Source organism: Thamnophis sirtalis, unplaced genomic scaffold, assembly GCF_051295495.1.
Source record: "Thamnophis sirtalis isolate CommonGarterSnake01/CBP01778 unplaced genomic scaffold, rThaSir2_p1.2 scaffold_9, whole genome shotgun sequence".
Classification (NCBI taxonomy): Eukaryota; Metazoa; Chordata; class Lepidosauria; order Squamata; family Natricidae; genus Thamnophis; species Thamnophis sirtalis.
The window spans coordinates 58,654,090-58,942,447 of NW_028261389.1; the positions used below are offsets into that span (position 1 = coordinate 58,654,090).

Here is a 288,358-nt window from a genome sequence, read left to right on the forward strand (position 1 = left end):
CAACTGGTCCTCAAACTTTCAGCCGTTGCAACATCCCCACAGTCATGTAATTAATTGTCAGCTTCTCACAAATAATGGGGAAGCTAGCAGAAGATCACAAATGGAAACCACCTACCGTCCTCACTTAACAATGGCACCAGATTCACTAAACAGCAGCAATCAGAAAAGATGGAACTGCTGTTGCTAGACAAGAAGTCATGTGACATAAACTTTACAACCACATCACTTAGCAATGCAAATTCTAGTCCTAATTGCAGTCATTAACTGAGGACTACTGAAATTAATAAAATATAAAAAAACTGCAGTTAAGAAACTAGTATCTAAAAAATAAAGATAAGTTAGGAAGAATTACTCCTAACTTATAAAGCTTTCTACAATTACATTTGAGTTTTAAAAGTTCTTTAAAATGCATTTTTGCTGCAGTTGGTGCAGCCAGACATTTCCAGATGTTACAAAAGGGAATGGTTATATTTTTTCATTTGTGAAGCAGTTATCCAACTTCTGTCTTATCTTCCCCTCCCTCAGTATCAATCCATCCACTCCCACATTTCTGGTGTCTGAGCAAAATCTTTCAAAGATTACCAACTATGATAATAGAGAATGCTCTGAATGTGAGCTGTTTTGTAACTGGAACTCTAAATCATAGCCCCACCATGACAACAGAAAGGAAAAACTGATTTTGGGAGGAATATATGTCAATCTGCTGCAGAAAAACATTAAGTTGTTTTGAAGTGCACATGATAAAATCTGAACATGCTTGGCCAGCCCTCCTTACTGCACATTTTTAGAAAGTTTTTAAGAGCATAAACTTGTAAGCATGGATTGTACTGTAACGCGCTCTACATGGGGCTGCCCTTGAAGAGTGTTCGAAGACTCCAGCTGGTCCAGAACGCAGCCGTGCAAGCGATTGTGGGTGCACCCAGGTACACCCACGTCACACCTATCCTCCGCGAGCTGCGCTGGTTACCCATCAGTCTCCGGATTCGCTTCAAGGCGCTGTTCGTTACCTATAAAGCCCTTCATGGCATCGGACCTGGGTACCTGAGAGACCGCCTCCTGCCGATCACCTCCCATAGACCGATTAGATCACACAGGTTAGGTCTCCTCCGGATCCCATCTGCCAGCCAATGCCGGCTGGCGACTCCCTGGGGGAGAGCCTTCTCTGTCGCAGCTCCAGCCCTCTGAAATGATCTCCCGTGGAAATCCAGACCCTTACTACCCTCCCGGCCTTCCGCAAAGCCGTTAAGTCCTGGCTGCTCCAGCAGGCCGGGGGGCTCTTGAAATATCCAGCCCCTCGGAAATTGTGACTGTTGTATATTTTAATATGTTGTTTTGTCTATTATCCCCCTCCCTTGTTTTATTGTAAGCCGCCCGGAGTCCTTCGTGAGTGGGCGGCATACAAAATCAATAAAACTATAAAACTATAAACTATAAACTATAAAAACTATTGCCTTTTCTTCTCATCAGCCAGCAGTCTTTAGGAAAAGACAAGAAATGGGGTTAAAAAAAAACCTGGAGCCCTCTTGAACTCTGTAGCACAACTGAACTGATGTAGAGTAATCCCAATTTTTCTAGAACCTGAGATCCTGATCAAACTGTGGTTCTGCTATTATCTTTTCTCCAATCCCAATTGTAAGAGTACAATGCAATGATTATAGCCTAGCTCCTTCATGACCATAGTTAAGCAAAAGAGAACTTCAAATGGATCACAGCTACTAAAATGGGAAATATTTTAAAACTTCAGTTTTCATCACCAACCCTGGGCATTTTGTATCTTGAAACCACCTGAACAATTTTGAAGAATTTGTTATGTTGGACAATTTCACTGAAATCAATTAAAACTGCTTTCCATAGCACTTTGTGGTCAACACTTATTGTATTTATACTGTCCTTATACAATCCTTATACTAGAATATAAACAGATAGCTTTTGGGGGGTTGTATTCATTATGCAGCAACCACAATCATTATAATGGAATTTATTTTGATCACAAAAATTTGCTTATGGCTTTGGGCTATGCATTTCCACATCAGAAAGTTAGTTATCTCTCATCACATCTGGGATAGAACTAAGCTTAACAAAATTAATTAAATTCACATTCAATCAAGATAAGGAGAACATGGATTGTCATTTTCTTTGCAAATGCTACATTTTATTTAAAATGTTAATATTTCAGGGCTGTGAAGTTCTAAACATATTCTATATATTTCCATTAAGCTATATTATAAACACAACAGCAGCCAATATTTTGTTTTAACCTGTTACAAATGACTGCTCAAATAGCTTCCGGTTTCATTTAAGCCGTCAAAACAATAAATATTCATCACCATCACACTCTTATGTTCTATTTTTGCTTGATGTACCAACTATCACAATTGCCTTAGAAAGAAGCACTGAAGCCATGGATTTTCAAGCTACATTTGCTCAATTTAAATCAGACGCTTGCCTAATTTGTCGTTTAGTATATTAAAAAAAGCCATTACCACAGCATTATAAAAGTTATAATCTTATTAATTCATATACCTTTTACAGAAGCATTTAACTTTAATTTTAAAAGTTATACAGTAGTTTCTTCTTTTATCTATGGCACTGAGAAGATTTGAGGCTTTGGAACAGTGCTATAATACTTTGCAGGGGAAAGATCTGCCATTGACAGACGTTTCTGCTGCACTAAACTTACTGGAAGGAGAGACAGCCCAAATATGTCCCAAAGTCAATCATTATAAGAAAAAGTTTATTCATTTGTTACCTCTTTAGTAATCTATTGGAAATAGGAGAGATTCTTACTGAAAAATGAATGAAGGAATGAGTAAGGAATGAAGTAATGACCTGTATTCCCTCAAGAATTTTAAAGGCTGAATCTATTTAATCAGAAATAATGCAACGGATTGCAGTGGAGATTTTAATCTCTTCTATTGACAACTGAAAGCAATCATGCCCTAGGTACATACGAAAGACATTAATTAAGAAGACATAGAGCTGGTCCATTTCATTCAAGTAGCATTCTAGGAAAGAAAATTGATGTGGATTTTGATGAGGATCCCATCCCAAATACTTTCTGTATATAAAATACAGTATTTCTTACTGAGTTCTATATCAGAAAAGAAGGAAATAGGTTAAATTTGTGAAAGGACTGTGGTTATCAAAAGGTATAAAGCTGCAGAAGAATTCATTACACTTCTTTGTAAATAAGAACAGTTCAACTAACGTCTGAATGGTCACGTTAAGCAGCAATGTCCAAAGCAAATCTCAATGGCACTAAAATGACAAGTGCTCAATATCAGCATACAAATACTATGTTGATGGACTTTGTATCTTAGACCAGCATGCAAGCTTTCAGTGCCCCTTCCCCCAGGAGGCCTATGGTACTAAAGGCAATGCACTTCAATATCCATTGAGGAAGATGTTCCAGAAAAGGGGAAGAGTCATTACTGGAAGACACTGGTCCTAATTTTATTCTAAGAGACTCTAACATCTGCCATACAGTTTGAACACCTTTAACAGCTTCAATATAAGACAATGTGGGAATTTAATTCATTCAGAATAGAGCTGAAAGGGACCTTGGAGGTTTTCTAATCCAACCCCTTACTCAAGCAGGAAATAAATGGCTGTCCAGTCTTCTTCAAAACATCCAGTGTTTAAAGCACCCACAACTTCTGAAGCCAAGCAAAAAATGGCCAAAATCAACCAAGGTGGCGCAGTGGTTAAATGCAGCACTGCAGGCTACTGCTAGATCAGCAGGTCAGCGGTTCAAATCTCACCGGCTCAGGGTTGACTCAGCCTTCCATCCTTCCGAGGTGGGTAAAATGAGGACCCAGATTGTTGGGGGCAATATGCTGACTCTCTGTAAACCGCTTAGAGAGGCCTGAAAGGCCTATGAAGCGGTATATAAGTCCACTGCTATTGCTATTGCTAACTTTGTTATAATTTTATCCCGCCTTTATTTCTTTGTTAAGTAATGCAAGACAGCAAACATACATAACACTCATTCTTCCTCATATTTTCCCCACAACTACCCTGTGAGGTGAGTTGGCCTGAGAATGTGACTGGCCCAAAGTCACCCAGCCAGCTTTCATGCCTCATATGGGCTAAGATTCCCAGTCTCCTCGCTTCTAGACCAAACTGGCTCTCATCCAGAGGTGGTATTCAGCCAGTTCTGACACATTATGAGAACCGGTAGTAGAAATTTTGAGTAGTTCGGAGAACAGGCAAATAAGCTGGCCCCACCTCGGCTGCCTCCCAGCTAATCTTCTTCTGTTGCCCTGAACAGGAGAACGGAGCTGGAAAGCAGGTTAGTGGGGTGGGGAGGGAATAAGGATTTTGCAGTATCCTTTCCCTGCCACGCCCACCAACCCACACCCCACAAAGTCATGGCACACCCACAAAGCCACGCCCACAGAACCGGCATTAAAAAAAATGAATCCCACAACTGCTCTCTTCCGAAACCATCCGAAAAACATCTTTCAATAGTTGTGAGAAATGCTACAATAGAAAATTCTTAATTCGCTTGCTTCTGTGTTCTAAAGTAATTCAAAGCCAGCTACACTGAGAACAACTTACAGCAATTTATTCATGCAGCAATAGCAATTACTTTAGCTAAGTACACACAGCAATGTTTCCAGCCTGCTGTTTTGGGAACCCAGATATTCTATTCTATTATTCTGATCACGGAAATGACTTCTACACTATGTAAGGGCCACTTAAAAGTTCTGTCAACAATCCCATATTTAAATGGAGTAATAAAACAGGAACAATTTAGTCAATTTCCAAGTCTACTACATGGAAAACTGATTAAGGTTGCTCTAATGAAGAAATACTTCCAGTATTTCTAAGACATTACTCTCAATTCTGTTTTAATTGGAGAAAGCTTTGGGACATTGATTGTTCTGTTTAGGGAATAATATGAACTTACCTCAAATTAAAAAAATGTTCTACACGGAACCTTTATTCCACTCTCCTTTCAAGCAGCAAAATAAATGTTATCTGCCTAAAGAAGAAAAATAAATCCAACTAGAAATTTTGTGGATGGTGTAATTCTGAGTTACAACCATAATTGAGCCCAGAATTATGGTTGTAAATTATGTTGGTTGTTACGGGGATCACCAAGTGACCACACCATATTTTACAATATTTTTTGCCATAGTTAAGTGAATCATAGCAGTAAGAGAACACTGTGGTCATTAAGCAACCTGGGCTCACTAGGCACCCCCTCCAGTTAATAGAATAGAATATAGAATAGAATAGAATAGAATAGAATAGAATAGAATAAGAGTTGGAAGGGACCTTGGAGGTCTTCTAGTCCAACTCCCTGCTTAGGCAGGAAACCCTACAACACTTCAGACAAATGGTAATCCAACATCTTCTTAAAATCTTCCAGTATTGGAGCATTCACAACTTCTGGAGGTAAGTTGTTCCATTGATTAATTGTTCTAACTGTCATGAAATTTCTCCTAAGTTTTAAGTTGCTTGTCTCCTTGACTAGTTTTCACCCACTGCTTCATGTCCTACCCTTAGGTGGTTTGGAAAATAGCTTGATTCCCTCTTATTTGTGGCAGCCCGAGATATTGGAACACTGCTATCATGTCTCCCCTAGTTCTACTTTTCATTAAACTAGACATACCCAGTTCCTGCAATCCTTCTTCATATGTTTTAGCCTCCAGTCCCCTAATTATCTTTGTTGCTCTTCTCTTCACTCTTTCTAGAGTCTCCATATCTTTTTTACATCGTGGCGACCAAAACTTAATGCAGTATTCCAAGTGTGGCCTTACCAAGGCATTATAAAGTTAATTAAATTAAATGATCCCTGCAGACATTAAACAAATCCATTAGAAGAATACACCGATTTCCAACAAAAGACTTATAGTGGTCACCTGTCCACAGGATGCTGCAAATAGTATCCAAAATGCAATCACATCTGACCATGGACGGGGCGGGAATCAGAATTTCAAGTCCAGGTCATACTTAGCCTTGAGGAGGGCCATCATAATTTTGAATGGTCACTAGCAATTGGTAGTAAATTGCCACATTTTAATTCAATGTATGATAACTGAGTTTCAAATCTTAGCTTAGATTAGCCATGTTGGAGAAGGCTGTTTTATCAATTCTGGAATATTTCAGTAAGATTTATACTGATGGCCAGTTGACTATTTAATTCAAGACAAAGATGATGCTATGTAGTGGGGATTAGATTTTGTTCTTGGAATGTTGTTGATTTTCTTCTATGGTTAGAATCTTCTTTGCTTGGCTTTGACTTGTGAACCAGTTTACCTTTTCTCAGGCAAGTTGGATCTGGTCATAGTAACACATATCAGGGCATCATTACTAAACCTTAGTAGGAACCAAGCCTTTCATGGTGTGGAACTGTTCATAAGGAATTGCACTTTAATTGGTGCAAAGTCCAACACACACAGGATTTTTAGAGTCTGCTTTTTCAGATCATGTATTGTTTGTATAACAACTATAATTAATCTTGTGGGAAAATATCTTCAGTTAGGATGTCTACTATATTTAAGTAAGAGTAGTCTAGTTTTTAGGGGACGTGGTGGCTCAGTGGCTAAGACGCTGAGCTTGATCAGAAAGGTCGGCAGTTCAGTGATTCGAATCACTAGCGCCACGTAACGGAGTGAGTTACTTGTCCCAGCTTCTGTCAACCTAGCAGTTTGAAAGCACATAAAAATACAAGTAGAAAAATAGGAACCACCTTTGGTGGAAAGATAACAGTGTTCCGTGTGCCTTCGGCATTTAATCATACCAGCCACATGACCAAGGAGATGTCTTTGGACAGTGCTGGCTCTTCGGCTTTGAAACGGAGATGAGCACCACCCCCTAGAGTCGCTTTGCTATATTTAAGTAGTAGTAGACTATTTTTATAATATGAACCTTTTTTAAAATAAAAAGGTAATCCTGTTTTATACACCATCATTTGAACTGTATCTCAACTGTTTTTGACCAAAAAAAAGCAGACTTGTTCCATTTCTAATTGTTTTTAGATAGCTATTTTTTATTCAGTTTAACTTACATGGGACTTAATTATCCCAAGATTACAATCCTCCACGATCTCCGATTCCATCTTTAACCCTGTTTCTTTCAGTGACTTCACTGTTGTTGTTTTAATTGTATTGTAACCCTGGATTTCATGGATGTGCTGAAATTTCATCTAGAAAAAGGTGCATGTACTGTGTATGTTTAGAAAAATACACATAGAAAACATGGAAACTCAAAGAATCTAATAATTCATTTGAATTATTCATACATCTAAACCAAATCCAACAAACAATAGGTTCAATAAGTGGACGATTTGATTGCCAGAAAATTTCATAAAGAAAGGAGATTTCTGTTTCTTACATTTGAAAGAGAAAAGGGAAGAAGATACCAATCAGAATGGTGATTTTTCAAATTCTGCTGGAAATCAGATCTGCGTGGTTTAAACATCCAACATGGAATCTTTATTCTCAATGGAGCCATCTATTCACATTAAGCCAAACTTGGCTTAAATGGAACTGCTGAACTACATACAGTCAATTATACTGAGATTTTGTAAGTTTTCCAAAACATTATGCAATTCATTTGATTGACTTTGGGTAACACAGTGTCCAACATTGTTGCATTGTAATACTGAAGCACTGACACTTTTTCTTTCCACCCAGTTTTAAACATCCCTTTACATATGTTACAGTTGTTCACACATTAAAAATGCATTGCAGCCGTGTGTATGTACTTATGTGTGTTATTTTTAGGCATGAAGAATACATGAAGCTTGTCAAATGTTGGATTTTACTGATGAAAAGATACATCTCTGGGTATGTGTAAAGCAATTAATTCTGCACATAAAGTAGCTTAATCCAAACATAAAGTGGAATTTTTCTAAACTGGGTTATTTAAACCATAGTTTAAATAGACAATGAAATGGTACTGTTGAGCCATTGTATCAATTCCATTAATTTTAATCTCTGCTGTAACCATATACAGTATATTCAGAATATGCCTCAGCAATATAATATGCCACCCAAGCTTCCAACTTCAAACTATTTCTTTGATGTATCTGAACATTGCGTCTTCTTCAGTCTTAATGTCCTTGTGTGTTAATTCAATCCTTCCTGAACCAGGCAACCGCCAAATGTTTTGAATAATAGTTCCCATAATTTAATTTAATTGGGCACCACCTGACTCTACAATGTAACAATAAAATTAAAATACCACAACAATTTGAATAACAGTAAAAAAAAAAAAAAAAACCAAGTACGGAGCAGATAAAGGACATGATGGCAAATCTGACAAGCAGGGATAATCAGAGTCACATCCAAAACATCTGGAGGATATAAGGATTTGCAATTTTGTGCCAAATTCAAATGCATTATTCTGCAGAGCTGCTACAGCAAAAAACAGAATGGCATTTTTAGCACCTATATTTTTTACTTCCATAGCTGGCAAAGAACTGAACATGGGAAGAACAAGAGAATCAATCAATATCTTTGGTCTTGGCTTGATAGTATGCATGATCTGGGACTTGTAAAAAATATAGCATTTATATGTTTTCCCAGAAACATACAGTAAAACTTAGAAGGAAATTTATAGCCTTTTGGATATGTAATATATGAATGTGTTTTACATTAGCATGACAAGAAAATAATTTAACACTAAAAGCAACTTCCAAAGCTTAAGCAATAGCCTTTCAGAAATGACAGAAATGTTTCAGATTCTTAGTTAAGACTCTAGGAATGCTAAGATTACATAGGAGATTTTATGCGGTCTGTTCCTAAAATAACAGCAACCAGTAATTAGTTGGTAGAGAGAATGTTCACTGATAGAGCAAGTGAACCAATTAGACTGAATTACATTCTGATTAATTGAGAAATATATCCCGTGATAAGTCTTAAAGATACTAGCAGGACAGTATATTACACTTTATTTATTTATTTTACTAGGAGACTATTTTACTATGCTATTTTAAAAAATGCTGACTCTTTTCCTGAAAGGATGATTGGCCTTCCCTCCAGGAAAGGCAGGACATCCTCTTAAGTAAATAATTACGTAAGGTCAAGATCCCTGGCCCAGCCTGTCCCTGACACTGGATAGTTCCAAATGCTGAAAAATATAACTGATTATAGACATATCTCAATTATTTATTCAGCATAACTTTCTCATGCTTTGTTGTTCATTTCTAGCTTTTGACAATCAGTGGTACAGGATATCCTACGTTTTAAGCCACGGGTTTTGTCTTGCCTGCTGCCATCAAATTCCACATTTATAGACATGACACATTTTGAAGATATCTTTATTGTTTCTGCATTGCATGAAAGTGTATATCATTTTATCTTGCTCTTTTCTCCCAGATAGTTTCTGCTGGTTTTGTGAGCTTCTGCCTGAAAAATTACAGCCTTGGTTATAGGAAGCCCCTTTTGTGTCTCCCAATATCCTCTTTAAGATCAAAATTGAATGTGTTGCTTGAACAACATCCAGCTCTGAAACATTTTACTTACAATTTGAGAATTGCCTATATGGCCTATAAACACTATATTATAAGCTTGGAAAGATCAGAAACCAAACTTTCCTCTATAATGAATCCTAAAACAACTGTCTTCTGAAAACCTGCTGTAACAAGCCTGGGTTAAAACAAGCAAGCGAACAAGACTAGTTTGAAACATCAAGTTCAAGCCTGCCCTGAACAGACAGTTGTTAACAAGGAATTTCTTGAACAGATTCATCTCTGGCTATCTTATTTTTTTCACTGAAGCCAGGAAGAACACACACACTCACCCATGTAAAAGCCCTCCCGATACAGCAAGTATTCTATAGATGATTGGATTCTGGGTACCATCCCTAGTCAATGGATTGAGCTTTTTCTGGCCCAAAGGAAAGACTTGGCATTTGACAGGTATTCCCGAATATCTTTTGAAAGATCAATAGGTAAAACTAAGATGGAAACTCTTTTTAATTTAACTGTAACTGAAATATATGAAATATATTAAATATTTAGTTACTAATCATGTAATCATTATTTGATCATTTCCTCTTCCTATTATGTTAAAATTAATTCTAATCACCTCAGGGGCATTTTAGGATTACATCAAAGCCTTCTAGAAGCTTGTATATTGTTGGGGACCAGATGGTGTTTTTCTTTTGTTTTGTAGTATCCTTAATCTAAAGCAGTGTTTCTCAACCTTGGCAACTTTAAGTCCTGTGGACTTCAACTCCCAGAATTCCCCAGCCGATTCTGGGAGTTGAAGTCCACAGGACTTAAAATCACTAAGGTTGAGAAATACTGATCTAAAGACTTCAGGACCGGTCCCAGGTTTCGGGAGTCTCTGGGCAAAAGGCACTCAAATGGGCTTCCTTTGCTACAAGAACCTAAGAAGTGCTGAGTAGTAGCGTAATCAGAGGTGGGTTGCTCCCGGTTCAGCCCAGTTTGGCCGAACCGGTAGTGGCGGCGGTAGGAAGTTCCACCCACCCGCACGAATGCTTCTGAGCATGCGCAGAAGGGTCGTGCATGTGTGAGAGTGCATGTGTGCACACAAGTGAACCGGTAGTAAAACTGGTAGAAAGCCACCACTGAGTGCAATGTCTCTATGCTGAATGAAGCTACATTGGGATTTCTGTGAAATTCAATCCCTAATGCTAACCCAAGCCATTTAAGGTACATAAAACAAAAGTTAAGGGACCATAATTGACACTGCTTCTGAGTTAAAGCTCCAACCTGCATCCCATTACCGAGGAAAATTATATGGGGATGAAGAAGCCCTTCTCTTCTAGTTAACAGAACTTAAAATCGAAATATTTAAAATGTGGTTAGCTTAATCTTAACATACAACCATCTCTTTGTGCTATTCATACCTAATTTATTTACCTAATTTTCATAATGTGTTTCTAGGCCTTAAAAATTTTCATGATCCTGTTCTAATGGAAAACCTGAGATTTTAACAATAGGAGCTTCAATGTTCACATTTACCTTTATGCCCTTAAAATGTTTCTTCATCCTCTTTTACTGGCATGAATAATCAGGATCAAACAAATACATATCTTTGTCCAAGACTCTAGGACAACTATTGTCTAGCCATCTAAATCTTGTGCCCAACGTAGAAGAACAACCAATGTCTGTGGTCTCTGATGCATTCTATTAAAAGGAAGACCATTCATTTTAGTGAGATATTGGTTTCTTTATAAGGAAAAAAAGTATATAGCTGGTATATCAAAATCTTTTCATTGCTAATGCCATAATATTCAACTCTGAAATAAGTAAGGGTGAAAGTCAATCTCACAGCATGCTTTAAAAATACTTTGAATATTGGCCATTAATTTCAATAGTGAAATTAATAAAATAGTGAAATATTTCATAAAATATTCTGAAAGCAGTTCATAAATATAAACAATGCATAATGCTTTAGGACAAGTAAAATAACTTACTATACCAGGATAAACTTGTGTCAATTATTTTAATGAATATATTAATGCAACAAGCAGATATAAAAACATCAAGAATAACATCAGTTATTTGGTGAACTCTGTCCATTGAATTTAACTATATAATTGTAGATACGTAATATTTTTGATGGTATGGTGCAGAGTATGAACACAAGAGTGCCTTTGCCAAGCCACAAAGCTTATTAATGTTCATTAAATATACTGCAGCAGATGCTGACCTTCACACATAGTTAAAAAGAACAATATTTTATTTTCTAATTGCTCTTAGTATTAATTACAGTTTCATGTGTTTATTAGCCAGAGATCCGCCTCAGCAATTTTTAAATTAACATATTTTCCTCAGGTATCATAAAAGCAGGCTATAGAGCAATCACAACAAAATTGGCACTAAAATTATTAAAATATCAATTCCAGCATACTTTTCCTCAAAAAAGCCAGGAGGCAGTAACACAGGGGAAAACGTCAGATATACAGAAATAAAGAGTTTTATCTAATATGTTTTGTACCAGAGACAAATTCATTGTGACTAATCATGCTTAGTTGAATAAAGTATTCAATTCAATTGCTCACATTGGAGTTTGATTATACCAAAAGGAACATTAATTTCTCTTTCATTTTGGCTGATATAGATTTGAATGACATTCCAGGAGTTAATTAATACTTATCAACGTAAAACTACAAATAATGATAACTAAAATGGAACAGGTAACCTATGTACATACTTGCTCCATCTTCTTTCCAAATAGTCATAATTGATGGGAAAGCCCAAAATTCCTGTTCTCCTTTTTTAGGGTGTGTCCTATTTGAAAGGCTGCCTAGCTAAAATAACGTAGATAAGCCTGTTGAGCTTTATCTACCCTGTTTTCCCAAAAATAAGACCTCCCCGGATAATAAGCCCAATCAGGCTTTTGAGCACATGCGTTAAAATAAGCCTTCCCCCCAAAATAAGCACTCCCCAAAAATATTGCAACACAGCAGTAGCCATGAGGTGACCATGCTTGCTGCCTTCTGCACCTCAAAAATAATACCACCCCCAAAATAAGGCCAAGTGCTTATTGGGGGGGGGGTGTCAAAAGAAAATAAGACCTTGTCTTATTTGAGGGGAAACATGGTACATTTGAGACCTGAGATACATTTGGGATCCTGCAACGAAGTAGCCCTCTTTATCCTTATCATTTTAGAAGTTGATGAGACTTACATAATTTCTATCATACAGTTCTTTGTAATCAAAAATATTATTTTGGTTACTATCTTTTAAAGCTATGGATTTAAACCCTCATTTTGAATGGACTTTAAAATGTACCAGAAACAGAAAGAGATTTCAGTATAATCAGTTAATTGGGGGTAATATTTAAACTCTACAGAATTTACTCACTGCATTTTGAAATAGATATACATATAGTCCATGTCAGTAACTGGGGTACCAACCTAAGGAACTAAAATACCCTTCTTGTTGGAAATGCCAATTGAATTATTATTTCTTTATTTTTCACATTTCTGAACCATCCATCTTCCTCAAAGAGAGAGCAAAATGTCCTAGTTTCTCAGACCTAACCCATCATATTATAATCAATACATACTCAAGGTCTACTAAATCTAATGAAAAGAACCTTAACGAAAAGAATAGAAGTTTCTGCATTGTAAGCACAGTTTCAGAATCCCCAAGCTGATTTTGAATGTCCATGTTGTATATCCATAAAAATAGCTCTCTTGTACCATCTATTTTGCTGTAATAACTTCGGGCAAGTAGTCTGGGAACAAAACTGAATTATGATCTGTGCAACATTATGTTTTATACAGTACAGTACCACTTCTGCTGTAATGGATAATCTTGAGAATATTATTCAATCATACTGAGGGATCACCAACCCAGGAAAAGGGAGAGAATAATTCTTCCCGCACAAACTCAGAATTACCCTTATTTCTGTAATAGCAAAATATACAGTTTAATGTCATTTCACTCTTGCAGCCTTTACTTATGATTTAGATTAAATTTGTTTCCTTGTTTGATTATATGTTTAAAATACCCTCTGCTTCTTCAAACACCTTTAACTCTGGGAGAAACAGAGTGAAATAACCCCAGGGATAGTCAACTATGTCCGCCTGGTGCAAAATCTGGAGATATTTATTGGGGGAAGGTATCTAAGCAAGGCTGGTTCCCCCTTGCCTCTCTTATCAGAGAATGTGAGAACTCACCCAGAAGAGCAGATTGAGGGCGTAAAGCAGGCACCGCAAACACTTCACGGAATCTTCTCTGGCCATTGTGATCTCCTCTTGGTGAAAAGCCCCATTCTCAGACTGGCTACATCCTCTTTTCAACTCCAGCAACTAGAAAAGCTTTCACAACCTGAAAAAATAAAAATAAAAGGGGTGGAGAGGTGAAAGAAGAGAAAGGATTACCTCATGGGTGAAGGCTGAAAGAAAGTAAACAAGGGGATGCAAAGATCAACCTGTTGCATGGTGGAAAAGAAACAATTCTGCCTGCAGTATCTTTTTAGTAAACTAACCAGACCTTCTGTTACTTACTTGAACCTCTTCCATGGTGCCAGAAATAGATCTGGAGAGTTTGGGAACACAGCAAAGATCAACCACACACACACACACCACTGGTAAATAATAATAATAAATAGACGCGATGGAATTTGAGATCGACTGACAAGGGTTCATAGAACCCTGGATGGCAGCCTTAACCGGTGCCTAATTTGCTCCGAACTGTAACTTTCTTTTTCTACGTGGGCCTATTTCACCTCTGCACCGAAACGTTGCTGGGAATAACTACACCTGCTTTGGAAGGGTGGGAAAAGTTTGTCCTTTTATTACTCATTAACGACCTTGGTAGCGCGCGCGTTAACAGAGACGGTGAAAAAGTTGCGCGATCAAGGCTGAGTAGTACTCCATCTTCACGCTATGGCCAATTTCGGGGAACGGGGGCAAAAAAAAAGAGGGGTTTTTTTTCTTACTAAGGAAGGGGGAAAACACGCCTCGCTTTCCAGATTTAATAGGATGCAGGGTGCGATCCCCGGATCTGCTGGACTGTCAAAGGGAAAAGGCGAGGTTCACTTGTCGGGGTGGGAAAGAACGAAGCGAGTAAGAAAGGTGACCGACCAGCCTCGTGAAGTGCAGGGCTGGGGGCAGCGGAGTTACTCGCTTGGGCCATTTGGTCATCGGCTCCTTCTTCGCAGATGCTGCTACTCCAGGAACGCCGCGACTAAAGGCTCCTCGATCCACGCTTTCCCTTCCCTCTCCAATCCCAGCAACGACCAGCACTGATTGAACCGCGCGTCTCAAGAGCCAGCCCGGAGCTAGCTTGTAGCAGAAGTTCTACTCTTGAGTAGACAACGCAAGGGGAGCGGGGGGGTGGAAAGAAAGGTGTAGAAAAAGTCCAGGAACCTACCACGCTCGCCACATGGGCTGCGCAAAGACCCCTTGTCCTTCTCCGAAACGGGAGTCAAATCCCAACAAGCAGTTCCGTTTAAAACCAGGAGCTTTCCGGCTTAGCGCTTTGCAGGGGAAAAGGCTGCTGGGGCAAGCGAGAACTTCACTTGCAAAACTATTTCTTAACTCCCACCTCCTTGCCAAGTCCTGAGTGGCGGCTCTTCGAAAGGCAGCCGCCAGCTGCACAAATCATTGCCACGCATGCTCCAGATCTCCTCTTCTGTCGGGTCTTAGAGCCCGCTGGACAGGCGTTTCTTCACTCTTTAAAAAAAATGCTCAGTTTTTTTAAACAGAGACAACTGGCAAATGGGATAGTTTGCTTCCTGCTTTTGGCCTGTGTAACTCGTCTCTAGCTGAAATAATGCTAAGGTTAATGCCATTACTAATAATAATAGGCACAATCACCATCAGTTAATTGCAAAAGGCAGCTTTTCTTGGAACAGCTCACATCCTGCCAGGATACCTTTAGCGCTATCAAACAATGACATCTGCCTATCACAGATTCTTGGAAAAGACACAACAGGTGGATAAAAAAATGTCAGATCCAGTCTAAACAACTGGCTGACTGCAATCAACCATAATAATAGGCCAGAACTGAAGAAATCATTAAAATATTAAAAATGCAGATTGTGCAAAGAAGCATTTACATATACAGTTTAAGCAAAAAGATTGCACAAAGTGATTATAAACAATGACACAACGCAGTCCTCAAAATGATTCCATGGAGTATCTGTAAAAATTATCATGTGCCAGTAATGAAAAGTTGGTGGGACTTATATAGTTGAAAAATAGCTGAAAAGGGGCAGGTTAAAATATTGTGGGATTTTTCAAATACAGAAATTGGCTTATAATACACCAGATATAACTGGTTGCAAAGAAGTGTTGATAATTCATGTGGCAATGCCAGAGGATAGCAAAATAGAAGGCAAAGAACTACTATAATAAGATAACTAAATTTAAATTTAAAGATTATGGCATAAACTGGCCATGATGGTCCCAGTAATTATCAGCATTCTGCGTACCATACCAAAAATCTTGGATGACACTTTATGGTGTCATTTTCTATCTATGGATTGACGAAATTTCCATCTGTCAATTACAAAAGGCCATGCTGCTTGGATCCAGATATATGCTATGCTGATATATTATGACATCGTAGATTCTTTTAACACAGGTAGTCCTCGACTTATGACCACAGTTCAGCCCCAAATGTATGTTGCTAAGTGAGAAATTACTTAAGTGAGTTTGCACCATTTTGCCATATTTGTTAAGTGAATCACTGCAGTTGTTAAGTTAGTAGCATGGTTGTTATGCGACTCTGGCTTCCCTATTCACTTTTGCTTGTCATAAGATTGCAAAAGGGGGTCATATGACCCCAGCATAGTGCAATTGTCATAAGTATGAGTCAATTGCCAAGCATCCAAATTTTGATCACATGACCACAGGGATGCTGCAAGTGTGAAAAATGATCATCAGTCACTTTTTTCAATGCCATTCTAACTTTGAACTGTCACTAAAACCGTTGTAAGTCAAGGATTACCTGTACCTTGATGTGTATTAAAAAACCAACAGCTGTGATTTCACATTTTTATCAAACAAATAAGAGTTTACCAGAGGCGGAAGTATGAGTGCATAGAATGTTTGCTGATTTTAATCACTCGATTGTAAAATGGAAATAATGATCATGAATTAGAGATTACAGGAGAGACAGCATAGCCAGGAGATGAGCAGCAGAGCACTCTAGGAACTGTATCTGATAGAAAACAGAAACAAGGGTTTTTTTCAATCTCATTGTGAAATTGTAAAAATATTTCTATGCATAAATAACAGTACATGAAATCTGCAGTTCTGTACATATTTGTCTAAGAGCCAGACTGAGTCCAATGGGATTTAACTTCTGAGCAGTCATGTATGTGGTAATGCTATAAAATTCAACTGTGCTATTCCACAGAGTTGATTAGCAAATATTTGATCTATTGCAGTTTGAACCTGTTGACTTGGATGACTTCTTCATGAGAGCCTCATTTAAACTTTCAAAGGTTCCTCCTCAGAAATTGTTGTGTTAAAACTTACAATCTTTGTGACCCCATAAAGTACCAACACAGTAACATAACTTTAATTGGATATGATAACCAAGCACTCAGTTATCTATTCAAAAGATTGATATCTACAGTATTCAGAAGAAAGAATGATGAGATGGATGGAACCAAATTAGTAAAAATATAAGCAGAGAGACATATTGAGAGACAGTGTATATATATATATATATATATATATATATATATATATATATATATATATATATATATATATATATATATATATTTAGAGATTTTATTAATATTTGTAGGCCGCCCTTTTCCCTGAGGGGACTCAGGGCGGCTCACATAAAATCAGGGAGGGGGAATACAGACATTGACATAGAGACATATAATAAAATAGTAAGCAACATACATTCGTCATTCGGGAGGGGCGGCTATCCTTATCCCCAGACCTGACGGGCTAGCCAGTTCTTAAGGGCTGTGCGAAAGGCCTGGACGGTGGAGAGTGTACGAATCTCCACGGGGAGCTCGTTCCAAAGGGTCGGGGCTACTACTGAGAAGGCCCTCCTCCTTGTAGTTGCCAGCCGGCATTGGCTGGCCGATGGAATACGGAGGAGGCCTAATCTATGTGATCTTATTGGTCGCAGGGAGGTAATTGGCAGAAGGCGGTCTCTCAAGTATATGCACATGTGTATGTCCATGTGCCTTCTGGTAGACCTCTGAAATGCATTCTGTTTGCATCCATCTATGCTCTGCTTGAATGTGTCAATAGGGAAATATTACAAAAACATTTTTTTTAAATTTAGACAAGCTTTTCATCCATAAACAAACTTATAAAACATTGTAGTAAGAGTGCTTGTTTGCCTCAATTTTATTTATATTTTCTCCATATTTTTCACTTACCAATTTTAATCTATCATTTTGTTGATTAGATTTCTATGTGGTATTTCTATTATTTTATGTACCTTGAGCGCTATTTAGTGGAAATGTGTTTAAAATGTAGAAACATTTTTTTAAAAAAGTTTTTAAAATGTTTAGGAACCTGTTCTGACCCCCCTCGTCCTACACCAAAGCACGCCGAGACAAAGATACTGCAAGAATTTATTAACACACAGACAGGACCTTGGCAGCAATCCAGCACAGATAAGACGTTGGCAGCAATCCAGCCCAGTCCAGGCCTTGGCAGCAATCCAGCACAGTCCAAGCCTTGGCAGCAATCCAGCACAAACCATACGGTGGCAGCAATCCAGCACAGACTAACCTTGGCAACAATCCAGCCTGCCAAGCTAGCCACGAGAGTTCTCCAACTTTAGTGAATACGTTGACTCCTGCAAAGGGCGTGTGCACAATCATTCCTTTTATAGTCTTGAGAGGAGCCTAATTACCACCAGCTGAGTGCAATTATCTCCTGTAACTGTGTAACTGCTCCTTACGCCTATTAGCTTTTCGTTGCCGGGCATCCAGGAACAACTCCCTTGGCTCCTCCCCACTGCTCCAATGCACATCATTGGGATCACACTCCCTTGTCTCCTCCGCACTGGTCCAAGGCTCAGGTGCCTCCTCATGGCCAACCAGCCTCTCTGCGCCCTGTTCGGAGTCGGCACCTTGTCCAGGGTCCTCCACCTCCTCCAGAGCCATGATCTACTACTTTGGCTCTTTGTTTAGTATTATCTTATGAGTCTTGTGTGCTAGTGGCTAATGAAGGACTAAGATTAGAGGTGGTATTCAGCAGGTTCTGACCAGTTTTGGAGAACCGGTAGCAGAAATTTTGAGTAGTTCGGAGAATTAGTAAATATCATCTCTGACTGGCCCAACCCCATCTATTCTTTGCCTCCCGAGTCCCAGCTGATTAAGAGGAAATGGTGATTTTGCAATATCCTTCCCCTGTCATGCCCATCAAGCCATACCAAGCCCACCAAGCCAAGCCCGCCAAGCCACGCCCACAGAACCACAAATAAATTTTTTTGAATCCCACCACTGACTAGGACAGGCATTTAACTCAGTCCATCAACCTGCTGTTGGTCTCTTTCCTTTCACCTTTCACAGCATTACAGCCTTTTCCAGAAAGCTGGGCCTTCACATGATATGTCTAAAATATCCTATTTTGAGTGTAGTGATTTCTGCCTCAAATGAAAACTCTGGATTGATTTGTCTGATGATTCATTTTTTGGTTTGTTTTCTTGGCTAACCATGTCATTCTCTGGAATCTTCTCCAATACAAAAATGTAAAAGCATCAATACTCTTTCTGAACACCAAAGAGAAAATCACTGACTGCACAATTCTGATCTTTATAGGTACAAGTAGATCAAGAGGGGATCTGTGCATCAGAAACAGCTGTGTAAACTCACTGGAAGGAAGAAGCTGCAAAATTACCAAGCATGCAGTGGGAAGATCAATGACAGGTCATAGAAAAGATAGGAGGTTGGAGATCCGATACACATATTTATACCTGAGCAAATTAGAAGGTAGATTTAAGATGTTTGTGTGGAGACATCTTCTATAATAGACTGACTAGGGCCATATATTGGCTAAAAGTTCCAGGAGAATGAACTCCAGGTAACTATATGGCATTAGGATGACAGTGGCTGAATTAAGATTTGGATCCACACAATTATAGAAGTATTAAACAATTATTGTTCTTATAACCATATTTTTATATGAGCTCAACAGAAATTTGGGAGAGGGAGGAGTTTCCTAGGTTGTTATTTTTATTCTATAATATGCTGACGCTATAAACTACTTAGAGAGGAATGTAAAGCACTGTGAAGCAGTATATTAGTATAAGTGCTATTGCTATTGTTATAACTTAGCAAAAGATATTTCCTAGATACTTCATAGCTAAATCTTGCAATAGCTATCAAAGCCAACTAAGATATTTGTTGGTGTGGGCAATAGCTAAATGAGTCTTCATCCCTCTGCAAGGTATGCACTAGAGAGGCACTAAAATGCATATCTGAAGCCATCCCAATTGTTTAGGATTTGGGACAGATAATACAAGCATTTTTCTTTAGAAATAAAAATGGAATAATAAAGACCAATTAGGGTTTTTTTGTTTGTTTGTTTTTCAGCTTCCTCAATTCAGCTAAAGTTCAGTTTGCCTAATGGTAGGTTGATTCTGATTATTACTGTCAACATTTTATCTGTTCATCCATCCATCCATCTCTTAAGGACAACCTGGGCAGTGGCCACTAATACAAAAACATTGCTGGGATGAACATGCCTGAACTGACTTCTTTTATAAAGCTATTGCTTGTGAGAGTGCTGCTCAAAATTACCACCCTTGCAACGTATCTTAATGATATCATTCCATAGAGTTCTGAAAAAATTATATATAAGGTTAGGGGCCATAAGAGGCTTATTTCTTCATCATTCCCCAGTTCAAAATAGTGGCATATAATTTTATCTGCAGTAAATAGTAGTATGCTGCACTAAATGTGTTTGAAATGAAGTTAACCCTAGGGAGTTCTCCTTGGAAATGTGGATAATCTACTATATTCCAAAGGTCTCCTATAGTTTGAGAAAATGGATCTATCTTTATTTAAAGTAGACTAACTATCAATAATAAATTCAAACTCTAAGGTAAAGCCTTCCGTGTTTTGAATTCTATTTTAAAATGCAGCCATTACTAGAAACAACATACTTTTTTAAAAAAAAATCTATATTCTAATCTTCAAACTAGATGAATTTCCAAAAAATAATTAGGGTTAACCTTGCTTTCTACTTGGGAGGATATTACTAGAACATTTGAGGACTGTAGACAGGAGAGGTATTTAAAAAAACAAAACAATCAGCACTGCCTGGAAAACTATATGAACATATCCATGCAGATGATACTGATTTGAAAGTTATTTCAATGTAAAAAATGATATATTGATGAAAGCAAGACAGGTACTTATGTAATTGCTTTTTCTATTATATCCATTGAAATGGAACAAAAAAAATGAGGTGGCTTGTTCATGACCATTCCTGGCTTATTAAAATGCTTATACAAATGCTTGTGCATGAATATGTGTATGATGCAAAGGTAAAAGTTCCCCTCGCACATATGTACTAGTCATTCCTGATTCTAGGGGGCGGTGCTCATCTCCGTTTCAAAGCCAAAGAGACAGTGCTATTCAAAGACGTCTCCTTGGTCATGTGGCCAGCATGACTAAATGCCGAAGGTGCATGGAACGCTATTACACTCCCACCAAAGATGGTTCCTATTTTTCTACTTGCATTTTTACATGCTTTCAAACTGCTAGGTTGGCAGAAGCTGGGATAAATAATGGGAGCTCACTCCGTTACATGGTGCTAGGGATTTGAACCACTGAATTGCTGACACTTCTGATTGACAAGCTCAGTGCCTTAGCCACTGAGCCATCGCATCCCTAAGTTCATAAAAAGGCTTGGGCTTCACTCTTCATTTCAAATAAAGTTTTTATACAAAAAATGTATGTTTAGGCTTAATTTACTACTAATATATGGATGGAAAAAATTCAGTGACATGACCCTAATCAGCAAGCATTCTGCTCACTGCTGACTTCAATTATGTGTTGTTTTCACTCATTGCATTATACACGTCTGTGTTACTAAAATTGAGTGATCATTTCTAAGTCATTCAGGAAAATATGGTACTTACATGATTTAAGGAAGATTGACAAACTGTCACAAGCAACAAAAAAATGTGAACTTTAGAGACTCTTCATGTATCGCCCCTTTATAGCAAAGTCATCTGGGGAACGTTGATAAAATTCTGCCTAAACAAGGTCACTCTAAAGCAACGTGAGGCATATCAGAATGTGGTTGGGAAGGCAAACTTTATAACATACACAACAAACTTTAAAAGAAAAAAAACAGGCAAACTCAAAACAGGCCAATGAACATATTTTGTAGGTATGAAATACTGTCATCTAGAAAACTAACCAGGGGAAGGGAAGAAGTGGGATGGGTTATCAAAGGAAAAGAATTGTGGTAGCTAGCTAGAAAAAAAACATCTTTATTAGGAAGTGAGGAATTGATGCAGCATGATTATGATGCACTTGTGATTGAATATAATGCACCAGCTAATAATAAGATCTATGTTCTGCTTTGGTCCCTGGCCTGAAAAGAATAATGCTGATAGATGGAAGCTATCATATGATGGAAGGAGAGTTTTGATTAGAACATCTTTTAGTGCACTCCAAGTTGATATGCCTGTTCACTTGGTACTTTGTTATAGTTCAGTTTAATGATCGTGAATGTACAATTGTGCTCTTACAAAAAAAACAAGAAAAGGAATTGGAGGAAGAGACAGATGTACAGTTCAATCCAGAAGAAATTTATCATCTATGTAGTTACACATGGAAGCCTCTTTCCAACACATAACTCATGTTTCTATGCGGAAAAATATATAAATCAACAGCAATATGCTTTGTCTTAATCAGTTAATGAATTGTAAAACCTTATATTTCTTTTCTGGCCAGCAAAATTATAGTTACTGAAATAACCCAGATAAAAGCCACCTTTTCTTTCCCATTTTTATAGATAAAAAGATATTTCTTTGTTCTTCTCCTTTGAATTTATTTTGTTTACACAGAGCCATGAAGATTATAACTTTGTTAAGTATCCAAAGGTTTGAATACACATGCACACATACATGCACAACAGTGCTTTTCTAGTTTTATCCAAGGTTTTATAGCTAGCAATGTTTACTCAAACATAACACCACTGAGTTCAATCAGATTTTTCTCCCACTCTAATGTGAATAGGATTGCAGCTTTAACTTAGAGTTGCACATGCATTTTTTGAAATAATTCTACTATTTCACTCCTGTTTCAATAATGAATTAGATAGAAATAATGAACAAGCATTTCCAGCAGTAAAAAAAAAAGTTTCAAAACTGAATTTTTGGCAAACTCAGTGGATTTAATTGAAAGCCTCTCAGGAGAGCTGTTTTCTATTCAACTCAACTGTCAACTTTTGTGAAAGGGTTTATATCATCAAAATTTGGAAAGAATTATAATAAATGTTTTCAAAAAAAGCAAAGGATGTACTGTAATGTCATTTACCCTTTCTCAGAAAGAGCTATTCGTAGAAGAAACAAGCTTTTCTAATTGATTTTTTTTTTAAAGAAAATAAGTCCCATTTTAAAATTTCTTAGCAAGAAACTATTTGGAAAAAAACAAACTAGAAAAGAAATAGTACAGGCTCTCTAAATGAAGCATTTGTGTATTTATTTGCATTTTGTATCTTGTCATTAGAGTCCAATTTTACATTATTTATGTTTGAGTATATGGTAGCATCTGAACTCCAGGAGTTCATAAAGAAGATAATTATCTAGATCCATTTCAATCTGATTTGATGCTTGGGTTCAATACTGTGATGTAGTGTGCATCTGGCAGCAGAGGGGGAGGATTTGGTCAACTCAGAATCTTTCCAGAAAGAGACCCAGATCAAGATACCATGCAGTCTCAAGCTAAAAAGCCCCACCCTAGAATTTCTCAAAAGTATATCTATTAGCTAGGAAAGTTATAGCTTTAGCTTGGCAAGATTCTGTCTATTCGTTGCTGGCAAATAGAGGATTGCACTCAATTGGATCACACTGTCTCATCTCTGGGCTTGGGCCTTACAAAGTCTGAGCAGTGAATTCCTTGATACATGACTATGCACAGAAGTGGATAATAAAGCATATTTCAGTAGATTCCACTGGGTGTTTCAGTTATGTTCAGTACCATTAACCATGGTGTTTTCCTGCAGTGTCTGTCAACTATGAATTTGAAAGAAAGAATTTAATGGTAATACTCATTCTCTGGAAATCATTTTCAGGAGGTGGCGCTGGGAGCCTAGGGATGGTTCTCAATGCATATTTATGTAACATTTTGGAGACAAAAATTCAATTAGTGATAAAGTTCCTGCTGTAGTTATTGTCATTTTTCCTTTGCAGCTATTTGTTTTTGTGTTTCCATTTTTTTCGACTCTCATTTTTAATTAATATTTTATGCAGACAATATCTGAGAAGTTCAGAACATTTATGGTCTATGGATAACTTATTGGGGGGAAAAATAATAGACTGATAAAAATGTGGTGATGGGAATGATGCATGGAAGCCAAATCTTTGAATATTTCTAGTTCAAAGTGTTTGAAAGATGCAGTTGTTTGCTCATGCCTTTATAGTTCATTTTTTTTATTTATGCCATTTTAAGGCTAATAGTTTCCCTGAATCTGAGCCATGGTGAAATGAAAAGCCAGTCTACTAGGATATTGTTGAAAGCATCAATCTCATTCCTGCAATGTTTGGATGCCTGATATAACTCTATGATACGTTTCACTTTCAAATCACTCCTCAGTTTGCATCGCAGTACTATGTATAGAGCACATGATTCTATCTTTGTAGGATCAAAGAGGAGATCACTGTACTTTGTAGACAAAGATAGACTAAAAGCAGTTAGCAAAGTAATGTCTTGTTATGATCCTCTGATTAATCTCTTTGAAGTGATCTGGGCACTTCCCTCTAGCACGTGTCTTAAATGTACCAAAGTCTTCAGTGAACCAGGAAAAGGTGACCATCCATTTGGCATATGTCACCCAGGAGATATAACATTCTACAAAGATAGCTAAATAGCTTCAACATTATAAGATATTTTATTAAATTAAATTTCTTAATTAACATGGTATATGTTGGATTGTATTAAAATAGCTATGCAGTAATCCCATATTTAGAACTTTGAACCATCAAACAGAAGGCCAGTTTTTTTATGTTGAGACCTAATCCCCATACTGTTATATAAGCAGTCATGATTTCCAGACTTACCTTGTATAATTCAGATGACCTGTATTAACAAGGTGTGAATGAGAAGAGGAGAAAGAATATGTCCTTTGCAGTTGGCAGCATGTAGCTCATCCTAAATTATTTTGAACAGCTAAGAAAGGTTGGACCTGTTTTTTATTTAGATGGAAGATTATTAAGAAATCTCAAGTCTTTACTAAAATTGAGAAATTGGGGAAAAAAACATTCTGGAAAAAAACAGTGGCAAACCTGCTGGTGTTTCAAGGGCTCCTAAAAATCTTGCTCTTTGCCTGGTGATGAGAAAGAATAGAGTATGGAATAGAGGAAATTATGATGTAAACTTAAAGAGAGAAGGTAAAATGTACTTATCACTGCTTCTAAGAAGGCTAAAAACCACTTTTTCCTTTCCTCTCCCTTTTTCCTTTCCTTTTCTCTTCTGTATTTCTGTACCTTTCTGTAAGGTATTTTCACTTATTTAATTTTATTTAATTTCTATTTCAAAATTTGAATAATTTGTACTGTTTCAAAACTTTTTTTAAATAAACGTTTTGTTTGTGTGCGTACAAACCCTTCTTTTAGCCTTTTCCACTGAGTTGTTATTCTGTCTTCTCTAAATTTTTTGTTTCTTGTCATTTGTATTTGTTTTCATGGTTTGTAAATGTAAACACACACACACACACACACAATATCCCTGAGAATCAGGCAGCATATAAAATAAAAATGTCAGATCCAGTGTAAAGATCTGACTGACTATGTGACAAATGATAATATACCTTCAACACCATCAAACTTCAACATGTATTCCAGGTCCTCAAGATGGACTTGGTTAGATGATAAATATTCCAAATCTAGTCCAACCAACTGGCTGACTATGCAACCATAATATAATACACGTTGAAAGGAACAGTACCTCATTATGGTGGAGGGACTTGGATTCTCTAGTGATGCTAAGAGCTATACTGAACAAGTGCAATCATATCACACAGGTTGTACCTGAAGAGTCAGACCAAAGACTCATTCAATATGGTGACAAATTGAATTTCATGCTGAATCAACTGTTGTCTGCATGAACAGGAGTTCTGTTAATGCAGGCAACAGTACAGGATTCAGTTCTCTCCACTAGGCAACTAGTACATGGAGCTGATAGGCTACCAGAAGGCAATCACAATTTGGTCAAAGAAGAAAACAACTCAATTATGGAATATTTCTACCAGTCAGAAGCATTGAAATGTGGATGAGCAGAGACTTATGTACTAAAACCAAACACAAGCATTTCACCAATGCTGAATTGAAAGCAACTGAAAAAAAATCAAAATCCAGGTTATTCAGGAATAATAACAACAACAATACCAATTTACAGAGTAAGCAACAAACAATAGAAAGTGAAGAGACAATTAATGTTAATGAAAAACAAGGACAAAACACTGACTTTATTAAAGAACTGCAAGTACTATCAGTTAATCAAGATTAGCTAAATCAAGGACCAAATGAAAAAGCTGAAAGAAAATTGAATTAAATTAACAAGAGAACTCTGGCTAAAACTGTGAAAAGTATTAATGAAGTTGTTAAAATGACATTGGTCCAAACAAAATAGACAATGTATGTAACCACACATAAGAATTGGGGCTTAAAATATAAAGGAATAAAATTATTAAGAAAACATATATGTGTTTGAAAATGTGATTGGAAATGAAGAAAAAGAAAATTCACATAACTTTAAGCAATTTGAAGAATTTGAGGCAAAAATCTTGAAAAATAAGAAAATCAAAACTAATCTGTGGCTGAAATAAAACCTGGAAAGTAAAGGAATTGCAGAAGCCATAAAACAATTGAAACTAAGAGTCATGGCAATGTGACAATTAAATAATTCCATTCCAGTGAAATTTTTAGTTTAGAGCAAATCAGCATCAATTCTATAAAACCCTTGAAAATGAGCAAGGACTGACCACAAATAATGAACAGCCTGACAAAGATGACACCCTAAAATTATGGAAATGTTTGTGGGAAAACAACAGATGTCACAACAGAAATGCAATATGGATCAAGCAAGTAGAAAATACAGTGAAAATACTGAGTGTGAAATACTTTAGAATAACTGGGAAAATTAGTACAAAAGCAATCAGACCAGCACAAAAACTGAGTGTTCCTGGCTGACTATGCAACTATGAGCTTCATGGATTCATGGATTCTGCCTAAATAAATCATTAACATATCTACACTTAAGGTTGGCAGATAAGATCAATAGGATTTTTGTAAACACCAGGAAACAAAAAATGGCTAACAACTGATTGAGATTCCTAATTCAGAAGGAGAAGGGAACTGAGCCTAGAAACTACAGACCCATCACCTGTTTGCAAACAACATGCAAGCAATGATAACAAATCAAATTTACAGCTATTGAAAAAGAAATGATTTATTCCCTGTAGAACAAAATGGGTGTTGCAAAATTTTTAGAGGAACAAAGAACAAGTTATTAACTGAAAAATTGGTTTTAAAAAAATTGAAGGAAAAAAAAGAACAAATTTGTTTATGGCTCTGATAGATTATAAAAAGTATTTAGTTCTGTTTCATATAGCTGGATAGAGAAGTGTCTCAATATTTTTGAAATCAGCAGAAACACTTGGCAATTTATGAATATTTCAATGAAGTTTCAGTGAACAAAGCTGATGGTTAATGGGGAAGAGTTAGAAGTTGAAATCAAATGTGTATTTTTCCAAGGTGACTCATTAATACCTTTACTCTTTATACTATCAATGGCTCTATTGTCAACAGTTTTGAACAAGACAAACTTGTGGATATGAATTGGCCACAAAAGAGTTAAAGAGTTATGTTTACATGGATGATTTAAATTATTTGGAAAAACAAAGGCCAAATTAGATTCCTTATTTAACACCACCCAAAAAATCAGTAAAGTTAACGGAATGCAATTTGACATCTATGAGCATGCAGTCATAGCCATAAAGGCAGACAAAGTTATTGAAGACAATATCATATAGTTTAACAATGAAGATTTGAAAAAAAAAGATGCAGCATCAAAAGAAGGCTACAAATATTTGGGAATCTTTGAAGTTTCTGATTTATTACAGAATCAAGTCCAAGAAAATATTTCTACAAATATATCAAACAAGTTCAGATTATCTTGAAACCAAAGCTAAATGGAAACATTTCCATTTTAGCAATTAATACCTGGACAGTCCCCATTATGTGATATACAGCAGGAATGGTTGATTGGAGCAAGGTAAAACTCGATAACTTAGATTGAAAGACAAGAAAATGAATGACAATGCATCATGCTTTGCAGCCATAAAGTGATATTGATTGGCTGCATTTGGCAAGAGCTGAAGTGGGTAGAGGTCTTCTACAGATAAAACAAACTGTGAAGGGGAAAAAAGCATGGTCTGAATGAGAAATTAAGAATGAGACATTAAGAAAATCCAAGAACCCTTGCTGAAAGAAGTAAGTAAAATGTACTTAATACACTGAAACTTAATACATATTTATCATTCCATATCACTAAAGTAGGGATTTATTTTCCAACCAACTTTCTAAAAATTTAAGTCTAAAAATAGGTTTATAGGACAATCTCTCCATAAAATAGATTATCACAATAATTCTCACATTCCTTTAGGGTAGAAAAGGAAGAAAGTTTCAGTGAAATCCTCTTTTCATATGCTTAGAAGTAAATCCTTTGAGTGCAATGACACCTGTTCCCTGATAAGAGTGAGTAGGGCTATAGCTTTAATCACAGGAAACTCCTATGTTATCACTTTTTAAGCAAATAATTGCTTCTCTATCATTACAAACCTATGTTTCTAGAGTTAGTAACAGTGGTGGGTTTCTGCCGGTTCGCACCGGCTTGGAAGAACCGGATGGTAAAATTTACCGATCCAGTGAGAGGAGGTTTGACCGGTGGACACGGAAGTAAATTCCAGAACGCCTGCCCCTGCCCTGTCACTCGCTTTCTCGCCCACCCCCGCCTGTCCAAAAGCAGCTCCATCGCTCGCTCCCCCCGCCCGTCCGCACTATCCTAGCCCAATTCGGTGTCAAGTCCCATACCTGGGAGTGGAGGTGGTGAATGGAGAAGCATGGAGAGGTCCACCGGCACAATCCACCAGACAACAGCGGCAAGCTCAGGAGTTTTCTCCTGGATTCCTCTCTGTCCTGCCTCCTCCAATCTCTCAAAGTTATTTCCCTAGAGTGTGATAGCTTTCTGCTGGATTCCCCTCTGTCTTGCCTCTTCAGATCTCTCAAAGTTCTTTTCCCTACATGTGATAGCTTTGTCCTGGATTCCCCTCTGTCTTGCCACCTCCGATCTCCCAAAGTTCTTTCCCCAACATGTGATAGCTTTCTACTGGATTCCCCTCTGTCCTGCCTTCTCCAATCTCCCTAATTTTGGCCCTTAATCCTCCAGTTGTCTATTTTTGGAAGGTTTTCTCCTCTCTTCCCCCCCCCCCCCTTCATAGGAGTCCCAAAATTTTTTGCCCCATGGCTTGTGGGTGGTGGTCATGTCACTGAGTGTGCATGAGTGATGTCAAGTTGTCCATACCCACCTGGTCACATGACTGCCAAGCCATACCCACAAAATAGGCCTCACCCACAGAATAGGTTCTAAAAAATTTGAAACCCGCCACTGGTTAGGAACTAGTGCTATTGAGTTCATTGATTGAACATGCATGTAACTGCACTTCACTAATTAGTGATGAAAGATATAATAAAAAGTTACATATTGGTAAACAGTTTGGTGGAGAGAAAAAAAGGAAGATAGCTGAAAAATGTGGAACAAAGTAATTATATTGAGTGAGGAGAGCAGCTGGTATGTTGAGGTCCGATATGGATTGCCCACTGTATGTTATTTTCTGCTTTTCTTTCTCAATAGGCACATGATAGCAACTACCAATTTATTGACTATCAAACCAGTATAGCCAAGTTCTATTGATACAGCATCTTGGAAGGGGGAGGAGAGAAACCATATAATGGAGACCCCCTAAGATATTCATACGGATTACTTTCCATACAGATTTCAAAAGGGTACTTATGCAGATTACTGCTCTCCCTGTTAAATTTAAGAGTCTTTTTCATTTTAATTTATAGAACTTTGGTAAACCTATATAAAAACAATTTTAAGAAGACAACTTTTAAAATAAAGTTTAATGGAAGATGTTCTTTTCTACTGAAAAGCCTGAGGATGCTTTTTCACCTATATTTTGTTCTCCTTTTGTTGCAAATGAAACTATAGCAACACTTTCTTTTGGACATGTAATTTAAAATTATAATTTCAAACAATAGACTCAGACTCGTAACTAATTTTTAGCAATGCAACTTTAATAGGATATCATTGTAGTAGCATTACTTAGACTCTTTACTGAAAAGGCACTGAAAAAAGTGAACTGATGTTACTCGGAGTTCAAATTTATCAGCATTATACTTCCTTGTTTTTACACTTTGGACTTAAATATTTACCTTAGAAAATTTGTCTCTGACCTCTGTCTCTTAATCTCTCAAAAGTTGTCCTAAAATCAACACAAGTTTATTCATAAGAAATTAAAAATCATGTCCAAAACCCAGGAGATTAAAATATTGCTCAATTTCAATATTATAGGTATAAAGGTGCTAATTTGGGGGGCTAATAGCTCCCAATTTCCTCCCAATTTTCCATATTAATCAAATTATAACTAATGTGGAAACAGCTATGGAAGTCCAGGACTTCAATGCAGAAGAATAAACAAATCAGGAGCAGATTTAAAATGAGAAATCAACACAATGTATGCTACCACTCACTGCAAGAAAAAAAAAGGTATATTATGGTCCCGTCTGTAGCCTGTGTGGAGCCCTGTCTAGGTTGAAGCACTTTGCATAGGATGGCCATTTCGGTTGCCAGCCAAAAGTATTAATAACATAATACATGACTATCTTTAAGGGGATGCAATCAAAAGCACAATAAATAAATCATTGGTCCCTAAAGTCTGAGTCTGTGGAAAATGCAAAAATGGAGCATCCTTGCTTTAGAAAATAACATTATTTCAAAACTTTCTGCCAGCATAAATCAAATTTGGACTTTTAACACAGATTTCAGCTAGCTAAAATAGTCTCTCTTGTCATAGAGGAATAGTTACTACACAGTGTTAGTGGCTACAGTTCTCACAAACAGCTTCATAGCCATATGTCAGGGTCTTTGGTTAAAAAAAATCTTTCGTTCTTGTCTATTCTTCTAAAGTGATTTAGAGGATTTGGGCAGCAATCCAAAAGATTACTGAAATGAACACTAAAGTGTTTTTTTAATTGTGGTTCACAAATGCAGACCAAAAATGATAAAATGAGTCATATTCATAAAGCATGGAGAGACTAGACAATTCTCTCTATAACTAGTTCTAGCATTTTGTCTAAAAAGAATCATTTTAACACCATCATGATAATCTAATTTCCTTCTTTCCTAGAGAGGTTAAAATACTATTCCTCTGTTCTCTGCCAGAAAGTAAATATTATATTTTCAGAGGAAAGGCATTCTTCAGTCAAGTACAGCTAAGAAACTTACAAGGGGACTGTTTTGTGGTTTGATTCATTTATGAGCCAGGATCAGTAAATAAAGTAAGCAAATTACATCTGTCCCATAACTTTGGAGAATACTAAGCAATTCCAGTGTCTGTGAGTCACTCATCTACTCTAATGCAATTTCACAACTGCTAGGAATGTTCCATATTCCTATGAAATGGACTGAAAATGTATGGTTTTTTTCTGCAGACTTTCTGCTGTGGATTAGTAATATAGTTCATAAAGGCTGGAAGACAGTGGTGGGATCCTGCTGGTTTAACAACCAATTTGGTGATTGCACACGCACACGTGCGAAGTTTTAAGAAAACTTACCTTCCACGTTACTCCTGGGGAGTAACACAGCTGAGGCGTGGCAATCTGCTCAGCCGTGCAAATCAGCTAAGAAGATATAAGTGAGCATAGCGCAGGGGCGGGCGGGCGGCCCACCTGATCATTGGAGCGAACCAGTTCGCTCCTAGCTGATCGTCAAAGCTACTGGTTCACCCAAACAGGTCCGAACCATTAGAATCCCACCCCTGCCAGAAGACATAAACCTTCTTTCAGGATGAATATACTCAGTATGAGTGTATTGAGAAGACCTGATGGAGTGAGAATAATAGCTAATGTGAGTAGTAGATTCTGATATATGGTCTTAAAAACGTATTTATTTGAACAGGTTTTTTTATATCACCATCATGAGGGAAAAGAGGATAAAAGAATAAAAAGAAAACAGGAGAGATTTTTTTCAAGCTAGATATAACTGAATAAGAATTTTCAAAGGAACATTTCATTAGTACTACAATACAGCTGAAAATGTAATATGTTCACTGTGCCTACTTCAACAGTAAGTTTTTCCTTCCTATTAAGTCCTGTTTTTGATACTGTAAAAATAAAACTTTTCTTGTTAGGGCAATAAAGAAACAAATCAAGATAAATTTTTAAAAAGTCAGTAAATCGTGGACCTCAGAGGATCCTGCAAACAAAGGAGTGGGAAATATAAAGTGGGAAATCAAAAATATAAAAATCTAAGATAGACAACTTTGGCTAGGGAAGATGAGGATTGAAATCCAGTGCATCTGAAAGTCACCAAATTGGAGAGAGTTGAGTTAGATCATTAGATATAATGAATATTAGAATATGAACTGGCTTTACAGGAGCCTAAAATAGTTGGTGCTATTTAGGGACACAGGAAGAACTCATTCGGTCTTCACTTTTAAGATAATCAATTTAATTTGACCTAGATTAGTGTGCAGACATTAACATTCTTATTACTTCAATATCTCATTTTCTAATTGTATCATTCCATTTTGGTAACAACAATAATAGAAGTTTTAGTGGATGCTAATGGCTTTCTATGGAACTGTATCATAAAGCCAAATTAGAAGTGCTGCTGGTGTTCATCCCTCTAGCTCAGGGGTTGACAACGTGACAACCTGTGGACTTCAACCTCCAGAATTCCTGAGCCAACCACACTGGTTCAGGAATTCTGGGAGTTGAAGCCCATAGGTCGTAAAGTTATCATCATTGCCAACCCTTGGCCTAGCAGCTCAGGGGTGTCAAACTGGCAGCCCGGGGGCCAGATGCGTAATGCACAGGCCACACTCATCCCAGCTCTGCAAAGGCAAAAAATGTCATGATGAATCATGTGACATCAACATGACATGGCAAGTTTGACAACTGTGGCCTAGCTGCTTAGCAGTGGCCCTTCACAAGCTCCTGAATATCATTTCAGGGCTGATGTTGAAGTTTTCAAGACTTCCAGTCTTGGATGATTCCATGTTCTAGAGGGAGGATCTGATACAATGGTAAGGGAATTAATGAGAATAATCATAGCCTCAATATTGATTCTGCTTTTACTTCAGAGGAATTGGAATGTCACCTCCACAAGCAACACTTCGGTATCTAGTAAGACTCAATGGTAGTGAATCCTGATGCTGGGGATCTTATATTTTGGCCCTGAATGGGAATATGCTATTCCAATTGGCTGATGGCAAACCTATGGCACACATGCCAGATGTGGCACGCAGAGCCTTCTCTGTGGGCATGCATGCCATCGGCAGTTGCACTTCAAGGTTCCATCGCACATATGCGCACCAGTCAGCTGGTCCGGTGCACATGCGCATGCAGTCAGTTACTCTCTTCAGGGTTCTGTCACACACTTGCACGAAGACCAGCTGGACGGTGCGCAGGCATGAGACGGGACCTGGAAGTGCAGCTGGCTACCACATGCTCCTGTTTCGGCACTTGGTGCCAAAAAGATTAGCCACCACTGGGCTAGAGTATGCCATTTGGGCTCATAGCTTCTTCTTGAAGTACAGATCAAACCAGAGAGCAGGAAGGCCTTGTGCAAGTTGATTTTATAACATAGCTGTACCATGGCCCCCATGTTTTGTAAGATCTTATCAAGTTGGATTTCCTGGTGATGTCTATTAAGCAATGCTACCTATCCAAACCCAGAAAAGGATCTTTAACTGTCATGGCACCTGCTCTCAGGACCAGCATAACCTTCCTTCTTTCCATTGACAGGGGAATAAAAACATGGCTCTTCCCCCAGACCTGAGAGTGTTTGGAAAACCCTTGTGTCTGCTGATAGGAGAAAGAATTGTTTGTTGTTCCCTCTAGATGGAACTAAGGATTTTATTTTAAATGTTATTGTTTATATGTTAATGTGCTTAGGGTCACTTAAAAATCAGGTTGATAAGAAAGATAAGATAGACTCTGAATCCAGCCATTATGATTAGGGCTACTATATCTGGGCTTCTAAATGCCAGTTGACCTTTGGAAAGAAAGACTTTGCTGCCATCTAGCAATCCTGTTTTTTTCCATCCCAAATATAATAGGTATAAGCACAATAGCAAAATTATAATTAAAAGGTTTTCAAATGAATACAACAATAGTATGCCATGAACTTGGAGTTGGTTGAGTGTAAATGAAAATTTTATGCAAACACCAAAACTCTGGTAGCACTATGAGCATTATGTTCAGAAAGGAAAAGATGCCTTGATGTCACATGAGAATAAAATGGTTAAACAGGAGTCAGGAGTTGGCAAGAATGCCTTCTGTCCTAAACAGACCTTTCCCACTTGCCTCCAAGTGGGAGTGAAGTGAATTTACTTCCCAATGCAATAACAAGAATTCTAATTCTAGTCATGGGTTAAAAAGGAAGGCAAGAGAGCTTCTAAATGGAAAAAAAATAATCAGCATTTTTTTAGATGGGAAGATCATAAAAATTATGGGAAGATCATAAAAATCTATTCAAACTAGAAGCTGTGCAGAAAATATAAAGGAGAGTTACTATATTAAAAGAGCAGAATCTGCAAAAAAGCAAAGGAAGTGTGAGAAATCTCAGCAGTTCCTTCTTTGGCCCTTCTGCTCCAGCTATAGGGATGACTGTATGTTATTGAAAAAAGGTAGGCAAAACCTGATCTCAAAAAAATGGAGATAATAGAAAAATACATGTATTGTCCTGATGTATCAATGTTTGTATTAGCCTTTTAAAATGACTGAGCCAAAACCAAGTTCAAAAAAAATGTGTTAGTATGCATGTATCCTTGGAGATTTCTAGATTTTGTCTCCCCAAACAAAATGTAAACTTAATTGAAGACTAAAAATTATATATTTTACTCTTCGATATTATAGGATCCCCAAGGACAAGTTACACTGAAAATACAAGAAATGTCTGACTTCTGTTCCTTCAGTCACAATGACGTAGTCCAGAGTAATGCAGGTGAGTTCCTATTCTGCTTTGTACAAATCAACATCTACCTGGCAGCAGAGATATAGGGGTGGAAATCCTGCTAGGTAATAGCTATTGTAGCTCTACAGTCTCCACTAACTTCTCTAAATGGTGGCAGGCTACTGGGTGTTTTATGAAAAAGCCAGGTGCTGCAACTATGATTCAGGTGAAATGTTGCCTGATAGCAGGTGTTCCGGTGTTTTGATCCCTAGTTAAAGCAATATTATTTTCAACCCAGGATTATAGGATAGAAAAAGAGGAGCCAGGTGGAACTGCTTTCTCTCAGGAGAACACTGCAGTCTTGTAAATATAATTGAGACTCTATTGCATCTGGATATAATGAAGTATATCCTCTACTCCCTTAATATCAGCCACTGCTGCTAACAATCTGCAATAACCCTCCTTTCTCTAACAGATTTTTTTTAAGGCTTAGTGGATGACGCAGGACGGAATGGTGCTCAGGGAGCAATTGGTACCGAAACCAGAGGCAGCTGGCCGTGCTATAAAAAGGCAGGATTCATATGAACCATAACTGTTTTTGCAGTTTTACAATGCATTATATAATAGATTGCCATCTTATTTTTGCAAACTATCTTTGGTTGCTATTTAAGTGACAAAGTAAAGGCATTCCATGCAGGGCAGTCTCATTAATAATAATGGTAAAATCTACATCTTTTAAAGTCATTTATCACCATTTTCCTAGAGCTGGCTGTACAGTGTTAATCTGCTTTGCTAGCAGAGTCTTACTATTAAAAGCAGCCTTGTCCTAGGGTATAAATCATTGGGAATGAAAAATTAGCATCCCATGCTTATTTTTAGATAAGATACGGTACAGAGAAGATTAACAACATTAATGTATGGGTTACAATAAAATTAGAACATTTTATCTTCCTTTCCCACTTCAGTTACAACTGGTTTTAAGAAAGCTTACTTCCAATGGGACAGCTGACGAACTAAAGCAAGGGTACCCCTTGTTTTTCCTGCAGGGAATAATACACCTTAAAAAGTAAAGTTAAGGGTTAAGCAAACTGAAAGGGCAGTGCTGTCTAAAGAGATTTTCTTGCCAGAAGCAGACTAGGAAAAAAAAAACACCTCTGTCCCTATTGAGTCCATTCAAGGTACAGTTAAGTTATTTTGACCACAAGGCAGAAAATGTCATAATCCGTGTTTGGCAGCAAGAACAAACAGAGCAATTCTCCTACATGACACCCAAAGTCTGCTGCTAGAGGCCACTTTACATTGCCTGGTGGTAAAGCAAGTCTATAGTGAAACAACATGATGGCCTCTTTGGGGAGAAAATTGAATAAACTTATTTTATGTCTGCCAGATGATCTCCCTTGGCAGGGTGGTTTCCTACAGGCATCTAGGCAACATTAGACCAGATCTAAACAGTGCCGCTAGGCTTTGGCATAGGGAGTGAGGTGTAATGTTGCCATGTGTGTTGGTTGCTTTACTTTTATCTTTTATGCACACCATTAATCCCTAGAAGCTAAATGAGATCTCTGGGTGGGTGTGTACATGTTTACTTTTGATTGTCCTATGAAACATAGATAGAGGTTTGCTTATTTCTCTTTTGTTTCCATAGCATGACTAAGTAACAAAATTCCTCTGCTTGGATAAGTTGATTATTCCCTTCCCACGCTTAAGTTCAGATATTTTCAGGCAAATAAAAAGAAGCAGAGAGTTAGATGGCCTCAGTAAAATTAATCTATTTGGCTGGTGCAAATGGCTTTTTGTTAAGGTGCATAGAACTAGCATAGCGTTTAACTACTGAACAGGAAGGTTCAATAATTACTGATACATGTTATTTATACAGCGAAAAATGGCTCCAGCAGTCCAACTGGAAGTTTGGAAATGATCCGTTTCTGGCTTCTGGAGGGTCTCGGCGGGCCAGGAGGGGCCGTTTTTGCCCTCCCCAGGCATCAGGAAAGCATGGGGAGGGGTCGTATGCGCATGCACAAGGGGTCACACGCGCAGGTGGCGGGAAGGATTAAGCAGACATGCATGTGCACACGATAGCACACAGCACACAATTTTGGCACGCCGTAAGAAAAAGGTTCACCATCACTGGCATAATATGTTACATATGGATGTAATATTATAAACTTGGAACAAGTCACACTTAAATCTTATTGAGGATTTGAATCAGTTATCCTAGATTGTTGCATTCAGTAGGGCTTTAGCACACCTTTCTCTTCATTGCAGATACAGGTTGCAATCCTGATTGAACTAAAAGTACTTAAATCGTTTTGTCAAATAATTTCAAAATTTTGAAAATGACATGTAGGGATCTAAATTCTGCACTTAAAGCACAAAGCCAGTTTAAAGCCCTTGAAGTTGAAGCATAATTTGTCACTAAACCACAGTTTCGGTTTCACATTTTTTTCTTATGGAAGTTAGAAAAAGGCTGTCCTAAAAAAAATGATTGTATGTTGTGCATTAACTGTGGGGGGGAAAACTGGAATCTACATATTGCATGAATTATTTAGTTTAAGAAAATTTGCACTTTATGTTATTTCTGGTGATGGAAAAGGAAAAAACATTTATCTGGGTCTTGAAGGCCTCATCCACCACAAATGTAAACCTGTTTCAGCAATGCCTCTGACAACTGAAATATCATGAAAGTTCCAAGTGTATCTTTACCTCCATAAGGAATAGAAACTTGTTTAAAGAAGGATGGCAGCTAACATTTAAAAAACTGGTTCCAAATCGTATGCTTATGTGCAGAACCATTTTCATAAAGTAGCTGCCTTATGATTAACTTCAGATTCCTATTGAAGAAATGTATTTGAATTACTAAAACATATGAACTATGCTTTTTTTTTTACTTGAAGAGCCCAATGTCTGTCCCTAATGATTCTGCCTGTCCCACCAGATCTTCTCTGTGCAGGTCCACAGAATTGGTGTTATTAACTCCCAATTTTAGGCATTAATAAATATGTGAGCTCCCATATTCTAAATTGGTTGCAGTCCTTCTAAAGCACGTTGAAATAGTCCAACCAAGTGGTAATGAAGATCTGTATTACGATAGCTAGGTTCTCCTGCACCAAGTAAGATCAGAATTGGTGCTGTAACTGAAACTAGGCAAAGACCCATCTAGCTTTGAGTGCTATTCAATAGCAATAGCACTTAAAACATATACTGTATACAGCTTCATAGTGCTTTATAACATTCTCTGGGTGGTTTACAAATGTCAGCATTTTGCCCCAACAATCTGAGTCCTCATTTTACTGACCTTGGAAGGATGACAGGCTGAGTCAACCTCTGCCCATCTGCCTGGGGGCAGAGTTATCTTGCAATACTGCATTCTAACCATGGCTCCCGCACAGTTCAAACATATGCTGTGAACCCAGAAGGACTCCCAAATAGCCAAACATCTCCTTCACAGCTGTTCCTTGTCCATACAGCCAATATATAATGCAATGTAAATGATATATGTAGTTCTCATTTATTGGCCACTTATTCAGCTTGAAGTTGTGATGTCACTAAAGGTACTCACAATTCGTCCTTGAGGTTCTGGCCATCATAGCACCCTCACAGAACACATAGTTGTAATTTGGATGTTTTGTAACTGGCTCACACTATATTTGCAGAATCCAACGTCCCATGATCACTATTGCAATCATCCTTGACAAATTCCCATAAGCAAAGTCAATAGGAAAATTGACAGGGAAGGTCGCAAGTCACTCTGATAAGTCTCCTCGGCCTTCCTGCATATGTGCCCTGCCACATCATCCACCCTGGTCGTTCTGTGTTCACACAAAATCTCATCAGGCCTCCTAAGCCTTCTCCCAGCCTCTTCTCTCCCACCACCACCCCTCCACATGCTCCTTATATGGAACTCTCTTCCCACTTAACAACCTGCATGTCTTGGGGTTATGACAAGGCAGTGATTGGCACTGGTTTATTACCACATTTCTTAGCAAAGGCAGTTATGATCCTAAATGCCATTGTAAACTGAGAACTTCCTATTACTCCGTCCCACTTGGGTTCATTTTCAGCCTCCAACATAGACAACATTCTAACAACTACTCCAAGGTCCTGGGTCAAAAAAGTCTCCAATAACATTAGAAGGCAATGTCCTAGTTATCACTATGGACTCTGCCCATGTGTTATCATGGCTTCAGAAAACCTGCATGATTTTATTGGCAAAATGCTGTGCAATTGGCCACAGCTGCCAACTTGAGGATTTTCCTGTTAATCCCTCCCCAGGAAAAAGTTTGTTGCCATAAATAAACAACAGCTGCCAACCCAACAAAGGAGGACAAACACGCTCTGCCTCCCATATTGCCATGGTGTTGGCCAAAACATGAGCATGCATCTGTGCTTAGTTAGATTCAATACAATACAATAGCAGAGTTGGAAGGGACCTTGGAGGTCTTCTAGTCCAACCCCCTGCCTAGGCAGGAAACCCTATACCATTTCAGACAAATGGCTATCCAACATCTTCTTAAAGACTTTCAGTGTTGGGGCAGTCACAACTTCTGGAGGCAAGCTGTTCCACTGATTAATTGTTCTAAATGTCAGGAAATTTCTCCTCAATTCTAAGTTGCTCCTCTCCTTGATTAGTTTCCACCCATTGTTTCTTGTTCTACCCTCAGGTGCCTTGGAGAATAGTATGACTCCCTCTTCTTTGTGGCAACTCTGAGATATTGGAACACTGCTATCATGTCTCCCCTAGTCCTTCTTTTCATTAAACTAGACATACCCACTTCCTGCAACCGTTCTTCATATGTTTTAGTCTCCAGTCCCCTAATCATCTTTGTTGCTCTTCTCTGCACTCTTTCCAGAATCTCCACATCTTTTCTACATCGTGGTGACCAAAACTGAATGCAGTATTCCAAGTGTGGCCTTACCAAGGCATTATAAAGTGGTATTAACACTTCACATGATCTTGATTCTATCCCTCTGTTTATGCAGCCTAGAACTATGTTGGCTTTTTTGGCAGCTGCTGCACACATTAACTTCTTGTCTTCCTTCATTGGTGCTCCAGGCCTTATTTCTGGTGTTTTATTTTAATAAATTATATTCATTATCATGGCATGCTATATTAGTAGCTATTTTGCTACTGCCTAATCTAGGATTTTGCCCTCAGACATAATGGAAGTGGTTTCATTGCTGCCTGCACTAAGTTGCCAAACTAATCTTTATCATATACTGCATTTATAGCACAGGCAAAAGAACTTTTAGAAATTGGTAACTAGCGTTATTGGAAGGTGGTGCATGGAACAATTATATTCTTGCAAATATCCAAAGGTCTGAAGCCCTTTGAATCATTGGTCTAGCACCTGCCACATGAAAATTACTTTGACAATTCCATTGGTTTCCTAACAAGAAACTGCTCTTTGGATAGATGAATTTTTCCAGCTAAAGAATCTCCAGTGCTACAATTCCATTCTTGCTTTATATTCTGCTTAAATGCAGAGCCAAGTCTGCAGTGCTCAAATTGACTCAACCATTAAATAAGTAAAGCTCCCAATAGGCAACTAAATGGAAGCTATGTTTTGGGTAGAGGTTTATTCCAACAATTTATTAACAAAGAATGCCAGAATATAGCCCTCAAGTTGGTCCATTGCGAGTTACAGGCACATTTAAAAACTGAACATTATAGTAACGTCCTCTTTTATTCTTTTCCTAATCCTCATTCATTTTAATGTAGCTTGCCCAAGAGAAGTTGTGGTTTGTGCTGAAGGCAATTCTAAACAACTGAATGTAGTGCCAAAGATCCATTTGTGCTTTATGTGGGAGAATACAAATTCTCTGAGAATTTTGGGTTAAGCACATTTTAATTCTTTTAGAATTACTCCTCACATCATTCATTTAATAACTGTTCAAAGTTACAGTGGTACTGAAAAGTGACTTACAACTGGTCTTCATACATATGACCGTAAGAGCATCTCCATAGTCACATGATCAAAATTCAGATGCTTGGCAACTGACATGTATTCATGATTCCATCCCAGGATCATGTGATTACTTTTGTGATCTTCCCAGCCAGCTTCCAAAAAGCAAAGTCAATGTTATAAAATGGGGCACAAGTCACTTAAGCAACTACCTTGCCTAGCAAAGCAAATTTTTGTCCCAATTTGAGTCATAAATTTAGGATTATTTATGTGTGGTTTCAACTGATCACTTATGTACATTAAATTAAAAAGAATCAGAAGGTGATACTCGTAGAAGCATTACACTAAATGACCAGGTTCTGGTCATATAGAAAGAGATGAAGGAAGTAGAAAGGAATTCCTTAGAAGTTGTCATTGTAGAGAGCTGTTAGGTCCTTAGAAAGAAAGAGATGAGAAGTTTAAAGTAAATGAAACAGTGAATTTAATGACCATGTAGAGAAAGATTATGTGACTGAATGGGTTTTGGATAAACTGTTGTTGCTATGTGTTCATTATTCAGTTTTTAAGATTTGTATATCACAAAAGCATGACAGAACAGTTCAAATGTAATAGATTTCCAAAGAGAGATCATATGAAAATAGTGATGGCAGAAGATTAAAAAAAATGACAATTAAAAAAAAATACCTCAAGTATCATTCAATGCATCAGCAAATGGGCTTTATAAGATATCTAATTCACAGCAACCTTGGTGTCAAGAGAAAATACAATAATTTTTGTAAGTTGATGTTATCACGGCAAAGGCTCTTGAAGCTTAACCTGTTTGCAGATGGCGAAGAATCCCACACACAGGGGAAAAATAATGTGGTAGAAAAGGCCAATATTGCATTCTGAGCGTGGAAATTGCCTAGGAACAATTAAATCAGTGACACATTTCCCAGTGATCAATTCATGCAGCCATTAAATGATAGTAAGCCAGGTATCTGACTGGCACATCATCCATTCCGCAAAAGGCCCATGCTTCCCAAAAGTGGCATCAGCTACAGTCAGATAAATTATTCACTAAAATGCTCAGCCTCCCTCAAATTTTTGGTGATGAAATGGACACATTTATATTGTTTTCTTGGCTATAATAATGCCTTTTTCTGGAGGGTATGGATTGGTTGTCCTGTAGGTAGATAATACCGTAGCTAATTGTGGCTAGGTTGCCTTTGCTAAAGTTGATGGAATGCATTAAGAGCTACAGATGTTAGTACTGTCTGCAATTTTGGATCTAAAAGTGTCTCAGATACATATTCATACTAAAGAAGTGGAAATGCAATTACACCCACAACAATCAATAAACTTCTTTGATGTAATAAGCTTTAAGAAGTCGCATTTCATATGGCTTGATACTTAATTTATTACTATTCAAAGTGAGTAGGTATAAATTAATTTATTTCTATGCAATCTCATTTACCTTGGAATAGGTCTTCTGCATACAGATGCAAAGAATTCCAATGATATTTTACTTCTATATCTATATATATATATCTATATATATATATCTATATCTATCTATCTATCTATGTATGTATGTATGTATGTATGTATGTATGTATACACATACATACATACATATAAATACATACATATATACATATTTATACATATATACACATATATACACATATGCACATATACATACATACATACATACATACATACATACATACATACATACATACATACATATAAACTGTTTATTCTATAAGTATTCAGTTCATGGTCAGCATTTCCAACTTTATCTTCCTATAAAAAATACATTAATGAATTCACATTAACTGTGCTTCAAATTAATAAGAACCAATTTTTTATCATTAGGAAACTGGTAGAGTGCCTATTTCTTATCACTTTAAAAGCTGAAATTTTAACATTTATCCTGCAATCCTCTATTTTCAAAGCATTCCTTTGAGATCTGTATCATTGCACTGCAATAATATAATATTTGAAACCTTTTAGATAATTTTTCTACATTACCTATTTTTTGTGCTTGCTATTTCATTTCCCAAACATGATATGAGAGAATATTAGTTGTTTATTGCATTCATGTCCCTTTTTTTCTGTTTGCAGAAGTGTGTTTACTCCCTCTACAGGCTGTGGGTGATGGTGCAAGGGAGATACTCTCCATTATCTCCAATGCTTAGAAACATCTGCAGTTGTTACTGCCTTTCTTTTTTTTGGGGGGGGGGGGGTGCCCTAATGAATAAATCATTCAAGTAGGCCTTGAGCAGCAATGACCTTGAATTCTAGTGAATTGCTCATCTTCTTAGAAGTACAATTTCTAGCCCTTAAAAAATCAAGTTTGAATGGTATTGCAGGTGTAATATCAGAAGCAGAAATATCGCTGATTGCATATTCAATTGCAAAAAAATATGACTTTAATGCTCCCCATCTTTAGCAGAAGCAGAATAAGAACACATCCACATGTTTTGTTAATGTAACAAGTTTATTATAGAATAAAACATAAGCATAGAATAATTTAATTTCATAAACAGAATGTACAATAGTAACAATAAATATTTTGATAAATGGCTACCAATTGCAAGATCCATACTTATCAGCTATACTCAATGCCTTGTGCTTAGTCATGGATTTTTCTCTTTAATAGATCTTTGTCCTACCAATATGACTGTGTGGTTAGTATTTAGATGGGAGATTACTAAAAAATTGCAGAATTTTCTGGCTATATAGGGAGGTGTAAACTATTTCCATATTGTTGCCAAAGTAATTTTATAGATATATTCAGAGAAGTCACAAGAAAGCCACCTTTACATTTTACCTTTTGTCACATCATAAACAATGTTAGGTGGCTTTCAAAATAAAAACACACAGTAGTGCTCAACAGGAAGAGTAGGAATCTAGATTGGTAGTTTGAAAGCTCTGCATTATTTTATCCATTTAAAATTTATTATATCCTAAAGAACCAAATATTCCTTCAAGGCAGTGCCCAAGATAAAATGCAGCACAAAAAAATGCATTAAATAATTAATCTAAACCATCTGCACCTATTTTATGTTCTACTTATACGATAGATACACATAATGTTCAAACACTGTGCTATTGTCTAGATATTGTTTTTCAAACTTCAACGAGTACTTTTACAAATAAAAAAATGTATGAAATATAATTTGGGCACCTGAAATTGAAGATTTGTGTATAGATGAAATAGCACTGACATTTTCAAATATATTGCTTTTTGGAATACTTCAAGGTTTAGATTAGTCCATTTCAATTTCAGTTATGAAGACAATAGTAACAAAACAGAAAAGTTAGCCACTTGTATCATTACCATTAAGGAAACAATGGTGCAATTGCATGCTCTAAGTTATTTTCTATGACAGTTGACAAGATTAGCAAGGCTTTAGGAATTTAGATATATTTTAATGTAGCTTTGCGCAGTGGCAGTATTGTAACCAATGAGGTTTATCCGAAACATGATTATTGCTAATTGAAACTTTTAATGTTGATATTTTGGTGGACATTAAGGACAGCTGCTAAATGTTATTACACAACTTCTTTATTGTCAGGAAAAATGGAAAGATGGACTGCTACGTACAATTCCTGAATAAAAGTGAATATATAAACCCAAAGAATAAAAGCAAATGCTCTATATTAACTACAGCAACATTTCTTAAACTTCTTTTTTCTATCAGAACCCCTTCATGCTTTTAAAAATATTAGAGGATCGCAAAAAACTTTTGTGTTTATGGGTTACAATTATTTATTTTAAGTATTCAAAATTAAAATTGATGCACTTGCTATTATTTTCATAATTATTTGCTAAGATTTTAATATAGTATTATTTTTCGACATAAACTGACAAATAATTTTGATTTCCCTGACCTGCTGATAATTTCTTGGGAATCCCCTATCTTTAACCACACTTTAACAAACACTGAACTATAGTGGTTCAATGTGGCAACACACAAATATGGCACAAATTCTATATTGCTTATTAAACATCAGAAATACAGTAATATTTCATCTCTAGAAGTGAAGCACTAAAACATGTAATTATGATGATATATTAACTTTCAGTCTCAATGTACTTGGAGATGAACAATTTAAATGCACTTTACTAAGGAGGTAAAGAGCCTGGAAGATACGATAGCAAAAAGACACACACTTCTATGTAGTGGCAACACAGAAGAACCTTTGTTATTTCAAGGCGTTAGGACTTATTTTGCTTTTCCTTCATCTTAAGAAGAAAAGTCTACAAGTTTAGAGCTCATTCTGAGCTAGGCTGCTTATCTTCCACATTTGCTTTCTGAGCAAAGGAGCAGAGGGGGGGGGCAGGGGAGGAATCTTCACATAGCTTCAAAGCTTTTCCTGCTATGAAAGTCTCAGACTTTCAATTCCGATCCAGGGTCATGTGCCACCAGTCAAGGTCAAGTCTTGCAGTCCTCTGGCCATGAAGTCATGGCGCCAGATTGTGATAAAACTTGTAAGGTTGTTATTAGAGGAGAGTGCCTGGAACAGAAGCTAGTCTTAGGTACTGTTGACAAATTGCCCACCCATTTGGTCGTCCCTGCTGTCTTTATTAAGGAGCTCCTGAAAACCTGTAAGAGATTTGTGTATTATCTAGCATTATACATGCTTTTTATGTTACCTTCTAACTGTTTGAGCTAGAAGACCCAGACTGCTGGGGGCAATATGCTGACTCTGTAAACTGCGTAGAGGGGGCTGTAAAGCAATAGCAATAGCAATAGCAGTAGACTTATATACCGCTTCATAGGGCTTTCAGCCCTCTCTAAGCGGTTTACAGAGAGTCAGCATATTGCCCCCAACAATCTGGGTCCTCATTTTACCCACCTCGAAAGGATGGAAGGCTGAGTCAACCCTGAGCCGGTGAGATTTGAACCGCTGAACTGCTGATCTAGCAGTAGCCTGCAGTGCTGCATTTAACCACTGCGCCACCTTGGCTCTTAGCACTGTGAAGCGGTATATAAGTCTAAGTGTTGTTGTTGTGTTAATACAAAAGTATTTATAACTTGTACATTGCAAGAGGCTAAAAACTAAAAGTAACACCTTGACTTAATATAAATGTTGTTTTATATTAACCAGTTTGAGCTGTCTGGATAAGCACAAAAACCAGAAAATGTTCCGTGGTTGTATCTGAATACCCTCTTCTGGAAAACATGACAAGCCCATTGCTAGATTTTAAGAAATCCATAAATACTTACATTGCAGCCTATATTGGGAGAATCATATAAAGCTGTGTTGTATCAAATACTGATTGGCTACTGTAATTTCAAATTTTTGTTTAAATGTTACCCTACCTTACTGATATTTTAAACTATTGAATGCTTTTACACATGGTTGTATTTTGCTATTGGTATTACACACATTGGCTTCTCTATTGGAGTATATAATGTGAAAACTAAAGTATAAATTAATAATGAAATTATATATGTAATACAATATACTATGTGTTATCAATAATTTATTTTAAACTTGTGCTGAATGTGTATTTACATCCTACTTGTCAAATTATCCCCTAGTTTAAAATAGACATGTATGCAGAGGGATTTTTAGCCCTTTTTTTGGAGGTTGAAACTTTTACAAAACATTCCAAAATGGTTTTTGAAAATTCTTGCAATTTTAAGTTATTTTTATGGCAGAATGGGCAAGTAGACTGCGGCTTCACCAGCAAAACTACAAAGCTCTAATAATCATGTGAGTGTCATTCTTTCAATATGACACCAAAGTGACTTACATATCTTTTATTCTCATTTTAAATTGTTTTGTTGAAACTCAGCACCCACCCTCCTAGAAGAATGAAGTATTTTGAGGAATAATTTAAAAAGGCAGAATATTATATTTCCCTAAATAAGAAATAGAGAAACATATTTTTTAGAGGCAGGAAGCAGACTCAGTTTTTCTTAATAACCCCCAGCAAATGTTTTGTGCCCATTAAGAAAGATTGTCCCAGCCTGTTCAGAAATCAGCCCCATTTCCCTGCCCCCAAGCAAAAACTGAGGAAGCAGCTTTTAGAAATGCATATTTGTTAATCCATTCAAGACAGGATATTTTGAAACTCCCTGCAGCAAAATCTGAACAACGGCAGAATGGTAGCATTAGTCCTCACTCAAGATCCAAACAGGACGAAAGCCATTAAGCCACAATAGGAATTGCCCAACACCCTTCCAAAACACAAGGCCCATCATTGCACCATCCCAGAACAGTCCAAACTTCAACCAAACCTGGGAGGACACACCAACATCTAGGATTTGCATTTCCTCTTTTGCCTATAGAGCCAGCTATGACCACTACATAACCCCATAGGAATCTGACAACAGCCAACAAAATACATGATCTTGCACAGGAACAGGAAGCTCAAGTGCAAAGCTCAAAGATGACATAAAAAAAAAAACCTCTCTAAACTCCATTTTGTCAGCTGCCCAGGACCACAAACCTATGTGATTCTATTTCATCAATAAATCATCTTTCCAATCAGCCTCCATGTTTCCAGTGTCTTTTCCCATCTTGAAACTGAACCACATGGATATTTCTTCCCAGAATTTATTCTATTGTTCCATTACTTTGCTACTATTATGTTTACACTTCTTTTCATTTCTCTGTTTTTATTGTGTAAGCTGCCTATAGTAGCCCCACAGCAAGATAGGCAGCAAATAAATGTAACAAATAAATAAATATTCCCCAAAATAAGAAATACTTTATATTTGGAAACTGTTGTATAGTTTATGTGAGATTGGGCAAATTATACAGTGTACAGAATTTATTGAATGGTATGCATTATAAGTATAGAAGGTGCATATAAAGCAACTTTATTATCATGGAAATTGGATGGATCTTTTCATAAAGTCTAGTAATGATCTTGAAAAAGTGTTCTGATCATTCAAAGCATTATTTTCTCCCATGTCTAAAAAGCTACAATTTCAAATCCAGTGATGATCAGGCCAATAGATAACCATTTCTAACTTGTTTTCCTTGAAGCCCCCTTGAAGGGGGGAAAGTTAAACTGATAATCTTTATAAATAGCAACCCAATTGTATATGTTTTCTCAGATAAATGATTACTCAGTAAAGCTTTAATGTCTATATATTGGTTGGAATGGGTCATAACCTAGGTACCACAGGTAGTCCTCAACTTATAATCACAGTTACGACCGGAATTCTGGTCATACGTTGTTGTGGTCGTAAGTCAGACTTAATTTTTCAAATAGCTTTAAGCAAATGTAAGTCTAAATCCATTTTCCTGAATGGTCTTTTTTTCCTGTTAAGCAATTGGTTGTAAGTTGAAGACTACCTGCATATTATATGTGAGATAACACTAATATTCTGATTTGTTAAAAAAAAAAGTATGGGAACCATTGTCTAGGATATGCTTAAGTTTCTCAGATAATACTTGCTCAGCCATCATTAAAATTTCCAGCCTTACTGGCTAATTTATAAACAGTGATGTCTTGTAGCTTATAACAAACTACTGAAAACTGCAAGTAATTTGAACAGATTCAATAGCAGATGATTTTTCACATAGAAATTAATGAATAACTGCTTCAGTCAGACAAAAGGAATTCAGACCCAAAGGCAAATGGTTTTTCTATCCTCTCATTCTTTAAATTATTTGAAGCCACACATTCATTTTCAGAAATAGCCCTACAAAATATAGTGCATCAGAAAGAACATGTATTTCATTCTAAGCAATTTAGCTTCATTCTTCAACCACTCCTTTGTATGATGTTCTTTGTTTAACACTGCCACTAATCTGGTACAGTAGTTTATGCAGCGAGCTCATGATCTCATATCTTGTATTGTATTTTAATGAATAATTTCCAACTTCATGACTTGATCCTATCTCATAGCAGGGCCAATATATATTTCACAATAGTGAGCTTTCAGGATCTGGATACAGCTCTGCCTTCAAAATGTCTTTGAAAAGAAGACATACTAATTATGAGTGGAAACTGGGGCAGCAATAGTACAAAATAAATGAAAATAGCATCACCTTGCAGGTAGCTGCCTTAAAACAGTACTCAAGGACACTCAGGAATGGAATGGAATCTATCAGTGCTTGGTGAAAATTGTTTTCTTTTGCTCTAGTGTTTGGTAGCTGGCCAGAGGTAACTCTAAATTGCTGGTTTTAACAGAAACAGAAATTAAATAATGTAGAAACAGATATGTACTCTAGGATTTCCTTTCTACTTTTGCCACTCTCCTTTAGATCATATATTTTATTTTAATTTAGTCCTGAGAAGTATATCACAAAACACAGGGGCTTGTTTAAAAATAATGTTTGGTTTAGGATAACAACCCTCTTTTCTTAGTTATTTCCCATGTGTAGTTAGTGAGAAGCAGAAGCTACAAGCTCATAATGTATTTTTAATATTACTATCTTCACATCAGACAAAACATTAATAATTTAATGTGTATTAATGTGTATTACAATTTGTAACACACATAACTTCATGTTTTCTTATTGGACTGCATATTGAGAGCCTGGGAAATCAAGATTGACCACAGCGTGCCAGTGGGTTTCTGCCGGTTTGCCCTGGATTGGGCGAACCAGTAATGGCGGTGGCGGGAGGCTCCGCCCACCCTCCCGGATGTTTCTGCACATCTGCAGAAGTGTCGCACAAGCTCACGAGCACACACGAGTGAACCGGTAGTAAAATAAATTGAAACCCACCACTGATGACAGTACATCTGTGCAGAAGACAATGTGCTGTTCACAATAAGAGAGGTACATAAGAATTTTATCTTGCATGAAAATAGTCTAATAGTAATCTTGTTTTTGAATGTTTATGAACTCTCATCTTTATAAGGCAGCCAGAGATATTGTTTCAGCCAGCATAAAGCCAGACACACAAAAGAAAATAGCCGAGTTAAAAATATTTATCTTGAAGAGACTTTTTTTTAAAATTGAAAAGAATAAAAATGAACAGTTACATTAACTTTGTAAAACCATGACATTTTTTAAGTGTTGTTTTATTTTGAAATATTTACTTAAAGATAGAGGAAACTGAATAAGAACATGTGGTTTCAAAATCTACTACTGTAATAAATTGATCCAGTAGGCTAGCTAAAGGTAAAGGTAAAAGTTCCCCTCCCACAGATGTGCTAGTCGTTCCGACTCTAGGGGGCGGTGCTCATTTCAATTGCAAAGCCTGTCTGAAGACGTCTCCATGATTATGTGGCCGGCATGACTAAATGCCAAAGGCACACGGAACGCTGTTACCTTCCCACCAAGGGTGGTTCCTATTTTTCTATTTGCATTTTTACATGCTTTCAAACTGCTAGGTTGGCAGAAGTAGCCTACTGCATATTAAATGAAGGAGAATCATAACGGTGCTTGTTTAGTTAAATTAAAATAAAGGGGAACAAATGACAAGTCGGATCTCCTCCATGACTAAACTCCCCCTGATTCTAGAGAAGATCCAGTATTTCTTGTTGCCCTTTTAGGAATTATTGGACTATTGCTATAAAGGCTTAAGGGACCATTTATGTTTATTTCTCTTATAATTTATACATAGAGATTCTCTAGAATATTTTCATCATGGATGAAAAATATGGCAAAGACCACCTGTGTGGAATAGCTAGGAGAAAATAAGAAAACAACAGTGAGCCAGCTAAGAAACTTTAACTCTTCCTTAATGAAAGTGTGGGTGTGCATGGTGCAGGTTAAATGGCTATGTAGTAAGACTTCCTTTGTGAAGCACACAACTATCTTGTATCTTGAAGATACAACCCTTGTATCTTGAGGTTTTATTACCTAATTTAGTAAGAAAAATAAAATGAGCATCATCCTCCATAACATTGTTATATTTCCATGGGACTTGAGAAGCCAAGTTAATGAACCCTCACCTTGGCTCCTATGCCAGATGAAACCTTTATTGGACAGCCAGTGGTTTACTCTAAATTTCCAGCAGACGATTTCCCAGCAGCAGGACTTGCTACTTAATCTTGCCTCTAGGATTTTGAGATTTCCACCTTCTTGTCAAATATCACTGTTTTGCTCTGAGCTCCTTCTTTTCCACAGTTGCAATACAGGACAATGTGGATATTCTCCATTCAGCATCCCATTCATTTTCTCCCCAAGCAAAAAGAATTGTTGGTGGACAATTTAGCACAAGATGGGGGTGGGTGGGGGGTGAGGTCACTTCTCAAATGCTGTTTACAATTATGTAAGTGGGGTGAGTCTAGCACAGGGGTCTCAAACCTTGGCAACTTTAAGAGTTGTGGACTCCAGCTCCCAGAAGTCCTCAGCCAGCTTCTCAGCCAGTGGATTTCTGGGAGTTGAAGTCCACAAGTCTTAAAGTTGACCAGGATGGAGACCCCTGGTCTAGCAGAAACCACTCCTGTAAAAATGACCCCTTGTAATTTACTTTTGCAAAACTCTTTTTTTTCTTCACTCACACACCCCGCTACTTAATTTAGAAAAACAATTAATAAAGAACTATGCATAGTTGCCCTAAGCAAGGGCAACATTGTGGATAATTTCCCGTAGCCATATGCTTTAATATTAAACTATAAAGGGAGGAAATAAATTATTATAAATTATATTTTTGAAACATGTTCCTTAACCTAGAAGTGGCATTTTAACTACATGAATTTGTGGTTCGGCTCGTCCGAACTAGCTCGAATTCACCGAGTCTACGTAAACACGGATAGCAACGCCGTCAGTAATTAAGCCATCGAGGGACAATTCCAACTTCCCCGCGTCCTTACAGCATCCTCCTGTTCCTCCTGCGTCAAAATCGACGGCTTCTGGGATGTGTAGTTTTTGAGTCCTCCTGTCCATGCTGCCTGTGCTCAAACAACTACAGTTCCCAGGAAGCAGCGGGAACCTGTGAACCGCGAACATACGTCACCTTCTCCAGGAGCCAATCGCGCGGCGGCCGAAGCGAGCGCCGTCAGCCGCCAATGTTGTTTTCGCTGAGTCGAGCTCTGGTGGTGTTGGCGGTGCGGGCGCCATATTGGAAGGGACGAGGCGGTGTTTTTTTTTTCCCTTTCACCCCACCCAGGCCCCCCCCTCGCTCGTCGTTGAAACAACGGAGCCGCCCGGGCTCGTGCCTCGCCGCCGCCGCCGCCACCATGCTGTACTTGGAGGACTACCTCGAGAGTGAGTCTCTGCAGTGGGAGCGCGGCGGGGGGCAAGAGGCCCGAGGGGAGGGGGAACGGCGAGAGCGCAGCGTAGGCTCCGCCCACCTTCCTCCCTCTTTCAAGGCGGCTGTTGCATCTAACTGACTCACTCCTTCTCCCTCCCTCCCTCCCTCCCTGCAGTGATCGAACAACTTCCCATGGATCTCCGCGACAGGTTCACCGAGATGCGCGAGATGGACCTGCAGGTGCAGAGTACGTGAGTCAGCCCCGCCCACCGACCGCCTCCCTGGCGCGGCTTCGCGCGCAGCCCGGCGAGTAGCCAGCCGCTGAGGCGGGCTTCCAGAGGGAAGGGTGGGAAGAGCTACCTCGCAGCCCTGCGTGAAGCACTTGTCGAAGGAAAGATGACACGGGCTTCTTAAGGTGCTGCCCGCACCAGCGTTGAATTCCTCAGAAACGTAACATTAGGCAAACTGTACCTGCACCGTAAGCGCCTTTGCAGCAACATGAAACATAAGTTCACTAGTAGGGAGATGAAAATAAGCTGGAAGTGTAGGAAATGGATAAGGATTAAGAAATACGTTTGCTTTACATGTATTTCTCGCCTGACTTCGAGAGCTCAGCAAGATACATAACTGAATTCTTTATTGGCCAAGTGTGATTGGACACACAACGAATTTGTCTTTGGTGCATAGGCTCTCAGTGTACATAAAGAAAAATAAAATGGAATACATTCATCAATCATAAGATACAAAACTTAGTGATAGTCATAGGTTACTAATAAGCAATCAAATACTAGGAAAAAAATAAAACAATATAATTGTAAAGATACCATATATAAGCCACATGGTTATAGTCATAAGTGGGAAGAGATAGGTACTAGGAAGGAAGAGAAAAATAATAGTAATAAAGTCTTAGATAATGTGACAGTTGTGGGAAAATATATATATATAATACACATAGCTATGTTATATACATATGCAGTATGTACATAACAATATATATACACATATATACATACATATATATAATTACATATGTACATATACATGTATATAGTTATGTACATAGTGCTTTCTCCCATTTCTCCCCATAACCCTCTGAGTTAAGTTGTTCTTTGAGAGTTTCTGTGGCAGAGGATGGACTTGAACATGGATCTTCCCATCCAGGTGTTAACACTATACAGAATCATCTGTAAAATAAAAGCTATGATCAACCTTATGCATAATAAACACAGTAAATAAGCAGAACTCACAAAAGATTTTTCTGTACGTTGTTGATATATACTGTACAGTATATGCAACATTTATTTCTGATGTCTTCTGTTGGAACAGTGACACTTCATAATACTGTCCAAAACAGTACTTTCCCCCAATAATTTATGTAGATTTGTTTCAGCCTGAATGTACACCACTTCCAGCTCTAAATTTCCTTTGAATCTTCTGCTGTGTATGAAGTATTTGGCATTTCTTGTTGCTCATCATTTGTCCTAAATATTTCAATTTTATTATCTTGATATTATTCACACTTTCCCTATTTTCGTCTATTTGTTGGAAGATTCACAGTAAGCCATAAAAAGCCAACTACATTACTCTTAGCAGATACCCTTTGACTCAATCAAAGTGGTTAATTTATGATTTAGTATATTATGCAACTCACCCTAACTGAACCATGATTAAATCAACCATCTTGGAAACATAGGTGTAATTGAGACTTGCTCATTGTTTATGGTGCATTTGAATTTAATTGCTTAAATACATTCTCGGATATATTTATGCATTCTCAATAGCAATTGATTTCAGTAGTTTGTCCAATTGGTTTGGACAAAACTCAGCAGCACTTTTTCATCCGGCTGTTGATAAAAATAGGATCGCTAACATGATCGCCAATGTCCGATGATGGATATGATACCAAAAGAAGAAGTACTATCCAACATTTTTTCCCTCTGCCTGGTGTTAGGGTTTTTTGGATCAAATTTTGATCCATTGGTTGTGACAGGAATTGACCGATCAACTTGTTGCCTGAGCCTGATTTTGCTGGCTAAGAGAGAATGACTGGCCCACAGTCATCCAACTGACTTGTGTCTAAGGCAGGGCTAGAAGTTATTCTTCTGGTTTCTAGCCTTGTGCCTTAACCACTGGACCAGACGGGCTCTTACTATAGTACTGTCCAACAATACCATTGGCCTTATTCATTCTGGGTGCTAGGGGTTACAGCATAGTGACATCTGAAATACCCTAGCTCTGCTGTATATAGACAGTTCAGAAGTTAGGATTTTTAAAACTTTTCTTTGCTACAGCTTTTATGACAAATGTAATGTGACAAACTTAAATATGGAAGTAAACTTAATTCATTTGTAGTACTTCGCTCAGCTAATATTGTAATCTTATATCTCCTTATTTTGGAATTTCACTGGAGTTAGGAAGACTTACTTTTACAAAAATATTGTTAAGATATTGTCATGTGTCTCTCATAATGTTAAAGTACTGCCAGTGGTTTAGCAGTTAAAATGTCAAATTAGAGCAAGGAAACTCATATTCAAGCCTATCCTCAGCATGGAAATGCACTTGTGAATTTTGGACAAGTCATGTTCTCAAATCAACTTTTCTTATCTTTTTGATGTGCATTAAAAATGAGGAAAGAGTCTCCTAGCTGTCCTGAGCTCCTGGGATACAAATCAGACAAACCTCTGTGGACAAATTAAATTATGTCTTATGACCAGTCATTTTCTTAATGTCTTAAAATATTTGTTTACTAGTGTTATCCTATTTCAAACTATTACATATTTACCTAGAGAAATGAACATATAGAATGTTTTCTGTGTTTAAGATGCAATGGATCAACTGGAGCAAAGAGTAAATGAATTTTTTATGAATGCAAAGAAAAACAAACAGGAATGGAGAGAAGAACAAATGACTTCAATTAAAAAGGTAAGAATAAGGCAAATGCCTTCTTACAACAAAATTGCAAAGTAGATCCTTGAATTTGTTTTAAATTACTTCTGAGTTTAGATATAACAAAATCTTCACACATAGCTGGAAATTAGTTCTATTTTGTGCTTGAAATGTTCCTGGAATGTCTAGAACAACTTATTTCACATATTTCAAAATATTGTAGAATATTTCAGTGTTGCTGTATTTTCTACACCTATACAATTTTTATATGACCTATCCTATTTACAAACAAGTGGTATTGATAGATTTTTTAAATGCAATGTGTTTTCAATATAGATATTGGCTTTCATTTTAATTTCACAAATTCAAGGGCACACAGTATCTTCCATGCTTGAAAATAGTGGAAAGAGATGGAACAATTTAAACTTCATCGAATCTTCCAATTTGATTTGATACCTATTTGATTCAGTAACATGAATAAATACCAAGGGAACAAATTAAATCAAAGGTCTTGGTTACTTCAATAACATTTTTTTCACTGATTATAGAATTATAAACATTTATACATTCAACTCAATTCCAGAACCTAAGTTAAGTGTCTCAGACAAATAGTAACTATTTAAACTGTGCTTTGAATATATACATTGAAGAATATTCTATCATACTCATGGATAGTGGGTTCCATTATTAAAGTACCAATCTTGTTAGGAAGTTTTATCTACCTTTCAACTGGGGTTTGCCTTCCTGAAATTTAAATCTGTTATCATATATCCTGCTAAATGGAAGTTGTGTATAGAAATATTTGAACAATTCCATCATAGAATACAGTAGTGTTTTCTAAAACTAAATACATTCAGATTCTTATATCTCTATTATAAGACTTCATTTCATTTCAAGTTCCTTGATTATCTTTCCTTGAACCTTCTCATAACTCTGAATATTTGTTAAATCATGGTTCCAGAAATATATTTATATTCACTTATTTACCACAGCTTGTATGTTGCTAATTCAAAACTTCTTTGAACAGATAACATGAGCATTAATAATTAGAACATTGCCTAATAGCATCACCTATGGAATCAATCTTCATTGTTTTCAAATCCTTTGCTTAAGAGCTGGGCCTTTAAAGATTTTTTAAAAGCCCAAAAGGAGGAGGTATTCCAGATATCAAAGTTCAAGCTTTTCAAGGGTTGTGGTGGTGGTGGCAGTGTTACACAATTACTGAAAAGCTTTGAAGCATTTTCTTCCAGCTTTTACTGGAAGGGCAGTCTCAGCCCAGACAGTCTAAAGATTACCTGTCCTGAGTCCTAGTATGTCTCCCAACAACTTGATTTGTGTCTGGAAGCAAACAGCCAATGTAGTAACGCTTACAGTAACACTTTCAGATGGACAAATCTAGATACACCCATCTGAGTTTCTGAAAGCTGTTCCAGTTGAACTTTCTGTGTGTTCTTCACGGAATCTCCATATAGAGGAAATTGCAGTAGTCCACACATATTAATCTATCTTAAAATATGCTTTATTTTAATATATTAATATAGTGTAATTATGCATTGATAGATAATTTTGCCCTAGTTCACTTAGTAATTATTAATGTGTTACTAAATAATATTTGTGACCAATTTGCTTACGTAATATTTCTGATGCAGGATTACTACAAAGCGCTAGAAGATGCAGATGAAAAAGTACAGTTGGCTAATCAAATTTATGATTTAGTAAGTAAAATAGAAAATTTTGAATTGATTTATATGGTGGTCTTCAGTTGACACTTTCTTTCAACATTTTACATAAATGTAAATGTATAAAAATAGAAATAAATATATTTTCATTAATACATGCAGCAGATCTGCCCTAATTTTTGATCATCCCAGAGCTCTTGCCTGGATTTGTACCACTTGTTTTACAACCAAATTTGTGGCAGTTTTTGTGTTAGCTTCCTTGCTGACTATATGGTTTGCGTGGCCTGACTTATAGCTTATTTTCTAAGAAGAAAGACCCATTTAGTTTCATGCTAGCCTTTATCAGTTGTTAATTGAAATCTGAGAGGGTATATAGAGGCTTAAAATTTGTATTAATTTAGCCGGTTTTTCAGCTCAGTTGTCTTAGTTTGCATGATACATCCTGAACTATAGGTCACAAAGGTAAGATTGTCACCCATATTTCAATATAGTCCAATTTGTCAGTTGACAGATGACCTCATATAATGGCAAACAATGAAAAATATGAGTGCAGGGAAACAAGACAGAACAGGGAGATGAAATGGAACCAAAATATAAATGGAAAGTGGTGAAGCAGATACCTTATTGCTATTTTGTGGAATTTGTCATCTGGGTATAAACAGAAGTATTATTTCCATTACAATATCCTCTCCATGGTGAAACATGATTTTGATACAGTATTTAAAACAGTTGAGAGATCTATTGAGAGAATTGAATAAATGTAATGAATGAATAAATGTATTTCATGTAAGTGTATGAATACTTTTATGTTAAGGATGTTTTATATGGCAATTTTTCATTTTCTTAATACCCTTCCAAAGGTCTGAAATGATAATGCTGCTTGAAAATAAGCTGCCAGTTCTAAAAATCTGTTATTAAATTAGGTAGACCGTCATTTAAGAAAATTGGACCAGGAGTTAGCTAAATTTAAAATGGAACTTGAAGCTGATAATGCTGGTATTACCGAAATACTGGAAAGACGTAAGTATGTGTGATAATCTTTTAGAATTATGCTAGTGTATATAATATTGTATGATGATAAAATTCTAGTTTAATGGTACCAGGCATTTAATAGTGTGCAAAGCATCCATGATCCAGTTCAAAGGTGGTATGATTGGATCTGAAATTAAGAATTTAAAGTAACATTGCGATTTGCATTGATTTTACATGTGAATTAGATTAGAATTTAGATTTGATTCAGTAAAAGAATGATAGGCATGATAAAGCATGAAAATCCTTGAATCTGTTTTATATTTTGAAAAAATAGAATGGAAATAGTAGAAATTATTTATTTTAAGAGGTTTATTTACCCTGTAAAGTTTTAATTACATAGTTTTGAGGTTTTGAGGTAGGAATGTTCTAGTTCTACAAGATAAAAATGTAGTAGAATGAAAAAGATAAGTAAACAATCCATGGTGTCAGGATGCTTTTTGCCATATTTACAGTATTTTGTCAAAACCATATTTGGAATTAAAAGAAGTATTTATTATCCTGACAGGTTCTTTGGAACTGGATACACCCTCACAACCATTGAATAATCATCACGCACATTCTCACACTCCAGTAGAAAGTAAGTTGAATATTTTGCCTTTAATGTGATTTAGTATGAATGTAAAACTAATATAGGATTATCTATATGAAAAGCCGGCTGTCTCCTAAAGCTGCCATTGGAATTTGCACAAATGCTTGAATACATTCAGTGGCTCTAAATTGATAAAAACGGCTTGATAAGGCTAAGCTTTGTATGTTTTTAGAAGTATGTCATTTTCATTTCAACGCCTCAGTTTAGACTTTTGAACTGACAGATTTTTTAAATTCTTTATACAGAAAGGAAACACAATCCCTCCTCTCATCATGCAGCAGCAGACCACGTACCTGAAAAGAAGTTTAAATCTGAAGCTCTTCTGTCAACTCTCACTTCAGATGCCTCTAAAGAAAATGCACAAGGTAATTTCTGTTATAAACTTAAGTGAAAATCTAAGCAAACTGAACCATTTTTGATCCTATATTCAGAAACAGTGTTGTTTGAGGAAAAAAGCAGATACAATTTTCATTTAAAAGTGGTTGCCGCAGCATTTGCTTTTAAAAGCTGTATGACAGAACTTATAAGCTATAAGTGCAGAAGTAGTCCAAAAATTAAAAACAGCTTTAACAAAACAAGGGGGAAATAGACTAAACAGAATCAAAGTGCCATTGATTTCTGGTTAGCTCCCTGCTAGGATTATGCCCAATAAAAAATGAGTAATGCATTTTTTTCTTTATACTTAACTCTTTTTCTTTAAGCCATGCTTTTCAATTCAGAGAGAGTTAATGTATTTATTAGTTTTATATGATCACCCATCTCAAAAACATGAGTTTGGATAGCTAGCAATATTAAAAAAGATAAAACATATAAAAATACATAAAACAGATATCAGGGAAAAATTAAAAATCAGAAGTCAATAATTCAGCAGAATCAGGAGATGTCTTCATCACACATTCTGGGTCCCAGGCTCAATAGAGGCAAGTCTTCTAGGCATTGGAAGGCCAACAGGAACAGAGCCAAACTCATCTCTGGAGAGATAATATTCAAGAGGGTGAGCACCAGAACATAAAAGGTTCCTCCTGACACCCCCTGACTGATACTTGTAAGCAGATGAGACCTTAAAGGTTCTTCTGCCAGACTACATGGGACAGATAGAAACGTTCAGGAAAACAATGGACCCATAAACAACCAGGTCCTAAACCATGAAGGGCTGCCAATGCCTTGAATTTTCCCCAGAAGCATATAAATAGCCAATGCACAGTTTTAAATACTTAGTCCTGAGCAGATAGCAACCAGATTGAGCAGAAGGTTGCAGCACCCTATCACTAACAAGGGTAACAGTATATTTGTGATCTAAGTCTTTTAATATTTTATTTGATTCAATGCAACATGTTTCCTCTATCTGTTTCTGAAGAAATGGGCGGAGGAATGTAGCTAAGAAAATGGTCTTATCACATCTAGAAAGATCTTGTTGACACCAGGAATAACATATAGCTCATGATTTACAACCTCTTTTCACACAGTTATTCCTGCTATTTATTTCCTTCCTTCTTTTTCTCTACATTCTTTGTTCAATGTCTCATTTTTTCCATTTCCAACTTAGCCTTGCATATGTGTTAACTCATTTGTGACATCACTATTACTATCTTTCCAGGAAAGAGAATTAGTCTTTGAAGATTAGGCAGAAATTTGTTACCCTGTTTCCATTTTGTATACTTACAATTTGTCAGGGACATGTTTCTGATGGTATTTTTTAACAGCAAAATAAACAAAAAAACAGACTTTCCCTATAGTTAGAAGACAAGTTTGGGAAAAGATGCTTTGTCATAGGCCAAACTGCTTATTTACTTATGGCTGCAAATATTTTTAAGGCAGTAAACATTTTCAGTTTTCTGAGTGGTATGTATTTTACTTACCATTGCATAATTTTAAATTACATACACTTAAAAGTGCATGAGAAGTGATTCAGAGCCAAGTAAAATTTTGCAAATTTCTGCATTTTCCTAATAATATTCATGTTGCATCTCAATATAGGTGTGTGTCATTTTATTTGTGATAGCATATAGTTGAACTAAGTAGTGAAAAATGTTAATATTTTATTGCTGATAATTTGATTTTCAAAACATGCAATGTTGAGTATTGTAGTATTTGCCATACCATTGTATTTTAAAAATCACCCTACATTTAAATTTGAATTCCCAAAACACTCCTTTTTTAATCATATCAAATGGTTTATTAAAGCATGAAATAAAGAATTCATTTCTTCCATAACTTCGTTACATTTTAGTCTTTGGGCGAGAGAGCAAACAGTACAGAGAAACTGATACAGCACCAAAATCTTTCCACATCATTAAATCTATATTTTCCTTTCTTAATTAGCACACTGTCTAACTTTTCCTTCATACACAGTTGATTTCCAGTTCTCTGACATTTATTTTTTTAGTTCTCATTTTAGACTATATAAATATGTTCCCTTTATTCATCAAGGGTGTCGAAACAGTAATTCATCATCCTCATCCAACAGTGCATATAATGCAAATTCTTCTCAGCCATTGGCATCGTATAACCTGGGCTCATTATCTTCAGGAGCTGGAGCTGGTGCTATCACCATGGCAGCAGCTCAGGCAGTGCAAGCCACAGCACAGGTAAGGAATTCAAAGCATGTTTTAAAATACCTGCCCCAAACAGGTTGTTAGAGCATCTTTTATTTCATTAGATTTGTTATTGGCACTTCAAAACAATTGTTTTCAAAGATGTCATATCTATTGGTTAACATTTCATGGATGTAGGTTTCACAGGAAAGGAGATATTTATATGGGACATTCTGAAACCTTTTCCCACTAGATTAAACTTGCAAACCTGTAATTCTCCTTAATTTTATCTACATGTGCTTGAGACAAGCCAGAGGAAAATACCAATAATTTTCTTGCAATATTTTGAAACTCAAACCTCACCTATAGTATTTTTTTAGGGAAGAAAGTAAGGTACTCATTAAATGATTTTACACTAAACAAGCTTACTGGTTCCATAATGTAATTACAGATTAGCTCAAGGTTTGCTCATGCAGGAAAGCAGTGAAAATCAAGTGTTTCACTTCTGTATTCAATGTATTCTAAATAAAGCTAAATTTGAAACCCGCCATTAATATTGCTGTTTTTCTTTTAGATGAAAGAAGGAAGACGGACATCGAGCTTAAAGGCAAGCTATGAAGCCTTTAAGAACAATGACTTCCAACTCGCAAGAGAATTTGCATTATCCAGGGACACAGCAGGATATACATCATCTGCTTTGGCATCCACATTATCACAGACATTGAGTTCATCAACCACAGATTCACGGAGTGGTAGAAAAAGCAAGTACGTTCATTAAAATTGTAGGTTCTTTGTTTGTTGTAAGAGACATTCAAAAGAGGATTTCAGTGTCTATCTGGGAAAGACAAAATTGTATGACAAAGATGCAGGATTTATTGCTTCTGAATTCTATCCCAATTCCTTACCGCTATTGTCCAGCATTCCTACATAGAGTCCTCAGGTTACAACCCCTTGTTCAGTGACCGTTCAAATTACAACAATGCTGCATGTAGGATTCCACAACCATTTCTCAAGAGTTCCCACCATCAGTATCTCTGCAGTCACATGATCACAGTCTATGTTCTCAGATGCACAGCTTGCAATTAACATTGCAATGAATAATTTGCACAATGGGGAAACTGCCAGGGAAAACTTCTATAAGATGAAAACTTCTATAAGTTGCTCTTGCAACGTTTTCTCCCAAGGAACCTTGTTATGGATTAAGCGATCTCAGGGATCTTGTGTTCCATAGCACCCCTTCCGGCAGTACATGGAAATATCACTCATGGTCCCTACCAGGTCACCCACACTCAGTGGTGGCAGCCACAGCTTTTGCCTAGCACCTGCTTGCCTAGCAGTCTGATCACTTCAGACCCTTCTTTAATCTGCAGTTGGCAACCAAACTGCTGGGATTGCCATCACTAAGTAATCTAGTTATATGACATTGCTCTTTACGACAACACCACTTAGCAAATATAGTCCCAGTTGCCACTGTAATCAAGGACTATCTGTAAACCTTTTACACTACAGGTAGTCTTTGACACTACAGGTAGTCTTTGATTTATCACAATTGAATCCAATTGAATTTTTGTTGCTAAGCAAAACATCTGTTAATTGAATTTTGCCTCATTATACTACCTTTTTTGCTACTGTTAAGTAAATCACCACAGTTGTTAAGTTAGTCACATGGTTGTTAAGTGAATATAGCTTCCCCATTGACTTTTCTGGTCAGAAGGTTACATCACGTGACTCCGGGACACTGCAATCGTCATTAATATGAATCAGTTGCCAAGTGTCTGAATTTTGATCACGTGACCATGGGGATGCTGCAATGGTACATGTGAAAAATAGTCATCAGTTCTTTTTTCAGTGCCATTGGAACTTCGAATGGCCACTAAATGAACTTTTTTAATTCGAGGACTATTTGTAGTTGTATTCCCTCTGTTAAGTCTTTCCAAGACCACCTTTATTCTCTTTGTTAACAGCAGTAATAACAAAACAAGAACTTTTCTTTTGCTGCTTTTCTGGACAATCTCCAGCTTCAATTTCCAACTTCCCAAGACTTAAAAAAGGATATGTATATTAAGCAGCAAGTAGTTAAAGCAAGAGTAAAAAAGCTGAGCATGCTAACCACCTTTTTGCACTGAATCCGTGCCATTCTCGGGTGATAGGTTATAGTGCCTTCTGCTGCTATCGCCTTTCTTAGGATCTGAATAGAAATATAATGAGGGTAGATTCCAGATCTGTAAATTTAATTTTATGCCAAAGTTTCATGTAAAAAAAAATAGGAACCGTTATTCGTTTTGGCCACCAGATGGAGTGCAACCACTACAATAATTTTCACCTTTTGGGGGGGGGGGGGCAGTATGAGCTTGCTGTCTTAATCCGGCTCATCCCCTTAAGGCGCAGAAGCAATTAAGTTATCAAATTTCTAAGCCTTTTTATTTCTGTAATGTTCCGTATTCAGACTTCCCTTCAGGAATAATTCAAGAGCTATGGTTACTGAAGGTTTTTAAAATATGTTATTTGCCCTGTTACTTAACAATACGAAGATGAATTATTACAGCGAAGGCAAGAAAATACATTCTCTGAGTCTGCAAGAAGTTTTCTCCCATACTGAAAGAAATTGATATTTAAAGAAAAGGGCTCTAACAAAAGAATTCTCAATGAATTATAATTAGTTTCTAAATTCCATTGTATGCCATTTGTGATACATTGCCTTCTTTAACAAAAACTCCTGAAGAAAAATTCAAAGAAGAATGATTCCCCCCACCACAATCTTAATTGGACCTCAACATTCCCCTTATGAAGAAAATGTAGATTATTTTATTCAGATGTTAGCATAGTCCCCAGACAGAAAATTGAAGCTTTTTGTAAGTGAAGAGGACAGTATTCGTACATACTGGCTTAACTTAGAAATCATTTTAAAATTGTATCATCATAGTTTTTTTAAAATTTTTGTTGTTTTCAGAATATCCCTTGTCATGAAAAATAGATTGGCGAAAGTAACCTGTTTATGTTAATTTTCCAGAAACAATACCAAATCTTCAAGTCAACAGTCGTCCTCATCATCTTCATCTTCTTCTTTGTCATCATGTTCCTCATCCTCTGCACTAGCCCAAGAACTCTCCCAGCAAACAGCAGCCATTCCCGAGTCTGAATCTAATAGTCAGGTTGATTGGACCTATGATCCAAATGAGCCACGTTACTGCATTTGTAATCAGGTATATTCTGTCAAAGAAAGAACATTGTTTCTGACAGGGCAGTTTGCCTAGTTTATTGATCATGGCAGATTTACTGAGAGGAGACAGATGTGATAATATGTAATTATGTATCATAAATTATGAATATTTATACTATAACATAATTTAAAATTACCAAATTACAATGAATTCTATAACACTAGATGACCAACAGTTTGTTGATATATGCAGAATATAGTGCATCTTTGAATCAAATCTTTGAAAATGTCTGCATAGTGTCAAAGAAATATAAATAAATCTGCTTCTGTATCCAATTTTTCTGCTAATCCTCATCATCAATCAGCTCATTTTTACTCATTTTATTTTTGGAGATGCAGAATTAGTAGAATTTAATAAAGAACTGTTCATATCATTTTATGCAGTAACATCCAAAAATCTCTTTGGATGTAAAATCTTTTCAGTGTTTAGCAGATTTATATTATGTAAATATTAAACACAAAAAATAAATCTGGCTGTAGTCGTTCAAACTAAGAAAATATAACATAAAGGGAAATCTGAATAAACAAATAGATTCTCAAATACTGCTTACAAATATATAGGCATAAATTTATGTAGAATGAGTAATCTCACAATTAGTTTCTGCAAAAAAATTCTTAAATCTTTTTATTTTGATTATATTTCTATAACTGATTCTATGGACTCCCAGCATTTTGAGATTTGCAGTTATAGAAAGTAGTATACAGTTACAATAACTAAATAATCTTAAAAATTTTAAAATATAACAATAATACTATTTAGAGTAAATGAAAATTATATCACTAAGATGATAGTACTACAGAGACTGATTCAAATAATGACTAGATTGAGAAACAATTTTTATTTTAATGTTATCAGTATTTAATATTACTGTTGCTTCCTCTATTTTGTTTACTTTTAATGAAGATCTTCCTTGATTGGATTTCAGATTAGATATTAAAAGTATTTTCTGTTGAAAAATAAACTTGAAATACAGCTTTTATATATAAAATCTAATGTTGATGCTATATTCAGCTATATTCAGACAGCCATACAAATTGGCTGTTTCAGATTTGTATTTGAAAAGTCAAAACAACATTCTACTTAATATTTAAGGCTAATATTCTACAAATAATAAATAAACCAGATTACAGATAGTAAATATGTGAAAAGAAAGTTACCTGTGTTTATATGTTGCAGCTGATAGTAATGGAAAAATAAATGTTTTCCCCAAACTGGTATAGCCAGTTCAAATTTAAAATGTTAATGATCAAAGAAAAAAGTTCAGTAATTCTTGGATATTTCAATGGGAATTTTTGGAAGTCCTCTCCAATCTAAAAGTTCCAATAATAGGAAAGTGAGCGTATAGTATGACTATTCTTTCAGCATATTAAAAGTTGGAACTTTCCATCTCAATCTCTCCTATTAACTTTTTGATATGAAGTATTTTTTGATCATATAAAATCTAATGTTCAAATAATATGTACTGATTCTTCATAGGTGTCATACGGTGAAATGGTGGGCTGTGATAATCAAGATGTAAGTATGGAAAACTAATTGAAACTATGAACAATATCTTATTGATTTATTTATTTTTTAGTTTTTTAAGAACCATATTAAACAGATAATCAGAACTATTGCCTGGGGTGGAATACACACAAACACAATATATACATATATATGCATATCAGTATTCAATTCTTTTTCACTGCTTATAATAATACATTTGAGGAAAAAGTTGGATGTACTGTCAGAAATGCTTCAGGTTGTCGCTGGGATTTCAGTGAATGTATTAGAAGTGTGACTAAGTATTTTAAACCCTAGACGTAACTTTTAGATTCTGTTTGATGGTTTGGGGGACAAATAATACAACTCTTGAGAATTTAAAGATGATTTTACACATACAAAGCTGTCTGAATAAGCACATAGTAGTTGTCCTGGTAATATTGATGGCCAAGAAATGTAACATCTGAGACTTATCTGGCTTCCTAAAGAGATCTGGTATTTTTCCTTTATTTATGAGTCTCTGAATCTGTCCCATATTAATCCATTGCATTTTTTTTTTACCATCGATGTTTCAGACTATCATGTTTTCTCTTTTATGTTTCTTACAGTGTCCTATAGAGTGGTTCCATTATGGCTGTGTTGGATTGACAGAAGCACCAAAAGGAAAATGGTACTGCCCTCAGTGTACTGCTGCAATGAAAAGAAGAGGCAATAGGCATAAATAAATGCTGCATTATCTTCACTCCAGTTAACATATTCCTTTTGGGAGGTGGATTAGGAGGAAATGCTTCTTTGCAGCTAGTCAAAGAAGGATTGATATAGCTGTCAAAAATATTGACTTCTTAATTTTGCTAGCTGTGTTTTAATATTGTACCTAAATTATTTATGCACTACTGCTGTGCTATAAATACTTTTCCAGTTAGCCATGGATTGTTCCAGTGGCAAACATATGCAGACATTTGTACTCCGACCATTTTCTCTAAGCAATGGGCATTCTATGATAACTTGGTCTTCAGATAATTCCAGCAAAAGGACATTTCGAATCATTTTATATTCAGCTGACATTCTGCTGCATGTTCTGTGCTCAAGAACTGTTATGGAATTTATGTATATAAGTGGTAAAAGAAGTCAGGCTGTCAAGAGAATGGACTTTTTCAAATGCCTTTAGAGCTTGCTCTCTTGTTGAAATAGAATTCAGCAGGCTGAAGAAGATGGTTCTTGTATACACACACTGGGCTAATATCCTCTGGAGTACTTGGAACATAGCAACAGACTCTTGTACACTTTAAAGGAAAAAAAATACCACTAATCTTTATATGTTTGGGGTCCATTCAGGGCATAGTCATTAAAAATGGTGTTAAAGTGATAAACTTTTTATACCAAATGTGTTTATTTTTTGTGCAAGTGATCCTTTAAATTGAAATTGTATTAGGTGTTCAAATTTGAAAAAAATCAAATGCTAGTATTAATGCTTTGCATACTGTATCAAAGAAAGACAGTACAACATTTCATGAAAGCTTTCATAATATGCAGTCTAACTGGAGGATTTTAAATAGTTTTTATTTTTTTTAATAAAATATATAAATAAAAGGTTTCCATCTCCAACATACTAAGCAATATGTCTACTGTGTGGTGGGTGGTTCTTTTTTTATTTTTACTATTTCCTTATTCATAATGCTAAATAATTGGTTCACATAACGTCGTTCACATAAGCAAAAAAAACACTTTAAATACTGGGAATGATTAATGTTTATATGACATCTAGGAAATTCATTTATGCATAAAATTTCATAATTCAAAGTTATGTTGAATTAAGGTCAGTCAGCTGGTAGAACATGGCAAGAAACAGTGAATTGGATCCCAAATTTGTTGCTATCATAAGGAAATTACATTAGTGGAGTATACTATGCTTTGTTTCTTTTCTAGTTTCTTCTCCTGCCACTTCTAATGCCATCGCCAACATTCCTCTATCCTCAGCAATTCAGAGCAGTTCTTTAAGATGGTATGGTTGAGAAAGAATAGAGAGGGATTTTTCTGTTAGATCATACAATGTCCATAGAAGGCATGATGCATGTCCTAAATTTGGGTGACAAACCTGCTGGAATGTGACCTCTGGCAAATCAAATACCAAATTGAAACCTTAGCTTGGAAAAAGTGGACATTTCTCCTGTATGTATGTTACAACACTCCTCCAATTGTCTTTTTCAAGTTCAACCTTGAGTTGGAAAAGTCAGGGAGATAGAGAACCTTAGCCAGAAATCTTGATCATCATGGTCGATAGGCTTTCAGAGTAATGAATCTCAACTTAAGGAAGATCAGCTGATTTACACTTTTGAAAGAGATTTTTTTACGTTACTGCTCAACACTTGGAAAAAACATTTACCTCTCAGGCTCACCCTTAGTCTGCTTTACAATTTCACGATCCATCTTGCATAGGATGGCACTGCATGAAGCAGAGTGCCTTCTAGCTTAGACTTCTTAGTCAGTTGCCTTGTAACAGTTTTTAGAGTATCTTCCGAAAGGTAATATGAAACCACTTTATTGGTTGTGCAGCAGGTGGAAGCCAAAATTGGATTTAGTCAGCTCGCAAATGACTCCATAAGCTTATAGAACTATATTTTCCTTACAAGTGACATTCAAACATAGTTACAATTACATTGGAGCTTGGAAAACTGCAGGTCTTATTCTAGGGATAAGCAACCCAGAACGCTATACGTTGGATTCAAGCTCACACCAGTCATGGATAAAGGTGAGTAACGAGGCTTTATTTTCAGGAATTGGGAGTGTTTACCTTAGTACATGAGGGTTTTTCATGTTAAATTAAATCAGGGTATTTTAAGACTCCATAAGGCACTTTTTTTTGGGGGGGGGGTATATTCATCAGTTTTATTTTTATTACTGTTTTCTGCTGCAGACATAATTTAGCAGTTTTTCTGGAGTTAAATGTAAAATATAAGTTCTTTTTCTAGTAACTTGCTAAAGATAGATCAGCATACAATAATTGGAGAAAAGGGTTTGGCGGATTAAGGTCCATAGTTTTATATTGTTTCTTCTTTTTTTTGTAAGCCATATATATAAGTACATGTGCCCATTCCTCTCTAAATGAAATATTTTTTTCATATAGTGAGGACATTTATTATAATAATTGCATCTTCTAGTACCGTAACTGAGATGCTGGAAGCAATCTGTGAATGTCAGAGCATATTTTAACCCATTTTAGTCAGAAACAGACTATATTTCATACTAAGCAATTTCAACTTTCCCTTTTAAATAAACTTGCACAATCCCCAAACTATTAGTTTAGCAATAAAGCGTAGGAATAATTTGCTATAATAGATTCCCACCACCCAACTAAGCAAGATGTGGCTACAGTTTCTGCTGCAACCCCTAGAGATTCCTCTTGACAACCTTGGCTGTTGTGAACTCCAATATTGTGATCAGAAGGAATTTTGAATTCTGATTCTCTGCCTCCTTATATGCAAGTCACCCGCACATACAGAGATGTTTGATATTCTGGCATAGAGGATGATTGATTGTGTGCCTGTTTCTGCAGAGAAACAACTTGATAGCTAGATAAAGTCATTGTTAACAGTGATGAGGCATGAACAGAAGATATGAACTAGTTTTATACACAAAAATAGTAATACTATAACAACCAGTCAATTCCAGAATGGCATGTAAAATGCAATTTTGAACGTTAATTCTCATAAGTAGATGTAGAATAGTCCCAAATGAGCTAGGCTTGTTTATATGTATGAAAAGCTACAAAAACACGGCCTCTAGAGCAGGAGTGTCAAATTCATGGTGGCGTCATGTGACATCAACTTTTTCCCCCTTCGCTAAACCGGATGGGGGCAGGGAGAGCACGTGACCCATCCAGCCCGTGGGCCACAGGTTTGACAGGTTCATGTCCTGAGGAACCAAGAAATCTGATTTTGAGAAAGCTCTTAGTAAACTGACATTCAGATTTCTCAAAACATCTGTTGCAATTGGAGCATTACTTGATATGGCTAAGCAAGTCAAGAGCTGCTTCACTTCATTAGCTATTTGAACTAAACATTTCTTTCATGGCTTCCTACTTCTGACCTATTGGCTGTCCCACTGCCACCATTATGTATTATTAAAATATTCCAGTGAGGACAAAAAAAGGAGATGAGTTAAGAAAATGTTACTACAAGAGTTAAGATCTCTGAAGCCTGGTTTCAGGGATGCCTGAAAGAGCCAAGGTGGCGCAGTGGTTAAATGCAGCACTGCAGGCTACTGCTAGATCAGCAGGTCAGCGGTTCAAATCTCACCGGCTCAGGGTTGACTCAGCCTTCCATCCTTCCGAGGTGGGTAAAATGAGGACCCAGATTGTTGGGGGCAATATGCTGACTCTCTGTAAACCGCTTAGAGAGGCCTGAAAGGCCTATGAAGCGGTATATAAGTCTACTGCTATTGCTATGCCTATCACAGTTGATGGAAACTTTCTGAGTGGCAGCAATTCTGATTTCCGAGACTGTCCAGACAGGGACAGTACCAAGTCAGAATCATAAAAGCCTCTTCTCCCAGATCTGACCTAGTACATGATTTCATGCACAATCAGTTTTAGGTAATCAAAAGTATTTATTAGTGACCACCATGGACATTGATCACACCCATGACCAAATATGTTCTCGGTGTCCTGAATGTTTTCTCTGAAATGGGCTATTTTGGGGGGGGGGGGAATCTAATTCTCAGAATATTTTTCAGTTTCAGAGTTGGCAACGCTTTTAAGTTTAGATCAAGAGTAGTTAACCTTTTTATACCTACCACCCACTTTTGTATCTCTGTTAGTAGTAAAATTTTCTAACCGCCCACCAGTTCCACAGTAACAGTGATTTATAAAGTAGGGAAGTAACTTTATAAAATTTATAAAGCAGAGTTACAGCAAACCCCTACCGCCCACCATGAAAGCTGGAACGCCCACTAGTGGGCGGTAGGGACCAGGTTGACTACCACTGGTTTAGATTATAGTTGCGTATTAGTGGTCAGTATTGCTAGTTATTAAAGGAAAGAGAGGGACTATTTGTTGCTGTTTTTAATTACACTAATTGCACAATACCATTCAACATCGGATGTTGCCTTTTGGATTCCTGATTTGAAAACGTACCATAGGAAGGAAGTCTCTTCATTGGAATTTAATTGTAGCTTGAGAAAGATCACAATGCAGAATGATGCATCCACATCTATCCCTTGATCACCTTATAATTATGGGAAGAGAAAAAAACCTCCAAATCTTTGAAGATGTTTTGAAATTATTCTCTTTCCATCATATTGAATTAGAACATTGTTTCTCAGCCAGCTGGGGGATTCTGGCAGTTGAAGTCCACAGGACTTAAAGTCACCAAGGTTGAAAAACACTGAATTAGAACTTTGGAAAAGAAGTGTAGGCCAACCAAAATGCTGGAAAATTACACAGCAATTTCCAATTTAGTTTTGCACCCAGTATATGCTTAGTCGAGCTGAGGTGGCGCAGTGGTTAGAGTGCAGTACTGCAGGCCACTTCAGCTGACTGTTAGCTGCAGTTCAGCAGTTCAAATCTCACCGGCTCAAGGTTGACTCAGCCTTCCATCCTTCCGAGGTGGGTGAAATGAGGACCCAGACTGTGGGGGCGATATGCTGGCTCTGTAAAGCTCTATGAAGCGGTATATAAGTCTAACTGCCATTGCTATTGCTAATCATTCCCAATTTTCTGGTCATACAAGCACACACACACATCACTCAGATTTTCTAGCAAAAATAAAGCTTGGTGTTTGTTTATATAACTTCATCAAATATCAAAACTGTTATCTAACGGTAGATAACGGCAAAAGACAACACCCCCCCCAAAAAAGGCAAAAGAATGCATGATAATATACGTTATCTATGTATCTCTTAAATATGTAGAACTTTCCAGAGCCATTGGAAACAAGGGTATAGGGCAGTGTTTCTCAACCTTGGCAACTTGAAGATGTCTGGATTTCAACTCCCAGAATTCCCCAGCCAGCATTCTCTGGCTGGGGAATTCTGGGAGTTGAAGTCCAGACATCTTCAAGTTGCCAAGGTTGAGAAACACTGGTATAGGGCAACTCACTGTGGCCAACTTGCTGTGGGGCAATTCAACACTACATTAATAACTTCATTCAGTTACTTTTGTTATTGGTAACCATGTTTTTGTTGAAATTATTGTAACTTGTATATTACTGGATTAAATGTATTTTATTATTATTGGCCATGGTTCCATCAAAATTAATTTAACTTTTGTATTTGTTGAAATGTCCTGTGATGAGGTGTCCCACAGTGACTTGGCCACAGTGAGTTCTGTGGAGAGTTTGCTGTGGCGAGTTGACCCATTCTGGAAAACTACTATAGGCAATGGGTATGGACAGAGCCAAAGGGAGTGCCTTTAAGTTATTCTATTTTTTTAATGTAAATGACAGCAGTTAAATAGAGACAGAAAGCAGAACACAATGTCATCCTCTATTCTGCATGGGGGGGAGGGGGAACCATTTGGCAGATGTGGAGAAGAATTAATATTGTCCCAAAAAGAAGAAGGCCACTAGAATGGAGAGCTTGGGGATACCATCTATGAGAGCACATAACCTTCCTGTGTCCTGCCTGATCCCCATGACCCACTTTTCTTTTTGACTAACTTTTTTCTGGGTTCCAGGAAAGGAAACATTTTTCATCAGTAACATTAAAAAGAGAGGGAAAATAATGATCTGTGACAGAAGTGGGAGAAGGAGGGAGGTGAGATTCCCTATTCAATGCTCCTGGAGTTTCTATAATGGGTGTATGCAGGCTTGTTTGCTTATACCATGGTTTACAGTCAGCTATGAGGGCTAGCTTGATGTAGTGGTTGAAGACATCAGGCTAGAAATTAGGAGATTGTGAATTCTAGTCTTACCTTAGGCACAAAGCCAGCTGGGTGACCTTGGGCCAGTCCCTCTCTCTCAGCCCTACAAAGAAGGCAAGGGCAAACCACTTCTAAAAAGTGTTGCCATGAAAACTGCAGAGACTGCCAGAGGAAGTCGTCAGGACTCAATCCTAAATTAAAGTTTTAATTTTGGGGGGTGTTTTTCTCCCTCTTCTTAAAGCCAGCTATTGGTCTGCTAACATTTAGCTGCATGGAATTACAGTAAGCGGTGCTATAAACCCAAGGATGCCTCAGTCAGACATATAGTTAATCTTTCTCATACCTCTTCTTCTGTATGTTTGGCAAATAACGTTGAACATCCCGAAGTGGTTTTGCAAGCCGAGAGCCACTTGGTTTCTTGATTTACCATTTGCCATAGCCCTCACATTCCTCTGTATCACTTTTCCGTAACTTATGTGCAGTTCTGAAGTTCTTACAATGCTGCAAAACAACACGTGGGAGGCAAAAGTAAACTCTTTCTATGATCCAGTACAGTCCCCAGCCTGAGAGACTTTTCAGAGCTTGGTAAACTTAACCCCACCCCTCCGGGCAGTCCTGATTTTTATTTATATGTCTGTGGTCCAACGGAGTTCAGACGGAGTGCTGTGTGCGTGTGTGGAGATGAGCTGAAGTCATGAGCCTGGGCTGTTGGAGTGGTTTTAATCAGCAACCCGTTAGAGGAGAATGGAAAACGTCTGACAGGGTGAAGAACTGAGTAAGTAAACATGACTTTGAACTCCAAAAGACAATGGAGGAAAAAAAAGAGGGAAAAGAAACCCGATCGAGCAAAAACTAGCCTTTTTGCTCTGTTAAAAGCTGTGCAGGGAGGGGAGGCTGTGTGTGTTTTCTGGCAGGAAAAAGGCAATTTAAAAGATGAAGGAAATGATTTTTTTTAAAGAACCCATCGGGAAAGGAATTGGAAGGGGGAGGGAGGGGAAGAAGAGCCCTGCTAGAAAAGCCTTTGTATTTTTCAGCTTTTATGTGCAAAGCCCATTGCAATTTTTAGCCAATATATCTTTGTTTGAACATAACTGTTCGGTCGGTCCTTTCCTGGGTGTTGTGCAATGGAGTTTTGCTCTGAACTGTCACATTTCTTCTATTTGCAATACTTGGAAACTTAATGGGTGTTCATTTCCAATCAACATTGTTTATATGTTACTTCTTTCGGTCTCTCACCACCAATCCCATTCTTTCTTCCAGGTCGGACATTGCTTGCCGTTCTCTGCTGGGGGCCTCTCTTTTCTTGCCTGCTGATGTCATGGAAGAACTCAAGCCCAGTGATGGAGAGAGAACTTGAGTACAGGAAACATACCTTTCTGCCTTTCTTTCATGCTGGTGGAAAGCAGCCAGACTGATCGGTCCTATAATGTGGAAATGGGACAAATCAGAAATCTGAGGTGCCATGGCTTGCCGGCAGATTGTGCCTGGCCGGAGATGGTGTCGTTTTCGCCCATTCCTGATGGTGCTGGTTCTGGCTGCCTATCTCTTCTACCAGACCCTGATGCCTTTAAGATCCAAGAGACCAACAATCCCTACAAGTGGCAGTGGACTGCTGCCCAGCAAAGCAGCTGAGGTGCAACATCAGACACACCAAGTCCTTGCAAGGCGAGTCAGTTGCTTCCTTCCTTCTAACAAACAAAAAGAGCAGAAGGAGGTAAGAGAGATTCTACAAGTTTCAAATAAACACTGTTGATAAGCCAGACTTGCAGTTAAAATTAACTTTTGCTTCCTAAGTCACATATGTCAGGGAAAAGGAAATAGTGGTGCTTTGATTGAATTCCTTGCCCTGGATGCACAGCCTAGGAAGGTGAGCCAAAGTGATGATTCCCTGGAATGAAGCATGAATATCCTATGGGAATGGAATAATAAAAAGCAACATAGAAAAATATGGGAAATAAGGAGGAAGAAGGAATATAATGTTGCAGCTATCTCCGTGGAGATTGGTGCTTATGTTGTTCCACATTGCATAACAAAGGATCAAAGGTGATATGATTAAAACCCGAAAAAAATACTACCTTATTTTGATTCTAAGATTCAGTAAAGCAGTAAGAATAAAGAGATGCGGATGAATTCATAGATAGATTTGAAAGGAGCAATAGTACTCGTCAAACAGAGTGTGCACAATATTATTCTGTCTTCTACTGATCATCTTTGTCAATAACTTTCTAGACTTTGCAAAGCTTGCCCAACTCATGAGTGCTATGGAAATGGAATTTCTAGGGAAAGTATTTTCTTTTCAGTCAACAAACTGGTAACTCATACTAATATTCAGTATGCATTAATTCAGTAGTGGATTCATAAATGTGTTTAGGATTATCCTTAGAGCCTTGAGGTGGTCAAATCCTCTTTGTGCTTTTTTGCAATTTGTAACAGTCTATGCTTGAATTTAGGTGGGTAACATTAGTGTTTTGGTGTATACCAGCATTCTCCAACTTTGTGCACTTTAAGTATTGGAACACAATTCATAGGATTTTCAACCCACCTGGAAAAGTCCAATTGTTTATTTTTCAAGGTGGGATTTTAGCAAACAACTGAGGGTTGTAATCCCTTCATAATACATAATTGTATTATGGCATACAATTTTCTCCAATGAATTCCTATAGTCGTCCTTCCTTCCTATAGTTATTGTCACTAGGGCTGATGACATTTACAGTTCCAATACATTTTGAAAGCCCCCAGTTAGAGAATTCTGTCCCATTTTCATCCTATAAAAACCTGTAAAAAATCTTATTTATAATATGTACCAACTAGAGTTATTTGTTGGTGCTGGCACAGATTGGTTATTGTTTTTTTATTTATAGTGCCACCTCAACAATTGGTCAAACACCTTCCTACTTTTTTGGATTAATGTAATTAAAATCGTTACATAGGAAACTAGTGCTCACAAGAGCTAAGCAGGGCTCTGGAGCAGAAGGCTAAAATGTTTCAAAGCATACAGTATCTCAGTCTCATCTATCTATAGTTCCTTTGAACCACTGTATCTTTTTCAAAACTAATCTCCACAACTACTGAAGGATCTTGGGAAAAAGTACATTTGGGCTAAAAAACTGAAAACAACTACTCTGTGTTGCTTTCCTCTCACTTCTATCATAATCTTTATTTTCAATGAAGTAAGGTATAGGTAAAGGTTCCCCTCACACTTATGTGCTAGTCATTCCTGACTCTAGGGGGCGGTGCTCATGTCAAAGCCGAAGAGCCAGCACTATCCAAAGACGTCTCCATGGTCATGTGGCTGGCATGACTAAATGCTGAAGGTGTACAGAACGCTGTTACCTTCCCACCAAAGATGGTCCCTATTTTTCTACATGCATTTTTACATGCTTTTGCGCTGCTAGGGTGGTAGAAGCTGGGACAAGTGAAGGGAACTCACTCTGTTACACAGCATTATGGATTCGAACCAGCGAATTGCTGATCTTTCTGATCGACAAGCTCAGCATCTTAGCCACTGAGCCACTGCATCCCTTTCAATGAAGTACCAGAACGTAAGTGGGATGTGGTGGCTCAGTGGCTAAGACACTGAGCTTGTCAATCAGGTTGGCAGTTCAGCGGTTCAACTCCCTAGTGCCGCATAATGGAGTGAACTCCCATTACTTATCCCAGGTTCTGCCAACCTAGCAGTTCAAAAGCACATAAAAAATGAAAGTAGAAAAATAGGACCCACTTCGGTGGGAAGGTAACATAATTCTGTGTGCCTTCGGCATTTAGTCATGCCAGCCACATGACCATGGAGATGTCTTCGGACAGTGTTGGCTTCTTGGCTTAGAAACAGAGATGAGCACAGTCCCTAGAGCTGGAAATGACTAGCACGCATGTGCTGGGGAACCTTTACCGGAACCTAAGTATATGCCAAATGCATTCTTAGAAAATGAAAGTGATGGGGGAGAGGTGGTGTAATTCAATGTTTTGTTTTCACATGGCCCTCCAACTCAGAAAAACCCAAAGCAAAGCTATTTGGAGGCTAGATGCACAATCTCATCAATGTGCATTTTGGTAAAAAAGAGTTTGATAAAAGATCAGCCCCACTGTGACAATCATTGTATAAGTTTGTATAAATGTGTGGCGTCAGCAATGGCAGTTATTTTTTGAGAAGCCCATCATAGCTCCCAGAATTCCAGCTATAATCCCAACACCCCAAAACTGATCATTATTCAGACACTAGTGTCTGCTACACATTAATAGTATTTTTTAGCAAGTTTTCACCTCACCATTTGGTAAGAACATTAAAAAAGGCAGCTGAGTGACTTTGGGAGAGTCACTGTCTTGGCTCAACCCACCTCATAGGGTTGTTGTTGTGAGAGAAATAGGAGGGCAAAGGTATGTGGGATATATTTGTTGTCTTGAGCAGGAAATAAACAAACAGACAAAAAGGCAAAAAAACAAAGCAAGATTGAGATTTGGCCTGCTTTACTCAAATCCCTGAAGATAATAAAAGTGGGTTCCTGTCCTCCCATCAATGTGGGTAGATAGCTAAAGACTTTTAAAGCTATACATGCTTTAAAGTAAATCATGCAAAGCGGAAAGAAAAAAAAATGATACAGATTTAAGCACTTGTGTTTTAACCCTGCTTTATTCTGTCTGCCTTACAACCGATTTCTTTTTTTATACCATTCTGTTTGTTTATATATCCTTGGTACCAGAAATGATGATGTGTTTATACCGAAATATGTATTTGTTAGTTTTTCATAAAGTGTACTTAGAACACTTGCACAAGCTATTTTGGTTGTGGCATCAGCTTTGCACAATTGCACCAGTGTTAAATCTCTGGAAGATGAAGTTATAAAATGCACAGCCAGCCTTTTAAATTAAATGTCCTCTGGGCAAGATTGTTCTTATTATAAGCAATCCTGTGTCACAGTACAAGTAAAATAACTCCTACCATTCCTAAATATCTATCTGTTTCCTTCCCTTACAATTCAATCTTATCTTCTTATAAGGTATAATTCGGATTGCCTTTTATTAGTTTATTTATTATTAGAAACTTTCTTAAGAATGATTTTTATCACAAAAAATGGTTTCAAAGTAAGAAATCTTTTTAAAAATTATAAAAGTTTATAGTATTTAATCTATATCAAATAAAGCTTCCAGGGACTTTGCAAGATTACAAATGTTTACTTTTGCATCTACTTTTCTATAATTAAAATCAGCTGTTTTTCTTACCCCTGTTTATATGTTTTAAATATATAAGATAATGTAATGTCAGAAGTTTCCCATAACTTTAAAAAAAGCTGTGATGAGAAACTGGGATGAGTCTGGTTTCCTAGTTTGTTCATATGATTTTCTGGGCTAGTTGTGGTAGCATCATTAGAGTTAAGAGTGACGGATAGGACTAGAATAGAGATCTAGCTCCCATTTGGAAAGACTCCAAGATCAACAACAAAGCTAAGGAAATCTGAGATCTGTTCCACTAACTGCACTCTTTCAAGGCAGCATGTTATCTGCTAGCCTATAACATTACAAAGGCATTCATATCCATTTTTCCATTGGCTAGCTTGGCTGACTGGGAGGCCGATGGCAATGTAGGTGCTATGTTAAACAGCAAACCTTTGTGTGTGTTTTTAAGGGCTAAGAGGTTATAAAAACAGGAGACTCCAGATGTTCCTTTGCCCAGGTACCTCACAAACGCAAAAGAGCTGCTGCTTCTGGTGAACTTTGACAGTACAAATATGGGAAGAAAAGGCAGATTGGAAAATATATAGCAAAGTATGTATATATAGCTCAATTTCTTGAAAGAAATTGCTTTAAAGAAATGCTTAAATTATAGGATAAGAGCCCCCATATCACAATAATATCAACAATATCAACAACAGTATCAAGTGTTGGAAATTCTGCAGAATAGATTCTAGTGCTGTATGGATAGAGAGATAATTGTATGTTTCAGAAGGAGCCTAGGTCATATAATACTAGTGGAGAATGAAGGAGATGCCTTGAAACAAATATTCATAAACTGTTCTGTAAATGAAAAGAATAGGTGCATTCCTTAAGTCCTTGGAAGAGAGACAGTATTAAGAAGAGGCTCAGGCGAGAAGTGGTATTCAGTAGGTTCTGACCAGTTCTGGAGAAACAGTAGTGGAAATTTTGAGTAGTTTGGAGAACTGGTAAATACCACTGTGACTGGCCCTGCCCCCTTCTATTCTCTGCCTCCCGAGTCCCAGGTGATCAGGAGGAAATGGGGATTTTGCGGTAACCTTCCCCGGGAGTGGGGAGGGAATGGAGATTTTACAGTATCCTTCCCTTGCCATGCTCTCAAAGTCATGCCCACCAAGCCATGCCATGCCAATTAAGCCACGCCCACAGAACCGGTAGTAAAAAACTTTGAATCCCACCTCTGGCTCAGGCTTACTCCCTGGCGTATAAGAGATATATGGGAGGAAAAGTATGATCAGAATTGCAAGATTCAAGATCATAACTTCTCATATAGTTTTCTAGACTACTCCAAAGCATCTGATAGTATTGATAATTGAAGAAACAGACCTTGAAATTTCTCAAAGCAATAGATATACCAAAGCATCCAATTTTTCTGATAAGAAAATTCCACAACAACCAAGAAGCAACACTGAGAAGAGAATTTGCTGAATGGTTTACTGATAGAAAAGCAGCCACATTGGGCTGCATTCTATCGTCATATTTGTTCTATCTCTACATTGAACACATTATAAAGACTGCATGACTAGAAAATTTAAAGTGGAATCAAAATCACGATAAATGCCATGACTTGAAACATGAAAATGACACTATGTTTTGTTTTTTTTCAGTTCAAAAGTTTTATTTCTTTTAAGGCAAACATTTCATCATTCCTCAATCAGTAAGACATCGAAGTACATTTTTTTGCATGTCAAAATAATTCTAGTTTACCACCAAATTCTTGTCTAGCCTAATATATACCCCTCCCTCCCTCCACCCTCTCCCCCAACCCCCCTCCTCCTCCCCCCCCCGACTTCCCAGAACCCGTACACGGTATGGATTTCTAACAAACACAGTCTAAAATCTATTGAGAAAAAAAGAAATAAAGAAATTAATAACATTCTACATTGACCTTAGCTTCTTCTTACTGAACTAACTTTAAACAATTTAAATCATTTCTGATCTTAAGCATAGGCTAACTGGAATTTCTTGGTCCCGTATTTATTTTGTATATAGTCAATCCATTTTTTCCAGTCTCGTTTATATCTCTCATTTGAGTGATCTTTAAGATATGCTGATATTTTAGCCATCTCGGCTAAGTTTGTAACTTTCAATGTCCACTCTTGAGTTGTAGGCAAGTCTTCCTTCTTCCAGTATTGCGCCACCAACAAATGATACTATGTTGATTGCAGGAATGGAAGAAGACCTAAAAATGATCATCCTAAAAGTAAAAAGAGTGAACATTTGAGCCCACTTTGAATATCAAGAAAACAAAGATTATGGCTACTAGAAAAGTAGAAGAATGTAAGTTAAAATAATAGAAGGGGTTGAAAATTACAATTTTTTTAGGCACCAGAATTACATAGATGATGGTGTGCAAAATAGATTCATAGTATAATAATAGGCAAAAAGGAATTGAGGGACTATGACGTTTGGATCATGATAAAAATCACAATGCTTCACAACGAAGTCCCTTCAGTGGTCTTCCCTATTACGATGTATGGATGTGAGAGATGAGATTTGAAGAAAAAGGAGAGATAAAATACTTTGAATTGTGGCATTGGTGACAACCAACAGGGCCAAGAGTTAAGTATTACAGGAAATCAAGCCTGAATGTTTAGTTGAAGCAAGTATCCCCAAACAATAACTACCATATTTTGGCTACATTATGAGAACTAAAGAATATATGGAAAGAATGGCAATGGACAGAAAAAGAAGAAAGAGCTAAGTGCTCTAAAGTGGATATTGGAATAGGAGACACTACAGAGATACACCAGAAGGGCTTGGGCATGTGGCAGATGACAGTAGCACTTGAACAGTTTTTTATTCCTGAAGACATTCATTCATTTCATTTCATTCATTTATTGGTTTTGTATGCCACCCACTCCTGAAGGACTCCGGGCGGCTTACAATAAAACAGGGAAAAGGGATAAATAAGACAATACAAGACAATACAACAATTTAAAATACGACACCAGGGCTTGGCTATGACGCAATGAAACAAAATAACAAAAGCTTGAAAAACAGGGACTAGAAGAATCATGTTCGTGTTCCAACATTTTAAAGAGTAGTATGTAATTATGATAATCTCATAATCATAATTCAATAGCAATACACATGCATACAGACCAGTGGTGGGTTCCGGATCCTGCTCCAACCGGTATGGTTGGAACGGGCCTGGCGGCATCCACATGGATGCGCACAGTGCGGGCATGTGTCGTAGTCCCTCCGTGAGACTCCGTGATGCTCCAGCTGCTCAGTGGAGCGTCACGCAGGTACTGTATGTGCTGTGCGTGTGTGCGGAAGCAGCGAAGACTTAAAAGACCAGTAAGGAGCTCAGACAGGTGGGCCCTCTGGAGCACCGTACCAGAATGGTATCTGGTGCTCCGGGCAAGCTCCGGTACGCCCGTACCGGGGCGTGCCGCCTGCAACTCACCACTGATACAGACATACAAATGTATTTGTATATAGAAATCCATAAATATGCATGCAAACACACATAATTTTCAGAACCCCCAGAGCAAATAAACTACTAATAAAATCCCTCAGTTTAAAAATGTGTGTGTAAGTACACACTCCAATTATAAAATTTAACTGATATTATGTTAGCTTTAATTTATAAAACTGATCTGTAACAAAAAAACTTCAGTAGCCAAAATGTAACATTTATCTTTCAATCAGAAATTACCGATTTACAAAGTAAAATTTTTACAACTTTTATTTATTTTCTGGCTTCTCCATGCCAACTTGTATCATTTTATCAATTCTAGAATATTATAAATTTGGTCTATTCTAGTGCTGATGATATATTTTTTTCTTTTCTAAATAAAGTCGCAGAGCATATTCCCTTGCATGCTCCAAAACCATTGGATTCTTTGGCATTCTCTGTAACATTACACCACTGGGCATGCTCATGTATTACATATCTGATCATACGAAAAAGTCAACATTCTTACAGAGGTCCTTCATACAATAGGACTATGGTTCTGGATGTCTGTAACCTCAGCCTGATCACTGTAATTGGCTTCCCTTTGATGGAAATTCAGCAGGCATCCAAGAAGGATCAAACTGGAGCTTTTCAACTTTGCAAAGTACGTGCAGTTGCTTAGTTTAAAGATTAAGAGTCAACAAGATCTTTATGGTGAAACATAGTATCATATATTCAGATATAAGAAGTATTTCTAATCTCAGGATGATTAAAACATGATTAACTAGAATTCATATTTATAATTATCCTTACCTGGCACACTTTCCTATAAGCGGATAGAAGGAGATGCAAATAATTTAATCTGGAGATAACAAATGAAAGGAAAATTTAGAGCTAGTTAAATAGCTCATTCTGATTATGAATTATGGCTTAGAATAAATGGTGAATTATTTTGTTTTGATGCAAGAAAACGGCAGTGAAGTGATTTCCATTGCAATTTTACTTGTATTTTTCCTCTGGAAGAAACTTTGATTCTAAAAGTATATTTTAGGAAAGGATCCTGCATTTTATACTTGAATTATAATCCCACGTCTGAGAATTTTGGCAGCTTTAGTCTTCTCACACCTGGAGGCAGTCAGATAGTGGAAAGCTGATCTAAATAAAACAACTGGCAATATCATGAACTGCAGCATGCATGCAGTGAAAATAAGTGAGCCAAGGAGTTCTGAGCTTTAGTGACATTCTTCCTCTGAAGCAAACTACAGCAGATCTGACTGTGAATTGCTCAGCCTGCTTTAATGTGCCTGTAATCAAAGCAGATCTTCTGATTTTTGTGGCCTGCTCTATATTTAGACAGCAAACAATGAGAAACACAGGAACATTCCAGTCATTTCAGCCCAAAGCCCACTCCTTCTCAAACAAAAATACTACAGACATTAAAAGCTAACATGTTTTAAATAGCTTTCAGAATACAGCAACGACAAAAAGGAAATTCACGTATTCCTAGAAATACAGGAAACATAAAAGTGTTAAATGGGATAAACTACATTCACAAGACACACAGTGGGAGACTGTGTAGGGAAGTGCTTGTAATAATGCAAAGAAGTACCATATGTTTTAGAAATACTCATATTATTTCCACTCTCCTCAGATGAACCACCATCTCTTTCTTCAAACTAAATACTGTAGCTAGTTGATCTTATTTGCCTGGATGTGTTTTTTCTTACTTTTTTATACCGTAAGCAATAATTTATGTCTCATATAGATACAAATTAATAATCCATTTATAGTTATGTATTCCAGACAGCATACTAAAAAGCAGAGACATCACCCTGCCAACAAAAGTGCGTATAGTCAAGGCTATGGTTTTCCCAGTTGCAATATATGGCTGTGAAAGTTGGACCATAAGGAAGGCTGAGCACCAAAGAATTGAGGCCTTTGAACTGTGGTGCTGGAGAAGACTCCTGCAAGTCCCTTGGACTGCAAGGAGATCAAACCGGTCATTCCTATAGGAAATCAACCCTGACTGCTCTTTAGAAGGCCAAATCCTGAAGATGAAACTCAAATACTTTGGCCACCTAATGAGAAGAAAGGACTTGCTGGAAAAGAGTCTAATGCTGGGAACAATTGAGGGCAAAAGAAGAAGGGGACGACAGAGAATGAGGTGGCTGGATGGAGTCACTAAAGCAGTTGGCATGAGCTTAAATGGATTCTGGGAGATGGTAGGGGACAGGAAGTCCTGGAGGAACGTTGTCCTTGGGGATGCGATGGGTCGGACACGACTTCGCAACTAACAACAATTTCACTTTGCACTTTCTTATTCCAAGTTTCTTTACATTGATTAGACTGATAACTGCATATTTCTTCAACATTAATACGTGAAGGCAACAGACTAGTTCAGAGCCCAGAGAGGCCATGCAATGCACAGATTTCTCCTTTAACATCCCACTCCCAGCATTTGCTGAATAAAACAGATTCGTTTTTTGCTTAATGACAAGGGTGGCCCTGCAAACTTCCATCAGACTCTTGACAGTTGGATATGGTAACTCACATTTTAGTTTGTTTTCCAAAAATTCTCTGGACCACACCTAAAGCTTCTAAATTGAATGCAGCTGATAGCATGAACTTAACCCTTTTTCTTCTAGCAACACATTAACTGTTGTGACATAACTTTACTGTGATTGCCTTTTTTGCTCCTGTTCTGAAATGTGTTTTCTTAGGTTTCACAAGAGAACACATTTGCTGCATTTGCTTAAAATGCAGGGCAAGATGACTTCTAAGGATTTCCAGTTCATGACATGTCTTATTGGGAGATAAATTCACCTCAGAAAAATAATTTTGAGTATCCATTTTAGATAACAAATGGCTGTGCTTAGTATGTGGATGGACTGAGTGATTCCAGACAATTTAACCAGCTGCAGGATGTCCACATTCATTGGCGGATTATGTTTATATCAAGTGACAGTTTATCTCAGAAAAAGGGCAAGAAATCTGGCAGAACACATATTTAAACAAATATGCGGGGGTGGGGGGATTGGACAGTAATTATCTGGTTTGTGAACAAATCCCTGCGCCAACATCATATTTAAACAGAAGGTACTCTGAAGTTAGGTAAGTTAAAGAGAATATCAGAGGCTAGCAAAATGTCTTGTGCTGAAAATGAAATAAAAAGGCAGTCTTACTTTTCTTTTAAAGACAGAATTCCACTATTTCATCATGAAAAAAATGGCCTTTATTTGGTTCAAAACTCTTGATTTATGTATGCATTTGATCAAACATATAGGATTCCTCAATTACGGTGAAGTTACAAGGTGAAAAAATATTATGTCACTGCATTCTGGACTAGCTATAATTTCTGACTGAAATGAAGTGATTGTGAGAAGCGTGTCCTGATTCAGGAAAAATTGTAACTGCTACAAGAGATTGATCAGTGCAAGACCTTCCTGGGCCTGGCTGACAATAGGGCAGGAGTGTCAAACTCGATTTCATTGAGGGTTGCATCAGGGTTGTTTTTGACCTCGGAGGGTTGGGGTGGGTGATGTGTGGCCAGGGTGGGCATGGCAGGGGTGGGTGTGGCCATGGTGGGTGTTTGACACAGGTTCAAGATGCATATTTTTCCCTTCTTTCTTTCCACAGTTCTTTACTATAACCATTTTCCTATGTCTTCTACCAGATTTTACTGGCAAACATTACTTATTCTTCATAGTCTACTAAACTTTTTTATTTCTAAATTTATACCCCATTGTTTAATAGTAAATTGCATTTCCAGGCAGAAAAGCCATTTATACTATTACATTTTTATTATTCAACTAATAATAAAAATACAATAGCATAAATGACATGATAATACAAGATCTAACAGCAGAGGTAAATTTCCAGGATAGTAAATAGCTGCATGGACAAGCTACTTGATAGATGAAGTTCATCAATCAAGATAGATACAAGATCAGGGTGTTGAGGCCGATAATATCTGTAAGAAAAATGGTCCTTAGTTAAATAACCATTCTGGTGAACATGCAACTCCATGGAGGAAAGACGCCTTGCTGAGAGTGTGGATACTTGCACCATTCTGCATGTCTATGTGCAGAATTTGTGGAGACATAATTGTGTTCAGAAAGTGACAGGAAGGGACTTAATTATAATTTTAATTTGCTGCTGAGTATTATTTTTGAGGCAAGCTGCATTTTTAACAGTTTTAGCCTAAGCAGCTGAAACAAGATTAAAGAGTCTTTTGCAGTACTGTTTCTTCTGACTCACAACCTTGTATATGCTGGTTTATGTTAGGTAAGGCAAAATTTTATGAATAGAGAGGATGGCAAGAAATATGATTTTTTCATGTTACAATTGCATATTTTTAGAGCAGTTGAGTTGGGGAAAGCAAAACATATGTTTTGAACAATGGAGAGTGTACTAGAAAAAAAAAACTCCAGGAACATGTCTGCAACTTCTGGGGGAGGTGGGGAAAAACAGGGTTGCCTTAATCTCAGCAGAGAACTGCTGGGGAAATCCCCCTCCACCCAGTAACTGGATTTATGTTGTCTGTAAAAAATGGTAAAGGGCAAAGTTCAATGCTAAACTAATACAGGTAGTCCTTAACTTACAACCACAATTGAGCCCAACTTTTCTGTTGTTAAGTGAAACATTTAAGTGAGTTTTGCCCCATTTTACGACCTTTCTTGCCACAGTTGTTAAGTGAATCACTGCAGTGGTTAACAGTTATTCACTGTTAAGTGAATAACTGCTTTGGTCGCGCTGATCGATGATCTATGGTGAGCCAGGGATAGGGGTCACCCCTCTATCCTTGTGCTCCTTGACCTCTCAGCGGCCTTCAATACCATCGACCATGGTATCCTTCTGCGACGGTTGCGAGAGGTGGGAGTTGGAGGCACTGTTCTCCGGTGGTTCTCCTCCTACCTCTCGGACAGGTCGCAGTCGGTGTTGGTTGGAGGGCAGAGGTCGACCCCAAGGCCCCTCAATTATGGGATGCCACAGGATTCGGTCCTGTCCCCCCTCCTATTTAACATCTACATGAAGCCGCTGGGTGAGATCATACGCTGGCACGGGATTAAGTACCATCAATATGCGGATGATACGCAGCTGTATCTGTCCACCCCGTGCCAACTCAGCGAAGCAGTAGAAGTGATGTGCCAGTGCCTGGAGGCTGTTAGGGGCTGGATGGGAGTAAATAAGTTAGCACTCAATCCAGACAAGACCGAGTGGCTACTGATGTTCCCTCCCAAAGATTGGCCAAATATTCCATCTCTCAGGCTGGGGGGGTGAAATTATATGCCCCTCAGAGAGGGTTTGCAATTTGGGAGTCCTCCTGGATCCTGAGGTGACTTTAGAACACCATTTGTCAGCTGTGACCAGGGGGACCTTTGCCCTGGTTCGCCTGGTGCACTAATTGCGACCCTACCTGGATTGGGAGGCCCTTCAGACAGTCACTCACGCCCTTGTGACCTCAAGACTGGATTACTGTAACACGCTCTACATGGGGCTGCCCTTGAAGAGTGTTCGAAGACTCCAGCTGGTCCAGAACGCAGCCGCACGAGCGATCGTGGGTGCACCCAGGTACACCCACATTACACCTATCCTCCACGAGCTGCACTGGTTACCCATTAGTCTCCGGATCCGCTTCAAGGCACTGGTCGTTACCTATAAAGCCCTTCATGGCATCGGACCTGGGTACCTGAGAGACCGCCTCCTGCCGATCACCTCCCATAGACCAATTAGATCACACAGGTTAGGTCTGCTCCGGATTCCATCTACCAGCCAATGTCGGCTGGCGACTCCCCGGGGGAGAGCCTTCTCTGTCGCAGCTCCAGTCCTCTGGAGCGATCTCCCCGTGGAGATCTGGACTCTTACTACCCTCCCGGCCTTCCGCAAAGCCATTAAGTCCTGGCTGCTCCAGCAGGCCGGGGGGCTCTCGAAATATCCACCCCCTCGGAAATTGTGACTGTTGTATATTTTAATATGTTATTTTGTGTATTATCCCCCTCCCCTGTTTTATTGTAAGCCTCCCGGAGTCCTTCGGGAGTGGGCGGCATACAAATCAATAAAACTCTAAACTCTAAACAGTTGATAAGTTAGTAACAGTTGTTAAGTGAATCTGACTTCCCCATTGACTTTGCTTGTCAGAAGGTTGATCACATGATCTTAGGACGCAGCCATGGTCATAAATGTGAACCAAATGCCAAGCATCTCAATTTGGATCGTGTGACCATGGGGATGCTTCAAAAGTTGTAACTGTGAAAAACATTAAAACGTAAGTCACTTTTTTCAGTTGCAACTTTGAATAGTCACTAAATGACCTGTTATTAAGGATTACCTGTAGTCTTCTTTTTCCCCACTCTATTTCCTTAGCATTTGAAAGATGTTTCAAAGCTGCTGTAGAAGGTTAGGGATAAAAGTGGAAATATCTTCTTTGATTTCAGTATTACTATTTAGTTCACTCTATAATTTTACAATTACTAGAATCCCTTGCTAAAAGTCATGTAACTAGCACTGGTGGAAACTGAAGTCAAAAAGGCAGCAGATAGGCCTACTCACTGCCTACAGGCATAACTGAATTAAGACTGAAATAATACTTGCAACTTGAAGTAGATCTTCCAAAACGTTTAACACATGCAGAGCAAAATAAAATGTCTGGTTTGTGTCCTGAAAGTAGTTCTGCTCTCTAGCATAAATTAAAAATGAAGTTTCCTGAATTTCAAAGGGGAACTATAGTTTCTACTAATGAATGCCAAATTCTTTATGCTTCAGTTCAAGCATATTTATTCAATTAGTGCTGCAGCGGCCACCTTATAGAGGAAAACACTCCTGGCAAAATGCCAAACAAACTTGGTTTTTACATTTTGTATTATTTAAAGTAGAGCCCACCAGAGCCATTCTCAGTAAAGTAGCTCCAAAACCAAATGAAATAAATAAAGCTGAAGAAAAGGTTTAAACACCTGCATTTTCCCTTTTTAAATTATATTGTTATAGATCTTGATACATTATACATATTGTTTCAAAATCTATCTTATAATGAGTGTTTACAAAGAAAAATAAAAGCCGAACTCCATTCTTTCAAACCAAGAATCTAACAGTCAGTAATTCTTTTCCAGAAACTTTGAAAATGCAATGTCAGATGATTTGTTGTACATTGGAAATATTTTCCTTCAGGAGAGACCTATTTTTAATTATGATCATTGTCCATAATTTTAAAAAAAATATTGGTGGAACTGACTATATTCCAGTCATGTTACGTTATTGCTAAATATTCTACATTTTATTTAATAATGTCTTCACTTACAAACACAGAGTCCATGGTAATAATTATGACCCCAAATTTAATCCTATACAACTTAAAGCTAAGTAATTTGGGAAGAAATCAGAGTTTAGTGAAGAGATTCAGCTACTGAAAGGGGTAGTGGCCCAAATACTCTACTCCTATAGCACACATGCCACAGTTGGCATGCAGCGGTCTGTAAACACAGGAGCCGTCACCCTAGTTCAGCTCCACCATACATGCATGTGCCTCCCACCCGCCAGCCGGTCATTGGGTCTCTGTCGCATGTGGGGGGGCATACGGGGGAGTGTGTGTGTATGTGCAGGGGGGATGCACACACATGTGTAAGACAGGGTGCATGCTCAAGGCATGTGCAAGGCACTTATGCATGCTGTTCTGACCCCCCTTGTCCCACAGCAACACACACTCTGAGCCAAAGATAAGTTACGGCATTTAATTAACAGACAGACAAGTCCTTGGCAGCCAACCAGCACAGACAAGCCGTGGCAGCAATCCAGCACAGATAAGGCTTGGCAGCAATCCAGCCTGCCAAGCTCACAATAATGTTCTCCAACATTCGTTCCTGCATTGACTTCAGCCAAAAGGGGCGTGTGCACAAGCATTCCTTTTATAGTCTGGAAAGGAGCCTAGTTACCACCAGCTGAGTGCAATTACCTCCTGTAATTGCGTAATTATTCCTTACGCCTATTAGCTCTCCGGTGCTGGGCATCTAGGAACAACTCCCTTGTCTCCTCCCCACTGCTGACGTCCGGATCACACTCCCTTGTCTCCTCCACACTGGTCCAAGGCTCAGGTGCGTCCTGGTGGCCAACCAGCTTCTCTGCACCCTGCTCAGAGTCGGAACCCTGTCCAGGGTCCTCCACATCCTTCGGAGCCGACTCATAGGGCCCGTCGCTGTCGGAGTCTGGTGGCAGCTCCAACAGCTCCTGCTGGGCCACAACACATGCGCATGAGGAGGGGGGCATGAATGCATGGGGGACACATGCATGCGTGGATGGAAAGGCACGCACATACGCTTTGGGCACTTGGGCCAGAAAAAGGTTAGCTATCACTGCCCTACTCCAACATTTCTCAACTTTGGCAACTTGAAGATACTTAGCCTCCAATTCCCAGTATTCCTAAACCAGCATATTGGCTGGAGAATTCTGGGAAGTGACGTTCAAACTTCTTAAAGTTGTCAAGATTGAGAAACACTGCTCTATTTGGTGTCTGGGTGCTATTTTTAACATCTCAATCCCTTCAGTCGGTTAAAATGAATGTGCTTGTTACAAAAAAAGAGCAATGCACATGACAAAGGCTAATTTAATCTGTAACTTCTGATGCTTCATAGTACAAGGCGTTCTTTGACTTAACTGAATTAACAAAAGCTAGCATGAATCAAAAGATTTTGTGAGAGGTGTGAAGATAGCTGGACTTTGGCAGGCTCCCACACTGTAACTGTGGTACACAAGTTTCTAAAATTGTCTCTTGTGCTTCCTTGCTGGCTCTTCTTACCTGGCATTTAGATAGTAAACTCAAAAAAACTTTCTTCCATATGTCACATTCCACTGGATCATGGGAGATGACTCATAGGAATATTAGATTTAGGTAGCATAAGGCTTTATATGTCAAAATTAGAGATAGCGTCGAAGCCTGTTCAACATGGCTCAGATTTTGCTTCCTCTTAAGATGAATGAATCTGGTTCTAAAATCAAACGATGAAATTGTGATATTTTCTATAAAATGCACATTTATTCAGCAACTGTTTGATATTGTTGTAACAATGGGTGTCCTGAATTCCCGTATTATTTCAATTTTTTCATGGCAAAACTGTTTCCTTACATAGCTTGTCTACCACAATTCACTGAAGTTGATTTGAAGTACATGTCGTCCTCAAATTACAAGCATTCATTTAGCAACTGTTCAAAGCTATGATTCTGAAAAAAGTGACTTTTAATGGGTCTGCACTCTTACAACTGTCTCAGCATCTTCATGGTCATGTGATCAAAATCAGGTGCTTGGCAATCGGTAGGTATTTACAACGGTTGCCATCCATGTCTCAAGGTTAGATGATTGCCATTTGCCACATTCCCAACTGACTTCCAACAAGCAAAGTTAATGGGAGAAGCTGGATTCTCTTAATGGCTTTATTTGCTTCACTTAACTGCAGAGATTGGCTTAACAATTGGGGGAAAAAGGTTGTAAAATTGAGTGTGATTCACTTAACAATTATTTGCTTAGCAATCAATTTTGGTCATAAATCAAGGACTACCTGTATACAAATAACATCTCAATACATTTTTATAAACGATCTTCCTTTACGAGGGGCAAAGTAACTGGTGACCAAAAGAGATGTAAGAGTAGATATTAAGATATTAAGATATAGGAATATTGCCACATTCATAAGACATAAAGTGTCTCAAGTATCAGCTGAGAAATGGTATCACAAGTTTGGCATTTAGAAGGAAATGTAGATTTTAACTCTTTCTTCCTGACCCAATATTCATGGTTATATTCTACACAGAGAGAGGGGGGGAGGGAGGGAGGGAGAGAGGGAGGGAGGGAGGGAGAGAGTGAAAGTGAGAGTGAGAGTGAGAGAGAGAGAGAGAGAGAGAGAGAGAGAGAGAGAGAGAGGGAGGGAGAGAGAGCGCGAGAGCGCTATATGTTCTACTAGGAAAAGTATATGTGACTACATTCTGATAAAAATGTAGAGCATGTTGCATGTTGGTCTTCTGGCTCCAAAATTTGAAGGCATCTATTTTGCCTTTTAGTTGTAGCATTTTAAGTGTTCTGTTCTTCTTAAAATAAATATTAGCTTTATTTGGTGTGCATGCTGCAAATATCAAGACACAGTTTAATTGTGCAAAATAACTTTGTTCAGCTTTGTTTTGAATTTAAGGAAGATATTCCATAGAAATCCACTCCTTCCAAATTTCTCCTCATTACTCTTCTCTAAATTTCAAAAGTGAATTTTGTATTCTGGCATTTGGAATCAGCTCAAAGTCAACACACTGCATTATGCAGGAAGTAATGGAACAGTCACCCAAATAAATATCAGTCATCACAAATGTTTCTATTACTGCTACTACACACAGCAATGTGAAATCACAGCTGCAAGTTTCTTAGCTGGTGTTGGCTTTCATTCTCATTAAGTTCTTCCTAAGAACTTAGGATGTCATAGTATATTGGCAAAGTACATGTGCAGATCCAAGCACAGCCTTGTGTAATTAACAGGTATATTTTTTCAATGCATAGATGTTTTAAGTACTATCCAAGGCTTCTCAATACCAATAGGATCACCACTGCAGTGACGTGCGGTGAAGTTTATGGCTGGTGAGGCACTGACACAGTGGTGGGTTTCAATTTTTTTAGACTTGTGGACTTCAATGCCCAGAATTCCACAGCCAGGCATGCTCAGTTCCGATTTAAAGCAACAGCATTTGTTTTTCTCTTTTGCGAAAAAGTTTCCTTCATTCTTTTTCTTCTCCCTCCCCCTCTTTCCTCCCTCTTTCCCTCCCTCCCCCCTCTCTCAAACAGACACACACACAGAGAGAGAAGTTGGATTGGACTATCTCTCCTACTCCCTTCCCTATCTCACTCTCTCTCTCTCAAACAAACACAGACACAGAAGTTGGATTGGATATATTTTCCAATGGCTTGAAAGCAGCTCCTCTGCCATACCCCCCCCCCATTCCCCTGCTGCCTTCCCCAAACACCTCCACCATTGCAAATGCAGCCTGCTGTCTGGGTGGAAAATGCCTGAAACGCAATAAAGCCCACCCACCCACTCACCACCTGCTTGCAGGGTGGGGTGAGAGAAGAGGCAGAGAAGATGGAGGGGAGCTGATTCGAGTCTTTGATTGCAGGCGGAGTCACGTTGCCTTTTCAAACTTGTAATCAGTGAAGCTGGGCTTATATAGTTTTATCTAGCTCTGTGTGTGTGTGTTTGTGCGTGAAAAGGCAACGTGGCTCTGCCTGCAATCAAACTACACTTGGGGAGGGATCTACACTTGAGGATGAAGTTTGAATTCCTCCCCCTCCCTCTGACCCACACGTACCTTTTCCAGCTGTTTCAGAGATGATTTCAACTCTGCTCTTGCCTGTCATCATGAAAAGAAAAAAATGTAAAAGGAAAAAGGCAAGAGCTGAGGTCAGACTGAGCTAGTTGCTGCCAGAGTCATCATGGATGACTCTGCTTAGCTATTTAAAAAAGCCTCTTAAAAGCGCCCTCTACAGGAGGAGGCAGGAGAACAATGTGCCTCACCTACGTCAGGAATTTTTAGGCTTTTAACCCTTGCTTAACTCTGCTCGAGTGATCATAAAACGGCTAAACTCAGACTAGAGGAGGCATGTCATTCTCCTGCCTCCTCTTGTAGAGGGCGCATTTTAGAGGCTTTTTTAAACAGTTAAGCAGAGTCATCCACGGTGACTCTGGCAGCAACTAGCTCAGCCTGACCTCAGCTCTTGCCTTTTTCCTTTTACATTTTTTTTCTTTTCATGATGACAGTGGTGAGGATCTGCCTCCCCTGACTGCACGTCCCTGCACCACTGCCTGTGCCATAATCTTTCAATGTTGATTTTCAGATCTTAATACTTTGTGATCTTCTCCAGTTCTTTGCCTTCTATTATACTATCCCTTGATATTGCACATTGTCATTAATATATGTTTATGGAGATTCTCAGTCATCCAGATCATGGTTGTCCCAAAGGTGCTTTTTTAAGAGGTAACTGAACTTTCTTGTTTTTCTTTGAAGACGTTTCGCTACTCATCAATTCTTCAGCTCTGACTGGATGGTGGAGAAAGGAAGGATTTATATTCCTTGGAGACATCTGGTCATTTGCATTATTTTAGGGAGTTGTAGAGACCACTTGGAAGTTTATCTGTGTCGTCAGGGTCACCTGAATAGTGCAAATGAATGTGGTGCCTTCTTGGAACTGTTGAAAGGACTGTATTGTAGACTGGACATAGATAATGTCGTATCCCTCCTGCTCTGTTGAGAGGCTGTTAAATTTTGACATAGATGACCTCTTTGATCCTTCTTTCAAACAGGTGATCCTACCTGTCCAAACTATGAACTTTGCTGTCTTCAAAGGAATGACCTTTGTCTTTCAAATGCAGATGGACTGCTGAATCTAGTCCTGATGGATTTGTTCTCCTATGTTGTGCCGCATGTTTATGAAGTGGTTGTTTTGTTTCCCCAATGTACAGATATGCACATGGCTCACCGCCTTGTACTTCCTATACCGCATTGCTTAGTGTGTATCTGAGTAGTTTGTCCTTGGGGTAGACAAATTTCTGGCTTAGTGTATTCTTGGGTTTAAAGTGTGTGTGTATGTTGTGTTGGCTGATGATCCTCCTGAGCATTTCAGATGTTACTGCCATGTATGGAATGACAACATTGCTTTGTTTATTGTTATCTTTATTGTCTTTTATGGAAAAGCTTCTGCTGGATTTTTTTGTGATTTGATGGAGGGTGACTTGGGATAGCCACACCTTCTGCAGGCTTCGTTGATGTGTTCTTTTTCTTTCCTAAGTTTGCTGGTTGTCAGGCCTTCCACTCGGTGGTGTAGGATTCAACTCTGCACTACTCAGGTGATCCTGAGAACACAAATAAACCTCCAAGTGGCCTCAACAGGCCTCAAGGAATCCAAATGACCAGCTGTTGGCAAGGAATATAAATCCTTCCATTCCCTACCATCCATCAGAGCTGAAGAAGCTTCTTGGATGAGAAGCAAAACGTCTTCAAAGAAAAAACAGAAAATCCAGTTGCTTGTTGAAAAAGCACCTTTGAGACTGTCATTAATATAGTAATATAATTATTACATTCTGTATAGATGTATTTATTAAATACATCTTATTTATGTATTTATATTTATACATTATTAATTAAATACATTTATTTAAAAGATTTTAAATGTTTTTTTCAGAATTTTTGTTCTGATTTTGGCTATCCCATTATTTCTGAGAAAGCTTGTACTGAGCATTGAAAAGCCCTAGATTTTAGTAGATCTCAAACTGACAATAGTCACATAGGAAAGGGAAAAGAAAGTAGAAGCAAAAGCAGATAAAAAAAGACAAAGGTTGTTCCAGAAGAAGGGGTGTTTTAAGGATAAAGAACATTTCATTCCTCACTATTAGACAGATAGGTTATAAATATGCAAGGACAGAGAGCGGATGTATTTACAAGACTGTAATTTTATTCCCGTGCATTTCCTTTGCACTCGTATTACTTTGGCTTATAAACACGGTGCATTTGATGGGAATATTTTAATAGTCCTGACTTTTAACATATAGAAAATAATAACAAATTTAACAAATGATAAATGTATCAATTTTAATTGGAAAAGATGTGTGATCTATAATAAACTAGGCAAGTATTAGTCATTCATCAAAGGTTATACAAATTATGTGTCTCCTTCCTGAACATAATTTAACACTTGAGCCAAGTGTAACATAAAGCAACTTCCTGTAACTGATAAAAAGGCTGTTGTGAATATAACTTTATACCTACCAGGTTACCAGACCAATCAAGAGTTCAAAGCAGTTTGAAATAGACTTGCTTACCCTGAAAGATCTGCCTTTCTTCTTTTGAACAATGTCCATTCTGAAATTTATAACCACGTGTTTGCACGATTGTTCTTGTAAACATGCCAGTTATTTAATAATCCCAAAGCTTTGATTATTCAGGTTTTTTTATCCCCCACTTTTATCTTTTGTAGGGGATAATAAAATTGTATTCAAATGCTATCTTCAGAAGAAAGATGTTCTGTAAAGCTGTAGCAAAAAATAAATCTGCTTTCTAAACTTGCAATTTCATTAATTATCCCTCCACCCCAGTTGAAGCAATCTTCATTTTATTTCCCTTCATCCAGAATTCCATTTCAAATGTATTTAGTTTGGTCTTCTATGTCTGCCTTTATAAGTTTCAGATCATGGGACGCTTGTGTTGAACAAGCTGTTTGTTACAAATGGAACACAGGATTTTACACGCTACTTTAAAAATCACCAGTGTTGATTAAATGGTATGCAGCATTCATGTTCTCACCAACAATGAGATTACTATTTTACATAAATCATCTGTTTTAGCGACAGATTGCCCTGATCAGAAATATGCACCACTCCTTGTTAATTTGGTAAAATATACTGCACAGGGCAGAGGTGAACAATGTGTAGCCCTCCAAATATTGATGAATAACAGCTCCCAGCACCCTCATAACTGGACAGATTTCCTAGCAGCTAACAGTTCAGTGATATTGAGTGTGTCACAAATTGCCTACTCTAGGGTAATGCCTTTTTTTCTAATTTAGCACTGTATGGCTATAGTGAATCAATTAAGTTTGACAGATGTGGTCCAATTCCCTGCAATTTACTAGGTGCAAGAAAGCTGCAGCAATAGCATTTAGACTTATACACTGCTTCACAGTGCTTTACAGATCTCTCTAAGCAGTTTACAGAGTCAGCATATTGCCCCCAACAAGCTGGGTCCTAAGGTCAGGCTTCTGTGCCAAATTTTGTCAGAACAAAGTGGACGTGTGGACGTTCATTTAACAATGGATCAAAATTCCAATGGCATTGGAAAGAGTAACTACTGACCTGTTCTTGAAATTAAACTGTCCTCCTCGGCCCTGTATTCATAGTTTTAGTGTTTTGCAACTGACTTGCATTTATAACAGTTGTACCAACTTGTAATCACGTGATCTCAAACTGCAACTTTTCCAGGCACTTCTGATAAGCATAATAAATTGGGGCATCTGGATCCACTGTGTGATTCACTTAACAACCATGTAACTTGCTTAAATTCTGTGATAAAATGGTCATAAAATCAGGTCTGGTCACTTTATGACTCACTTAATGCTTATATCACTTTACAACCAAAATTCTGATCCAACCTATGGTCATAAGTCAAGGATTACCTATAGCTTCCTCTCCAGGAATACTAGTATTCATGAGAAAGGGAGTCCAAAAGGACAACAGGGCACTAGATAGCCACTGCCCACATCTACCTGTTATTATTGTGATTGAGTGAATAGCTTGGTTCTATGAAACAACTTTTCACTGTTGTTTCACTGGAGAAGAGCCTAATGCTGGGAAAGATTGAGGGCAAAAGAAGAAAGGGACAACAGAGAATAAGGTGGCTGGATGGAATCACCAAAGCAGTAGATGTGATCTTAAATGGACTCCAAAGGATGGTAGAGGACAGGGAGGCCGGGAAGAACATTGTCCATGGGGTCATGATGGGTTGATCACTACTTCGCAACTAACAACAACATGAAACAACTGCTTATTATAATTCTTGAATTTCTCTTTCTTGTTTCAGATTGAGGATACCAGTTTTAAGTTTTTTAATAACAAAGCTAAGGAAGCCATACTGCACATTCCTTCTTCTGGCAGTGGACAAGATCTTCAGCTATATCAGCAAATCCTTACACAACACAATTATAGAGTTACAGTCATTGAAGACAGGAAGCTAAACAGAAATGAACATTTACATCTAGGTGAGAATTATTAATTATTTCCTAACTGTAACATGATTTTATGTTTAGAATAGAATAGAATAACAGAGTTGGAAGGGGCCTTGGAGGTCTTCAAGTCCAACGCCTTGCTTAGGCAGGAAATCCTACACCACTTCAGACAAATGGTTATTTATTTTTAAATGATTGTATATTACAGAACTGATAAATCATTTTATTTGGTTCATCAGCCTTTATTTTGGCCTGCCATAGTACATACTATTTTACTTGCTGTCTAAACTTGATATTACTTCTTATTTCCAAAAACAAAGAACAAGAGAGAAATCAGAAAGCAAACAAAATGAAACAAAAAAAAACCCAAGCCAAGTTCCTGAGCCTGATCTTAAAAGTAAAATAAATCAAAAGTTTTAAGGAAAAGCAGCAGAAAGTTTGTTCTAAATACATCCTTTGCCTTCAGTCTAATGAAGCTTAACATCTACTTATATTTGAATGAATTTACATCTGAAATGAAGAGTGGCTTGCTTAGATTCTTCCTGACAGCTGCAGTCATTATTTGTACCTAACTTATACAGAACATATTAGTAAACAAAGATTTCTTAATATTTCAAAGAATTGTGGCAAGAATTCCACCTTTCTCTATCTGGAGTTTTAAAGAAATAGCAATTCAAATGACAGCTAAAGTTGTGAAATTGTCTTATCAGATCCTGACTTCTTCTCAAACCTTAGTTCAAACAAGCAATAGTCCTTTGAGGTTTAATGCCATGGATAAATATGACTAAAGTATATTGCAGAAAGCCCAAAGTGACTAAGAATTACTGCAGCTGTTGTAACAAAAAACCACGACTTCTCATCTCAAGCTTTTATCTGGTTCTATGTCAGAAGCCTGTAGATTATTCTTTTTCTTTGTTAGTTTTAAATCTAAACTCTACTTGACTCAGTATAAAGTTTATGAAGGAGAAAAAAAATTGTTGCTTTAAAGACAGTTGGAAAAGTTCCATTCCTGCTGGAAGTTTGGTATTGTTGTGCTCCAGCTGAGGTGTTTAATCACAAAGAAATTAGATTCTACTTTTTCCTAAACAGAATATAATTTTAAGATTAATTTCATTTTTTTCTACAGTGAATATGCCTTAAGATAAAGACTTTTAACATCACATATAGTGCCTTTTCTTGCTATAAAGGCAGAGTGGAAGCCTGTCCTCACTTCTGGTAATCAAAAAAGTTATTGGTATAATGATAGCATCATCTCTGCTCGCTGTACTCCATTTTTCATCTGAGTAGCAATAGCAGTTAGACTTATATACCGCTTCATAGGGCTTTCAGCCCTCTCTAAGCGGTTTACAGATTCAGCATATTGCCCCCAACAACAATCCAGGTCCTCATTTTACCCACCTCGGAAGGATGGAAGGCTGAGTCAACCTTGAGCCGGTGAGATTTGAACAGCCGAACTGCAGAACTGCAGTCAGCTGAAGTAGCCTGCAGTGCTGCACTCTAACCACTGCACCACCTCTAAGCATTTTGTATCATGGAAAAAAAAAACATACGTTTCCTAGAGTTGAGATAAAATCAGGGCCATTAGGATGGGATAAAATTAGGCTTGCAAAATTGTTCTGGTAATGCTATTAGTAATAACTTGCAATTCACAATGGAATTGACTTTCTGGAAACACTAAAAATATCGTTAGGATATATTTTATAAGGAAAACATCGTCCACTAACAAATTGTATTCTATACTATTGTATATTTACTAACAGTTCCTCCCACATTTTTTTATTTCTTTACTTTTAGAAAATTTCATATTGTTCTTGTTATTATTTAAATTTATATGCTGCCCATATCCCACAAACTCTGGGCAGATTGCAAATTGTTTGGAACATTAAAAGTAAGGAAGCCAACAAGGGACAAAAAAACAAGGGTAAAGGATGACAAAACAAAGGAAAACAACTGAACGTAGTCTAAAAAGAGGCTTCAGTCATCCTTGCCAAACATCTGGGCAAAGAGCCAAGTCTTCAAGGGCTTTCAAGACATCAGCAGGGTTGGGGCCATTAGGATACGGGAGGAGGGAATCTCTTTCCAAATGACAGGTCCAGGTGTTTGCTACAGAGAAGATGCTCTTATGAGGACCTGATAGATGGCATTGTTTAATTATGGGCCATGCTGGCTGATGCTTCTTAAGATGCTCAAGCCATCTGGAAGACATCATGTTTGGAAAGGTCAAGATAAACAAGACGGATCAGACTATCTGCGGAAGCCCACATTTTATGCTCAGTAGTTATAAATAACAAAAAATTATTTACTGGTTTTATTTAGTTAAAGTGCTTCCTATTCTAAACAAATGCTGGGCAGCTCACAATTAAATAAATAATAAAAGCGCAATATAGAACAGAACAAGATGGATCTGGTTACTCTCTAAAAAACAAAACACAGATCAAAACACACCTAACAAGAGACTTCATCCTAGGGCAAGGAAAAATAACCAGGTCTTCAGGGCGTTAGAGAAGGCAAACAGGTGGGAGGTACACAAATTTCAGGGCAGACCTCATAGTGTTAGCATAAGAATGACTTTCACAGAAATAGCTAAAATATATTTGTAAGATCAAGCTTTCCGTGATCAACAACGAATTTTGCAGTTTTAGCCAACTAGTTAGTCACCTTATAGGGGAAAAGAGCAGAATAAAAATTTAATAGAGGATTAGAATCTGATGCCTCACCTGCCCATGTGAGCAAAGTTAAACCAAACAATCTAAAATATCAGCTGAATCAGCTCCTTAAAAACCATTGTTTGTAAACTGACCAAGTGGGATGGGTAGTGTAGACATTTGACAAATATAAAATAAATACAATTGTGATAGCAAAAAGGAATCCATAGAAATAAGATACCAACACATTTCCCACCACATTATATAATGTATTTATTTAGCATGTGCCATATCATACATGGACTAGCAATATATATTAACATTTTATGTAGATTAGCAGATCATAATAAAATATAGATGTTAAAAATGCATTGGTATGTTCAAATACCAATGTCTGGGGCTCTAGGCCATTTAATCATCAAAGCATAGCATTGTTTATATTTAAAAAATTAGATACTGAACCAGAATATGCCCTCAGTTTAGAGCCAGACACAATGTGATGTACAGTTTAACATGGGACCCCACAGTCACATTCAGGGGAGGATGCTATGCCACATTTATACAGAGAGTCCCAGCAAACACTATGTGAGGTGCGAATCCCATTCAGGATTCTCCATTCCTGAAGTGACAGTTTAAACCCTGACATATAGAATTAAAGTGGTGTTACAGAAATTCCCATTCCAGCTCTTACAGGAATGTGCAATAATATTAGAATCCTCCTTAAATTTCCATCTGGCCTACAACTAGGTATGCTTCCTTTGTATATGTGCTGTACCTCTGTACTTGTTACTCTTATAGCATTATATAAACAGTACTATTTAAATAGAGCTCCTAATATGACCCCATTGGGTGAATCTCTAAATAAATCTAAGAAATGAAATAGAAACACTGATAAAATAGTCCCACATACTTCTAAAGAACCAGCAGCTATAAACTATAGCTTTTTAAAATGGGGGGAAACCATAAAATTATAGTACATAACAAATTAAGTATGCAATTGTAAAGTCAATGGCTGTAAAACTGAATAGTTGTTCTAAGGCACCATTGTTCATTTTATTTATTATCTGGTGAATTTATTTCTTTTCTTTTACAAAACTCTATAATAAATTTTCAATTACAACTCTCTATAATCAGTTTTCCTATTTTATTTTCAATCTTTGAGATTTTAAGAAGATGTAATCTGTGCTGTGAAATATTAAATATTGCCAACCATAGAAAAATAGTATAAATAAGAAATGTGATGCCTCATCCTTTAGTTTATATAAAGATAAGTAATTATTTGCTTTTATTCCAAGAATTGTAGAAATCAGTCTTGGAGCCTAGTATTCTGTAGAAGGTGGATCATTCCTTTTTTAACAGAATCTATTCTTAGTCCATTTTCAATAACTCTGACTTATTCATGTCACTTTCTTTGAAAGATGGATGGCATTTTGGATTTAAAGATAAAAAGCTGGAAGGCAGCATGTGATCCTAGAAAAAGGTACAGCTGCTTTAAAGAATTGTAAACAAATAACAGAATAAAAGAGTTGGAAGGGATCTTGGAGATCTTCTAGTCCAATCCCCTGGTCAAGAAGGAAATCCTATACTATTTCAGACAAATAGTTGCCCAATCTTTTTTTTTAAAAAAACTTCCAGTGTTGGAGCACTCACAACTTCTGGAGGCAAGTCATTCTAATGATTAATTGTTCTAACTGTCAGGAAATTTCTCCATAGTTCTAGGTTGCTTCTCTCCTTGATTAGTTTCTATCCATTGCTTCTTTTTCTGCCTTAAGTGCTTTGGAGAATAGCTTCTTCTTTGCAGCAGCCCCGGAGATATTGGAACACTGCTATCATGTCTCCCCTGGTCCTTCTTTGCATTAAACTAAACATACCCAATTCCATAAACCATTCTTTATATGTTTTAGCCTTCACTAATCATCTTTGTTGCTCTTCTCTGCACTCTTTCTAGAGTCTTTTTTATATCATGGCAATGCAAACTACTTATGCTCCTGCCTGCTTTGAAGTACTTTTTTCCCCCTTTGACTCCAAGTGTTGCACAGTTGTAATATAAATAAATGATCTTTATTCACAGGCTAGAGCCCACCTTACCTGGCAACACATTAGTGGGAGTTACTTGATGTCCTTACATTCACTCCAGACAACATTGCATATGTACCATCCACAATACATTAATACAGTAAATTATTTACAAAACTAAAGCTACAAGACCATAGCTTTTCCTGGACCTCTGCTTGATTGTATTTGAAGCAGTGGTGGGTTTCAAAAATTGTTCGAACCTACTCTGTGGGTGTGGCCTCCTTTGTGGGAGTGGCTTGCTGCCCATGTGACCGGATGGGAGTGGCTTGCCACCCATGTGACCGGATATGAAGATGCCGACTACACTTGTCAGAACCACCTTAAATTACCTCAAACACAGCACTGCCATGCATAAGAATATGATGTAAAGTTGTTTTTTAAAAGGCATCTTTGGTTTGCGTTAAAACAACTTCAACATACACAATGTTCTGATTGCACCACAAACACAGTAGTCATCCTTAACTTTCACAGAAGCACTGAGTTTTATAAATATGAGCATGATAGTGTAGAATAATCATATCCAAGGACCAGTGGTAGGTTTCAAAAAAATTTGGAACCTCTTCTGTAGGTGTGGCTTGTTTTCCGGGTCCACTGGTGGAACCTCTTCTAACCGGTTCGGTAGATTTGACAAACTGGTTCTACCAAATAGGTGTGAACTGGTAGGAACCCACCTCTGATTTGAAGTCATCTGAATTAGTTATTCCAACACATTGAAAGGAGAAGCAAAATGAGAGCAATCCAGGTCTCTGTAAGCTTGAGTTCTTTATAATTCTGGGCTGCTTTTGTGTACAAATATATCCAATTAGATTTGATATTTGGCTTTCAAATGTTTTTCTTTTCAATAGATACATTTATATGTTGATCAATTAACAAATATGGAAAAATATAGCAGTATAGAAAAGAGGAAATAAGAGGCACTTTCAGTGGTAGTCATGTACACACTAAAGCAATGTTTATTGAATGCAAGCTGTTTGCCAGGGTTATTTTTTTAATTTAACAATAGTGGGCCCAATATTCTAACAAAGACTAATAAAAGCATTAGGAGCCTAAGGGGAAAATGCTGGCATAGTCTGTAAACATCTGGTTACCATTGAAAAGCCACTCTTTTAAGCAACTGAAAGATTTGAACATAAATAAATAGGACAGTGGGTATTTTGTTCTTTTCATAGCCAGGGGGTAAAGGGAGTATGAATAGAGAGGTCACAAGAAACTCAGCCCTTATAAATAAGAAAGTCTGAGAAATGTAAAGAAATCTGAACATGTTCCAGGCATGTAAACAGTCCAACAGAGTGAAGGTTAAATAAACATGGCTGGAGCCCATGGTTGCTAATACGAGTCCAAAATTTCCTTGCACCATTAACCAAGAAATCACCAAAGAAATTTATTAAAATTCATTTATGAAAAAGTAGCCTGCAGACCTATGCCAGAAACTGGATAAGTTATTAATAAAGTATTGCATTATAACAACATATCCCATTTTTGGCATTGCATTAATTGCTCCTGGAAGCAAAGTTTTGTGTTGAAAGAGTTTACAAAAAAAAATACAGATATACATAGAGAGAGAAAAGCCAAATGAACAGGCAGGTTTCAGAAAAGGACATAAGTTTAGGTAGCTAAGATAAGGTGTATATTGGAAAAAAACAAGAAAATTTAAGAGTTACCTTTCATTTATTAATTACAGCTAGGTTTTAACTATATCGTTTATGCTATGGTTATGCTACAGTTATAATAAAGCTAAAGGCATGCCAGAAATCTAATTCTTCTTCTAAGAAATATTTAAGATCAACAAGGAGGTGTAAGAAATGAGCTTGAAGAAACAGAGTGGTTCAGTATAGTAAAAGTACTCATGTATATTAAAATTTTAGAGCAAGTATAAAAATTGCAGGACTGGAAGACACAAAAGCTGTAATCAAAGATGAAATACTTACAATTTAAGATGTGCAAAATGTATAATATTAGACAAAAGAGAAATGTGCTATATGCCAGCCTACTTAGAAATTTACAGTTGACAGTCAAGAAATGAAAATGGGAGATAGTTTTCCTTTCTTGAGCTCAAGCAGGGATAAAGATGGATTTTGCATTAGACAAATAAAGCAGGCATTAGCTCTACAGAGGGAAGGTAAAACAAACATAGCCAAGATCATGAAGGTTATTCAGTGGTTTTCCAGTAATAGCGCACGGTGAAATCTGACATTGAGAAAAGGCAAGGAAAAATGATAACTGATTTCAAATTAGGCACTTTGGGGGTTGCTATTAAAAGGCATTGAAAGAACCAATCCATGGTTCCATAAAAAAAAAAATGACAGACTTCTTCATTAAGGGATTGATTACTAACAGAAACATACCGGTACATACTTTTTGCATATAAAACTAACAAATTACGTGCTATAAAAATGACCAGGCTTAATAAAACTTTAACTCCTAGAATTCCATGCTGCTGTTATGGCCAACTCAGTAAAGTACCAGAAGTGCTGTCCCTCTAATAGCAACTCTACTATAAGTATAGTAGACTTTTTAAAAGTTTAATCCCAAAAATAGAAGAATCATTTCAGCCCTTCTGCATATTTGTAAATTATGTGTGGTCTCAATTTCCCTCTGCATTCAATCTAGTGAATTCTTTTAGGAGTTTTTCCCCTCTTGCTTTGTGGATCTGCTGCTGCAAAAAAATCTAAATGATGTGCAACAGGCTACATTCATGCATAACCCTCAATTACATACAAAATCACAGAAAAGGAATAAAAAATAGTAAGTCAAAGAAATTAAATATACCATGTAGGAAAAAAGATAGGAAAGATAATTCAATCTAGTTTACACCAACTGTCAGATCCCTAAAAGTGATACTGCCATTCAATTGTGGGGGGTCGGAGTTAAATCACCAGCTGTATCTGTAACAACTGAGTTTTACAACTTTACAACTGGTTTCCTGTTACTGGAAGACTGAAGGTCCCAGCATCTCTGGAGGGATGTTTATGATAGCCATGTGGGATAACTTACTTTAATGCCTAACTAGAGATAGCCATGGGAACGTGTGTTTTATTGACTCTCAGGGCAGAAGAGTTAAGAAAACATCTTCACACTTGTGTATTGGTCAGAATCTGCATTCGAACAAAGGGGAGGGGTCATTATCAGCTTAATCCCACTTGCATTGCCTAAAGGGTTTCAGATGCTGCTTTGCCTAATGTTTCCATCCTGACAGATTAAAGGTTCCTTTTGAAATAATCCCTTTCAAGAGTCTTTACTTTCTCAAGTTAGGAGAGGAGCCATTACATAAAGCAGAATCTCTCTGCAAAGTGGTCAACCAGGAGAAACAACATTTTTACTCTACTGAGGGGACCCAGCAAACCATGTCTGAGCATAACAGCAAACAAGGGGGAACTGACCGCAGGAGGGAGATGGAAATCCCTCCACAACTATAGACCTGCTCCTTGTACTCTGGCAGAAAGAATGAGGTGAGCTTGGAGGACCCCAAAAAGCCCCTTTGGTCAATTGGAATCAGGATGAAAGATGGCTGGGAAGGGAGAACCAGGAGAGTCACTCTTACCCGAGGTAGCCAAAAACCAGGGTGGAAATTGGACCAGGAGGGGCTAAATGAAGTCTCGCTGAGAGAGGATCCTCTGAAGAGGCATGTAACCCAGTTGGTGATGGAAATTTTGGAAAATCTCAACGTCCGGGGGGAGCCAGACCGGCAACCGAGAAGTGTTGGAAGGGTGACAAACAGGGATGATGCCAGGGGAACTAACCCCCTCTGGTCCCTGCTGATCAAGCTCACGGCACAGCAGCAACAGCTAGGAACCCAGAAAACCCGCCCTTCCCAGTTGGTGCATGGGTTGGGGACCACTCCTAACCAACCCTGAAACCTGCAGTTAGAAAGGAAAACTCCTTCCCTGGGGATAAAATTTGATGGGAACCCGAAAAAAATTGAATTCTTTGTGGCACATGTGCTCACCTACATGCAAGAATATGGGTGTGATTTTCGAACCCAAGGAGCCCGAATACAAGTAGTCACCCTAGCCCTGGAAGGAGCTGCTGCCAGATGGATGGAGATTTTACATGATGCCGATGCACTAGAACTGCAGGACTTTGACCGTTTCATGATGGCCCTGCGACGACGGTTCGAGGACCCCCTCGCAGACCACAAAGCATGTGACCGCATTAAAGTTGTAAAGCAGGGACGCCGGCCAGTGGCAGAATATACCGAAGAATTCCGAGACCTGGCATGTCATGTGAACTAGCCAGACGATATCCTGGTAAGCTGGTTCAAGGATGGGCTGACCTCTACAACGCTTGTGTGGCCCAAGGTGCCCCAAACCACCTACATGAGTAGTATCTCATTGCTGAAGAGGCAAAGATTGACGTGGCCAGAAATCAGTACTGAGCAGAACGAATGTGGAAGAAATCCCCACCCAAATGGAAATAAGAACCTTTTAAACCTCAAACAACAACACCTCTGAAATCCTTAGCCTGTTTCAAGTGTGGAAAAGAGGGGCACCAAGCTGCAGAATGCCATTCTCAGGCAGTGGCTAAGAAACCAGACCGCCCATTGGGGGGAAAACCTACTAAACCTGGCCAGCGCGGAAAGGAGATGGCCCTGAGGAGTAGGAAGACCGTAGAATCTCCACCCACTCCCTTCTTTGAGGAGGAAACCCTGGCTTCGCAGCAGGAGGAACCATACTCATCCGGAAGTGATCCAGAGGATGAACCACTAGTAAGCAAACCAATTAAACCACTTATCTTGCCCCTAAGACTGTTTATCCCCAACTGGGAGAGGGGGATGAAAATCTCAGCTTTAGTGGACTCGAGGTGCACCTGCTGTTTGATCAGCCCAACCCTGGTAAGGGAGTTGAGGATTAATGTAAGGAAGCTGAAAAGCCCCATAGCTTTTTGCAACTAGATGGGTCAATAGCAGGGGGGGGCAACTTCATTTGCCACTGAGCCTCTACAGATAGGCATCGGAAGCCACAAGGAAATGCTCACATTTATAGTGGCGTCTGGCATGGAATGGCCACTAGTTCTGGGTCTGCATGGCTGAAAAAATGGAACCCCAAAATTAATTGGAAGCAAGGCACCATAAGAGTGCAGATGCACATGACTTTTGCTGAGGATCCAGACAAAGAAACTGAGGAGGCAGAGCACCTAGAAACAGCAATGCCTGCTTACACTATGCCAACCCAGGGCATACCTAAAGAATATAAGGACTTGGCTGAGGTTTCTTAGCGAAAAAGCATCTGATGACCTCCCCACCACCACCACTGCTCCACTGACTGTGTGATAGAAATTCTACCTGGAGACAAACTCCCTAAACCCAAGATGTATAGCATGTCTCCAAGGGAGCTGGAAGAACTGAGGGCATTCATTGAGAAAAACCTAGCAAGGGGTTTCATTGAACCAGCCCGGCCAAAAGTTGCAGCCCTTGTGTTGTTTAGAGAGAAAAAAAGATGGCTCTAAACGCCTATGTGTCAATTTTCGAAATTTGAGTTTGATCAGTATGAAAAATATATATCCGCTCCCACTCATGAAGGATATGCTAACACACCTAGCCAAAGGGAGAATTTTTTCAAAGCTGGATTTAAGGGAGGCTTACTACCATATTAGAATTAAGGAAGGAGATGAATGGAAAATGGCATTTAATACTCCTCTTGGATGCTATCAATTCAAAGTGCTACCATTTGGGCTACAAGGAGCCCCTGCAATATTTATGCAATTAATAAACAAAGTGTTGCAGGAGCATTTATATAAGGGCTGCATAGTCTATATTGATGACATTTTATTATATTCTGAGACCAAGGCAGAACATGTAAAACTAATCCGGGCGGTTTTGAGCAAACTTTGCTCTGCAAAACCTTATGCTAAACTCTCCAAATGCCAATTCCACCAAGAAAAAATTGATTACTTAAGATACCACATTTCACACCAGGGCATAGAAATGGATCCTTGGAAAGTGCAATCCATACTTAACTGGGAACCATCTAGAACACGCAAACAGTTGCAAAGCTTCCTGAGATTCACCAACTTTTACCAGCAGTTTATCCCCACTTTCACCCAAATTGCTCTTCCCATCACCAAGCTCTTAAAAACGAAGGGGGAGGGAAACCCAAAACCGAAGCAGCCTTTGAATTGGACAATGGAATGCCAAGTGGCATTTGAAAAACCTAAACGGCTGTTTTCGGCAGAACCAATCCTAAAGCACCCGGACACAGAGAAACCGTTCGTCATACAAGCAGATGCTAGTGATGTGGCGATAGGAGCGGTCCTGCTTCAGAAAAATGAGAAAGACCAATTACAATCATGTGCTTACACATCCAAAAAATTGAATGAATCTGAGCAAAGGTGAGCCATTTGGGAGAAAGAGGCTTATGCAGTTTGATGGGCTCTTTTAACCTGGAGACATTTCCTAGAGGGGAGTAAGATCCCTTTTGAAGTCTGGATGGATCATAAAAATTTAGAAGCCCTAAAGACCCCAAGGAAACTCTCTCCAAAATAGTACTTTAAACGGTTTGAATTTATGCTCAGATACCTCCCGGGGGGGGGGGGGATTTTCTGGCAGATGCACTATCCAGGAAACAATAGTATGAAGCCAAACGTAATCAAACCCATGATCCCAGGGAAAACGAAACACCTTGGAGGACAATGACACCACCCAAACTTTTAAACACACTTTAACCACTGATGAATGGTTTTTGAGCCACAAAGACAGCTGTCTGATGAAAGATAACCTAGCTTGGATGGGAGGGAAGTTGTATGTTCCAGCCAGCCAAAGACTGTACTTAATGGGAAGGTGCCACAACTCCAAACTAGCAGGTTTTGGTTTTGTAAAAACTTTACATCTCCAAACTTTGGTTTTGTAAAAACTTTACATCTAATTAAAAGGCAATTTTGGTGGCCATCACTAAAAAAGGACATAGAGAGCTATGTAGCCAGCTGTCCAATTTGTGCGGCAGCTAAAAGACGCCAAAGCAAAATGGCAGGACTGTTGCAGAAGGTAGCTGAGCCTTCAGCACCCTGGAAGGAGATTGCAATGGATTTTATTGTCGAACTACCAGAAAGCGCAGGGAATACTGTCATTTGGGTGATAACAGACTTGTTTTCAAAACAGACACATTTTATACCATGCCAAACGATCCCAACTGCCAAAAGTCTAGCCAAGTTATTCCTGATACACAGAAGACTGAAGGTCCCAGCATCTCTGGAGGGATGTTTATGATAGCCATGTGGGATAACTTTAATGTCTAACTAGAGATAGCCATGGGAACATGTGTTTTATTGACTCTGGGCAGAAGAGTTAAGGAAACATCTTCACACTTGTCTATTGATCAGAATCTGCATTCGGACAAAGGGGAGGGGTCATTATCAGCTTAATCCCACTTGCATTGCCTAAAGGGTTTCAGATGCTGCTTTGCTTCTAATGGTTTCCATCCTGACTGATTAAAGGTTCCTTTTGAAATAATCCCTTTCAAGAGTCTTTACTTTCTCAAGTTAGGAGAGGAGCCATTACACCAACACTGGTCACTCTACCCTCCATACCTTTCTACCCTTCCACTATGTCAATTCATCATTATGATAGTTAAACTCGTCATCTCTTTCTTTTTCACAATGTTGTCAACATTATCTGATCACAACTTTTATGGTCTTTCCTTTCCTGTATGGGGAAGGCTGGTATAGATGTCCAATTGCTAGAAGATTAAAAATTAGCCATATAGCATAAAGTATCCATTAACTTACAATACTTGTCTTGTAATTGTGGCATTTTCCAAAGCATCTCTCAAGCATTCTATGCATGGAAACTATTTATTGATTTGATTATTTCATTCTCCTAAACAAAATAAAAGTATAAATAAGATTATTTTGCCAGCATCAAGAAAAAAATATTTTTGTTTTTATTCTCTTCTCAGTCTCACTTATGAGATCCAATATACAATATCATTTAGACTCCCCAAGCTTATCTTTGACGAAGTTTGATATGTTGGTGTTTTTTCTATCTTGCCTCTGTTTGCAGAGTTCTAGCACCCACACCAAAAGCTCTTGATAAAAGAATGTGTTTCTACTCCTACAATTTGTTTTTCATCTCCATTTAGTGCCCCGTTAAACATTCCACGTGGCCTGTTCAGAAGGCAGCATTCAGAAAAAATAATTCTTGATGAAAATATTAAGCATATATCAATCATAAACTGTTTCATTTATATATAACCCTGCCTTGAGCATTTAAATGAATAGAAATGCAAATCTGAATGGAATCCTAAAATTGAATAAGGTTTTCCAGAAATTGCCAGAAATAAATACTAGAAGCCTTACAGGGTAGATGTTATGAGAAATTATAGGAGGAGGTGTTCTGTAAGCTGCCTTGAACACCTGTAGGAAAGATAGATGTTAACATCATACATTGATGTTGTGAAGCTGTTTCATTTCATATCCTGTTTTGCATGACAAATTTAAACTATGTTTTATTGATTAAAATAAAGTCTTCATATATTAGGAAAGTGATAGGCTGAGAGGTTGGGATCACAGTATGAATGAGAGAACTATACAGTAGAACCAATGTGAGGGTTGGATTAGGAGTAGAAAGGTTCAGATTCTACTCCACCCCTAACCTCTTTATAGATTAATAATGTATAAACATATGTGGCATTTGAAATGGGAATTTTGCAGCTCCGAACAAATCAGATAAACTCTGGTGGTTGAAAATAATTTATAAACTAATTTGTTTCTCTTATGAAGCAGGTGAATAGCTATATCCTCCTTAGGCTCTGTATTTAAACTGGATTTAAAGAAATCTGAGTCTATGTTTTGAGCTTGAAAGTTTAATTAAAAAAAACATAGTAGTTTACTATATGTCTATTCTGTTGATGAGATTATTGCAAGGTGAGAAACACAGCACACACTGCATAAACAAACTCAATTTTATCTCTGTCGCTATCTATCCAGAAGAAACTCACTTTATACAAGGAAGAGACTCTGACTAAGTCTTCCCTGATTCCTTAGGGGACAAAGAGGGCAAAGGAAGAGGGAAGGTCAGTCAGTCAGCCAATCAGACTTGTAAAATTTATATAATCTATCTAATAAAGCTTAATGCTATACTTCTTGTGGCAGCTGTTTCTTGATCTCAACAACCTGCAAGGACAGACACTTTATAACTTAACCATCAAAATCCATTCAGTAAAAATGTTCAAATATATAGGTGTGTCCCCAATTCAAGATGAGTGATAGATTTTCCACCTGTATACAGGTGGTCTCCTTCTCCCCCCTCCTCATTCCCCTTTATTTTGCCCATCTCCTTTAACAACAATAACCCCATCAGCACTAAATGAAAGTACCATCAGCAAGAAATTAAAGCAAAACTAACATTTAAAAACCAAGCAAAACCCAAAAAGAAAAATAGTAGATGTCACAGGAAATATATGAACCATTGAACTTGAAGTTAGACCACCCAGAATCATATTGATCACATGTCCCAAGACAATGATAAAGCCTTCAAACTGATGTCTTCTCCCCATTCTTTTTTTTTTTTTGACCATAGATGAACAGCATCATTTGAATAAATATTTTCTTTTTAATTGGTTTGCTATCCTTTCTCATCACAGTTAATTCTCATTGTGGTACTTTCTTTTTATCATAGATGAATTAAGTTCTTGGGACCTTTTGATTTGCCTCTCATCTAACAAAGCTGACCATGAAAATTGCTTAAATATAGTGGAATCATATCAACCAACACTACTGCAAAAGGTATGGCTGCAAAATGACCTCCCTTTCTGGCAAATGCTTAAATACTGTGGGTTTTTTTTTAACTCTGCATTTTTATTTATTATGAAGCATCCTATCAGATGCCAGGTTTGGCACCATTCTTCATTCTAGTACTGTCTCCCTTTCACAAGAATTTGCTGATATTAAAGCAGATGCTTTGCAAGAGTGAAGTCTCAAGTGCATTTTCTAAAATCTTTTCTTCCAGCATAGCTGGAAGGGAAAAAAATAATATGTTTTTGCCAGAGATGTTGAAGAACGTGAATATTCATACATTGATATTGATTTCACCAGGGGCAAGGTTATGTACTAAACTGTCAGAATCATGGAATGGGGTAATTATCTAGGGTTTACTAAACGGGACTTTTGTATTTCATCTCTCTCACACATAGCCACATGGGATACTGTAGAAAGAAAGAAAAATGAGACTTTTAAACAATTTATATGTATAAAGAGTATTTTGGAGTAAAAAATGTCCATTTTACCAGATAGATGCATGGACAGAATTTTTTGCTTGCCATCCTTGTCTTTAAAATTAAAATTAAAAGGAAAAATGCTGTTTTACAAACAGGTAAAACAGGCATGTCAAAGAGTGGGATTCAAAAATGTTAGCAACCATTTCTCTGCCATGTTGCTGGGTGGGTGTGGCCATGTGGGTGTGGCCTACTCAGCCTCCTGCACCATGGGGGGGGGAGGGCAGTTTCACCCTACCCAGGCTGTGGAGGCTTTCCCCAAGCCTCGGGGAGGGCAAAAACGGCCTCTCCTAGGCTCCAGAGGACTTCTGGGAGGTCCGTTTTTCACCCTCGCAGAGCCTCCGCAAGGGCCCTGCACTTACCTGACATGATGAACAGGCCACAGGGAGACTCCTGGGAGGGGCAGCGTGGGTGGGGCCTGCAGGTCCTTGCAACAACCGATTCAGTGAACCGGATACAAAATTAACATCCAGTTTGCCCCAATCGATGTGAAGCAGCTGAATCCCACCCCGGGACATGTCCCATAGGCAAAAGTACAATTTTGTCTTTGAACTGCAATAAAAAGATAGATAAATATTATGGTGTATGCTGCAGACTGAGTTCATGTTATATGGCCAATCCTGTTCGATGCCTACGCATTTTCTCCTTCCCAAGTATAGTAGAGATGCTGGAATAAGGGGTGATGTTGTCAAGGGGACAGATAATAAAAACAGGATCATGATGCTAGGCAGTGGTGGGTTTCAAAAAAATTTAGAACCTCTTTTGTAGGTGTGGCCTGCTTTGTGGGAGTGGCTTGCTGGCCATGTGACCGGGTGGAAGTGGCTTGCCAGTCATGTGACTGGGTGGGCGTGGCCAACTTGTAAAATGTGGTGAAACTCACTTAACAACGCTCTGGCTTAGCAACCAAAATGTTGGCTCAGAAACTCTGGCATTTGAAACATGCAAGTCTTAAAGCTGTCAAGTTACAAGACCCTTGCACCGCTAACCCTTTAGAAAAAAAAAACCCAGGGGTGTTCAAACTTGACAGCTTTAAGACTTCAACTCCCAGAATTTCTCCTCCAGTCATGTTGGTTCAGGAACTCTGGCATTTGAAGCATGCAAGTCTTAAAGCTGTCAAGTTACAAGACCCTTGCACCCCTAACCCTTTAGAAAAAAAACTTGACAGCTTTAAGATTTGTAGACTTCAGCTCCCAGAATTCCTCCTCTAGTCATGTTGGCTCAGGAACTCTGGCATTAAAGTGTGCAAGACTTAAAGCTGTCAAGTTACAAGACCCTTGCATCCATAACCGTTTAGAAAAAAAAACCCAGGGATGTTCAAACTTGACAGCTTTAAGACTTCAAGGTTTAGATAGGACTCTTAGAGGTGGGCGGGGCGATTGGTGAGCCAGCCAATCAGTGAGCGGCGGGCGGGGCAAGGGTGGTGCAGATGGGTGGGGGGAGGGAGCTGGAACCGGTTCTAAACGTCACTGTAGATTTGTGGAACCTCTTCTATAGAATTGGTAAGAACTGGCAGGAACCCATTCCTGATGCTAGGAAGCAAAATCAATCCAGCATGATGCATGCTAGGCCCATTTTTTACATGTATTCTGACATCACAGGAGCTTCTGTCACAGTGGTGACATGTTTTTTTCATCACTTAATAAAAACTCTGAATCTCTTGGATACGTCTCTTCTAAGACATTAATCCTGCCTTAAAATGTGATATATTCATAAAAAAGGATATAATATGTCACTTATAATTAAAAGTAGAGCAACATTAAGATTGATTAAAAACAAAAACCTATAGAAGCTTGTGTTTCTGCCTTCAAGTCAGTGTTGCCTTCTGGCGACTCCCTGGAGTTTTCTTGGAAAAAAATCAGACATGATTTGCCATTGCCTGCTCCCTAGGACTGAGAAAGAGTGACTGGCCCAAATTATCCCAGTTGGATTTGTGCCCAAAGTAGGACTAGAACTCCCAGTCTGCCAGTTTCTATTCCCATGCTTTCATCCCTGCACTAAACTGGCTCTTCAAGCTTAGCTTATGCCTAATTGATTTTCCTATTCTCAGGGGGATAGGCACTGTTTTCCTTTATCAGCAAACCTTCCTGTAATGGCATCTTCAATAGCACTTAAAACCCATCTTGTAAAATTGCAATAATTGGCACTTCTCTCTTCATTCACAGGCAAATGTTCTCTCTCAAATCCAGCATCTGCTTTCCAGAAAGGAAGGATTGTGCCAAATAATGAGAACATTTCCAGGTAAAATTTTGAGTTATATTAAAAAACCAAACCATGACCTTTGATTGCATGCTCAAAGGAAGAGAAATACGGGAATCTGACCTCTGAAGATAACACAATGAATCAAGTGAAATCAAAGTTTTATTGTGCCCATAAGGCCAGCAATCAGATAAAATTGAAATAGATAAAACTGAAAATATTGGTTATGGTATTTCAAACTTGATCAATAATAGCAGAAAAGTCGTTTAGCGGTTTGGATAAAAATGAAGGCTTTTGCATAGGTTCTCAGCAGAATTGCAAATCTGTTTCAATTGTACCACTTTACAATGCAGGTATGATTTCTCATGATTTGGTGTTCGATACGCATATTATGTGAATGTCTCTGTCCTTTAATAAACATGTGTAAAGAACACTAAACAATAGGAAAACGTTTAAATTTAATACATTTCCTTTGTATGCTAATTTTCTATATACAGTGACACCCCACTCCTCCCAGTGTAGGAACTTTCAATCAAATAAACCCCAATTTGAAATTAAAGCGCTGGCTTTATATTGTCAACCCAGGAGCAGACGTGGTTTGCTGCCAGTTTGGCCCGGTTCGGCTGAACCAGTAGTGGAATTTAGGCCTGGGTCACAGAACCGGCAGCAACCCAGGCCTGCCACCCCCCTGAACTAGTTCCCTTGCTGTCGCTTCCTGATTTTAGTGACTGCACATGCACATGTAAATTGTTCTGTGCATGTGTGAATAACAATTTACATTGAATAGCGCACATGTGCACAAGTGCACATCTAGCACACGAGCAAAGTGAGTGTGCGGGTTGCGAACCGGCAGTAATGCTGGCAGCAACCCACCCATGCCGAGGAGGATTTAGCTCTTAAATGTTTCTTTCACTTATGTGTGTTTCTCAGTTTATTTAGTTGCTGTCTAATCTATACATATAAAAATGGCTCTGTGTGTGTGTGTGTGTGTGTGTGTGTGTGTGTGTGTGTGTTCCAACATAACTTTGGAACACCTCAAGCAATTTCAACCAAACTTGGTACACAGATGACTTTCTCTCTGGAAACAAAAAACTGTGGGGGTACGACACCCCTAACACCCCTCAGGTGGTGTGTTCTGTTAAGATACAGCTGGTTGTGGTTTAAAATGGCTTCTACTGTACTGCCATAAAATGGCTTCTACTGTGCAGCGCGGTGGAGTTGCCATGGTAATGGCTTCACAGTACTCCACAAGGGAGCTCCCTCTGGTAAGTGGGGAAATCCAACATTAGAAATTACGTTTGGTCCAGACATTTCCCCCCCTATAAATAAATAACGAGGCAACGTCGGGTTATCGGCTAGTATTCTATAAAATCCGAGGGGCTGTAGAAATAATAATTGAATAGTAATTAGTAATTATAGAAATTTAAAAAGGAGGAATTTTCTGTAACCTTCACCCTCAAATAATGCAGTTTCTTTAAGCATATGAATCAAACAGAATAACAATTAGTTATGTATCATGTCTGTAAGGTTTGAAAAGTCATCTTCATTTCAGTTAATAAAAGGTTGGAAGCAGCAGAAAATGTACCAGCCAAGATAGACATAAGTGGCTTTGAAACCTAAGTTGTGGAATGATGTTTTTTCAAAAGGCAATTATACTGTTTCTTTTTTCCTTGATGAAGCTTCTTGGATGAGAAGCAAAATGTTTTCCTTTTTTTTCCTCAAGAAAAAAACCCAGTGCAATTGCCTTTGGAAAAAGCATCTTTGAGACAACTCTGACCTGAATGATGAGAATCCCCACAGATGTCTGCTGTGTTTGTGGTTTTATCCTTCAAGTGAGAAACAATCAAGAGGTGCCAGTACAGAACAATCTGTGCCAGATCTGGGACTGTTCTGACCATTGTTAAGGCCAGTCATACACTGAGGGGTGGATGGGGGGAGTAAAGTTACCTGGCACATTTAAAGAAAAAAGAGAACCATGAACATTCTGATCTTGTGATGATTTATAAAATCTAATACACACAAGGGTTTGTTTCTCTATTGTTGAAAACACTGAACCATTAAAAAGAAATCTTAAAAAGAGGCCTTTTCATAGCCCAAGCTTATATCCTGCATATTTTTCAGGATGGTTTCGAAGACAAGTTAAAAGTTAGAATAGACATTTAGTGTCCTGTTTATTATTTATGTCTATAATGCTATATAGTATCTTAACGTTTGTATATACTTTACTATGTTCCTATGGTTCTATTTCCTATCTTAAAGCACTAACTTTCTATGCCAGGGGTTGCCAACCTTTTGGACCTCAGGAACTACTAAATTCATAATTTAAAATCCCGCAGAACACTAAAATGATTTTTTTAAGAAAATAAATAATATTTAGTGCAATATAAAAATGTAAATATTTTTTCTGCAGACCACCAAAATTTTCTCATGGACCACCAGTGGTCCACGGATTGGTGACCACTGTTCTATGCTATATATCACTGTGTTCTATATTATAATCAGTTGTGACTATCATTTCCACTGTTTTTTGTGCCTACCTCTTCATTCCTGCCTTATCCAGGCAATTTTGTCATTTGTATATAAGTTAAGTTGCTACTCTTCAGTTTTGTGCTACAATACTATGTCTTGCTGTGAGGCTGCTGCCCAGTGGAATTCTGGGCTTCTGATAGTTATTTTGTGCTAATGGGTAGAAGATAGATTGTTGTTTTAGGTCTGGTGTTACGATCTCTGATCACTTTGCAGTACAATTAGTACTCTGGGCTCTCACACACTAGTTGCCAATGGTCCAGGACTCCTTACATAGTTCTCAGTATGCAGAGTTTAAATGGTAAAGTAGCTGGTGTGTCCAGTACCACCACTGCTAATATTTTTGGTCACTGTCATAACCTCCAGTATCCACCCATTTCTTGGCATCTTCATGAGTTATGCTGCTGATCTTCAGCAATTCTTTGGAATGACACCCTTTACAGTTGACAAAACTCATTTTCAAGAGGCCAACATACCATAATCCATGGGTTGGGATTCTGCAGAAGTGAAAAAAGGAAAGAGCAACGTGGTATTTTCTTACCCTATGTGCTTTTCATTTTAGAGTTATATACGGCCTTTCTTGAGGAAACGTTGCTCTTCTATATGACGTTTATTTTCCTATACTATATTTGTTTCAGGTTCTTCAGGGCCCTGCCAATGACCTCAGTATAAAAATAATCTCTTTCTGCTTTTTTTTCTGAAAGTATTTCTGAGAGGGGGAAAAACAGCAATTTTTCTTTCTCTCACATACACAAATAGAAGCATATGGTAAGCCTTCTGCTTACTTGGCTGCAAGACTTGGTACACTCCCTTAGTCTTGCCTGGAGAGAAATTTGGCTCTCTGTATAGAATGTTTGCGTCATCAGCAGAGCCTTGAAATGTCTGGAGGGATGCCACAGATCCTGTATTTCTCTTCATCAGTAGTCAGTCTTATACTTCGATTAGATAGAAATTGGCAACTGGCAGATCGGTGTTGTTCTAGCGGCTATACATCTGTTCTCGTTTTGGGGGGAGAAACAATTACTAATAATGAAGCAATGCTCTCTGATTTCCCCTCAATTTTGGTTTTGGTCAGATGATCACATAGTTTCATCTTCTTTTCCCCCCAGAAAGAGTGTTCCCAACAACAGGTGGCCACAAACAACTCTGAGGTGTGTCATTTTCAGCTGCATTCCTTTTAAGGGTTGGACAATCAACAGCTGTCTGTACTTTGCACAAGGGGATAGATCACACTTAAATATGGGCTCGACCTAAAAAAAATACATTAGAAATAGTCTGCTAGGAGAGAACTGTGTTCAACAATACAACAAGACCAGTATATAAAACACAGACACAATGTACATAGATACAGATACAGATACACATATGGATATAGCAGTGTTGGATTTTCAGTTTTTTTACTACTAGTTCGCTTGTGTGCTTGTGCGCACGGGCAACATTCCTGCGCATGCACATAAGCATCCAGGCGGGTGGGCAGAGCCTCTCATCACCACTACTACTGGTTCACCCGATCCAGGCCGAACCGGGACCAAACCACCTCTGGAATATACAGTTGTAAGAAAAAGTATGTGAACCCCTTGGGATTATGTGGAGTTTTGCATGAATTGGTCATAAAATGTGCTCTGAACTTCATCTAAGTCACAACAATAGAAAAACACAGTCTGCTGAAAATAATACTACACAAACATTAGATGTTGCCATGGTTTAATTGAACATAACATGTAAACATTCACAGTGCAGGGAGGAAAAAGTATGGGAGCCCCTAGCCTAATGTCTTTTCCAAGAGCTAATTGGAGCCAGGAGTGAGCCAACCTTGACTCCAATCAGTGTGATGATATTGGATGTGTTGCTGACAGCTGTCCTGCACTTTAAAAGCACACAGCTGTTGTGGGTTTACTGGTTTCAAGAAGCATTGTCTGATGTGAACCATGCCTCGCAGAAAAGAGCTCTCAGAAGACCTACGATCAAGAATTGTTGACTTGCATGAAGCTGGGGAAAATTGTGTATATATTATTTTTGACCATAATGGCCTCAACAATGGAAACATGGAAATGGATGGAAATGATTTTTGTTTTGTATCCTGGGAGATTTGGTGAAAAATTTCTGTTTTAGATTGATTAGGTCCATCCTTCCACTCACATATTTTCTGGTATGAAGGGAGTGTGTGTGTGAAAACTACACATTGGTAGGGTTTTTTCATCATATTTGGAGAGCAATTCCAGAGGGTTTTGGAGGCTTGAGTAAATCATTTGGGTGCTGCCTATGTCTGCTGATATAAATGAATGGTTATAGTATTATATAGGTTATGCATCTGAAGTTTATATGTATCCATAGTTTATATGTATCCATTCCAGAACACATACAGGCAAAGTGACTTTAATAGCAATAGTTAGGCTTATATACCGCTTCATAGGGCTTTCAGCCCTCTCTAAGCGGTTTACAGAGTCAGCATATTGCCCCCAACAACAATCTGGGTCCTCATTTTACCCACTTCGGAAGGATGGAAGGCTGAGTCAACCTTGAGCCTGGTGGGATTTGAACAGCCAAACTGCTGAACTGCAGTGCTGCATTTAACCACTGCACCACCTCGGCTCATTTTAATCTAGTGTTACCAATCAAGTGATTCCAAGAAACTAGATCAAACTGTCATAACCACCAGAAGGTGTAGACGTATTTTGAAATGGTGAAGGTGGATTTTATTTCTCCCCAGTAGCCAGTCTCCCAAATGCACCAATGGCTTCTTAAGTCAGAACATCTTTCCAAACACTTAACTCATCCAGCAGTTATGCTGGAACCATTTTAAGATTAAAGGGTAAGAAGTGCTAAGTGAGGAAGAAGAATATATTTCAGCATATCTGTCACTGGTGGTGGAAAATATGACAGTGCATACTTGTTATCAAAGGAAATTGCTTCATTTTCTGAAGGCAGGCAGTGTGGTGAAAAGCAAAGCCAGATAGACAATATCTACATTAAAGGATGACTGTCGATCTCTTATGGACCTTTTGAGTAAAAATGAAAGAAAAATGAACTTGTGATTTATGATTTAGGTAAGTTAGATTATAGAAAGAACAGTAATAAGATATACAGTAACTTCAGAGAGACAGGTTATAATATATTTGTAATTATAACTGCTGTGAAGAATATTGGAAATCAGATTTTTATATCTTTATTTTCTATTTTTCTTCAATTTTTTTCTTTCCTTGTGCTTTTTGCTTTTTTTGCTTTTCTTTTCCTCTTTTCCTTATAGAAAACATTGTATCCTATTGTATTAGAATAATTCTTACTCTTCTTAATCCGTGCACCCATAAACTCAAATCTAGTTTTCTCAAATCTAGTTATCTGGAAGTTTTTGTTTTCTATGCATCTTCATATGTAAGACATGTGACTCACCTGGAAGCACTCTATCCATACTGAAAACAAACCAAGATGAATTAAAGCTGTTAAAGGAAATTACAAAGATGTTTTAGGGTGCTAAAATGACACATAGAAAAGACACATAGCTTTGTCCTGTAGAAACTCATTTTGACAGAATAGTAGCTACATCAAAAGCATTCGAAAGACAAAACCAGCTGTATATCCATTTTTTTTAAAAAAAAATCTGGTCTTGAACTGTAATAAAATGTTGGTCATTCATTGTGTTAAAATGGAAAATCTTTTTTATTTCTCATTATCTTTTTCTAATTATATTTATTTTATTTAAAAAAACATGTTTACTGTTAAGATAATGAAATGCAAAGGAAAAAAGAAGGTAGTTTTAAAGGATTTCAGCTCTGATTCACACATTAAGGCATATGCAGTGAATATTCTCTGCTAGATAAAAACAATGAGATTTGTCGGTCAGCAAATCTTTTAACATATTTATTCAGGTGAACCTAAATAAGCCTTATTCTATTCAGTGGCTCTTAATGCATTTAGAATTTTGCCCTTGAAATATTTCAGTACTCATGCATGCAACCAGTGCAGAAATTATAAATTTTGTTTTATTAGAAATCTGAATGTGTTGAGGCTTTTCAAGTTTGTACTGTTTGATTTCATTTCCACCCACCCGCACTCCATCTGCACTTATTCTGAATCTCACTTTTTGCTCACCATCACCCTCAAATCCTAGATCCAGCCAGGAAGAAACATGCAATCAAACAACATAGCTCAGGGGTCTCAAGCTCAAGGCTTGCGGGCTGAATCCGGCCCGCAGGGTGCTTAGATCTGGCCCATGGAGCTGCCTTGGAAACAGCAAAAGACTGGCCCGCGATGCCTTTGCCAGTGAAAAGGGAGCTCAGGGCCAGGGTGGGCATGGCCAGCTCAACATCACTCTTGTCAGGAGGCCTCGTGGTGGGTGAAGCGCTCTGTAAGCAAAAATGGTCTCCCAAGCTCCGTTTTCACTGACAGAGGGTTACAGGAGACCATTGCAAAGAAAACAGAGCTCAGGAGTCCATTTTTGCTGGCAGAACGCTTTGTCCACCACAGGTGCCCCCGACAACAGTGACGCTGAGCAGGCCATGCCCCACCTGGCCATGCCCCACCTGCCTCCCTCCCAAAGTCAAGCACAACCCCGATGCAGCCCTCAATGAAATCGAGTTTGACACCACTGATATAGCTGATCTCTACAAGGGCCTCTCCTTGAGTAGTATTTAGAAGCTTCGGATAGAGCAAAATGTGGTAGAACAGGCAGTTATGGGTGCTAATTGCTTGGTGCAAGTGACATCTCTATTCTGTGATCTGGATTGGCTACCAGTATGCTCCCAGATGCAAATCAAGATGCTGGTGGTTCATGGCTTGTGACCAGGTTACCTATGAGACTGTCTCTCCCTGTTGATGTCTACCCATCCTGTTAGATCCGGCAGCAAAAGCAGACTCCAGGTCCCATCCACAAGAGAATGTCCTTTAGCAGGACCTCCCCCCTATGATATCAGCCTTGTCCCAACCATGCTAACCTTCTGCAAGACATTGAAAATGCGGCTTTGCAATCAAACATGAGGCCATGATCATGTTTCTTGGTCTTGGTTGTGTTAACTGAGTGTTCCCAAATGCTGTATTATTCAATGCTATTTCTGTTGTTCTAAAATGTGGTTGTTTAGTGTGTTTTTATTCTATTTTTAATTGTTAGTCCCCAAAGAGTCGTTACAAATGGACAGCCATGTAAAGTAAAGCACATGTAAATTTATTTTAGGATTTAAAGATCATATGGGAAAGATTTTAAAAAACCCCATACAAAATACTTGAATGCTGATGAGTGACAGGAAAATGAGCATGTCTCCTATCTTGCATTAGCGAACTTTCTTGTCTCTCTGAAAGATGCACAGCTTTGGCAATAGAATTCATATTAGTTCATTAATTTTCCAACTATGGTACAGATAAGGTGACCAGACGTCCCGCTTTTGGCGGGACACACCCGCCTTCCAATGCATTTTCCCGCGTCCCGCCCGCCTTTTTAAAAGGCACGCTTTTTTTGGCGCTAGCAGCTCCCGCCCATCAGCTGCTAGCTTGCTGGGCTGGCTCATCGTTCTGTTCTATCTGCTACAAATTTAAGCCAGCCCAGCCTGCCGCTCACTGATTTAATTGGCCAGGACTCCAGCCAATCAGTGAGCTGAAAATTTTCCATCCCAACCAGCTCACTGATTGGCTGGACTCCTTAGCCTGAGGACGCCTGCGCAAGTCTCCATTTTCCTTTCGTCTTTTGGGGTTGCAGCTGTGCTTGTTGGTGAGTAATCTAATCTAATTCTAATCAGAGAATTTTCCACTTGCCGCGGCAGGAGGAGAGGGTGGGGGCAGCGGCAGCCGCCCGCAGAGAACCTCCTCTCGCTTCCGGGGCTCCCGCCGCCCGGCAGAAGCCCGTGAAGCGCGTGGAAGTTCTGTGCGGGCGGCTGCCGCTGCCCCCACGCTCTCGTTCGTGCAGAGAATTAGCCTCGGCTGCTGAAGGGATTGGGCCGCCACTTTAACTTTCTCCTCCTCCTCCTCCCCTCCCGCCCTCAGCAAGAGAAACGGCAGCCCGCCCGGGAAATGGACACTTTAGCAGCGCTTGCACAGCGCTGTGGAAGCCCTGTCAAAACGCACGTTTCCCTCCTCGGCTGCTGAAGGGATCGGGTCGCCACTTTAACTTTCTCCTCCTCCTCCTCTCCTCCCGCCCTCAGCAAGAGAAACGGCAGCCCGCCCGGGAAATGGACACTTTAGCAGCGCTTGCACAGCGCTGTGGAAGCCCTGTCAAAACGCACGTTTCCCTCCTCGGCTGCTGAAGGGATCGGGTCGCCACTTTAACTTTCTCCTCCTCCTCCTCTCCTCCCGCCCTCAGCAAGAGAAACGGCAGCCCGCCCGGGAAATGGACACTTTAGCAGCGCTTGCACAGCGCTGTGGAAGCCCTGTCAAAACGCACGTTTCCCTCCTCGGCTGCTGAAGGGATCGGGTCGCCACTTTAACTTTCTCCTCCTCCTCCTCTCCTCCCACCCTCAGCAAGAGAAACGGCAGCCCGCCCGGGAAATGGATACTTTGACCTTCCCACAGTTGCTTTTCTGAGCAACGGGGAGACAGAAGGGACGCAATCTCCTTTCATTCTCCCTCTGCCTTATTCACTCGTTCGGGCAGCAGAGAACGAAAGAAAATTGCATAGCCAAGGACAAAGGAGCCTGCAGCCTCCTTCATTCAAATGTTCAGGCAGCGGGGATGGGGGGGGGGCTTTCTCGCATGCCTTCTTTCTCTGAAGCCGCTGCAAACCTTGGGATTGTGTAGCAGCCAAAGATCGCCTGGTTAAAAAGGAGGAAGAGGAGGCTCCACTAGTCCGGAGCCCATCCGCGGTGGCAGGGATCCCCCACACACATACACACACACACAAGGAGGGAGGAGAGACAGAGAGAGAGACATACACACACAGAGAATGACAAGAGAGACAGAGAGAGGGAGGGGGGGAGATAGAGGTAAAGAGCCACACAGAGAGTGAGAGACAAACAGATACAGGGAGAGGGAGGGGGAGAGGGAGGGAGTGTTTATGCACAGAAGGAAGATTTAAAACTTCGGAGTGAATCCGGGAAGAGGGAAGAGATGGAGGACTGACTTTTCACTCCGATTTCTGAGCCCCCAGCTGTTAGTGACGGAGAAGGACGAAGGAAGAGATTGCATTTTTGTTAGGCTGAAAGAGCTGTGGCGTTTTAAAGAAGTCCCGTTCTTTTTATTTAAGCACGAAAGGAAAAATCTCCAAAAAGCCCGGGGAAATGTTTCTTGCAAAGCATCACGGTCTCAGAGAATGCAAATGAAGGTGCTTATCTCCCTGCCCGGCTCGGAGTCATGCTGAGTCCTATTCAGAGGGCGGAGGGACGCTGTGCTTTTTTTTTTTTATGTTCTCACAACCATGCAAAGGTGGGTTTTGTGCTACAAGGATCTTTCTTTCTTTCTTTCCCTGTCTGCGGTTCCGATTGAAGTTGCTTCGGTTTAAAGCACCATTTCTCATTCCTTGCAAAACTGGGGCAGGACTGCCTCTCCTTGCAGCAGGCTCGGTTGCAAAATGTTTCCCTGATTTGGTTTATAAGTTCGCAGCAAGGCAATCCAACAAATAGGAAAGTTTTAATAAGATTTTCTGACTTTATTTGGTCTCTGCTGCCACCCCCAACCCCAACCCCTCCCAAGGAGAGAGTGGGAAGGAGAGGAAGGAAGGAGGGAGGGGGAAGGAAAAGAAGAAGGGAGGGGGAGAAGATGGAAGGAGAAAAGATGGAAAGAAGGAGGAAGATGGAAGAAGAAAGGAAGAAAAAGAAGAAGGGAGGGAGAAAAGAGGGAAGGAAGTGGGAAGAAAAGGGGAAGAGAGGGAAAGAGCAGAAAGACGAGGAGGATGAAGTTGATAGGCAAGAGGAAGGAGGAAGGAAGGAAGAAAGAAAAAGGGAGGGAGAGAGGAAAGAAGAAAAGATGGAACTAGAAAGGAAAGAAGGGAGGGAGGAAAGAGGAAGACAGGGAAAGAGCAGAAAGACAAAGGTGAAGGTAGATAGGCAGAAGGAAGGAAGAAATAGGAAGGAGGGAAGGTGAAAGGATGGAAGGAGGAAGGAACAGAAGCGAAGAGGAAGAGAGAAATGGAAAGAGCAGAAAGACAGAAAAGATAGATAGGTAAAAGAAAGGAAGTTGAAAGAATGGAAGGAGGAAGGAAGAGAAAAGGAGGAAGGGAGTGAGTGAGGAAAGAAGAGAGGATGGAAGGAGAAAGGAAGGAAGAGAAGAAAAGAGCAGAAGATGGATAAGGTGAAGATAGATAAGCAAGAGGAATGAAGGAAGAAGTGAGGTGTCTCGAGGAGGGGGAAAACATTTAGTGACCAACGTTACAATGGCATTGAAAAAAGTGACTGATTACCATTTTTTACACTTAACAACCATTTTCACACTTAGCGACCGTTGCAGCATCCTCATGGTCACACGATGAACATTTTGATGTTTGGCAACAGATTCGTATTTATGATGGTTTCAGTGTCCTGGGGTCATGTAATTGCCTTTTGACAAAGTCAAATGGGGAAACCAGATTCACTTATATTAATAACTTATCAGCTGCATTTATTCACTTAAAAACTGTGGCAAGAAAGGTGGTATAGTGACCAAAGTTACAATGGCATTGAAAAAAGTGACTGATGACCATTTTCACACTTAGTGACCATTTTCACACTTAGTGACCGTTGCAGCATCCTCATGGTCACGCGATCAAAATTTTGATGTTTGGCAACAGATTCGTATTTATGATGGTTTCAATGTCCTGGGGTCATATAATCACCTTTTGACAAAGTCAAATGGGGAAACCAGATTCACTTATGTTACTAACTTATCAGCTGCATTTATTCACTTAAAAACTGTGGCAAGAAAGGTGATATAGTGACCAAAGTTACAATGGCATTGAAAAAAGTGACTGATGACCATTTTTCACACTTAGCGACCGTTGTGACCATTTTTCACACTTAGCGACCGTTGCAGCATCCTCATGGTCACGTGATCAAAATTTTGTTTGGCAACAGATTCGTATTTATGCTGGTTTCAGTGTCCTGGGGTGACCTTTTGACAAAAAAAATTTTTTTTAATCAAGTGCCCCCCCCCCCCCCCCCCGGTCAAGGGCGTCCCTCTTTTCCAATCTGAAAATCTGGTCACCTTAGGTACAGAGTATATGCACACTATGATCTGTGTGTATATAGCTGTCAAATTACAGTGGAATGCCTGTGTGCTTGGACATGTTTGTATCAAAAGTTCTTAAATACTCCCTAAAACAATGTGAAAGATTTGCTTTCAGTTTCCATAATGAAATAAAATAGATTGCCTTTAAAACCAGCTCAGCATGGTGTGGTCCCTTGTTAAGTAATGAGATCTGCGGATAACAGGAGCAGCTTGATCTCTTCCTTCCTTAAGGCATTCAGAAATGTCTAAAAATGGCCTTTGCTTGGTTAATAAAAACCACACCACAAATGAACAAAAAAGGCTTCAACATAAGAGATGGGAAGAAAAGGGAAACCACACCCTCTATTGGTAGATCTCATAATAGTTTGGGTATTTCAAGGATTAATTATCTGAGTCAAACTCATCTGTTTATGCTTTCACGGACATGCTCATGTTGTTTACTCAGCAAAAATAACAAACTGGGATGTCACTGTTATTTTCAAGGATTTTTAAAAAAAAATCTCAACTCTGGTATTCCTTGGAGATCTCCCATTCAAAAAGTCACCAAGCCATGGCCTTCTAGCACCTCAGTTCTGACACGATCATCCAAACATTGTCTCATTCAAGTAACTGTCTTTGTTTATTTACACATCTCACTACCTAAATGGTTCTGGGCAGTTTACAGATACTTTATCAATGTTGCACCAAAATATTGTATGTTGTTGAAATCTCAATTGGCAATGTTTCCACAACTGTGTTAGAAAAGAGCCAATATTTTTATTTAATGTTTCAACATTTTGGGTGGTAAACAAAGGTGTCCTATTACTACTACATCAATACACTGTATTTACAGCCCAATCCTATGCTTCAAATTAAATGCAATAGTTTTGTGGCGAGATTAAATAGAATCTAGATACATTACATTTTCTTTAATGTTTATGTGTAACCAAACATTATGTTGTATTTTAGGATATGGCTTTTTGAAATCACTAAGATGAATTTGCAGCAAGTATCATTTCGATTGTCAGTATCCTATGTTTCAAACTTTATCTCATTTATGCTGAGAATATAACAAATGAAGTCTGATAAATGCACTGATTATGTTATATGAATATGAAAAAGTTAAGTAGGTATACCTGTTATATTTTGAATGGGGCAACACAAATGATCCCATTTAAGCCATTGTGAGATATCTAACTGGAATAGCAGATGAATTTATTAAACATAAATAAAAATCATAAAATTAGAATCTATCCCTATTTCATTTTGATTCCACCTCAACAACCTAATGTGATTTTTTTTCCAGATATGCATCTTCCAATTATTTCTTCCGCTTGCCCAGAATCAAAAATTCTATCTCTTCATACACTCAAATCATATGATAAGAATGAAAGGATACGTTTGATAGAAACGTTACATCAGCCAGCCAAGGTTGTTCACCAGTAAGATATTTTTATTTTCTTAACAAAACCTCCATGGCGGAATGAAATGCTACATTTTGTTCATTATATTTGAATTTCTTGTGATGTAAAAGGGGAGAACCAATAGTACACTTTTTATGTGTTGATCAAATATGTTCCCTTCATTTTCTTCTATTTCACTGCTGGGTTCCAAAATTGTCGACTTGAATGCAATTGAGATTAAAATGACTAAATATTTGTAGGGAACAAATGGTTGTGCTGAGAAGAATTAGAATAAACAAATAAACAAACTCTTTATTATATACCTAACTATACCATACTTCAACAATACTGTTATTTGATAAACAAAGAGTAGAGCTCTGATTCTATTGAGATAGTTGTCTAATTCTAATCTTTGAATATGACTTAAAAAAGCCACAGATTAAGAAAATAAAGAAGAGATGTATGTATACATTTCTCTATCACATTTGTATTCAAGATTCAATAAGCAATCAAACTTTACATCTGTCTATATATCCATCTGGGTACATATTTGTAGAATATAAATAGCATGGAACAATTAATTTATTGGGATAATGGTAGAAAATAACATTTTGTGCTAATTTACAACATTTTTATGAAAGTTTATAGAATATATTTCAATTAAATATCAAATACCAATACTTCAGGTCTAAGTTTATAGTGAAGTACATGAAACAGGATCACAAGAATGTGAGAAAGATGAGGTGGCTCATCAGTGTTGCAGGCAAACTCTGCCCTCAGTCAGGAGTTCACTTCTGACCTGCTCATGGTTGACTCAGCCTTCCATTCTTACAAGGTCAGCAAAATGAGAATCCAGATTGTTGGGGATTGTAAACTGCTTAGAGAGGGCTGTAAAACACTGTAGAGTGATATATTACAGTAAGTCTAAGTGATATTGCTATTGCTAAAGGAAGGCATGTTTTGATATTTTAATGGAGCAGCAGGTTTTTTTTTTAATTAAGTAGTATAACAGCTGGATGGAGAACAGAATGCTGTTTTAGCTGTCCTTAAGGCAACAAAATCTCTTGGTCCAGTACTAGATGTCCAGGACATCTTTGACTCTATATTCACATAACCAACTGAAATGTAATTAATGAAGACATTTCATGAAAAAACTTTCTTGTTTTCCTGCCTCTGACAGCCAGCATAGCTACACAAATAGGGAAACTCTTTTTGAATTTTGTACAACATGACATCAAAATGTGCTTCAAACAAGCAAGCAAGAAAAGTCGATAATAATTCATCAAATCATTATACATGTTGGTATAGTGTTGGTATAGTGCCCAAAGACTCTTTCTGGCTCATAAGGACAAAAATACACAAAAAATACACAAAATTACTCACATTTTGAGTAAACATAAAATATAGTAGAAGTCAGAAACAAGGCAAAGCTCCCAAGTCAGTGAAGAAAGCAAGAAAGCCTCTTAGCTTGTCATGTATATGCATTGTTGTTTCCACTCAGAAAAAAAACCACATTTTTTTGTTAGGATTGCACAGAAGAAACAACTTTCTAATATTATATTATAATTTTCCAGATATCCAATCCCTACTAAGACGGAAAATAAGGCAGCCTTTAAAATTCAAGATTTTTCCATCATCATCAAAGTATATGTGTTGGTGACATCATTAACACCTTTACAGGCATTCATTCATTCAACTGGAATTGTCTGGGATCCACCCAAGAAGAAGCATTTTTCAGTCAAGGTAAAATTATGTTTTTCTCTTCGCCTCAAAACAGGGAGCTTCTTTTGGGGGTTTCTTTTGCTTTTATTTCCCATTAAAATGTTTTCATTTGGGATAAGGCCTCTATAAGGCCAAATTTACAGTGCGTAACTGCATGTAAGAGGTAGTTTCTCTAAAGCAGTCTTTCTGAAAAAGCTTCTTGTATGAGAAACGTTTCCAAGGAAAAACCCAAGAAAGACCAGTTGCCTTTGAAAAACACCTTTTCTATATAAATGAGGATCTTGGCAACAATGTCCATCACCACATTCCCCTAATCAGATATTGATTAGAGTGGGTTATCCTGTTTTTATTCCTGGTTGTGTTAACAGAGAGTTCTCAGCAGTTATATTATTCATGAATATGAGTTGGACAGCCACATAACTTTGTTTTAGGAGGCTTTGGACATCATATGGAGAAGATAAAAAATCCCATATGAAATGCTGGAATGCTGAGTCCCCGAAAAATGGACACATGTCCTATCTTCCATTAGCACATTTTCTCATCTGTCTGAGCACAGCTTTGGCAATAGAATTAATATTAATTCATTACTTCATCAACGACTGTATATGGACATCATAATCTATGTGCATATGGTTGGAAAATTACTGTGGAATGGCTGTATCTTGGACACTATTTGTTATCAAAAATTCTTAGGTACTTAATCAAAATAATAAAAAGTTTGCTTTTAGTTTCCATAATGAAATAAGCTGTCTTTAAAGTAATGAGATCTGGGAATATCAGGTGCAGTTTGATCTCTTCTTTCCTTAAGACATTCAGAAATGTCTAAAACTGGCATTTGCTTAATTAATTAAAACTTAGCTAATAATTAAAACAAACATATGCAAATCACAAATAGATTTATAAGGAGGACTATGTCTTGCCACAACATACACAGAGCCAAATAATGTTGTGCTTAGCCAAACGCATTAGTCCCAGGGACACATTATTCCTTGTATCACAAGTCCCCAAAATTCTTGAACAAGGGCTAAAATTGCCGTAAATTCACCCTAAGCAAGAAAATAATCAGATGCCTATCAGCCTGGCTTAATATCAAGGAGTGCAATTTATCTCCTGGCTAGGACAATCATTACAGCATTACTCATGACTTTATTAAATGGCTACATCTGCTGGGAATTTATTTTCAGTCAAGAGAATTGTAAACTCTATAGGGCTATAATACAACAATAAATGTAAGGTTTAAAAAATTGATACATGTATCCTGCTAGTATTTGGATTACACGTGTCTGGCTGCTCTTTTTTGTCTAGAGCTCTTTTGTCAGGGGTGTCAAACTTGATTTCATTGAGGGCCGCATCAGGGTTGTATTTGACCTTGGGCTAGGGTCAGGGGTGGGATTCAGCCAGTTTGCACCTATTCGGGAGAACCGGTTGGTAACCTTCTAAGCAGTTCTGAGAACCGGTTGTTGGAAGAAATCTTTTGTTTTTTCCCACTTTACAGGGCTAATCCTGTAAGGAAGGCAGGAAGGAAACATTCTGGTGTTGTTTCTAGCCTAATCTTTATTGACCTGCTTACAGAAACTGCCTCTCCAGTTAATCCTTATTACATTGTAACAACTAAGGTGAAGTGACCATCAACCTGAGTGACATTGACTTGGCCACGCCCACATGATCACATGACCACCGAGCCCTGCCTACCCAGCTGGACATTAGGGTAGACAACTGGTTGGTAGATTATTTGAATCCCACCACTGGCTAGGGTGGGCGTGGCCAGGGTGGGCATGACTAGTTCAATGTCACTCGTGTTGGGGGCGCCCAAGCTCTCTGCCAGTGAAAACAGGCTCCTAAGCTCTGTTTTCTACTGCGACGGCCTCTTGCAACCCTCTGCCAGCAAAAACAGAGCTCGGGAGGGCCGCCTGTGGTCTTTCCAAGCTCCATTTTCACCGGCAGTCGATGTGGGCCAGTCCTTTGCTGTTTCCAGGGCGGTCCTGGAGGCCAGATCTAACCACCCTGCAGGCGGGATCTGGCCTTGAGTTTGTCATCCCTGGTCTAGAGCTACTGAATTCTGTCCCACCATCATCTCTACCATTTGCAAGTAATCTCATAGGCATCTCAAACTTTACATCCATTTTTCTCATTTTAGCCTCACCATCCAGAGATCCCAAATCAGTGGTGGGTTCCAGGTGGTACGGCCTGGTACAGCTGTACTTGGAGTAGCTGGGAAAAGCAGCCCACCATACCAGTATGGTGGCTCGTTTGGCCCACCTGCCCGCCCATGTTCTATGACCATTTAATAACATGACCAGCCCATTGCGCACATGCGCACAGCATGTAGCGCCTGCGATTAATCTCTGCCGGGCAGCTGGGTGTCGCAGGGCAATGGCATGTGCATGCACACACAGTGCACGGGCCCCTCTAGGATACCTAGCTGCGCTGAGGTCCGGAACCCATCACTGTCCCAAATGTGTTTTTATGGCATTAAATGTGAAAGGAACACCTTCCACTCATTTTATCTATTCCCAGGTGATCTGGAAACTGAGCACTTAAACCACCAGTCACCTGAAGCTTCCAGTTGCCCCAATAGTCTTGAGTTCACTCTTCAGCAACCATAGTCCTGTCTTCCTTCTTGAAAACTGAAGCAAACCAAAAGCAAAAAATCTTTGCTTTTAACCACAGTGTTTTTCCAGCAAGCTTTCTGGAGAGCATTAAATCACACACATACATGGAAAGAACATTAGCTTAAATAGGGAAGCTATCCAGGAAAAACAGATTTACCGACAGAGGATGAACTACTGTCATCTGTTCTGAAGGAGCAAAAAGGACAATGAACTAAATTTAGACATATAATAGGGAGGGGTGGTATTTAAAATTTTTCTGCACTTTAGCACAGGCTGCTATGAGCAATGGTGAGCACTATGATTATTTAGCAAAAGAGGTGCAGTAATATCACTGGGTAGTAGGGCATTCGGTTTTTCCATAAAAAGGAATTCATCAAGGGGAATTTAAGCCTAGTGATACAGTTTCGCTGACAAGTACTGGCATGTGGAGATATCATGGTTTTTCTCCAGATTGTTTTTTGGGCTGGCCAATCTAGCCTATAGTTCTAGCACCTCTTGCTAACTTCCCAGCCAAGTAATAGCCAAGTAATAGCCAAGTTCAGCTATACATATTTTCTAGTACTAATTTCCATATGTAGCTCGGAGAAGGTTAACAAAAAATAAACATTTCTGGTTTACTCCCCATGTTCATCCCAACACAGCAGAAGAAATAATAGATTTCAGACTTTCTCCACTAGCAGCACAGCAGAAAAAGTTCTTTTTCTTCAGTTGGCCTGAAAGAAACCAGGCCCAGGAAGGCAAAGCTGAAAATACTTCAAATTTTCCACAGAATAATCATGTTGTAGGAAAGAGTTTGTTGACTTGTTCATCCTGCTCAGATTTACGGATGTTTGAAGTGGTTTTTATATTGAACTTTTCAACAAATCAACCTAGCTTCTTCTTCTAAAATTAATATGCAGATCAGAAATTCACCTTGCCAGACCTTTTCTTCTTTTTATAGGTTCTATCATTGCTTTATTATTTATCTTTGCAATATTTTAACTGTTTTTAGTTTGAATAATGGAGATCCAGTGTGGTCTAGTGGTTAGGGCACTAGGCTGGAAACAGAGACTATAAATTCTTGTCCCACTTTAGCCACGAGGCCAACTGGTGATCTTGGACCAGTTCTTCTCTCTTATCCCTAGGAAGAATCGAATATATGTTTATTATGGTCATAGACGAGCAATAGACATCAATTTTTACAATATATTTAAAAATAATAATAGTACTGATATTAATAGTGGATAATAACATCCCTGTTAAGAAAATACATGTTCTCAAACTGTTAGGGTCACTCCCTAGTTTATGTGGGTAAAAAGCCAATGAGTATGTGAGTAAATATAATATTCCAAAAATTGTTACAGATATCTCCAAAAAATTGGTAGAAATTGACAGCTATAATTCTGTCACCAATTTTTTTTCTTATGGATATTGCAGCAAGACGGAATTTTGCCACTGCATGCGTGATAGACAGGTTTGTGTCCTGGAGGACTCCCTGGCAATCTCTCTAATAAGGGGAGAATATGTGCACATCTACAAACTCTGTATAGCTCACAGCGTAATAGAACATGTGAGATATCTTCCACTTCTCCTTTACCACATACATAAACCCGTTCTGCTATTGGTGTTCTCTTATACCTGCCCTGGAGGAGTGCTGTCCCTACTGTGGAGAGGCAACCTATTTAGTTCTTCTTGGAACTCCATGTCCTTCATTCTATTGATTGCTACTTGCTTTGCTTGGTCAAAACCTAGGGACATTAAGAATGCCAGTGAGAGCCCATAAGAGCCCAGTTTGTGATCTATCACCTGTTTTCAGAGGGAGGGGAAGTTGTCAATCAACACTAGTACTTATCTCTAGAAGGAAGCAGTGGCAAACTACTTTCAAAATCTTCCCAAGTAATGCAGAAATTAGTGCAGGCAGTCACCAGGAATCAACGCTGACTCAAAGTCACATTTTCTTTTAAAGTTTGACTATTACAGTACAGTCACTTAATTCTATGTCCAGTAGATGGAGGTAATGTGTTAGAGAAACTATATTCAGTCAAGTGATAAATTGTGATCCCCCCCTCCTTATTATGATTTCTTTTTAACCAATAAGTGGATAACTAGGTAATCAATGAAAGAAAACTCTCCTGTTTGCTTATTATTTTCCATATATTGTTATAGCTTTTATCATCATATTAGTTTTCTTGATGTAGAGGGAGAACACAAACTATTCCTTAAAAGAAAGGATAAACAATAATTAGCAAGTCACAAACATGGTCATTTTTTTTGCACAGCTGTCATTTATTTAGTCTTCCTAAGAAAGAAACTCTTCTTTCCCTTTTCTTTTCAATTCTGTTCTCTCATCTCAAAGTTCTATGCTATCTGATTCTATCTTCTTCTTCTTGTGCCATATCCACCATCAGACTTTGGTGATCATTTTGGCAATCCTATTTTTGTCAATAGCCACATGAAAAAGTGCTGCTGAGTTTTGTCCAAACTAGTCCTTTGGGTTTTGAAACTGATGAAAGAAATGTCCTTCAGGGTTCAGTTCCAAGTGGAGAAAAAGACACTGGAGACATGGAGGCTGCTTGGAAAGACAGTTTAATGGTGGACAGGACTACATGGCTTGAGTCCTGAACAGAAAAGGTGATCACATGCTTCAATGTTGGTGGAGAAGGAAAGGCCGAGATGCTGAGTCCCTGGTTTTATGCCCTCTCTGGCCTTTGATCTTGAGCTTGTATTCTGATTGGTTGTCAGACTCCCATGGGGCCATACAGGGGCATCTCTCTAGGCTGTGTTTTGAATCCAGGTTTGGTTGAGTTCTCAGATGCCATGTGGTGAGTTGGGTAAAGGGCCAATATTATCATGCCTTAATCCCATCCCCTGGAGCTGAAGGGGAGAACTCTTTATTATGTAAAGGGACTGGCTTGGCTTTCTTAATGGTCCATTGACAAAGGGGATGGGCAGGAAGCTGCAGGCAGCTATTCTTTCTTTAAACCATGTTTCTCCATTTTCACATCCAGGGAAATATTCTGCCTTTTCAATATTTCCTAGGATATTTCATTTTTCTGGGAGAGGGCTGGGTGATAACTTCCTACAAAGCCATGATGTTCTTCTTCTGCCTGGACCTCGTTTGCCTTTAATCTTTCTCTGGAGGATTAAGTGAAGGATGCCATATTTTTCTGGGTGTCGCATCACATGTCCAAAATATTCTGTTTCTATACCATGGATAAAGAGGCCGAGAAATTTCTCCAAGAGACAGAAAGTCTCTTAGAATTTCTTCGTTTCCAAACTATCATCTTTTAGTCCTTTATAGAGCACAAGTAGAAATATACTTTAGGGAACAAAAATAAATGCAGAGAGGATTGAAGAAAAACATCCTGCTAAGAGGTTTGGGCTTCTTTTTTTTTAACACTCATTGTGGTGCTCTTTAGAAGGGCAGTGACGGTAAACTTCATTGTTTTAGCTACCTTCTTATGAAAGGATTATACATTTTGAGATCTGTGTAGAAAATAAAAAGTAGTAAATCATTTTAAAATGTAAACAAACAAAAAGCAGCTGGTGTCCATAAACCTGAATGAGAATGCAGGTACCTGGGAACACAACAACCTCCAGATTTACTTTGCTCATAAATGTGAGTATTTTTTTAATATTATTAATGTTTATTAAATATTTTTATAGAATAAAACCAATTTTGAAGAAGAAAAAGCAAAGCAAAGTCATAGGTAAATAATAAAAAATAGAAGCAACAAAAAAGAAAGAGAAAAAATAAAGGAGCAACATCCCCTCTTTTTTTATAGCAGTCATAAATGCATTTATATTTTATATTTTATCTCTAAAATTATATTGTGATTTCATTCTTTCCACATTCTATTATCTCTAATTATCAAACCCATAAATCAGAAGTTTATTTCCCCCCTCCAATTTTCAGCAGGAAGTCTATAAAAGATTTCCAATTACTGACAAATGTATTCATTGTCTTTTTCCTCTTCAAACAAGTTGATTTTGGTGTCTCTGCAAATTCGGTCATTGTCCTCAACCATTTCTCCATTGTGAGTATTTCAAAGCCTTTCCATATGACATTTCATGATTCTGTCCCATTTTGTCAATAAGAAAATCATAATGTTCCAAATACCCGGAAACTCAAGCTGAAATAAATAATAGTTTATAGAGCTCCTGCATTGCCAAAAGAGAAAATAAAGTGATTTCTGCAACTCCAGAGATCTTGATTTAATGTAAATGTATATCAGATGTATACTCTTTTTGTTGTAATTCATTTCCATGTACGTCTGAAGACAACTGTATAAAGGAAAAAAACTATCCTTCCAAACCCCTTTGAACTTGATCTCTGCTGCCAGAACATTGAATAGTCAACTGTCTGCTATTTCTTCGAAGTGGAAAATGGCAGGATTAAGCTTACATTTTGAGAATTCCCTGGGGTTAAAGAAATATATATTTGAGCATTCTAAAAAAAACATGTTTCTCTTTTTCTTTTACAGTTGCAAACATTTTTTCAGACATTTCTGAGGGCTGCTTCTCCTCAGCAGGCTTTGGATGACATGAAAGAGGCAATAAGCAAACTCTTGTTGATAACTGAGGTTTTCAGCGAAGCAGCACTGCCTCAGCCACAAACTACTAGGCAGTAAGTGGATGAATAGACAATTTTCCAAGAAATGTTCCTTGGTTTACCCAGAAGTAATTCCAAGTGAGAGAATGGTTGGGATTGAATGATAAGTCAGCAGAGTAGTTAATAATATCTTATATTATTTATAAAAATGTTCTTTTGCTCTGGAATTTTGCTCAATACCCATGAGATGAAAAGCATGTTTATAAAATAAATAATGAAGAAGATAGATTCTTCTTTTCAACTTGGCTCTGCCTTTTTCCTGGTTCCATCTGAACCAAGTGCTGCCCTCAGCTAAAATCAGAGGTGGGTTTCTACCGGTTAGGCCAAACCAGTAGTGGTTTGCTGGCCTGGGTTGTCAAAGGAACCGGCAGCGACCCAGGCCTGCCGCGCTTCAAAACCGGTTCCCTGGTCGGCGCGGCATGTCCCCCCCCCCATTTTTTAATGTTCTGCGCATACACAGGCCTATTTATGGGCAACTGAATATGCACACGGGCACCGAACCGGCAATAATGCCAGCAGCAACCCACCCCTACCTAAAATGATTGTGCACATCTATTCTAAAAGAAAGACAAAATGCTAATATAATAAACAAAGTGAGCTTAATATCCAAGGCGGAAAGCACATTCCATAGCTTGACTGGTTTTCCAATCAAAATTTTTTCCTGTAATCAGAGAAGCACATATTGACTTCTTTTTTATATTCTTTGGCTTTCTTACTATCGAGGGTACATCAAAAATAATATGTTATAAAGGTGTAATGTTATTGGAGATCTATTGAAATTGCAAATGAATGCCAGTAGGTGGTTGTGTCTTCTAATATAAATGATTCTAGATAAAAACATGTTTAAACAATGGTAACTAAATGAGAATTATGGTACAGGGATAGTAAAATACATAACTTTTCTTGACTTAAAACGTACAACCTGATTTGAATGAAACATGTAAGGATTGTGGAAGAAACACACGGAATATATTTGTAACCAATCAATACGCTTTCAACAAGATGTAATGAAAGATGATTTTTTTTGTTTTTTCTGTTTAACTAAAACAATAAAAAAATTCTCAAAATAAAAAAAAGAATAATATCTCTTCCTTGGCCTTTCTGAAAACCACCTTGAACTTATGGAATTTCCATTTCTGTGTAGGATTAAAATCTGTTGATGATCCCAAACATTATTTTGCTTGCATGTGAAATTAAGGATAGTGTATGATAATTTGCAGATAATTCTTATGTTCCATGTTCCTACTTTAATTCTGTCTTTGCCACTTGGGATTTTATTTTGCTGCATGGCAAAATAACATGTAAGTGTTATGAGGACCCAGATGATTGGGGACAATATACTGACTCTGTAAACTGCTTAGAGAGGGATGTAAAGCACTGTGAAGTGGTATATAAGTCTAAGTGCTACTTCTATTGCTAAATACTTGTTGGGCTTTAATCTTTCTGTGTCATGAATATTATTATTATTCCAAATGATGTTTAACATTCCCTTAGTAGCATGCTGAGTGCCAGTCAACCTGAGATGTCCATCATCTGATATTATCAATCTGGTCATGTGGTTTTCTTAATAAGCTACAGGAGTTTTTCAGGGGTGGGTCCCGGCCAGCTTTACTGCCGGTTTGCTCATGTGCACACCCTGCGTGAACATTTACAGTTCAATTAAACTTGTTTTGCGCATGCGCAGAACTTAAAACAAGATGGCAGTGCCAACGGCACCAACTAGAGAACCAGTTCAGGGGTGTGGCAGGCCTGGGTCGCTGCTGGTTCCAGTGACCCATGCCGCCGTACCACTACCAGTTCGTCCAAACCAGGCTGAACTGGTAGGAACCCACCTCTGGAGTTGTTTAAATAATGCCTTGGCCATTGTCCCTAAAAGGATCATTTGAATGCAGTACTTTCTATATCATTGTTGCCCAACCTAAGTGTCTGCTTGCTTTAGGAATGATTTTCAAACTTGGAGTGTCTCAAGTAGGTGTATATACTCTTGGCATGCATACCTGATGTTCTTTGGTCATCTTTCCCAGGAAGGTACCCTCCCCCCACCCCCATGCCATGATGAAGCTGATTAGCAGGGTTTGTTTCTGAAACATTCATGATATCTTTTAAATGTGTGTATCAGGTTAATTTTTAAAAATGAAATCAATTTATTTCAGTTCCCTTATTTCAGATGCAGTTCTTGCTTTCAGATGTTAACTTTTGATATTGGATTTGGACACACTTTTTATCCTATTGTTCTTGAGGTAAGCATTCCATATTACAATTGTCATAGGTAAATAACAGGAGATGTGAGTGGCCTGTGTGATTAGGTAAAAGGATTTTTGGAAAGAGAAAGAAAAATTACAATGCTGGGGAAGTATTTTCTGTTCACATATGTGTTTTCTCCTTCTGTTCTGATAAACGTTTCCTGATGGAAGTATGCATTTGTAGATGTTGAGGTCAATAGATTGGTTAAATGTTTGAATCAGTTAATATGTATTCTAGGTACATGAATATTTTGATTTTCAAGCTGATGAAGATTCATTTTCAGAGGACCAAAGTGTTAAAGAAATTCTTCTTAGAGATACATTTCGTATCCTGTTATCAAATCAAACGTCTTCTTCCACTTTCTTTGAAGCTATGCAGAATGTGTATCGATCAGCAAGAATTAAGGTAAGGCTTGAGGTACGGCAACATTCTGCAAACAGAAAAGTTTTTTCAATATTAAAACTGTGACTGGCTTATAATTGCCAATAGCTTTTGATATTATCAGCCATAATTTAGAATTTTCATTCTAAATCACCTAAGAGATTTTAAGTCGCTTAGACAAAATTGGCAAACAATTGCATGTCAGAATGTGAAGAGGACTAGGGATGCTGCTAGTACTACTCTATTACTAACATTTTCTTTTTGTTATATTAGTTATGCCTATATAAGTACTTTAATGAAAAACTAAATAATTGTACCAATTCCCCTCCAGATATGAATGCTATGATCAATATTTTCTTATCTAACCAAGGTTCTCCTATTATCTATTTACAGGATGACCATCTCAAGGAGAATTCTGATTATTGCCTAACATTAGAAGAAATAAATCCATTGATTAACTTTGTGAAAGGGATTCAAAATCCAGGCGAGTTTGAATTGGTATGTGACATTTGTGGTTTTATTGCGTAACAAATGTTTCTCCCAATGGGAATATTTTTCCACATACATATTTAATGTTTCTTCACCATGCCAGGATGAAAGGTATAATTTCCTATTGTTCCTCATTGCTTTTTCTTCCAGCTTTTCCCTTCTGCTGTTCCTAAAATCCATTTTTTGCTGCATGATCTTTATCGTATAGTGAACCCAGGAAAAAAGCTTAACTCCATCCTAGCTCTTCATTGGTTTCTTTCAAGTTTATTTAAACAGTTCCAAGGAATTAGCAATATAGCATCTGCAAACCTTCCAAAAAGGTAAGGTAATATTTTGATTAATTCTTTTGTTTACAACTTTGTCACATTATTTTTTGAAAGAGAGTGTTAGACAATTGTTTTTATTAATTGTCCTGATATTAATAACTGTTCACAAATTAACATTGAATCAAAATAACCTTAAGATACATGTTTTGACATCATTTTCAATAATCTCAAATATAAGGTACTTAACAGAATATGTGTCTTAATCTGTAATAAATAAGTCATGCTAAACTTTATTTCCCCATTTATGCTATGCATAAATGAGAGAGAAGTGGCGGTGGGGGGGAGGCCTACGTTTGAAAAAAATACTAAGAGGAATTAACAAAAAGAAATTCAAATAGACTTTTGTGATGTAGTTCTATAATTTTTGCAGAAATGCAATCTTTGATAAACCTCCTCCTAACACTTTATACTGCTTAGCAAATCTTAACATTTTTGGAAACATGGGTCAATAATTAGATGAGGAAACCTTAAAATTCCAAAATATCTTGGCTGGAATTCAAAATCTATTGGAAGGATATGGGAGAATTGAGAAGAAGCTGGAAAGACTAGTCTTCCTCACAGCAAAAGATGATGGGGTTGGACCCCCCAAAATTAAAGGGGAGAATGAAGATATAGAAGACAAAGATAAGACAATAGATGAATTTATTAATGGAGCAAATGTGGGTGAAAATGGAAAGGGAATGTGGAAAAGGGAATTCGACGAATCCAGATTTCAGGACACAGAAGAGAAAAAAATACTAATGATGATAGACATAAGAAGAGAAATTTTTTCAGAAGCAAGATTGACAAATAAAGACAGGTTAACTTTAGTAGCAACTGGTGGGCAAGGAGATTATCTGAGAGACCCTTCAAGCAACAAAGTGCGTAGAGAAGCCTATAAAAACCTTATAAAGGAGATAAAAAGAAGACTGACTACACAATTGGCAAGAGAGATAAGACTGTTTTGTTATTGGAAAGATACAGGTCGACAATGAAAGTTGGTAATAAAAAAATAGGTTTTTAAAATTATTGGTGATTTATAAGTAGGAATTTTGTAACCCGTAGATTGTTTTAGATTGTTATTAAATGTTTACTCGCTAACAATTAATTAACCATAAATAATAATATTGAAATGATAATGGATACATCGTAATGAAATATACATGTATTAACAATTTAGTAAAAGAAATATTGGATATAAATTGTAAATTGTGACTTGGGAAAAAGACCTATAAATGTTATTAACAAATTTTATTTAGATCTTGTAATAAAGGTGTAAGGCTTTTTTGGGGGAGGGAGGGATGATGAGAAGAAATGGGGCATAAATAGTAAATGATTTTTAGCCAATTATAATAACAACAAGGAAATGTTAATGGACATTGTTTAACAATATATACTATGGTATTGGCTAAAGTAACTTGGATATAAATTTTAGTCAGTGAGTTGGAAAAAATGGGGCGGAGGCTTAGAAACTTTATTAATTGATTTTTACTTAAAAGATGCTATAAAGGTGTAAAGTTATTGGAGGATTTTTTAAAATAGCTAATGAATGCCATTATGTGGTTGTGTCTTTAAGTATGAATGATTTGAGGTAATAGCATGTTCAAATAATTGTAGTCAAATGAGAATTGTGGTACATTGATAGTAAGATATACAAAGATTTTTGACTTAAAGTGTATAATCTAATGTGAGCTATAAGTAATGACTGTAGAAGAAATGCATGAAAGTTATCTGTAACCAATCGACACGCTTTCTACAAGATGTAATGAAGGATGATTCCTTTTTGTGTTTTTGTTCAATTAAAATAATTTTTTTCAAAAAATAAAATAAAATTAACTTTGACAAGATGATCCTAAATTGGCTACCCTTTAAAAGTATAATTCTACATTTGCACATTTATTACTGTAATAGATGGCTTTTGAGTATGAGTTGTGGAACAAGCTACCCGCAGAGATCCGGACCCTTGCCACTCTCCTGGCCTTCCGTAAAGCAACCAAGGCCTGGTTGTTCCGGCAGGCCTGGGGCTGTTGATTAATATCCAGCCCCACTTGATTGAATGGATGATAGATTAATTTTAATAACTGCATTTTTAAAATTTTATAGGTTTTTACTTTTGTTGTGAGCCGCCCAGAGTCCCAAGGGAGTGGGCAGCATACAAATCTTATTAAAGTTGAAAGTTGAAAGAGTTGAAAATTGCACTCCTAAATACCCTGTGGATGTTATAGAAATAAAATGAAGAAACTGCATTTGGCCCGGTGTCTGAATAAGAAGTTATCCAAAGCTGGAAAGAAAACCATCTGTATAAAAGAAACAAGTTATTTCAATAGATTTAATTACTCTGCCACTGTATTTTAAAAATGTCTGTATGTATTGCTTTATGCCTTCTCATATTTTGAATGTTTAATTGCTTGATTTATACTTTATATTTCATTTGTTCTCTACATTTAATGCTTGATTTATTCTCTACTTTTAATTAATCATCTATGTTTAAAAGGTAGGCATTTAAAGAGGCATTTGACAATTTAGTACAAAGTGGCATAGAATAAATCTAGAAACATTGACTTTATTCTGCAATAAACAATCTTTTTTACTATAACCATCCAAAATCAATAATTTATTCGTCAAGTCAAAACACCATAGTTACTTATTTTCCTGTTCTATAATTTTAAATATTGTATTTCATTAACTTCAGTGATGATCTTCAGAAACCTCAAATGATAAGTTAACATTTTTGATAATATGTACAGTTTATGTATATATCACAAAAATTATTAGTATGTCCAGATTCTCTGGTTGTCTAAATTGCACTCTAAATGTTTTATCTATTTATCACTTTGTTCTACTTCATTTCTTTTTTTCTTTCTGCAAATAGGTAACTCCAGTACAAATTGTAACAAAGTCTTTCTTTGTTTTTCCAGCATACAATGAATTAGTAACATATAATAGTTTTTACAATTTTTCAACAGGCAAAACCGTTCAAGAAATAAGCCTTTGATGACAGCTAAATGGTCAAATCTTGGGTGAGAACCAAAAAGTGTGTGGGGGGGGGGGAACCACCCAGAAAGAAGGCAGGAACACAAATGTCCATGTTGTCATTTGGATTAAGTCTATGAAGTAATCAGGAAACAAGCTGACTTGAAGGAATAAATGTATCTTAAAAGTTATACAAAGTTGTAGCTATAATCAATTTTCTGTTACAACAATTATAATTATTTGAATTTTTAGATAAATCCAATAAAAACCCTATTATTTGCACTGAGGAAACATTCTACTCAAACTGAGATTAGCGTCATTAAACACCGTATTAAATTATTTGAGAATGAAGATGTAAATTGCAATCTAAAGTTCATAAAAGTGTATTTACATGAGAACTAATCACCTTTTCTTAAATGCAGTAGATGATTATATATCTGGGATCAATTACTCTTTTAAAGTTAAAGTAATTCTGTAGTTCATTTTATGTATTATTATTATTAGCCCATAAGTCTCTTGTGGCATGAGAAACTCTTTTTTTGAATATAATTTAGTAGATAGATGTTTTTTAACTATGAGAAATTTTAAAATGGGAGTAAACGAGATAAATATACATACAAAACAAGCAATTTTTTATATTTTTCCATATTTCATTACTAATTTTAAACAAATGAGTATATTTCATCATTTTAAAAATCCTGAAAATCACTTGTTGTAGTCCATGACTTATGACTGATTTTTTAACAACTGTTCAAAATTACGACAGACCCAGAATAAGTGATTTATGATCTGTAAAGCATTTCTGATTGTCATAAAATATTGTGCCACTCTACTCCATGGTCACATGGCCACAGGGACGTGCAGTCACTAGAGGCAAGGGAGGCGGGGCCTCACCAGTCTCCTCAGGGAAAGGAAAGGATTTTAAATAATTTTCTTAAAATAATTAAAGCCAGGGTAGTTGCTACCAGATTTCAAGTCACAGTGGCTTGGTGTCTACTCTCAGTATTAACTAGGAGGAGGCCAGAGAACTCTTTTGCATAAGGATTTTTTCGCCTTTTAAGAGTTAAGCAAGGGTTAACAAGCGAAGAATTTATTATGCAAATGAGGCAAGTATTCTCTCGCCTCATGTAGAGGGCATTTTTAGAGGCTTTTTAGAGTTTTCTGGGAGCGACTAGCTCAGTCTGACTTCAGAGCTCTGGCTTTTCAAGAGGAAAGGGCGGGGCAGGGAAAAGCAGAGTTGAAATCGTCTCTGAAACAGCTGGAAAAGGTGCGTGTGTGGGGAGGGGGGAGGAATTCAAAAAGTTTGATTGGAAGGCAACAGGGAAGGGGGGGTATGGCAGAGGAGCTGCTTTCAAGCCTTTGGAAAATATATCCAATCCAACTTCTGTGTTTGTGTTTGAGAGTGAGTGAATGAGAGAAGGATCGAAGTTCTCTGTGTGCGTGTGTCTGTTTGAAAGAGGGGGAGGGAGGGAGAGAGGGAGGAAGGAGGGGGAGGGAGAAGAAAAAGAACGGGAAAACTTATTTTGCAAGGGGGAAAAATGCTGTCGCTTTAAATCGGAACTGAGCATGCCTGGCTGTGGAATTCTGGGAGTTGAAGTCCACAAGTCTAAAAACAGCCTCACCGGGGCTAAAGCTGAGCGCATGTCACTGCATGGCCATATTTTGGGAACTTGACAACCAGCTGTTCTTTACAACCAATTACAGTGGTTAAAGCATTATGTAGTCACATGACCATAGTTTGTAACTCCCCCCCCCAAATGCCCATTTAGATGAATTGGTTTACACTTATGACTGCAGTGTTCACTTAACCACTATTGATTCACTAAATCAGCAATCCCCAACCTTTGAGGCTTGGCCCTGTGAGGCGACAGGGGAACCAGGCCACGTGAATGGCAGGCCATTGCACATGTGTGAATACACAGCTCAACTTGCACAAGCAGCACACAACTCAACTTGTGCAAGTTTAACTGTATTGTAATGGTCAGAAGCAGCACACAATGGCCTGCTTCTTGTACATATTGAGCTGTGCACGCATATTCAGGCAGCCCTATTGTGAATAGGTCACAGCCCTGTATTGGGCTGTCGCCAAGGGGACCTCTGCACTAAATGACTACCAAAAGAATATCATCAAATAAGGTCTGGTCACATGGGTGCCTTGATTTATGACCATTACAATTTACAATAATAAATCCAATTGTAATCCTAAATTAAGGATGACCATAAACAGGATACAAAATCAGAAACAGCAATCATAGCAACAGTACAAGTCATTTAATAAAATTGTGGACTACAATAAATTCTGCCTATACTACTAGAAGTCTATTCTCATTTTAACAAACTTTTAAAAAATCATTTAAAAATGAAAAAAAAATACATTGCTGGAAGTTCTTTCTTCCATTCTTTTAACTGGATTGTGCTTGAATTTCTAATTATAAAGACATTATTTTGTTACTTAACCTTTAGGATTTCTTATTCAGAAAAAGACAACATTCAACTAAGGGTATCCTCCACAGTCAAGGAAAAAGATAAAGGTAACATTAATTTTTTGTACTCATTTAATATTATTTGCCACTAAATTAAATCCATTCAGAAGCCAAAATATATATCCAACTGGACTGTTTTGTACAGAAAATATTTCATATGTTTCAGCTCACTATAAAAACCCTTTGATATTTTTTCTATGAAGTGGAAGTCAATGTACTAGGTAGTTCATATGTTGAATGAATACATAAAACTATTTAGAAGTGTTTTTACATAGCTGGATTTATTGTGATTCTCCTGTGGCTACTTAATTTCATGAGCCAGTTGTTACATCTTTCCCTGCTAAAGGCATTGATCATTATAAGATTTGCTTTGATCATTAATGTAGCTATTAACAGAAATCTTTTAGTTATCAGGAATCTATCAATCCTACTCTACCTTTTATAGAAGGTAGAAGAAGATAGACAAAAATAAAGATAATTTCTTGAAAACAAATGGTATTTATGAAAGGCTATACATTAGCACTGATATAGTTTTATTCAGATTTTTGGACATTCCCTGACATTTTTCTCAAATGCAGATAGATGCAGTGGATGAATGACAAGCCATCCTAACTTGTGTTTCTATAATTTCTAGAACTACACATTTTAAAGCTGGCTAAAGAAATGCATTGCAGTCATGGTAAGAGAGAATCTGAATCTCACTATTATTATCATTATTTAAGATTTAATCTAACCAAGGACCTAAGAACTGTTAAGGTAATGCCTGAGTTGCTGTTGTTGTTGTTATTTCTAGTTAAAGCGTTACTACATATAACCTCAAAACAGCTCATTATGAGGCTATTCATGTTGAGAAACATTTTTAAAATCTGGGAGGGAAGACCATTAAATCTTGTGTTGGTTATTTTGCCGTATCTGGCTAATAGAAGGAATGGTGTATTAATTGAATGCAACAGTATTAGAAACATTGAGCTAAACCACTGATTTAATGTACTTAAGCATTTTTAATGGTTCCCTTTCCCTCCCTATAAAACAGATAAAGATACACTACCTCATATCAGGCAGATCATCACTAGCCCACATTTGGACTTAAATCCTAATTTTGACCCCAAAATCAAAGAATACTACACTGAGGTGCCTTTTGATCTTTTGACGATCAAGATTAGAGCAGAACCCATGAATTGTCAAGGCGAAGCTCACTTGGATGAGAGACAAGGACCAAGGTAATTGGAATGGCGGGTGATGCTCTTGGGATGTACAATACAAATCCTTAAATTCTACTTACCAGAAAAATTGCAACATGTTTATCCTTAAAAGTGCCACTATTAAGTATTATTGGGATCCCCAAGCTTTGGAAGGGCAGTTTTCCCATAGCAATGCTGATTATGACAGCATACAAAATTTCTACAAGAACCTATTGATATATATAGTTCCCTTTTAAGATGCTGTCTTGCCATTTCTTCATAGCTTTGGATGTAACACAAATGTGCATGCATGACCATTCATAAGAGAAAGAGAAATGGCCCAATTTTGGCAAATTTACAGAACTATTTGCATCCCCATGCATAAGTAAACTCTGTGCAGGCAGTTTTGTATTTCTAGCCATGAAATGAGCAGAAACCAGATTCCTGTGTTTGAATACGAATCCTAACATTTGTAGTGTTTGTGTGACTTGTTTTATCATATATAGATTAAACTTGTGCAAAGCTTCCATGAAGGTGCATGCAAAAGTAGTCTTTTGACATTGCTTCACAAGCAGCACAACCCCCTACGAAAGCACAGCAATTGTACTGTGTCACTTCTTCCTTCCAAGGCCTCATCCAAGAAATCCATTTAATGGGAGAGGCTTCTAAACTTGTGCCTGCTTTCTACAGAATAGATATAACACTTACTTCTGCTTTCCCCCACCATTAGGACAGCTACGAGGTTTCTAATAGGACAGATAACTGATGGAAATTGAAGTCCAACTGATCCTAATCCCAGCAAAGTAGCTTTTATCTACCATAGTTAAAGAAAGTGGTACAACATTCAAACTTTATGAGTACACTGGATCAATAAGGAAGGAGAAGGTTCATAATTTTATTCAGCTACAAGTAGCCCTCAAGTTATGACCACAATCAGCCCAAAATTTATGTTGTTAAGTGAAACATTTGTTATTTTGTTAAGTGAATAATGTTTGCTAAGTGAATTTTGCCCCATTTTATGACCTTTCCTGCCACCATTGTTAAGTGAATCACTGCAGTTGTTAAGTTAGTAACATGGTTGTTATGTGAATCTGCCTTTCCCGTTGACTTTGCCTGTCAGAAGGTCACAAAAGGTGATCACACAACCCCAGGACATTGCAACCATCATAAATATGAACCAGTTGTCAAGCATCTGAATTCTGATCACATGACAATAGGCATGTTGCAATGGTCATAAGTGTGAAAAATGGTCATAAGTCATTTTTTCAGTGCTAATGTAATTTTGAATGGTCACTAGGTGAACTGCTGTAAGTCAACAACTACCTGTATTTTGTCTGAATAGATAGTTGAATATGATTAAGAGGGACAGAGCCATGTTAGCTCTGTCTAAAAAAAATTCTTTAGTTTCTCCATGCTCAGCAAGGAAGTCTACAATTGAGAACCTGATTAAGCCCAGATTCCAAGTGTTTAGAAGTTTCTACTCAACTAGATGCAAGTAAAAGAACTATGTAGATACCACAACTCTATAACAGAACAATATAAGAGAACTATCTAAGAGTCCGAGAATGGTTCTGATATGTGTTTCTCTTCCTGCAGTTCATATGCCTTGCTTTTACTGATAACACATTGAGCTTGGCATAGTATTTATGCATTAAGACAATTTGGAAATCTTAGAACAGCAGCACCACAGAAAGATAATACTGTGTACCATCACAAATAATTTATTTCCTCCTTTACAGCTGTAAAAATACTTTTTGAATATTTTAGTGTTTGATAAAATGTACAGATTACTTATTTCATTAAGTCTACTGCTATTAATGTTCTATCCCCCCTTCCCCCGCATTTTCCTTCTATTCTAACAGCTCTGCACATTACCCACTTGGATTAGGTATAAACATAGTAATTATTGTGGTAACAGACAAGTCTCAATCAGTCAATGAGATTGTGAGCATCTACAAAATCATCATTTTCCGTGAAGACCGTCCAAGCTTGCCATTATTTGATGATTTCATGCTGTGTGGTTTTGTACAGGTACTTTCTAAATACAGTTAGCAAACAAATGTTTTATCCATGCACCATGTAATTTACTTATCAATGGTGAAGGAAATCAATAGTTTTGTGGGGTTTAATACCTCTTGTATTGTGTTCTTACTTGCTTCTGTTATTTTAGTCAGTCCAGATTTTCTACTCTTGCAAGATCTTGTGGAGGTGACCGTTTTCTACAAAGGTTCATGGATTCCTAATAGAGTACATGCTTTGCAATTAGAATGTCCTTGATTCACATCATAGACTCTGACAAGTACAGGTGAAAATCCAGGAAGTCAATACAAAACTAGGTATACCAATAGTTTAACTCTCAATACAGATAGGTTTTAATCATCTAATTTAACCCACTACCAAATTACAAAAATGTGTTTTTACGGCAGAACAGTAAAAGCCATTTTAAGGCACAACAGGCTGTATGTCTTAACAGAGCACACACACCGAGGGGTGTCAGAGATGTCTTACCCCAACAGTATTTGTTTCCAGAAAGTAAGTCATCTGTGTACCAAGTTTGGTTGAAATTGCTCGAGACATTCCAGAATTATGCTGGAACATACACGCACAGCAGTTTTAATATATATATAGATAGGAGTCTGCAAAAGCAGTCTGTGTTTTCTTTTTAAAAAATCTTCATAGACCGACTTTTTATGGTGACAGTATTTTTTTTTCTTTGTCCTAAAGTACATTTCTACTGCTGGCTGAATTTGCCTATGCCAGAGATCAGAGACTTCCATGGTTTCTTTTCTTTTCTTTTTAGTAACTAGACACCTGTTCTAGGAGCCAAAGGAGCAAACAGCCTGAGATCTTCTTTAGACACTTGATTAGGCACAACTGGACTTGTGCATTGGAGAGAGAAAAGGTCAAAGACAGTGGTGTGGTCTTTCTCACAGTGGGGTTTCAGTTGAAAGTCCAATCCTGGGACTCTTTTCTTTCATGTCTAATCCTGTTAAGCTAATCAAGTTTCAGTGCAAACTGATATCATGATGAAGGATACAATACAAAGAAAAAAACTGAGTAGTTTCCAGACTGCCAATAATTCTCATGTGTTTGAGTAACCCTGGATTAAGTTCAAGGCTACTCAGAAAAGTAGTATACGGTTCCAAAGCTGTGCAACTCCTAAAAGTACAAAACGATTGTTATTTCGATTTTTCTCTAATAGTATCATTAAGAGCAAGGATAAAGGTTTGAGCCATGATGGCATCTTCAGCAGCTGAAAGTTCCATTGTTTGTATTACAGCCTAAAATAAGAATAATTTTTCTGGTAACAACGAGGTTATGGATTTATGTTTGACTGATATTAGTTTGATTGTATTTAAAATGCACCTTCTAGCCCCATGATGGCGTGCCACAGATGGCATGCAGAGTCATCTCTGTGGGCACGTGAGATGTCACCCCAGGTCAGCTCCACTACAGATGTGCATGTGCCTCCCACCACCCAGCTGGTTTTGTGTGGTGGGTGGGGCGCATGTGGGAGATGTGTGTGCATTCGTGCAGGGGAGTGGGGGGGCACATGCACATGTGAGGGGGTCAGGGAGCACAAGGGGTGCACTTACATGTGTGTGGGTGGGGCACACATGGGAGGTTGTGCGTGCATCCGTGGGGCATGGGGGGGTGGGGGGTTCCCACATGCATTGCATTATGAGGTCACACGTGCTTTCGGCATGCAGCTATGAAAAGGTTAGCCATCACTGTTCTAGCCTAATAAGAAAGAAAAGATATAATTATAACTTAAGTTCAATGTCTATACAATTAAATAACATAAAAAGCAGTTCTAGAATTAACAAATTTAATAAGACTTGTCAATTCAGATCCCTTCACTATGAGAAAAATGAAATTATTTTCAACAAATTGCCCTAGAATAACTAACACTTATCCTGAATTATGTGATACGTAACAAATAAAATTACCCAATAATGAATTTCATTCATAAAATGAAATGAATAAAAAAATCCATTTTTTTCTGTAGCAGACAATCAAAATGGAACCTAGATCAAATAAAATTTGAAACCCAAGATACTTTACCACAACTTGAAAAGTCATATGTCACTATATAGAATTTATATATAAAGTGGAGAAATACACATTAGGAAAATGTATTAAAGATGTTGATCATCAGCAACATAATTCCATTTCTAGAAAATACATAGCTTTATAAGAGTAGTGGAGTGAAACTAATCAAGGAGAGAAGCAACTTAGAACTAAGGAGAAATTTTCTGACAGAACAATTAATCAGTGGAACAGAAGTTGCCTCCAGAAGTTGTGAATGCCCCAACTCTGGAAGTCTTTAAGAAGATGTTGGATATCCATTTCTCTGAAGAGGTGTAGGGTTTCTTGCCTATGCAGGGTTTGGACTAGAAGACCTCCAAGGTCCCTTCCAACTCTGTTATACTGTTCTGTTCAATGTTTAATTGATTATTTGAAGAAGAAAAGTAATTCATTGAAGATTTTCACTCCTTCCACATCATCATAATTTGTTTTTCTATTCTGCCTTTGAAATTGAGAAATTTCTTTTTTGGAGCTCAGATTGGAAATAAGGATAGTGCAATGAGACCATACAAAAGCAAAAAGGATGATTGGCTCAGCCCATTATATATTGAAGCATCAGGATTTCACAAATAGTGGTACTGATCATGTTACAAACAGGTCTGTTAAAGCCTTGATCTAGGCAGCCTGAGCCTGTTTGGGTGACAGTTTATATGACAGAACTAAGATGAAGGATGAAACTTTTCCATCTAAAAATACATGGCAACAGTCACTCACATCCTTATTACCTCTAGGCTGGATTATTAAAATGCACTTTGCATGGGGCTGCTTTGGAAGACTACCAGAAGTTGCACTGGTACAAAATGCCCCCTTCCCTTCACTGATATATAAGAAGTGCTGGGATGCTAAAACACCATGCTATTTCTCAGAAGGTTTCTAAGTTCAGTGTCCTTGTCATCAGTTATAAAGCCCTGCAGGCATAACACCTAGATAGAGTCAGAATTAGAACAGCTGGAAGGCACCTTGGAGGTCTAGTCCAGCCCCCTGTTCAAGTAGGAGACCCTATAACATTTCAGATACTTTCAGGACTGCAACTTCAAATGCAACTGCTCTGTCCAGTAAAGATAAAAGTAAAGGTTTTTTGCCGCCCGTATCGCCACTAAATAAGTCCTAATAAAGGGTCTTATTTGTGTTCAGTTGGATTCAGAGTTACTAGCCCTCCAACGTTGCTCTAGGCGTCTCTTTTGGCGCTTCATCTCCCGGAGTTCCTCGGTGAACCAAGGGGTCCTCCTGGATCCACTGCTGCGGAGAGGCTGCAAAGGCGTGATCCGGTCCAGAGCCTCAGCCGCCATGTATTCCAAGCAGCGACCAAGGACTCTGCCGGATTGTGGACAAGGGAGTCAGGTATCTCTCCAAGCGCCGTCTGAAATCCCAAAGGGTCCATCAGGCGCCTGGGGCAGAACCACCTAATCAGTTCCCCCTCCCTGCAGTGGGGGAGTAGTTTCCGAAAGTCAAGCCTCAATAGGAAGTGATCTGACCATGACAAGGGTGAGATCTCAGTGCCCTTCAATTCCAGATCATGTCTCCACTGTCCCGAGAGAAACACGAGGTCAAGCGTGTGACCCGCTGTATGAGTCAGACCCTGAATTACCTGGGTCAAGTCCATGGTTGTCATGGAAGCCATGAACTCCTGTGCTCCATCCGAGCGTTCGCCGAGAGATGGCAGGTTGAAATCCCCCAGTGCTATCAGCCTGGGGAACTCAACCGCTAGCTCAGCTACTGACTCGAGGAGCACAGGCAGGGCTGTTGTATCGCAGCTGGGAGGTAGGTACGTTCAAAACAAGCCTACTTGACCCCCTAGGTCCAACTTCACCAGAAGGGACTTACACCCGACAGTCTCCAGAGCAGGGATCCCACGAGGGACTAATGACTCTCAGATGATGGCTGCCACTCCCCCACCCCTTTCTGGTGTCGCGGTTGATGGAGCACCTGAAACCCTTCTGGACACATTTCTGAGAGGGGGACTCCTCCCTCGTGGCCCAGCCAGGTTTCGGTAATACATGCCAGGTCTGCCCCCTTGTCTAATATTAAGTCCCGGACGAGGGGGGCTTTATGAATCACAGACCTGGCATTTAGCAACAGCAACCTGAGACCAGGGCCCTGACATCTCTTGACACTCGCTCCTTGAGTTGAGCTATCAGGGCCGGAAGGAGGGATCGCTGTGACATAGCGAACCCTCCTTCCCTAGTAATGGCTAGCCCTGTAACTCCCGTCGTACCTGCCTCTCCCAAATGTGACCGGGATGCTCCGGCCCATCCCCGTCCCCGTAGACCCCTCCTCCCCTCCCGCGGCCCCTGTTCTCCCCAGCAGGCCATTCGTACCATACACTCTGGGATGAGAGGCGGATCCGGGCCCCCATCCACTTCTGCTTCTGCACTCAGTGAAACTATAGTAGCAGGGATATAATAGCAGGGATATAGTAGCTGGGATATAACAATGATTTAATCTTGACTGGTCTCATCTTGTGAACCATGGCTTACCAAATATAGCTACATAGACAGCATAGTAAGGTAAAGGCTTTAATGTAATTTAATTTAATAAAGTTCCCCAAAATATGTCTTCTCCATTTTAGCCCAAACCCCTTGAACCTTCTAAAATCTAAGCAGATTTTACAAAAGATCATTCTCTTCTCTTCTGTAATTTGAGCATTGATTTCACTGCATGTATTTCATTGTTAAATCAATCATCCTATCTGGTCAATAGTTAGATCCATATTTTCAATAATGAATGGCATGAGATAATCTGTGAAGAAGGTAAGTAGATCCCTGACAATGATCAAATTATAAAATTTCTCTATATCATCCCCTCTTTACTTAAGCCCAAACATTATGCTATTTACATCATTAAAAAAACATAGACAGGTATGATCTTTTCCAGGATATAAACCTAAATGATATTTGGTGGGGGAAATGATTACTTCAAAATAAACCATTGTTTGCAAAATATCAGTTGAAGACATCTCTCTGGACTTTCGATGAAATGTTGGGTGAGGTTCACATAAAATATAAGTCTAGATACTTGGGCCTATATGTGCAATATTGTATGTATTTCTGTAAGACTTCTAAAAAGTCTTTTCTTGCCTTTGCAAGAAAAAGTGATATTTGATCATTCGTGCAAGTATTGATTTCATTTATCCAGCCCAGCATGGCTTGTCTCTTCTCTTCTGAAATGAAGCCCTATCTGTTAATTAGAACATGCATTCACTGAAACCTTTTGAGCCTCTCCCAAGCCATCACTCTTGAACTCCATAGACAATGTGAAGCCGCTCATTCCAATTCCCCCTTGACAATACACCCAATAAAGGTGAAAGAGGATATGTCACCATATGAAGTTCCTAAGTGTTAACAGATCGTGAAAATTGGCAACAACTGTTTTGCTGAGTAGAGTCATCTGCAAGCCAAGGGTGGATAATATCCCAATGATGAGCGTTCGAGCTGTGGTCACATTTGCCTTTCATGTCACTTGGGCCTCTTGAGTAAAATTCAGGAGAGATGAAAGCTAATGCAGCTGCCTTTGTTAATCAGTATTGCCCAGCCCTTCAGACAGAGGGGCAAGGCTGATATTCCCTGAGATACACAATGCATTTTGATTAACAGTGAAAACTAGTAATGTTACTCTCTAAGCCTGTCTGGTCCATCAGTCCTAGAAATGTAATTTAGATGATTATCTTGTGTGCCCATTAAAGCTTGTAACCCGTTCCTTGGCTGTTTGAAGTTCGCTTGCTTAAACTTGCTAATAGGAACAATAGCGAGATTAGGTCAGGGTCATGAAATAAGAGAAGAGAGAAAAATGGGGAGGATGGAGGGAGAGAGATATGACAGTAGAATAATAGAAAACTTCCTACTAGCAAATCATTGGAATGATGAAAGGAAAAGATTTTACTATTTAAAAGCCGGTAATCAAAAGCACCAAGTGCACTGAATATAAAAACGGTTGTATGTAGCATTACTCCAAGATTGTTTTCCATGTGTGTAGAGCTTTCTCTAAATCTGGACTGCAAATGGGGAAGAAGTAACCCAATCCTCTCCCTCAAATTCCTTTGTCTGGAAAAATGCAGAAAGTCATGACAAGCATGTCCTTCCTCGGTGCTAAATAATATGAATAATATTAGAACAGCATTATAAACCACATTCAGTGTGAGAGAAAAATGGAATGAACTATTCTGAACTCAGTCAAATGATTTATTTGGGCTTTTCTTATCAATAATAATAAGAAAAACAAATCCTAAATGTGTTCCTTTGCAATTCAACTGAAATAAACAGGGATTTAATGAAGTATCTTCTGAAGTGGAATATTTATTTCCATTGGGCTGGCAGGTCTACTGAAGATTTTTCATTCAGTTCAGAGAATATTTGAAATGAACCTGAACCTGAAGGTAACTTATGCTCACAATGCTGCATAACAGCAGGAAACGCTTTAAATTGAGATGGAAATAAAATGGTGGTAGTACTAGCATGCCAGCTGGATCAAAAAACAATAATGCTTTCATTTATTACTCAAGATATCATGAACTTTGTAACACAGAAATCGTATTCAACAAGGATGGTAAGAAACTATCATAAAATTAAGAGACTGGCTTCACAAATTGTATTAATAACTGGTTTTCTAACCGGGTCTTCTTGTGTAAAGTTGTTCACACATAAATCTGAGTGTACTTTTCAAACCAAAATGATTCAGTTCTTAAGAATGTAATAATCAAGGCCAAACAAATCAGATTATGATTATCAAAATAGTCAAACCAACGTCTATGTGTATGTGGAAGCCTTCTCCTAGTGCTGCCATATTTATTAAGCTATGACTAGTAATGCAAACAGCCATTGATAAACCTAGGTTAGCTACTCTGAGAGGGTTTAAATCCAATTAGATTTGTCTAAATAACTTCCAACTAACATTAAAATGATTGAAATTCACTCTTGTTTTATTTTGTGCAGGTACTGGTGAAGTTGAATGCTTTGAAATCAAAATTTAAACTAGGGGTGTCAAACCAGATGTGTCAAGTGCTGCCACGCCCACCCCCGGTTTAGCGAAGGGGCGGAGTTGTGATGTGTCATATGATAAAAACGTGACGCCATGAATTTGACACCCCTGATCTAAACTCACCAATATTATAGTTATAAGGCAGAGAAGAACTGAAAATATTTTGGCCGTCCCTGTTTTGTCATTTGGGGAGAATTATTATCATAGTAAAATTTGTTTTACAATAACTATAAATTTTCTACTAATCCTTTGTGGGGTTGCGGGAGGTGGGATATACGTAGGTTAGATAAATCAACTATTACACAACAAATATTGCAGCATGGAAGTGAATAAATTGCACTTCTTTTAATAGTTGCCCCAACAAGTTATTTTTCCTTTGCAATATATTTATCACTCATTTTCATGCTTTTAAGCTATATTATCCCATCCTTTCAAGGTCTGTTGAGAGTTCCCTTGCCAAGGGAGTCACTTGCAGGGTACTTGCAATTGGATCTTCTCGTTAGTGGTCCCCTTTTATGGACAGCTGATCCTCCCTGCTGCATGTTTACAGGACTGTAAAATTTGGCTGATCAATAAGATTTTTTTGGGGGGGGGATGTTAATTTTTGAACTGCTATTAATGGAGAGCATCTATATTATAGTACCTATGTCCCCTCTTTTTTCTGTACCAGAAGTGGGGGATTGCAATGTTTTGGGGTGGGAAAGAGAGGCAAGCTACGGGATCCAGGTAACCATTACATCTCCCAATTTTTCTGAGTAGCATTTCATCTGTTGGATACTCTATTTTGTAATTACAGTAACTTTTACTATAAAATACTTAAGCCTGATATCTCCCAGATTCTGATTGGAAATGAAGGGGGCTGACAGAGAAAGCTAGTCTCTGTCCTACAGTCCCTTCATCCATTTTTTCCCTTTCCTATTATATCCCTGTGCCATGAATTCAGTGTTTAAAATATATATGCAGTGAAACACATACATATTTGTGCAAATAAATGCACCTACATCAAAAGTTCAACAATGATGCCTGTATAACTTATACTTTCTTCATTGCATCAACAGAATAGATATTTGAGATAACTGCAACCTCCTGCTTTGCACACAGTGGAAGCCACCAAAGTTGGAATGTTACCTACAAACAGCATTCCACCATTATGATTCACCATTTCTTAAATATGTTGTTTTACACAAGGATTTGAAAGAATTTCACTCTAAATCCTACACTACCCAAATTAATGTTTAGATAAATACTAGCCAGACCAAAATCTTACTGTTGCTATCCTTGGGTGTGGTATATGTGTGTATGGAATGAATGTTCATGATCACATGATCTATTTCTTTTAAAGAGTCTAGCATTACAATAACCATGCTTGACATTTTTTTAAAAAGAAATAACAAGAAGGTAAATAAATCCTTTGGGCATCTTACACATTTTAAATCCACGATTTCTGGATATAATTTGGCAGATTTCACCATATATCTTGCATTTTTATAAACTACCAACATTTGTTGCATTGGACAAATGGTAATAGAAAAATCAAGCTTAAAGCAGATTGGATCAAACCAGGGCACATTCCTCCCTAGAATGGATCCCTTTAGAGACTCAGTTGGATAATATCTCAGAATATTGTTAACCTCTCCACTATCAGCCTCTTTCTTCGTGATATTTCTGATTCATTGCAGAGCTGCTCTAATAATATTGAAATCCAAAAGCCATACTTGCATCTTTTCCCTGTATTGTTCAAAACAGGAGGCAGGGGGAAATAAGGTTGGAAGATAGAATTTTATCAATTTGTTGCAAAAGCTCTGCCTAGCATAATATTAACCCGGAGGCCACAAAGGTGTATTTGTGCCAAAATGGTTATGAATGTAAATCATGTGCTGCAGTGGTCTGCAAACATATGATTAGACAATTTTTTTCATCATTCAGTAACTTTGAGATTGGCAGATTTGTGATGGTTTACAGTCTTTGAAAGAAAGATTACTTATTCCAAAGAACAGGATAAACACGTACAGCATGAATGGGGTGGCTAAATGAAATAGTTATGTAAAAATAGTAGTATTAGGCACAATCAGCTGGGAACTTAACCATGCAAACTTGCAGACATGATCTCAAGGAATGTCTTATCATTCGATTCAATAGGAATAAAAGTGGGACAACATTCTCCTGTTTTGTCTCCTCTGGCTCTTATTTTAGTCTTAGTTGTTATCAATATACTACATAACTTTGTTGTAGGTTTCTTATTTTTACCTATATCTGCTGCATGTGAAAACTAGTGCATTGTCAAATTTTAGCTTGCATCTATCAAAAAAAAATCCCTGTGAATGAAGCTTTTGTTTTTCTAACTCAACTTGATTGAGAATTAATTTTAATGATGGTTTTGAGCTTTATTGTTGCAGAAGGCAGACTGAATTTTGTTGATATTGCTGCTTTGTGTTACGTCTGCCCATTGCTTTATAGTTTCATTCCCTGCTGTATTTTCCCAACCCCCCAAAAAAACCAATTCAAAAAGCAGGTTTAATTAATTTGCATGAGTTTAAAGAGAAAACTGTAAAATGAAAAAAAAAAATGACCATGAAGGAAAACACATTAATAAATATCCCTGGCCATTTTGTAACTAAATATATGCATTAATTTTCCATTTCACCTATGAAGTTTCATGGCAATTCTGCTTTTACACATAGCAGGTCAGTTCTACTGCGCATGCACGAGTGCCTCGCGCTGGCCAGCTGATTTTCGGGTCTCTGCTGAGAGACGCACGCCCATGTGTGGGGCTGGGTGAGAGTCGTGCGCATGCGCAGGTGGGTGGGGTGGTGGTGGTGGGAAAGCATTTATAGTCTGGCTGTTATCACTCAGAAGGTCATTTGGCAATCCTGAAAAGGTTCCACACCCGTTTGCACTCTGATTGAAGTGACCCTTACGATACAGATAAACCCTCAAGCAGACACAATGACTCTCACAGAGGTAATGACTAACCTTCGAAGTGCTAACCATCAGATGACTGCTAAGGAATATAAATCAATCAATTCCCCACCCGGTTCCACGAACTACTCAAAATTTCCGCTACTGGTTCTCCAGAACTGGTCAGAACCTGCTGAATACCACCTTGAGGCAGCACAGCAATAGCCAACAGCACTGAAACAGCCATAACTTTCCTTTATTTCATTATCTTGGTAGTCATGAGTCCTGTTATTTGTACACATTTTGTAAATTATCCATTTGGCTCAAAATGGCTGTCCTATGATGTACCATTTTGGTTCCACCACAAAAGCGCGTAGGACAAAATCGCGCTCGACAAAAGCGCGCTGTGACGTCATCACAGCGCGACGAAAAAGTTCGAAAAATGTAAAAATAAAGCGAAAACCTTACCCTAAGCCCCCCAAACCTAACCCTAAACCTAACCCTAAACCTAACTCTTAACCTAACCCTAAACCTAACCCTAAACCTAACCGTTAAAGTAACGAAAAACCTAACGCTAACCCTTAACCTAACCCTAACGCTAACGCTAATGCTCTAAAGCTAACCCTAACCCTTAACCTAACCCTAACCCTAACCCTAAACCTAACCCTTACCTTTATGTGAATCGGCTTGCTTTAATTTAATTTTTATTAATTTTTATTTGAATTTTTCGATCTTTTTCGTCGCGCTGTGATGACGTCAAAGGCGCGATTTTGTTGATCGCGCTTTTGTCGTCCGCGCTTTTGACGGGTCACGGTTTATTTTTATTATTTTAAAAGTAAAAAAAATTGAAAAATAGAGAATAAATCATGACACAACCGAAAAGCAAAGAAAGATCATTTCCATTCAAAACAGACTCTGTGGCAGAGAAGGAAATGATGGAGTGATAGGTAAATCCTAAGGAATGGGATGTAAAAAAAGTTTGCAATTTTCAGCTGTTCTATTAGCACTGATGTCTGGCAATACAGAATTCCCTGGATGTGTTGTGCAAGGAACTCCAATAAGTCTCTGGATCAAGTTGCACCTTTGGCTAAACATCAGAGAGCACTAGGATTTAAGTGACTGTGAAGTGAATAGTTATAGCCATTAATGTGAGCACAACAATCAATGCAAAGCATGGGAGAATAGATTAAAAGGATCAGAAAGACATGCAGAATAATGGGCAGGACTTCAGGAATTACTTTTTTAGATTGTTCAGCTGATCTGAGAACTTACATACCTTTATTTCTTTGCAGTCAGAACTCTTGAAGCAACAAAAAAAATTATTAAGAAATTACAATGGTTGCTGTCTGTAGGCGATACACTGGCTATCTATTGGCTGAGGCCAATCCAGTGGTGGGATTCAATTTTTTTACTTCCGGTTCTGTGGGCATGGCTTGGTGGACATGGCTTGGCTTGGTGGGTGTGGCCTGGCAGGCCTGGCAGGGGAAGGATACTGTAAAATCTCCATTTCCTCATGATCAGATGGGACTTAGGAGGCAGAGAATAGATGGGGCAGGGCTAATCAGAGGTGGTATTTACCGGTTCCCCAAACTACTCAAAATTTCTGCTACTGGTTCTCCAGAACTGGTCAGAACCTGCTGAATACAATCTCTGGGCCAATCCCTTGTGCAAAGAATATTATGCACATTATTAAATTGGAAATTGAGAAAATCATAATTTGTGGAAACTAGGAGGGAAGTATCTGGGAGGGCAGAAAATCTGGAGTCTCAAAGCATCTTTCCCAACCAAGAAAATTTATTAACATGTAGTATTTAACCTGAAGAAACATCTGATGAAGTCAGCTGAAGTTCACCACAGCATAAATTTGAATAAAATGTATTATTTCAAAAAGGTGTTACCAAACTCCTGATTTTTGGCCAGTTGTGGGTGCATTATAGTTGAAGAATGTATCGTTTATGGATGAAGCAAGGGTATAGCTGTGGGATGAAACAGGAAAAACAGCATACTAAACTCAGCAAATGCTAAACTCAGGTTTGTCATCCTTATTTACATAATATAAAGCAATAGGGTTGTTTACTTTTATTTATTACATTTTTACACTACCCAGCTTTCAGTGACTCTAGACAGTTTGTAATACATCAGTCTAATTATAACTAATACTTCTCTCTCTTTCTCTCCACCCCCTCTCTCATATTTAGATTTATTATGACATTCTAATTCTGTTAAACCACTAATTTTATGACTGTAAATTTTGACATTTTATGTTGGATATAAATTTTTATTGTAGATATCTAAAATACAGTCCTATTAATTTTGCTGTTAATAACAACAGCAGTGTATTTCCCATGATCCATGCCTATTCAATTAATAGTGTATGAAAGAAAGTGTGTGATCATATTTGTGACTGCAAATGAATGCATAAATTGTACATCAAAGATATTTAATATGATAGCTTTGGTGCTTTGTCCCTGTGACCCTCAGTTGCAAATATGTTTTAAAAATAAAGGTATCATACAATGGTGGGATTTATTTATTTTTACTATCAGTTCTGTGGGCTTAGCTTGGTGGGCGTGGCATTGCATTGCATGGCATGGCTTGGTGGGTGTGGCACAGTGGTGGGTTTCAAAAATTGTTCGAACCTACTCTGTGGGTGTGGCCTCCTTTGTGGGAGTGGCTTGCTGCCCATATGACCAGATGGGAGTGGCTTGCCACCCATGTGACCGGATATGAAGATGCCGACGACACTTGTCAGAACCACCTTAAATTACCTCACACACAGCACTGGCATGCATAAGAATATGATGTAAACTTGTTTTTTAAAAGGCATCTTTGGTTTGCGTTAAAACAACTTCAACACATGCAATGTTCTGATTGCACCACAAACGCAGTAGTCATCCTTACCTTTCACAGAGGCACTGAGTTTTATAAATATGAGCATGATAGTGTAGAATAATCATATCCAAGGACCAGTGGTGGGTTTCAAAAAATTTTGGAACCTCTTCTGTAGGTGTGGCCTGCTTTCCAGGTCCACTGGTGGAACTTCTTCTAACCGGTTCGGTAGATTTGACGAACCAGTTCTACCGAATAGGCGCGAACTGGTAGGAACCCACCTTTGGTGTGGCAGGGGAAGGATACTGTAAAATCGCCTTTCCCACCCCACTCCAGGGGAAGGTTAGTACAAAATCTCAATTTCCTCCCAATCAGCTGGAACTCAGGAGGCAGAGAATAAATGGGGGCGGGGCCAGTCAGAGGTGGTATTTACTGGTTCTCCGAACTACTCAAAATTTCTGCTACCAGTTCTCTAGAACCGGTCAGAACCTGATGAATACCACCACTGGTGTCATATAATCAACATGGAATAAAAAAGTATATTTACATATTTTCTTTTAAAGAATAGATAACTATAAAAATCTCCTGATGTGCAGTTCTGAGTTATCTCTTCACCAAAAACTATTGATATATTTGTTTGATTTATGACTTCTAATTTCCCAAATAAGACAATGAAATAGATGACTTAATATTGTTTTCATATTAGTTTTTTATACATGGTCATATAAGACTTCACTCTTATGATATTAATCACATGAAAAAGCTCAAAAACTCTGATTTGCATCTGCTTGAAGTAAAGCAGACTACCAAAATGAACAAAGGATGATGTCTACCGTTGTTGACTAATGAGTCTTTTCATTAAATTCGCCCTGCGGTTTCTGTATTCTATATGTAATTTCTACCTTCACATGACCACAAAAGCTAATGGGGCCTGCAGCATTGAGAGCAATCCAAGTCTGTTGATATATCTGAGACTGCATTTGTGTTGTCTCCAAACTTGATTTGCAATATAGGAGTTGTAGACTTTTTGTTTTAGAATAGAAGAATTTTTAGTTATATCGTTAAATTATATTCCTTTTTATCCTAACAGACTGGAATAATTGGACTGGAATTTCCATTATTTCCAGTCAATTTAGTGATTAACTAGGAATTTTGGGAGTGTTTCTGACATATCTGTAAGGGCGTGTAATTATCAAAATCAGTATGATTATGAGTAGTCAAGGATATGCACTAGAAAATTGGGAGTATCTTAATCATAGGAAACTCATTTAAAAAAAACAGCAAAAGATATAAACTGACACATTCTAATCACCATACCTTTCAATTCTCTAAATCAATTTTTTAAAAGATCATTTAATTTAATTTATTTTCTTAATCTAGGAGCAAAGAAGTTAAGTTTGGGTTTCAACTGAATTTTGCAGGGGTGTGTCTGTGTGACATGGGAAATGTTTCAGAAGGGGCCTTTCCTATTTTTCTGGAAAGAGGGGAATGTTTTTTTCCCCTCAGTCTTGCAAGATTCTCTTATTATATAAGCTTACGATAAAGACAGGTTTTGCTTCTTGTCGGGACTGTCTCACAGGTCTAACATTTCCACCTATTCAAAAAGAAGCCAAACAAAAGTAGAATTGAAAGCGCTTCTCACATGCATTTGATCAGAGGTTGGTGTTGTGTTTTGTTGTTGGTGGTGGTGGAAATATTGGAAGAAATTGACTTTTGACTATGGGGCTGGGATGCAGACAAATATCATTTGGGAAAACTCCCTGGGCAATCTAGTACAGGAAGAAAGGATTAAGTATCTCCCTGCCAATTATGGTTGCATTTGCTTTTCATTTGTTCTCTTGCATTAATGGCTTTCTTCTAGTGGAGCTAATCCACATGTTCAGAATTTGTATTTCTTTGCAATGAGATACTTATTTCACTTTTATGAGCTCATTCTCACTAATTTTATTAGTATACTTTTCATAGTGCATTCGATCATCACAGCTTGGTTATGTATGAAAAAAAGATATAAACTGACTAAACAAGAGCGATGAAATGACTTCATGACATATGCAGATCTTCTCCGAAACACAATTAGTTGCAGATGGTAAATGTATTCTTTCCTAATTGAATGAAATAGTGTTAAACAGTCACAACTGCACAGTGCAAAGAATAATACTTTTAAAATATCATACGCTTGGAAACTTCAGTTGGTAGCCTCTATTAAGGCCTGCAATGGAAGGCTTTGTGGTCAACCACTGCTCAGTGCCTATAAATAAATAATGTTGGTTTCTTTATCTACTCATTTATTGGATTACATTGGCACCCCGCCTTCTTCTCAGGAACTACAGCAAGTAATAAATATTGTGTGATTAAATTATCATTGCCTATGATATTTACACTCATGCTTTTGTTTGCCTACCATCGTTAACCAAATACTGTAGGTGTTGGAGCTTTTATACTGATTGAGTGATTTAAACCAAAAAACAAAACAAACCCTGGAAGTTTTTTTTCTTTTTCAGAGAAGGTTCCTTCCAAGTCTCCCACAAAAATGCTGGACATTCAGCCTCATTATCTTCTACTTGCAAAACATGTATTCTGCTTCTGAATTAGGGTATGAAATATTTGGCAATCTGGAGACAGAACATTCTGAGGAATGGATAAACATATGTCTTCTTTCTCCCTGCTCTTAACTGTTCTTTTCAGTTATGTTATTGCCCATTATAGTTCACATGTGATAGAACATATTCTGTATATTGATCAGTTGTATTTTGACATTTTAATTCAGGATTGTGGCTCAGTCATTCATCCAGAGGAATCCTGTGGTTTGCAGCCTCTCTCTGCTGAATACCTGTCAATCATTTCACAGCCACAGTTGAAGACATGTGAAATGGGGGATGTAAAAGGCATGTTTTTAATATATTTTTGCATATTCAAAAATATTCTCACCTTCTTTCAAGAATGTTGCTTTCTTGCGTCCTACCCCTTGAAAATTAAGAAAAAGCTCAAGGTTTAGTCAAAAAAACCCAATAGACCCAAACTAATTTGTTAAATCATCTTCTGCTTTAAATTGTGAATAATTAATAATGGTTAAAATAATGCATTTGTCTTCAAAAAATGAATTTTAACTCAGTAGCAGAGCACAAACTATGTATTTTGGAAATAATGGCATCTGTCTATTGCAGCATCAATTAAAAAAAGAAAAGTCACAAAACTGTAGATAACTTTCAATTAAAATTCCAAAATGCTGTATGTCAGTTCATGGAGACAGAGTTGATATTGTCACTTGGCTAAGTGATGCATTGCGGTTAGAGTTCTAGACAAGGACTGGAGAAATTTAGATCTGAAAGTATAGTTACATCTATACAGTTTCCCAAGGACTGTCATTGTATCCAATGATTTTTTAGTCCATTTTGGAGGTCTTTGGAGGAAAGGAAAGATGTAAATTTAAATAAGTACCATTTCTATGTCAAGCAAAGATTTGTTATGTTGCCCCGAGTCTCCTCCATTTGGGTTCATTTTTGGGTCAAGAGAAAGTAAAAGTATTTTGATTTCTAGGCATCAATGTCTGCCTAATTTATTTCTGGTCAAAAAATTCCATGGTTATCATCTACTTTCCAGGACAGTGGATTGTTCCTTGCCTTAGTTGTTCTGATAATAGAACCTGTGATTGGAGGCAGATAACATGGCAGCCAAGAAATTGTCAATATCCTGTTCTGAATAAACCAGAACTCCAGAAGTGTGTAGAAAGAAAAAAGGTAAGTCACAAGGTTGGTAGAGGAAAATCTGTACGAAAAAAACCCCAATTTATCTCTTCATTTAATCTGTGGTGTTTTTAGAAAGCTGAATATTGTATTATTAATATATTAATCATTCTTCCATTGTAATTTTTATTGTAGTCCAAACAATACCCTAAGTTTGTTTCAATTAATGAAATGCTATATGTTAGTGTTAGACTTTAATTTGTTTTTCATGAATTTTTTTTTTTTCTGCTGGCGTGTAATGCATGGCTTTGCTCCTGCTGACCAAACTTACCAAACTTCCTTCATGTTCTCGTGCAGGCCTCAGGCGTTTCTTACCTTGAAGATTCTAAGACTGCTTGGAAAAGCAGTGTCTCCTTAATAAGCATGGTTTGACTGTCTAACATCTGGCTGACATGTGTGGCACAGGTACAGCTGTCTGCTAATACAAGTATTCGGAAGTAAATGTTACATTGCAGCTATTGCAGTGCATTACACCGTTAAGAATAAACACTTAAAAATAACCCCAATATAAGCTGCATGACTAATGAATATCTAAAACGTTCAACTATATATATATGTTGCATGAACTTCTTTAACACACATGCATTTTATTTTTTTGGACTGTACAGTTAGCTCCCAGATTCCCAGAATTTAGGAATTAAAGTCTAAAACATCTGTTGGGCATCATGGCACTTAATTTGCCTTATATTAGTGTTTCTCTACCTCAGCAACTCTAAGATATATAGAGTTCAACTTTCTGTATTGCCCACACAGTATTCTGGAAGTTGAAGTCCACACATTTTAAAGTTGCTGAGATTGAGAAATGCTGTTTTATATAAGGGCACCAAGAAAAATGTTCTGCAATTGATGAACCATAAAGTATTTGGCACCAATAAAGTAAAAAGAAAGGTTGAGTCTTATCTTTCCTGCTGATGCACTCAAACAGAATCATCTTCAAGGTTGACAAGCAAATATCTATCATTCCTTTTCTATTCCTGACTTATTTAGCACGCAATTCTTCAATTCCAAGTGTGTCCATTCATGTTTTCTCTAGCTTTGGAAATTCAGTTATACTATCCGAAACTTGAACTATCTATCTAACCTTATTCCTGCCATAATTCACCTTGTAAAATAATTGTTCTAGAAAGGTCTAATCTATTTTTAAACAAGTTCTATTCTGTTCTTTTTTAAAGCCCTTATTTATGGCAGGTTTGCCTGTTGATTCTTATTTAGCTTTCTTTAAAAAAGATATTTTAATTCTTTTATTAAACAAAATAAATTTATAAATAAGGCAATAAACACAGAAACAAACAGAAAAAAATGACAAAAACATCCCATGTAGGAGAAAAAAGTCAGCTCAATTTTTAAACATATCATTACATTTTGACCACACAGAATAATACTGTTTTGTCTTTCCATCACATTGAGAGCCATAAACAGAAAGCAAACAAGTATGAACAATCTACAATGATAATACTAGAGTTGTGCTGTCCTTCCAACTTTGAAGAGTAATATATTTTTGCTCCTTGCCATACTGAATAAATATATACTTTTTCATACAGTGGTATATTTTATATATAATTGAGGAATTTATTCATATCTACAAACATAGATGGTATTCTGCCAATTCACACCGGTTCGGGCAAACTGGTAGTGGCACAAGGCTCCGCCCACCTACCCAGATGTCATCATGGACCTTCTGCGCATGTTCCCACTACTGACCGGTAGTGAAGAAAAAAGGATACCATTATTGTCTACAAAGCATAGTAAATCTAGAATAATGTACGACTGAAATTGAAGAAAATATTTTGTGATATATTTGAGCATGAAACCCAAAAGGGGAAATTGTGGAATAACTCATAAGCCACAAGTTAATTTCCCCATGTCACAGTTTTGACTGAATGATGATGACAGCCTTTTAATATATTTCTGGATTCTTTAAAAATACAAGATGATTTTTTTTCTTCAGTTAGTCTTATTTTATGAACATGAAAAACATCAAATATTTCAATCTTGAATTTTTTTTGATTTGTTAATATGAATATTTTAACCTTTAATTATAAGTCTTACAACAATGAAAATCTGTCTTAGCAATAGTCCTTATAGGTTTAGAAAAACATACTATAGATTTAGAATCATCTCCCCAAAATTTGCAATACTAATAAATTTGAAAGTGAAATTTGATATATATTGCTTTTTAAAATAATTTAAGCAACCCAATTTTTCTTTTAAATAATCTAAGTTGTGTGTATAAACATAGATGTATCTTTAATTTATAACCAGTAATTGCCCCAGAGAATAAATGGGAATAAGGTCTAAAATTATATTTTTGTTCCAATATTTTGCAGATGCTCCTTGCTGCATTTAATGCAGAGAATACAATATTGCTATCACTAAAAATGGAACTAAGAGTCTATTGTGATATTAAAATAAAAGTTTGTCCACAAGATGAATTGTTGGTGAGGGAAGGAATGATGAAACACAATGCTATGATACAAACTCTGCACTTTTTGTATTTTCAACTGTGACATCCCATGTAAATATACAGTATAAGAGGCAAATACATTTTTGGTCATTTGGTTAAATCTTCAGCTTCTGCAGATGTCAAAAGTCAGACATTTTACACTTGTGTCAATTTTAAAAAAAACTTCTCTTCCATAGGGAAATGGAAGCAATGACATTCTTAAACTTCTCAGAAATTTCCCCACAGAACTGCCCCATCTATTAAACTACCCAAAGAAATGCCCTATTACTGAAGTAAATAATCTCTAAAAATATAACAGAACAAATGAATTCATTGGTTCCTTTCTCAATCTGGTACTTTTCATTTGTGTTGAACCACTACTCCCATTATATCCAGAGCATAACCATTAGGGTAGATTTGTAGTCTGATACATCCAGAGAATAGCAGGTTGAAGGAGGTTCTTTCTTCTGGAGCAGCAGATACCCTGACAAGGTGGCAGAGAAAGTTGGAATATAATGTTGATAAGAACAGGTGATGCTCAAATCCTACTCTTTCCCATGAAGCTTATGATGTGGTCCTGGAGACACAGCTGACCAAGAAATGCAAGTTCTATAAGGATCAACAAATATGTTGAGCATTGGATTGGTAGGGCATTCTAGGCTTTGTGTTTCACTAATGGCCATGGCTTGTCATTGGCTTTATTCTGATATCCCTTTTCAGTTCAGCACTCAAGTTATTTCTATCAGTGCTAATTTAGAACCACAGGGTAGGGTAGAGAAGTACACACAGATTGTCCGAGACAAGAAAAATGGGTTATAAATCCCTAAGCATCCTGTAACAGAGCTTTGGGAGATTAATGTGTTAGTAAAGCTAATAGGTTATATACAAAGAATGTAGGAAATGTATATTTGAAAAGGATTTATTCATTTTATATATAATACAATATATTTTAAAAATTATTTGAAGTTTTACAAGTACAAAAAAAGGATATGAAATGTATATTACATGATAATACAGTATACATGATCTTATACCGTAGCATTTGAAAAATGAAATGAGTAAAAGTACATTAAAAAAATGAAAGCCAAACAAAAAAGTGGTTTGTTTTCCCCATGTAATAAAACTTTTTATCAATTTCTTGTTAATTAATTTAACATGGAGTTTTGCGGCTATGTAGTATTTTGATTGCCCAAAGGAACTTTTTAGAAAAAGAAATTGAAAAGGTAAAAAGAATACTCATGAGGTACTGGTATATGTTAAAGATGATGGAATACATATTTATTCAGTTTCACTCTTTAAAAAGCCCTTTATAGATTAATAGTATAATCAAATGAACTCAGCAATTTATATAACTAAGAAATGAATGTTATTTTAATTGTATCCTTTATTTACATTTACAGTACTTTCACATAGTCTGACAGAATGTGTGTGTTTTTCCTGGTTTGGTCTTTATATTTTTAAAAAAACCCACTTTCCCTTTATACACACTAGATGACACATATAAGCAATACCATTATTCTGCTTAATTTTGAAATTGGCCAAATTCAAGAAAGCTATCTTAGATGTCAATGAGGGCTCTGTGTTAAGAGTTTTCATTGGAATCTTCAATATTTCACATGTGCAATGTGCTACTTCTCAGACTGAGTTTTTTATGTGTAAATTGGGATCTAAAATATTGACTTGCAGAAATGATTTTAAAGCAGCCTCAGATTTTTAAAGTGCTGGGCAAAATAGCATTGGAGCCTCTTTTTTTTTCTTTTTAAAACCCCATTTCACTCCTACTTCAGGTCAATATCCTTATGAATTTGGCTCATTCTAAAAGAGATTCAAAGAACCAAAGAGGAGTTGGTGGTAGCCTACATCCAGCTATTAGGGTATAATTTAAAATTTACATGTAGAGTAGAGTTATCTTATTCTCAGTCACTGACTTCTTCTGAAGAATTATTCATATCCGCCCAGGCTTGATGCTGGAAAGTAAAAGAAAGCTGAGAGAGCTTAGAACTGCTTGATATCTGACTGGAAGAGATTTGTGTTTGAAGTCATAGAATCCAAATATGTATATCCATCCATAATAGATGCAGTGACTGTAGAATCCACTTCACATTTTCCTAAGTATAGAACATCTCTGTAAAAATTAATACTAATAAATACGTATCTGAAAAACAACCTTTCATATTGAAAATACACGTTGTCCTTGCTTAGCAACCATTTGGACCAATTGGGACCAGCCACACAATTGCTAATGCTGCAACTACTAAGTGGAAAACCACATGACCACAATGGGCTTACAACCTCACTTCCCCTTCAGTTGTTTAGTGCCACAGTCCTTAAGTGAAACATCACGTGACCATGACTTACGATTTTACTTCCATGTTATCTATTAATTCTGCTTGTTGCAAGACAGTTGTGAAGTACACAAATGGCAATCGTCTGACTGCAAGATTCTGCAACAGTCATAAATGCTCATCAGTTGTGAAGGGCCTGAATGATGATTGCATGACTACCGGTTGCTGTGACAATCATACATGCAAGGATTGGTCTCAAAGCTATTTTTTACACTGTCAGAATTTAAAATGGTTGCTAAATGAGACAGTCAGTAAGTGAGGACTACATATGCATTTATGACCCTCCATCATACAAGTTGCTGTAATTTATTTATTGCTAGTCCACCAAGCAGATTTAAACCAAAACTGCAGACTTAAGCTCTGAGTTCCACTGATCTATCAACTTTTGTTATTAAATGGTTTTTGGTTTTTACCTTTAAAGGTTCTTTTTATTGGTGATTCCACTAACAGAGGGATGATGTATTACCTGATAGAGAGAGTGAATGAGACCCTTCAAGAATGGCAAAAGGCACATGGCATGAAGTTTTATCACAATGTGAACAATGGGAGCACTTTCATTAGTTATTCATATTATCCCCAATTCTGGATCAGTGTCAGTCAAAGACCTACATTTGAAGAAGCTCTAGAGCAGCTGCTATCCAGGTATGATAGAACAGTTGGCAAGATTAGTTTCTTTTTCCTGGCATTCAGGTGCTTGATTTGAGTGTTCAGTTCCTGCCTTTGGGAGATATTTACAGTACCTCAAGATAGAAATGTCCTCCTTTTTAACCTTGTCTTCCCTTCCTTGCCTTGCCCCCCCTCCCCCTCCAACATGTTGACAGGATGCAACAAAGGCTGACACTTAACAGACTGGGTCATTTTTCCACACAGAACTAGCCCTTCTGTTGGGCAAAATGAGACAAGAAGTGGCCAATTTGGTGGACCAGGGATGAGGCCCTGGATAAATTTCCTGACAGTGAGAACAATTAATCAGTGGAAGGACTTGCCTCCAGAAGTTGCAAATGCTCCAACACTGGAAATTTTAAAGAAGAGATTGGACAACCATTTGTCTGAAGTGGTGTAGGGTTTCCTGCCTAAGCAGGGGGTTGGACTAGAAGACCTTCAAGGTCCCTTCCAACTCTGTTATTCTAAGCACATTCTAAGATTCTCCACTGCTTTTACCACTTAATCAGAGGGAAAATTCTAGCAGTTACAATTTTGGAGAAACTATTACAATAGAAAGGGAATAACTGGACTCAGTTGATCTCATATTTAACTGTACAGAGCAGGTGTGGAGAACTTGCAGCCCTCCAGGTATTCATATACTAAGATACCTAACAGACCTAGACTACGATCCCTGGAAAGGGAAACTGAGAACTCTAATACAGCAACAGGTTTCCCAACTCTGTTCAAAGGACACTTTCTTTTCTCCTTTACATTTCAAAGCCGTTCATCAAAAGTATTTTCTGTTCCTGGGAATGTTAGCATGCAATAAAAGAGAAAATGGTTCAGAGGTTGGAATGCAAAGTCCTAAAATACCAGTGGAATTTTAAATATCTTTGAACATCTTTGCTAGAGTGACTTCCTTGCATCAGGCATGTGCTGCCTTTGTATACATAATAATTTATTCAATGAAAAATAAGAACAAGTAATGAATGTTTATGTTTAAAATATGCGGAATGATAGTCTGTAATGGAAAATGACTTCAGTATGTGTGGTTAAGAATGGTCTTAGCTGAAGTGTATTGCAATGTTGCTCAAATATAAATGCTTCCATCTGTTCAAATGGTGAAGCAAAGTTTGTGGTTATTGTTGTTATTGTTATTATTATTACTATTATTTCAGATCACAGCCATTAAAGAATACAGGCCAAACCATACTAGTTATTGGTGGAGTCCAATGGCTTAATTTCAGTCATTTGCATATTATTCAAAAAGTACTAAAGCGGTAAGTGTTAATATTGTAGGGTGTTTTTTTTTTCTTTGACATTATACTAATAAAAAAGAAATATTCCTAGTGGCTATTTCCAGTATGATTTTTAGTATGTTTAGTGATTGGGCGTTTTTCTACCCAATCATCTGCAGAATCCAGATATTGCTGAATTGCAATTCCCTAGGACCCCAGCCAATATGGCTAATAATGACAGAAGCTGGAAGTTATTTAACAATATCTAAAGAATGAATCTCCAACTTTTTGTGACCTGATGGGCACATTTGAGAATTTGAGCTATTCTTCCCAAATGGCTGATGGGAGTAGGCTTGCTTATTCACAAAATAGCTGCAAGCTGCTGCATAGCCACTTGGAAACTACTGGTTTCTAGAATGCTACTTGCTATACCATTCCCTACTATTCTTGATTGTTGTATTTTATTTTATTTTTTAATTGACATGTGAGTTTATAGAAAACTATTTACAGATCTGTTTAGGTCTGTATTCTTGGAAATAAAGATGATATTAAACATTTCTGCCTTGCTTGGAGCATTTACTTGTTTAAATTAAAAATCTAAAACAGTCAAGGCAAATGACTTGAAAAGTATCTGCAGGCATCTTGGCAACTCCAGACACCTTACTTAAAGAAGTCAGAGACTCGGGAAGCACAGTTTCATCATTCCCATGACCTATATTTTAAATATAAAATGTAAAATCCAGCTCCACAAAAATGTCTCCTTAAAGAGTGGGGAAAGAGACAAGGCAAGGAAGATATCTTTCCTTGTATCTGAATCCAAAACCACTTACATAAATTTCACTTATTGGACCAGATAATTGGATAAAACTGAATGTCCATCAAAATGTGCATAGGTTTTTTTTAAATAGCATACACAAATGCAACTGGGCATCCAAATACACAGTGTCATATAGTTTGCTGAAAAACAACAATCTTGATGGACCATATGGTCCATCTTGGGCATATACTGGGCTTTCGCAGTTCCTGATCACTAGAAATAGGCACACAGAAGCCAGCAAATAGATCTCCTTCTTGAGACCAGGATCTTCTAACTTGATGGAGCTGCAGTTGCAGATTCAGGCTCAGTGGTGCCCTAAGCACTGACAAATCTTGGTGCCCCTCCTTTGTACATACTCTACAAATCTTCATTGGTTTTTTTTTCTTTCTCAACTTTGTGGTGCCTCTTTTGGGCCTGGTGCCCTAAGCATGTGCTTAGTCTGCTTAATGGTTAACACACCATGTGGAGCTGTTTTTGTGAACAACTGTGGCAGAACTTTTTAAAGCCTGTGCTTGAGTTGTAGGTCTCATATGAAGAAAAATGGAATGGTATATACCTGAGAGCTGAACTCACTCTCTATTCTTTAATGTTAGGTGGAGCAAAATTGGTAGAAATTGCATTTCCAATTGCAGTTCCCTAGCTAAGTTACATGTATGACCATTTCTGCTGCCATTGCTACAAAGTAGTTTTTAACGTAGTTCTTGTCTGGACTAATACATCAAATCTTTGTCATGTGGACTTATCCAATTTTTTTAGTTATGCAGAATTAAGTGCATTTTGTCTGATTCTGAGGGCATAGGAAACATAAAATAGGTTCCATTACAATTTGAAGGCCAATTCACTTTTCCATTTCTTTCAGACCGCTGATCATTCACACCTTGCTTTTCTGAAGATTACTGAAGAGTATTCATTCCTCCCCAATTTTAATCTTGAGCATGATAAAATATAAAATAGATTGTCATCAAAACTCCATCCTTCAAAATAGCTTCTTATGAATATGATTTGATCAAAAATATCTTAAATTGATAACTGTAGGGACATCGGCATTAAATTATACCCACAAGGATGATGTCTCCGTAGTTATCAAGTTAAAATATTTTTGGTTAGATTATATTAGTAATACATGAGAAGACCACTATTACTTTCTATTTTCACTTAATGTTCAAATTACTAATCAAAATATTAAATTGAAAGTCAAAATTTTAAATGAAATGTCATTTTATTGAGCCTAAATATTGTACCAGTGGCAATTTCTTAAAATACTGCGCCTATGCAAATGCCAAAATAAAATGTTATCTGTTTTTCTCATTTGCTCTCTAGAATGAATCTCTCAAATATAATGGTAGTGATAAAATCCCTAGGAATGGGCTTTCATCTGCCAGTAGATGGAGTACACACTTTGTCATCAGTAAGTTGAAATTTGTTCATAGCCTATTAAAATTAATTGTTCTTTAAACCATAATTTTCTTTTGTTCAGCATCCTGATCCTAAGAATTGCACTGATTCTGTAATGTACACAGATGCCAATGACAATAGCAGCTGTTCAAGGTCAACAAAGAGGCACATGTTGGATTCCGAGAATGTTTTTTATCATTGTGGTATAGAATAACAGACTCTTGAAAGCCTGTCAGAGTTGCTGTCTAGTGTATCTTATACTAAGCAAACATCAAGGCAGAATTATTCTGAAAGTCTTATGTTTTCCACTTTCTCAGGACTGTTCCTTAGCAATTCATTGCACCTTTTCCCCTTCCCAAAGTTGGATCATAGAAAAGGTTGCTGTCAGCCTGTCCCAGGTAGACCAGCAGGAAACACAACAAGATGAACTAATTCTAATTTACTGTGCGGCTATATTAATAGAATCAAGCATGTCTGAAGTATAACTCTCTCTCTCTCTTTACCACACAATCCTTTCAAAAAATAAAATAAAATATCTGCCCATTACTCCCTTGTGATGTCTTTCCCCTTTTTATCTGATTGTTCCCTTTGCAACATCTCTTCTCTTTGTTTCACATTCCATTATACTCTCTCACAGAAAAACAACTTTGGGTCTCAGCTTCCCTCACTTGATTAAAATGGGGAACCACAAGCCATATTTATAGATGAAAAACAAACTCTGAATTGCACAGGTATATTATTAGTCACATGCTGGGAATACCCGATGAAATATAGACTACTGCATTTTATAGCAGTTGCAGTTTCCAGGTGGTCTTCAAATCAGTCACATGTAAAGTGCATTGTAGAAAATAGTTGAGTAGTATTAAGGACATAAGTCATTGCTAAATGACTCTCTCCTTCCAGAAAGAATTACAGGATTCTTATGACTAAGAAGACTCCCAAGTTATGGCCATCTTTCAGGAAAATACTGCCTTCCCAAGAAACAACAGAAAGCCACGATGACCAAACAACAATTCCATCTTATTAAAGTTCAACTTTAGCCTATTTTGTCCCTTCCAGACCCCAATATCCTCAAAAACTAAAACATTTGACAGCACTGGTAAACAAGTGACACTTGGTCCAACTGTGGAAAAACATAAATAGCCAACAGAATCATACTTTATGTTTGTTCATAATACCTTTCTACCCTCAGTGACTATGCCATCTGGCAATAAGCATGCACATTATTATAAAAAATTATGGTCTGAATTCCTCCCTCATGCTCATTCCATGAAAGATAAGCGAAATTCAGAGATGTTTCTTTGCTTTTTTAATGCAAGTTGTGCCAACTGAAGAAATGAAATATACTTCTAATTGAAAAATTCTGAACATAATAATTTGTTCTGCCAAAAATGAGCTGTTTTTTTTTCAATACGAAGCTTTCGCAATATAATTTGAAAGAAATGTCAATTTATTGTTCTATAATTAAATTATTAGTCAGATACCATTCTGATTTACTGTCTGTCACCCATCCATTATTTGATCCTCATTTGCCTATAGTAAAGATAAAGGTAAAGGTTTCCCTCGCACATATATGCTAGTTGTTCCCAACTCTAGGGGATGGTGTTCATCTCCGTTTCAAAGCTGAAGAGCCAGCGCTGTCCGAAGACGTCTCTGTGGTCATGTGGCCAGCATGACTAAATGCCAAAGGTGCACAGAACACTGTTACCTTCCCACCAAAGGTGGTTCCTATTTTTTCTTCTTGCATTTTTACAAGATTTCAAACTGCTAGGTTGGCAGAAGCTGGGACAAGTAACGGGAGCTCACTCCGTTATGCAGCGCTAGGGATTCAAACTGCCGAACTGCCGATCTTTCTATTCGACAAGCTCAGCGTCTTAGCCACTCAGCCACCACGTCCATTTGCCTATATTACCCTATAAAGATTTTTTTTTCATGGTAGCTAGGAAACTTTGAATAAAATAAAAATAATCTAATGTAAAATTAAATTTCAGCCCCATAATGAGTTTGTAGGAATGCAACAGTATTACAAAATCAGTTCACTAGTTTTGTGTCATCTCATTTATCAATACCTGTAAGATTAAGGGTACCTAAAACACATTTTATTTCTGAAATAAGTTCTCCTTCCCTCTCTCTTTTTATTTCTTTTCCTCTCTCTGTTGTATTATGTTTATTCTAAAAAGCTCAGTTTGGGAGTTGTTTTATCGCAGGCACTCTTGTTTATACTCAACAAAAAAGTTGAGTTGTTCGTCTCAAATTTCCATTCAAATCATTAATTTGCTTACCCGTCTTCTATTCAAACAGAAACTAGAAATAAACAAAAAATATTGATGTGAGGTGTCTTGTTTTAAACTGCAGGTAGAAATACAGAATTTGTGGAAAGAAAATCTTGCTATTCTAAACACTGCAAAACACTACGGTTATGAGGTAGTTGATACGTTCATTATTACAATGGGACGGTACAAGGAATTTTTGCAAGGGAAATGTGGATGTCATTTTCATGAGGTAAGAATTGGGGGTTAGTGCTTCAGCCTGGGTATTTATACACTTTAAATTTTGTCCTACATTAATGAAAGCATTTGAAATATATCTATATTTTGGCCATCATAAGCATTTTACAGTTAGACCAAGCTGGCTGAGGAATTCTGGGAGTTGAAGTCCACAAGTCTTAAAGTTGCCAAGGTTGGAGACCCCTGCTTCAGGTTTGGAGACGATAGGCTTAAAGCAGGGTGAACTGAGAGCAGGTAGACCCCTCTCTCTGGGAGGTAATTGTGTAGCAATTTTCCAGGGCTTTTTTTATGCGCTTAAGTTCCCTATCTGAGGACTTTTGTCACATTTTTACTTTTACTTTTGCCACATTTTATTTTACCAGAGACTATAAACAATAACATCTGGAGATAGTTTAGCAGTGTATCTTGTCAGTGACTAGTCATACTTCAGTTGATACTGCTGGAGATATTTTTTTTAAAGGGGGGTGTCCTTTGCAGACAACACTTGGGCATGGTCTGATGCAGAGGTGGATTCCTACCGGTTCGGCCGAGTAGATAGTAACTCGGCCAGCCATGTCCCTGAACTGGTTCTATTGGCAGTACCATAGGTGTCGGCATCTTGTTTTTTGCTTCTGTGCATGGGCAAAAGCAATTTTTTTACTGCTGCGTATGCGTGAGTAGCATGCATCAAGCATGTGCACACGCGTGCGCCTGAAGTGTGTCCCTCAGCAAACCGGCAGTAGAAGAAGCCGGAACCTGGTCTAATGACATATTTTTCAGTAACTTGGGAGAAACTGTGGACTGTATGCAGCTGCCCACCCACCCCTCCAAGGAGGTAGGCTAGGAAAATAATCCCATCCTCTTTCTCCTAATTGTAATAGGAATAGAGATTAAAGGCCGGAGTGATTTTGTAAATAATGCTGCAAATTCTAGAGCTGGCTAAATAAACATAATGGCACACAGAAGTGGCTATGTTTATATGTGTAAAGGGAAAAAACTCCTTATGTCTTACATGATGCCGCTGTGCCATATATTTCAACCCATGCACAACAGTTCAGGGTTCTAAATGCTGAGAAAATGTGTGATTTCTCAAGAACATTATTTAAATAAATCAACTACACTCACCCAGAAAAACTGTATTTGGCCCATCCATTGCCATTGTATCCACTGTCAAAAGTAAAGAAGCCACAACGTTTATCCATAGAGTTAATTCTGGAAAAGCATATATTTTTCCAAGCACAGTGATACTGCACTCTTGAGAATTCCACCATACAAGCATGGCAAGAAATATCATTATTTTGGCTAATATTGATTTCTATGCTAGTGTACCCATAGGTAATTTAAGACCCTAATCAAGCCCATCACAACCATAACCCAATTTTGCTACCTTTTTATGGGGGGTCATTAAATGAACACCGTAGTAATTAAATAAACCATTGATTTATTATGAAGCTGTTTTTGTCAAAAATCACAAGTGAATGCCAATTTTCAACAAAACTGTCATAAAATGCAGTCATATGACCATAAATGCAGCCCAGTTTCCAAATGCATGAAGTGGCATCACATGACTGGAGAGGCAACCATAATAAGTTCAAATCTGCGTCATAAATACCCCCCAGGTAGGTCTATCAGAACTTCAAACAGTGATTGGATTACATGTATTTACATTGTTGGGTAGACCAAACTAAGCTGCAAAGAAGAAAAGGATAAGAACTAACTTTACCACTTTTGAATATTGCACTGTAAGACATTTAAAAGATCGCAGAATAAAACAACAGTAATTGTTAGTAACTGTATTGTTATACATATACCACTTGGTATGGTATTGGACCTGGGTACTTGAGAGACCGCCTGCTGCCAATTACCTCCAATAGACCGATTAGATCCCACAGATTAGGCCTCCTCCGAATTCCATCCGCCGGCCAATGCCGGCTGGCGACTACCCGGAGGAGAGTCTTCTCTGTGGCTGACCCTCTGGAACGAGCTCCCCGTGGAGATTCGAACCCTCACCACCCTCCAGGCCTTCTGCAAAGCCCTGAAAACCTGGGTGTTCCAACAGGCCTGGGGCTAAAGAGCTTTAGCCCCCCCCCCTCTCGAGTGGTATGGTTGTTGTGTGCTTTTAAATTGTGTATTGTTTAATTCGTCTTTTTTATCCCTTATTTGTATCCCCTTCCCTGACTTGGATTGTGAGCTGCCCTGAGTCCCCTTCGGGGAAAAGGGCGGCATATAAATGCAATAAATTCAATTCAATTCAAATTCACTTGAACTGATAATTTGTTGCATGTACTTGAAACATTGGCATAATGTCTTGCAAACCATTGCTTCCCTCTCTTTCAGGTGGTGAAATCAAAGGCATCTGAAAAAAGCTTTCCTATAGCAACAACATTCTCAAGACCTTACGTTCTGGGCAAATATTTCAACAACCAAAGCAACGTTGCAAAGCTGCAAGCTTATGCATCCAATTCTCAATCTCCTTATCATGTGAGAGGCCCAATCAATCAAGTTTATTCTGAAATACTCTTCAGCAGGATCTGTGGGAACAACAGAAAGGATGCCAGCGTGTAATTTTGAATGGTAGGCATGTAGAGCTCAAAGACCCCCCATTTTCCCCTGGAGTGGCTCACTGATCCTCTCAGATTTACTACACATTTCCCTGAAAGGCGGAACAGATTAGCATAATTCAAGACATGTGGGCATTTCATCAAAGCCTTAGAAAATCAAGATGGATCTTCAAGGATTTGTGGTTTCAGAGGGAGAAACCGAAGCACAAGTGGCAAAAACAAGAAGAGTTATTTGAAATAGCACCCAACATTAAATCAGATGTAAGCTAAGTTTATGCAATATTGTATGATAGGATGTACTGTATTCCATGTTTAAAGATTTTATAATTATAAATGAAAAAAGCAATAGAAGAAAACATACTTTTAGCATTTGCATTGAAGAAATGATGGTATCAGTTCTAAGACTGCAAATCATCATCATCATCATCATCATCATCATCATCATCATCATCATCATCATCTCACAAGAGATTTTTGTCCAAACTGATTATGTCAGTTTCAACTCCTAGTGACCACACAGATAAATCTTTTTCCATGATGAACTGTTTATAACTTGGTCTTTTAGTTATTCCAACATCTATACATCACTGTAACTGTGATCCATCTCGTTGCTAGTTATCTTCTTCTTCTCCTTCCCAGCATTACAACCTTCTCTAGATCTCCTGAAATAATGTTTCCAAAGCAGGATAATTTGAGCTGGATTTAGTGAGTATTTTGAGTTGATCTTGTTCAAATTAACCAGACTTACATTCAAAATGCTAGATAACTTCCACTTGTTGCTCTAGTGCGCTGATTAAGGTTACACAAGTACTATGTGGCTGCATGAAGTTTTATTCTTTCTTTTGTCCTCTGTTGTTAAGTTGATGCAGGTTTCAGAATGTTTGTCTGTCAAGCAAAACTGTAAAGAAAATCGCCCACATAAATAACTTTATTTTATAACATTACATTTTCCTTCTGCCTCCTCCAGTAGTAGAATTGATTTGAGAACTCCTATACAAAATTATTGTACTGTTTAACAAAACCATTTAAAAATGGGGGAAGAAACTTCAACTTGTCACTTGGATCAAGGTAATATAACACAAGACCCAGTTTGCTGTAATGATTAAAGTATCATGAATCAAGGCAAATATACATCTCCTAAGACAATGGTACAGGGTCGAATCTGGATAAGTCACTGGGAGCAGAGGTTTAGTCTCGCGATCTTTGGACTTGTGCTGGAGCCCATCCTCAGGGAACTTCTCTCTACAGCAGGGGTGTCAAACACAAGGCCCAGAGGCCGGATCCAGCCCAAGGGGTGCTTTGATCTGGCCCGCGGGGCCACCCTGGAAACAGCAAAGGACCAGCTTGCATTGTCTCTGCCAGTGAAAATGGAGCTCAGGAGGCCTGCATGCAGCCTTCCTGAATTCCTTTTTTGCTGGCAGAGGGTTGCAGGAGCCCATTGTAGATGAGAATGGAGCTCGGGTCTCTGTTTTTGCTGGCAGAGCGCTCAGGCCACCATAGGCGCTCTCAATAGAGTGACATTGAACTGTCCATGCCCACCCTGGCCACACCCACCCCTGCCCCCCCAAGGTCAAACACCCCTGTGTCTCTCAATGAAATCGAATTTGACACCCCTGCTCTGCAGGAATGTGTCCTTTGGGCTATTCTATGTCTAGTATTTATGTGGTGCCTGATTGGCATGACTTCTTATTGTTTGATTGGAGTATTGATGGCTGGTGATTAAGTTGTTGGCTGTTGTTTCTTTGTGCTGCCAAGTCCTCAGCTCTAAAGTACCTGATAAGCTAGCAGTAAATCAGCACTCTGGTTGACTAACAAGGAGCTCATTTCCCAGGCTTCAATCATTTCCCTCTGTATCTTTGTACTTGCTTGGCTAAGGCATCAGGCTAGAGAAGGTATCAGGCTAGAAACCAGTAGACTGTAAGTTCTAGTTCCACCTTAGGCAAGCTTGGGTGAGTTCGGTGAGCTTGGGTCAACAATTTTCTCTCAATGCTAGGAAGTAGACCGGGGTGTCAAACTCAATTTCATTGAGGGCCACATCAGGGTTGTGTTTAACCTTGGGAGGCCAGGGTGGGATGGCCAGGGTAGGCATGGCCAGCTTGACATCACTCATGTTGGGGGTGTCTGTGGTGGCTTGAGCACTCTGCCAGCAAAAACGGGCTCCATAGCTCCATTTTCAGCTGTGGCAGCCTCCTGTCACACTCTACCAGTGAAACGGAGCTCAGGAAGACCACACACAGCCTTCCCGACAGGGGTGAAATGCTACTGGTTCAGACCGGTTCATCTGAACCAGTAGTAAAAATATTACTGGTTAACCTGAACTGGTAATAAAAAAATGCTACCAGTTCGATCAGTTGTGACGCGTGATTTATACTAGCTAGAATTGTCGGATTTTCTGCTTTCTAGTTAATCTAAATCATGTGGCACAGCGGATTCTCTCCCTCTCTGTTCTACTTACCTCAGTAGCAGGCTCCGCCCACCCACCCGGATGTATTCACGTCCCGTTTTTGGCACTCTGCGCATGTGCAGAAAGTCCGTGCTCACATTTGAGAACTGGTAGCAAAGGCAAGCTGATTTCACCCCTGCCTCCCAAGCTCTAGTTTTGCTGGCAGAGGGCGGCAGGAGGCTGTCACAGCCGAAAACAGAGCCTGGAAGGGCCACATGTGGCTCTCCTGAATTCCGTTTTTGCTGACAGAGGCACCACGGGTTGGTCCTTTCCTGTTTATAGGGTGGCCCCACGGGCCAGATCTAAGCACCCCATGGGCCAGATCCGGCCCCCGGGGCCTTGAGCTTGACACCCCTGAAGTAGACAATGGCAAACAACTTCTGAGAAACCTTGCCAAGAAGGAAAAAGTATGAAAGGTTTCCTTAAAACCATGTCATGAGACTGTAGTTGCAGGAATTTTGAATTGGTAGCAATACTTTTTAGCAATATGATATATATATATATATATATATATATATATATATATATATATATATATATATATATATATATATATATATATATATATATATATATATATATATATATATATATATATATATATATATATATATACATACACTGTATTTTCTTTTGCTCTGCCAGAAATCACGCCCGAAGGCTAAGGGAGATTACAAAAACCCCGATACTATTTGCTCAGCTCAGTGGGATTCTATATGTGCCTTGCAGCCCAGTTTACCTTGTTCAGTGTGTATTGCCAACAGAATCATAGCAACAGCAACAACAAAACAATTTCATTTTCCTGCAGTGACCTTGCAAGTGTTATCTGCAAGGTATGGTAAAAGAGGTCAAAATGGTAGCCATGACAATATGATACACATTTTTTTTTAAAATGGAAAGAGCTTTCATTCCACCATCATGGATGCTTTCTTGACTTTTCTCTTGTATCCTGCAGACACCACTGGTCCCTGCATTTGACACACATTTTGCCTTTTCACTGATACTAGAATGGAGTGTCCTCAAAATTTCTCTCTGAACATAAATATTTTTTAGTAACCTTACAGAAATGATCATGCATGCATCTCAAATGAAAAATTGCATACCTAGTCAAAACTTGAAGTAACTTGTATTAGTGCCAAAGGTAAACCTGAAATAAAGGTAAACCCGACTTACTGAAGAGTCTTAAAATAATTATATTTACTTATAACTTAAATATTCCTATGAATACAAATTCTGATTTAAAAAAACACATGGTGTGAGGTGATCCAGGTTTCAGAGAACTTGATTACCTTCCAACAGAAGCAAATATTTAAAGAAGATTGCCTATATAAATATCTTTATACTGAAAGTAATGTTAAAGTTGAACTCAAACACAAAGTCTTTTTTTTAAAAAGAACCTATAGTGAAATCTGGTTGTGTGATAGATTTCATGCTGGCAAATGTGCAATGTGAATTCTGAAGGTTCACCATTATATGGTTATCCTATGCTGTACTTTACTGTGTTTCATGTTTCTCAGATGTCGCTATTTTGAAAGCATCATTTCAGTGCTTTATTTTTATAGGCATATTTTATGTAAACTTATCACTGTAACATGCAAATCAACCTAATATGAACATGGACCATAGATGTTTATCAGTGATATCTAAATTGTAATTAGGCAATAGTAAATATGTATAAAATAAATATTGATACACTGTATGATATATTTCCTTGGTATGAGTATCTTTTTAATTGACATGTGACAACAGATTAATGAAAACTTCATACATGTAGTCCTCGATTTACAGCACATTTGAGCCCAAAATTTATGTTGCTAGGCAAGATATTTGTTAAGTGAGTTTTGCCCCTTCTGATGCCTTGTCTTGCCACATTGCAGTTTCTAAGTTATTCACATGGTTGTTAAGTAAATCTGGCTTTGCTTGTCAGCAAGTCACAAAAGCTGATTACATGACACTGCAACTATCATAAATATGTGTCGGTTGCCAAGCATCCGAATTTTGATCATGTGACAAGGGGGATGTTGCAATGGTCATAAGTGTGAAACGTTACTTTTTTCATTGTTGTTGTAACTTGTTGTTGTAAATAGTCACCAAATGAACTGTTGTGAAGTTGAGGACTACCTGTTTTCTCATATATATTGAGTTCTCTGTTTTCTTTAGTATGCAGAGCTTCTTGATGAAGAGATGTATCCTAAACATCCCGTGAAACAATATGACTATGCTGATTTTATTGGATCTTTTTTGAGATAATGCACAACAATGTCGTGATATTTTGCATCTTGATATCAATGTCTTGATATTCTGACATTATGCATCAGGATATTTTCAGATGGCACTAGAGTCTCCACTCAGACTCATTCACTGATTAGGAACTTAAGACATCTGTAAAGGGCAACACAAGATTTTGGATTAATAATAGTCATCTTCAACCTGTTGTATTGTCCTTCATCAGATTGTCTGTCTATTGCCCAGAAGCTATCCAGAGTTATTTGGCCTCTGGTACCACTATTTTGCCTACCCTCACCTCCCGGGTATCATAATATGCCAGTGAAAACCTTAGAATATCATTAAAAATAAAATAAATTTGACAAATGTTAGCATATATACAAGCAACTCTTCAAAAATAGTTTTGACAATTGTTATTAATTTAATGGTTCACCTTAGCTTTGATATAGATGTTTATTCAAAGACCAAGGTTATTAATAGTATAATTCTGTAACAACAATTTGGTCTCATATAAAACTTTAAAAAATAAATAAACAACATAGGGAAATTATTTTAAAATATCAAATCGCAATTTTGTTACTTATGACATACTTCATACGATAAAGAGACATAATCATCAACATAACCTGTTCAGTTTGCCATAATCCATTGGAAAAGCCAATATAATGTGTATGAGATTAAAAAATAGTAACACAACATTCATACTATGGGTTTAAATACTTCACTATGATTTTGTTTTAATCATAGTTTATTTAATAAATAAAAAGTTCAAATATATCAAAGCCATACTTTATGATTTATATGATTTACCATGCTGTTTCGCACATTGGCTAAGCAAAAATTACATGCACATTTCATGGAATAAATCCAATAACATATCAAAAAATGATTGATAAATTACCATTTGAGTCCTCAAATGGGAAATGGACAGCCTCATGTAGAAAGCATTGCAACAATCCACTCAGGATCTGACAAGGAAAAGGGACAATTGAGGCACAACACAAAGTTATACAAAAGTTGTCCTAGCCGTGGGTGCCACCTGTTCCTCAAACAGGAGGACCCCCAAATTCCACGCAGGTTCCATTTGAGATAGTGTCATCTCACCCAGAAGAAGAGGTGAATGGTCCCTAAAAACCAGAGCCTCTCAGTCTTGCTAAGGCTGTGATGAAATCTGTTTTTCCTATTCCAAACCCTTACATACCCCAGACCCTCCATAACATATCTTGCAGTGGTGGGATTCAAAAAAATTTCTGTGGGCATGGCTTGGTGGAGATGGCTTGGTGGGTGTGGCAGGGGAAGGATACTGTAAAATCTCCATTCCCTCCCCATTCCAGGGGAAGGTTACTGCAAAATTCTCCCAATCAGCTGGGACTCGGGAGGCAGATAATTGATGGGGGCAGGGGGCAGTCAGAGGTGGTATTTATGGTTCTCCGAACTACTCAAAATTTCCACTACAGGTTCTCCAGAACTGGCCAGACCCTGCTGAATACCACCTCTGGTCTCTTGGTCAGCTCAGAACAGTTGAAAAACTGAATATCACCATCATACTGATGATAACTCCTTTCATGCTATCAGATGACCTCACCTAACAGGTTGATGTAATGTTAAGCTGGGGAAAACTCTGGCTATTGAAAAGCCCATCTCTTAAGAATGCCAAATTTGAGAAACATGTTATAGACTAAAAAAATGACTGCAGGAGAAGAAGACTACTATCCCTGTCGCTCAGCAATTTAGGAAGCTTTTTAGATTATATAGGTGGTCCTTGACTTACAACAGTTTGTTTAGAGGCTGTTCAAAATTACAACAGTACTGGAAAAAGTAATTTATGATCATTGCAAGTGATCCAGTGTTGGGATTCAGCCAGTTTGCACCACTTCGGGAGAACCAATTGTTAACTTTCTGAGCAGTTAGGTGAACTGGTTGTTAGAAGAAATCATTAGGGCAGAGAACCGGTTGTTAAATTCTTTGAATCCCACCACTTATGTGATCCCCTTTTGCACACCTCTGACAAGCAAAGTCAAAGGGGAAGCCAGATTCATTTAACAACCAGGTTACTAACTTAACAACTGCAGTGATTCACTTAACAACTGTGGCAAGAAAGATTGTAAAATGGGGAAAAATCACTTAACCAATGTTTCACTTAGCAACAGAAATGTTGGGCTCCATTGTCACAAATTGAGGACTACCTCTACTGTGAATAGTGTTTGAATGTATTTTTAAGTGAAGTGCAGTATACAAATAACTCTTAATTCTTACATATATTTATTGGGACTAATCCCCAGTGGACACTACTGGATTTATTTCTGAGTGCTGGTTGCAAATCAAAGTTTTACTTTTGCATAGATCATTAGTATTACCTGAAACAAAATCCTAAAGAATGGTTTTGTTATCCACAAGTATAAACACACTATAGGTTTTTTTCCACCTGCATGCTGAGAACTGTCTTTAGATTTCTCTTGTTTACTTATAGGTATCTGACTACACGCAAGAATGCAACAGAAGCTTTGCTTCATGGTGGTGAGAACATTCCCTTTGTTTGTTATTGCATTTTTTTAAAAAAAAAGTAGGAGTGGAGAAATGTGTGTGGGTTTGTGTGCAAACTAATATTTCTGATTCATATTTAACACAGAGATCATTTTAATGTGAGATCAAATAAATACAGTAAATTAAAATAAGCAGTATCTGTGCCATTGGCAGGGCAGCATATTGGAGCAGACCAACATACTGTATGCCAATGTTCTTGGAAATATAGTATATTCTGAGCATGAACTATGCAAATAGTTTGCATTTTACTTTCTTAGTGTTCCTTTGACCCATCAAAGGAATGGGTCTTAAAACTTATGTACCCTCAAGATATACTTTCTTAATCAAGCTATCTTTCTGCCATATTCAGTTCACTGAAACCTCCCTGTGTGACATACCATCTTCCTAAATTTCAAATGAAAGCATGTTTCAAAATTGATTTTTAATACTTTGCTGAAACATTCCAGTTAGCACTTCCGTGTGGCTGCTTTCCACACTGCATTTGCAGCACTGCGGGGGGGGGGGGGCGGCGGCGAGTATAATGGATAAAAAATATGTGATTAAGTGCAAAGTACCATATCAGGATAGCCACATGGCAAATAATATTGACAAATAATATCTAATATTGGCAAATAATAACTAATATTCTGACTCTGACTAGATTCCAGTTATATAGCAAAGAGTACAACTGAGTAATGTAAAAATAGATGTAAGAGATTGGGATAGGAGAGCAATTCATAGTTTTCAGAGTTAATCAGCATGGAGTGGATGTAAATAGATTTGATAATTAATATAATATAACTAATTCCTCTATAATAGCTCTAACTGAACTGTAAAATTATACTGAATTTTAATTATTTTCTTTTGTGATATTTCCAAATTCAATATAAATCATCATACAATATCAATCATTAACCTTTTGGTGTTTTTCTTATATGTTACCAAAGTCCAATGAACAGAATTGCTATTTAAAATAAAAATATAGGAAAAAAAACATAAATTTAGAGTTCAGTAATATATGTACCATCGAACTCCAGAAGGGTGGACTCTCCTTAAGCATTTTTGTTCCATTTTAAACATCACCAGCATAATAGCATAAATGATCCACTTTAACCATGTGTCTTTAACTCTCATATAGTGTCAACATTTCTCTTAAAGAAAATCTGGGTTCTATCTATGGTAAAGCATGAAGGATGAAAGATTACACTTTCCTTTAGTTACAAGAATCTGAATTTCTGAGAACATTTAAAGTGCTTCCCTTAACGTCTTTGGGTGAAGGCAATATTGAAGTATAAGTGGAGCTTTTAAAAAAAATGCAGATCCAAATACAAGAACTTGTGTGTCATGTTATGGCATGTCATGCCATTCCATGTGCTTTCCAGTTGTTTAAACTATATGCTTTCTGGTGGGGAATGAGGAAACAGAACATAAATCCAGGTCTGCCAATAACTACTGAACGGTTGATCTACTATACACAATTCTTTGTTTTGAAAAGGTTATGAAAACAAAGCTCAGAGCAAAAGAATTTTGCACATAAAATATGGAGCTTTATCCAGTTATGATTAGGTTGAGTCCATCAATGCATGTTCTGTAATTACAGCAGGATGTTACAGTACAATTGTTTTTGTGCCCTAAAGACTTTTGAAGATGGTGAAGAAGATGATGATCAATCACAGGATGAGCAATTTGTAGCAACTTGAGGACTGCGGACTTCAACATGGCTGGTTCAGAATTCGGGGAGGTCATAAAGTTGCTATTATTGCACCGCCACCCCATCTATGAGAATAAAACAGGATGTCATCCTCCCTTCTTTATTGAAAGACAAACCAATCAAATCAATACCTAATTAATTTTTTTTAATGTGGTTTGAGAGTTAAAGACACACGGTTAAAGGGATTCCCTGTTGGCCAGGCGTGATTTCGACATCCGAGGCCAGCTGCGCGGTTTGCCCTTCTGACCATCAGCAAAGGCGCCCAGCGACGGGGCTTCGCCTCTCCGGAGAGCCTAAAAAGCAGAAGCGAGGGCGCGGGTCTTTATTTTATTATTATGGTCGCGTGCACAACCAGTCCCGACCAATCACGGCAATGTTGCATATTCATGAATTCTCTTTAGCCAATGAAACAATGAGCAGGGAGTACTAAAAAAACACAAACACACAACCCAAAGCTGAAGCTGAAAGAAATAAAGAAACTCTGATGGGCGAAACTTTTTTCACCTTCGAGCGAGGCGCTGGCGGAGCCTCGTGGCGTTTTTTTAACCCCTTGCACCAGAGTCCGCCCGGCGAGGGTGCGAGGTGAGACGGGCGCAGCGCCAGCCGGATCCCGGGAGCCGCATCTCTGCCTCGCCACCTCGGAACGAGCAGCGGGTGGGTGGGGAAGGCAAAGTTTTGGCTGTCCCGGGAGCTCCATGCGTGGGCTATGGAGAAAGGGGCGCCCTTGGGACTGCCTCGCCTGTGCGTGCTGTGGACGGCGGTGCTGTGGGAAGTCTGCCGCTGCGGCGCCCACGCCAACTGGATGTGAGTAGAATGGGCTGGCCGGAGCCGGGCATGGGGAGGAAGCGGAGTTTGAATCTCCTGGGTCTGTAATATTTAGTAATATAAATAGCTGTATAAATAACAGAGGGGGATATTTCTGCCTACGGATTAAGCAATTTCGTTATTATTCTTGGGTGAAGAAGAGGCTTTGCCTCTCCTGCCGTGCTATCATTTGGAATGAAAACATCATTGTTGAGCCTGATCGATCCCAATACAAGTGTCCTTCCTCAAGTGATGGGATGATGGCAGTTCCTAATGATCTTAAAGATAGGTCACTTTTATTTTCTACCCAAGAGGTTTTGAATCCCTCCAAAGGAGAAGAAACCCCATGGCTAGTTGAAATCTTTCAGCTGATTTTTTTTTAAGTAGAGCCTCTTTAGCATTATTTATATAGTTATAAATATGATATTTATACTCCCTAAGAGGTATGTAAGGGGTATATATGTTATCTAACACATGCTTGACAAAATAAATAAAATAAAATAAAAAAATAAACTTTATGGTTCATACAGTCTGGGTCAATGTAATTAATTTAGGATGTTAAGAAAAGATATGACATGAAGATTTTTTTTTATCAAGAGTTTTTAGGAAGTTATAGATCAGCATTAACAAAAGAAAACCATGTGTTTTTTAAATATCAAACTATGCATTGTTCCCAACAATTGTGCCAGAATAACAACCTTATTTAAACACACACACACACACACACACACACAGAGGGGGGGGAATATCCTGGGCCCCTTACTGAATTTTGATAAAACTGTATCGATGGATATTTCACCACAGCTTGTTGTTTTGTGCTATCTGATGCTATTTAGCAACACATTAAGTGTGAATGTTGCTATTTTAGTATGTTCAAGATAGGTTTAAAAATTAGTCTCTGATTACTCAAAAATGGCAGCATTGGGCCAACCATTATCAGAGTGTTTCTCAGCGTAGTTGAAAATGGCTGGACTTCAACTCCCAGCAACGCTGGCTGGGGAATTCTGGGAGTTGGAGTCCACCCATCTTCAAGCTGTCAAGGTTGAGAAACATTGCTTTATCAGAATTTAAAAGCTAAGCAGAGTCAAATATGGCTATCCATTGGAATGGGTAACTACCCATCTTTGGGCTATGACTGGGTTAAGAAGTTGAATATCATCTTGGAAGATAAGAGAATGGCAAACTGTTTTGTACTGGTTGCTATTACATATGAGACACAGTGAATTACATTTGGAAGCAAATTACTTTAGTTTAAAGGTTTAAAGGTTTTATTCAACTTGTATGCCGCCCAATCCTGAGGGACTCAGGGCGGCTAACAAAACCAAGGGGGGGGACGGACAATACAAAAGGGAAGGCAACAGAAACAGACAACAATACAAAACAATTTAAAAGGTCTCAACAAGCACACCAATTCGAGTAGGGGATGGAACTCAACAGCCCCAGGCCTGCTGGAACAGCCAGGTCTTAACGGCTTTACGGAAAGCCTGAAGGGTGGGGAGGGTCCGAATGTCCATGGGGAGATCGTTCCAGAGGGCCGGAGCAGCCACAGAGAAGGCCCTCCTCCGGGTGGTTGACAGCTGGCATTGGCCGGCAGATGGAATTCAGAGGAGGCCTAATCTGTGGGATCTAATGGGTCTTTGGGAGATAATCGGCAGTTCTAAATGTTTAGTCAAAATGGGCCTGAAAACCTGATGGAATGTGTCACTATTGTGCAGTATTCATTGCCATGCTCTCATAACTTAAAAAAAAATAGTTTTATAGCTTTTCCTGCCATTTCATAGGTTTGCATTTTTTTCTCAGATTGTAGGAAAAGCTATATTATTTTGAATGTAAACTTGATTTGAAAAATCAAGTTTACATTTAAGGTGGATTTTTTTTCCTATCAAAGAACTTTATGAGCACACAAATATGAATACTGGATATTTCCAACCCAGATGGGAGCCTGAATTCTTCTCTGAAGACTGGTCATTCAGATAACTAGCAGAATTAATAGGCCTCATGTTAAACCGCTCCATTCCCAAGTATATGCACAGCCCTAGCCTGCTAGTTATTTTATTTTAGAGGTGCTGTTCCAAAGTATCTCGATATAGCAGCCTAGAGGGCGTTGGGAAATGTTCCAATAAAAAATAATATATATTCTTTGCAGCACTTGTAAAATAAAACCCACAGGGCACGTAACAGTTTGAGTACAATAAGAGTAAGGAATCTTAAAGTCTGTATTTAGTTTGGGACAGGGTGTGGAGGACTGCATTTAAAAAATAGCAGTGTGGGAAAACAGGATGCATTAATTGTAAATATAGTCAACATATAAATGAAGACAATAAATATCTCTGTCTAACAATAGTCACCTCCAAGAGGTCTAAAAGAAGATGATTGAAAGGCACAGCAGATGTGTCAACTGATCTTTTTTTTACACTTTGACCACCATTATTTTTTCTTTCTCCTGAAATTACTCATATACAGGAAGTCTTCAACCATTGATTTAGTAACTGTTGAAAGTTAAAACGTCAATGGAAAAAGTGACTTCTAACCATTTTTCACATTTAGGACCATTGCAGTATCCCTGTGTTCATGTGATCAAAATTCAGATGCTTGGCAAGTGGCCATATCTATGACTATTGTAGTGTCTCCGGGTCATTTAATCACCTTTTGCGACCTTCTGAAAAGCAAAGTCAATGGGGAAGCCAGATTCCTTTAACAGCAATGTTACTAACTTAATAACTGCAATGATTCACTTCACAACTGGGGCAAGAAGGTTGTAAAATGGGGCAAAACTCATTTAACGGATGTCTCCCTTAGCAACATCAATTTTGGGCTCAGTTGTGGCCGTAAGTCCCCTGTACATAGGAATGCATATAGAGCCTGTTTTGTCACCAGCTTGGGCATTTAAAAGCATGGAAAAGACGGAAAAGTTTAGAGTCCTGCAGAAAGTGTTTATGAAATGTAACTTTAGGCATGAGTCTGAAATTCATGGTATCCTGGATATTATTCTTTTTTATTTTTTTCTAGATCTGTAGACATGTAAACATCTCAATTATTTTAGAAATCACTGAAGAAATATCACATTCCCAGAGTCCTGCTTCGTAGCATATCATGAATCCTTTTAACCCCTGGCAAAGAGACTATTACTTAGGGTTCCACCACAAATGCGCGAACGACAAAAGCGCGCCTGACTAAACCGTGGTGACAAAACCGCGCCGACGAATGAGCGCTGAAGCACGCCGACAACAGCGCGCCGACAGAAGCACGCTGTAACCTAACCCTAAACCTAACCCTAAACTTAACCCTAAACCTTACCTTAACTTAAATTGCGCTTCTGTCGGCGCGCTGTTGTCGGCGCGCTTTTGACATCACGGTTTTAGCACCACGGTTTTGTCGGCGCGCTTTTGACATTCGCGCTTTTGTCGGGTCACGATTACTTAGTATGCCCATCATGGGTCTCTGCTCCTTTGTCCCCCTGGGTTTTGATGAAGGCGGCTCATTATTTTTCCCAATCATCATCACTCTGTGGAGCTATGGTAGTTATTAATTATAGAGGTTTCGTTAGGGGCCATCCTTTCTGTCTGTTAGCATAAGATGAGAAACGTGGTATTTGGGTCTCACCCCCAGGATGCTTTTGCAGGTGGCTGGGTATTGCCTCCTTTGGTGTCCCAGAGAAATTGGGTTGTGGTAACCTGCCGCTGAATGGTCACCAAAAGGACCTGTGCAAGAAGAAGCCCTACCTCCTGCACAGCATCCGAGAAGGAGCACGCTTGGGCATCCGTGAATGCCAGAGCCAATTCAGACATGAACGGTGGAACTGTCTACTCTCTCCGGATACAGTGCCTGCACTTTCCACTAATCCTTCATCCATCTCCACCTCTCCTGCTTTCTCCGTCTTTGGCTATGAGTTGAGCAGCGGTAGGTTCTTAGTTGGCAGCACTGGTGGTTGGGCGGTCCTTTGGATGGCTTAAGCCTGAACTCTTGCATCAATGTTGGCCGAGCAAGATCAGTTCTCGTGAGCCCAGGAGTGATGCTATCTGACAACTTGGATCATCCAATTTCATATATGAAGACGTGTAAATATATTCATTTCTTAAGAAATTGTGGAATATGAACAAAGTTTCTTGTGGAAAAAGTATGATTTACTGTGCTCTCTCATTTATACGGGTTCACCATATTGGTCCCATTAATGGCTCAGATTCAAATTAAGTTATTCATTGATTGGATTGACTCAGATAGAGCTGATTTACTTGAGTGAAACCAGATGATCCAACTCTTAGTTGCATGTTAACCTTAATGATTAATCATAGAACATACCACTGATATTTTTAACAAATCCTTTTTTTTTGTAGGTACCAAAGAAACAGCATTTATCTATGCTGTGATGGCAGCTGGCCTAGTGCATTCAGTGACACATTTATGCAGCACAGGGAACCTGACTGACTGCGCCTGTGATTCCATGTTACAAAACGGTGGCTCAGCCAGAGAAGGCTGGTACTGGGGTGGATGTTCTGATGATATCCAGTATGGAATGTGGTTGAGCAGAAAGTTCTTAGATGGTCCAACAAAAAACATCACCAGAAAAGATAGAAATGGATTGATGCTCATGAATCTGCATAATAATGAAGCAGGAAGGCTGGTATGGATTCAAATCTTTTCCCCTCCATTCTGATCTCACCTAGGCTTCCCAAAAGCCGGCTTGGCTTCTCGTCCTGATAAAACCTTTTTTATTTAGTTTAAAAGCTAAAGTCTCCAGCAAAGTCTCGGCCAACAGTCTTTCAAGAGATTTCACAGCTACAGACCTTTATCATGCTTGAAGAGCTGCCAGCCTAATATCCTCCAAATGCTACTCTGTAGCAGACTATACTTGGCAAGAAGTCAGGATCACATCTTCACTCTAATGAATTGAACTAATTGTCTCCTGCAAACTCCCCTCCCCTTTCACTCCTCTTTATTCCCTCCGGGAAGAGCCATTCACTGTCCACCTGTGGCTTTACTCCCGAGTCGACCGTTGTTCCTTAGCTGTTCCCTTCTCCTGGCAGCTCTGTACACTGGGAACAGGCTCCAGCTGTTCTTTTGCCCCACTTATTTCCGACTCCAAAGGTAGCTGATAACTGTTGGATGGCCCTGGCCCCATCTCAACCTCCAATGCAGAGCACTCCTCAGAGCCTTCTCCAGACTCCAGGACTGGCCCATGTTCCTCTCCAACCTCCCCACTGTCCGAATCTGCTGCCAGAACCTCTGGAGGGCCACAACACATTCTTCTCTCCCACGTATCCATGAATACTGATGAGAGGAAGTTACATGTTTCTTTTATTTAGTTCCTGTGTGAATAGGGGGTTCATGCAATCATAGCTACTTTATATGTTTGCTTCCCTATGTTTAGCTCCATCTGGGCAAATGATAATGTTACTATAATGGGCCTTTGAGATGTTACTGAATTACAAATCCTAGTCTCTCTTACCATTGAACATAGTGGCTGGGTCTACTGAATGTTGTCATTCAGTAACAACTATATTTCCATTAAAGATGCTTTCTCCACCAGGGTGCCCTTTAGAATGGGCTGCACTGAGGATAATGCACTTTCTGTGTGGAAGTTAAGCTTTGAGGAAACCACATATATTTGTAGGTATGTACAGTCTGAAAAAGAGACGCGGTGGCTGAGTGGCTAAGATGCTGACCTTGTCGATCAGAAAGGTCGGCAATTTGGTGGTTCGAATCCCTAGTGCTACGCAAGCTCCAGTTACTTGCCAACCTAGCAGTTTGGGGGAAAAAAGGTAGAAAAATAGGGGCCATCTTTGGTGAGAACACGGAACAGTGTTCGGTGTGCCTCCGGCATTTAGTCATGCCAGCCACATGACCATGGAGACATGGTCTTCGGACAGCGCTGGCTCTTTGCCTTTGAAACAGAGATGAGCATTGACCCCTAGAGTCAGGAATGACTAGCACACATGTGCAAGGGGAACCTTTACATTTAACTTTACAGTTTGAAAGTACTGGGAAGTTGCCAATTCTTTAAAGTAGGTCAAATATTCTCACAAGAAATATTGGAACTCTGATTTCAAGTATTGTTACAGGCTAGAGCAGTGGTCTCCAACCTTGGCAACTTTAAGACCTGTGGACTTCAACTCCCAGAGTTCCTCAGCCAGCAAAGCTGGCTGAGGAACTCTGGGAGTTGAAGTCCACAAGTCTTAAAGTTGCCAAGGTTGGAGACCACTGGGCTAGAGCAAGGGTGTAAAACTCAAGGCCTTTGAGCTGGATCCAGCCTGAGGGGTGCTTAGATCTGGCCCGCAGGGCCAACCTGGAAACAGTGAAGGACTGGCCTGCATGGCCCTTCCGAGAACTATTTTTGCTGGCAGAGGGTTGCAGGAGGCCGTCGCAGCCAAAAACAGAGCTGGGAGTCTGTTTTCGCTGGTAGAGCATCTCTGACACGAGTGACATTGAGTTGGCCACACCCACTTCGCACCCCCCCCCCCCCCGAGGTTAAACACAACTCTGATGAGGCCCCTAACAAAATTGAGTTTGACACCCCTGGTCTAGAGTAACAGAAAACCTGATAGTATTTATACCAAAGAAAATCAGGGAAGGATCATGTTACTGTTTTTTAAAAAAATCTTTAAGATCTTTTTGGGCTTTGCTCATATTCTACCTCATTCATCCTTCGATATCATCTCTGGTTTTCTGCACAAATTGCCCATATGTTTTTCCTCTGGAGTGAATATTGATGTCCTGGCCCTTCTTTGTTCATAGAGAAATCTGAATGGTTCCAGGAACTTCAGTAAGCAGCAAAGGCTATCAAAATGGTACATACAGGCGACCTTTCCCTTGAGATTTCAGAGCCGAAAGATACAGATGCTATATTGTGTATGGGATTTTGTGTGATTTAAAGAAAGCAGGAAACTGTCCTCCATATTTCTTAAGAAGAAACATGCTGTTGCCTAGTTAAGAAACAGACTAGTCTTTTGGTCCATATGAAAACTGCATTCAGCATTTCTGTTACATAAGGGAAAAGCAATTTCTAAATTAAAAAAAAGAAACTCAAATGCTTTGGAATATGCTGGGTGTGCAGCCTAAGAGGAGAGTTGATCCTTTCTGATTGTGGTTTGCTTTAATTTTTCCTCCAGGCAGTAGCAAAACTGATGTCCATCGACTGCCGCTGTCACGGCCTATCTGGTTCTTGTGCTCTGAAAACTTGCTGGAGAACCATGTCATCCTTTGCAAAAGTTGGAAGTTTTTTAAAAGAAAAGTATGAGAACAGCATCCAGATTTCTGATAGACGAAGACGAAAAATACGCAGGAGAGAAAAAAGCCAGCGCAGCATCCCAATCCAGAAAGAAGACCTCCTCTATATCAACAGATCGCCCAACTACTGTATGGAAGATCGCAAACTGGGGGTCTCTGGGACACAAGGGCGGGAATGCAACCGCACATCTGCCGGACCGGATGGATGCAACCTCCTCTGCTGTGGCCGTGGATATAACACACAGGTGGTCAGGCACGTGGAGAGATGTGAGTGCAAATTTGTTTGGTGTTGCTATGTACGCTGCAGAAGATGTGAGACTGTGACTGACGTTCATACTTGCAAATAAAAGTAATTGCCTCAAATATCTTTCCTGGATCCAGCGAAAGAAAAATGAACATTTTCTCTGGAGTCGAAGGTTGAAAGCTATTTGTTTTTGTGGAAAAAGCAACTTGATGTTCTGACCTAGGTTTCCCAAGATCACAAAGAAGACTCCTCATCCCAATAAAACCTCTTTTATTTAGGTTAAAGTGAATTCCTCTCCAGCAAAGTCCCAGTGGTTCAAGAGATTTCACTACCACAGACCTTTATCGGGCTTGGAGAGTTGCCAGGCTGATATCTTTCAAACGCTGCACAGTAGCAGCAATTACTTGGCAAGAAGTCAGGAACAGATCTTCACTCTAATGAATTGAACTAATTGCCTCCTGCAAACTCCCCTCCCCTTTTGCTCCACTTTATTCCCTATGGGGGGGGGGGCATTCACCATCCACCTGTGCCTTTACTCCTGAGTCAACCCTTGTTCCTTAGCTGTTCTCCTAGCAGCTCTGCGCATGCACACATCAGGAACAGGCTCTAGCTGTTCTTCTGCCCCACTGATACCTGATTCCAAAGGCAGCTGATAATTGTTGGATGGCCAAGGCCCCATCTCTGCCTTCGACGCAGAGCCTTCATCAGAGCCTTCCCCAGACTCCATGACTGGCCCATGTTCCTCCCCAACCTCCTCACTTGTCTGAGTCTGCCACAAGCTCTGCTGGCTGCTGGCAGACCACAACACTTGGACGAAATAGCAACAAATCACCTGGCAACTTGTATTTCATAAGGAATTTGCATACTTGGATGGTGTATTTGTGTAATTCAGTCCACAATGACTGTGGATTCTCAGTATTTCAGTCACATGCAGTGCTTAAGTAAATTTAATAGCTAAGTAAATCAGACTAGCTTCGATTTAACATTCAGAAGTTAAAATAATATCCTCTTTAAGGCATCTGGCTCTCCTGTATTGAGAATTGAGAGCATTCCGTTTACAAAATAGCCATAAAATCAGTTGCATAGCAATTTGCAGTTGGGAATGACACTGAGGTTCAAGCAAAGCATCCAAGACTTGGTTAACCAATCCCAACCAAAAAAATTTGCAGCATCCCATGATCAACATGTTTTTCCCCCCAGTAACAACCGTTTTCTTCTAGTTTCCAACAAAAAATGCCTCATAGTGAACAATGGGACACTTAATAACTGTGGTGTTCACTTAATGACCTGGCATTCCTTTTACAACTGCTGCATTCACTTAACAACTGTCACAAAAGAAGTAATAAAATCGAGCACTTATGTGATGACCTGCTTTATGATGATCACAACTTACCACCAAAACCTCAGTCTCAATTAGTGTCATAAGTCAAGAGCTAGTGTCATTGGTACAGTCGTCAGCATTAGAGAACAAGCTTGTTGACAGAGATGGTATGCTGCAAAACGTGTATTCCTATGTTTTCACTTACTTCTATCCCAGTGTTCTAATTTTCCATTTAAGATAGAGAAACAGAATGAGGAGTCCTTGGTGCTCTCTGAGCTTGGTTGTTTTCTCGCAGATATTTCATTAGCCAAACTGGGTAACTTTGTTAGTGTTATCACTGATCAGTCCTAGCATTGCCAAGGTGCCAAGGTGGCGCAGTGGTTAAATGCAGCACTGCAGGCTACTGCTAGATCAGCAGTTCAGCGGTTCAAATCTCACCGGCTCAGGGTTGACTCAGCCTTCCATCCTTCCGAGGTGGGTAAAATGAGGACCCAGATTGTTGGGGGCAATATGCTGACTCTCTGTAAACCACTTAGAGAGGGCTGAAAGCCCTATGAAGCGGTATATAAGTCTACTGCTATTGCTATTGCTGATGTTACCTAGTTTGGGTAGTGAAATATCTGCAAGAAAACATCCAAGCACAAAGAGCACCAAGGATCCCTCATTTCAACAGTGAACTACAAATATTCTATCAGAGAAAGAGAATTGTTTATTTGTAGCAATTATATAGTAGTATTCAAGTACTGCTCCTGTTTTCTTTTGAACCTTCTTGACAAGGTCTACATTGTGATGCATTTCAGAGCAGTCTCATTAAAAAAAAAGAAAATGAGCATGATGCTAATTTGTAAAGATACTGTACAGTGTACCATGAAATAAATAATGTACCTGTTGAGGGCCCCTTGCATATAGAATGAATGCAAGTTACCTATGAAGCCAATTTCAGATTGCACAGCTGCCTACATAGCTTTATCAGATGGTACTTTATTCTTATACATTCTTACCTTAAAACATTTTATTTTTATTTCATTTTCATTTTCATTTTATACAATCACTTATATACTGTGCATAAAAAAAAGAAAAAAGGAAAAAAAACAAACAAAAAAAAAAAAAAACCCCACATAACACTTCATTCCCCCATACACCCTCTCCTCTCCCCCTCCAACTTTCCTTTCACCCCTCCAGCATTCCCCTCCTACTTCCCTACCCCCTCAGACATCTCCCCCTCCCTCCATTTCACCCTCCTCACATTCCCTCTCACTCCCTCTTTACTTCTCCCTTCTCTTTCCCTCTTCTCCTCACTTTGGTGTATTCATACAATTCAATTTGTTTTTTACAATAAAAGTAGAGAAAGAAAAAAAGAAAAAAAAAAGAAAAACGAGCCACAGTATACAAGTGAATTCTTATTGTTCTAAGGATTGAAACTGTAATTCCCCCCTCCCCCCTCCCCTCTATAATCCCCCCTCCCTAACCCCCTTACGGCTTCGCAGGTCCCATGCCCGGCATAGTTCTTTAACAAGCATTTGAGTATAATAAGGTCAGCTAACTTTAAAATTAAAAAAATAAGATAAAAATGAAGCCAAAAAGAAAAAGGAAAAATAATAGAAAATAAAAAATAAGAAACAAAAAAGAAACACCCACACTCACACACAAAAAGAAGAAAGAAACAAAAAGGGTCAATAAACCCACTACGTTAACACAGCTTCCCATTATCTGTAAATCTTAAACAATGTAATTCATTCCAAATTTCGATTATTTTGCTACTTGCAGGGTTTCAAACTATATTAGAACCAGGTAAGTTGATCAATTAGAATTCCCCAACTAAAAATCTCCTTGCTTTGTCTATCTATTCAAACCTTTAATTTATCTCTTTTTTATCCAGGTATCCAAACCTTTCTATAACACCATTAACTCAAATACTTCTTTCATTTTTCATTTCCAACACCTCCCTTTCTATCCTTACCCACCTCCACATATAAATTTTTTACCTTCCACCCTGCCTTTATCCATATCCACATATATATTTTGTCCACATTCCTTGCTCCTCCCATGTTTACTCCACTTTCCTGAAGATTCTCCGACCAATCTTTCTTAACCTTATATTGATATAGCAGCTCAAACAAACATCAGCTTGCGTTCTAGCCCCAAGTAATCTAATTACACTTTCGCTGCCCTTCCCTCTCCCACACACCTCCCAACTCCGTTCGTTCCAAACCGCAACTCAAAAAGATCACAATTTCCACTCTCTTCGTCTAAGAAAATAGTTCATGCACGATTAGAGTTAGAGTTCAGACAAAACTTCTGTACAATATATGTCCACAATCAGCAACGCTTCTTTCAGTCTCCATGTCTCATCATCGATATGCCACTTTTCCATTTTATCCCAGACGGAAATCATAAAGCTTTAAAAACATCGCTTAGTCTTTATTCTTTAGTCTTCTGCCCTTCCGGAAGAGGAAAGCAACACGCTCCGCCTTGTAGCCACGTGTCTCGCTGTTTGTCTTCTCCTTCTCCCTGTCTCTCCCCAGATCCGGATGAATCAGGAAGTCCCGCCTTCAGAGTCTCGTAGTAAAATTTTCGGGCTTCACAGACGGAGTTAATGCGGTATTTTTGGTTACCAAATGTAACTGTAATACCAGCTGGGACTTCCCATCTGTATGAAATCTGAGAGTTTCTGAGTTCTTCGGTTAAGAAAGCATACTGTCTTCTTGTTCTTAACATTTGAAATGGTATCTCCTTAAAAACAATCAAGTCGTCCCCATCAATTCTCAACCTCTTTCCGTAGAGCCTCTGTGTTATCTCATTTCTAGATTCCCTTGTGGTAAAGTATATTATTATGTCCCTCGGAAGCTGTCGCTGTTTTGCTACCCAAGAATTCTGGCGGTAAATTCTTTGAATCTGCCAATCAAAATTAAGTCCCGGACTTCCCACCAAGCGACTGAAAGCCTCAAAAAATGTCTGTTTCAAATTCTCCTGTTGGTTTTCACGCAGTCCTCTAACACGTATAGCAAAGGCAGTCTTGTTATAATTTAATTTGACAAGTTCTTTTTGGGCAGATTCAATTTCCTGTTCTAACGTTTGAATTTTTGATATCAGATTAAGGTTAGTTTCTTCCAAAAGTTCCAATTTGTCCTCCGTTTCAGCAATATAATCTGTCATGACTGTCATTACTCCGATCATATCCTGCTTTGCCTGAGCAATTTTAGCATCAAATTGATCAGATAAATCCGAAATCAGTTGATTAATCTCCTGTCTGAAATCATTAAGCGTTTTGAGAAGGAATTCTTGTGTTAGCAAGTCTCCCGTGGAGGGTGTAGGAGACAAGGGTAGCGGCTTCATAGCAGTTTTATTATTAAGGAAGCGCTTCTGTTTAGGTTTGGGAGCCATTCCAGAATAAAAATAAAAGACAAGCAATCAAGCGAGCCAAAAATCAAAGTCTGTGCTCCCCTCAGTTAATCTTTTAGCAATTAGTACGGAGAAGCTTTCAGGAGGGTAGGGTCAGCTAGCTGCGTCAGATCAAACACAAAAGCTACGAGATCGCCATCTTGTGACGCAGCTAAAAAAAGAAAGGGAGCCTTTTGCGAAATTGAAGCTGGTATTTTAAATGGTAATAGAAGAAGTTCCTCGGGAATAGTCCCCGCCCGGATTGGCTTTTAAATAGCTTAGCTTTGTCCTGGGGGGGGAGGCAATCTGCCTAGGCTGCAAAAAAGGCAGCGCGGAAAACTGGCCGGAGTAAAGGCTCAGCTAATGTTGAACCTCTTCTCCATTCACAGCAAAAAGAAAAGCTATGAATTACAAAGAGATCCTAACGACTGACCTTCTCCCTGCCCCTTTCTGCCAGAAAGGGGAGATATCTATAGATCTTATAAGATATACGAACCAGAGTCCTGGCAGGAGCTTTATTGAGCTCCCGACGGCGGCAGCTCCTCCCCTCGAAGCCTTTTGCCACATATCTATTCTTATACATTCTTATAAACTCTATTCTTAAACTTATAAACATGCCAGCTGCCAAATTTTGATCATGTGGTCATGGGGATGCTGCAATGAGAATGTGAAAACGGTCATACATTACCTTTTTCAATGTCATTGTAACACTGAATGAATGGTTAAGTCAAGGACTACCTGTATCGTCTACACACCAAAGGGAATTATCTTGGTGCAAGGTATCAAAGACAGAATCATTCTTCTGCATCTATATTTCATAAGTCCCTTCATTTCCCATTATTGACCAGATTGCTAACGTCAACCACTTTTTGTAGAAATGGAAAGAAAATGCTTGGTATTGTGTTGGGATGAAGAGAGTATATTCTAGTGTACTTTGTATGTACCAGTACATTAAATTCAGGATATAGGATTGAAACTTTACATATTGCTCTGGTTGAATTGAAAGCAATCAATTTACAATTCACTCCCCAATATTTTCTTTCATTGTTTGAAACTGAATTTTCTGATGCATAAAGGAACTTGATTTCCCCCCCTGGATATACAAACTGTTGGCAAGTTGTAACTATCTGGAAGACTATAGGCCCCATTCTTGGACTACGTCCATAGATCTGTTGTATTTTTTGTGGTTATGGAAAGTTGTGTGCATGCAGTGCTTCTCTTAATTAATTATCAATACCAGGATTTCTCTTCCTTTCATAGATACTGTAGCTACAGTAATATCTCACTGTTTCATGCAAAGATGTTGGCTATTTTTACAAATTTGCTCCCTTGATCTGAAGGGAACAGTCATCTGGTTACGATCTTCTCAATAGGTTGGTTTGGCTTGGTTTGCTACATCTCTGCCTTTGAAAACTTCTTCCAGCATCAACAATATAAGAATAATGAAGCATCCTCTAATTTTACGCCAAAACAGCATGTTTTTTAGTTCTCACAGAGCTCACTTCCCAGCCACTGTTTAATATAAAATCGTAAGTGCAATGGGTTGGATTTTGGTTCTATAAATATTCCAGCAATACCACATGATGTGTTGTGCATGTTGTTGATTTCAGTGGATTTGACTCCCAACTAAATGTACATCAGATTGCATCTAACTACATCACAGTCTATAGATTAGACTTAGTTTCTTCATTAAATACATTTTCTCACGAAATGGTAGGTGACTCATAAAAATATTTACTGCTTCAACTACCTCTTAAGTTTTATATAAGAACACTGCCCTGCAAAATATGACTTGCATTCATATTGAGGCCTAGGTTCCTTCTTCTTAATGCTCTTCAGCCTCTCCAAATCTCTTTCAAAAAGACGGAAATAGACAGAAAAGCTCAATTCCGTTAAGATTATTTATCAAGAGAATTGAGATTCAAGAGCACCTTTCAAAACACATTGGGAATAATATGTTGCTGTTTTTCTAGGTTAAGAACAATTTTTGCTGCTATATCGGTCATCAGATTTTTGTTTATTCTCAGTTTGTCAATAAAATATTAACGTATGTGTTTACTTGCCTTTCTCTATTATCAGAACTAATTAAGAGAAACAGATGGCAGCAAGTGTACAGATGGGTGGAGATTCCTTTCTCTTGAAAGTTTTATTGCCAGTAGCTTTTTGTTGTCAATCATTCTTAAAACTGGAAAGCTTCAAAAACCAGCATGACGCATGTTATCAGCAGTATTTTTTAATAGCTTTAAGATATGGAAGCACATTTTCTCAAAAATCAAATTATATGGAACCTCAGTCTGAAGTCAACTATAAGGCTCACAGAACAATAGAACTTGAGGAGCAAAGGGGGCTGAGGGACTGTAACTTATTTAAATACTCTTATTTTTCTCAGGCTGTATATTTTTAGGCAAAACACCCATTCCCCTGGCAGATATTTTTAAATAGTTTGAGTGACCAAGTGCACAGAGCTGGAGTACAAAATGTGATAGATAGGAAAATCTTTTGATTCACAAACAATAAACATCCATACAATATCGTAGCATTTGTTCACAATAGCAAGATGATGTTAACCTTGATGGCCCATGGAGTGCAATGCTTCTGTAGCTGTGTTCTGTGAAGGATTATATCGGGCCAATAGAGACCTGTTGATCTCCGGGTGCGCTTCAAGGTGCTACTTACCATCCATAAAGCCCTCCATGGTAGTGGATCTGAGTACTTGAGAGACCGCCTTCTGCCAATTACCTCCCTTCGACCCATCAGATCGCACAGATTAGGCCTCCTCCGAATTCCATCCGCCAGTCAGTGCCGGCTGGCGACTACGCGGAGGAGAGCCTTCTCAGTAGCAGCTCCGACCCTTTGGAACGAACTCCCTGTGGAGATTCGTACCCTCACCACCGTCCAGACCTTCCGCATAGCCCTTAAGATCTGGCTATCCCGTCAGGCCTGGGGATAAGATCCTAATCCGCCCCACCCGAATGTTGAATGAATGTTGTGTTTTACTGTTTTATTTTATTCACATATTTTATGTTTTGTCTTGCACTCCTTCCCACGAATTGTAAGCCGCCCTGAGTCCCCTCAGGGAAAAGGGCGGCCTATAAATGACAAATAAATGACTAAATGACTTCCACATTTAACAAATAATATTTTCCCCTGCAGTTCCCAAGGAGGATTTAATCAGCAATATTTTGAGCAGGTAAGTTAGTTTAGCAGACTATATATTTTGTGATTTAAGTTACAAGTCAACTGATTGTCACCCCTGTTGATATTAATATCAGTACTGAGCCACTGGAGAGCAGCACTTAATCAGAATATTTTGTTAATTCATAGTTTTGTCACATTCTTAGCCTATCTTGAAAATGCTCATCCCTGTCATCCTTGTCTATTCCCCATCCCCACCCCACCCCCAAGTAAACCAAAAAATATATACCAAGTACAAGGGGTTCTTCCTGAGCAGGTCCATATTTTCTTTTTTAAAACTTTATTTAATGAAAAAATATAATACACAGACAAGTGAATTTATTTCAATGAACATAGCTGGAGAAACTGCAAAGTAATGTACAAATAATTAGTCTGACTTTATGATGTACTTATTGCTAAGCTACAGCAAATGAAAAAGATAACATGAACACGTTGAAACAGTAAAGTAGCTCATATTCCAGTCATTAAATCTTAGCATCGAAAAGCTAGACGTTTCTCTTAAACTACATAAAGTAATTAATCTCCAATATTGCTTTAATATTTTCAGTGCAAATAATATTTCTTTACTCAAATACTAGCTTATAAGCCTAACTTCCCCCCCCCCCAATATTTTTTAATGGATATTTTAATCACCTCAGTTCAGACTGGCAATATATATATTGACAGGATCTACCCTGACATCCCAGCAAACAGCTAATCATACTTTCTTTGTTGCTAAAGTCGCTCTATAAAGCAGAGATGTCCAAAATGCTTGTTCTTTGTTTGAGTTGGAAAACAGAACTGCAAAACTGCCAGTCACCTTTACAAAAAAAAGGGACAATCCCAGGAATCATACTTTTATCTTCCTATAAGCATCTTCCCACAAGAGGCATCTTACAGTTTTCCCTTCTCCAGATGCTTTGTGAAAAAGAAGGGGGATGGAAATAATTTTTGCAGGCATTGTGATCTAGTGCAGTTCCATGATACCAAGAGAGTGGAAGGTTTCCTGGGCATCCCAAAACTTCCTGTGAACCTCTCTGGCTTTTATCTCCTAATGCAGTGATGGCGAACCTTTTCAGCACTGAGTGCCAAAAAGGGAGTGCATGTGTGGCCAAGTGGTCTTTCGGGTACTGGCGTGCATGCCAATCAGGGTGACATGGGCACAACGGAAACAGGAAGACCAGCTCTTCCGGTTTCCGGCACTGCCACATGCGCAAAGGACAGCTGATCATCGGGTGTGCATGTGCGCCAGAAACCCAGAAGAGGAACAGGCAACACCGTACATGCTAGCTTACATGGCTCTGCGTGCCACTTCGGGCACACGTGCCATAGGTTCGCCATCATGGCCCTAATGCCATTAGAGAAGGGGTGTCAAACTGGTGGCCCGTGGCCCGGATGTGTCATGTGCAGGCCACACCCAGTTCCACGAAGAGAAAAAAATGTCATGATACGTCATGTGATGGCAACGTGATGCTATGAGTTTGAGGGCCCTAGAACTGCATTAGAGGCATGCATTAGAGGCACCTAGAACTGTTAGCCAACTTGCTATAATTCGATTAACACGTCACTATTAATTAATATGAATTATTAAAAAGGGGGATCATTGTGCCCTTCCCTGCTGCTGTATGTAAGACAAGAAAATGGGGAGATGACATTTGTTAGAAGTGAACTGTTTGGACACCTCAAATGCATTATATATAAGCACCTGCAAAAATATGATTTAGTGAGATAAGCCAATCTAAATAAGTAACATTTTCACTCTAGGAAAACATGTTTCCCAGTGGATTTTCTTTCCCCAATAGTCAAGCTTATCATGCAACTGAAACTACTTCTGAAAAATGTCCACTTGAGGAGTGATACACACCAGGTCATCTCCAGGAGGAATTAAGGGTTGTTGTTTTTTTGGTAAAAAATATGCAATTTCATACTTCCAAGAAAACAGAGTAACTGTCAAAATTGGCTTCTTTTTATGATTTTACAAGGCCTCAATCAATTCACGTGTCTTCTGGATCTCAGGTCTTTAAAAAACCCTCTTAGTTGAACACACACAAGAAAGAATCACATTATTCTGCCGTATTAGCAGCTTGCATTTCTAACAAGAAATATGGGGTGCGGATGAGTTAACAATTGCAACAGACACAGTGTTACACATTTCATTTTAATGAAAAGCATTTAATTGTGCTTTGTAAAGCAGTCCTACATTTTTGTATCAAACATCCACCCCCTCTATCTGAAAAGGGCCACTGAAGTATGTGGCTTTCCAAGAGACATAGCATTAAAATAGTTAATTATTTTTTCCTCTAAAATTTACATATTGATGTAATTATATGCACTCACAGCAATGTTGTAATTGAACAGGATACAACAAAGCTCAGGATTAGCTCCAATATTCATTCTGTATCTCTAATTACTTTTGAGTGTGGTTCTAAGAGACATAAGTGGCCTTAGAAACAAGGAAGAAAGGGAGAAAGAGAAGGAAGAATAAGAATACTCAGAAATAATTGTTCTGTTTGTTTAGGGCTAATTTACAAAAAAGAAAAAAGAAACAGGAAAAAAAGAATCTCTTCAGTTTAACAATAAATAAGCCTGATGGTTGTTTTTTTTTAAAAAAAGTTCATGCACATTTTAAAGTGAAAACATGCCTGGAAATTATTTACATAGGGCACAATCCAGCAGGATAAGTATTTCACATGCCCAGTCAAATGAATTGGTGCAATTTACCATCACTTTGCACAGCTTTTTAATGGGCCTTGTGCATCAAGCCATGCTAGCATGGTGGAGTTCACACTTGGCTTCTATCTTCCCAAATCCCACAATATCACAGCAGCAGAAAAGTGCGTTTCCCCTCCACTGTTCTTTTGCATTGTCTATTTCCAATTGCAGATTGTTCATTCTAGCTTCTGTGGAATACATCCCTCCATTTCCACAACTTCTGGCCATCCTTCATACTTGTTGGTGTCCTTGTTGTTTTTAATATGCTGCAAAGAGAAAGCCATTTCAATTTAAATGTAAGTATAGTTAGGGTTGCACTGAAACATAAGATTTTTCTAACTTACAAAAAACAGTATTTTTGTTTATGTCCTGCTGCATTTTTCCAAGATGAGAAACAAGAAAAGAAAAACAAGAAAAAGAAAAGTTCTACAGTAAAGAACAAAAAGCTGTGTGAAATATAAGAGCTAATAAACAATGCTCTTAGTCTGAATATTAGCATAGAAATTGGTGTAAGAATTTTCTGCTATTGTTTTCAAATAACATATATACAGAACCTACTTATTTGCCTCCTAAGAATCTATAGTGATTGACCACTATTATCATCATAATGCCAGGGGTTGAGAAGAAGCAATTGGAAAACAATATGAAATATTAGAACTTTCAGATTGAAGTTGAATGAAGTTGAGATTGAAAAGAAATCTATTTTTAAACCAATCACGATTGCAGCCCTCGGAGTAATACTTAAAGGACTTCCTTGATATCTGGAAATGTTGAATTTATTAGACCTGAACATCTTAATTTACCCAAAACAATCCTGCTTAGAATTACCTGTGCTCTTAAGTGCTACTTTAATAATTTTAGATCTTTTGTTGGATCCTTTGTTATGACTCAAATTGTTAAATTTCCACTAGTTTTAGACTAACTGTAGATTATCCATACATAATAACAACATCTGCCAGGTTCTTAAGAAGGACTCAATAAATAGATAGAAACACCAAATCCAGTATAAGCATCTGGATAAATGTGCAACTATATTTATAATACAATAATATGTAGCAGTAGAAGCAGAAGCAGATGTAATTTAGCAGCTTCAAACAGGAAAAAATGGCATCAAAGTAACACATCAGAAATAGAAATAATTAAGATGCTCAAAGGACAGGGAACAAACGAATATTCAGAGTGAGGGCATTTAGAGTTCATTTTCAAAATTTTCCTGAAACAATTGATATGACCCTAGGAAATTCTGAGCAAGGCACTAAGACTGTTCAGTGATCCAGAATTGAAGGGAGAGTGGTAATTTTGAGTACACATGTACTCATGTACCATCTCACTGCAACTTGATAAAAATTCATTAGATTTAAGCAGAAGCACTCCATACCGTGTTTCCCTGAAAATATGACATGTCCTGAGCCCAATCGGGCTTTTCAGGGCATGGGCTAAAATACACCCCCCCCCAATTAGATCCCCCAGAAACTACTAAAATGCATGTGCAGCCGGACCGCACCATTTCCTCTAGTTGTCTCCGGAGGGAGGAAAGCACCCTACCTGCCATTAATGTACCTAACAGTAACGGTGATGACTGTGCAAAAAGAGCAGTTGTAGCAAAAAGAGCGCCTGCCGCAAAAAGAGCACCCGCCGTAGCTTGTGCCCCACCTGTCACCCCCCCCAAATTGCGCTCCAGCATGAGACATGCATCTTACCAGATATTGGCAACTCCATCACGTCTCTTGGCCAGTTTGTGCAAGGAATCACCTTGCATGGTAAGGAAAAACTTCTCACGAGTGCAAGCAATTAACAACTTCTCAAACTTGTGAGAAATTTTTTCTTTATCGTGCAAGGTGTTTCCCTGTACAGACCGGCTGAGAGATGCGACAGAGCTGCCAGTGTCCAGTAAGATATGCATCTTGCGGCCTGCCTGATCCCCTGCCCCACCTGCCAACCCCCAAATTGCACCCCAATGTGAGACGCGCATCTTACCAGACACTGGTAGCTCCATCACATTCCTTGCGATTGTGTCCAGGGAAACACGCTGTAAAAAAACCTTCCTGTGAGTTCAAATAGTTTGAACTTGCGAAAAGGTTTTTTTATAACGTGTTTCCCTGGACACAACGGCGAGGAATGTGACAGAACTGGAAAGGTAAGACGCATATCTCACTTCTCAGCCGCCCAACCTGCTCGAAAATAATAAGCCCACTCCCCCAGATAATAAGGCCAAGCCCTTATTATGGGGGTCAATAGAAAATACGAGCCTGTCTTATTTTGGGGAAAACATACTTTTTTCTTCAAATCCAAATCAACCCAGACCCTTTTCCTAATTCCAATTAAGTATTTTTGCAGTTACTAAAGTGTATCTTCCAGATTAGCTGAAGTTCTGCTGACCAAAATGAATCAGCAACATTTCTAGGATGCAATGTATGATTTGGCCTCCAAAGACGCTCATCTATGTTGTGTAAACTTTAACATGACAACATACCTGTTCAAAAGGGCTTTTAGTTTTGATTCCTTTTCCACCACAGAAAACCCAATTGTCTCTGAATCCAAGCGTTGTGATGGATGTACTCCCCAAATCTGATATTATTTTCCGTGCCTCTTCATTAAGCCTTCAACAGAATTTTAAGAATTACTATAGAAATGTAATATTATCTAGAATATAATTTACCAAATTGATTCATATAAACACTTTGCTTCATATTTATTGAAATTTTGTCTTCATTGGTACAAATAATATAGACTTTCACACATATGTGCATTATTCAGCAACCTCGGTTGAACGATGACAACCCTCTTTTAAAATGACCACATTCGTGGAAGGACAACATGTCTCCCACTTTAGCTCTTATCTAATTGTAATCTACTAGAAAGCAAATATGACAAATAAGTATTGTATTTCCAACAGACTTACTTAGTGGCACCATCGTCATATGTTGCCATTAATACAATAGTTCCATCTGCAATGCTCTTCAGAAATTCAATGAATGGGGCTACATCTACATCAAATGGAAGCACAACAACATTTAATATTTATTAAATTTATACAATACAATACAATACAATACAATACAATACAATAGCAGAGTTGGAAGGGACCTTGGAGGTCTTCTAGTCCAACCCCCTCCCTAGGCAGGAAATCCTATACTGTTCCAGACAAATGGCTATCCAACATCTTCTTAAAGACTTCCAGTGTTGGGGCATTCACAACTTCTGGAGGCAAGCTGTTCCACTGATTAATTGTTCTAACTGTCAGGAAATTTCTCCTCAGTTTTAAGTTACTTCTCTCCTTGATTAGTTTCCACCCATTGCTTCTTGTTCTACTCTCAAGTGCCTTGGAAAATAGTTTGACTCCCTCTTCTTTGTGGCAACCCCTGAAATATTGGAACACTACTATCATGTCTTCCCTAGTCCTTCTTTCTATTAAACTAGACATACCCAGTTCCTGCAACCTTTCTTCATATATTTTAGTCTCCAGTCCCCTGTTGCTCTTCTCTGCACTCTTTCTAGAGTCTCCACATCTTTTCTACATCGTGGTGACCAAAACTAAATGCAGTATTCCAAGTGTGGCCTTACCAAGGCATTATAAAGTGGTATTAACACTTCACGTGATCTTGATTCTATACAACTTGATTCTTGCAAAGTGACTAACATGATATCAAACAATCTAACAATAAATGCCAAAGGCAATATAAATTATATATGGCTGCCAAAAAAGAAATGCCACCCCATTTTGATTTACAAGATTTTCATTCAAAACTCACATTTTAATTCAAAACATCTAACACAAAATCACATTTTGATTTTTAGAATTACTTTAGCTTTAATAAACTGGATTTAATAAGCATGCTAATGTCTACTTTAAATAAGTGAACAAGTAAAATATTTTATAAAATAAGCACGTATTTCTGCACTTACCTCCACCCCACATATCAAAGAATTTTGTGTCCACTGCTTCACCTGTTTTGCCTAGCAAAAGGAATAAGGTACAATAATTGCATAAGATATATGCAATAAATCCCTATATATTGTTTATGAAGAAATAATATATGAAGATTTAAAAGAACTGTTTTATATTGATGGGTTTATGATTAAAAATATAAGTCTAGGAACATGTATACTCAAAATCAGATAAGGGCTAATATGGATTTCTTTGTACAGAACAACAACTGGTATCATTAAAACATGCTGTATTGGTAACTTGTGCCTGGCTATATCTTTCAGCTCTAAGAAAGTGGCTAATACTGAATATGTTGAAGTACGTTTTTCTATCTTTGTATACAGTAATGTTGATATTTAGTTAAAGCAAATATTTATCGGGCGTGCTACCCTTCAGATTCTACAACTGTGCAAATTTGACAAAATAATTATTTCCAAACTTCCAAAGATATTTGGAACCATCTTGGAAATTAGCACTTTGAAAAGCTAATGAAAATGAGAGAGTGGCAGCATTCCCTTTTTTCTAGCATTATTTTAAATTTTTACTGTCACTCCTCTCCCCCACTAGTAGAAGGAAAAATTTTGGGCCAGAAGAAGCTTCTCACTTCTTGTCAGTTGATAGCCATTTTATGTTAAACGAATGCCTTAATTTCCATGAGAACCAACAAATCAATTAAACATACCACACCTAATTTTTTTTTAAAAAGATCTAAGTTAAAAAAGCAAGATAAAGATGACTTCTTCTAACTATACAAAGACAACCATAATTTTCTTGACAGAATGTGGCTTGCTATCTTTTTTATAGATTTTTTTAGTGTTAATCAAGACGCTCCATCCTTAGCTTCCTTTCTGAACCTAGTAATAGGCATTGCTACCCTCTGAAATGTCATTTAATTATTCTACCGTGTACCAATGCCAAGGAAAGCACACCCTTATGTATTAAAAATAAACATGGATTTTTGTGTTATCAATAGAGCACCATCCACAAACAAGATAAACGCACACTAAAATAGGAAGTGGAAAAAAGGGAAATCTGGCAGTGGCAGAAGCAGTCAAGAATGAAATATTATCAATCTGAGCTGCAATAATTGGATTGATTTATACATAAGGAAAATGTGTACTAGCTTAAAGTGGCCCTGTTTCCATTGAAACACTGGGGAAGGGAAGCAGAATAGTGAAACGACCTACATTTATTAGTCTGAGGCTTACAATCGTTGGCCTGTTTGGGACTAAAGTAATCCCCACCCTTCAGATGACAGTCATGTCTTCTGAACAGATGAGCTGCTTTATGTGGCAGACACAAAGTCCTGGAGTGGCATCACAAAAGGGTAATATCTGGAGTTACTACAGTTTTTAGATACCCCCAGATGAGTTTGGGAAGAAAGGAATTGAAAGGAGGGGGGACAAAATATGGAATGGATATGCTACTTTGGCCCTCAACCAATCAATTCTAGCAGAGTAGGAAAAACAAGGCACAAAGTGAGAAGGAAAATGCTCACATTTGAGCATCCTTTGGAAGCCCCTAACTATGCTCCACTGATGAATAAGATAAATAGGTGCAAAGAGGTCATATACAAACACTTACCATTTACTAGGGCTATATTAATGCCCCTCCCCACGTTGTTTTTAACACCACTCATCAAGCTGAAACAAAAGAAATGAAGATAATTACAATAAACTTTTTGTCTTGTTAACATCTGATTGCACACCTTGGGAGGGGCATGACTCTTGCCAACAAAAAAAACACGCACACACAAGAAATGTAGCCACCCTTCTTAGCTGTTCAGGCTTATTAAGTAAAATCGGCACAAAAATTGTCCCCTGTCTTTACCGCTGTCTTTTTAATTATCGCCAGGCAAGCTTGTAGCATATGAAGAACAGCAGAACAGATTAGCTTTCAGCTTGAATCAAGTCAGTTGAATTACACAATTAGGTCTACTCAGCTATGGAAAGCAAGAAATCATATCTACAGAATTAGACACGGGAGCATTCCTAGCCCCTCTGATAGGAAACATCTTGAAATGTAGCAGCAAGTTTGCCCCCAAAGAGCTAATTGAACCCATGGTCCTTTGTTCCTAAGAAATTAGAACTGTTTTTACTGTTAGTTTTATAATTCCTAACTAAACAAGCTGATTTGCAAGCTTTATGTCGGGCATTATCCCTGATTATAATTTATGTACAGAAAATAAAAGTATGAAGCGCAAAATATAGCAGTTGTTTAATATCAACAGTGAGCAATAAAAATTCTGATGTGATCTTGGGGGCTTTACATAGGAGTTTATACTACTAAAGAGCCAAGGTGGCGCAGTGGTTAAATGCAGCACTGCAGGCTACTGCTAGATCAGCAGGTCAGCGGTTCAAATCTCACCGGCTCAGGGTTGACTCAGCCTTCCATCCTTCCGAGGTGGGTAAAATGAGGACCCAGATTGTTGGGGGCAATATGCTGACTCTCTGTAAACCGCTTAGAGAGGCCTGAAAGGCCTATGAAGTGGTATATAAGTCTACTGCTATATTGCTATTACTCTTTGACACTTTGTTGCCTTACTTCTGTGATGAATTACAATTCCCATTATTCCCAGTCACAATGGACATTATAATCCAGACCACAGGGAGAACACTTCATTGGAATGATCAGAATCTCACACACAATGTGAGCTCAGAGAAAAGCATTTGAACTAAGCATTTGCTTAGAAAAGACGCATTTCCAATGGCATTGAAGTAATGTAAATGTAGAGGATTTACCACAAGAGGGGGACAACACATCACTTTTAGATTTCTTACTCAAATATGGAACAACTATTCCTGAGGAGTCAAAAGTAAAGTTTAGGGCAGTAAAATAGCATTCAATTATTTATCAGAAGAGATTTGGGGTAGTATTAATATTTCATACAATTCTGGTGGGGTATTTCTTTCACATAGAGAGAGGCGATTTCTCTAATTGTCAGCTTCCATGTTTATGGACTTCAACTCTCAGAATTCTCATCAGAGCTATGTTGGCTGTGGAATTCTGGGATCTGAAGTCCAAACATTGGTTAATGAGATCAGCTGAAGTAGGAGAAAAATGCTGTTTTTTTGTCTCAGATATTCTTCCACATACAGTATACTTGACTAGGATGGGTTCAAAAGAATTCCTAAGCTGTGAATTTGAGTCTACAGCAGAGGGAATTTCTACTTCAAATATCACTTTAAAAATCAAGATAAGCAGATTGTTTAAAGGCTGTTATCCTACACCTGCCTGCACCAGAGGTTTGAAATCACAAGCTTTACTTGATAACTAAGCTTACTGAATTGTGGGCCACAATGAAAGAACAACTTGGATCCTTTTCCTGATAAAGCAGGAGTTTGAGTGTAAATCGAAACAAAAATCAAAATGAAAGACTTCAATTAGATATGCAAGACAGATTTTTTGTGCCTATTTCTGAAAACCATTTTTATAGGCCAGGATACTGAAAAAGAAAAACTGCTAACCAAAAATCTTCAGAGGGAGAATAGAGAATCCTTAATTCTTAGTGAATTAAGTCTAGCCTTTCATGGCCAATTGCAAAAGGAGGGGTAAGGCCAGATGATGAAGAAGATATCTTGGGGGCATGCTGCCTTGGAAGCAAATATTCTAATTCTAATTGGGTTTGTTTGGGATATCTATTTATTTATTTTTTTAACTTTTGTATTATGTTTTTTTTTTAATGCTGTACGCTGCCCTGAGTCCTTGGGAGAAGGGCGGCATATAAATCCAATAAATCCAATCCAATCCAAATATTGAATATATATTTTAATTAGGTGAAGCCAATATATTTTGGATTTGGAGGGAAGTGATGAAAACTCTGCCCTTAGGGCATAATGCGAAAGACATTACTGTATTGTTAAAATTATTCTCATATTATCATCCATCACCTTGAATATTTATTGATATACAGCCATTTATTCAACATGATTGTTCTGAAAAATTGCAGAACATTCCCATTCAGAATGTTGATTCTGATAATCTGGATAATCTGTGAGTGGTTTGATAGTTTTCTAGAAACTTTCCTGAACAGAAAATTATTTGTGGTCTTTTAGATCTGACCTGATTCCCTTAAAACATGACCTCTGAAACAACATGACTTCTGAAAACATGAATTTTCAGAAAATTTACTTCTGGAAACTGCTAGATGACTCTGGAATGGCCATATCAATACGGGTTGAAAAGAGAACCAAAGGTTCTGTAGTTTTCCTGAATATTTTCTCTGCTGTAGAATAGACCAAAAAAACTATCATTAAATCTCTTCTAAGTTCAAGGACATATACATGGGTTACAGTGGTGGGTTCCGGATCCCATTCCAACTGGTGGAAAGGGCCCGGCGGCATCTACATGTGCCTCCATGAGCCTCCGTGACGCTCCAGCTGCTCAAGGGAGCGTCACACAGGCAATGTACATGCCATGCGCATGTGCGAAAGTGCCAAAGACTTAAAATACAAATACAATAGCAGAGTTGGAAGGGACCTTGGAGGTCTTCTAGTCCAACTGTCTGCCTAGGTAGGAAACCTTATACCATTTCAGACAAATGGCTATCCAACATCTTCTTAAAGACTTCCAGAGTGGGCCCTCCGGAGCAGTGTACTGGAACGGTATCCAGTGCTCTGGGCAGGCTCTGGTACGCCCGTACCGGGGCGTACCGCCTGCAACCCACCAGAGATGGGTTAGCTCATTTTACATGGGTTAGCTCATTTACACAAAATAATGCTGTGAGAGAATGTCTGCCCTACAAGATAAACTAGATTAAGAAACCAATGCCAACCACTTTTATTATAATAGCTACAGTAACTGAATCTTACAAGTCTGAATGTGTTGAATCCCCTTTCTTTATCTTTGTGTGAACTAGGGAGGGGCTTATCAAGTTGTTTTGTTAGGCGGGTGTCAAACCACTCTTATTTGACTGTTGATTTGCTTAGTAACTTTTCCAGGACACTCCTTCTGCTATCTATAAGTAGGCAGTAACAGATACAGTGACATCAAGAAACTATGGACTCATTGGGGATTTGAACATGGATTACTATGGTCATAATCATTTGCTCTAATCACTACACTATACCACACAGATATTACACCATTTAGCAATAAAATCTAAGCTGTTTCATGGCTATCTGCTATGAAAATGGCCATATCCATTACAACACTATGTCATAGTATGATCCAAGGAGCAGTTCTTAATAATAGAAGTAAAATTATGCCAAGCATGTTAAATAGGAAGACTTTAAATTAATTATAATACATCTTGACAATTTTATAGTTCTCTTATATATTTACCACAGGGGATTATTTGGTGACAGTTTGTGTGACTTCAGCACATAATTAGAAATATTGTACCTATTTTTCTACTGCAAAAATAATTATGATAATCTTTGGTAAAATTTTATGAATCTTTTCAGGATTTCCCCAAACATCATTTAGTAAGAAAACCTATATTTTATGTTTGCACTACAGAAGGCTGCAAGGCTGTTGATGAGATGCAAAGACAAAATACTGAAAAAATAGAGTTAAAAAAGAAAGCAACAGAATAATTAAAATCACCATAATCAAGCCAATCAAAACTGCAATAGAGTTTATATTAAAAGAAAAAAAAGGTCCATAGAGATCTTAGATTGCAGGCAAGATAGAATGGGGGAAGATGCAGGTATTGATAGTGTAGAGATAGCTATATACGTCTCTAGTTAAAGAAATTGGTTCATACATACATATTGTCTTCTACACATATTTTAGGTCCAACTACGTTGGCTGCTCCACTTGCCATTTTGAAAGCAAAATGATTCGCTGGACATGCTTTTGTCGTTCCACATTTATACTTTGGGGGCTTTGTAGCTTTGGGGAAAGAAGGAATAGATTTTAATTTAAGGGATGCAATAAAAATTCAAAATTAAAAAAAGAAAAATACAAAAAAAGAAAGATGTAATTTCAGACATTGCAAAATAAAGGCAAAATACATAAAGGTAAAATGTAAGCAAGTTGCATATGCTGTTTGAAACTCAGGAAAAGCATTCCATGCCATAACCATTTGATTCACAGGATATATTCTGCAACAAAATTGTCTACAATTTATTTACTATTATCTTAGAGTATGTACAGGGGCACAATAACCTTATACTTAAACTAGCAGTTATAAAGTTTTATAATGTCAATGCATGCATGCACCTCCATTACAGACCCTAGCTTGCACTGAACAGATCGAGATAACCTGGTATAAAACTGCAACTCAATATTATCTGTTGTATTTATTATACTTGTATAATACTTTTGTATCTCAAAACCTCTATTAATTTATTATTTATCATCCAAAAGTGTTTAAACATACTGCTTTAAGATTAATCAGTTTAATTTATGCTGCCTGCCTCTTATTAAAATTTATTACGTATATGCTTTGATTGATTAAAGTCATGATGGACAGTGGATGTAATAGCTATTGGCCAATCTGGTGATAACTACTACATGTAACAAGCAAACTGTTAACTAAAAATGTTAAAGAGGAGTAAATAGTAAATTCATGAATTAACTTAGTCTTATATGGAAGTGAAAGTAGATTTAATTATGAAAGCGCTGAAATGAATGTCACAAACAATGAATCAGTGTTATGTTGGTTGTTGTGATTCATATGAAAGTAGGAATCCATAAGTTAGTGATAGATGCATGTTTGGTCTAGTGGTTAGGGCACCAGGCTAGAAAGCAAGAGACCATGAGTTCAAGTGCTGTCTTAGCCATGGAAGCCAGTTGTCACTCTCTCTCAGCCCAATTCACCTCACAAAGTTGTTGATGTAGGAAACAGAGGAGGAGTATGAAGTAGGCTTAGATATGTTCGCTGCCTTGATTATTTGTAAAAATAACGAAAGATGGGATATAAAAAAAGAAAAAAATGAATACACCTTATGTTCTAATAGATGATAATAAATAATGAACTAGATATGAATTCTTGGATGAACTGTGAAATATTCTGAATCCAGGGAAGCAAATTATTCTGTTACAGTTGTAAGAAAAAATATGTGAACCCCTTGGGATTACGTGGAGTTTTGCATGAATTGGTCATAAAATGTGCTCTGAACTTTATCTAAGTCACAACTATAGAAAAACACAGTCTGCTGAACATAATACTACACAAACATTAGATGTTGCCATGGTTTAATTGAACATAACATGTAAACATTCACAGTGCAGGGAGGAAAAAGTATGTGAACCGTTGGACTTAATAACTGGTTGACTCTCTTTTGGCAGCAATAACCTCAACCAAACATTTCCTGTAGTTGCAGATCAGATCTGCACAATGACCTGGAATAATTTTGGACCACTCCTCTTCACAAAACTGTTTCAGTGTAGCAATATTCTTGGGATGTCTGGTGTGAATCGCTCTCTTAAGGTCATGCCACAGCATTTCAATCGGGTTGAGGTCAGGACTCTAACTGGACCACTCCAGAAGGTGTATTCTGTACTGTTGAAGCCCTTTTTTGTTGAATTACTTGTATGCTTTGGATCATTGTCCTGTTGCATCACCCATCTTCTGCGGAGCTTCAGTTGGCGGACAGATGGTCGTACATTTTCCTGCAAAATGTCTTGATAAACCCTGGAATTCATTGTCCCATCAATGACAACAATCCATCCAGGCCCTGAGGGCAGCAAAGCAGCCCCAAACCATGATGCTCCCTCTGCCATGTTTTACAGTGGGGATGAGGTTTTGATGTTGGGTGTGCTGTGCCTTTTTTTCTCCACAAATAGTGTTGTGTGTTTTTCCCAAACAACTCCATTTTGGTTTCATCTGTCCACAGTATATTTTGCCAGTAGTGCTGAGGAACATCCAGGTGCTCTTTTGCAAACTTCAAACATGCTGCAATATTTTTTTTGGACAGCAATAGCTTCCTCCGTGGTGTCCTTCCATGTACTCCATTCTTGTTTAATGTTTTCCTTATTGTAGATGTGTCAACAAAAATGTTAGCATGTGCCAGAGATTTCTGTAGGTCTTTAGCTGACACTCTAGGATTCTTCTTTACCTCATGAAGCATTCTGCGCTGTGCTCTTTTGTAATCATTTTTACAGGACGACCACGCCTAGGGAGAGTAGCAACAGTGCTAAACTTTCTCCATTTGTAGACAGTCTGTCTTACCGTGGACACATGAACATCAAGGCTTTTGGAGATACTTTTGTAACCCTTTCCAGATTTATGCAAGTCAACAATTCTTTATCGTAGGTCTTCTGAGAGCTCTTTACTGCGAGGCATGGTTCACATCAGACAGTGCTTCTTGAAACCAGTAAACCCAAAACAGGTGTGTATTTTTAAAGGGCAGGACAGCTGTCAGCAACACATCCAATATCATCACACTGATTGGAGTCAAGGTTGGCTCACTCCTGGCTCCAATTAGCTCTTGGAGAAATCATTAGACTAGGGACTCCCATACTTTTTCCTCCCTGCACTGTGAATGTTTACATGTTATGTTCAATTACAGCATGGCAACAGCTAATGTTTGTGTAGTATTATTTTCAGCAGACTGTGTTTATCTATTATTGTGACTTAGATGAAGTTCAGAGCACATTTTATGACCAATTCATGCAAAACTCCACATAATCCCAAGGGGTTCACATACTTTTTCTTGCAACTGTATGTGATATGAACAGATAAGTGAAAATGAGATGCAAGTAGAGGAAATAGTTTTGAGTCAAAATAATGAGAATAGTGACTGCTAGTGAATCACCCTGCCAACAAAAGTGTGTATAGGCAAGGCTATGGTTTTCCCAGTTGTAATGTATGGCTTGAAAATTAGACCATAAGAAAGGCTGAGCGCCAAAGAATTGAGACCTTTAGACTATGGTGCTGGAGAAGACTCCTGCGAGTCCCTTGCAAGGCAATCAAACCAGTCAATCCAAGGGGAGATCAACCCTGACTGCTCTTTAGAAGGTCAGATCCTGAAGATGAAACTCAAATACTTTGGCCACCTAATGAGAAGGAAGGACTCACTGAAGAAGAGCCTAATGCTGGGATAGATTGAGGGCAAAAGAAGAAAGGGACAACAGAGAATGTGGTGGCTGGATGGAGTCACCGAAGCAACAGACGTGATCTTAAATGGACTCTAGAAGACGGGAGAGGACAGGAAGGCCTGGAGAAACGTTGTCCACGGGGGTCGTGATGGGTCAGACACAACTTTGCAACTAACAACAACAAAGTGAATCTTTACTAAGAAACTGATCTATTTCAAATGCATGATATAAGCATAAGCCCATTTGTAAATACATATAGCAAAGGAACAAATTTAGATCTAAAGGCGTGGTTGGTCTGATTGTTTATGATTAAATATTGGGAATATTATTAAAGGCTACACAAGTGATGAATGGTTCTGAATGTGGAAAAGGTTCCTTTTTGTAGTGAGAAGAAGGTATGTGGAATAAAATAAAACAAGTACAAGTAGCCGTTGTGAAAGTAGAAAGCCTGCAGAAAGAAAATAGAAAGCCTGCAGAAAGAAAACGTGTGAGTCCAGTATGAAAAAGTATTAGAAGATAGATTACTCTCCCCTAGGCTAATGAATGGAGAGAGGAAATGGGAACTGCTTGGAAGGGAGTGAAAAGAAATATGTTACTGATTATTCCCAAAGTGTGTGGAATTAAGCTAAAGGGAAGTATGAAAAGGAGCAGTTAATAGAAAGGCATGAAAAAGACTATGGGTGAGAAAAAGAGGCAACGAGGGGAATAACTGAAGAAAAATGACAATGAGAGAAAGATGTTGTACAATGTGTACTGGGAGAAAGACAGTTGCAAAGAAAGTAGTCAAAGAAAGCAGTGAATGGTTAAGATTAAAGGAGGCTGAGAAAATGTTGAATAAAAGGAGTTCTGAAGTGGATGAAGAAGTCCAAAACTAGAGCTTCCTGCAAAGTGAACAGAAATAAAAACAGAACTGATGAAATGATTCCAAATGAAGCTTAAGTGACGAAATGCCAGAAGCATTTTAGAGTGTTATTTGGGAATCAGTGACATATCAAAGAATGAAGTTGAAAAGTTTAATGCCTTTCACTAAATGCATTTATTTAATGCATTTATGGATAAATGTGTAAGGAAAGCTGGTGGTGATGATGTAGTTATGAACATATGCATGTTTTGGCATACAGACAATCCTACATTGTTGAATGAGAAGCCAATGATTTGCAATGAATGTTGGCTCAGTAAAGTAATATCCGAACAATGGATGTGCATCAACACCAATGCAATTGTATTTGACAGAGGAAATAGAACTGTCAGTAATAACAACACGAAAAACCTAAAGCAAAGCAATTAATCTGTGTATTATCTTAGTACATTTTAAGATGAGAAAATGCTTTTGGAAAAGTAATGAATATTGTCATCTACAGAATATTTGTTGAAATAATTTTAAAACATTATACTGTATGATCATGCTTGTGTCCACACTGTTGTGTGAAGAGCTGAATATGTCCAGAGAAAAGTAAGTAAGCTGAATGCAATCGGAATGGGACACATAAAAGACATTATCTGAATGTGGCCAGACAAGAATTAAGTGTCAAGAATGTATCCTGAATGAATGATTAAAGGGAGTGAATAGTATGAAAGAAACAGAGGTAGTTTAGTCAGACAGAATAAATGTGGAATAAATTGCACAACACATAAATGAAGAAAAAGTGAATAGTTAAGAAAACAAGAAAATTGTGGATAAGAGCCTCAAAATTACAAAAGATGCACACACACAAAGAATTTAAGGCAATGTGTGAAGAGTATATGGTTGAGGTAGAAGCAAGGGTGATTTTGAATAAATAGAAATGTATGAAGAAATAAAGTGACTGTGGCTACTAAAAATTTTCTCCTCCCTCCCACCCATCCCTTATCTCATTTATCTTAATTCATTTGGTTTCCTGTTTTGTAGCACTTTGCAAAGCTTCATAGATTCAATCTGAAGGTTCAATCAAAATCTAAGCAGGCTTTCAGACTGAATGGAGATTTGCTCCAATGCTCCAATGCTCCAAATTGTATCAGGAAGCTACAAAGCACTTCACAGATTTACAAACCTCAGATTTCAGGCTTTTTTTCCTGTTTCTGATTTTTTACAGGCTTTACACAATATTTAAAGTTCACTTCCACAGATGGAAAACACTGGAGGAACATGAGGAGTGCTGTCAACAGCTCTTTGACATGAGTAGTAACCTAATATATTTAATCATCCAATTAAACTCACTGCCTATTAAAACTCTTTTAGAACCTGGGAAGAGTGACATTACTCAAGCTTCATTCATTTATTCAGTTTTCTGTTTTTTAAGGTAGCCAACTAGACACTGGGACTTTACTCGCTCTTATGCTAATTCAATTTTACATTTCTAGGCTGGTTCAGCCAACACAATAGAAGCTCAACCTGTATGTTGGACTACAGGTTCAAAACTAAACATTCCAATACATATTCTTGGCTCAAACCAGTAAGATCTCTTGGAGAATAAGTCTTAATTTTAAATTCTGCATATAGGTAGTCCTTGACTTAAAACCTTAGTGGAGCTTGCCCATTAAGTCATGATGGTCATAAAGAGGGTCACCCACCTGACCAGCCCAATTTTACAACCTTTTGTGGTGATTGTTAAGGGAATGCCATAACCAGAAATGCTGGTTTTGGGCAAAAACATAAAATGAGTTTGAAGGATGTTGCAAACAGCCATAAATGCAGGCAGGTTGTCAAGGGCCCGAAATGTATTCATGTGACTGGGGGGAGGGCTGATGTCGAAACATCGGAACTTGGACATAACTAGGGAAGCCCACCATAACTTCAAACAGTCACTGTAACAGGTTGTAAGTTGAGGACTACCTACTGCTCTGGCAGGTTTAAGTCTCCACTAAGAGTGAATAGGTATCAAATAAACACATGCAGAGCTGGCCCAAATGGAGAGCTGATAAGACTGAAAACATTTATATTTCCATTGCAGTATGAACTTCGGACTTTCTAAGACTCTTATGTCAGGACGTTCAATCTGTCATGGTTAAGAAGGTGTATGTGTTCATTTAATTCAGTGGTGGGATTATTTAACAACCGGTTCAGGGTCAAGTTGGTTGTCATTGGAGGTGTGGCCCATCCTCCAGCTCTTCCGCACATGTGGGATAAACCTCCCGCGATGGCCAGCATAACCCTGGACAAACCCCAGGTTAAATTACCCCAGGCTACTAAAGTGGATCCTGGGTGGTTGGGATAAACGGGAAATGGAGTGGCCGGCACAAGGGAAGGAGGAGGAGCAGAAAGAAGAGGGAAAGTGGCGTTTTCCTTCACTTGCGCCAGTCACTCCGTTGCCTGTTTCTCCACTGCAGTGCAGCACCCAAGATCTACTTTTATGCTGGTAATTTAACAACTGGTTTGCTTGAACCAGTGCAAGCCAGCTGAATCCCACCACTGTTTTAATTCCTTTCCTCCAGTTTTAGTGACTCTTGTACAATGGACAAATGGTCCCACTTCTATGGATTTAATGATCAACAGTGAAAAATAGGGAATTAAAAAATTAATTCCTTTGACAATTTTCAAACAAAGTGACTTGTTCTAGACCAGACTTCCTCAACCTTTCTGGGTTGGTGGCCTGGAGCGGTGGGGGAGCGGGAAAAGAGGGGATGGTTTTGTGGGAGAGGCAGCTGCATGCTCTTGTGCCAACACCCATTGCTCGCATGAGTGGGGCTGCAAATGCTCACACGGGTGGCCCATGAGCATGTGTGATGGTGATGCAAGTGGGGCCACAAGCATCTGTGATGCTTGCGCAAGTGAAGCGCCAGTGCCTGCGACACTCATGCAAGTGAGGCACCAAGTGCCTGCGATGTTCGTGCAAGTGGGGCAGTGAGCCCTCGAATGAGTGGGGCTGTGTGTGCATATGCATACTTGTGCACCAGCCAGCCTGTTGTGGCCTGCGGACAGCTGGCCCCTCCAGCAGCCGAATCAGATGAGGAGGAGGTGTCGGAGTCAGTGTCAGCATCAAGGCAATCTGAGACTCCAAGGGGGAAGAGGGAATGGAGCTGTCAGAGAGAGAGACAGAGGCAGAGCCTGGACCGTCCCTCAGCCCTCAGATGGAGCGTCAACAGCCCCCCATGTCTGGAGGTGGCTGATGAGGAAGAGGATGAAAAAATGGGTCCAGTGTTTGATGCGCAGATGGCAGAGAAGAGCAGTGGAAATCTGTGGGCCGATCTTTGGGACAGAAGAGCCACCACTGTTAGCAAAGCCCCACCCTAGCTCTGGAGGTAGGGGACCGAGGTGAAAAGATGTGGCAGAAAATTATTCATCTCCCTACCAGACAGATTTGTTAGCCTGTGGTGAGAGAGAAACTTTTTGCCAGGGCTGCTGACGTTCCTAATAAAGAAATAATTGATTTAACTTCAGAGGGTTTGTCATGTTTGGAAGCTGGGTCAGAACACAGCCATTCATGCTGCAGTTAGACCGCGGGCTGGTAGTGGGCTGCGGCTCACAGGTTGGGGACTCCTGCTCTAGACCAAAGGGAAAATGTCATATTTTCACCAAGTTATTTTCGGTGGCATTAATCTGAAAGTCAGCATCTCCTTGCCTAAGTCTTCACACTCTTCAATCTTTAAAAAAATGAACCCAAATCAAAATAAATACTAAACATTTAGATGAATGAGAGTCATGGGTTTTAAAAAAAATTTATCAAAGAATAAGCACTGGAGCTTTCTAAATCTTTAACTGTGTCTCTTGAACTGCTGACTTTTTATTTGTCTCTTACTAGGAAGCTCTTAGACCAGTGATCCCCAACCCCCGGTCCGCGGACCGGTGCCGGGCCGTGGAGTACCTGGCACCGGGCCGCACAGCGGCCGGGGGCCATGATCGCTGCAGCGGCCGGGGGCCATGATCGCTGCAGCGGCCGGGGGCCATGATCGCTGCAGCGGCCGGGGGCCATAGTTTCTTTCTGTATACAAAATAGGGCTAACTGGCACAAGGGGTGTTACTGGACCGCTGGTGGCACTCTGACGTCACCAGCGGCCCACCGCCCCCCTGTGTCCAGCGCCGCCCTTCTCATTCCTTTTCAGCGCTTCAGCGCTGGCCGATTCCTGAAAAAAACCTAAGAGCGCCTGCGCAGCTACGTAGGGCTAGCGTAGACAGCACTAGTAGCGTAGCCTTGCACTTTATATTTATGTAATTGTATTTTATTTTGTAAGGCATGTTTAAATACAATAAAATAAAAGTTGTTTAATCAAAACAATCTGATATATAAACAATCAATGTGTCGTCGTGAACTCTGCGCGCGCTCAGCGGGCCACGGTAAAATTATCAAAGGCTGACTGGTCCGCGGCGATAAAAAGGTTGGGGACCACTGTCTTAGACAACCTGAATTCTGAGGAATTTCACAAGTCTTCCCCTTCAAAATTGGCACCAGCCTTGCATAGACATTCTTATTGTACTGGTATCACTAATGGATCTTAATTATGATGCATTAAAATGCATCATAATTATACAATAACAACTGTAGTGGAGAATACTCACTTCGCAATGGTTGGTCCAGTGCTGATCTTGCTAGAAAAATTAACATTGAAATACACATTAGGAAAAGGTTTTTCATAATTATGCTTTTTATGGAATTGTATGTCATAATTCCTAACTCGCCAAATTAAGATTTGAAAATTATAGTTATCATTATATTTGATGATACGGTTACCAACTGTACAGTAACATTTTGGTGCAATTGACTATATCATGCAGCAGCAGAGAAAGTCATTACAGAATATATACTATGAGTAACACACATATATACACTAATTGACTAATTAGTAACATTTTAATAGTAAATCTTTACTTTAAAAGATCTGTTTGGTGGACTTCAGACACAATGGCCATTTTTTCATTAGTGTTTCCCCCTCATTTAAGAACCTTTCAATGGCCTTTAAACTGGATGGTTTCATTGTTAAATCAAAGCACGATTGCAAATGATGCCATTTACGTCAATTTTGTAAGTACACCAATGTTAAAAATTGTATTTCTCCTTCCTTCAAAACATCCATGAAATCAATGATTTAATTCTGTAAATAAATCAGAAGGGAATATTTGAAACAAGCAACACTGACTTTTTTACTCCACATAATTTAAAATTACTATATTTATCTTGACAAATCTTATGACAGAAATGGGATTCTGGACTGAAAGCATAGCCAAAATATATTTTGTCTACAATCCTTAACTGATCTACCTGTGAGTAAGCCTCACTAATAGGATTATGTTTGAAAACACCAGAATATGACTGCATTGTGCTTAAATTATACAACTCTGCGTGAAAATAACTTAAGTAGATCACTTACCAAAAAGATTTCCTAAACTGGCGTCCATTTTTATTTCAAATACTTGAGATATGACATAAAACATCAGCAAGAACACAGCCACTGCTATTACCAACTTTGCTGCTCCTAATTTAAACAGAGCAAAAGGAAGTTGCTGAACAACTATACAATTGTCTAATATAATAAATTCCCCACTACTACAATTATATTGGGCATATAGCCATGTCCAAATAATGCAATGCAAATGTTTTATGAAACAAATATTTTGATGCAGAACCTCTTGTTAATTTGAGTGGAAGCAAATTATAGGACTTTATTTGCATAAATATATAATTTAGAAATTAAAGCAGTGAGAACAGATGTGAAATTTCTTTTTCATTTAACAGAAACAAATTGATTATTCTTGTTCTTATATCATGTGTATATACCAGTAAATATATTTTAAAATGATCACAGGAAAACAAAGGTCCCCGGGTTTTTTTTTTAAAGGGGGAGGGGATTGTAGATGATAATTCTTCATTCTATTTTTCTCAGTCATTAAGAAAATTTTTAAAATGTTTGCTTTTTTTTAATGGTCACATTATCTAAAATGGTATACATCTTCATAATTTCAGTAAATGCTACTTTGGTACAGAAGTAACTGCACCATTCATAACCTGGTTCACAAAACATGAACAGACTTCAGGTTCCCATTTTCCCATTTTCCGTCTGTTTCATTTTGTCATTTGTGCACAGATTGTTGTGAGCTCTAATGAAGCAAACTGCAGCTACTACAAATCCATTACTTGTTCCATGCATGAGCTAGAAAATCAATTCTATTTTTCAGGCTGCATCCAATTGGCCATCAGATGTCAAATGAACAGTAACTTCAAAACAGGTAGAAGGGAATATATAATGCCCAAAGCTACTGTTCAATGATTCGGCTATGAAAGAGTAAGATGAAACTTCTGGCTTATCAAACATTTGCCAATATATGTTTACACTTTCCCCATAGGTATGATAAAGGTTCCCCTCACACATATGTGGTAGTCGTTCCTGACTCTAGGGGGCGGTGTTCATCTCCATTTCAAAGCCAAAGAGCCAGCGCTGTCCAAAGATGTCTCAGTGGTCCTGTGGCCACCATGACTAAATGCCGAAGGTGCACATGGAACACTGTTACCTTCCCACCAAAGATGGTTCCTATTTTTCTACTTGCATTTTTACATGCTTTCTAACTGCTAGGTTGGCAGAAGCTGGGACAAGTAACGGGAGCTCACTTCGTTACACAGCACTAAGGATTCAAACCGCCGACCTTTCTGATCGCATCCCTTATTTCCCATAGCAACAAGTTAAAAAAAATACCTTTTACAATTCAAAGTTAAATATTAGACATGCAATTATATTTTCTTGTTTTTCCCCTGAAGATGTCATTGCCCTTAAAAATCTTAGAGAGACTCAATAAAAGTGGGATTTTTGTGATGTGATCCCAAAATCCTTGGAAAAGCAGTTGGTAGAAACATGCCTATTCACATGCCCATAATGCTGCCTTCCAATTTAACATAGACATTCTGAATAATTGTATCATAGAGTAGCATAGAAATACTTGTGACCTTGTTTTGTGTAGAAATTCAGGCACCAGGCTAGAATCTGGGAGATTGGGAGTTCCAGTTCTGCCTTTAGGCATAAACCTAACTGGGTGACTAAACAGGGACAAGCTATTTAAGGGTTATTTAAATTTTAAAGCAATTCAAAGACCTTAGAATTATACATTCTAAAATAACAGTAATATGGTAGTTCTGGAGTCATAATTCTATAAGAACTATGAATGAATACATCTAAGATTCTCATCATAGCATGTATATAGTTACTTGCATAGTAACCAGGCTGGTCAATGAGGAAGGGTAAAAATGGCTTTATTTTCACTTCAATTAGACTTACATCATCTCACATATATACAGGTAGTCCTCGGCGTACGACCACAATTGAGCCCAAAATGTTTGTTGCTAAGAGAAACAGTTACGTGTGTTTTTCCCCACTTTACAACCTTTCTTGCCGTGGTTGTTAAGCGAATCACTGCAGTTGTTAAGTTATTAATACGGCTGTTAAGTCAATCTGGCTTCCCCATTGACTTTGCCTATCAAATGTTCGCAAAAAGTGACCAAAAGACCTCAGGACACTGTCATCAATATAAGCCAGTTGACAAAGTGTCTGGATTTTGACCACATGACCATGGGGATTCTGTAACAGTCATAAGTGTGAAAAATGGCCATAAGTCACTTTTTTCATGATGCTGTTACAGTCACTAAACGCACCGTTGTAAGTCGAAGAGGGTGTATTACATGTTTTGTTCTGAATCTAAAAGAAACATCCTGCACTACAGTAGTTCAGCCAAATCATTTTGGGTAGGCTAAGCTTTGGAATAAATGAAAGTCAAAGGTTTTATTTGTTTTAGCCAAAAGAAAATCTGCAGTGATTTGAGAGAGATAAGCAAATCAAAGATAGTGCACCTCTGCTCCCTTACCACTCAGCAGCTCCCAGACCAGTATCCAATTGTCCCCATGATCTTCTCTTCCCTCTCCTAAGGCTCTGTTTTCCACTCTTCCCCCACTCTTCCCCCCCCTTCCCCAAATACTTTGGTCTGGAAGAACCACGTTTTGCTCCATCTCCAGAACGAAACAGTCTGCTTCATTTTGGATGGCTAAAATGCATGTTTGGGCACAAACTTCCCAAAAGCACCTATTCCTTGTGCAGAACGATTCATGTAACACCTTGTTTCTTTGAAATTTTAATTCAGTCCATAAAAACTTGGGGATTCACTGCAGGACACCCTTCTTTATTCATGTATTCAACATAAGTGTGGATATTTAAGAAATAAATAGATAGGTAAATAAATAAGAAATAAATAAAGCTAAATAGATATTAATTGCCCTTGCCTAGCAGCCTTCTTTCCTAATACCTTCCTTTCCTTTGCAGTCAAGAGAAAACCTACTGTTTCATCTAGAACAGGAGTGTCAAACTCAAGGCCCGGGGGCCGGATCCGGCCTATGGGGTGCTTAGATGGGGCCCATAGGGCCACCCTAGAAACAGCAAAGGACCAGCCCACAGTGCCTCTGCCAGCAAAAATGGAGCTTGGGAGGGCCACATGCGCCCACCCCCTTGACCTCTATTTTTATTGGCAGAGGATGGCAGGAGGCTGTCACAGCTGAAAATGAAGCTCTAGAGACTCTGGGGAACTGGAAGGAGTCTTAAGCCCTGACTTCTAGTCTTTTCAATGCAGTTCCCTCTGGATTGAATAGGAAAAGCAATTCAGTTCCATTTCTTACTTCCAGATTAGGCTATTTTTAAACTCTAACGTGTCAAACATAAATGTAGTATGAAACCGCAAGATACTTTTAATTTTGTTAAACTTCTGTCAATCATGCATTAGGTGACGTACATTTCCCAACAATTTTTTGAGTAATCTGTATATGTTAGGCAATAATAATATTTAACTTAAAATTCTTCCTGGCTAGACTTGGTAAGGAAAACAAATTACCATGCCATTACTTAAAATATTTTCCACTGCTAATCATTTTTTTCTGCCTAAGAAATACTAGCATCATAATTGTAAACAAGATAGATAGATAAATAGATAGATAGATAGATAGATAGATAGATAGAGACAGACAGACAGACAGACAGACAGACATTTACACACAGACACACATTGTGTGATTGTGTGTATGTCTGTCCGTAGTCCCGTCAATTATAAGAACTTAAGACCAAAATCATTTCTAATTGCTCTTATATCTAGTTATTGATGCCCTAGAAAATGGTGAAGCGATAGTTAAAACTACATTTAAATTAAATTTGATATGAACCACAATTTAGCTTGAGTTTAAACACAACAAACATTTCTTAAACTAACAAGGCAATCAATCTAAATGGGAGATCATTATCTCAAACTTTAAAGCTTCACTGGAATGTGGATTTCAGATGAATAGAACCAGTAAAACCTCTTTTTCATCATTCATATGGTATAGGTTAGAAATACTCACTGTAACTCAACTGAACTTCTCACTTCCAAAGGTGTTTTTTTTAAGTTATAATTCTTACCTGCTATTCTCATGTTTATCTTCCCTCCGTTGCTGGCCCAATTGCATTTAACCAGCTACCTGGAGAATAAGGAAAAACAGCTTTCAATTAGAAGAGTTTAAGCAAGGAGATGCTTTGATTTAATCATTCCACCGAAAAAGCCTGTATTCTCTAAAATGCAATGATAATCTCTGTTCCCAAAATACACAAGAGAAATAAAACACAGAGACACTTCAAGGGTTAACTAGACCTTTCAATTTTGATATGCATTTTCATCCCATAAACATACTTTCTGTTTTATTTTAGAACATTAAAAACAGAAACTACAGGTAATACTTGACTTACAACTGTTCATTTAGCAAATGTTTGAAGTTACAACAGCAATGGAAAAAGTGATTAACAATCAATCCTTGCACTTACAACCGTCACAGCATTCCTAATGTGATCAAAATTATATATATTTATGATGGCTGCAATGTCCTGGAGTTATGTGATCATCATTTGAGATCTTCCCAGCCAGCTACTGACAGACAAATCAATGAGGAAGCTGAATGCATTTAATAACCATGTGATTCGCTTAACAACTGTAGCAAAAAAGGCTATAAAATTTGGAGCAATTCACTTAATAGTATTAAGTGAATTGCTCCAAATTTTATAGCCTTTTTTGCTATACCCACCTTGCTTAGCAACAGAAACTCTGGCCTTACTAATGGTTGTAAGTTGAGGAATATCTGCACAAGATACATAACCTTAAAGATATGACTGAAACCCGTTTAATGTGTCAACACAGCTATGATATTATTTCATTTCTACCTTAGTAGAATCATGAATATGTACTATGTATTTCCCTACATCCCTCAGTTGCAAACTGATGCATATGGTATAAATTAAGAAACAGCAAGTATACTATGTGCATTTGTATACAATCAGTTATAATTTCACTCTGAAAGAATGATAATTATACTGTCCAAGAAATCAAGAAAATGCAAAGTATTGCATAACTAGTTTGCAAACTAAAGCTCTTTAAGCAGCTTTCAGTTCTCAAAATTTTTCCAAAAACAACTGAAGAAATGTCACATGGTATACTTAATATAAAAAAAAAAGAAAATGGGGACAATATGCCACTGAATGTTCACAAGCTCATTGATTCATTATTTATACAGTGCAATAATTGTTCTATCAATTAGAAAGAGGAAAAACTAAATGGTTTCCAGCTAAAGATGGTTTGCAACATTTATTATTATTTCCCAAATCAAGACACAGAATGTTCAAAATAGAAGATGAAAATTAGAAGACGTTAATATTCATTACTTGGCGCTCCCAACTAAAAGTAAATGATAAAAACTGATAAAAAGGAGAATGGACTGTTGAGAATAAAGAAAAATTAGTGGTGAGAATTATTTTCTTGATACTCAAAGAATGATATGCATTGGGTTAAAAGCCAGAATCCAAGCATTAGAATCCATTCATATACATTTGAAATAGAGCAAACATCAACATCAAAAAAACTCTGAACGAAGTTGGAATAATTCTTGTCACAAATATATATTATAACCTGGAATCAGCTTTACGTAAACCATTTCTTTGCCAATGAGTAAGTGAAGTTTTAACAGTTTTCCTCCTTCCTAATAATTTAGTATTTTTTATTTTAGTTGTCTACATTACTCGGTAATATAACTTCTATAGATTTAATTTCATTTTTTCTTTCCTCTACTTATTATTGTCACAAATATATTTGGAGAGAGGTGCCTGGAATATGTAATATTGGCTAAATTAAAAATAAGTAAATTATTAGGAATTTTATTCACTAAATTCCACAGCCAGTACAACTCTAAATTATCTTATTTATCTAATCTTTTCAAGATATTCATCATATAATCTAATTCAAATATGGAGATTGCCAACATTTAATCTTCAGTTGCATGAAAACCCTTATTAAAAACCTCAATTTTTGAAGTATTTCAAGTATATGAATTAATCTAAGAATACGTAATCAGTAAGTCTGGTAAAATCCACACAGCTGCGATATTGGCAATCATTTCTTTGTTAGGCTTATATCATCTCTTAAGCAAATATTTATTGTACATATTTATTATATAATGCAATAATGCGTGAAGCATAATATATCCAATACTTTCCTTTGCATGCTCACACTGAACATCTTGCTTCAAAAAGCACAGCAGAGGCCTTTAGTATGTTGACCTAACTCCTAAAGCAGTTCTGAAGTGTAAACCACATCTGTAGGTTCACAGGCTCCTCATCCCTGATTGAACCATCTTCCTTTTAGCTGAAGGTACCACCAAGACAGCCAAGATGGATGCACACAACACAGCACAATCCCATTCATAATAAACCAGACTTCGGAATTCTACTAGAACATCCTACATGAATGTAGTTACTCCAACTCTGCATTTTTTCCCTCCACTGATACTTCCCCAGTGTCTTGGGTTGTTAAAAAATAATTAAAAGAAAAGAAAGAAATATCTTCTTTAAACTGATCATCATTGTGATTTGCAACAATAGACTGGACGGGCAGGATCACTATCAACAATTAAGGACCATTTTATGTGTTCCCTGGCCAGGAAAAAAAACCCAGAATATAACAAAGTTGGAAGGGACCTTGGGGGGGGAGGGTCTTCTATTCCAACCCCCTGCTCAAACAGGAAACCCTATATCATTTTAGACAATCACTGTCCAATCTCTTCTTTAAAATGTCCAGTGTTGGATCACTCACAATTTATGGAGGTGTTCCACTAATTAATTGTTCTGTCAGGAAATTTCTCCTTAATTCTAGGTTGGTTCCTTAATTAGTTCCTATCCATTGCTTCTTGTTCTGCCTTAGGTGCTTTGGAAAATAAATTGACCCTCTCTTCTTTGTGGCAGCCCCTTAGTTACTGGAGCATGGCTATCAAAAAAAGAGTGAAGAGAAATGCTGAAAGAGGAGATATGGCTACATTAAGAAAGTGGACAGTATAGATCAGTGATGGTTAACCTTTTCGGCACCAAGTGCCGAAACTGGAGTGTAAGCGCACACAGGAACGCTGGAACCCAGAAGAGCAGCTGGCCGCCGTACGCATGCACACTGGACAACTGGTCTCTTCTGGGTTCCCACGCTCCCATTCGCGCTTGCATTTGTTTCGGCACTTGGTGCCAAAAAGTTTAACCATCACCGATAGTGACAGAACCCAGAAGAGCAGCTGGCGACGGCATACATGCCCACAGAGAGGACTCTGTGCACGCATGCCATAGGTTTGCCACCATGGATGTAGATCACATAAGTCAGTGAGTTTATCTCTGATCAGATTTGTTTTATCTGACTCAATAGTGCAAATCCATCCATGAATAACTAACCAATGTAGGCGTTAACAACTCTGTTTTAAAGGGTTCCTAGTGTTACACATAATGTAACAAATTCTTTGAACTGCTGGACTGCAAATATAATAATAAACCTTATAAAGTTGCACAAACAAGTGTCTGACATACGAAATTGGTACATTGATACCAAAAGAAACCACACAAGCTCAAGACTTATTCCATCCTGAACCAGATGTAACTGATATTATCCAGGAGTCTTATAAATTATGCGAGACTGTGAAGTGAACATTTGATTAAAGTCAGCATATAAAACAGGATAAGCCACCACTGAACTGAAAATAAAATATTAACAGATCATTTTCTGTATTTTATGAATGGCATAAAAACACAAATATGTACTGGCAATGATAACTGCCATCCTTAAAAGGTATCTATAGCTACAATATATAAGACAGTGTTTCTCAACCTTGGCGACTTTTAAGTCCTGTGGACTTTAACTCCCAGAATCCCCCAGCCAGCACAGCTGGCTGGGGAATTCTGGGAGTTGAAGTCCACAGGACTTAAAGTCACCAAGGTTGAGAAACACTGGTATAGGATGTTGGAGTTTAAGGAATACAACACATCAGAAGAACTATAGCGGATATAACAACAGTTACATCATAAGACTTGGCCTTTCCCACAGGAAAAAATGCCTTAATTGCTGGTGCAGGTGGAAGGAAGTATGCAGGCAGTATGTATAGCATGAGCTGCAAAATCCCCCTTAATTGATCAAAACAAGGATGCACAGTGAAGCTTTTGAAGCCCAACAGAGAATTAACTAGTCAGGTTTCAGTTTCGGGAACCATTAGTTTGCACAGGAAATCACAAGTGTGCTTGAAACATTCAGTGACGGATATTCTTTTCAAAATTATACTTGCTAACGATAACTACTTCTTGGTATATAATATTTAATGGATCAGTAACAGTGCGCCAGAGAACAATTACCATGGAAATATGACTGAACATATAAACCCTAAGGGTGGAAAGAATGGAAAATGAAACAAAACACAAAGCGCTAAGCCAGGGGTGTCAAACTCAAGGCCCAGGGCCTGAATCTGGCGCCTGGGATGCTTAGATCTGGCCTGTGGGGCTGCCCAGGGAACAACGAAGGACCAGCCCACGGTGCCTCTGCCAGTGAAAATGGAGCTCTTCATTTTTGCAGAAATAGGGTTGCAGGAGCCCATCATAGCCGGAAACAGAGTTCGGGAGCCCATTTTTGCTGGCAGAGTGCTTGGGCCACCGCAACATGAGTGACGTTGAGCAGGCCACACCCACTTTGGCCACACCCCCGAGGTCAAACATAACCCTGATGTGGCCTCAATGAAATCGAGTTTGACACCCCTGCTCTAAGCCATAGTTTTCTTGTAAGTTTGAAAGTTCAAACACTACTTGGTTTGGTATAAATCAATTTCTACCACTGATCCATGTCCCATTATTATACAGAACAGCTATGATAAGAGCCACTTCCTCTATTTCACTTGATGACATGAAGTTGTTCTTAAAACATTAGCACATGTTCACTACCACCTATATCTTTTGCACAATCCAACTTAATCTTTCTTTTCTTCCATTCAGTTGTACCTGATTCTCAAGAGACTCGCTGGACAAGTTCAGACAGTTTTCTTGCCAAGGTTTCCAGCTGGCTTTGTGTCTACACAAAATTCCGTCCCCCAATTTCTAGCCTGACGCCTTAACCCCACCACCAAACTGGCTGACTTAACATAACTATTAATATAGAATGGTATGAAGACACCTGTTGAATAAAACCCTATATTTAACCTCTATTGTGTTCCAGAGTAACTTCAAGATATGCCAAGAAAGCATCTATACGCAGGGCATTAACATAATTGCAGTCTCCTGTTCATGGTCCCTAACTTCTGGCACTGAGAGACATAACAACTCTAATTATGGTGTAAATGTACAGTCATCACAATTATTACCATCCAACATTAGCTTTCCCTCTCATATTATTATAGACCTGAAATTCTGAAAGACAGAATGAGGTAGAAAGGCAGTTAATATTTATGATTAAATGAAGAGTGAAGCAAAGCATGAATGCTCACAATCTTTCTGTATCCCAGTTTAGATGCAGTTTCTCTAATTCTTCTGAAAAAGGAACGTTACACAAATGTGCTGTGTTGAACACCCATCTTGAATGCTTTATGGGCCCAAACTGAACTCCTTGAACTCAGAACAGGACCTAACTTTTGAGAGTTTTTTGTACCTCCTCTGGAATCAGTTTCCCCTTGAACAACCACTGGTGCCCGATTTCATGAAGCTGAAAAACCTTCTTTATCCACACTCTACTGCAACACCCAATATAAGGTTTAATTATGATAGTGTTTAGATATTTAACTGATGTATAAATGGCTGTACCTTGTTTCTATTATGTTATAATTGTTTGCTTGTACTGAGCGCTTGCCAGTAAATAAAAATATTACTACTACTGCTCGTATATTAAAAGTCGTATAACTAATTATAGAAAAATTGGAGAACCAGGTTCAATTAAAGAAGTATTTAGCCAGAGAATATTTGCATACTGCTGCTTTCTAAACCTTTTTCTCGAAATTTTACAACTGCTAAATCATGTGTAGTATATATATAGCTTACGAAAGTCAATGTGGTGCATGATGTTGATGTAGGAATGGAGACATTCACAGTCTAGTTCTTCCTGAGGCACAGAAGCCAGCTGGGTTACTCCCTCCCTTTCTGCCCTAATTGGTGTCAGGTTCCACAGCAAGGGGCCTGAAAACAGCCCCCCCACCCCTTCATCTCACATGAGCAGCTTTGGTGTAAGAACTAGAGTAGTATTAAACAAAGCAAACACCAAGACCAACATATACATAACTTGTGATCCTCCAAAAACTGTATGTGTTTTGAGAACATTATATAATGTATATAAAACTGAATTTTACATATTATTTTTATCAGCTGCAAGACAAAAAATGTATGACATACAAAAAACGTATGACACTTCCAATTTTACACGGGAGAAAACCCAAATAACCAAAGACCAACCGACCGACCGACCTACACACACACACACACACACACACACACACACACACACACACACACACACATATATATATAATGTTATTATGATTATCATTTGTGAATACTGTACCAAAAGACACAGGTTATCATCGGTAACTCAGAATGGCCATTTTTCATCTGGCCATTAGGACTTTTGGTACATCTCTAAGAATAAAAAAAGTTCTTTTCCATACAATCTGAGAGGAATATGAAATTGCACTCACATTTTATCAATAAATAATTCCAAAAAAAATTCCATCATCAAGCTTCACACATTTAGTTCTTCCAAATACTTGAGGGTCTGAATTTTGAAATTAAATGTAATTTTGGAAGTGATGTTTAAAATAAAAAGATCATTGGAAGGAAGAAAGAAAAAAAGGAACAAAGCTCTACAAAAGACTATTGTCACACTATAAATTGGTGGAAGATTGGGTCAATATGATACTTTTGATCTACCAGGATCTGTGGGGAAAAAAACCTAACAATAAATGGCATATAGGCAGATATGGCTGTATTGTGTCAGTATGTGTTCCTTTGAAGATGAAGCAACATAAGGGTTTAAATCTTCAAATATTCTTAAAATCTTCAGATATTAAAACTTCCTATTAATCTAATGATTATGGTTTTATTCAGACATAGAAGCAATTCTGAGAATAATCACCACTGGTCAAGCAACATTCTTCAATCTGATGTCTCCCAGGTATTTTAAATTGTATTTCCCCATATCCCTACACACTGTTCTTCAACTGAGGAATGCTTCCTTCTTTCTCCACTTCAACTCAAGGTCATGTGCAATCATGCACTAATAAATATTAGAGCAATGAAAAAAATATTTTAAAAAAGCACCTTCTTCAAATAAAACCTTGTAGTCAAGACTTGAATATATCTATCCAAACTGCACGGTGGCTATTGTCAAAAATGTAATGGCAAATGTGGAAAAAATATGTATAAACTAAGCAATTGTTCTATGTAACATATTTCCTTCTACTAGCAAGAAAGGAAATGACATGAAATATTTAAGATTTTACTTGCACCAAACTTCCTCTTTTTTACAAATATTTTCACATAATCTTCTATCTTAAATGTCGACATTTTAGTGAAAGAAGGAAAATTGTTCAGTTGCTTAAGTGCCAAATGTGAATTTCACAATAGGAATGACAAGAGTACCTACAGAATAAGGAATACAAAGAATCATGGCCATCTGTCTTTGGAGATTCTCAGTCATCCAGGTCATGGTTGCCCCAAAGGTGCTTTTTCAAGGGGCAATTGGATTTTCTGGTTTTTCTTTGAAGACGTTTCAATGACCTTTTTCTTTTAACTGTTGGTGGGGTCTCTCTTCAGAGTCGTTCACCTTATCCTTGTAGTCATCTGTGTTCAGGATGACTGTGCATCTTCCTTTATCAGCTGGCAAGATGTTGATGTTTGGGTCTCTTCCTAGGGATGTCACTGCTCTCCTTTCTTGAATTGTGAGGTTGGAAGGGGGTGTTTTGGCACCGGTGAGGGCTGCGGATACCTTCATCCTTAATTGTTCTGCTTCTGGTTCTCCCACTTTATTGTTCCTGACGGCTGACTCTGTGGCTGTGAGATCTACAGTGTGAGATTCTGGTGTTACTACAAAATCCAGTCCTTTGGCCAAAATATTATTTTCTGTTTGGATAACTCTTTCTCACCCATTGGTCTGTTTTCTGAGATATTTCTCTGTCCATCTGGACCAGTTTTTCTGTTTTGTGTGGTTTTCCTGTCTAAGCTATAGGGTAGAAAATTTGCCTTTTTGTCGTTCTTTGCTCTGTTTGTGCTGTGTTAGTTGTGCCTTCTTTATAAATTCTGTAACCTGTTCCAATACTTCTGTTGGTAGTAGTGATTTCAGCTTTCAATTATCTTTTTCTTGCAACTGCTGGTGGGGTCTCTCTTCAGTGTCTCATATGTAGCAGTGTCCTTCAGAAGATTGTTCACCTTGGCCTTCAGAGCTGAAGAAGCTTCTTCGAAGCGAAACGTCTTCAAAGAAAAATCAGAAAAACCGGTTGTCTCTTGAAAAACCATCTTTGGGAGAATCATGGGCATCACATTATACTTTGTAAGAGTTCCAAGACACAAAAAGATTCATGCAAAATACACACTGTAGATTAGTATAAAGATTCCAAATCAATTGTTTTGCAACCAATTGTTTCAGTCACTTAATATTAAGATACATACCGTGTTTCCCTGAAAATAACACATGCCCTGCTAATAAGCCCAATCGGGCTTTTCAGAGCATGTGCCATAATTAGCCCGCCCACGAAAATAAGCCCGCCCCCAACTATTTAAGCACATGTGCAACTGGTCCCCACCATTACCACTGTACCACCTACCGGTACAGCTTGCGAGGCAAAAAGAGGGTTCGCCACAAAAACAGAGACAGGCGAAGCAAAGTGCTTCCACACACACACACACCCGCTCTGCCCTCCATGCAAAAAGAGCCTGCCGCAAAAACAGCGGCAGGCCAGCAATGTGATCACTCCCTAACGCATGTTCCTTCTTATGCAAAAAACACTGCCCACCCCAATGGTAAAGGCAGCCTGTCTGGTTCCCTTCCCCGCCATCCCTTTAGCGAGGGGTGGCAGGTGGGGAGGGAGGAGAAGTGAGGTGCGCCTCTTACTTTTCCAGGTCCGTTGTGTTCCTCGCCCTTTTGTCCAGTGAATCCCCTTGTAAAGAAAACCTTGTGAGTTCAACTTGCAAGGTTTTTTTTACAAAGGTCTTCACTGGATGAAAAGGCCAGGAATGCAACGGACCTGGAAAGGTAAGAGGTGCACCTCGTGGCCCAATACCACCCACCTCACCCCAATGGTAAAGGCAGCCTGCCTGGTTCCCTTCCCCGCCATCCCTTTAGCGAGGGGTGGCAGGTGGGGGGGAGAAGCAAGATGCGCGTCCTAGCGCTACCAGAGACTGACAGCTTCACTGCGTTCCTCGCCTTTTCGTCCACTGAAGCCCCTTGTAAAAAAAACCTCGCGAGTTGAACTCATGAGGGTTTTTTTACAAGGGGATTCACTGGACGAAAGGGCAAGGAACACAATGGACCTGGAAAAGTAAGAGGCACACCTCACTTCTCCCCCCCCCCCCACCTGCCACCCCTCACTAAAGGGACAGCAGGGAAGGAAACCGGGCAGGCTGCCTTTAGCATTGGGGCAAGGTGGGCGGTGTTGGGCCACGAGGTGCGCCTCTTACCTTTCCAGGTCCATCCCGTTCCTCACCATTGAACTCATGAGGGGTTTTTTTTACCAGCGGCTTCCCTGAACACAATGGTGAGGACCATGACGGAGCTGGAAAGGTAAAAGGCGCACTTCGCTTCTCACCTGCCCCAGAAAATAATAAGCTCTCCCCTATAATAAGTCCAAGGCCATATTTCGTGGGGCAAAAGAAAATAAGACCCTGTCTTATTTTCAGGGAAACACCGTATATTACAAAAAATATATGTCAACTGATACCTTATTTGTTATAATTATGTTATTTATTAAAAAGTTGACATTTTCATCAAGCCTGAAACACGAAAAGAGTAGCCCTCTCTTTAAAAAAAAAACTGTGGGAGCATCTCTGAAAAATTCTTAAATGCTAATGCAATGGCATGGTGCAAAAGATATACCTTTTTCCAAATGCCAAATGTAAATTAAATGCAATTCAAGTAGGCCATGTTATTTTTTTTCTCAGGTGTTGTAATTTGAAAACCGGAGAGGCACAGGAAAAATAGATACAGACCTAAAGAAAACACTAGTTTTTCCTTCACTATATATTACCTACATTAAGTTGAGAGCATCTGAAAGGTCAGAGATGTCATTAGAAAAGTAGAGAGAAATTTAAAAGAAGTATTTTAAAGAAATAAATGATTGGGATGATGAGGGAATTCAGAATAGCAGAGCTCCATAACTTGCAATTATATCCGCTCCATCAGAGCAGATAGGGAAAGTGTGTTCCTTCCCTTAAATAGTGCCATTTTGTGGGTCGTCAGAAGTATGTTTTTTCAGTTGCAGTCCCTTCCATCTATCAGAACAGTATCTACAATTCAGATATGTACTTTAGTGAACAGTGTGTTCATTATAGGGGAAGTATTTGTGGGGCAGTTTGCAATGTAGAGAGATGGTGCTGAAAAACAAGATAAAATCACATCACTTCTTTTTGGTGCCACGCACCAAATTTAAAGGGCCACAAAAGAAGGTTATAAAGCTAGAAGTTAGGCCAGGCCATTACCCAATTCCTTCATAACCACGTAAAAAGCCAATTACTCATGGTTTAGGAAACTGTCATCCTTCTAATATGGCCCTATGACCTTAACAGGTCTATAAATTTTACTGGCTGTAAACAAAGTATTAGCGATATATGCAGAATTGGCCAAGAGACCATTTCGTAAAGGAACAGACATCCCCCCCCCCCCAAAATACTGAAACACTTCAAATACCTGGTGGCAGAAGAGAAGAACGGGGCAGGACAAATATAAATGGATGGCACAGCTTAAGAAAATAAAAGAAATAAAACTGTGGAATATATACCTCCCCAACCTTATGACCTTTAACAAGGTTGAAGTTAAGTGTCAAGCATTCAGTTCCACCTTTTAGGCTGGAGAAATTTCTGCCTGATAGCAAGAGCAGCCACTACTAGTCAGCATTAAGGGTAAAAGTAAGGGTAAAAGCAAAATCTAACTTGTTATAAGGCAGTCTTTATGGTTTTGGGAGTATCGGATACCTCAACAGGAGCTGAAGTCTGGTGAAGGATAAGAAATAGCAAGACAATGATGTGGAAAAGTGAGGTACAGAAGTTACACTGTACACAGGTATAACTTAACTTACAACCATGTGTTTAGCAACCATTCACAGCTGCAATGGGAGTGGAAAAAGTAACATAGTCAGTCTCACATAACTGCAAACGGCAGTTACTTATGACAGCTCAAGCAGCGCAGAGTCATGTGATCACTATCTGGGAACTTTCTACTAGCGTCCAACAAGAAAAATTGATGGGGGAAGCCAATCCGCTTAATGATTGTATGATTCTCTTAGCAACTGCTATGTTTTGCTTAACAACCATGGCAAGAAAGCTCATAAAATCAGGTGTGACTCACTTAACCACCTTGCTTTAGCAATGCAAAATTCTGTCCCACTTGTGGTTATAAATCAAAAACGATGTGTAATAATATTACATTGGCAGCTAAATATGTTGCATGACCCTTTTAAGCAGTGCTTAAAACAGAAGGGAATTTTTACAATGACACCATTTCATCTTTCTTTAGCTTTACAGGCCTGTGAAGGTCATAAATGAGAGATCTGGTCAAAAAATTACTTCTTCACAAGGATTACCCATGCAGAGAATTGAAAATTCACTTTCATGAATGAAAGAGCACTGGGATCAAACAGATAATTAGTTCATGCTGATTTCCCTGAGTATGGGAAACAAGGTACATTTTTAAAAAATCCACCCTATCAAGTGCCTGGCCCAAAATAAAAGATAAATGACATTTTACAGGAGAAATGTTAGTGTTCAAAATGGCTAGAAATAGCATCCTTCCTGCTAAAATTCCCAATTTCTCACTCCAGATGCACAAAAGCAAGATGAGGCTACTTCCTGGTGGAGGAAATGCCCTCAGCACATCCTTAAAACACACAACCCTGCATTCCACGCCATGCCTCTTGCTGCAAAACCCTCAAGCGAATGCCCTGAGAAACTTGTCCTTTCCTTCAACTACACTGTTGTACAGTGGAGCATGAAGCAGGCCAGGGACACACGCCGTTAAACACAAGCATGTGCTCCTAGCAGCTGGGAAACATTTGACGTTAGAGTGCCACCCTATTGCAGAGACAGAGAGAAGGGCTGGTTTAAAGGTCAGAGAGTGAAACATGCGACCCAGCCTGGTTTCAAGCCGAGTTATCTAGACTTTCAAGAAGCGATATCGGCTGCCGTTTGTCAGAAACGGTGTTAGGGCAGGAGGTCTCCAAATTTGGCAGCTTTAAGACTGGGGGACTTCAACTTCCAGAATTCCCCAGCCAGCCAAGCTGGCTGGGGAATTCTGGGAGTTGAAGTCCCCCAGTCTTAAAGCTGTCAACTTTGGAGACTCCTGGTGTAGGGTCTCCTGCTTGAGCGGGGCGGGGGTTGGACTAGATGACCTATAAGGGACCTTCCAACATCTGTTAATCTGTTCAATCACAGGCAGCCTGAGAGATTCACGCTGGTTTTTTCTGAGCCGAGCCATGATGTCCTTCAAGCGGGAGTTTTACTGGAGACCCAGAGAGAGAGTAAGGCAGTGGGGGACTACTCGGGTGGAGGGAAGCGAAGGGGCAGCTAAACGGCGCAGAGTGGGTGGGGTGGGGGGAGAGAGAAAGGCGCTGGTGCAAATCCGTGGAAACGGGGCACAGACGCCCCAAGGCAAGCCAGAGAAGGGGGGGATACAGCCGGGGCAAAGAAGGGACGACTGCCGGGGATGGAGAGGCAACGCCAAACGCTTGCAAAGAGGCAGCGAAGGGAAAGAGGACGCGGGAAGGGCTGGAGGCAAGGCTCGCTCGCGCCATCCCATCCCGCGGGGAGGGAGCCTTACCTGCGATCCCGGGCAGCCCAGCGCAAGCAAGTGCCTCGTCCTCAAGCCTTCTTACCCCCCTTTTTTTCCCCGCCCCGTCCGCGCCTGCGCTTTGGAGACTCCTCCCCCTCCCCAAGACCGAACCCACGCGGCGGTCGAGCAGGAAGCGTCAGAAAAAGGGAAGAAGAAAAAAAATAAAAGAAGCCGAAGGGATCCCGTGTGCTCCCTGTGCTGCCGCTGCTGCTGCTGCCACTGCTCCCCAAATCTAGGCGGGGAAAGTGCGGCGCCCTCTAGCGTTGGAGGACCGGGCTGAGTTCGAGGAGGAGGAGAAAGAGGGCCTGTAATTTTTTGTGGACGGTGGAGGGCGGGGGGGCGTGGCGTGTAGAGCGTGCGTTTGCAGCCTGTGAAGTATTGCGAAGGGGTGGAGTGGGGTGGGGAAGCTTGTGTGTGCTGGAGGTTGATAAGCAGGCCTGAGTGTGAGAACTCTGGACCTGAGGTTGCCAACTAACTGGGCGAGGTATTCCGTCCCAACGATTGGGAATTTGCCACGCGTAAGCAGCTGGCTTTCGTGTGCTTAACCCAGAGATCTTCAAACTTGGCAACTTTTAAGACTTGTGGGCTTCAGGTTTGGGGACTCCTGGTTAACCATTCACCTCGCCCTAAAGTGCAAACACACCGTTCAGGAGCGAAGGCTTCCATAATGTTGCTTGGTGATGATGTTACCGTTATGTACATATTTGCAGAGGCTGAATATTGCTGGAGCTCTGTTTCCATGGACTTCCAATGGAAAAGAATATCTGTAGTTTGGAGTTAGCTCTCTGGTACTTGGTTGCTTGCTTGCAGATGGTTCATTACCTGACTAGGTAGGTTGTCAGTACTATGTCCCAAATGTCAGGAAGCAAAGACTGCACTCCTGTGGACTGATGAGGTTACCTATCATAGTTGGCTGGCGAAAGGCCTTGCAAGCAAACAACCAAGTTCGGAGAACAGCAAGGGGGCCATAGTTCAGCCACGTGTTGACTTGTTCAGTGGAGCTTTCACAATATGCCAAATCAGTAGCCTTGTGCAGAATGAACTCAATTATTCACAAGTGAGATGGGAGACCTCAATTGCCTCTGTGGGGTGGTGGTGGAAGGGGTTATTTTATCCAAAGATTCATTTAGTCAAGTGGAGGAGAAACATGAACATCTAATAGAATCTGAAAGACGTTCCCAACCTTTTCCTATGAAAGTAAGTGCTGGATTTTGTAAGCTGCCAAGAATCCACTGGAGTGGGTGGCTATATTAAATTTAATAAAATAAAATAATCATGCATAACAGTATTAGCAAAGCTAATTTAAAAAAATCTAGCCGATTAAATATTATTTTGATAGATTTTATGGGAGTAAGGAAAAGAATCAAAGCTTTCTGCTTAATGTACAGAACCAACAAAATAATTTTAAAGCGTGTATTTCTAGCAATTAGAGTAGCTGTGTTAAAATGTGTGGCTACTTAACTCGGTGAAGTGTGTTCTGTTTTGACTTAAAGCAGAGTAGAAGAACTTAACCTTGCCCCCATAAAGAGTAGCATAGCTCTTCCTTTTTCCAATATCGCCTTCTGTTTCATCCTGCCTTCATGCTAAATAAATGGAAGGGACGTGACTTAATGTTTAAAAATCCTGGAATGATACAAGACAATATGTCAATTAAGTTATTTGGAATAGCACAGAACTTTCTTTGTGCTATATCAACTAGCTTTGCCTGAAATACCTACATTTTTTTTTCACAGTACAGAACAAAAGCCTGTATTGAATCTATTCTCAATGTAAACAGAATTGTAACACTGGAAATGGTAACACTAACAGCCAATTTTAGAATTGTAGATAATTCTTAAACTACAACTTACTTCAAAAATTATGTACAAAAATAAATGTGCATAATTTGTAAAAAAAAAAAACTGGTTTATTAAAAGCCAAAATAGAGTTTTTTAAATGATTTTATTCAAGTTTTATTATTTTATTTTCTTACAATTTTGAAAACACTGTGTCATACTCATATAATCTGAGTAAGGTGCGCCTTCAAGCATCAGCATATTTCTTCATGCTCAAACATTCTCTCATTTACTCCTGATTCAATGTCTATGGAGATTCTCAGTCATCAGGTTATGGTTGTCCCAAAGGCGCTTTTTTTAGAGGCAACTGGACTTTCTGGTTTATCAGCTCTGAAAAAGCTTCTTGGATGAGAAGCAAAACATCTTCAAACAAAAACCAGAAAGTCCAGTTGCCTCTTGAAAAAAGCACCTTTGTTACTTCTGATTAAGCACCCATGCGTTACCTTTTTCCTTCCCTAGTTTTCTTAAGGGTGTTCGTGGAATAAAAAATATGCTTCTTTTTCAATGCATGAAACGTGTTGTACAAATTTTGTCCACCCATTCTGGAAATTGCAGTTCAGTGGAAACAAAGGCCAGAAAATTGTTACTGCTCTACAGTTTGAACAATACCAAATCTGCAGGAATCCCAGGAAGGTCTGTAGTAAAAGTGGTATTCAGCACGTTTTGACCAGTTTTTGGAGAACCGGTGGCGAAAATTTTGAGTAGTTCAGAGAACAGATAAACACTACCTCTGACTGGCCCCACCCCCATCTATTCTCTGCCTCCCGAGCCCCAGCTGATCAAGAGGGAATGGGGATTTTGCAGTAACCTTCCCCTGCCATGCCCACCAAGCCACTCTCACCAAACCATGCCACGCCCACCAAGCCACACCCACAGAACTGGTAGTAAAATTTTTGAATCACACCACTAGTCTGAAGGGTATAATTCACAAAGTCACTCTGATGGCTGTTACAGTGCATCACTTGGTTTTGTGTGTGTTGTGATGCACATAACAACCAGGCAGAGCTTTAATCATACCACTGCAGTCACTTTTTTTTACTTTTTGGATCATGCTGTAGACACCCCTCCAGAATCCCAGGAGGACTCTTTATGATGTGCAACCTTGAGGAATAGAAGGAAAAGCTGCTGCCAGGACAATAGTTAAGTAAAAGAAACCTGAATCTGCGACTGAACTATAATTTTGGAAAAATCTTGGAAAGACCCTATTTCTCACAAAGAGAAGCGGGAGGGGGAAGAGCATGGAGACTTGCACGATTTAATATATAGTAAAGATCTAGGGACACAGTGGCTCAGTGGCTAAGACACTAAGCTTGTCGATCAGAAAGTTTGGCAGCGGTTCGAATCCCTAGCGCCACGTAATGGAGTGAGCTCCCATTATTTGTCCCAGCTTCTGCCAACCTATTAGTTCAAAAGCACATAAAAACGCAAGTAGAAAATAGGGACCACTTTGGTGGAAAGGTAGCAGCGTTCTGTGTGCCTTCACCGTTTAATCATGCCAGCCACATGGCCATGGAGATGTCTTCGGACAGTGCTGGCTCTTTGGCTTAGAAACGGAGACGAGAACCACCACCTAGAGTCAGGAACGACTAGCACATATGTGCGAGGCGAACCTTTACCTTTAAAAACCTAGTAACAGAAAAGTAATGATTTAGTCTACTTTGAAGGGCTGAAATTTTTACATAGCAAACAGGACAAACCTGTTGGATATCAATGTTCTGCCCTTGCTCAGCTGCTGCCACCAATATTCTAGTGCAACATATGTGCATATATAATAATGTCTACTGTCTGAGCATTGAATTTCTCATTGCGCCATCTCCCCACAATCTTGCAGTCCCATCCCTTTCTCCCATTATTTTTCCTTTCTGGCTGAAATAACCAGAAACCGGGGCTCAATGCTTGGAATCCCTAGTATTGACTCTGCAAGAGTTTTCTTATGCATCTGAAAACTGTTTACGCCGAAGTATTTGTGGATACAATTTACAACAGACCATTAAAGAAATGTCGCCACTTGACAACTTCTGCATTCTGTTCGGAATACCAGTGCTCCGGGCCTGGGAGCAATTTGAATATCTGTTCCTTCTCTGCCTCCTCCTAAAATATGTTGGCATGCGAAACTCTTAATTAAGTATTGCGGAATATTTGTGTAATGGAAATATAAAGATTATTGCTTGTCGGTATATAAATTGTAGGTGCCAGCCAGCATTTTGTAATGAGTCTTATAAAGTCAGCGTATTATATTTCTCTGAAAATTGCAGACTTAACATGGTTGAACTCAAGTATCAAAGAAATAGAGGTGACTGGGTAAATTTGTCAAAGAGAAAAATTAAATTATTAAAACAATTAATTTGTTCCTGTAAATAGGGTCCTAATCATTAGTTAAATACAATGTTTAATCCTCAATCTGAGAAACACCCCCAAAAAGGATACCTGGTACTATTCTTTGTAAAACTGTCGGAAACTTTAAACAAAACTCCAAATAATGTGATCCTGCTGGCTGAGGAATTCTGGGAGTGGAGTTCACATGTTTTCAACTTGCCAAGGCTGAGAAACACCCATGTAGAAACAAAACATATTTGAAACCTCAGAAACATAAGCAAGATGGAATCATTAGCCAAAGAATTATGCTTCAGATCTGGTTGATGCCACAAGAGATTCAGATGTTGGAAGTGATGCCATGTTCTCGTAATCTTAAATCTTTAAATCAGGGCTGGAGGACTGTTGGCTATATAGATATTGTGGGATTATAGACATAATTCCTGAGCAGTCCTTGGTGAGTGGATGAGATCTGAAGTCTAATAGATTTTCTATAATAAAATACAATTTATTATTGTATTTTGGAGGCAGCCCACAAAATAGAGATGCACAAAACACTTTAAGCAACTAAAACTCAGCTACAGCACAACACATTTGGTGTCAGACCACAAAACCTGTCCAGGTAAGCTCAGTTTAGATTGTTCCATAATGGAAACTATGCGGGGGTACAAGCAAATCTCCAAGGGGAGGGGGCTTGTGTCTACCAGGAGAAATGTTACACCAGCTGAAGCTTCTGGATGGTCTTTAGAGGAAACGCCATTTCAAGATTAAGTGACATGCAGTTAAAAGAAGCATGAACTTCCAAATATTTAATAATATTGGAAAACAATATTATTAAAAAATAATGGGCCTAATTTAGCCATTAGAATTGGGCTGTTAGTCACGAAGAATATCATTGGGAAAATCTGAGTATCGGTGTTGAGGACAATTATACTTTCATTGGTCTTAAGAAAGTTTTCTAAATGCTCTATTCTGCCATCCTTGTCTTCCAGTAATGTGATTGATGACAAAACTTGTATTATATAACACTCATATGATTGTTATTAGAAGATAGCTATGTTTGGCCAACACATTACTGCTTGCTTTGCTTAACGTTATGAAAATGTGATGAAAAGGCATTAGATATAGTTTGCAACGTGTCTACAATCTCAGGGTGATGTCATGGACCCTGGAATCATAGCATAACAAATGCTTTATTTACAAAATAAAGAACAAAAACATAGGTGGGGAAAGACATGAAATAAAAAAAAAAAATTTAGGCAACATCAGACTGGAAAAGATGGCAGACCACACTTAAACGGAAAAGCAGAATTGTAAAGGATGAAGAATGACCTGATTTCAGAATGTGTTCCTGAAAAAGGACAGTTAGGATATTATTTTAAGGCAGTGTTTCTCAACCTTGACAACTTGAAGATGTCCGGACTTCAACTCCCAGAATTCCCCAGCCAGCATTCGCTGGCTGGGGAATTCTGGGAACTGAAGTCCGGACATCTTCAAGTTGCCAAGGTTGAGAAACACTGTTTTAAGGAATGAAGGGCATTTCCAAAGGGTATATTGTTGTCAGGCCTTCTATAATATTGAGTCTTTATTTTAATTAGCTTGGCCTCCCATGTATGAAACTGAGAGCTATGTAGGTTCAAGCAAGGTCAGAAGCAAACAACTTGAAATCAGATGGATAATCCATTGAAGATTGTTCATCCCATCCAGAAATATGAGGCATTCAATCAGTTGCCTCCAATGGGCAAGAAAAAGAGGTACAATAGCACATGGACTTTACAGCCCTCTCTAAGCAGTTTACAGAGTTAGCTTATTGCCCCCAATCATCTGGGTCTTCATTTTACCAACTTCAGAGGGATGGAAGGCTGAACCCACCTTGAACCGGTGAGGATCGAACTGCTGGCCTTCGACAGAATTAGCCTGCAATACTTCATTTTAACTACTGCACCACCTAACCCTGAAGCTTGATTTTTACTATAAATACACATTGCCCTTATGCTTAGTAGTCACTAGAATTCTTAATGGCTTTCCTAGTTCTTGCAATGAGAGGGTCAGTTTGGTGAACAGATCGTCCTTGACATATGACCACAATTGAGCCCAAAATTTCTGTTGCTAAGTGAGACATTTATCAAATGAGTTTTGTCCCATTTTATTGTCTTTCTTGCCATAGTTTTAAGTGTATCACTGCAGTTGTTAAGTTAGCAACACGGTTGTTACTTATTGAAGTCAGAAGGCTACAAAACGTGATCACATGACCAGGAACACTGCAACTGTCATAAATATGAGCCATTTGCCAAGCATCTGAATTTTCATCACCTGACTATGGGGAGGATGCAGCCATCATAAGTGTAAACAAAACAGTTGTAAGTCACTTTTTCAGTGCCATTGTAACTTTGAATGCCCACTAAATGAACAGTCGTAAGTCGAGGCCTACCTATACTGTACTGGTTAAGGCGCTTTCCTTGAAACCGTGAGTCTGTGATCTCTAGACCTGTCTTGCCTTCAGATCCAGCTTGGTGATCATAGGCCAATCATCCTCTCCCAGCCCTAAGTAGTGGACATTGGCAAAACACTTTGTCCATTTTCTTTGGCAAGTCATTGCTAAGAAACTACAGGAACCAGTCCAGACAATTGCCAGCAATCAAAAATTGATTGAAAGGTATGTGCATTTTTGTGTACACACACACACACACACACACACACTACTGCTGGCTGCCTGCAATTTAGCATTCTTCCATCCTTCCAGTGCGAGCTGCACTGGCTGTCCATTGGTCTCTGGACTCGCTTCAAGGTGCTAGTTATTACTTATAAAGCCCTACATGGCATTGGACCTGGTACCTGAGAGACCGCCTCCTGCCAATGACCTCCCAGAGACCAATTCGATCACACAGGCTTGGCCTTCTCTGGGTTCCATCTGCCAGCCAATGCCGGCTGGCGACTCCCCGGGGGAGAGCCTTCTCTGTTGCTGCTCTGGCCCTCTGGAACGAGCTTCCCGTGGAGATCCGGACCCTCACTACCCTCCCGGCCTTCCGTAAAGCTACTAAGTCCTGGCTGCTCCGGCAGGCTGGGGGCTGTTAAAGCACCCAGCCCCGTTTTAACTGTGACTGTTGTGGGTTTTAAAATTGTTTGTATTGCCTTATTTATTCCCTCCCCTGTTTATTGTGAGCCGCCCGGAGTCCTTTGGGAGTGGGCGGCATACAAAACCAATAAACCTAACCTAACCTAAACCTAACCTTCCGAGGTCAGTCAAATGAGGACCCAGATTGTTGAGGGCAATATGCTGACTTTGTAGCCCCTTTAGAGAGGACTGTAAAGCAGCGTGAAGCAGAATATAAGTCTAAATGCTATTGTTATATAGTCCATCTAACTTCATTAAAAAAAAAAAATGAAATCACAGGAGGAGGATTTTTTTTTTATGAGAAGAATGAAAGAATGAAGAGAAAGACCAAAAAAAAAAAAAAAAAGCTTTACTCACAAAAGCCAAATAGATAATTGTTTTTAACTGTTAATAGTCTTGATAATACAAAATAGAAGCAGGCTTTGCCACTGTGCTCCTGGTTTATTTTTTAAAAGAATACAGGGGCCAAACATTTCATTCATATAATAACTTAATAGCGATGCTGCTATTTCAAATCAGCACTCGAATTAATTCCCTTCCCTGTATTTAATTAGAGCGAACAGAGCTGACCTAAATTGGAAAGTTTAATTACTAGTTTCAAAGCACACGCTATGAAGACTCATGACAACAAGAAGCAGGTGTAAGATGAGGCGTGTTTTTTTTTTATTTCCACTCTCACTGTCGGAAGTCAGTAATGGATTGTGGCTGTTTGAAAAATATCCTCCTCTGCCCCCTTGTGACTAACAAAGAAACCACCGTTTTTATTAAGATTAGTTTTTTTAATTTATTCATTTGGCTGCCCAGCTTTAGCATTCAGATAAAATGCGGTGTGTAATATTTCCGCCACATGGAGCTTTCAGGGGAGTAAATGCACATGTGCTGCGATGGAACTAGGCTTATCTTTCTCAATTTCTGCTTCTATCCTCTAAATCAGTGTTTCTCAACCTTGGTGACTTTAAGTCCTGTGGACTTCAACTCCCACAGCTGGCTGGGGGATTCTGGGAGTTGAAGCCCACAGGACTTAAAGTCGCCAAGGTTGAGAAACACTGCTCTAAATCAACAATTTTCAATATTGTGTCTCACGAATCACTGTGAGTACACCCAATGTTGCCCTATCTTCACCTGGAAGATTTTCTTTGCTAAATCTTTCACAAAACTCCCATAGAAATCAGTTTTTCTCCCTCACAACCCATAGCTAGGATCAACTGGATTTCTTGAAGTACAGTTCCCTCCTCTGATAGAAACCTGCTACTTCCACAGCTTTTGTTACCCGTGACGGCAATGATTAGGTGTCTGGTCATATAGCCGTGATGGTGAAGCTATGGCACCCATGTCAGAGGTGGCATACAGAGCACTTTCTGTGGGCACGCGCACCAACTGCTGTTCTGGTTTCCGGCGCGTACCTGCGCACCGCCCAGCTGGTCTTGCGCGCGCCAAAGCACTGGAAACCCAAAGACCAGGTGGCCAGCATGTTCATGAATGCTGGCCAGCTGGCTTTTGAGTTTCTGGTGTACATGCGTGCATATGCACACACATGTTTGGACCGAAACATTTTGCCACCCCTGTCATATAGGGATCAGTGATGAGTGCATCATACGGTCACTTTCCAGGTTCGCACAGCCAACAGTGGCAGGCAAATGATTCTGCCGACTGCATACCATGTTCAGCAGTGGCTGAAGGAAGAAGATTCTCCCACATCAACTAGCAGCACACTCCATAATCTGTCGCATCCTGTGACATACCGACTGGTGGTCATCAGAACCAGGAGGTACACGTCATGTCATTCCATACCCCAAATTTCTGCACACCCTGTCAACCGGATAGATGCTGGGAGCAGAGCTGCCAAGGTAAGGAAGTCCTGCTTTAACCAATGCTGGCTTCTTGAATGACCTCCCTGACAACCAGTGGTGGGTTGCAGGCGGTATGCCCCGGTACGGGCGTACCGGTGCCTGCCCGGAGCACTGGATACCGTTCCGGTACAGTGCTCCGGAGGGACCACCCACTCGCCTGCGCTCCTTACCTGTCTTTAAACTCTTTGGCACTTCTGCGCATGCGAACTGCACATACAGTTCCTGCGCAATGCTCTGCTGAGCAGCTGTAGCGTCGTGGAGGCTTGCGGTGGTGTCACTGGACGGTAAGACGCATGCACGCGCTGTGTGTGTTCATGTGGAGGATGCCGGGCCCCATTGCAACCGTACCAGTTGCAACGGGATCCAGAACCCACCACTGCTGACAATTCACCTTAAGGCTCAATTGCAACCCTTGATCTCTGGAGGAAGCCTGGCAAGAAGAACAGCCCACTCTTTTACGGGGACTCCACCCCTATGGAACGGGTGCTTCAGGTACAAGTAGGTAAGGGCTACTTTGTTAAGCAGGAGAAGAAAGTCCCCACAGATCTAATGCTAACAAATGAATAAGCCCACCATTCTAGCCATCTGTCAAAACTCCAGCCCCATCCCACATCATTGAGACTAAATATTGGATGTTTGCTCAAAGCTGGCCAAAAAAAAACCAATTACTGCACTTTAATTTCATCTCCCCTAAGTAATTCTGATATCATTGGTCTTGCCTGATAAGTGAAAGCAGAGTTTAAGGATGGGTACAGAGCAAATACATGCTGCCATATTTGTCCTTTTCACTTGATTGGTGGAAGCCATGTTGGACTAGATTTCTGAATTTGTCCTCAATAAAAAACCCTGGCTTTTCCCTTTTGATAGACATAAAAAAGCCACCTTTTACCAAAAGGATATCTATAAGGTAAAGGTTCCCCTTGAACATATGTGCTAGTCGTTCCCGACTCTAGGGGGCAGTGCTCATCTCCGTTTCAAAGCCGAAGAGCCACTGCTGTCCAAAGATGTCTCCATGGTCTTGTGGCCGGCATGACTAAATGCTGAAGGCACACAGAACACTGTTACCTTCCCACCCAAGGTGGTCCCTATTTTTCTACTTGCATTTTACATGCTTTCGAACTGCTAGGTTAGCAGAAGCTGGGACAAGAAACGGGAGCTCACTCCATTACATGGCGCTAGGGATTTGAACCACTGCTGACCTTTCTGCCGACCTTTCTGATAGACAAGCTCAGTGTCTTAGCCAGTGAGCCACCGCATTCTCTTTATATCTATATTAGGACATAAAGAGTTGGAAGGTACGTTTCAAGATATTAATCACTCATTGAAGATCTCCAATGAAAGAGAACTCTTGGTGGCAGCCTGTTCCATCACTGGGTGACACTCATAAAGACAATCTCCTCACAATCTATCTTGTAATTTTAATCCATTGGTTTTGGTCCTACTCTCTGAGGCAACAGAGAATGTCTTCTCCTTTTTCTGTGTGACAACCCTTCAGATGTTTGAAAATTACACTCATATCTTGTCTTAGTCATCTCTTAACTAAGCTGAACCTATCCAGATCCTCTATTTTCCTATAAGGATTTGTTTTCCAGACTCTTCTCCAATACTGGACACAGTATTTCAAGTGGGATTGATCAAGCCAAAATCTCTTCTACCTGAATCAATTATATCCATGCATGAGTCTAGAGAAGAGAACAACTATTGTTGAGTTTGAATATTTAGAGTCTTGCTGACCTGGATACAACTTATGGAAGACAACATACAGTAATCCCTGCAACGTCATATAACGTCATCCCTGCACATAGTTTCCCCCATTTCTTTCAGGAGGGAATCACCCATCACCATGGATTGACTCTACTTTCTCAAGGTGATTCTCAATTTCTTTCATCTACAAGGGCCCAGTTGTGTTTCACAGCATTCACATGGTTTGCTCAGTGCCTGCTGTGTTCCTCTGGAGGGAAACCCTTATAAAGGTTCACGAGCACCGCTGGCACTCTGTGGTTCTTGCTTCTTTAGCTCTGAGGTGTCCACACGTTTGTCTCTGCCGCAGATAATTTATCCTGTTCTCATCACTTTTCTAACCTTTGTGAAGAGGATTTAGCTGTTGCCTCCAAAATCTTCTTTTCTATTATTATTATTATTATTATTATTACACAATTGTATCACAGCGGCTAGTTGTTTCGCCGGATTTGGCATTGGTTACTAGTCGGGCCCCACCCAGGGGCCTAGGACGTCGTAACGTATTTTCGTAATATGCGTGCAGATCCAAGCAGTGCGGCTTTTTGCATTTGACTGATGGTGATTTTGTCAATTTTTAACTGTTTTAAATGTAGTTCCAGTGCTTTTGGAATAGCACCCAGTGTGCCAATTACCACTGGAATTACCACTGCTGGTTTGTGCCATAGTCGTTGAATTTCGATTTTTAAGTCCTGGTATCTTGCGATTTTTTCATGTTCCTTCTCGGCGACCCTGCTATCACCTGGTATTGCGATGTCTATGATTGCGACCTTATTTTTCTCAACCAGTGTGATGTCTGGTGTATTATGTGCCAGTATATTTGTCGGTTTGTATACGGAAATCCCACAAGATCTTGACCATCTGATTTTCGGTGACTTTTTCAGGCTGATGTTCCCACCAGTTTTTTGCTGTTTTGATATTATAATTTTTGCACAAATTCCAATGGATCATTTGTGCTACTGAATTGTGCCGCAATTTATAATCAGTCTGCGCGATTTTTTTACAGCAGCTGAGTATGTGATTATTATTATTATTATTATTATTATTATTATTATTATTATTATTATTATACAATTGTATCACAGCGGCCAGTTGTTTCGCCGGATTTGGCATTGGTTACTAGTCGGGCCCCACCCAGGGGCCTAGGACGTCATAACGTATTTTCGTAATATGCGTGCAGATCCAAGCAGTGCGGCTTTTTGCATTTGATTGATGGTGATTTTGTCAATTTTTAACTGTTTTAAATGTGATTCCAGTGCTTTTGGGATAGCACCCAGTGTGCCAATTACCACTGGAATTATCACTGCTGGTTTGTGCCATAGTCATTGAATTTCGATTTTTAAGTCCTGGTATTTTGTGATTTTTTCATGTTCCTTCTCGGCGACCCTGCTATCACTTGGTATTGCGATGTCTATGATTGTGACCTTATTTTTCTCAACCAGTGTGATGTCTGGTGTATTATGCGCCAGTATTTTGTCGGTTTGTATACGGAAATCCCACAAGATCTTGACCATCTGATTTTCGGTGACTTTTTCAGGCTGATGTTCCCACCAGTTTGTTGCTGTTTTAATATTATAATTTTTGCACAAATTCCAATGGATCATTTGTGCTACTGAATTGTGCCGCAATTTATAATCAGTCTGCACGATTTTTTTACAGCAGCTGAGTATGTGATCAACAGTTTCATCAACTTCTTTGCAAAGTCTGCATTTGGCATCATCAGAGGATTTTTCGATTTTGGCCTTAATGGCATTTGTGCGGATAGCTTTTTCTTGCGCAGCCAGGATTAGTGACTCTGTTTCTTTCTTTAATGTACCTGTTGTTAACCATAACCAAGTTTGTTCACTGTCCACTTTATCTTTTATTTTTTCCAGAAATTGGCCATGCAGTGCTTTGTTCTGCCAATTCTCCATTCTTGATTTTATCACATCTTTTCTGTATTCTTGTTTTGTCTGTTGGGCCTTCAGTAGATTTTTGTTCTTTACTTCGATTAATAGATGTTTTTGACTTTCTTTTAAATAATCAGCCAGTGCATGTTTTTCTTCTTCAACTGTTTGCTTCACTTGTACTAATCCTCTGCCACCTGATTTTCGGGGCAGATATAGTCTATCAGTATCACCACGTGGATGTAAACTGTAGTGCATTGTCATTAGTTTCCTGGTTTTTCGGTCCAAAAGGTCCAAATCAGCTTGTGTCCAGTTAACTATACCAGCTGTGTATCTTATAACTGGTATTGCCCAGGTATTTATGGCCTTGATTGTATTTCCACCATTCAATTTAGATTTCAAAATTTTCCTAACTCTGTTGGGGTATTCTCGTCTGACAATAGTTTTTACTTCTCCATGCTTGATGTTATCCAACTGCAGAATGCCTAAGTATTTGTAGGCTTCATTTTCTTTGCATTTAATTAATTGGCCATTGGGCATTTCAATTCCCTCACATGCTGTGATTTTGCCCCTTTTTATGGATACAGTGGCGCATTTTTCCATGCCAAACTGCATTGAAATATCGGTGCTGAATACTCGGACTGTGTTTGTCAATGATTGGATTTCTATTTCTGACTTTCCATAGAGTTTCAAATCATCCATATATAGTAAATGTGAAATTTTTTCAGCTTCTTTGGCTGTTTGGTAGCCTAATTTCATTTTTTTAAAGATTACTGATAGTGGGATCATTGCGATGATGAAGAGAAGAGGTGAAAGTGAATCACCCTGGAAAATTCCTCGCTTGATATTAACCATTCCGTAGATCTCATTCCCTACCGCCAACTCAGTTCTCCATTGTTTCATCGCCTTTTCAGTAAAGGATGTAATATTTTTGCTAATGCCAGTTGTTTCTAAGCACTTTATGATCCAACTATGTGGCAGTGAGTCAAATGCCTTTTTGTAATCAATCCAGACCATATTATTATTATTATTATTATTATTATTATTATTATTATTATTATTATTATTATTATTATTATCTTACCTGATGTGTTGGATTCTTGATTCTTCTCCTAGTAAGATCTCGGAAGCTTAGTACTAGGTTTTGGCTATCCCTATAATTGATATCTTATAAATAAATCTTGCAAAAACATTTCTTCTCTATTATAAAACTTGATTGACTAATCATCTCTCAGTCTATATCCCTGCAATCAGGATGCTCAAATGCATGTACAGAATGCTTCAACATCCTGCAATTCAAAGAAGTGGAATATGTACAGGTAGTCCTTAAGGCATGACCATAATGGAGCCTGCCCATCACAGTAGTAGCCTTACGATGGTTGTAAAGCAGATCTGTCATGTAACCCAGGGGTCTCCAACCTTGTCAACTTTAAGCCTGGTGGACTTCAAGTCCCAGAATTCCCCAGCCCGCTTTGCTGGCTGGGGGATTCTGGGACTTGAAGTCCACAGGACTTCAAGTCACCAAGGTTGGAGACCCCTGATGTAACCAACCCAATTTTATTTTTATTTTTTTACGGTGGTCATTAAAAAAATCATCATGGTCATTAAGCAAATCTGCAACCATTAAGCAAACACCATGGTCATTAAGAGAGCCAGTGGTTTGCTATGCATGCAGCTTTGCAGAAAACCAGAAGTAAATGCTGGTTTTTTTTTGCAAAACCGTTGTAAAATGTGATCGTGTGATTATGCAGAGAGACATAAAGGTGACCCAGTTGCTGAAAACCAAAATGTGATCACCTGATCAGGCTGACTATCGGAACATCAAATCTCACTCATAAAAAGGTGTGTTGAAGCTTCAAATAGTCGCTAAGCGACCAATTGAAGACTAACCATCATTAAAAGCCATTCATATCCGGATCAGTGCACAATTCTTTTTCCAGTCTTCCTTGAACCATTCCAGAATAAGCTGCATCTTTGGAGACTAGATCAGGGCAAGTTTTTTTTATAATTGACTTAGCTGCCATGCATTAAAACAAAACAAAACAAAACAAATTGTTCAATTTATAACAAATTTGGCTGTATGGGAGTTTTAAAATAAAAAGGTCATTTTAAATAGCTAATTAACGGGTTTAAAGGTAGCTTTAATATTTTATATTTTAAACAGTACTGCTAGCTTGAGTGTCAGAATGTACTGTGACCGGGGACTATCATTTTTAATTGATTTTCTAACTAAAATGAGGAAGGGCTGTGTTACAGACCATATTAAAGCTTGGAAATTAGCTCTGCAAAATCTTTCACACGGTTTTCTTGATGCGCTCTATTCTTCTCCTATAATAATGTGTAAGGTGTTGTGCGCTTACAGCCAGGTTACTTACTAGTGCCAACTAGCTTATCGTTGGCTAGAAGAATAAATCATTTAGTGGGCAGAGGTTTTCATTAAAATAAAAATCCATCTTGGAAATCCTGTATTATATGGCAGGTGTTTGTCTGAATTCTGAAGTCCAGAGCATTTTAGTTTCTTCATTTTGTGTTACTTTGTCAATTTTGTGGTTGTTATTATCCTAAAGTTTCAGAGCACAAATTTCAGCACACTTTTCAAAAGCTGGCCTGTTCATCCCACTATAGGAGAAGTCACAAGAAAAATATTCCCTTGTGGAACTGTCTTCAGTTGGTCTGCATCAATTCTCTAGCCACAGAACTGCTCATCTAAGAGAAATCAATAAAGCCTTTGAATCAGAGGTGGTATTGAGCCAGTTCTGACAGGTTCTGGAGAACCGGTAGCGGAAATTTTGAGTATTTCCAAGAACTGGCAAATAGGCTGGCCCCACCCCTGTTGTTTCCCAGTCTCCTAGCTGATCTCCTTTTGTTGCCCAGAACAGGAGAACAGAGCTGGAAAGCAGGTTAATGGGGTGGGAAGGGAATGGGGATTTTGCAGTATCCTTCCCCTGCCATGCCCACAAAGCCACGCCCACAGAACTGGTAGTAAAATGTTTTGATCCCACCACTGAATTCTCTCCCCCCCTTGCAAAAGACAAAAAGGAAGATAACAGCAGTGAAGAATATTGTGGAAAGTTTTTCCAAGCAGTCATTCATAAGGTAGATTACAGTAACATTGACATGACTATTAACTTTAATGAGCAATTAAACCAACATTAATAATAATAGGATATTTGGTGCAGAGCTCTTCTTTCTTAATTGTAAAATGCTCCTGGGAGTTAGCTGCTCACATATACTTGCAAAGTAATCAGGACATTCAGGAAAGGAGAATTTCTACATGGAAAGCAGAGAACTCCAAAGTGTTTCCAGTCAGAGGTCACTTATTTTGATAATTTAAAATTTCAAGGACACTCAGCATGTATGTAGAGCAGTGTTTTTCAACCTTTTTTGTGCAAAGGCACACTTTTTTCATGAAAAAAATCACGAGGCACACCACCATTAGAAAATGTTAAAAAAATTTAACTCTGTGCTTATATTGACTATATATAAAGTAATTTTTCCACGGCACACCTTACACTATGTCACGGCACACTAGTGTGCCGCGGCACAGTGGTTGAAAAACACTGATGTAGAGGACCAATGGCAACATAGGGAAAGCAAACATAGAATACAGCCTACAATAAAACAGGAAGGGAGGGCAGAGGAAGGAGAGGGGGGGGGCAGGTCAAAATATAATTACAATGCTGCTTCTCCCTGAAGTGCTTAAACAGAAAGCTTTACAAATAGTCCTCGACTTATGACTTCAATTGATCCCAAAATTTCCATTGCTAACCAAAACAGTTGTTAAGTGAGTTTTACAACTTTCTTGCCACCGTTGTTAAGGGATTCACTGAAGTTGCTAAATGGATCATTCAGTGTTTAAGCAAATCTGGTTTCCCTTGTTGGTTTTGCTTGTTGGAAGCTGTCTGGGGAGGTTTTCAAATGGTGATCACACCATGGGATGGTGCAACTCTCATAAATACATGCCAGTTTCCCAGCTTCTGAATTTTGATCCTATCACCCTGGGGATGCTGTGATGGTTGTGTTGGAAGTCAAAACTCACCCCTCCCCTAGAAAATGAAATATTTTAGGAAATATTTTGAAAAGGCAGAATATTTTCCCTAAAAAGAGAAGTAGAAACTCAGCCGCCCCCACCTTTGTGAATGGGCCATTAAGGCCTGAGCCAGTCTATTCTACATAACAAAGATCTACCCCTTTCAAGCAGAGCCATTTCATTTCCACCAAGTTTCAACCAAACTTAGCACACAGACAACCTACAAAGCTAGCTATGACCTCTGACGGCAACAGGGGTTAGTTCCTGCTAGTTCTAACCTCTTCTATAGAAGAGGTTCCACAAATCTACAGTTCCGTTTAGAACTGGTTCCAACTCCTTCCCCCCACCTGTCCGCACATCGTCAAGATAAAGAGCAAGAAGAGAAATTCTGGGAGTTGAAGTCCACAAGTCTTAAAGCTGTCAAGTTTGAACAACCCTGGGGTTTTTTTTTCTAAAGGGTTAGGGGTGCAAGGGTCTTGTAACTTGACAGCTTTAAGACTTGCGTGCTTCAGTGCCAGAGTTCCTTAGCCAACATGTCTGGAGGAGGAATTCTGGGAGTTGAAGTCCACAAATCTTAAAGCTGTCAAGTTTGAACACCCCTGGGATTTTTCCCCTAAAGGGTTAGGGGTGCAAGGATCTTGTAACTTGACAGCTTTAAGACTTGCGTGCTTCAAATGCCAGAGTTTCTGAGCCAACATTTTGGTTGCTAAGCAAGAGTGTTGTTAAGTGAGTTTCATCACATTTTACAAGTTGGCCACTCCCACCCGATCACATGGCCAGCAAGCCACTCCCACAAAGCAGGCTACACCTACAGAAGAGGTTCTAAAAAATTTTGAAACTCACCACTGGACGGCAACCAATCAGGATACTCTTCCTATGCCCCAGGAAATTCAAAGCCCAGGAGAGGGTATAAAACTAGGGGACTCTCAGCATCTCTTCCCTTTATTTTTTCCTTCACCCAACATCTTGAAGTATGTAATCCCTTTTCTGCTCAGGAACTCAAGCCATGGGATCCTGTTCCTCATTAAACCATCTTTCCAAAGAGCCTCCACATTTCCAGTGTCTTTTTCACCACTTAGAACTGAAACCAGGTGGACATTTCTTCCAACAGTTGTAAGCGTGAAAACTGGTCATAAATCAAGGTTTTTTCAGTGCCATTGTAACTTTGAATGGTCAAGAACTACATGTATTTCTTCAGAATATGTGTCACCCAACATGAGTTTAAATCAGCATTATTTTTTAATCATGAAGATACTGTATGCATGCATGTATGCATGTATGTATATGTAAAGGGGAAAGAGAAGCACCTGAGTTATTAAATCAAACCTCCCCCCCCCCCCAAAAAAAAAGGAAAGGGAAAAGGAGAATTAAAAGAATTAGAATTTATGCCCTCTAGTGGCGATTACCAAAAAGAGCATTAAGAGTCTTCTATTTAGCTTGGAGAGGATGCATGAATCATTAGAACTGAGATAACCGGAGAGAGGCTTGAAATGCAAAGAAGCCCTGAAGCTAAGCCTGGTTTTAGTGACTGCCTCATATAATTTGTTTGGCAGTGTTATAAAAGTGGCCCACCTCCCCCAAACTGCTTTCTTTGCTTTCCCACCAGCGGGGATTTTTCTTAGGTTTGAAAATGATTTATTTGAAATAACTTGGCTACATAGGTTCAGGAAAGCAAGAATACACACACCACTTAACAATAATGTAGAAATAGATGTATAGACTGTTAAGGAAAACAGTTGTGGTTGCTTTTGCTGACCAAGATTTGTAGTCTTATATATTTGCCTCTTTCTCTTTATATATGTATGTATGTATATATGTGATGTGTTTTTACCTTTTTTCCTTAGTAGATACTTTCACAAGGCTTTTAAATATTCATACGCAGAATTTTAAAATGCCAGATATAGCACCAAACACAATAAATCTAAATTTTCACTGGTAATGTTTCTACTGCAAAGCAATTCACTCATGTCTGATTAAATAAAAAATAACACATAAAAGATGTTTGCGCACTAGGCAGTAATTTAACCTTTGGGAAATTTCTACTGAGGGCTGAAAGTGAAGTATTTGATCTGGGCGATTTATGAATGACAACAAGCTTCAGGGCAATGATCTAAAGCAGAAGAGGAAGCCTGAATATAATAATATTCCCAAAAATATTTATGGTGAATATATTAAAGTGAGTTTCATTTTAGGCTTTCCCTTCTGTGTGATACTTTTTTCAATTTGTATGTTTTGGTGCATTTCAAAATTGTATTTTACATATGTTTGGATACGGCCACTTAAACGGTGAGGAATGAAAAGGAATGATTTAATATCAGCTATGCTGCCATCTCTGATACAGAAGTCCACATGGGATTATATGTAATTAATTTAAAAGGCGATTACAGTACATCTGACAAAGAGGAGGATTTTATCAGAAATTGCAGCTTATAGGGACATATATCTGTAATAAAAACAATAAACCTTGCTTTAGTGAAGGAAATAAAGCATCACTTTGTGAAACTGTTTGAAATATGAGAATATCAGTAATAGATTAGGGGAGGTTTTTTGTCTCATCAACTGTAAATTGAAATTTTTGTCACTTAAAACCTGCATAAAACTAGTATTAACATACAACACGATTAAGAGATGTTTTAGTTTTTAGTTTTAGTTTTATTGCAAATTTATATGCCGCCCTTTTCCCTGAGGGGACTCAGGGCGGCTTACAACAATAAAGGGAAGGGGGTGCAAGACAAAACTTAAAAAGAAAAAAAATCGTGATTAAAGGAAATTGGTCATAAAAACACAACATTCACTCAACATTCGGGCGGGGTGAGAGTAATCCTATCCCCAGGCCTGACGGGATAGCCAGTTCTTGAGGGCTGTGCGGAAGGCCTGGACTGTGGTGAGGGTACGGATCTCCACGGGGAGGTTGTTCCATAATGTCGGAGCTGCAACTGAGAAGGCTCTCCTCCGCGTAGTCGCCAGTCGGCACTGACTGGCGGATGGAATTCGGAGGAGGCCTACTCTGTGCGATCTGATGGGACGCAGGGAGGTAATTGGCAGGAGGCGGTCTCTCAAATAGTCAGATCCACTACCATGGAGCGCTTTATAGGTGGTAAGTAAGACCTTGAAGTGCACCCGACGATCAACAGGTAGCCAGCGCAGCTCACGGAGGATTGGTGTTATATGGGCGAACCGTGGTGCGCCCATGATCACTCGCGCGGCCGCGTTCTGGACTAGCTGAAGTCGCCGGATGCTCTTCAAGGGCAGCCCCATGTAGAGCACATTGCAGTATTCCAGCCTAGAGATCACAAGGGCTCGAGTGACTGTTGTGAGAGCCTCCCGGTTCAGGTAGGGCCGCAACTGGCGCACCAGGCGAACCTGGGCAAATGCCCCCCTGGTCACAGCCGACAAATGGTGGTCAAAACTCAGCTGTGGATCCAGGAGGACTCCCAAGTTGCGGACCCTATCTGAGGGGAATAAATTTTGCCCCCCCAGCCTGATTGATGGAACGTTAACCAAATTTTTGGGAGGAAAACACAACAGCCACTCGGTCTTTTCCGGGTTGAGTACCAGTTTGTTAGCTCTCATCCAGTCTTTAACAGCCTCAAGGCCCCGGTTCATCACGTCCACCGCTTCATTGAGTTGGCACGGGGCGGACAGATACAACTGCGTATCGTCCGCATATTGATGGTACTTAATCCCGTGCCTCCGAATGATCTCGCCCAGCGGTTTCATGTATATGTTAAATAGCAGGGGGGACAGAACCGAACGCTGCGGCACCCCATAGGTTAGGGGCCTCGGGGACGATCTCTCCCTCCCCACCAACACCGACTGCGACCTGTCCGAGAGGTAGGAGGAGAACCACTGTAAAACAGTGCCGCCCACCCCCACCTCCCGCAGTCGTCGCAGAAGGATACCATGGTCGATGGTATCGAAAGCCGCTGAGAGGTCAAGGAGAACCAGGATGGACGCATAGCCTCCATCTCTGGCTCTCCAGAGATCATCGGTCAATGCGACCAAAGCGGTTTCAGTGCTGTAACCGGGCCTGAAGCCAGACTGGAAGGGGTCAAGGTAGTTAGCTTCCTCCAAGGTACGCTGAAGCTGTAAGGCCACCACCTTCTCAACAACCTTCCCCAGAAAGGGGAGGTTGGAGACTGGACGATAGTTGTTAAGAACTGCTGGATCCAAGGACGGTTTCTTCAGGAGGGGCCTCACCACCGCCGCCTTAAGTGCGGTGGGGAGGTGTCCCTCCCGAAGAGAGGCGGTGACAACCGCCTGGATCCAGCCTCGTGTCACCTCTCTGCTGTTGGCAGTCAGCCAAGAGGGACACGGGTCCAGTATACAGGTGGAGGAACTCACAGCTCGCATAGCCTTGTCCACATCCCCAGAGGCAACATCCTGAAACTCAACCCAGAGATGGTCTACCAAGTTATTCCCCTGTGTCCCGGCTGGATCTGCAGGGGTGGAGTCCAGTTCCGATCGAAACCGAGCAATTTTGTCCGCCAAGAACTGACTATATTCCTCAGCCCTTCCCTGTATGGGGTTCCCCGTCTCCCTCCTATTTAGGAGGGAGCGGGTTATCCTAAACAGGGCGGCTGGGCGAGACTCGGCGGACGCTACCAAGGAGGCAATGTGTGATCTTTTGGCAGTTCTCAGTGCCCAAATATACTCCTTGGTGCAGGCTGTCAACAATGCTCGGTTCGGTACGGACCTATCGGATCTCCACCGGTGCTCTAGGCGTCTCCTCCGGCGCTTTATCTCGCGGAGCTCCTCGGTGAACCAAGGGGGTCTCCGCGAGCCGCTGACCCGGAGGGGCCGTAGTGGCGCAATTCGGTCAAGAGACTCTGATGCCGCCGAGTGCCAGGCCGCAGCAATAGTCTCCGCCGAACTGTGGGCGAGAGCATCTGGAATGACCCCAAGCTCCGTCTGGAACCTAACAGGGTCCATCAGTCGCCTGGGGCGGAACCACCTGGTCGGTTCCTCCTCCCTACGGTGGGGGTTTGGCCTCCGGAAGTCTAGCCTCAGTAGGTAGTGGTCTGACCACGACAGGGGAATGGTCTCATTTCCCCTCAGACCAAGATCATAATTCCACTGCTCCGAGAGGAATACGAGGTCGAGTGTATGTCCCGCCAAGTGGGTAGGGCCTCGAATTACCTGGGTCAGGCCCATGGCTGTCATGGAGGCCATGAACTCCTGCGCTCCATCAGAGTGTTCGCCGAGCGAAGGCAAATTGAAGTCCCCCAGAACCATTAGTCTAGGGAACTCAATTGCTAGCTCGGCTATTGACTCGAGGAGCGCAGGGAGGGCCGCTGCAACGCAGTTGGGAGGCAGGTACGTTAGCAGCAAACCCGCTTGACCCTTGAGGTCCAACTTCACTAGCAGGGACTCACACCCGACAAGCTCCGGAGCAGGGATCCTACGAGGAGCTAAAGACTCCCGGACTACAATAGCCACACCGCCACCCCTTCCCTGGGCTCTCGGCTGATGAAGCACCTGAAACCCGTCTGGGCACAGCTCTACGAGGGGGACTCCTCCCTCCGTGCCCAGCCATGTTTCAGTAATACATGCCAGGTCTGCCCCCTCGTCTACAATCAAGTCCCGGACGAGGGGAGCCTTATGGATAACAGACCTGGCATTTAGCGACAGCAGCCTGAGACCAGGGTCCTGATCGCTCACGCCATCTGACCTTGGAGTGGGACTCATAGGGCCGGAAGGAGGGATCTCTGCAATATAGCGAACCCTCCTTCCCCTGTAATGGCCAGCCCTAAAGTCCCCGCCATATCTGCCTCTCCCTGTTATGACCGCAATGCTCCGACTCTCTCCCGTGGGCATAATTCCCCCAACCACCCCAATGGCCCCCGCATGCCCCGCCAGGTCCTCCGAATCAGGCATACTCAGGCACTCACACAGGCAGTCCCCACAATATAATTAAAACACAAAAAGAATACAGCAATAATAGTACTAAAAAGTGGGTCTTTCATACTAACTCATTCAGTCTCACGCACTCAACATACCCATTTAAAATTGCGCAACACAGAATTTAAAATTATAATTATGTGTAAATAATAAAGGCTTTTAAACCTCTTTCTTGGGAATATCAGTGGTACAACTGTCTCCCCAAAAAGGAACATTCATAAAGTTATTCCCTTCAGGCAATGAAAAGGATTTAGAGATTCTCCGTAATTCTAGTGATCGTGAGCTATTTATAGACTGATTCACTGGTGCTGGATTTCACTACTGAAATTAAAATCTAGAGCTGAAGGATGACTGCTTGTTGAGTCACCCTTCATTTATGTCTTTTATGTGGCTCAAATACCATAAACCTTTCTATAATAATGAAATGTATATGCTTCCTGCAGATTCATGCCCTGCCTAAATAAAGCAGGTTTACTAATCTAGATCTAGTCTCATAAGAATTTGGAAGGCTGAAGTTCAGTGGAATGAAGCCAATTCCATACTCCATGCTTTATTCCAGACTCTCTGTCCAATTTACTGGCCAACATTAAATTGATTGTTGAAAAGAGTATTTTGTTTAGCATAGGTTAATTATAAGGTAGCATACAGAATAGGAATCCACTCTACCAAGGTATGCAGCCACAGCTTTTTATTACTGGTATCCAAAGACAAAACAAGAAATAATAATTCATAATTTCCCATTTTTTTAAGATTAAGATGTAAATAATCTTTTTTTAAAAAAGATTACAGATTCTTGACAGAAGAGGGCCACCACAAAATCCAAGGTGTCATTTTTGGCAGCTCCTCCAGTGGAAATTATAGCGTATGTGGCCAATATATGGAAGGAAGTCACTTCTTCATATGCAAAATTAAGTCATCTTGGTCTCATTAATGAATTAGAGATAGTCCAATTTTATGAGATGTGTTACTATTGATAGTGCAAATTTAAATATTGCATTTTTAAAAAACTAGCTGCTGAAGCTTCCCATCATTTTTCAAAGTTGTCTCCATCTGAAACACATTTTTTGGTGTTTGATTCCAAAGTACAAAGATAAACTGTGCAAGTGAGTTTCTGTTAAACACAAAATTAAAATTAAACCCTTTCATTCTTGCGTGAACTGAAAATGAATCTTCATATTTGTCCCCAAGGTTTCTAACATCTAGAACAAAGGGGGCAGTTGAAATACATAGCGGATTCCTGGAAAGCATTAACCCTGTTTATGGGTTAGTAAATCTGGACCAAGCATATGTCAACTGTTCAAAGATACTGGTGAAAATGGGGAGACATTAGCTTTCATATGAACTAAGATATTCATTCACTTACTATATAATTTATACCTCAGAGAACCCTGGACTGCAGCCAGTGTTCTTCAATCTTGGCAAGTTTAAGGTGTGTGTGGACTTCCACTACATGGATTCAGGGAATTGAAGTCTACACATCTTAAATTTGCTGAGACTGAGAAACACTCCTCTAGGTGGCTCAGATAAGAATATTATCTGCATTATAAATATGGTCAGTAACACAACAAACATGACTGAATACAGCAGGACAATCACCCCAGGCCCCAAAGTCCTGTCATAATTGTCTTAATAGCCTTCCCAAACTCTAAAAGTCCAAAGCCATCCAGACTTCAGGAACATTCCAAAGTATAGAGAAAATAAACAACACCTCCCTCTGCTCTCTAAGCCCCACGTCTTCTCCTGTTGCATCAGTCTTAAAAGGCCCCAAGCCATACTCTCCGCCTGCTAATTTAGTAATATTGGGGTCCCAGAAGGATACCCCCATCCTCAATCTTAGACCTTTCAGGAGTAGGTCCATTCCATCAAGAGGCAGGATTGGAGCTGATAGAGCATATTGATGAACAAAAAGTAACTCCAATTTGCTTCAGACCCTAAATGTCTCCAGATATTCGGTCAAGACACTGATAGAATCTCTGGTAAGGTCCTGCGAAGTGAAGTACAATTGAGTATCATTGGAATAGTATTGTATCCTGAACAAACACCTTCATATAAATGTTAAAAGAAACAAAGATGAGACCAAAGCCATGGTCAGTGTTATGGAAGGTTGCCATCAGATTTAAGACTGAGAGGAGGAGGCACTACGCCATCTGAATCTGGACAAAGATTAATCACAGGAGCAGCTAATGCCATCCCCATGTCATATCTGTGTCTGAAATCTGGCTGATCATAGCGTAGTTAATCTATTTCCTGTAAGTGTACCACCATCTTAGTAAATTCCCTCAAAGGAATATCATCAGAGCAGTTTTTGTCAAGAATAGCTAGATTAAGATGGATTTCTGAAGGGATGGGCATGTCACAGCCTCCTTCAAGACTGCCAGAAGCATCCCCCCCTCACCCCGCCCCCCCGGGAGCATGGATCTAGTTTATCTGGTGGAGCATGAAAAAGCCAACAACTAAGAAGGCACCTTATTTATTTAATCAGAATCCACAGGTCCATACATCACAAAGTATGCTGCCTATGACAAGGCTAGAGTGAATTGGACAGACTTTACTGGCAATGTGCTGGGGAAACAGGTCAAAATGATTAATTGGGAGGCTTAATTGCTGCCCCCTTCCTTATGCTCCATTGATGAAATAAGGGTGAAGAAGATGGTCACAAATAAAGCATGTCACCTCCCTTCACTATGGTGTATGGCTCAAATTTGAGGTTGTCTTCGCACTCAAGTCAGGTTCATCTCCCATCATTGGTTCTCTAGGCCCTATTTCTGTCACTCTCTCTCTTAAAGCTATTTGTTAAATGATAGAGCCTCCAGGATTGGCCGAGAGAGAGCAGCTTCCCAGGAGCAATCACATTCAATGCCTGTGTCACTTCCTCTTTCTAGTAGACCTGTTTGTAAGATCATTGGACACCACCTACATCCAAGAATCTTCGAAAATCCATCCAAGGCAGTGAGCCACCTAAATCAGCCTGTTCACTCCTGGAGATCCTAAGTGGCACTTAATTTTATCTGGAAGACCAAAAGAGACATAATCATTAACTCTTAAATGCAACACAGGAGAAAGAAGACAATATAGAGAATTCTTGATCACCTTTCCTAATGTAAATATCCTAATGTCTCATCAAGGAGGTGTTTTTAAAATGCTGATAAATATTGTTTTGTTTCCAAATTGTATTCCTTTAGGAAAGCAAGATTCTCTTCTCTGATTAACATGCTGTATCTTGTTATCTTACTAATGTGTTATGAACTGTGAACATTGCAAAGGGGATTGAAAGTAATTAAGCACATTTACAAAGGGAAAGAAAGAACATTTAAAATAAGGAATCTTGGAATGCTTCTATCAGTAACTTTTATATCCTATTCTCAGCACAGAATTATTTACCCTAATAACATGCTTCAGTTGAGATGGAAAACACTAATGTTGAACAGTCAGTTGTATAATGGTAGTCAGATCAGGAAATTGAATCTGTTGGGAGAACAGGAGTAAATTGTATTGAGATGTAGATATACTAACAGGATCCTGCTTTTCTTCCCTGTCTTATACCTGAGGAAGTCAGGTAGGAATCAACCTGAGCAACTTTTTAATACTATCTCCCTTCCCAGGACTCAAAGGTTACAGGTTGTTTAATCTTGGGATATACCACCATTTTTTTCCTTCTTTTGAAAATCTGGGCTTAACATATTAGAGCAAGTTAGATGGGCCAATCATCTCCTGAGAAGAAAGAAAAATAAAAATGTAAAATAAAAATCAGTCTCATCTTATATAAAGGTAAAGGTTCTCCTCACACATATGTGCTAGTTGTTCCCGACTGTAGGGGGTGGTGCTTATCTCTGTTGCAAAGCCAAAGAGCCAGTGCTGTCTGAAGACATCTCCGTGGTCATGTGACTAAATGTCAAAAACGCATGGAACGCTTTTACCTTCCCACCAAAGGCAGTTCCTATTTTTCCACTTGCATTTTAACGTGCTTTCCTACTGCTAGGTTGGCAGAAGTTGGGACAAGTAACAGGCACTCACTCCATTGCGTGGCGCTAGGGATTCAAACCACCGAACTGCCGACCTTTCTGATCAACAAGCTCAGCATCTTAGCCATTGAGCCACAATGTCCTTTCATCTTATATACTTCTCAATAAAGAAATATCTTTTCAGCATTGTATAGTTGGACCTGTTTTAGCCAGAGACGATCAAATGAATAGCCTCTGTACAGGATCAGGATTTCCACACAGTCCTCATATCTCACTATATACCAGCTGTTTGGAGCTATGTTCATCATCAGCCCTTCTACAAGCAGGTCATGAAGCAACTAGAGAATGTTTTGTGTGATTTTCCAAGCATAAGAATTAACAGGCCCAAATTTAATTTAATTTAGCTTTAATTTCTTGGGGGGCAGTCTCTTTTATAACAATAAGATTTCCTCATCAGATGGACACACTTTCTCTTTCTGCTTTCCTCCCATTCTGGAGCTGTCCCAACCCAGCTTTTGGCTGCACTTCTGTGGCCGGTAAGGAGAGATTTTCTTGGATCAATCAGAGACTTTGTGGTGTTCCTGAGATCAGCAAGATGTACTCTTCCCTGTCACTGTCTCTTCAGGTCAGTTTAGGTCCAAAAGGACCGTCCAGTGGCAAAAGTATTGACTGTGATCTTGGAGCTCCGAGATCGCACGTCGTATCATTGCGATGTGAGCTCCTGTCTGCCAAATTACATTTGAAAACAGAAGAAAATTAGCGGTGAAATTAAGCTACATTGGACAGTGTGTTATCTTTTTTTAAATTTTCTTTTATGGATGGAATTTTTGCAAATATTTCCTATTTTTTAAAGTGAACAGATTAGTTTTTCTTCTTGTACTTCTTTTCTTACCTATGGATTAAAAAAAATCTTTATTTTTATAATACTGGTTTGGATGGGGTTTTTTTCTCTTTTGTTTCACTTAAGAACTTTGTTTCTTTTAAGCCTGGAATATAAGGAAGATATAAAAGAATACAAAGAGGGTTGTAATATCAGAGGGAAAGGAAGTAACACTGCCACTGGAGGCTTGAGTCCTGGAAACATTGCCCTTTCTTTTTTCGCTTTGATCATTTTGACTTTGCACTTCAAAGTTCTTCAGTTTGTTTATAGAGAGTGATAAGGAGAAAAGCATGGGTTGTTGATACAGGTGCTCTTTGGGAGCTTCATTGGCAGCTGGAGAGAAGTGAAAACAAAGCCTTGTTTTGAAAGATTATAAATGAACTTGCATCAAACCTAATAAAAAGTTTTGAATGCTAGAGTGGCAGTGTTTACCACTTGGAAGAATGGCACATCAAAAAGAAACCTTAACATTGCAAAAGATTATGTTTGAAATTCAAAAATTATTAGAAGTAACAGAGAAAATTGAGAAGAGATTGGAAAACTTAGATTGTAAAACAGTAAAATTTGATGGAAAAATTGAAGATGTTCATCAAATGGAAAAACTGGAGGTTAGAGTCCTAAAAAGTGAAGGGAAAAATGAACAAAGAGACAAGATAATTGTTGATACCAACAGTGAACTGAGCGTGGTTGGAAATGGAATATGGAAAGGGGAGATAGATGGACAGGAGCTCTATCCCAGATTTCAAGGTATAGAAGAAGAAAAAAGAGAAGAATTGATGGATCTAAGGAGATAAATTTTCTCAGAAGCACTATTGATAACCAAAGATAAGCTGATTAAAGACGTAGATGGAGGGTTTTGAGATTATATAAGATATGCTACAAGCAGCAAGATGCAAAGAGAAGTCCATACAAATCTTATTAAGGAAACAACCAGAAGACTAATCCAACAAATGGTGAAAGACATAAGACTGCACTATTACTGGAAAGACACAGGTTGATATATGAAAGCTTATAATAAAAAATAGTCAAATTTAGTTAAATTTAGAGCATTGTATAAAAAATGAAGTGATAATGGATATAGTTAGATAAATAATTAATAATGATAATAATGTATACATATGTATTGGTTTGATAAGAGGAAATATGATATAAATTGCAAATGGTGACTACGAAAGGAAGTTTAGAAATTATGTTATGTATGAAAGCTTATAATAAAAAATTAAGTCAAATTTCATTAAAAATAATGTATATACATGTACTGGTTTGATAAAAGGAAATTGAATATAAATTGTAAAAATTAATTAAGAAAGGAGGTCTAGAAACTTTGTTCTTAAATATAATCATTTTTTTATTTAGAACATGTCATAAAGATGTAACGTTACCGGATGATAATGGAAACAGTTGATTGAATGCCATTATGTGGTCTTTCTTAAAATTTTGGAATATTATATATAAAAGGACGTAAAAACAATTATAGTCAAATGAAGGTTGAGGTATGATGATAGTAATATATATAAATATATTTGATTTAAAACATATAACTTGATATGAATTGTAGGTGATGACTGTGGGAGGGATGCACGGAAGTTTTTTGTACAATTTGTAATGGAAGATGGTTTTGTGGTGTTTTTTGTGTTTTGTTTGTCTGTGTTTATTCAAAAATAAAAAAATTCTTTAAAAAAAAAAAGAATTTACAAGCCCAGACTGTATGCATTTCATGGAGTTCAGCAGACTATAATGAAATAATTTGATCAGGCAGCTAATGCACAGATTGCTTCCTTAACAACATTTGAGGAAGAATGACAGGAAGGATGAGAAACAGTTCTGCATGGGTTTACCAGAGGCAAAATCTAAAAATTACTTTCAGCTTCTGAAAGGCGGATATTTTAATGTTTAATGAAGAAGCCAAATAGAAGCCAGGATTTGATATCTTTGAACTCTGATGTTGGAATCTTGAGAGTATAACAGATAACCTACTAAACAAACAAACAAATGGGTCATCAAAAAAAATCAACTCAGAGTTCTCACTTGAGCCACAAATGACCAGGTTCATATTATTCTATTTTAGACACATTATGTGGAACTTTCTAGAGAACGCTCTAATGCGCCGGAAATGATAGAAAAAGAGAGAATAAAAGACGACCAAAAGCAACCTAGATGGATTCAGTTAGACATGTGATGTGAGTACAATTGGAAAACCTGAAGAGCAGTTTAGGGATAAATCATTGTGGAGAAAACTCAGGTGCTTGCTAAGAATCAACAGAGACTTGATGACATGTAATCAGTCAAAAAGAGAGCAATGTTTAATTGCCATGTCCTTCAATAACAAAAAGAAGTCTGTGTGACAGAGTGACTACTATCATGGTTAAAGTCAATATTAAATAGCCTTCAGATGATAATTGTTTTTATGGTCCACAGATTAGACAACCCTAACTCTGTACATGGCTAAACCTTATATTTTTAAATTTTTATTTCATTTTATTTCCCTGGCTATGAAAAGACAACGTGAAACTCCTAAATTTTGATTTATAAATTTCCAAAGAGAAGGAGTTGAGTTGAATGTAGAAAATAGCTGCCCCCCCCCCCCCCCGGCTTAACATGTAACTTCAAAGCAAAGACTAAAAAAGCTAACAATATGTGCTGCTAGTAAATTACTTAGATTGAGGATATAACAGGCGTATAACAAGCAAGATTAAATGCAGTGTGTGCAGAAGTTCATACTATATATTCCCCCAAATATATTGTTGAAAGACTCTGAAGACCAGTTTAGGGACAGGCCTTCTGACACATTACAAGTAGAGATCTCTGGCATTTGCTGTGGTGTATTTGATTAATTGATGATATGCCACCAAGTTGCTTTTGACTCCTAGGACCACATAGATATATATATTTGTTTCCATGATGATCTGTCCCTATGAAGCTGATAGCTGTTTTCTAATCACTCTGGGACATGAAGAAGTTGCCTGTTTTCTATCAGACTTGACAAATATTGAATTCTACATATATCCTCTGAGATAACTAAGGCTGTCTATTCTGTTTGTTTGTTTGTTTGTCAAACATGTACAAGATAACAAATATAAGTATGAATATAAACATGAACAAAGGAAGTAAATACAGATAAATGAGGATAGTAAGACAGGGACAGTAGGCACGTTGGTGTGCTTATGCACGCCCCCTTTTACGAATCTCTTAAGAATGAGTGAGGTCCACGGTAGACAGTTTGAGATTGAAACTGTGAGGATTTGAGGCTATAACAATGGAGTAAGGTAGAGCATTCCAGGCATTGACCACTTTGTTACTGAAGTCATATTTTCTGCAATTGAGTTTGAAGTGGTTTACCTTGAGTTTGTATTGATTGTTTGCCCGTGTATTATTGTGGTTGAGGCTGAAGAAATCATTGACAGGCAAGACGTTTGTGGCAGACAATTTTGTGTACTATGCTTAGATCAGACTGCAGGGGGCACAGTTCCAAGCACAAAATTTCAAGCCTAGTGGCATAAGGAATTCTACTGTGAGTAGAGGAGAGGAGTACTCTTCTCATGAAATACCTCTGGCCTCGCTCAATTGTATTAAAGTCTGATATACAGTGCTTATACAAGCAAGGTGTTTCCCTGTGCTGCTCTTCATGTATGCCACTAGTAACTGTGTGCTATAAGGAGACAATAACAGCAGAAAAAGTATTTTGACTTATTTTAAATGCAGCTGCATAATTCTGAGGAATTGTCTGAGATGCTAAAGGAGGCACATGTAGGCTTTGAAAAAAAATGGACAAATGCCAGACATAGTTTCCAGAATTATAGCTCGAGCCTCACACTGAGCACTCCCAATATTTATGTGGGTTTCATTTTCACTCAGAAAGTAGTGCAGCAAAAATAATTGCATGAGTTATCACTTGGTTTGCAACCACTCTGATAATTCATTTTGGGGCATCTGGGAAAACATTTTAATGTGGCACAGCTGCTGTTTGAGCCCTGGGTGAATAGTCCATCTTGTATGAGTGCAATTCCAGCTATGATCAAGCCTTCAGAAGTTCTCTGCAAATCTTTGATTTGTATATTTTGGAAAAGCATAAAATACCATGTGCATTTGAACAATAATCAGTATGTGTTTTCATTCATTGTCAAGCATTGCCAGGGATATGGGAAGCAAACATTCGGCTGTTGATTTGGTTTTGTTTTGCAAAAACCGATTGGAACACCAGTGAAATTTGATTAGAAATCCTAAATCCAATCTTAATACTTGAATGCTGGCGCAGAACATTTGTAATGGTATCTGCCTATCAGTAGTGAGATTCAAAAAAATTTACTACTGGTTCTGTGGACGTGGCTTGGTGGGCGTGGCAGGGGAAGAATATTGCAAAATCTCCATTCCCATCCCACTCCAGGGGAAGGATACTGCAAAATCCCTCCAGATCAGCTGGGATTCGGGAGGCAGAGAATAGATGGGGGCGGGGCCAGTCAGAGGTGGTATTTACGGGTTCTCCGAACTACTCAATATTTCCACTAATGGTTCTACATAACTTGTCAGAACCTGCTGAATACCACCTCTGACTGCCTATCTAACCTGCTGTGGTAGGTCTCCCTCCAGGCCTCTTCACTCAGGATATTTCATCCATGAACCACTGAAGTAATGATATCAGAGGGTCATAAAATAATTTTGCTATTCCAGTTCTCAAGCTACAGTCATCCCAGTCCATGACATGCCTATCACTGCTATTCATTTTCCATATTTTCCTAGGTTCCTGTAAAAGGTTATAAAAACTGCATGACACCTGTGTTAGAGGGAAAGGGGAAAGCAAGGAGAGTTATGATCTGTATTAGGTAATTCATTGGACTTAAATCTACCTGTCTCCCATTTAATGAAAGCTCAGGTGCCCCACTTCAAAAAAGCCACCCAGCTACCTTTCTAGTTTCAGAACAAAAATAGCAAAATGTGGAAACTTGTCAGCTTGTGGTTGCTAATTTCCCATTTCTTTGTGACCAATGTAATGGAAGTGTACTATATTTTCATGTGCTTCTATTGGAAAATTGGAGGAGGCTGAAATAGCTTGGCAGTCACTTTCCAGAATGGCTTGAACAATACTAAGATTTATTTTCTCCACCATTTCATACAATGTCAGAATAGGAATTGATCCGCTGGCTGTTTGGTGATAGCATACTTCAAAGGGCAGTATTAAAAAGGGCAGAAGTAGATCTAAAACATCAAAGACAAATGCACAACAATAACTCTAAAGCAGTTTATCTTAGCAGCTGAAGTTCTTGCTTCCATCTGCATTTTGCATGACTAAAATTCCATGATCAGGACAAACTGTAAATGGTTGAAACTTTTTATTTCTAAAAAGGATTAAATGATAAATCTCAAGACTCAGTTATCTATTTCTGTAAAGCAGGAATGGACCATGCAAATTTCTGTTGCAAAGCATGGGTCATGTCTTTTTATGTCCCTTGACCAGAGGTGGTATTCAGCAGGTTCTGCCAAGTTCTGGAGAACCGGTAGTGGAAATTTTGAGTTGTATGGAGAACTGGTAAATACGACCTCTAACCGGCCCTGGCCCATCTATTCTCTGCCTCCTGAGTCCCAGCTGATCTGGAAGAAATGAAAATTTTGCAGTAACCTTCCCCTGGAGTGGGGAGGGAAAGGAGATTTTACAGTATCCTGCCACGCCCACCAAGCCACGCCCACAGAGCCAGTAGTAAAAAAAAAAAGAATCCTAACACTGATACGGGTGGCACAAGGATGAGGTCTTCTTACCCCATCAACCACCTCCAGCAGTGAGTTCCCCCCTTGGGGCCCAAGCCAACCAGCAGAGCCCTAATACTCTTCAGGATGGCCAAAAATGTAGGAACAATTCTGAGTATTCCATTAGACCAAATATGGTGGCTTTCTTATGTAACCAAGCTAGAAAATATGAAGGTGTAGCAAAAGGCAACTAATGGTAGGCAGGGTAGATCAGGATCTCAGGATCAAGGGATTGCAAGAGGTAGGATCAGAGGTGAAACCAATTAGTTCTATTTATCTCCCATCTGAAAAAATTCTAAGAACACTTAAGCAATGCTTAATTACATGTTGTCTGCTTAAATTGAGAAAATGTACCTATTTACAGTTTCCTCAAGCAGTCATTCTGTCTCTGTATTTCTGTCACTCTCTAAACAAGAATTCTGTCACTCTCTAAACAAGAATTCTGACCCAGAATTTTCAGGAATATAGCTTTCCAAGCCTTTGAAACAAAAGTTGCCAACAAAACAAGAGGTTTTTTCCCTGCTTCCATCCTCCCCCCCCCGTTTTATCATTTTTTTAATATATACCTAAGGGCGAGTTCTGTTCCACCACTGATACTTTAAGCCTCTTTTTAATGTTTGCTTCAGTATAAAATAGAGTAAAAGTACGAAAAGAAATAATAAATCAACCAAAAGTCAACCTTGGAAAGCTTTTCCAACCATTGGCATTCAAAGCAGCTCAAAGCTTTAAAAGGGAGAGGGGAAGAGAAGCCCACATTGCAACACAAAACAATAGTTGGTATTCACAAAAGGTACCTATGGAGTAACAAAGGCAAAGTGAATCTAAGATTTTTTTTAAAAAGCAGTTTGTTGGACCCAGTTTTTCTTTCTGCCTAAAGAAGCCAGCAATGGTTAGTTCCTGACTGCAAAACTGGAGGACTGACTTACCTATTCAACATCAATTCATTAGTCCCACAATTTTTTTCTGACTCACCAATTGAGCCATACACAATGCACAGTAGAGAAAAGTGCCTCAAGACAAGCAGTGTTTATGTCCTGAATGCAAAGTTATTCTGTTATTCCTAAAGGGTGGTGGAACAGGAAATGTGACAGCGCAAACTAGTCAATAAAGTTGTCACTGTATCACATTACTTAGTGAAAAGAACAACTGCTAGATGGGTTTATGTAAGGTCTTTCAGCCTGGCATCTATTTTGTCTCAGCGCTGGAAGCCAGCTGTTATATATTTAATGAAGTCTGATCTCCCTGTCTATTTACCTTCAGACAATTATTTTGAGCAAGTCTGTTCAAGGTATATGTTCACTAGATGTAGCAGAGCATAAAGTCTTCTGATCCACTGTAGTAATACCAAGTGAATAGGGGGCAGCCTCTTACCTTTTTAATAGTTTAATTTTACCTAGTTTAAATGAATTAAACTTACCTAATTTAATGTGTGGATAAAGGAATGGTGTAAAAGGGAAGTCTTCAGTTATATTAGTCATGATGTTTGCAGCTGGTCCAATAAAAAAACTGTACAAAAGAGATGGTTTGCATCCATCAAAGAAAGGGACTGAGTTACTTGGCATTAAATTCACATATTTTCTGGATAAACATTTAAACTGAACAGTGAGGAGAGAGAATTGATTAATACAGAATATTTTTCTTCCCAGAAATCTAAAATTAATAGGGTTATCAGTGCATGTTGCATATCAACCTTGCTGTCAAGCAAAAGCAAGTATTTAGTAGTGAGTGCCATACCATGTGCAATAATGAAATGGGTGGTAAGGTAATAGGGGACAACACAGGTTATGTAGAAAGTAAACACAGGGTCAATCAAAAGGAACTCCAATGTCTATACACCAATGCACAGAGTCTGAGGAATAAACAGGGTGAATTAGAAATTCAAGTAAATGAGGGCAGATATTATATTGTTGCCATTACAGAAACTTGGTGGGATGAAACCCACAAATGGAACGTACAGCTAGAGGGATTTAAATTATTTAAAAGAAATAGACCAAATAAAAGAGGAGGTGGAATTGCACTACACATAAGAAATATACATCCCTATAGAAATAGAGCACAACAATGATGAAAACTGCCCTGAATGCATTTGGGTCAATGTAAAAGGGGGGGAAATGACATTGCCATAGGTGTATATTATAGGCCACCGAACCAAACAGAGGTAGTAGATTAACTTTTTGCTAATCCGTTAACTAAGATATGTAGGAAGCACATCACAATAGAAATGAGGATTTTAACTACCCTGAAATCAACTGGGACACAAGCTCTGCACCAAGTGGAAGATCAAACAGGTTCCTGACAAACTTAGCAGACAACTTCGTTTCCCAAAAAATAGAGAAGGGAGCAAGGGGATCAGCCATATTGGACTTAATTCTCACTAACAGAGATTAAATGAAAGGAGGTGTTGAAGCTACAGGAACCTTGAGCGGGAGTGATCATGCAATATTGGAATTCAATTTTATGCAGTGGTGGGATTCAAATTTTTTTACTACTGTTCTATGGGCGTGGATTGATGAGTGAAGCATTACTTGATGGGCATGGCAAGGGAAGGGCACTGTAAAATCTCCATTCCCACCCCACTCCAGGGGAAGGATATTGTAAAATCTCAATCCCTCCCCACTCCAGGGGAAGGTTACTGCAAAATCCCCATTTCCCTCCGATCAGCTGGGACTTGGGAGGCAGAGAATAGATGGGGGTGGGGCCAGTCAGAGGTGGTATTTACTGGTTCTCCAAACCACTCAAAATTTCCATCATCGGTTCTCCAGAACTGGTCAGAACCTGCAGAATACCACCTCTGACTTTATGCAAGCAGTAGAACAAAGTCAAAATAGAGGTTTGGACTTGAAGAGACCTAATTTCAATAATTTCAATCCTTGAGAAAGATTCCATGGATAATAAGTAGATTCCATGGAACATAAGTAACTTTAATTGCCATGATATAAAAAAATACGTTGAGACTCTAGAAAGAGTGCAGAGAAGAGCAACAAAAATGATTAGGGGATTGTAGGCTCAAATTTATAAAGAATCGTTGCTGGAACTGGGTATGGCTAGTCTGATGAAAAGAAGGACTTGGGGTGACATAATAATAGCAGTGTTCCAATATCTCAGGGACTGCCACAAAGAAGAAGGAATCAAGCTGTTCTCCAAAGCACCTGAGGTTGGGAAAAGAAGCAATGAGTAGAAACTAATCAAAGAGAGAAGCAACTTAGCACTAAGGAGAAATTCAGTGACAGAACAATTAATCAGTGTAACAACTTGCCTCCAGAAGTTGTAAATGCTCCAACACTAGAAGTTTTAAAGAAGAGATTGGATAACCATTTGTCTGAAATGATATAGGGATTCCTGCCTAAGCAGAGGGTTGGACTAAAACTTCTATTCTATTCTATTCTATTCTATTCTATTCATACAAAACACAGAGAAAGGCCGACTATTGTAGGAAGTTAAAGACAAGGCAAGCCGCGAAGGAGGGTGCTAAGATTGAAGGTAGAGTCCCGCAAATTATTAAATATATATTTAATAGTTAAGAAAGTTAAACATCTGGGAATATATTTAACAGCAAGATGTTGGAAAGGTTGCTACTATAAAAATGAATATCCTAGCAAAACTGCTCCTGTTCCAAACAGTACCTATAAAACTTGAAGAGAAATTCTTTGATGATTTGAATACATCGATCTTGAAATTTATTTGGCAAGGGGAAAAAGCTAGAATTAAAATGAAAATGTTACAAGAATATAAAGAAAATGGAGGATTTGGACTATCAGATTGGCCTTTATATTACCAAGCATGTGTTATAACATGACTAAAAGAATGGATAACCACCAGACACAAGAGTGTTAAGTTTAGAAGGGCATGATCTCCAACTGGGATGGAAAGCTTTCTTATGGTATGAGAAGAATAAAATTCACAAATATTTTCAAAATCACTGCATAAGATACTTACTATTATCCACCTGGGGAAAAATAAAAGCTAAGATCTATTTGAGAATCCCAGAATGGCTCTCAATGATGGCAGCGTTTACATATCCAAATCTGATGAAGTTTGAAAAAACTATGACATGTAAAGACAATTTTGACACTGAAGGGAAATTAAAATCTAACTAAGCAAGAACTAGAAGTCCAGGGTATTAAATTATCATGGTGGCCTGAAATGCAAATACAATCTAGAAACTATAAATTAACAATTGCAACTTCTTATAATGAAAACGTATATAAAATGTTTTATAGATGACACTTACCATCTGCTAAAATGTTTTTAAAAAGACGATGCAGAATATTAACAAACATGGAACTCAATCTATCAGTGGTTGAAAAAAAAGGGGGTGGAGAATAAGAATGTAATTTGTACTACTATTTGTAGAACTTAAAGAAATAGTTTGGCATGCAGAAAAAGGTATCTGCACCTAAGCAGATAGAACAAAGGGAGCTGACTCTAGACCCAGCAGAGTTGATTTCCCCTCCCTCCGTCCCTCCCCCCTCTTTCTCTCCCTTCCCTCCCTCCCTCCCCCCCCCCCCCTCTCTCTCTCTCTCTCTCACACACACACACACACACACACACAATTTTGACTGGAAGTTGACCAAAAGTTGCACTGGTGAGCCTTGCTTAGTCAGGGAGCTTAATGGAGTTTCTATATAAAAAGGGGAGACTTTGGCTTCTGTACCAAAAGATGATTGAGAGGCAGCTTGAGAGATTTATTAGTAGGTTCCTAGAGATCTTTGGCTGCCAAAGTGAATGCAGAAAAGGTGGAACAGGTCATCTTTGGTAGATCCCAAAGGAGGCCTTCACCTCTCTGAGAATTCTATTGACTGTATGACTCCATCTAAAGGGAAGAGGTTTTCAAAGACTTCAGAAGGGCTGCTCTAAAGAGCTTCTCAATTGTTTTTCTTGTTTGGGAGGTGGAAGGTTTGTCTGTGAGCCTTTGCCCTGGGATGGGGAACCTGAGAGGGGGAAGGTAGGGAAGGAATGCCCTCAGGACTGGGCTTCTCCTTCGCAGAGATTTACACAGAAGGAGTTTCTCTCTTTGCCCAGATGCTCCTCTGTCCCAGACACAGAGCAGGTAGGGCAGGTAAGAGTCTGGAAATGAGGATTTACTCCATTCTGTTCCTTTTCTTAGGTTCCTGAGATTTCGAGAGCGATGTAGGAAAGTCTTCCAATGCTGCTTGGGGACAAAGAAAAGAAACGCCAGGCCAGAAAGTCCTTCAAACTTGAGGTCTCTAGCAATCTTTCTGGCCAAAGGAAGGGACTGGGGACTCTGGGAGAGTCAGATGCCCTGATTGACAGCCAGACTCTCTTCAATGTCACAGGAGCATCACATGATTCAGGTCCTCAGTGCGATCACTACACTGTTTCGGCTTAGGAAAAGTGCACAAATGAGGGTCCCACTGCCCAGAAAAAAAATCAACAGAGTCTTGTTGTGATGGGAAGGGGGAGGAGTTAATGGGTGGCAGTCAAGGAAGATGGGGAGATATCAGAGGGAAAGGGAGAGGAGGAAAGCTACTATGAATTCTCAGAAAGTTTAGCAAAAGCTTAAAAGGATCCTTAACATGGGGGCAATTTTCCTTTGGACTGAAAGGAGAGCTGTTGCAGCAACATAGCAGATTAAAACAGGCTGGGACAAAGAAGAAGTTCTGGAGCAACTTGGTGAGCTTGAATTTTGTGATTCTCTCCACTTCTGTTTCCTGGCAGGCTCTGTTGCAGGACCACAGCTTCACAACCAGATTAACTGCCTTGTTAGAAATGTACAATCTCAGGTCAGTCTTTGGTTTCTTTTGTAGTGAATGAAGAAAGTCTGCTTGGGGTATTCAGTGAGTAAGAAGGGGAAGGCCATTCAGTTGAGCCATCTTATCCTATTCTTATGGGAAAATGAAGCTGAGGGTTGCTCACTAACATGGACACTGATGTCTCTTCAATGCTTCTATTCTATTCTATTCTATTCTATTCTATTCTATCTCTCTGCTGGCCTCTGATTAACTTGCTGGAGGGATCAGGAGCCTGCGAGAGTTCTGGTTGGTCAACAATCCTAATTTAAAAAATGCCACCAAGAATAAATAATAACAACAAGTTCACACCTGAACTAACCCCATTGTATCCCTTAAATTATTTTGATTAAATTAGTTTCCTAAAATTCAGGTGTAGCAAATGAGAACCTTGTTACTAAAGTCCTTGGCTTACAACAATTCATTTAGTGATTGTTTGAAATTACAATGGCAGTGACAAAAGTGACATGACTCTTTTTTTCATACTTGTGATCATTGTGGCATCCCTGTGGTTCAACCTTCAGGTGCAACTGACTCATATTTATGACTGTTGCAGTGTCCCGGGATCATGTGATCACATTTGTGACCTTCTGACAAGTAAAGTCAATGGGGAAGCTAGATTTACTTAACAACTGTGTTACTAACTTAACAACTGCAGTGATTCAATTAACAAGCGTGGCAAGAAAGGTCATAAAATGGGGCAAAACTCACTTAACAAATATGTCACTTAGCAATGGAAATTTTGGGCTCAATTTGTGCTCATAAGTCAAGGGCTATTTGTAATCTTCAACCTCCAGTATAGTGAGGTTTTGTATATAGCAGTGACGTGCGGTGAGGTTTATGGCTGGTGAGACAGTCCTCTCCCCCAACACCCACTGACTAAAGCACTTTCTTTCACCCGTCTGTGCTTGCAGCAGAGTTCAGGCGGGCTGCCGCGAGCTCAGGTGTGCGAAAGAAAGTGCTTTAGTCAGTGGGGTGTTGCTGGAGAGGAGAGAATGCCTGAGCATTGCATTTATTAAAGAAAAAAGAAAAAAAGGAAATTTGAAGGAAAAGAGGGAGTGTGGGGGGGCATCAGAAATGGAGAAAGAGAGGAGGAAGAATGAGCACGATGCTGCAGCTTTAAACAGAATGACAGAGTTGAAGCCTCTAAAAATGCGCTCTCTACTATGAGGCAGGAGAACTGCGTGCCTCAACTACCTCAGGATTTTTTGGGCTTTTAACCCTCACTTAACTCTGCTCAAGCGCCTAAAAAGTCGGACTAGATGAGGCATGCAGTTCTCCTGCCTCATAGTAGAGGGCGCTTTTTTAGAGGCTTTTTTAAACAGGCAGTCTTTCACGGTGTGGCAGCAGCTAGCTAGCCTAACCTCAGCACTCGCCTTTTCCCATTTACATTTTTTTCCCTCTTCATGATTGACAGTGGTGAGGCTGTGTCTCCCCTGCCTCCCCTGACTGCACATCACTGGTATATAGACTAAGTTTGTGAGATAGGTACAATACACTGTGCTCTTTGTGTTGGAGAACAAAACCTCTTGTGTTGCTATTGACCTGCATTTCATAGTGGTTTTCATAGGGGTACAGTCCTGAGAGAGACCGAAATGAAGAATAGTGAGTTAATTGATCCAATTAGTTCAGAACTGTATGATTAATACTGTTCAATGGCAGCTCTCCAAAATTTCAGGAATGATTCTTTAAAACATAGGGGGGGGGGTTTCTGAACCTAGAGCCCACTTCATGAAAAGCATGTGCTGATTGACGAAGTACAATCTCTTTGAAATATCTACCTTGTCTTTTGCTAAATATAGGCAGAAGCATCTGAGATATTGACTTCAAAATGCTCTGGATTTCATCAATCAATATAGATATTATCCTGTTATGTAGTCATTTTTCACTGTTCAGTGTTGTGCTTTCTGATGGGAAAGTTCCAGTTGGGCAAGGAGGAAGAGTCAAGCACGGAACTAGCCTGGAGTCCTTGCACAGCTGCAAAAGGCATAAGCCCAACCCACACACACACTAAGTTCCATGGAGCATTATCTGGTTGTTTCCAAAAGAAGGCAAGCAATCAGAGGAAATTATTGCATTACTACTAGAATACAATAAAGGTGCTGGCTTCGACCATTCACAAATGGATCTGTTTGCTTGCATCTGGCACCACCTGGCCAAAATGGATTTCCCCACACCTCTAAAGCATCTTTTATGCTGCCTGTATTGATTTAAAGATTATTACAATACATATTTGATTATATACCTAAAGGGAGAGGCACTGGATAAATTTAGTGATCTCCAATAAGAGTTTCCATTTATGATATTACATTAAAACATTTGCTTTTAGATGCATCATTGTCAAAGTTTGTTTGATCCCAATTGGCATAACAAGGAGTCAGAACACGTGTATTTTATCACCCCTGGTCAATATTTGTTTTATTTTCTAATACTGACAAATCAATCTATCTCCATACTTCTTTATGGTGATGATACAGTTTTGCTTTCTATTTTCCAGGTAAAATTAAGGCAAAAATTTGAAGCCTTTTGTTTTTTATTGTAACAGGAACAGTCAATCAATTCTAAGCCAAAAATAGTATGTTTTGCCAAGTGATTTTTTTTAATTCATCATTTCTTACGGTTAGAACTTATGTTCTTGTCACACTAAATTTATTTAACTCTAAAGCATTGAACCATTCTCTCTACAGTTCACAGATCTGCTCTTATGAAGATTTAAGTCTTCTGCAGGTTGCCTAATTCAAATTCATCAGAGCTATTTTTCATGTTCTTCAGTGTGTCATCAACACTCTGTTGTACCTGGAATCCAAACTAAATTCTTTTGAGGCTGACTTGGATCTTTGCCCCTAAACCTTTAGCTAAAATTGGCCCGTAGGAGGTCAATCAAAGGAAGGATCCTTGGCCTCTTTAATTACTTGAGAACCATTCCATATCTTGCTTAACATTTGAAGACTAATATAGAGGGATGGCTGCAGACCTTAAACATTATGTCCCCTCTTGTCTATTTTTTTTCTTTTTGAGCTTATTAAATTTCAAAAAATTTCCCCTCTTTCCCATAGAAACAGCAATATTGTAATAATAATAATGCATAGAGCTGCCTTCGTTGCTTTCATAATCCTTCAACATATCAAGCTTACAATCTTTATTGTATATCCAAATTATTTGCATCCTACATCTTTATATAGCACATGAAATCAAATAAAATGATTTTTTGCCTGAGGGTAACTTGAATATTTGGCTCAGGGAATGCAGGCCTATAAGTTGAGATTCAACAAGAAGCAACATAATACCAACTGCTAAGCTTCACAAGTAAAATTATTCTGACAGATATTTTCATGCCAACACGCTGATTGTATCTCAAAATGTCATCACAGTATAAAAAAGAAATTGTGATTAAAGAAAAAGACAACCGTTTCACTCTGTCTTTCAGCAGAATAAATTTACTGTCTGACAGGCAGTTTCCCTTTAGTGTTGTTTAGTTCTATGGTTAGAGATTCTTAAATTCTGGCCTATAGTGAATTATGGGAGAAGCCTGGGGATTTTTAATATTTGACATTGACATATATAGACATCATTTCAGGTGTCAGGAGAAAATGCAGGATCAGACAGGCCCTTTCTGAAATGGATATTTTCCACCCAAAGCCAATCTATAAAAGATACAACTACTGTGCTTTTGGATCCGATTTCAAAACTAGCAATAAAACAGCATCTGACGGTGCACTTGTGAGAAGAGGGTTAGTTTAGGCAAGAAAGAATAATTTTGATCACAACATGGCACCAATGTTGAATATGTTTAACTTTTATCCATTCCTGGCAAAGAGGTTGTCTTTTATTCTGTCTAATGATAGGGTGAGAGCCAGTTAGGTATAATGGTTAAGGCCATGATGGCGAACCTATGGCTCGTGTGCCACAGGTGGCACGCAGAGCCCTCTCTGCAGGAACGCAAGCCGTCGCCCCAGCTCAGCTCCACTACATGTGCACATGCGCCTCCCCCAGGCCAACTGATTTTGGGGTATCTGCTGCACATTCGCGGAACGGGGTGCATGCAGGATATGTGCATGCATGTTCTGGGGTAGGGGTGTTGGCATGCATGCGCAAGGGCGGGTGGGAGTGTGGGTGGGTGCGACATCCTCCTGCACCCTGTTTCTGGTCCCAGGAGGTGGCAGGGAGGCCAACTAGGCCCCAAATGGAGCATGGGGATTGCGTATGCAAGCGCGGGGGGTGAGGGAGCACGTACACACATACACAGGTGGTGGAGGGAGCAAGAGGAAGCATGGGGAAGCATGCAGGAGTACAGGTGCATGCGCAGAGGACGGGACGCAGGGGATTGTTCCATGCGCATTGCATTATGTGTGCAGGTGTCCGCTTTTGGCATGCAACGACAAAAAAGTTAGCCATCTCTGGGTTAAGGCATCAGGCTACAAACCAGGATACCTTTTGTTCTAGTCCACCGTAGGCACCAAATCTTCTCTCACTCCTAGGAAGGAGGCAATGACAAACCACTTCTGAAAAACCTTGCCAAGAAAGCTGAAGGGATTTCTCCAGATTGTCTCCGAGAATCAGACTTAATTGAAGAAAAGAAAAATGATCAAGCTTAAATTACAAGTCCCATTTAAAAAAAGTTCAGAAGTTTCACTATGGATACAGAAACAGCTAACTGCGAGAAAAAACCTTGTATTGTAAGCATTTTATAGTAATCCAATTAACCCAGTCAGAATAGCCTGGAGTAGCAGACATGTGAATCCCTCAAATAATCAGGCTGAAGGGCTTTATAGCCAGCATTTGAATCAGTGATGTGCCGTGAAGTTTTTGGCTGGTGAGGCAGTCCTCTCCCCCGACACCCCACTGACTAAAGCACTTTCTTTAGCCCACCTGTGCTGGCAGCAGCCCGCCTGAGCTCTGCCACGATACAGGTGGGCGAAAGAAAGTTTCTTTCGCCTGCCTGTGCTGGCGGGCTGCCGCGGGCACAGGTGGGTGAAAGAAAGTCTCTTTTGCCCGCCTGTGCTGGCAGGCTGCCATGGGCACAGGTGGGTGAAAGAAAGTGACTTTCGCCCGCCTGTGCTGGCAGCAGTCCACCTGAACTCTGCTACGAGCACAGGCGGGTGAAAGAAAGTCTCTTTCGCCCGCCTGTGCTGGCAGGCTGCCACGGGCACAAGTGGGTGAAAGAAAGTGACTTTCACCCGCCTGTGCTGGTGGCAGCCCGCGTGAGCTCTGCCACGAGCACAGGCGGGCGAAAGAAAGCCCATCAGCATAGGCAGGCAAAAGAGACTTTGTTTCACCCGCTTGTGCTCGTGGCAGACCTCATGCGGGCTGCTGTGGGCACAGGCTGGCGAAAGAAAGTGACTTTTGTCCGCCTGTGCTGGCGGCAGCCCGCCTGAGCTCTGCCACGAGCACAGGCGGGCAAAAGAAAGTCTCTTTCGCCCACTTGTCCTGGCGGGCTGCCGTGGGCACAAGCAGGCAAAAGAAAGCGCTTTAGTCAGTGGGGTGTTGGGGGAGAGGAGAGAATGCCTGAGTATTCTCTCCTCTCCCCCGACACCCCACTGACTAAAGCGCTTTCTTTTGCCCACCAGAGCTGCGTGACATCCGGGGCGCACTTGTCGGGCGAGGGCAACGCAGGTGGGGGCAGATGGAGCAGAGGAAGCCTCTCCCCCCCTTCCCTCTCTTCACTCAAACAAACTCTCTCTAAAACAAACACACACACACAAAGTTGCACCAGGAGGATGAAGTTTGAATTCTTCCCCCTCCCTCCGACCCACACATACCTTTTTCAGCTGTTTCAGAGGATTTCAACTCTGCTCTTGCCTATCATCATGAAAAGAAAAAAAATGTAAAAGGAAAAAGCAAGAGCTGAGGTCAGGCTGGGCCAGTTGCTGCCAGTGTCACCGTGTGAATGACTCTGCTTAACTGTTTAAAAAAGCCTCTAAAAAAATGCCCTCTACAGGAGGAGACAGGAGAACCACGTGCCTCATCTACATAAGGAATTTTTCGGCTTTTAACCCTTGCTTAACTCTGCTCAAGTGATCATAAAGTCAGACTAGATGAGGCACGTGGTTCTCCTGCCTCCTCCTGTAGAGGGCACTTTTTTAGAGGCTTTTTAGACAGTTAAGCACTAAACAGAGTCATCCACGGTGACTCTGGCAGCAACTAGCTCAGCCTTTTTCCTTTTACATTTTTTTTCTTTTTATGATGACAGTGGTGAGGCCCTGCCTCCCCTGCCTCCCCTGACTGCATGTCCCTGTATGACAGTAAGTATAGGTGCAAAGAGTTAATTACAGGTAGTTTTTGACTTACAACCATTTGTTTAGTGACTGTCTGAAGTTTCAACGACACTGAAAACAGGAACATATGACCTTTTTTCACACTTACGACCATTGCAGCATTCCCCATTCTCACGTGATCAGAATTAAGATGCTTGGCAACCGGCATGTATTTATGACAGTTGCTGTGTCCTGGGATCATGTGATTCCCCTTTTGCAACCTTCAACAAGCAGAGTCAATGGGGAATCCAGATTCATTTAACAAATGAATCAAACTAACTGATCAACTGCAGTCATTCACTGAACAACTGTAGTAAGAAAGGTCATAAAATGGGGCAAAACTCATTTCATATCTATCTTGCTTCACAATTGAAATTTTGGGCTCAGTTATCATTGGCCCAGGACTACCTATAAATTGGAGTCAGAACAGCAAGGCATTTTAAACAGAAGGCCCCGTTAGGGATGGGTTTGAGCCACTATTACTACTGCTTCGGTGCCTGAAAATTTTTGTTTGCGAATTTGCACTTAAAATGATCTGCGCATGCGCAGAACATTTAAAAATGAATAAAAATTATATTTTTTTTCAATGAAGATTGTCCTGCGCATGTACAGAACAGAAAATCAAGATGGCGCCACCGAAGGCAGAACTGGTACGGTCATGTGTCTGCCAGAGTTACTACCTGTTCGGCCGAACCGGACCGAATAGATAGGAACACACCTCTGGCCCCTGTAATGCAATTTGGCCTCTTCTCTGAATGGTGCATCAGGTTTGCCCAGTTCAAAGGCCAATCTGCTGGAAAATGCTTCATGGTTATCAGTACTACTTTTGTTTATTTTAAAGCAGCGTATAAGATATAGTAAACTTTCCAAAAATATTATGTTCCTTTTCCACAATATCCTTTTCAGCATTTGATTATGATTCGGTTATGAATCAGTTCCATTCCTATTTCCCAAGTGGTTTGTTTCTTTCCAGCATTTGACCTGGTTTGAGGTGACTAAATGTAAAGGTTCCTCCCTTTCCAGGAGGCAGAACACCCAAGACGTTAACACAACACTGGGACCATATGATTTTAATTGAGCATTTCCCAAG

The 288,358-nt window shown here is 38.8% G+C and overlaps 5 protein-coding genes and 1 non-coding gene across 11 annotated transcripts in view; 4 read left to right on the forward strand and 2 right to left on the reverse strand.

Moving 5' to 3' along the window:
• Nucleotides 1-14,976, reverse strand: part of TSPAN12 (tetraspanin 12) — a 71,454-nt gene extending 56,478 nt beyond the window's left edge. Inside the window, exons 1-2 of one of the 4 annotated variants that reach the window (XM_087723648.1) lie at nt 14,813-14,976; nt 13,615-13,765 (exon numbers count right to left, since the gene is read on the reverse strand). In XM_087723648.1, the coding sequence (XP_087579774.1) occupies nt 13,615-13,680 (66 nt within the window). In that variant the 5' untranslated portion in view covers nt 13,681-13,765; nt 14,813-14,976. Of the gene's footprint in view, nt 1-10,945; nt 11,086-13,614; nt 13,766-13,944; nt 14,011-14,812 lie in introns of those variants that run through there. The other 3 variants (XM_087723651.1, XM_087723649.1, XM_087723650.1) reach the window with 3 other exon arrangements.
• Nucleotides 14,977-44,176: 29,200 nt separating this feature from the next.
• On the forward strand, nt 44,177-44,323 carry LOC148044157 (U4 spliceosomal RNA). The gene has a single exon (XR_015697790.1). It is a non-coding gene; the product is annotated as a U4 spliceosomal RNA (small nuclear RNA).
• Nucleotides 44,324-51,681: 7,358 nt separating this feature from the next.
• On the forward strand, nt 51,682-66,887 carry ING3 (inhibitor of growth family member 3). 3 transcript variants are annotated; one of them, XM_087723652.1, is made up of 12 exons: nt 51,682-51,871; nt 52,033-52,104; nt 54,679-54,779; nt 56,393-56,458; nt 57,346-57,442; nt 57,960-58,031; nt 58,289-58,408; nt 60,573-60,631; nt 61,152-61,342; nt 63,588-63,780; nt 65,275-65,313; nt 65,889-66,887. In XM_087723652.1, exons 1-12 carry the CDS (start codon nt 51,844-51,846, stop codon nt 66,003-66,005), a joined length of 1,155 nt encoding a protein of 384 aa, XP_087579778.1. In that variant the 5' UTR covers nt 51,682-51,843; the 3' UTR covers nt 66,006-66,887. The 3 variants fall into 3 exon arrangements, with proteins under 3 accessions (XP_087579778.1, XP_013917087.1, XP_013917086.1); XM_014061612.2 differs by having other exon boundaries at nt 51,683-51,871; nt 52,033-52,108; nt 60,474-60,631; XM_014061611.2 differs by having other exon boundaries at nt 51,683-51,871; nt 60,474-60,631.
• Nucleotides 66,888-72,480: 5,593 nt separating this feature from the next.
• On the forward strand, nt 72,481-178,263 carry CPED1 (cadherin like and PC-esterase domain containing 1). Its single transcript, XM_087723653.1, has 24 exons — nt 72,481-72,911; nt 73,397-73,850; nt 96,333-96,510; nt 110,809-110,915; nt 113,566-113,641; nt 126,531-126,666; nt 128,202-128,370; nt 135,425-135,567; nt 137,720-137,792; nt 138,034-138,201; nt 138,571-138,675; nt 138,817-138,986; nt 141,938-141,991; nt 144,408-144,475; nt 145,062-145,106; nt 145,461-145,647; nt 147,471-147,639; nt 163,166-163,283; nt 163,999-164,135; nt 169,351-169,571; nt 170,753-170,854; nt 172,950-173,037; nt 175,380-175,526; nt 177,848-178,263. Exons 2-24 carry the CDS (start codon nt 73,599-73,601, stop codon nt 178,073-178,075), a joined length of 3,141 nt encoding a protein of 1,046 aa, XP_087579779.1. The 5' UTR covers nt 72,481-72,911; nt 73,397-73,598; the 3' UTR covers nt 178,076-178,263.
• Nucleotides 178,264-187,440: 9,177 nt separating this feature from the next.
• Nucleotides 187,441-196,918, forward strand: WNT16 (Wnt family member 16). Its single transcript, XM_087723655.1, has 4 exons — nt 187,441-187,778; nt 191,401-191,678; nt 192,113-192,399; nt 194,885-196,918. Exons 1-4 carry the CDS (start codon nt 187,681-187,683, stop codon nt 195,347-195,349), a joined length of 1,128 nt encoding a protein of 375 aa, XP_087579781.1. The 5' UTR covers nt 187,441-187,680; the 3' UTR covers nt 195,350-196,918.
• Nucleotides 196,919-205,066: 8,148 nt separating this feature from the next.
• On the reverse strand, nt 205,067-242,128 carry FAM3C (FAM3 metabolism regulating signaling molecule C). The gene is made up of 10 exons (XM_087723656.1): nt 242,005-242,128; nt 229,086-229,144; nt 225,033-225,137; nt 224,224-224,253; nt 215,474-215,597; nt 211,347-211,405; nt 209,741-209,791; nt 208,737-208,821; nt 208,308-208,434; nt 205,067-206,100 (listed from the first exon to the last, which is right to left on the reverse strand). Exons 2-10 carry the CDS (start codon nt 229,096-229,098, stop codon nt 206,011-206,013), a joined length of 684 nt encoding a protein of 227 aa, XP_087579782.1. The 5' UTR covers nt 229,099-229,144; nt 242,005-242,128; the 3' UTR covers nt 205,067-206,010.
• Between the last annotated feature and the right edge of the window lie 46,230 nt (nt 242,129-288,358).

Excerpts from the sequence above, each read along its gene's own strand:
- WNT16 (XM_087723655.1), top strand. The coding sequence starts at position 187,681 with ATGGAGAAAGGGGCGCCCTTGGGACTGCCTCGCCTGTGCGTGCTGTGG. Across the intron at positions 191,679-192,112 it reads TGGCTATGAGTTGAGCAGCG|GTACCAAAGAAACAGCATTT; the intron begins GTAGGTTCTTAG and ends TTTTTTTTGTAG. Across the intron at positions 192,400-194,884 it reads ATAATGAAGCAGGAAGGCTG|GCAGTAGCAAAACTGATGTC; the intron begins GTATGGATTCAA and ends TTTTTCCTCCAG.
- CPED1 (XM_087723653.1), top strand. The coding sequence starts at position 73,599 with ATGGCTTGCCGGCAGATTGTGCCTGGCCGGAGATGGTGTCGTTTTCGC. Across the intron at positions 126,667-128,201 it reads CCAGCCAAGGTTGTTCACCA|ATATCCAATCCCTACTAAGA; the intron begins GTAAGATATTTT and ends ATAATTTTCCAG. Across the intron at positions 145,648-147,470 it reads GATGAGAGACAAGGACCAAG|CTCTGCACATTACCCACTTG; the intron begins GTAATTGGAATG and ends CTATTCTAACAG.
- ING3 (XM_014061611.2), top strand. The coding sequence starts at position 51,844 with ATGCTGTACTTGGAGGACTACCTCGAGA. Across the intron at positions 54,780-56,392 it reads AAATGACTTCAATTAAAAAG|GATTACTACAAAGCGCTAGA; the intron begins GTAAGAATAAGG and ends TTTCTGATGCAG. Across the intron at positions 60,632-61,151 it reads CAGTGCAAGCCACAGCACAG|ATGAAAGAAGGAAGACGGAC; the intron begins GTAAGGAATTCA and ends TTTTTCTTTTAG.
- FAM3C (XM_087723656.1), bottom strand. Across the intron at positions 215,598-224,223 it reads ACTGGACCAACCATTGCGAA|CTACAAAGCCCCCAAAGTAT; the intron begins GTGAGTATTCTC and ends CTTTCCCCAAAG. Across the intron at positions 208,435-208,736 it reads TATGACGATGGTGCCACTAA|GCTTAATGAAGAGGCACGGA; the intron begins GTAAGTCTGTTG and ends ATTCTGTTGAAG.